Source organism: Silene latifolia, chromosome 3 (genome assembly GCF_048544455.1).
Source record: "Silene latifolia isolate original U9 population chromosome 3, ASM4854445v1, whole genome shotgun sequence".
NCBI lineage: Eukaryota > Viridiplantae > Streptophyta > Magnoliopsida > Caryophyllales > Caryophyllaceae > Silene > Silene latifolia.
In genome coordinates, this window is record NC_133528.1 from 10,388,701 (window position 1) to 10,677,058 (window position 288,358).

Below are 288,358 nucleotides of genomic sequence, written 5' to 3' on the forward strand. Positions count from 1 at the left end.
GCAAATTGAAGAAAATCTAATAAAACTGCTTGAATTAAATTGCTGGAAATTAATTTGAAATAAAAAACAATGACTAATCTTTGCATAAGTACTGAAATGAAAGACATAAGTAATTAAATGAAAGACAATGCTTAAGAATTCTTCTAAAACTAAAACTGAAACAATGCTGAAAGTAATTGAAATCTAAGCGTAAAAAATACCAAAATACCAAAATAAGTCAAATCTTTTTCTAAGTACTCTAATGAAAGCGATGACATCCACACAATCTGTTTTACTTATATGTGTATCTTCCACTTCATTTTTACTTCTTTCGGTTTCCTTGTTGTAGCTGATGTACCAGGCCGACGCTCATTGCGTTTTCTTTGTTGTATTTCTTCAGCTTTTTTCGCATCTATTATTATCACTTGTGTCGGTGCGTCTATGGTGTCATTGATTTCTTGTTTTATGAGACCATTTTTTTATAGTGATGTAATGAGCAATGAATAATTTTGAAATACATAATCAATAATTGTATGCATCTATTATCACGTGTGTCGTGCATCGTCTATGGTAGTTCCATTCATTTATTAGTCCTAATAATGAAAATGTAAGTTAAATATTAAAATCATTGCAATAAATTAATTAAATAAATTAAATAAATTGTCGATAGCAAAAGGTTGTGGTTCATGTACAACAATGATGGAAGCTATGGAAGCTAATGTTATCCGAGTTCCGAAAATGGAAGAATTGTTCGTTGAATTTTTTAAAATATAAAGGTATATTTTTTTTTGTTGATGATGACTATTGGCACCTTAACTATTGTGCCACCCCATTGTTTGTGGTTAAGGCAGCATTAAGTTAACGTTACCTAGTTCATCAGATCTCGATGATGAACGGTCAATGTTTTGTTACGCCAACCTGAGAGATTGTAGCAATTTGTATTTTTATGTATTTTTATTTTTACTTTTATGGCATTTGTAATTTTAATGTAATGTAATTTTGTAATTTTTAAGATTTGTTATTTTAGTGTAATGTAATTTTTGGTTCTGATTAGGGTATGTAATTTTATTTTTCGGGTATGTAAAATTTTGGTTATGTCATTTTTTATAATTATGTAATTTTGGTTATTTCAAATTAGCATAAAGAAGTGTAGATAAGAAAGAATATATAGAGGTATATAGAAGTATATAATATACGGATATATAAAGCATAAGCATATAATATAAGCAAATAATATAACTGGGGTGGGGGGGGGGGGGGGTGGGGGGGCGGGGGTGTGTTAATTAAGTGGTAAATAAGGAGAGAGTAATTAAATGGTAAAGTGAGGAGAGAGGTTAATTAAATCTTTAGAGTTGAACGTGGGTTGCTTTACTTTTGAATTTCATTAGCCAATAGGAAGCTTTTAAAGGCTTCAGCTTTTATAGATAGGGGATTCCTTCAACCTAATTCTTATTTCTATTTTAATTACTTACTAGTCTTAAACCCGTGCAAATTGCACGGGTTTGCTATTTAGTTTGCTTTTTCGAAATTAGTTATTATAAGAAAACTAAAAAATAATTAAACCGTATTCAATATGGCTTTTTGCTGTTACGTATTCGATATCGTTTTTATATTAAAACTGCATCAAATGTACAAAACTCATATTATTAAAATCGGATATCGCTTCATATAATTATAAAGTTGTGAGAAAACCGTAGTGTATATTTTCGCTGAGCCCTACCATCTATAAGCTTATGAAAATATACATTTTGGGTTTCATACGATAATCTGAAATAGGTTGATATACATTATCACCCAACAATAATTAATATAGTACAGAGTATTGTTTTTCGGTTCGGTCATGTACTTTGCAATTCGCATATATGGTGTAAGATGGTCGTATAAGTTCCTTGCAAAATTAAGGTAAGCCTTTTTTAAGGCGACGGTATCCATATTATTATTAAAACGGATTAAATTTTACCCCATAATATATATGATCATATGGACAAAATCTTTTACGTTTCCCTATGTATTTAATTGCACGGGTATGCTATTTCACTAAACTATATATAATAATAAAAAGACAAACTAATCATCTATCCTCATGCCACATCAACATTTTCAATTATTTACACATCCCACCTCCACATTACCAAATCATTTATTAGCAAAAAAAAAAACAATTAAAAAAAGCATTATATAACACCATTAAACTCTTATTTGAGAAAACAAAAAAAGTAAATGTTTAAATAATTTGTAGCATTAAATACAAACTAAAACACCACAAATTTTAAAATTTGTCTTTCACAAAAAATTTAGAGAGACGGTCTCAATATCGTTATTGAGAGACCTCTCACATGATGGGGGGAGTTATTTATTTTTGTTTTCTATGTTATGTCTTTCACTAATTTAGTGGAAGACGTTCTCTCATGAGACCTACTGTTTTTGGATTTTATTGTGAAATAAGTTATCCCGCAAAAAAAAAATCACATTATATCACTATATTTTATTGCGTTTGTAAATGGTATCATCTCTTACTAACTTTAGGACCCGTGTAAAATGGCACGGGCATATAAATTGAACATATAAATAAGCTTTTAATATTTTGTTGTTACAACGACATATTAATTTAATTGTGCAATATTATGTTGATAATTGTACCCGTTAATTTAAATGAATAGGATACACATAAAAAGAACTTGAAAAATAAAATAACATATTTTTTTTCATATAACGTACTTCAAATATTATATACTCAAAAATGCCAACATGTTTGACACTAATGAGGGTACAATCATGCGTAACTTTACAATTAATCTCAAAGACATTCGTGATTTTCACGGGTGCAAAAGCTAGTTGTTATTAAGAAAAGTATCAAAAAAATATGATTAATATTAAAAAGCCTTCAAATATTTTAATCAATTTGATAAAGAGGATATAAGCCATATGTAATAAAGAGGACAGTTTTAAACCCGTGCAATTTACACGGGTATGCTATTTGAAATTTTGTAATTTAAAAAACATAAATATTTAAGATAAATTACTACTTTAATTATCTTTTTTATTTTAAAGCTAAAGCGGTAAAATATCTCTAGTATTTCTAATTTGTAATACAACAACTGCTGCTATTCCTACTAAGGCATATGATAATAAGTTAAGTAGAGAAAGATTTTCAATATTATATCACTAATTATGGAAACTATGAGTTTTAACTCTAATTTATCATGATATATTCTCAACAAACTTTCCCTAATTAGTTTATTATCCTATATTCTACTTGTCTCATGGTAAATATGAATTTCAACTCTTCAGTTCCCTTCTGCCTATTTCTTCTCCCAAGAATTATTATATCATATATTCTACTTGTAATCATTTATCTTTTTCATTCTCAAGTAAATTTACAACTATCCCATGGAATCAGAGTTAATCCAAATTATTAAAAAAAAAAAGTAATAAACTTCCCTACTTAGTTTTTTCTAGTAATTTTTATTTCAGCAAGTCTCTCTTGTGACGGACATATCTGTCATAAGTTTGCGACGGGTCAAGTAATACCCATGTGGTTAGATAAAATAAAACAGATTGCTACTTCCTAGATATTCTGCTTTGTCTTATCTACCTCACATGGGTAATATTTGACCCGTCGCAAGATTGCAACAGATATACCTGTCCCAAATGAGAATTGTGTAAGTCTTGCTTGCGACGGGTCGCGGGTTGCGACGGGTAGTTTGTGAGAGGAAATGGGTAGAGGGGACAAAGGAGGGTCCCCCCATGTGCTTCCCCCACTCAAGGCAAATGGGTAATTTGTGAGGGGATATGGTATCCGTCTCTTATTTGTGACGAATACCTTCCGTCACAAATAAGAATTTGTGATGAGAATTTGTGTTTTTAGTGGACTTAGTTTTTATGTTGACGGAGCCCGTAAACCAACAGCTATATCATTTGACCCAAAATACCACAACTAAGAAATCTACCTCATGTCATATATATATATAATCACTCTCATTAACCCTCACTCCTCAATACTATACTCAATTCCACCTCCGCCGTCATCTCATACAATTTACCATATTCAATATCCACTCATCATCTTGATTTACACTACTCTCCATCCCTCCCTCCCTCCTTTGTAGTTGCTCATTCTTTATCTCCATACATTAAGATAAGATTAAGATTATATTAGTATTTCTGCTAAACCATTTTTTTCAAAGAAGGGAGTCTTTTTGTATCACTATTTTGTACGATTTCACTCCTTTTTTCGATTTTGCAATTTATTTACGTTTTAAAATGTTTTGAACCTTTTTTTTTATAGATTATATATGTGCATATTCGTTCTTAAGATTTTCAAGTTTGTAGATCTAGTGAATAATTGTGATTGATAATGTCAATGTTTTTTATTCCCGTTTTTTTATTCGTTTTACCCTTTTTTTTTCCATTTTATAAATCATTTTGGTGTTTTTCCTTAAATTAATAAGAGTTGTAACTATTAAAAGCATTCCTTTATTATATTTTTATTTCCTACAGAGCACATACTGAGTATAAATATAAATGTTGAAATTGTGCATATTTAATTTTTAATATTCAGTATACTCCGTATTTAGTAGTGTAAATCAAGATGCACAATTCGTTGTGACAACAGTCATGAAATAAAATTGACAAATTAATTAATTGAAATAATTGTTGTAATTATAATGATGTGAATTTTATACTTACTGTAAAACTTAAGTCATATTATGTAGCATGTAACTTGTAATTGAACATTGAACTTCTCAGTTCTCATAGAGAAGGAACAATCAAGTTGTACATAATTAATTTGTTTAAGCAACGAGGGCACTAAAATTTAGCAAAGAAAAACTGTCCGTTGAATTGTTGACTTTAAACCACAGAGCGCCACGTAAGCTCTGTGGTTGTTCGTTTAATAGATAGGATATTAAAATATAAGTTTATAAGTTAAAATGTTACAATTTACATAAAACTAGTTTTAAACCCGTGCAAAAATTGCACGGGATAAAATATTCAAGAATTTGACTAAATGCATACATGTTAGAAATAAAATCACATAGTTATAATTTAAAAAATTAATAATATCCAACATACATAATATAAATTATCTAATAAAATTACAAATATTCAATTATATTGTTTTTATTTAAATTGTTTGCCAGTTTAAATTAATGAATATACCTAAAAAAATTGACTTGACCTGAATGACTCAATTTATACCCAAATCAACACTTAAACTGAGGATCTGAGCTTAACTCGTAACCCGAGTGACACGATCAGTAGCACAACATATATTGAGAAAATTATAAACTTTACAATGATCGTGGATGTACTAAATAAGTCAAATACAATATACTCCTATTATTGTCTTGAATCTTAACTAATAAAAAATTTGTGAAAAATCTTAAGATTACACTATATTTATATAAGAAAAATATTTAAAGTTGTATTTTAAATGTATACATTTAGTTTAATGGTTACATTCTTGTTACTCCATATAATATATTTCTTTCTCCAGTCAAAAGAAAATATACATGTAAAAGTAAACGTAAAGTATTGAGTAAAACGGGGTAGTGAGATAACAAAATATAAAATATGTATATTTTCTAAAAGAGTGATGTATAATTAGTGGCGGAGTTGAGATTCTCCGTTAGGGGGGGAACGAAAAATCTGAGCGGGGCGAACTGATAATGTCATAAAGTAAACCTTGGAAAATTTCGAATATTTTAACTAAGAAACAATTCTTAATATCGAGTAGGAGCGAGCGTTACTGCTAGCCCCCCTAAATCCACAATAAACCGTATATATAATGTGTACACTAAAATAGATGGTTCTACATAAGTTTATTACAACACATTGTTTTAGTAACTATTTTTATTCACCAACAAATGTTTTCGTTTTAATAACTATTTTTATTCACTAACAAATGTTTTCAACCTTCTTTATTCTACCTTTGTATAAAATGGTCAAGACTAATTGAATAGTAAATGACGTAAATGATGAAATACAACCACTACAAACAAAAACAAAGCTCATTTATGAATTACTAATGTATATCTATATACTGTGCAAAACAAAAACAAACCCTAAAAAATTGTTTCCTTCACTTATGCTGCCGCCTATGTGTGTACTTCTTCTTCTTCTCTTTCTCCCTCATTTATTATTTGCATTTAAAAGTGTCTCTTATTTCCTCTCAATTTTAATTCATCCCAATTTTTAAAATTAATAAAGATCCTTACAAATTTCATTTATGCCGCTATTTTTTCTTCAATATGTTAATTAAGATTCACCATTAACATAGATGTATCAACATCTCAAATAAATAGGTAAATGTTTTCATACTATTTTAAACTCTTTACGTGTTCACTCTCAATCTCACTCTTCCATAAATTTCACTATTCTAGTATTTTTGACTATAAATTTTTAAATTTATTCCATGTTGTTTTCTTTCGAATTGCATGCAATATTTTTTTTACAGAAACCTTTTAGTTTTAAATTATTTTTTCACTAATCTCCAGTTTTTATGATATGTTTTTTAATTTTTAATTTTTAATTTTTGTATTTATATGTTGTCTTTAGTTATTTTTGAAAAGCTAATTTCAAAAGAGGCGGTGTATTATTTTATGTTAAAATTTTGATCTTTTACTATATTTTCACATTTTGATCATTATTATATATCTTTTTTTCTCTTTTTAGTATATTTTCACTACTTTTGTTATACTCTTTATTGTAGATCTGATGCTCTTGTTAGTATTAAATCATCCCTGTATTTTTGTTCCAAGAAAATATTCTTTTTTTAAATTAAAATCTGTTTTTAAGACTTTTTTCCTTTTTAGAATTTTTTATATTTAGTTTTTTTGTTCTATATTAATGAAGTACTTTAGTATGTTTTTTTAAATTTAAATATACTTTCTTTTTGGACTACTATTTAAATTGTTTTTCATAATTATTTTCTGATGATTATTGTGTTTTTGTCTTGAACCATAGTTAACTTATTTCGATTTCAACAAATTTCATTTTTTTTTTAATTTTTTTCATTTAAAATGTTTCTGGTATTTTTTATTTTAAATAAAGAATGGCTTATATACACAACTTTATTTTTTTTTGCTGGTTATTAAATATTTTATCATTTAGAAAAATAAAATAAATATTTTAATTATTTTTTAATAATTTAATTAATGACAAAAATCAGATCAATCATAAATATCATATAATAAAGGCAAATTAACTTGATTGATTTTTTTTGTTGAAGTACTACACATAATGTTCAATGAAAATGTTTTAGAAAAAATGAAAGTAAAAGCTTCTGAAGAAAAAGAACTATCCAATTTGTATTAATTTTCTGTACAATTTTCCATTTATTTTATCTTTAGTCTAAGATTGAATATATTTAATTTTTTTTTTATCATAAGCTTTTTAAACTATGAATATATGAATAAGATTAATGAATAGAAATTGAGAGGAGAGGAGAGGAGAGAGAGTAATTAAATGTTGTATAAATCATGGGGGGGTCCTACATGCACTCAATTCTCTCAAAACCATCCGCCAATCAGAAGCTAAAGAAAAACCCAACTTTTATACTATGTAGATGTTTCAATTTTCTTACATTCAACGGGTTTAACATGTCAAATACCTTTAATATAATTCTAATAAAATACGGTTGTTAAAATGATATAAAAGGACATAATAAGTTCTCTATGTTTAATATTATAAATTGAATGAATAAAAAAACAGGTAATTTATTTCTCACATGCTACTCTTATTTTGGTAAATAATTTATCTATAAAATATTTGCAAAAAAAATTAAGATAAATGAAATTTTGCTCAAAAGCTAATTTCTTTGAAATAAAACCTAAATATGAGATTTTTCATGATCTCCCGACCTTCCTCATATCTAATTAATTACTTCTTGTTTTTTTTTTTTTGCCAATGTTTACTTTTTTGACCCTATTGTTAGTAGTTGATCTCAAGTTCAATTTTTAATTTTATAATCTCCAGAATAACCATTCGTTCAGAATAAATATTAATAATTAGGCATTGTAACACAAGGTACATATTGTGGACAATGGGCCCACGGGGGCGCTTGGGAGGAGACAAGCGTTTGCATTTGCGGAGTCGCCACCAATTTATTGTGGAAAATTGGAAACCGTTCGAATATCTCGTGCCATGTCAAGACACAAATTAGAGACATGAACACCAAGAGATCGTTACCCTTAACAGTCTATGTCTAGAATGACTCTCGTGGATGCCAATGAACACGGATGTTCACAGAGATCTGGAGTAAGGGGTGAGGGTACGTATTAGGAAGCTCTTTTGATCGAACACCTAATCCCGCCCGCCTCGATAGCGGCCTCTACTAATGATTAGGGACATCATCTATACTCGATATATCGTCGATTATATGCATGCAATGCAACATCCAAGTTTTAATCCCAACATGTGAGAATTAGACTAAGTCGGTTAACACGTAATTTAGCATACAATTAATGTCGAAGTAGGATTTAATGCTCAATTACATGTGAAGGCATACAAATGATACAAGAAATATGATAAATACAATAAATTAAATTACAATAAAGAAAATTACAATAATTACATTGGGTTTATTGATTTATGTCGAAAATACCTTCAAAACGGATAATTTGAGAAAAAGAATAAAAGAAAGAATTAACGAGCAGATCAGTAGGTGATAATACGAATAATAGTCAATTATACGTAAGCTAATAAACTAGGTCAAGGCAGAACGGAAGTTCAGAGACAGAAATCAACTTGGACAAAGAAGAGATCGCGCCCTTTGGAAGAAGAGGCGATCGTTGCGTCTGTTCCAAGGGTGAGTTCTGGCTGTGAAGCCGGAACTGCAATTCGTTAATGTTAATTGGTGAATTTAAATGATTGATTAATATATTTACTCGGATGGAAGTGATTAACAGGTTATTTACATATGAATGATGGTCATAAAAGCAATAAAACATGGATGAGACGGAATTAAGACGGATTATTTACAAGATTAATGAAGTTAATTAATGGATTAAACAAACTAACTAATTAATTAGCTTAAATATGATGGATTAATGACAAATTAATGACGAATATGACAATAGACAGATGCAAATATATCAAAGGTCGAATTCCAGAAACCCGATATGAAAGAATCGAATTTCTACAACCCGGATTGAGTTTAATGACGAAAACCCGCAAATATGAGATTATAAGGGATTTAAGCCGAATTTAATGATGAATAAGACGTATTAATGATGATGATTTATATACATGTGAAATTAATATGCTATTGTGTCAAAGAATTAAAGAAAACAAACGAAAACAAATAAAAGTTGACGAATTACAGAGGACGAAGGAAGAAGAAAGGAAGCAGGAACTGCGGCAGCCTCACGAAGAGGCGCAGCAGGAACTGCGCTCCTTCGAAGAGGCGCAGCAGTTGCTGCGTCCTTTCTCGACGGTTTGTCTTCTGGAAATCCGTTAAAAAGAGGTTTTAAACGAGGTTTTAGAAATCGGTTTTAAGAGGTGTTTTCGACATAAACCTTACATTAGTGATACAAACAGGTAAATAACAATAATAAAAGAGAGATTTACACCCTCAGACTTACATGTTTTACGAAACGAGATGAACTAAGTTATCGATTAGTGATGCTCGACTCGAATGTAACGAAAGTGCCCTCGTAAGAGGAAAACGATTAGATTAATTAAGTTGATTAGTTGTGGAGTTGGTCAAATTGGTCGGTCATGCAAACGAGGCTGGTACTCAGAAGGATCCGAGCTTACGTGGTCGAATGTTCAAGCACGTAGACGCCAAAAAGTAAGAACAAAGGTCTAGAATGCAAAGGGAGAAAAGAAGGGCGGACACTCGCGTGAGAAATATGAGGAGCGAAGGCTCCTATTTATACTAATCACGTGAAGGAATAGGGTTTTCGGAGAGACTTTGGAAGTGAATCTCGGAAAGATATGAAAAAGATACGAAAAATACGCAGAAAAGGACCTGGGAAGAGGCGCAGCAGTCACTGCGTCTCTTGGCAGAGGCGTAGCACCTGCCGCGTCTGTTCCCAGGTGGTTTCCTCCTGCGGAAGAAAGATTTCCGTGTTTAAGTTATGGAATAACGGGATAATTTGGTTTTCCTTAAAATTTTGTATGAATATTACGGGAAATTGTTTACCAAAGATTAAAGATTGTGAAATATTTATAAAATATGGAATAGAAATATCCGGAACATTCCAGAACATTCTGACTCGGGATTTAACGGTTATCAAGAAAATGAAGACGGTTTTGGGCCGGACTCCAAATGTACTCTAATTACTGTCAAAACGACCGTATCGGCGCGTAGATGACAACTAAGAGGTAGACATCAGTGTTTGAGCAATCACTTGACGATAAACTTACGAACTGTCACAAATCGTTCCGCGTACCAAACATGCGGCCCAATCATCACCGGGTGGTTTGCGAGGGGTGTAGAAATGGGGTATCTACAGAGCCCCCACTTTGACTGAGGCTTGGACAAGGCGAAAGTCAAAGTATAGCCATCAGGTCAATCAAAGATTACAACCTGACGACTATGGCAACGCGAGGCGGTTCAAGGGATCTGAACCAAGGACCTGTCGTCGGGAACATTTTAGAGTCTGTCGACTATCGGGGAGGGTCGTTTAAAGTCCATTAGACTACGTAAGGAGGCTCGGCAGCTATAAGAAGAGATCATACCTGAGACTTCTGGATGAAACGGGACTAAAAACGCTTCGGCAAAACTCTTTGGTCTGAATATAACTTGGTGTCTGAAGGAATGAAAGTTTATCCTGAAAAAGGGGGTACCTGAAGGGCGCGAAGGGTTTATCCTGAAAAGGGGTATCTGAAGGGAGAAAGGCTGAGGGAAGGATTATCCCAAAGGTTATCTAAAGGGGTTGTCTGAAGGATAAGAAGGTTCGCCTGGAGAATAAAACGATGATTTTGGGGAAGACAGCGGGACACAGTCTGGAACCGCTGGGAGAAATCTGCTTGTGTTCAGCTTCAAACAAACTTCGGAAGAATTTGGGGTCGATGTTGATCTCCATGTCTCGAGAAGGAGTGACTGTCGGTCATGAACTCTCGTTGGGGAACTTAATCGGGAACTGGTCTCCATGCCTCGAGAGGGATTGTCTATCCGCTTACTCTCGCTGGGGAAATATAATGAAGGCATGTCGAAACACCTGTGAAGGAATACCCGCTCGTTGTGACAAGCGAAGTCTTGGAAGCGATAAATAATGTATGATAGTCTGCTGTTGGCATAGAAATGCGGGTCTGAATGAAGAATGATCGTCAAACGGACCAAAAAAGATAAAATGGCATCGAGGAAGAGGCGCACCAAAGACGGGCCCACAAATAACGAACTCATAACGAATTTTTGAAAACTCGTATGGAGGAAACACCAGGAAGAGGCGCAGCAAGAGCTACGTCTCTTGGAAGAGGCGCAGCGCCTGTTGCGTCTGTTCCTGGAGGTGTATTTTCTGCGTAAAAATGCGATAAACAGAGGGTTTTAATTCATTTGTTCGAAACACAAATTCCTCAATTTCTCTCTCAAATCTTAACCATTTCCGCCAAAATTTGATCCAAAAGCTTGCATTCATCATGACTAATCGAGGTATGTATATCATTCTTGCATCAATCTTCTATATTTTGCTTGATTTGGATCGAAAAATTAGGGTTTTCAACCCAATTAATTCGAAAATTTGGGGCTTTTCCCCCAAATGGATTTGCCTTGTAAAATTGGTATTAGAAACGGATAATTGGTAATATAAGGAACATAACCATGTATTTGTTTTGAATTTTCGTTGAATTTTGAGCATTTGAGTGAAATTGAGACGATTTCACAGCTAAACCGCAAATTGCTTTGAAAATAGCCTTAGGATTGCCCATTTGCGATGAAACTTGATATTTGGGATCCTTGGATGATGGGTAAACTTCCCAACATCTCGGAATTTTGGTTTGTAACGGCTTTTTCATTACACTTTTCTAGGGCATAATCGCCGTTATAACGAAATGCTGCCGAAATTTCGACTCGAACCCGGAACTAGGCTTCAACTTAGGCTTGACTTGACCCTAATTACCACATGAGTGATCGGGTTTGTGAGAATATGGCCAAAGATGGCGAGAAAAGAGCGATTTCAAGGCTTCCAAAGGCTCGAAAATCCCTAAACCAAGGCTTGCCGTCACGTGACGCGGCCTAAATTTACTTTAACGTTGCAGGTGATGAGGCTTCTACTTCTGGGAGAGCTCGCATGGAGATAAACGCTGTTGTTGATCCTTCTCGTGTCATCGAGGAGGCTTTGGAGGAGGCTTTGGAGGAGGCTTTCACCGCCGCGGTGACGGCTGCTGGGGACGAGGTCCACGAGGAGGAGGCTGTTGAGGAGGAGGAGGCCCCGAGACGGTCCAACGTCAGATGAGGAGGTCGTCAGCTGAGGGGAGCACCCGCGTGGGCTGAGTCCTGGGACAGCAGGCACTTGCTTTGGGCTGCGGAGGGTCACCTGTCCTATAGGACGGTGAAGTGCTTGGTAATCTTGAATTCATTACTCATCACTCATCTTCTTTCATTCATTTCATTTGCTTTTATCTTATCCAACTTTCATTCAAAACTAAAGATAGCTTTTGTTTCAAATCACAATAGGAGGCCGGGAACATCAGGTCGTTCTCGGGTTATACGATGGCGATGAGGTGTTACGAGAGGCTGTCGGCGGAGGATCACGCCATGATCGAGCGTGGAGCGTTTGGTGCCTTGGTGCAGGCTTGGAGGGATATCGCGAAGAGGAAGCTGCGGGCTAACCATAGCCTGGTCCGCGCTTTCTTGGACCGATTTTGGGACACGACTTCCACTTTTCACATGCCTTTTGGTGAGGTGGGAGTCACGTTGGAGGACTACGGCATGATTTTCGGGTGCAGTGTGTGGGATCGAGGTGGTGGAGTGGCCGGAGACTGCCATGAGGGTGGACTCGGCCGAGGCTAGGAGGTTGATTTGCTGGAACTTGTCGCCGAAGGTTGCTACAGTGCCTGGTTTGGTGCCCAGTTCCTATGTCCGTGACTACTTTGCGGGGAAGACCCCGGCGCTGGTGATGATTGACGGGAGAGAGACGACTCCTCCTCCCTGTACAGCTGAAGCAGAGGGCTCGTTTGTGCCTTTGGTGGTTTCTGTCTTCGATCTACCACGGAGACAAGGGAGAGAGGCTGTCGACGAAGCTTCTTCCTTCCCTTCCTTTTCGACCGAGCTCCCTAGGGCATTGGGACCGGGTCATCACTGCTGGTTTTGCGGTCCTCATCCGCTTCATGAGGGCCATGGTTCGTCCGGAGTTGATGGAGAAGGGGACTTCTCCTGGTGCTGTCGGCCCTGGACTACTGTTGGAGGTATGAACCTTCATTTAGACTAAAATCAATTCTTTTCCTTATCAAATTACGAAAGATCGTCATTGACTATCTTGCTTACAGGCGTGGGTGTACTCCTACTTTTCGAGCCTCTCGCCCAAGAGAACGGAGCCGCTGAAGAAGGCCTATCCCGTCGTGAGGGATTGGGTGATGTGCAGGACGAGGAGTAAGCGTTCCTCTCACGGTGTTTACCGGCGGGACGTGAACGCTCTTCAACTGGACAGCGTGAGCATCTCACTTATATTCATTTTGCTTCTACATTGTTTTTAATCGATCATAAGAATGATTCCTTGTTTGTCTTGTCCCAGTGGGTGCCCAGGCCTTGGGCGGAGTACGCTGGAGCGCCTCCTTGTGTGGCTGAGGTCCTTCGACTTAGGAGCTCGAGTCGGCTGCTGTTGAGGACGTCGATGGGTCCTGTGTGGTACTTGGGCGAGCGCTTGGCTCGTCAGTGCTCTCGGGATGTGTTGACGGTTCCCATCAATCCTCCTAGGACGATGTTCAGGGAGCCTTCTGAGGCTGAGAGGGAGGCCGACTTGGCTGGCGTTGGTGGTGACGCCCTCCTTCTTCCTGGTGAGGACTACTCGGCGTTCCTCTACGGGAGGTTGGCGTACTGGCCGGTTGTGGTGAGCATTTTTACTCTCCTTTATTCTTGATTTTAAGACTACGATGAAAGATCACCGATTAATGAGAAACATTTGACTTTGCAGGAGGTTGAGGCGGCGGGCATCGAGCCCCCAGAGTACCCCGAGACCCTTGAGTACACTGACGCGACCGGGAGGACGACGATCTCCGAGCTGCGTGACTTTGACGTGGCTGTGACGGATGCTGGCTTGGACGATTGGCACCATCTGATTCGGAGGGTGAGCCTCTAATTTGCATGATATTTGTGTAAGAACACATTTGGTTGAACTTATTCGATTATTGAGAACCTCTTGTAGGTTGCGCCGTCTCGGTTTGTGGCGTTATGGAGGGTGGCCAACCGGCTGCGAGCTACTGCCGTCGAGGCACTTGTCGGCGGTCGAGGTCGTCAGGTATGAACCTTGTGTCTATTTCATTTTTGAATTTTGATTTTCCCATTCATAATTGCTTGAAACGATTGACATGAGCCAATTTTGTTGTTTACAGGGGGACCGTGAGTTGGAGCGAGAGTTGGCCCAGTCTCGGGAGGAGACAGCTCGCTTGTTGAGGGAGCTCGAGGTTCGCGACGCCGAAGTTGCTGCTCTCGCGGTAAGAGTTGCGGAGCTGGAGGGCGACCGGCAGTAGTTTTGTTTTGTTGTTATTTGTTTCTTGCACATTTGTACATTTTGGACCTTCATTTTGGACATTTGGACTTTGCTTGGGGCTCGAGCCCCCAGTTTGGTGTACATTTCTCTTTTTTGTTGTATATATGATGGCCTGAGTGCCTTTGCTGCTGGGTTGTGTTGTTTGTATCTGCAGGTTAGCTTTGAACAGGTTTGGTAGATGACGGTTTATGCCGTCATGCCGCCGAAATTTACATAGAAATCACGTAGAACATACATTTATATATACACATGGCCTAAATTAGCGCAAAACGAATGACTCGAGAGAACGCAAAAATGCAAGAGAAAATGTAAAAATGCAAAAAATTTGCCGGAAATGACCGGACGGTAGGGAGGGTTACCCCGAAAAAAAGAAAGAAATAGAAACCTATAAGTTAGAAATGAAATGATTAAAAAAAAGAAATGAAGGAAATATATAAATGAAATAAATATATAAATTTGAAATGAATTAAATTACAATGAAAATTACTTCCTAAAATGAATTACATTAAAATGAAAATTATTTCCTAAAATGAAAATATACAAGTGTGGTAAAATGACGAAAATGTTGATATCGCCTCGAAATGCGTGCACGCGGAATTAGGAAACATGAAATATGGTAATTTCCCGTATTTACCAAAAAAATAACCCGTAGGAATAGGAAATTATTCGTCAAGGAATTTAGGAAAGATCCAACGCGGAAAATCACAGAGACCTTGCTGAGGAAGAGGCGCAACATGAGCTGCGTCCCTTTGAAGAGGCGCAGCAGGTGCTGCGCCTGTTCCCAGGTGTGTCTGCTCTGGCAGATTTTAGGAAACAGAGTTTTAGTATAAATAGAGACGTCGATAGAGCTTTTATTCACACAATTCTTCCGTCTCTTCTTCGTCTTATTACATAAAATTCTCAATACAAGCACTCATCATGAATACTTTGGAGATTCGCCTAAAAGAGTGGACCAACGAGTTTTCCAACATGGAGAAGCATGACATGGGCGCCTATAATCTTGGATCTTTGTTGAGTTTGAAGCTCATCAAGGTTGTCAAACCATTCTTAGATGCTTGTCTTGACTATTGGGACCCGAATTATCATGTTTTTGCGTTCCCCGGAGGCGACATTTGCCCGTTTCCTGAAGAAATTGCTGCGATCGGTGGGTGGGATCCAGAACACTTGCCCGCCATTCCTTCTACTTCGCAAGGTTATAAGGGCAAATTTAAAGACTTGCTTGGATTGACTAGAATTGAGGTGGACCGTTTAGTGACCTCGAAGGGAGTGCGAATGTTGGACTTCATAGATCAATTCATTAACAGGGCCGACCCCACCGTTTCTTATGTTGCTAGGTGAAGGGCATTTGGATTTTGCTTGTTGCATGTGTATGTCCTCCAAGGGCATGTGGATGAAGACTTGAGAGGCGATCCCCGTCTTCTGGGCTTAGTTGAGCAAATGGAGCTGCGCAGGAGCCCAGCTTGTTTATGCTTAGGAGAGATCCTGTTGGGCTTGGATAATAGGAAAGCCAATCGCAACCTACCGTACTTGGGAAGCCCCATTATTTTGCAGGTAAAAGAACATTTTCTTCTTCTTTTTATTTTCTTTTCTTTTTCTTTTTTTCTTTTTCTTTTTTTTTTTCTTTTTCGTTTTTCGTTTTTGTTGTTGTTTTAATACCCGCTTTTGGTAGGTGTGGCTTATAGAGCGTCTTCGATTGATTGAGCCCCCAGTTCATGTTCCTTCTTATCTTGCTCGTTCGATTGCAATGAGGACCAGGATTTACATGGTGGACTTCACTCGAGTTTGTAATTATTGGGAGAATAAATTGAAGAGTGATGATGGCCCCTTGATTAGGTGGATTGTACCATGGTGGCACCTCAAATCTGTCACTAGAGTGTCTTCCTTGGATCCTACTCGATCTGTGCGCATTCCTGGCTTGGAATTCATGGTATGCATCTTCCCGGAAAGGCTGATGAGACAGGTTGGACTAAAGCAGACAATCCCGAAGCTTGATACCGTCCCGCAGACTGCCGTGGCGCTTACTACTGAGAGTCGAAGGGAGTGGGCCATTAAATGGGCCCAAGAAACGTGTGGTTCTTGAACTCTTCTACTAATGCCTTATGGGTGTCAGATTCTTATCTGCGATGGAGGAAAGCTACTACTCCGGAAGAACGCGAGAGATTGAGGAAGCGCGAGCCCGTTGACTACAAGGTGCGCGAGGTGGAAAAAGAGAAAGAGAAGCATCTGACTGAGGGAGAGGAGGAAGCCGGGTTTCGAGTTGTTCATCCTTCGAAGAAACCGAAGACCTCTCCTGTCGTGGATAAAGTGATTGACAAGAATGGGAAGGCTAGGCCTCGAGAAAGACCTTTGGTGATTAGGTCCGAAGTGGCGCAAGAGCGTCCGGCTCGAGGTTGTGACAAGAAGTATGACAAGAATGACAAGGGCAAAGGAAAGATGGAGGAATAGCCCAAGTCTTTATTATTATTTATTATTATTATTATTGTTGTAATAAAAAGGTGGGGTTTTTAGAATCCTAGCCTATTTTTATTTTTACTATGTAGCGTATTATTATTAGAAAACAAATGTAAATAAAAAAGGTTAATTGGTTATGAAACCGTCGTGATTTTCTATTTATTATTCTTGTCGAATTCCAAATGCAATGCAAATGTCCTTCTATTTACATTTTGAAATAATGGGTTGTATCCTGTGAAGGATTGCCTACGTATTCATTTAGAAAAATGAAATCAAACCCTTGCGCGTAGTTCGAGTAAATGTAAAAGAATAATTGTTCTAAGCAAGAGCTTGTAATGAACTTAGAAAATAAGCATGAGCTTTTTGCTTACTCTGAAGGTGCGGTTTAGTTTATTTGATGATATGAGGATGACAAATTTGTCAAAATGCAAGAGCAGAGTGACATTAGCTTATTTCAGCTTGGCCAGGGGCCTTTTATTCAGTGCCACAAGAGCGACACGTGAGGTTACGCGAGGCGCGTTTTTGTGCCTATTCTAGGCATAATACCGTTTTAGTTTGTCGAGGTTTGTCGGGTTCGAAAACTCATTCCCATCTAGGTCTGTGATTCGAACCGCACCCCCTGGAAGTATGGACTTGACTAGAAATGGCCCGACCCAATTAGGTTTGAATTTTCCCCGTGGGTCGACAGGTAAAAGAGCTCTAACCGACTTGAGTACTAAGTCTCCTTCCTTGATGTTTCTTGGTTTAACCCTTTTGTTGAAGGCTCGTTTGATACGTGTTTGATATGTTTGGACATTATGCAAGGCGCGTAGCCTACGTTCATCCAGGAGGATAAGTTCTTAATATCTATCCCTCTTCCAATCGGCTTACGGGATTTGACTTTCGAGTAAGATACGCAAGGATGGTATCTCTAGCTCGACTGGCTGTACAGCTTCCATGCCGTAGGTCAAATAGTAAGTAGTGGCCCCAGTGAAGGAAATGTAGATCTATATACATACTAACATACTCATATATGTTTAATTTAATTTGTCATAAAAATTAAAGTTGGATTTTATGCATGCAAACTAAAACAAAAGAAGATAAGAAAACATTTTCTCACCATGAAATTCGGTCATATTGGGCACCAACAAGATCTCCTTCTTGTTAGTTCTTGAGCTTTCCAATAATGGATGAACATACAAAAATCCCAAAGTAGAGATTCTCCAATTAGTAGCACCCAAGACAATCCCTTAATCCCACAAATAAACATGTACTAGATGTTTGTATTGTAGTTTACCTTAAAATCTATTACTAATACTCATATACTACTTCTAGTAATCTTAGTAATTTATATGAACAATTTGAATCAAATACTCATCTTTTTAATGAATATTAAGGAGAGAGAAGAGAGAATATTCATGAACATTTTGCATGTTAATTGAATGGTAGTGTAAGAAGAATAGAAAAGAACCAACACTACTCAATTAAGAGTAGTGTGGCCGCCCAACTCAAGCCCAAGGAGCATCATTGCTTTTCTTTTTCTCTTATCAAAAAATATAGGTGTGTAAGAAAGTGGTGTAGGTTGTAAGGCTAGTCAAGAGTAGTCATCATTATGTTTATTTTATCAAATAAAATAAAACAACCAAAACCCACTAACACACCCTCCATTTTCGGTCCATATACTTAAAATGGACTATCATTTTATTTTGTCAATTTGTCATTTGTTACACAATATGTCACATGTAGTATGCTACATGTTATTAATTAATTTTAATGCATATTTATCACATAAATATCATTTCATGAATTAATTAAATTACATACAACAAATTGATTAGTGATACTTGATCACATAAATAAAATGGGTCATATAGTTTTAATTCACAACTTCTTGTAATTATAATTGACCATTCATTCTTATCTTTATTGTTTCTCAAACAATAGATAATTTTAGCAACAAAACATTTTATTACTAAAATAAATCTTATTTAATCCCATTACAATAAGATATCAATATTCTCTCTCACAAATCGAATTGTTCAATTTTAAGGAATTAATTAATCTGTATCGGTATACAACTAATTAACCTTTTCAATTAAGGGAATCGTCCTTTAGGTGTGACCTCAAGGGATCAACTGATCACCACCGTCGCACGACAGTAATGTCAAACTCTAGCTTGACCAATCATTACCGATATGTGTGGACCATTGACTATATATGTAATGTATCATCCCTTTCGTATTCTTGGCATGAGATTTAATAATGATATTTAAATCATGTGATCGCACTATTGTTGAGGACACATTTCCCAACAATCTCCCACTTGTCCTCGACAAGTGTGCGTCACCAATTCTCTTGTCCTATTACTATCTCCCACTCAATGCAAGGTGTCTTTCGGGTCGTACTTGCAAGTGATCATATCGAGAGTGGTTTCCTCGATCCGGAGAATAATCGATTGACCGGAATTTATCCACCATGGATACCTTCCGAGCGTGGCCACGCATTTCAGTTCATTACTCCTCGAGTGGCCCTGAGATATTGTTTTAACACTGACAAGGGGGTGGACAATTCCTATCGCACTTATTCCCTTCGACTAGCCACACCATCATAACCCAAAATATGCCCATTTGACCCCATTTACGAAGGTCGTAGTAACACAAATCAAAGTTAATCAAACTGTGCCATCTTAGGTGAATAGTCTTTAGTCAAAAGAATCGACTCATTAGAATACTATAGTAGCTCTCGCCACGACCAGGCTTTATAAATTTGCGAGAACTCTATAAGCGGTCACTGCCCGACAAAGTGTTCCTAACAGTCTGCCTATGTGATCGACTAGTCATCTCACATGACTCTATGGCACTTGAACTTGCCATCAATCGCATCACACTCTAGTCACTTCGAGACGTCACCTCATATAAGTGACTATGGGCGAATACAATGCTAATCCGTGTTCACTTTAACGGGTTCAATTGTCTCTACAACCCGTTTGGATGTAACAAAGTATAATAAAAGAGTTTTAAAGTAAAACTCGAACGACAAATGCGATTATCACATATGAATAGTCAATGCCTGATTACTATTTCATGTTCTATAATCTAATTTGATCATGTACGTAGTTGTTCATTTCAATTCAATTGAAATGACATGACTCATCATGTTTAGCCTTTGAGAAGGCTTTGGTTAGTAGGTTTTATCAATTTCTTGTACCTTACTCAACCTCACTACATACTCGTTTTCCTTTGTAATGTATACATTTGCATTACAAAACTTTCTGAGTACGTGTCGAGATCCAATCAAGACATAGGCCCTCTAGCCTAAGAATAGCTCCCACTGTTTTCACATTGTGCGGGACTCATCCTTCTTGCACATCTCATGATCGCAAGTGTACTCAATTTCCGTTATAAATATCTCTCATTGTTCTTTATTGCCTAGAACGATTCTAGAAAATCTACTTCTTAATTAACATTGCCACAATGGTATCTTAACCATCCTAATGTGTTTTGATTATGGTTTTGTCGGAAACCATGCGCAACCTCAATTGTCAATTGTCACTTGTGTAACACCCTTACACAAAATTGCATCATAAACACTTTGCTTTACTTCCTTAATGCTTCTGCAAGCACTTAAGGGTAATCTTTATTGCTTACTTGATAAAGATTACTTAAATTCGATTTTGAAAACAATTCATCATACTCAAAGTATATAAAGTGTTATACATCATTTCCTATTTAATTGATTCGGCAGCGGAAGCAAATGGAATCAATCAAATATATTCAATTTAATTGAACTAGTCATGAATCTTATCAACGTAAGACTTCTTATTGACGCTAATATCACATGGATTTATCTACATAAATCTAGATATTAAAGATGTATTATATTACTCCAAAAGTCTTAAATCATTCTCAATGATCAATATGTCATCCACATATCGGACTAATTAAAATTTCCGTAACTCCCACTAAACTTCATGTATAAACACAACTTCTCGACTTATCGAGAAAAGTTTTATCACATGATCAAAACAATGATTCCAACTCATTGATGTCCTACTTAATATTCTCTCTTAAGTTTCACATTATCTTAGGATTGCAAGAATCTATAAAACTCATGACATGTATTGAATACATTCCTTCTATTGAAGAAGTGAGTTTTAGATTCACTCGCTATGTATTTCATAATAATGAAACATAATCCCTAAGAAGATCCAAATAGACTTAAGAATTTCAGTTGGTGCAAAACCCTTTGCAACCAATCTTGCTTTGAAATCTCTCTTTATTAGTGCAAAACCCTTTGTCACTAATCAAGCCCTTTCGTTTCGGATTTTCATGGCTCTAAGCCTTGTATTGAGTTGTGACTTAAACATTCTTATGTAAGTCATATGTTCATTACTTTCTAGAAGTAATCAACTTGAATCAAACAATTTCTTTTGTAAGTTATAAGCTCTTTACTTTCTTCAAAGTAGCATGAATTCATCATTTTTAACAAGTGACGAATTTAACCTCCTAGGTTTTGAAGAAACAACGTCTTACACAAAACGTCTCATGTAGCCAAGAAAGACCAGTTTCTTGCTACATAACATTCTTTGTGGCTCTTGAATAATTTCTCCCACTCTGTCTTCAAAAATAAACTTGTATTTTAGAAAGACAGCTTCACGAGCCACAAACCCGTCGTACTCGTGATAATTGAAAGGGAAAAATGAGTATTTGTTTCTTGTGAAAACTTACAAACATGGTACCCTTACCATTTCATATCTCATATGATTCGATTTAGTGGAAAAAATAATTTAGACAGAAATGATAAAATCCCCAATAGGATCAAGTAACTCAAAGTAACTTGATTGAAATCCAAACCATATCGAATAGCGTTTGATTTCTTATCTAATCACACATTATTCCATAATGCGTGCTAAGAGAGATTAACTTGTGATACTATATCACATTCTCTTTGGCTTATATCAAAGTCTTCACTTGGATAATCCCATCACGACTTAAATCGTGATTCCTTGAACTCTTTGAAATTCTTCAAAGATTTCTCTATTTACCTTATTAAGTGAACACATTAGCGTCAACCTAAATCGTTGGTAAAAGAAAATGATCAACCTATTTTGGATCAATGATTTACAACCTCGATCTCCTTTTTAACCAAAAGGCACGATACATCTTGCTTTGAATACAAGATACGCATATACCATTAACAATCTAATGGTTTCAAGAGTACTTGATAACTCTTTGCGTTCATCATTCCAAAATTTAAAGTTTAATCTTGGGTTACCAATTTGAGTCTTACATCATCTACATGATATATATTATACTAGTTTGGTTTAGAATATAATCACCTTGATAATGGGCTAGCCATACATCAAATCGTGGTGTATAGGGTAACAAAAAGTGAAAACCTCTTTTGTATCTTAACAAGTTTATATCCTTATTTAGAGTTTATGCACTTAATAGTCATAATTAAGTACAACTTTAAATCCAAAAACTAGATTGAGTACACAATTACTCTATCTCTCGACATTATTGTTGCTAGTCGTCATATTCTTATCATCCCATGTATCAAACATAATGATGAAAACCACCACCGGTTTCTAATATTGACGAAGTAGTACTAGAAAAATTTATGTCAATCATATAAACATTTAAAGAAGAAGATCCCATTAGATGTCCCACAACTAACTTGTTGATTCTTCAATAATTTGGGGTAGTTTCCTTTCTCGTGTCCAACATTTAAGACAATGGAAACTTTATCGGTCGGGATTGATAGGTTTAGTATCGTCATTCTCAACAACTTTACCTTTAACATTACCTTGTATCAATTCCATCATAATCCTTACTTCTTGAACCTCGTCCTCATCTTAACGGTTTAAGAGAATGCTCCCACTTAATTCAATGAGTCTTTGCTTTGAGAAGCAAAATTGAATTCATGAAGATTCACTCTTCATTTGTTCGTTTTAGTCTTAAAACTTTCATTGAAGTGGTTGCGTTATTTTGGTCAATTACGAATTCTTGACAAAACTAATTACCAAAACAGTTTATCGCTTCAAGGTACTTAATTCATTTAAGTACATGAAAAATAATCCATTGTAAGTAGATGTGTTAGTCAAGAATCAAAAACCTGTTTGATAATGAATAACTTTAATCTATACTCTTTACAAGAGATCCTTAGCAATGGTTCATATGAGGTTTTAGAAGCAAATTCATATTTGTCTTTAGTTACGATGTTTTAATGGAGATTTGAATCAAAAACTAAATGATATCGTATATGAATTGTGGTAAAGAAATAGAACAATAATAACAACGGAATAGTGGAAAACTTAACATTTATCGTTTTATTAATACTTGTAAACAAGTATAGCATTTACATAGTGACCTCTACCCAACTATGATAAATGATTCCAAGACCCAAATTCATATTAACTTGGGCACGGTATGGCCGATGAAACCCTTATCAATATAACTCGGTGGATTAACGTTTTAATCGATTCTACTTTTAGAACTCTTGGTCGATAAAATTACTCTAATATTTATCTATAGCCCGGAACACATGCAACTACGGTCGCGAATACTTCCGTTGAGCTCAATCCAAATTTCGAATAAATGTGTCCATGATCCAAATCCACATCAACTTAGGCACGGTATGGCCGATGAAACCCTCATCAACATGAATTTGGTGGATTAACACTCATCACCCACTTCCCCTACGTAACAAGGTTTGTACCCCGGTAGGGCCGAGTGCACTCCCTTGCGAAATAGGTTTTCATGGTTTCTACTATTTGGTAAGGCTATGTCTCAATTGTTTATTTTAGCGAGAGGTCATGTCAATTTATTATCTATCACGTTTTAAGTGAACTAAAGCGGTGAACTACGATAATTTTAATTGACACGGTCGATAAACTCGATAAAATGACAATGCATGTTTAGTTATGGCGATTTAGCGATGCATGCGACATAAAATAAAATGCAAGCATAAAAATAAATAAATCCTAGTATGGCCTTTCCTAAAATAGAAAAAAACTATTTATCTATTACATATTCGGAAACCAACTCCATTGGTCCCTTGAACTTCGGTTGTGGCACGCACCTCGAGGTAACACCGTCTTTATGTATCGCCATTCTTGAAGAAATCCGTCTTTGGAAACTCCGGAATGAATAAAATTACATAATAAATTACATAATTTCCTATTATACATTTGTAACTAAAATAAAATAAATCTATTAAATTAAAAAACGGTGATACGAGATCACAATAAAATTACAACCGAATCGATATTCCCATACATTTCGGGAAATACCAATTAAAATCTAAGGCCATACTAAGTAAAATTACATAATTCAAAATTACATAAATTAAAATTATGACAATCATAAAAAAAAATGCAGCATTATAATATGTATGAACATGCTCAATTTTATGCTAAATCGCCTTTAATTAGCCAATATCGTATATTACTCGGTTTTTACGGATTTGCGTGATTTCAACATTTTATAATCACAAAAATACATAAACTCATATTTATGCATAAGTTAATTACCCTAACCTTTTAGGACTCAAAATTTAGTCTTCACTAATAATTTGACCATAATTAACCCATATTTTATAAAATTGTTCATAAATGGACCAAAAATTACAAAAATAAGCTATTAAACTTCAAATAAATCACAAAATTTCAAATAAATTCAAAATTTGAAATTTAAATTCATGAACATTCTGGAAAAATACCATGACACTCATAATGTTCAAAATCTTAGGTTAAAAATTTCGAAATTTTTATGGAAAAACAATGTTGGGGTTTATCGATTTTTAATAAAATAATCATAAAAACATGGAAAAATTATATTCACTAACTTTTCAATTTTAGATCTGAAAAATATAATAAAATGCAACATTAGACGTTTTTCCTAAGTCATAGATTATGTTTTATAAATTTTCCACTAATAATGTCACTATTTATGCTATTTTTCTTCAAAACTCCATAAATCATGCAAAAAGACTTCTTTATAGCCAATTATTTTACACACATCTTGTAAAATTGCATGTGACAACATATTAATTTTCTATGACCAGATTCGAAATTTAACTCATATTAACCTATTTTTCACCTAAATCCGAATTTAATAATGAAAAATTCATTTTTCGAGCATAACAAGTCCAAAAATTATGAAAATTTACAGGTTATCTCAAAATAATATATGTGACAACATATCCAAAAATCAATGGAAAATTCGAAGTATAGCTAATTTTAGACCAAAAATGACATTTTTACTCATAAAATCACATTTAAATGCCATTATTGTAAATTATGAACAATAAAAATCCGAAAAATTAACCAAAATATCCTAAAACATTTTAGGACCAGAAATATTAACATGCAATTAATTAATTTCGTGATATCTCATAATAACACAAATTTTACAAGTTTTATTTGTTATTCTTATAACTCGGAAAAACTTTTAACCGATTTGCATGCAAACAACCGTGGCTCATGATACCGATTGAAGGAAATGTAGATCTATATACATACTAACATACTCATATATGTTTAATTTAATTTGTCATAAAAATTGAAGTTGGATTTTATGCATGCAAACTAAAACAAAAGAAGATAAGAAAACATTTTCTCACCATGAAATTCGGTCATATTGGGCACTAACAAGATCTCCTTCTTGTTAGTTCTTGAGCTTTCCAATAATGGATGAACATACAAAAATCCCAAAGTAGAGATTCTCCAATTAGTAGCACCCAAGACAATCCCTTAATCCCACAAATAAACATGTACTAGATGTTTGTATTGTAGTTTACCTTAAAATCTATTACTAATACTCATATACTACTTCTAGTAATCTTAGTAATTTATATGAACAATTTGAATCAAATACTCATCTTTTTAATGAATATTAAGGAGAGAGAAGAGAGAATATTCATGAACATTTTGCATGTTAATTGAATGGTAGTGTAAGAAGAATAGAAAAGAACCAACACTACTCAATTAAGAGTAGTGTGGCCGCCCAACTCAAGCCCAAGGAGCATCATTGCTTTTCTTTTTCTCTTATCAAAAAATATAGGTGTGTAAGAAAGTGGTGTAGGTTGTAAGGCTAGTCAAGAGTAGTCATCATTATGTTTATTTTATCAAATAAAATAAAACAACCAAAACCCACTAACACACCCTCCATTTTCGGTCCATATACTTAAAATGGACTACCATTTTATTTTGTCAATTTGTCATTTGTTACACAATATGTCACATGTAGTATGCTACATGTTATTAATTAATTTTAATGCATATTTATCACATAAATATCATTTCATGAATTAATTAAATTACATACAACAAATTGATTAGTGATACTTGATCACATAAATAAAATGGGTCATATAGTTTTAATTCACAACTTCTTGTAATTATAATTGACCATTCATTCTTATCTTTATTGTTTCTCAAACAATAGATAATTTTAGCAACAAAACATTTTATTACTAAAATAAATCTTATTTAATCCCATTACAATAAGATATCAATATTCTCTCTCACAAATCGAATTGTTCAATTTTAAGGAATTAATTAATCTGTATCGGTATACAACTAATTAACCTTTTCAATTAAGGGAATCGTCCTTTAGGTGTGACCTCAAGGGATCAACTGATCACCACCGTCGCACGACAGTAATGTCAAACTCTAGCCAGCCAATCATTACCGATATGTGTGGACCAGTTGACTATATATGTAATGTATCATCCCTTTCGTATTCTTGGCATGAGATTTAATAATGATATTTAAATCATGTGATCGCACTATTGTTGAGGACACATTTCCCAACACCCAGTGGGTGTCCTAACAGATGTGCGATATCCCCACAAAGCAAAGGGTATCTTGCTTGGCCAATCTCGATAGTTGTCAATCATTTTCTTGAGAATTGTGACAACGTTCTTGTTTGTTGCCTCTACCGCACCATTAGTCTGTGGTCTATATGGCGAAGAGTGGTGATGCCTAATTTTGTACTTGGCTAGCAATTGCTCAGTCTCAGCTTGGAAATGTGATCCATTATCACTAATGATCTCATGTGGGCAACCGTATCGGCAGATGATGTTGTTTTGTATGAACTTTGCCACGTTTTTGGCCGTAATACTAGTGTAGGAAGCCGCTTCTACTCATTTGGTGAAATAGTCGATTGCCACTAGGATGAAACAGTGACCTCCTATTTCGGCGGGGGTTATCTTCCCGATTATATCAATTCCCCAGGCAGAAAATGGCCTAGGAGATGTCGTCGTATAGAGCCATAAAGGAGGGACATGTTGTAAATTCCCGAAGATTTGGCAATTGTGGCAATATCTTACATATTTGATGCAATCGGATTCCATTGTGGTCCAATAATACCCCAAACGTGTGATTTTCTTTGCCATCATGGGTCCACTCATGTGAGGACCGCATTCTCCATCGTGGACTTCTTCCATCACTTTCCGTGCCTGTGAATGATCAAGGCAACGTAGGATTACACCAAGAGGTGTTCTTTTGTATAGCTCTCCTTGCATGAGAACGTATTGGGAAGCTAGTAGGCATATGGCACGTTGTCCCCTTTTGTCCATATCCGGTGGATAGGTACCGTTGAGCTTGAAATTTAGGATTGCTTGGAACCAGGGTTCCTGTGCGATTTCCTCTTCGTCGATGATTTGGTGGACATAAGCTGGCTCTGACCGTCGTTCGATGCATAAAGGCATTTCCACCATGTCATCTGGCATATTAATCAAAGATGCAAGTTTTGCAAGAGCATCTGCAAATTGATTTTCTTCCCGAGGTAGGTGTAGATAGGTCACGTGATCAAAGAATTGGGCAACTTGGTCTATTCTAGCTTGATAAGGTGCTAAGCTTTCGCTTCGGATTTTCCAAGATCCCGTAACTTGGTTGATGATCAGGGAGGAATCCCCATGTACTCGGAGGTTTTTGATGCCTAAGCTCACTGCCGCTTGTAGTCCAATGAGACAAGCTTCGTATTCTGCAGCATTGTTTGTCACCTCGAAGTCGAGTTTGACAAAGATTGGTGTATGCTCGCCTTCAGGAGAAATGAGCAACACTCCTATTCCAAATCCTTTTAAGTTTGATGCCCCATCAAAATAAAGGTCCCAGGAGTCTACATCAGTTTGGAGTATATCCTCGTCTGGAAATGACCAAGTATCTATTGTTTGTGCATCATTGATGGGGTTCTATGCAAAGAATTCGGCAATGGCGCGCCCTTTTATAACTTTCAGAGGCACGTATTTGAGGTCGAACTCTGAGAGCATCAAAGTCCATCTTGCTAGGCGTCCGTTGAAGACGGGTTTTTCGAAGAGGTATTTGACTGGGTCTATTTTGGAGTATATTTTGACGGAGTAGCTAAGCACGTAATGGCGTAGCTTCTTCGTTGCCCACACAAGAGCGAGGCATGTCTTTTTGAGTTGTGAGTATTTGCACTCGTACTCCAAGAACTTCTTACTAAGGTAGTAGATAGCCCTTTCTTCCTTTCCTATGGTTTGAGCTAGCATGGCACCCATGGCTGTTTTGGTTACTGTGAGATATAAACCAAGAGGTTGATCTCGTTGAGGTGGCATGAGCACTGGTGGTTTAGCTAATATCTCCTTGATTCGATCAAATGCCTTTTGACAATCATCATCCCACATGGTGTGGTCCGTTTTCTTGAGCTTCTTGAAGATAGGCTCACAAATCATGGTGAGTTTCGATATGAATCGACTTATATATTGCACTTTCCCTGGGAATCCTCTGACTTCTTTTTCTGTTTGAGGTTGTGGCATTTCGATCAGAGCCTTGATCTGGGAAGGGTCTATTTCTATACCTCGTTGGCTAACGACGTATCCCAGGAGTTTACCAGATGTTACTCCGAACGCGCACTTATGAGGATTGAGCCTCATGTTGTACTTTTGTAGCCTTGCGAAAAATTTGCGAAGGTTCGCAATATGCCCCTCTCTATCCTTGGACTTGACAATCATGTCGTCTACGTATACCTCAACTTCTTTGTGCATCATGTCATGTAATAGTGTAGTTGCGGTGCGTTGATATGTAGCTCCGGCGTTGATTAACCCAAACGGCATTACCGTATAGCAATAGGTTCCCCATTGAGTGACAAAGGCGGTCTTATGCATGTCTTCTATGGCCATCTTGATTTGGTTATAACCCGCATACCCATCCATGAAGGATAGTAATGCGTGGTCTGCAGTATTGTCCACCAATATGTCAATGTGTGGTAGAGGGAAGTCATCTTTAGGACTTGCTTTGTTTAAGTCCCTAAAATCAACACAAACACGGATTCTCCCATCCTTTTTGGGTACAGGTACTATGTTGGCTACCCAGTCAGAATACTCAGAAACTTTGATGAACCCGGCCTTGAATTGCTTATCGACTTCTTCCTTAATTTTGAGAACCCATTCCGTTCTCATTCGACGAAGCTTCTGTTTTACAGGCTTGAAACCTGGCTTGATTGGGATTCTATGTTCGGCGGTATCTCTGTCGATCCCTGGCATGTCTTTGTAGGACCATGCGAAAATGTCTTTGAACTCGTGTAGGAGGTCTATGAAGTCGGCCCTTTCGGTAGAGCTCAAGGTAGTCCCTATCCTAAGTTCTTGGGGTTCTAGTTCGGTTCCTACATTGATGGGTTCGGTGTTTTCTATTACTGGTCCCCCTTCCCCTTCTTGTAGTATTTCTTTGGCTACGTAGGGAGGTATTTCAATTGAGTCTGGGTCTTGGTCATCCTCAGTATCATCGTAAACATAATTGCACTCAAGATAACACAAAGAGTAAGCAGAACCTGATTTATTCATATTAAAGTTTGAGAAAAGTTGAAACAAAGAAGCCATCTCATCTGTGGTCAGTGGCGGTAAAGGAACAGTTGTTGGGACATTTCCCGAACTACTGTTACTATTCGAGGCTAAGCTAGGAGAAACAAAGGGAATGGGGATGACGACAGGAGGAGACTCCTTAGTGACTTCTCTAGACTCCGACTCTGACTCTGACTCTGACTCTGACTCTGACTCTGACTCTGACTCGAATTCATCGTCTTCTGGTTCTCCTTTGAACATCTCTCCTTCTCCTTGATTGTTGGTCCACTTGATTGATTTTCTCCATCCTTTCTGTTGGCTCGCGTTAGCTTCTGTGATTAACGCGGTGGGGTTGAAGTGATCGTCTTGAAGTATCATGGTAATGATCTCATCCTGTGCGGCTCTAACAAATCGATCCTCTCCAAACAATAGACTAACAGCTTGTTCGTCTAAGCAAGGTGCTTGACGGGTTTTGACGGTAGGAACCATTTCTGGAGGGATGAAGTAGCAATCGTGAAAGATCTCGATTCCGGCTAGCTTCCTCTCGAGATAATGCCAAGGCTCGGGAAATCCGTGAAAGAGTTCTAGACTTCCTTCCTTAACAAAGTATCCATTTAGGGTAGGGAGATAGGGTCGCATTTGGACTCCTGCGTACTTACGGTTTTGAACTTGAGCAAGCATCTCGAGAACTTCCTCTTTAGTGGGTTTGTATCCTAGTCCAAGTGGTATCCTTTTTGAGTTGCCTTCCTTGTATGGTGCGAAGGTGTTTCTTCGGATAGGGTTCAAAGGCATTCCAGGGAAGTATCCCTGGGATTTGAGTATGTGGTTGACCACCAATTTGGAGTAGGGATTGTAGTATAAGGGTGCCGATTCGCTCTCTATGACACTTATGCTTTGGAAGCCCCCAAGTTCATATACTGGATCTACAAGGACTTGATTGTTCGACTTCTTTTCAATTATTGCCTTGATGAGTGACGAAGTGATCGTCACCACTTTGCCATTTAGTGGAATCTTGATCTTTTGATGAAGAGTGGATGTTACCGCTTTGGAAGCGTGAATCCAAGGTCTTCCTAGAAGTATGTTGAAGGAAGCTTCAATGTCCACTATTTGGAAGTTAACCTTTCGCTCGATTGGCCCTATGGCTATGGTTAGGTTAACGAGTCCTACTACCTTTCGTCGTGTACCATCATATGCGCGAACACCTTGATTGGTAGGGGTCAAATCCGACTCTTTCACGCCTAATTTGTATGTCGTTTTGAGGGGTATGACGTTGACCGCGGAGCCATCATCAACCAAGGTCATTGGCACATTTTTCTTTAAGAAAATGACAGTGATGTAAAGAGACAAGTTGTGACTAGCACCAAAAGGTGGCAAATCTTCGTCTGAGAAAGTAATAGGATTACTTAGCTTTGGTGAGTCTTGGAAGATCAAGTTAACTACACTATTTCTTTGACTAGGGAGTGTTCAATGAGATACTTGTCTTCATCGTCATCGGCCCATACTCCATTGATTGTAGCTAGTTCCCTCATTCTCATGATTTCGTCTTCTAATTGCTTGATTTGGTCGACTAGTTTATCAACCACGGCAACTATTTCTTGCATAGTAGCGTTTTGAGAGAAGATTAGTGGCACATGCTCTTTAGGTGTCGTGTTGGGGTCATGTAAAGTTGTCACCACATTTTCCAATTCCCAAACTTGCCTATCCACACTCCTTGCCCATGTGATGAAGTCGGAAATGGTAGGGGAGATAGTAGAGTAGAACCCTTCATTCTCGATCGCGTAGATCTCATCTTCAATTGGAGAGATGAGGTGTGAACAATCTAAGGTAGATTCTTCACTTGTGATCACTAGAATCCCAAGAGGGTTCTGAGTGTTGTTGGGTTTACCTCCTGGCGGTATTGGTAGTCGACCATCCTCAATCATGTCTTAAAGCACATTTTTCAATTTGTAGCATTTTTCTGTGTCATGCCCCTTGCCCCTATGGTATTCACAGTACGAGTTCTCGTCCCAGAATTTGGATTTTTTTCGGGTTCGGGAGTAGGTCCTATGGGTTGGAGTTTGCATTGTTTCATTAACCTCTTAAGAGCGTTGGAGTAAGTGTCCCCAAGATTTGTGAATTTCCTTGGTGGGGTACTTTTCTTGGATGGCTCGAGAAGGTTAACCTCATCGGTCTTGCTAGTGGAGCCGTATGAACGACTTGTTGAGCCTTGATATCCTCGACCTACTGTTTTGGATAAGAGCCCTTTACGGATGTCATCTTCAATTCTTGTTCCTAGTACGGTTAAGTCCTTGAAAGTTTTGATGTTTTGGTATCTCAAATGATTGGCATAGATGGGTTTGAGATTGTCCACGAACTTTTCCACAAGGGTAGCCTCATCCGGGCGTTTAACTAGTTGGGTAATAGTCTTCCTCCACCTACTTAGGAAGTCGGTGAATTCTTCTTTGTCATTTTGGGTAAGAACCTCTAGAGTGCGCATGTTAACTTGGATCTCGGCATTATCCGCATATTGCTTATCAAACTCGATCGCGGCATCTTCCCAAGTAGCGATCTTCTTGTGTTCTAAAGAGTAGAACCATTGCTTTGGGATGGTGTCAAGAGATGAAGGAAAGATCCTTAAGAACATCTCAGGTTTAATGCCTTTGATAGACATGTAATCCTTAAAAGCACGGATGTGGTTCAAAGGGTTTTCGTGCCCCTTGAATTTAGGGATATCCGTCATGTTGAAGTTGGTTGGCAATTTGGAATTTACGGCCTCATACTTGCGATTATTCTCCCTATAAATGTCATCCCCTTTGAGGTACATCAATTGCTCCTCTAAGTATTGGAGTCTTTTTTCAGCTACAGTCATTCCCATGGGAGGATTTTCGTCCTTGGATTCATCCGCGAAGTCACCCACTACTTCACTTTCTTGAGGAGGTAACCTCCCCCCTCTATGGCGTAGATTCGGCCCTCGATGGTGTCAAGGCGGTCATACACTTGGTCTTAGGTAACTTGGATTTGGGCTAGCGCGGCTAGGATTCGATCATTACCATCTTGAAGTTGGTTGAAGTTCACGTCACTTGTTTCAGGCATCTTGCAAACTGGATAAGAGATCGATGACGAATCAAAACACGATCGACCATTCTAACACACTTGCTAAGAGAAGAAATGTTTTGACTCGTGAATTGGGTGTGTGCCACTTGTGTTGAGTGAGCTTTGAAGAAAAGATAAAGTTTTGAAAATGTGTATCCTAGTCAACTATAGTGTAGTTGTAGGAGTGGACTCGAAGTGAGGTTTTGAAATGGGCTTGGGACCAAAATTTGATTCGACAAACGGACAGAGTTTCGACTCGGTTTTGCGCTAATCATGGCCTTTTCGAAATTTTCATTTAAAAAGAGGTTTTGATTTTCAAAAATCGTCATGGTTTCGTTTAGAAATGGTGATCACGTAAGGTACAAACATTTATACAAGCATTATAACGGGATGCTGAGTGCATTTAAAAAGGTTTTGGTTTAAAGGGTGGGTTGCCATACCGAACAATCAAACCCGAAGTCTGTGGAGAGGCTCGTACCAAACAAGAGTAAGGCCGATTCCTAATCCATTTCCTTAAGTAGTGAAGGTCCTTGATACGAACAAGAGTAAGCATCATGGTATGGATGACGTCAATCGCTATCCATCCTTAGGCCCAAATAAGAATTAGGACCGTTTAGACGGGACGATTGGTCGAATGGGTTGGGTTGGGCCTAGGAAGGCCGAATAAAACGGTCTAGGAAGACCGAGTTATGAAAACCGACAATTGTCTTGTACAAACTATTCCCTAACCTTGTTCAAGTTTCACCCTTGGCTACACGTAAGTGTATTATCCCCAGCGGAGTCGCCAAACTGTGGACAATGGGCCCACGGGGGCGCTTGGGAGGAGAACAAGCGTTTGCATTTGCGGAGTCGCCACCAATTTATTGTGGAAAATTGGAAACCGTTCGAATACCTCGTGCCATGTCAAGACACAAAGTAGAGACATGAACACCAAGCAATCGTTACCCTTAGCATTCTATGTCTAGAATGACTCACGTGGATGCCAATGAACACGGATGTTCACAGAGATCTGGAGTAAGGGGTGAGGGTACGTATTAGGAAGCTCTTTTGATCGAACACCTAATCCCGCCCGCCTCGATAGCGGCCTCTACTAATGATTAGGGACATCATCTATACTCGATATATCGTCGATTATATGCATGCAATGCAACATCCAAGTTTTAATCCTAACATGTGAGAATTAGACTAAGTCGGTTAACACGTAATTTAGCATACAATTAACGTCGAAGTAGGATTTAATGCTCAATTACATGTGAAGGCATACAAATGATACAAGAAATATGATAAATACAATAAATGAAATTACAATAAAGAAAATTACAATAATTACATTGGGTTTATTGATTTATGTCGAAAATACCTTCAAAACGTTAATTTGAGAAAAAGAATAAAAGAAAGAATTAACGAGCAGATCAGTAGGTGATAATACGGATAATAGTCAATTATACGTAAGCTAATAAACTAGGTCAAGGCATAACGGAAGTTCAGAGACAGAAATCATCCTGGAACAAGCGCAGCAGGACTGCGCCCTTTGGAAGAGGCGCAGCAGTTGCTGCGTCTATTCCAAGGGTGAGTTCTGACTGTGAAGCCGGAACTGCAATTCGTTAATATTAATTGGTGAATTTAAATGATTGATTAATATATTTACTCGGATGGAAGTGATTAACAGGTTATTTACATATGAATGATGGTCATAAAAGCAATAAAACATGGATGAAACGGAATTAAGACGGATTATTTACAAGATTAATGAAGTTAATTAATGGATTAAACAAACTAACTAATTAATTAGGTTAAATATGATGGATTAATGACAAATTAATGACGAATATGACAATAGACAGATGCAAATATATCAAAGGTCGAATTCCAGAAACCCGATATGAACGAATCAAATTTCTACAACCTGGATTGAGTTTAATGACGAAAACCCGCAAATATGAGATTATAAGGGATTTAAGCCGAATTTAATGATGAATTAGACGTATTAATGATGATGATTTATATACATGTGAAATTAATATGCTATTGTGTCAAAGAATTAAAGAAAAGAAACGAAAACAAATAAAAGTTGACGAATTACAGAGGACGAAGGAAGAAGAAAGGAAGTAGGAACTGCGGCAGCCTCACGAAGAGGCGCAGCAGGAAATGCGCTCCTTCGAAGAAGCGCAGCAGTTGCTGCGTCCTTTCTCGACGGTTTGTCTTCTGGAAATCCGTAAAAAAGAGGTTTTAAACGAGGTTTTAAAAATCGGTTTTAAGAGGTGTTTTCGACATAAACCTTACATTAGTGATACAAAAAGGTAAATAACAATAATAAAAGAGAGATTTACACCCTCAGACTTACATGTTTGACGAAACGAGATGAACTAAGTTATCGATTAGTGACGCTCGACTCGAATGTAACGAAAGTGCCCTCGTAAGAGGAAAACGATTAGATTAATTAAGATGATTAGTTGTGGAGTTGGTCAAATTGGTCGGTCATGCAAACGAGGCTGGTACTCAGAAGGATCCGAGCTTACGTGGTCGAATGTTCAAGCACGTAGACGCCAAAAAGTAAGAACAAAGGTCTAGAATGCAAAGGGAAAAAAGAAGGGCAGACACTCGCGTGAGAAATATGAGTAGCAAAGGCTCCTATTTATACTAATCACGTGAAGGAATAGGGTTTTCGGAGAGACTTTGGAAGTGAATCTCGGAAAGATATGAAAAAGATACGAAAAATACGCAGAAAAGGACCTGGGAAGAGGCGCAGCAGTCACTGCGTCTCTTGGAAGAGGCGCAGCACCTGCTGCGTCGGTTCCCAGGTGGTTTCCTCCTGCGGAAGAAAGATTTCCGTGTTTAAGTTATGGAATAACGGGATAATTTGGTTTTCCTTAATATTTTGTATTAATATTACGGGAAATTGTTTACCAAAGATTAAAGACTGTGAAATATTTATAAAATATGGAATAGAAATATCCGGAACATTCCAGAACATTCTGACTCGGGATTTAACTGTTATCAGAAAATGAAGACGGTTTTAGGCCCGGACTCCAAATGTACTCTAATTCTTATCACAAACGACCGTATCGGCGCGTAGATGACAACTAAGAGGTAGACATCAGTGTTTGAGCAATCACTTGACGATAAACTTACGAACTGTCACAAATCGTTTCGCGTACCAAACATGCGGCCCAATCATCACCGGGTGGTTTGCGAGGGGTGCAGAAATGAGGTATCTACACATATACTCCAAAATCATGAGGAACAGAATAAATAAGTAATTGGTTCAAAATAAATGTTATCTTTCTACATAAGAATAAAAATTATTGTTAGCCCTACAATAAGAAAAAAGAAAAGCAAATTAATTTGATCAAAAAGGAAAACATATCACAAGTATCCAACTATATCGTATTTGTCTTGGATGTAGCGAATATAAATAAAGTTTTAGACACAAACTGAATTTTAAATCTTGCCACCATGGGTGTTATATAATGGTAAAATAATATCAGAATTATTTGAGAAAGTTATAGAATAGACGAGTGTATGACATTTAAATGGAACGAAACTATCTTAAGATCTCCCAAAGTTGAAGCGGTTATGGTTTTGAAATTTTTTACTTGCGACAAGTAGGGGTATGTAATTTTTCTATTAAATACGGGTATGAGAAGACTTATATTCGTCATGTCTTATCCCCTATTTGGTATCCTTATTTTTAGGCATCGCTTTTGTTTTTATTATGCGAGATATGGTCGGGTATTTTAGTTGGTGTGGACTTTGGGAGTAAGATTCATTATCTTTTAGGAATTTCACACTAAATGTATTTCATCCTCTTCGCAATGATCTTCCGTATTGCCTTCTACACAATTGTTAATGCGGAAGTTTGATCATGATTTTCGACATATTAATGGTCAAAGTTATAAAAGTTTGACCTCTAAGAAGCAAGGTGGAAGAGTTTAAGAAGGGGAGAGAGTATACATGAGGAATTTTTTTAATATAACTCATAATAGTATGCTCGACCAAGTGTGGTATACCGGTTACGTTTTAGAGGAGCATTAACTCCGTAAGAGGATTATCTAACGGAGAATGTCTTATTATCAATCGCCCTGAAAAATTCATAGTAGAAGGGAAGATACTTACGGGTTCCAGAGTTGGCAAAAGGTACCCGAGGATAGTAATAACTTCCTCAGATACAAAGATTATTTTCGTTCTTAAATAGAGGCAATATACGTTGAGGCCATTCTACGTAGACGTGACAAACAGATCAGGTCATGTCGGGTTCAGGTGTCACATATAAACGGGTCACTAACTCTTAAATCCAAATCCGACCCAATTAAATCTCGTGTCGTGTTCGTGTTGATCAAGTTACATTAATAGGTCATCAAATCTCAACCCTAACCCGTTAATTTCGTGTCGTCTTTTCGTGTCATGTCATATTTGGAAAATGTAAGTATATTTATGTGAGGATCAAGAAAACTTGGGATTAATTTAGTAAATAGGTTATTTATGTCGGGTTCGCGTGTAGAGTGCTAAACCCAAACCTAGCCAATTAAATCTCGTGTCGTGTTCTTGTCGACCAACTTACATAAATGGATCGTTAAATGTCAATCCAAACCCGTTAATTTCGTATCGGATTCTTGTCGTGTTTTCGTATCGTGTCATTGTTTGCCGGCTCTAATGCTGTGCCATAACAATAAACAAGAGTTAAGAACAGTCACTAAATCATGTTGAAATTTACCTACCGAAACCAATTTTTATTAATGGTCAGCTTTATGTAGTTTCAAGAACGTCATCCGAGAGATTAAGGTTCTACATCGATGATAGAGACCAAATGTATCAAGGCCACAAGGACATTGTTAACAAAGAAGTTTTCATAATTTACCAAATTAAGATGTATTATTATATATTTTGCATGGATTTTTCAAGGATAAGTAGTCGAAGACTATTTCGGTAAAAAATAGATGGCGCTAAGAAAATAAGAACGGTAACTCTATAGTCCAACTATATCTTTGAATGTTAGTATATAACTGATATAGTTAAATACCAAATGCCGCAACGCTTTCGTTGCGTTTTTTGTTATAGGAACTGATGATTAATCTGTCCTCATCTAAATCAACCCCCGAATTTTTGTTTGCTTCCATATTTTAGCATAGTTTTACTTTTTGTTAAATTTAATAGTTTTCTATTACCAGACCATGGTAACGTAAAATAACGTTTTCAACGGTGCCATAAAATATATACTACTAACTGACATTATTATACTAACTTGGTAACCCAACTATTTTAAAAAATAAGATAAACTACTAACTGATGTTGTCACAGATAATACTACTAGGTGCCCGTGCATTCTATGTAATATAATCGGAGATATTGCGAGATGTCTATAAGGAGCAAATACTCTTAATTGTAAATAGTCAAGGTAAAATTATGCTGTAAGAGATCTAACATTTTCTCTCAACGCAAGTAAAATTATGCTGTAAGAGATCTAACATTTGCTGTAGAGCCAATAATTTTGAAAGAGGAGAAATTATTAGTAACTTTTTTTTGTAGAGCCAATAATTTTGCATGCTGATATATTTTCAGTGCCTAAACACCACCTTTTCATTTGGATCCTATTTAGCTCTTCCTAAGTAACAAAAAAAGCACAGTGATTTGATTTAAGTCAAGGTAAATTATTGGTAGCTTGCTTCGCAATTTCGTTACTGTTACTTTCATTGACGTCCCTTGCTTTGCCTATCCAGAAGAAGAATGTTCAATAATAGAAGTACAAAAGAGTCAATTATGGTTGGCTGAAATATATAACCAGTAAACAAAGACGGGACAGTTATTTAGATAGTACCCTTGAATTAATTAACAGTATATAAGTAGTCTGTGTGGCTAAGTTCTGTACTCTATTATCTGATCGAAAAAATTCAAAAAATGGTGTCGTGGTTCTTATTAATGCTTCAGCTGTTGCTAGTGCTAAGAATCGCAGTTGGTTTCAGTATTTCGAAGCCTAACTGTGTTGATCATTGCGGTGATGTTAAGATTCCATATCCGTTTGGCATTGGTACCGATTGTTACTACAACCGATCTTACGAGATTACTTGCAATGCGTCGTTTGGTTCCTCAAAACCATTCTTACGGCAGATCAATCTTGAGGTGTTAAATATCAGCGGGCCGGGAGCTGTGAACGATGTTTTTAGATTCGACCTTATAGTCAAAGTAAGCCTGCCACGTAAAAATATCTGTGAAAGTAGTGGCGTTAAGAAAATCATTAGCTACGACTTGAAAGGTACTTCATATCTATTCTCGGCCTTTTACAATAAGTTAATGATGGAGGGTTGTGAAAGCAGAGCTGTAATGAAGAGTCAGAATGGGACAATCTTGGCTTCGTGTGCTTCAATTTGTGCCAGTGATGATTTCAACATGATTGATACGAATGGCAATGGCGATGGACGCTGCACAGCCTCAATTGGGTTAGATATTGATTTTGATTATTTTGAGATAGAAGTTGTTTTCAAACAACAAACGAATTCCAACTCTTGCAATGCTTCAGTAGCCTTGATTGACAATGACTTTGTGAGTAATTTAACCGGGTCATTATCCAATTTGGCAAACTTCCGGACGGCATTACAATGGAAGTCTAAATTTCCGCCTCAAGTGTGTGACGGTGGTCGCATGGAATCCGGGATTTGCTCGTGTCCGCAATTTTATGAAGGAAACCCCTATCTTCCCAATGGATGCCAAGGTAAATATTCTCTAAATCCCATTTACTTTTGAACCGTCTTTTTCATTTGAGCCAAAAAACTAGGCTTATTCTTTGGAGTAACGGTGTTAATGAGACGAGACAGTTTGTGAACATCTCGGTTAAAACTCGGTCAAAGCTCATGCTCGTACGAGCTTGGGCTCGGCTCGAGAGCTTAACGAGTCAAGCCGAGCAAACGTTGACTTGACTCGAAAAGTTCGCGTGCGGCTTGAACTTGTGTCATTAGATAAGATATTGCTCATATGTTCATAAAAATATTCTATCATGACTATATATTTGTATTACACAGATTTGTCAAATATTTCTACATATAACCCTTGAGCCTTCTTATTGAAAATATCGGAATAAAAAAAAAATCAAAATGTACATTAACAATTGTATATAGGCTCAATTTGAGCTCGAGTTTGGCTCGAGTTCGCATTAAAGCTCGAAAACTTGATAATTAGCACATTTTTTTCAGGTTCGGGTAAGTTTGAGATCGGCTCGAGCTCGAGTTTTGGTTTTTGAGCACAAGCTGAGCAAGGCCAAGCTCGATCGAGCTCGGCTCGGCTCGTCTCGTTAACACCCCTACTTTGGAGTCACACCCAAATGATTTATTTGACAAGTTGTCCTTAATAGTAGGAAAATTTAAAAAAGTAACTATTTTTTGGGTGAATAAAAAAATAATAACTGTAATTCTTTTTCACATGGCTAAACCATTTTAGTCGATTTTCCATCGTCTTGTCCTCTATTGATGCCACTTTCATCTTCTCCCTACTCACCTCATGTCTTAGTCGACCTTCCCTTATGTGGTTGCACATCCAACTCAATATAAGCATCTTCATCACACTCATTTTTTGAACTTGACAATATTTCACGGCCCAACATAATTAAATTTATGTATTGATTCCTAATACATCTCAAAATGAACCAAACACTTGTATCAACAATCAAGTTTCAATCCCATATACCATTCTACCACTCCCCATATCATTCTACCATTCTAAACTCAGACTCCGTACCACGGAGTGAACCAAACACCCGCTTAATTTCTTGAAGTAACAATGCATGGGCGGTTCTAGGATTTTGATAATTGGGGTTCGATTGTACATGCAAACTTTCCGCTAAAACCGCTACTCCGAATTTTACTGTTGATTATAAAATATTGATTGTATTTTCTTAAAATACTTTATCATTGTGCTTTATATTTAGAGAAACTCACTGTAAAATGTTGGAAGTAATTAACAAACACCCAAAAATTATTGGCCGACTTGGAAAAAAAAAGAGAATATTATAGTCAAATATGGAAAAGAATACCTTAGGTAAGATTATTGATAGTATAGTGACAAAACTTTGATAAGTCTTGCGATAAGACTCACTCATATTACCAATAATCTACCATAATCTTAACAAAGTCTTAAATTGAGTCTTGGAAATTCAAACCTCAACTTAAGACTTTGGGTGAATTTTGACCCCACTTTGAAGGGAAATTACTCAATTGAGTGGATTATGTGTCATTTTTTTTTGTAAAAAAAAAAGAAATAATAAAAATTAGTGGAAAGTTGATGTAACAAAGTCTTAAAAATTGAAAGAGTCTTACTGATAATCTTACCATAAGATTGAGGCTTTGAACCCTAGACCTAGATACAGTAACAACCCTACCCTGTTACCACTTACTTGCCACTACTCCACTATCATCTAATCACAAATTCTCATTTGTGATGGCCATATTTGTCGCAAACTTGTGACGGATCAAGTATTACCCACTTGGGTAGGAAAATACAAACCATTTGGAATTCCCTATGCTTTGTCTTAGCTATTTAAGTGGGAGAACTTGACCCAATAGAAACTTACGACGGATATATACCCGTCATAAGAGAGACTTACTGTAATCTAATAATCATGATCACTTTTCATTATGCAGCTCTTCATTTGAATGGATATGTTCATTTATGACGTATTGTATACCTATACATGCATGTTGGATTTTGGTAGCGGAATACAGTGGATACGATATTCCAATCATGGATGATTATTTATATTTTGAATGTGTTTGTATTACATGGTTTTTGGGGGAGGCGATGGTGGTGATATGACCTTCATATCTCCATGTTGGAGCTAGAAACTACACACATTACAAATGAACCTATACCCATATTTATAGTAGTGTATGAGAACATTCTAGAGGCAATTACAAAGTTGTTAATTCTCCATTTCTCTAGATTATTCTAGTGATTATGCAACTATCTTAATCTTTCAAGAATTTTCTAGATTACTATTTTTAACACTCCCTCTTAATCTGAAAATTCCTATATATCATGAGCTTCGAACATGTTTGCAATTAGACATTCGATTGTCTTGAATTCTTTGTTTTCGAACTTTTGTTATATGCACCATGGCCTTTTTTTATGATGTCTCTAGCTGCTCCCCCTTAAGCTAGAGTTTTCCGAACTTGGACCATCATTGTTGCATTGCCTTCTCTTTTGAAAAAAACGTCATATACTCCTAGCTTATTTTTATATGCTCCTCCCTTCTTTGCTTCCATTTGTTTGCTTGATACAGTTTTTCTTGAACTTGATATTGCTGGAGTGTGCGATCTTTTTTTCCCGAATTTCTTGTAGGGTCGACGCCCTTTCTTGCTTGTGTTTGTCGGGTCTATGCCCTTTGTTTTCGGTGTCTCATTGTATCGTCCCATGATTCTTTTGGGTTGACATTTTTTTTTGTCACCATATTTGATTTCGGGTTAGCCTCATGTGCTACCCTCCCTGCTGTAATCTCGGGTTAGCCTCGTGTGCTACCCTTAGCTTTTTTGCTATCCGAATTTCGTGGTAACCTTTTTTTTTTTTGGTTACCCTTGTCGGGTCAGTTTTCAGTTTTCTTTTTTTTTTACTACCCGGATTTCGGGTTAGCATTTTTGTTTTTGCTACCCTATTGCTTTGAATGAAATGTTCCAGCTCATGTCCGTCAACAATTTTACTCGGACGTTTTTGCCCCTTTTTTTGTGGGAAGAGTAATTTTTTTAAAAAATAAGTGTAGGAAGCAAATAAGTTTTTTTTCTTTTTTTCTGAATTTTTTTTGATGGAACGGGGGAGGTAGGATCGTAATATCATCGCCCAGATTTGACAACCATGGGCTCTGATACCATGTTGGAATTTTGGGAGCGGAATGTAGTGGATACAATATTGCAATCATAATGATTATTTATATTTTGAATGTGTGTTTGTATTACATGGTTTTTGGGGGAGGCGATGGTGGTATGACCTTCATGGCTCCATGTTGGAGCTAGAGGCTATACACATTACAAATGAACCTACACCCATATTTATAGTAGTGTATGGGAACATTCTAAAAGCAACTACAAAGTTGTTAATTTTCCATTTCTCTAGATTATTCTAGTGATTATGCAACTATCTTTGATGGGGCATATTCTGCACCCGCTGACCGAGTCAACATATTGAGCAAGGTCAAAGATATCCACAGCAAGTCAACACCTTGGATGACCTTAGCCGACACGACTGTCGGCTGTCACTGGGTCTCGGCCAGGCAACTAGCCAGCCGGGACACATATCCGCGTACTCATATCCAAGACCCCTCGGCCGGCCTGCCATGGGTCCATCGGCCGAGGGTAGAACGGTCTTTCCACCTGCTAGCCACTTGGCCACTTGGCCACTACGTGACAAAAGGTGAAAGTCTATAAATACTCCTCAACCCTCATTGAGGAAAGGATCCAAAATTTAACCTAAACACCTCATAATCTGGTAATATCTTCCTTATCTCTCTACAATATATACTTCGCCAAGTAACGCATAACTTATCTCTTTAAGTTCACTGACTTGAGCGTCGGAGTGAGTACGCTCGGCCAAAGCCGAGCCCTCAGTTTGTTCATCGTTTCAGGAGAGGCCAAAGGAGGATTCAATCAAAGACGTCTTTCTACAAGCCACGAGTGGTAACAAATATCTGCTTCGGAATTACACCCGGAACAATTGGCGCCGTCTGTGGGAAAGATACTAGAAGCTAGTCACACATTCCCAAAAAAAAAAAAAACACAAAAACAAAACCCACCCAACAAGCTAAGAAGATGTCGAAACAACCAGAAAGGGCGCTTGTGGAAAATGAATTCTACCAAGATGACACTTTCCACAACTCTGAAATCGGGCAGTCCCCCACCGGCCGTATCACTGATACGACGAACGGGATGCCAAAGGAACAAGATACACCGCTGCCCGCCGACCAGGTCACTATCATGGGACATGTGGTTGATGCAGCTAAACTGAAGCTGCTACTGGACCTAATAGGTGGCACGCCGACTCACACTGTCACTCCGACAAGAGCGGCGGCACCCGCACAGGAGACCAGGGCCCAAAATGTGACTCCAAGAGACTTGAACGGAGCATTGGAGGAAGCTGGCCCTGTCAAGACGCCGGCGGAGCCCAGAGTGCTAGTGGTAGACCTGAGTCCTTCCCGCACTCGCGGGAGGACAGCGTCGCCGCAGCACCGACGAGGCCTGCCCCAGAGGAGTGAAAGAAGTCCGACTCGCCAGAGTCGGAGAAGGAGTCCGACTCACCAGAGTCGGAGAAGAAGCCCTTCCCGCCACGGGGAGAGGAGCCGGACTAGGGATGCGAGGAGCCGATCGCCGCGTGTCGTTCGACACGTGGTCAGACAGCCCCTCAGCGCCTACGTCCTAGAAGTCCCGGTGCCGACTAAACTAAAGTTGCCACCCATATCATACAAAGGAGAAAGCGACCCAACCGACCATGCCGAGGCTTTCGAGTCTTACATGTCGGTATGGGAGCAGCCTGATGAGGTTTGGTGCCGTGTCTTCCCAACGACCCTGCATGGGATGGCACAAAGCTGGTACAAGGGGCTACCCAATGGGTCGATATACTGTTATGGCGACCTAAGGGACATATTTTTGGCCCAGTATTCTTGCAATAAGAGGAGGGCCGTCGAGACATCGGATCTTCTGACTATCAAACAGGAGGGAGGCGAGTCTCTCCGAAGTTATGTGAAGAGGTTCGACGCCAAGGTTCAGCAGATTCGTGAGTGAGCAATGAACGGCGGCCAGACCGATGAAAGGCCTCCCAAGAGGGGACTTAAAAACGAGCTCATCAAGTGCGGAGGCCTGAGCCTAGACTCCGCCAGGAAGCTGGCCGACCAAGCCATAAAGGTGGAGGACTACCACAAAACCTGGGTAGGCCCCAGCGAGGCCGGGCACTCAGAGAGTAAGAGCCGCCGGGAGGACAACCCGGATGAAAGACGCCGTGACAATAATAGGTGACGGTCTGACAAATCCGCCAGGAGACAGAACTCGGCGGGCGCCGGGGGGAGTTCGGGACCGTACTACCAAAAACGGTACAATGGTCACACCCCCCTGGTCGTATCTGCTGCAGAAGTGGGAAAGGCCTCCCAGGCCGAGGGGGGACGGTGACACGAGCCAGTACTGTGAGTACCACGGCCACACCGGTCACTTAACTGACAACTGCCGGCATCTGAAGAATGCCATTGAAGAGCTGATCCGGAAGGGGAGCCTCAGCAAATATGTTGCCGGAGGCCAAAAGACTGATACCGGCGGCTCAAATAAGAAATCCGTCTTTGAACGGATAGGAGTAATCCATGTTGTCATCGGAGGCAACGAGAACGGTGGGTCCGCTCATGGGCACAAACGGCACCTGAACGAGCTGTATCAGGCCATCAACTTTGTGCCCAAAACAGCTATCCCCGCTTCCAACATCCCCGATATGACTATTGGAAAGAAGGACTACGAGGGAGTCATCGCCCCGCACAGCGACCCACTTGTAGTCCACTTGGACATAGCCAACCACCTGGTCAAGAGGTGCCTGATTGACACAGGCGCCTACACGAACATCATGTTCAGAGAGTGCTTTCTCAACCTCGGTTTGAAGGTCGAGGACTTGAGCCCCTGCACCAATCCGTTGTACAGTTTTTCCGGGGCCGGCCTGGTACCCCTGGGGTCAATCAGACTGTCGGTGATGTTCGGCGAGGGGAATGCGGCTAAGAATGTCCTAGCTGAGTTCGTGGTCATTGACGGCTCGTCCGCCTACAACGTTCTCATAGGCCGAGTCACTCTGAGCGAGACCGATGCAGTAATGTCCATCCGGGCCCTGACACTGATGTATGTCTCGGACCGGGGGGAAGCGCACAAGCTCGTCTCAAAGGACGAGAAGGACGAGGTGGTCAACGTCCAGATATCTGCCAGAGGGTGCAACATGCAATCCCTCAAAGTGGCAAAGAAGTCAGAGAAGGGGAAGAGCCCATCCTTACAACAGGAGGGCGACCTCATGGATGCAACTGTCGGCATGGTCGAAGGAGCCGAGACCGAAGAAGTGGAAATCGACCCAGGGCGCACCGTAACTGTCGGTGTCAACCTGGAGCCAAAATTCAGGGCCGCTCTCCTAGACCTGCTGAGGAAGAACAAAGACGTCTTCGCTTACTCAGCAGCCGAGATGCCAGGCGTGAGCCGGGAGGTAATTGTTCACAAGCTGAACGTGCTCTCCACCGCTCGCCCTGTCAAGCAGAAGATGAGGAACTCCTCAGCCGAGAAGGATGAGGCCATCAAAGCCGAGGTAGATAAATTACTAGCGGCGGGCTTTATCATGCCTTGTACTTATCCTGAGTGGTTAGCTAATGTTGTAATGGTGAGGAAGTCATCGGGGGCGTGGAGGATGTGTGTAGATTTTACCAATCTTAATAAAGCGTGCCCCAAAGACTGCTATCCCTTGCCTCGAATAGATAGTTTAATCGACGCCACGGCAGGCACACTATCTTGAGCCTTTGGACGCCTTCTCGGGGTATCATCGGTATTCATGACCGAGGAAGACATGCCTAAATGCGCATTTATCACCGCTAACGGCACATACATGTACAAAATGATGCCGTTCGGTTTTGAAGAACATTTGGCGCAACTTACACAAGGCTGGTGGATAAAGTGTTCCAAAATAAAAAAGGGCGAAACATTGAGGCTTACGTCGACGATGCTATTGTAAAAAGCAAGTCGACAAATGAGCACTTAGCCGATTTACACGAGACATTTTGTTCACTAAGGAAATACAAGATGAAACTTAACCCAATGAAATGCAACTTCGGTGTCCGGGCAGGTAAGTTCCTCGGCGTACTTGTCACCGCCAGGGGAATTGATGCCAATCCAGAGAAAGTCCAAGCAATCCTGGACCTGCCGGAGCCGCGGAATCGAAAAGAGGTTATGATGCTGACCGGGAGGATGGCGGCTCTAGCCCGTTTCATCTCTCGGTCAGCCGACAAGAGCACCCCATTCTTCAAAGTGTTAAAGGGGAATAAAGACTTCTGCTGGGGGGAGGAACAGAGCACAGCTTTCAGGCAACTGAAAGCTCATCTTCAAACTCTCCCAACCCCGTCAAGGCCGATCTTTGGGGAGACGCTATATCTATACATAGCGATTACCTCGGCCACGGTCGATCTTTGTGATCGTCGAGAGAAGAAGACAAACAAAGCAACACCCAATCTACTTTGTCGCAATACATTGTTGCCCGCCGAAAGAAATTACCCGCCGATTGAGAAAGCGGCCTTTTCTTTGTCGTCGTTTGCCGCAAGGAAACTGAAACCTTACTTCGACGCACATCCCGTGACGGTCTTAACCGACCAACCATTGGAGAAAGCATTAGAAAAATTTGAGCAATCTGGCAGGCTCATCAAATGGGCGGTAGAGCTATCCGGCTTCGGCATTCAATACAAGCCGAGGCCCTCGATAAAGAGACAGGCACTGGCAGACTTCCTGGCCGAGTGCACATATCAAGAAGAACCAAACCCCGGAGTATGGGAAGTATTCACCGACGGGTCCTCCACGACGAACAGCGCAGGCGCCGGCGTCCTTATCATCAACCCAAACGGGGACGAGTTTGAGTACGCCTTGAAATTTACCTTCTCGGCCTCAAACAACGAATCCAAATACGAGGCGGTGATAACTGGAGTCGAGCTAGCTAGAGCTGCCGGAGCAGAACACATTGTGTTGAAGACAGACTCACTGTTGGTTACTAACCAAATCAGAGGAGAATATGAGGCTCGGGAAGACGGGATGGTAAGATACCTGGAAAGGGTAAAAGCTGACACAGCGAAATTGAAATCTTTCCAAATCCAATGCGTTCCCAGATCTGAGAACAACCGAGCCGACGCTCTCTCAAAACATGCCAGTTCAACCATCAAGAATGTCCGCCGAACCGTGCTAGTGGATATCAGAAATGCTAAAAGCATCACTGACACACTCTGCATGATAGGCGACATAGAGGCCGAGACGACGTGGATGACTCCGATAATGAAGTATAAACTGACAAATGAGTTACCGGAGGATCGCAACCTCTCGCAGAAGATAAAGAGGATCGCGGCAAGGTACTTGGTATTTGAAGGAGAATTATACAGGAGGTCCGTGATAAGACCACTATTGAAATGTGTCGGCCCAGCCGACGCGGAGCTAATACTGACAGAAATTCACGAAGGAATCTGTGGTCATCACATGGGGGCAAGAACACTAGCCCACAAAGCTCTCCGAGCCGGCTACTTCTGGCCCACCATGCTTGAGGATTCCAGAGCCAAAACCAAAAAGTGCAACAACTGTCAAATGCATGCTCCGGTGATACATGCACCTTCCCGAGACCTGCAACCGGTGCTTAATCCCCTTCCTTTTGCACAGTGGGGGATGGATCTACTAGGGCCATTTCCAACGGCATCCGGAGGAAGAAAGTACTTGATTGTCGCCATTGACTACTTCACCAAATGGATTGAAGCTGTAGCGGTACCTGCGAAGACAACGGCGGCCGTAAGAAAGGTAATCTGGGAAAATGTCATAACTCGTTTTGGGTTACCCCAAGTCATGGTATTTGACCACGGCCGAGAGTTTTGGAGTGACACAATAATGAACTGGTTGGAAGAGCTTGGTATCAAATTTGCATACTCCTCCGTCTGCCACCCACAGAGCAACGGACAGGCGGAGGCAGCCAATAAAAAAATCCTCAACGGTTTGAAGAAGAAAGTTGAAGACCTAAAGGGAAGATGGGTCGATGAACTACCCGGCATCCTGTGGTCCCTTCGGACCACGGAGAAAGAAGCAACGGGGTACAGTCCATTCCACTTAGTCTACGGGTGCAAGCGATCCCGCGATTGAAGCGGCGGTGCCGAGCATTTAACGGCCACCTTTAACCTTGATTGAAAATGAGGAAGGTCTGAGGATCTCCCTAGACCTAGTCGAAGAAAGCCGAGATACAGCACGCCTCAACTTGGCAGTATACCAAAACCGAATGAGAAGAGCCTACAACCGAAGAGTCCACAAAAGGGACTTAAAAGTAGGGGATGTAGTCCTAAGAAAGTCGGCCGCCACCAACAAAGGAAACATTCATGGTAAATTGACGGCCAACTGGGAGGGTCCCTACAAAGTGGTTGAAGAAATGAGGCCGGGTACATACCAGCTGACGGACATGGAGGGTGTGCCTTTGATGAGCCATTGGAACACCGACAATCTCAGGAAATACTTTGTATAGCGGCGGAGGTGTCCAAAACAGTTGTTGGCACCCCAACGCGTGTTTATATCTAATTAAGAATCATCCAAGTTTTCCATCAAAGTGTTTGTCCCCTCCGTAGTCATATCGAGGTAGACGCCACGGCCCAAGCCGGGCAGTCACCCCAAGAAGTAGACGCCACGGCAGTCACTACCAGCGCAATTGATACTCGCGAAAGCGACCAACATGCCATAGGAACGTATAAGTACAGTTGAGACGCAATTCTAGCCGCCTCGGCCAACCGAAGGCCTGGCAGAGGAAGCGATCAATATGTCTACAGATACGAACGATGTCGCGCCGTAACCTCTAGCCGCCTCGGCCAACCGAAGGCCTGGCAGGGGACACAACGGTCGATACGCTAACATGTTCACAGCGGCGGTTGGGAAGCGCAAATCGGACGCCTCGGCCAGACCGAGAGTGAAAGAGGAAGCGACCAACATGCCAACATGTTTAAAAAAGACGTTAAACACAGTTGAGATACGCATTCTAAAAGCGCTCAATTAATAACGCAAGAGGACAAGTGAAAGATTGTGATCAAAACCCCGGCCAAGCCGAGGGCCAATAAACAAGCTTTATTAAAAATGATTACAACTAAGGAGAATACAGACGACGGCCGTCCCCATAGGGATAAGCCAAAACACAACCTACCAAAGTTTTACAAAAAAACAAGGAAAAGAAAAGCAAAAGGTTACAGACATATCATTTGAAGTGCCAAAAGATGGCAGGGAGGAAAGGCTTAATAATTGGCCCCCGAACAGCTGAAGCTATCCGAGATGCCGGGTGAACCTGGTGACGACCGCCCGTCTCCCTATGCCTGTTGCTGCTGCTCGCCATCGGCAACGTCAGCAGCATCATCTTTGGTAGGCGACCCAGAAGCTGTCTTGGCAGCTTCAGCCTCAGCAGCCTCAGCTGCCCTCATTCTCTCAGCTTCTTCCTTGGCCGCCTTCGCCTTCTCAGCAAGGGCCGCCTTCTCCGCGGCCTCCTCTTCCTCCTTCTTCACCCTTGCCTCCTCAGCAGGCTTTGCCTCCGCGACCTTCTCCTTAGCTTCGAGCTTATCATCCAACAGCTCGTCAAATTTTTGCCACGGAAAGGAGCCATCAAGAAAGAGCTCCCCTATCACCTCCCTGGCGGCCTCTTCGGCCAGGTCCCGGTACTGGGCGCACATTTTAGGAAGGACAACGCTTTGGAGCGTCTCAATGTCCTCCTCCCTCTGGGCAATGATAGCCTCCTTATTCCGAACCACCTTCCCCTGGGCCTGGAACATGGATTTCCATTCGTCCCTCCTTTTGGCATTGAAGTCAGCAGTAGCCTGAAGCCGGTCACGCTCCTCCAGCAACTTAGCGGCACCAGCGTCCGCAGCCTCGACCTTGGCTCTCTCGGCAAGGACCGCCTTTTCAGCGTCCTCCCTAAGTTTTCGCTCGGCGAGGACCGCCTTTTCAGCCTCAGCCTTGGCTCCCTCAGCTTCCTTCTTCGCAGCAGCGACCTCGAGCCTGAGCCGCTCAAGCTGTGGGGCAACTTCAGCCATGACCTTTTCTTGCTCAACAATATGAGCACCGGCCACCTCAGCCCACTTCGACAGCATCCTGGACAAACTCAGGCCCTCCGACCTAATCTGGGCGGGGGTAGGCTTCGGGAAGGAGGGGACGACGGTGGCATCTTTACCACCCGTCTGCGCAGGTCGCTTCTCAGGACGCCGTTCAACAGTGTGTCCGGTGGACGGCAGCGGTTGATCTACAAAAAATTCAATCAAGGCATCTGTGTCAACATATGTGGACATACCAGAGAGATTGTCATCAGGAACGCCTAATAAACCGGCTAAGTCTGAGCCACAGGAAAGATCTGTACCAGGCTTGGCCTTCTTGGCCGGAGGACCCATTTCTTCGCTGGCCTTGGTAAGAGTAGCAGCAGCGGCAGCGGCAGCGGCAGTCTCTTTTCTCTTGCGTACGAGAGGAGATACCACGGCCACGGTGACCTCGTCCTCGGCGGTAATGTCGACGATCTCCACAGTCTCCTTCTGGACTGCGGGGATTGGAGGTGGAATTGAAGTTGACGCCGTCGCCGCCGAAGACTTTGTTTTTCGCGTTCGGCGCGGTATTTGACCAGCAACCTTCGCCTGGGCCGCCGTCGTATCTAGGCCCTTCAACTCCTGGTCCATAAGGTCGGTTGGCGCCGGTCTGCGATCACTTTTATCGGCCTTCGGATGCTTCTCAAGAACGTTCTTGCCTTTGTCAAGCCCCATCTTCAAGAGGAATTCCTCAGACAGATCTGGGCCAAAACGGTCTGCAAAGGAAACGAAGCAAGAGTTAAGTAAAAGAAATAAATCAAAGTTCAAGAAACAGAAACATTAAAAGCAGAGATAGGCCTCACACCGACCCCACTCACCCTGTGCTAGGGCCGGTATGAGGCCGACGTGGCAGAGCGGCTCGTCTTGAAGAATGATCTGAGTCGGGGGCATCCATCCCTTCGGCGACCCATCCTTCTCAGTCTCAAACAGCCTCATCGCCCGCTTCTCATCCGCATTAAGAGGGACCATGCTGGCGTCCATCTTAAGCTTATTCCGGGAGACCCATTTGTCATGCTCCCCCTTACTCTTGCACCGCAAATTGACTTAGTCTTTGGAAGGACCGGGCGATGGATAATCATCCAAGCACCTCGACGTATACCCATCGCGCCTTCCGGTCCTTGCGGGAAGAAAGCTTATCAACGGAGACGTAACCCGCTCCGTCGCACGCTATACCATCCCCGCCACCGCAACGTTCGATCGAAGGTGATGAAGCCGACGGAATAGGTTCACCGTCGGAATCTCCCCCTTGAATTGGCATAGCCACACAAAACCAATGATCGTCCTAACGGCCAACGGATGCGGTGTGCCACGGCGCGTTCATGGCTTTAATAATGTTAGCAACGTATACATTGAGAGGAAACCGGAGCCCATACTCCAGGTGTCTCATGTACACGCCGATGCAGCCCGGAGGAGGGCAACACACAGCCTGACTCTCTTTGGGAATAACAATACTATACTCCCTGCCGAAGGAGAAGTGACGTTCGAAAAAGTCAGGACCAGAACAACTGGCAAACTTGTGGGTTCAAACACGGTCAGGGCCGATCTTACAGGCCTCGCCGTGATCCATGACGTACGGTCTCACGTCATCAGAATGAGCCCTTTCCACATCATCACCGTCATCATCAACATCATCATCCTCATCCTCCCATTCCTCCAAAACGTTTGGATCAACCTCAGGAGAAGGAGACCTAGGACCCCCGGACCTTAGCGGGACGGCGGCTAGTGCCTCCTCTTTGTCAAGACGCGACGGGGAACCTCCCGGCGCAGTGTAACTAGGTCCGGCATCAGCAGAAGACATGTTCACAACAAAAAAACTTAACAATTAAAAGTTGGAAAATTTGTTTGTTTACGTTGAAGAAAAGTGCTACGCCGAAGTAACGATTCTGAAAACTAGAGAGAAGTTTCGTCAAAGAGGGCTAGAAAGAAGAAATTTTTTGAGAGAATAAGATTTTGGTGGCCAAAATCCCAGGCTAACTGCTCTATTTATAGAGCAAAGCCCACGAGGACGGACCAATCAGGGCAAAGCCCATGAAGCGTCAACCAATCAGCAACGAGACACATGTCAAGCATGCAGCCATGGAATGTCAATCGACAAACAGTTACAAAGCTTCTTCAACACGCTCCTTGACAGAATACCAATCGACGTATCTTCTTCAACACACTCCTTGGTGTCTACTTGCCCAACGGCCCGCTGATTCAACCAAGCTTGGCAGCACCGGCTGGGGGCAATCAAAAGCACACGGCACTCACAACCTCGGTCTCGGCCAGCGTCACTTACTTTTCCACATTTGATGCCCTTTACACATCCATGTGGAGGGGGATATGGTACGGCCTAAGCAGAACCAAGCCGAGGTAGAAGAAGCCGGGGCAGAAAATTTTTACTTGCGCAGAATATACGCTCAACACACATCGGAGCCCATACCACGGCATAGACTACGCTGGGGACAAATTGATGGGGCATATTTTGCACCCGCTGACCGAGTCAACATATTGAGCAAGGTCAAAGATATCCACAGCAAGTCAACACCTTGGGACGACCCTGGACCAAACCACTGACTGTCGGCTGTCACTGGGTCTCGGCCAGTGCAAACTAGCCGGCCGGGACACATATCCGCGTACTCATATCCAAGACCCCTCGGCCGGCCTGCCATGGGTCCATCGGCCGAGGGTAGAACGGTCTTTCCACCTGCTAGCCACTTGGCCACTTGGCCACTACGTGATAAAAGGTGAAAGTCTATAAATACTCCTCAACCCTCATTGAGGAAAGGATCCAAAATTTAACCTAAACACCTCATAATCTGGTAATATCTTCCTTATCTCTCTACAATATATACTTCGCCAAGTAACGCATAACTTATCTCTTTAATTTCACTGACTTGAGCGTCGGAGTGAGTACGCTCGGCCAAAGCCGAGCCCTCAGTTTGTTCATCGTTTCAGGAGAGGCCAAAGGAGGATTCAATCAAAGACGTCTTTCTACAAGCCACGAGTGGTAACAAATATCTGCTTCGGAATTACACCCGGAACAATCTTAATCTTTAAGAATTTTCTAGATTACTATTTTTAACAATACATACATGTACAAATTTGAAATTATACATGTAATTCTTATTAGTTACTAGGTTGAAAACCCGTGCGTTGCAACGGGTTAATTAACTTGATTATAATGAAAAAAATATTATAAAACATTAATATTTACATCTAATCATTTGTTTACATATGATTAAAATATCTCTTTCAAAGAAAATAATTGATAAATACATACACGTCTATCGTTTATTGATTATGCGAGAAAAATAAATAATAAATAAATTTTGTTATTAAAGAGATAATAATAGAAACTCTAATAAAACAATACTTAAAAAACTCTAAAAAATTTTGGCTGATATTAAAGTTACAAAGATGACCCCTATTTATAATCATAGGTGTGGGACAATTCGACTATTTATACATTATATATTAACAACACCTACATATTCAATATGGAACAAATACCATTGTCAGAAATACACTATCTTTTTCGCACCCAGTTCGACATCCAACACGATTAATAATGAGAAGATACTATACTATGTTCGTACGATTTTTCTATTCTTATATGTATGATATGATATTTTTCAAAGTATATTATTTGTCCCACATTGAAAAATAATGTAGATGTGGTGAATATACTACATATAAATAGTTGAATTGTCCACATCATATGATTATAAAGGTGGAGTTTCCTAAAAATTAATTTAGGAAAGTATTGTAAATAATATTTTTGGATGCAAAAAATAAAGTGTATAATCTTTTAATTATTATAATTATAATTATAATTTATTATAATAATTAATATGTTCAATGTGGGACAATCATATGTTCACTCCACATTTGCTAATCTTTCGATATTGGACAATTTTATTATTTATATGTTCAATGTGGGACATATAACATACTAATTGTTTCGATATGGGACAATTCTATTATTTATATGTTCAATGTGGGACATATAACATACTAATGGGTGCCTGGTTGGCTAGTTTGGAATATAATGGAATGGATTGAATCTATTCAAGTGTTTGGTTGGATGATTTTGGAGGAGTTAGATACTCAATAGATTTTAACTTCATCTCAACCCCTTGGAAACTCACACCCACCTTCTCCCCTTCAAGAAACTTCATTCCTTCCCCTTACTTATTTAGATTAAACCAAACAACTGTGAGATGGAAAGGTGTTGGAATCTCATACATCTATGATATCATACTCCGTTCCATTCCTTCATCTCGAACCATAAGACCCTTAAGAAGTATATCATCTTTAATATATGCAAATAATAACATTTTTTTTTACCATGAATCTAATTATATTATTTTCATAATTTTTTTAACCATATCATAGGATCACCCCATTTTATGGTAATTTTCTGATGCGGGACATTTTTACTATTTATACATTATATATTAACACCACTAAATTATTAATGTGGGACAAAAAAACATACTAAGAAGTACAAAGTACACCATCTTTTTTCGCACCTAGTTCGACATCCAACCCGATTAATACTATACTATGTTTTTTCTTTTTTTATCATAATTAAAATTTGTGCAAATGATAAGAAATCTATACTCTAATTATAGAATTTTTTTAATCACGAATCTAATTATATAATTTTCATAATTTTTTAACGATACTTTTGCGAATGAAATGTAAAAGTTTTTATATAAAAACTATAAACATCACTGAATATAATATAGAAAATATATATTATAATAATCAAAACATCCTCCACATTATTTTTTATATCATATTATGGAGATAATTCTACAAACTCTTAACTCTTAAGAACTCTCTAAGACAATACTGGAGAGACTCAAAAGATTTTGAGTTGATATCTGAGTTCCAAAGATGTCTTCTATTTATAATCATAGGAATTAGGATCAGCTCAATTTATGTTAATCTTTCGATGTGGGAGAATTCTAATATTTATAACTTCAATGTAGAACATATAACATATTAAGAAGTACATCATCTTAAATATGTGCAAATTATATGAAATTTATACTCTAATGATAGCATTTCTTACCACGAATCTAATTATATTATTTTAATAATTTTTTTAGCGACATTATTTTGCCAAATGAAATGTAAAAGTTTTCATATAAAAATTAGAAACATCGCTTGACTATAAAATAGGAAATATATATTATTATAGTAATTAAAAGATTTACCACTTTATTTTTTACATCAAAAATATTATTTATAAAACCTTCCTAAATTAATTTGTGATGATGTGGACAGCCTAGAATCGCTCGAAAAAACTCTCTTTTATATATATACTAGACTAGATTTATTGCCCGGCTTCGCCCGGGCCAATTTGTAATATTCTATGATTATTATGTAATAATACTCCAATGTCCTGTTCTTTTGTACTTCATTTTACTAATATGAACATATAAGAGCTGAACTGAATTTATAAGAGCTTAATTAACCATATGAACTTAACTCATAGAAAAATGGTATAATTGAACTTAACTTTTATTTTAACTTAACTTATATAAAAATGGGTATCATTGAGCTTCATTGTTTTTTAACTCAACTTATAGGTGGATATATTCTTATGATTAATGAGAGATATCATAGTTTGTTTTGGCTAATGAGTTTATGCTCAGAGGGATTTATTTTTGATTTTTTTATAAGTTTATTAGGTGATAAGTTGGCGTTTCTTTCAAATTTCTATACAAACATCATGACTAAGATTATAATGGAGTTTTATCCATATCCATGAGCAATGTTTTATAGCAAATCATTTAACAGTTTTACATACATGTGAGTCATGCCACCTGACATTTGAGTCCAGAGTATTGTATGATTAACATCATAATCGTTAACCATTTCTTAATATTTTTTGAAGTGTGCTATAATACCATTACTACCATATTTCCATCTGTAGCAATTTAACTACAATCTGTTTAGCAAAAAGGTTGGCGTTTTTAATAATCCTTCCGCTTTACTTTTATTGTACTATTTTCTTTAAATTTTATTTCAAATTAATTGTTTTTTTTATTTGGTCATGCACGGAACCTAACTCTTTGTATTATGTAGTCGCATAGATTTCATGCGGATACAATACTCAAATTTTTAGAATAGTACTGAATAATATTAGACTATCGAAGTTTCAAGATATCGAAGCTTTTCATTTTCTTTCACATATACATCCACCACAAAGAAAGGGGGCAGTCTCGAGGAGGTAGGATATGGTGAATAATTTTAAATTTACACTACATGTCTACTCTTTACGTGTAGACGTTTTAATCTTTGAGTAAAAGAAACGTGTGTATGTATTTATTTATTAAAGCATGACATCATAATTTAGTAATCTTAGTTTTTTAAAGAAGCAATGCTAAATCAAATTCTAGGCAGTAATTATTCTTTCTGTAAAATTGTATTTAAACAAAAATTTATCCTTGTAGATATACGTATGTAGTACCCTTTTTCTACTATACATGAATACATCTAAGTAGTATATGAATTTACCTCATTTTTTTATAATAACAAAAGTTAAACTCGTTAGTATTACTCGAGATATGAGTGTGTGGAAAGTCGCCCGTTATTGGGACACTGCTTGACTGCTAACATGAATTGTTTTAACATAAAAAATTAATAACTTCAAAAGTCCTCGCGTCTAATTATGCCTCCGACTCAAATTATGTACGGGGTACTTTTTATTTGATCGGCAAAAGTTGCTCCTTGAATGATTTTAGTGGTTTTACCTCAATTAAGCACTAACACCGACTTCAATGCTAGTTTAATACTCGCTCTGATCAAATAGTATAAAAAAATTGTGCTGTATTATTTACACTTGAAAATACATTTCCACTAGGTAGAATCCCGTGCTTCGCACGGTCTGTTTGTATATGCTAATTATATACATTAATATTTTTTTTAGAAACATAAGTAAATTGTTTGTTTTTATTTTATCTTTCTAGGCAAGGTTTTTTTATCGTGCAGAAAGAATAATTTGTAATTTTTTAGACACACTATTTAATACTGATGTAAAAGTATTTTTATTGAAATTATATATTGTACTTTATAGTTTGGATAATAGGTCACCAAAGACTTGACAACATACATAGCCATCTTACCAATTTAATTGATCACATTATTTTTGAAATTCAACCATGTTTTGAAAGGAGCCATAGAAATTTCAACATATAGCATACTATATTTGTAACTTGTTTCAAATATACGGTGAACAATAAAATATCTTAAAAAATGTACAGTATACAATTACTAATTGTAAAACTATAGAAACATTACCAATTACCATGTAGTAGATTTTGTTTTCTCAGTTTGGGTAAGACTCAACCACAAATTAGCCCTCGAAAATTTAATTTTGCTTGGACAACCGTAGTCTCATTCCTTGCATTTAGATTAATAAGCATATCGAATTTTGCACTCCATTTGGTACTATTTTTTTTGTTACCTTAATTTGTTGTTTTAATTTGTTGTTTTAGTTTATATGTATAAAATTAAAGATGTACTGTATTTTTATTTTTGGTCACAAATGTCACCAACTCGATTGTTTTTACACCATTTCATCAAACTGTTTTGAACTTATCATCACTTGTAGCTCTTATTATACGAAAACGTTAGTCGTCTATTAGTACTTTTTATATTTCATCAAATCCATTGGAGTTTTTACACTTAAAAGAATGCATAATTAAACCGACGTAGTACTTCGATAGAGTGACAATTTGATAGTTTTAACCTTCATTCTACTATAAAAAAATTCTAGCTAGAATAAAAAAGTCTCATACCGTGAGCCGGTCTTTTTCTATATAAAATTCATTCATTTAATGGTAATAATAAAAGTGATTTTTATGCGAATGCTCCGTTTTACCGTGTAAGCGTGTCTCACACAATAATTTCCGCTACTATAAGCAATTTAAAACCTCTACTATCAAAAACTTTCTATTTTGGTTGTAATTCTTAGAATACATGCATTACCATATATGTGTGATTCGACTATCCTATACATCTTATCTACCACATGTAGTATATTATACTGTATGGAAGATGTGCTCCGAAGTAACGTAAGATACTCCAATAGTTCGATGTCTCGTATCACTGAATAACTGATGAATCAAAATGCACTTATCCCATTTAAATCATGTGTTGTTTATTTGTGTTTCATGGGAAGTATGATGAATTCCAACTTTTTCATTGGAATCAACCGTTATCATCATTTAGCAGCCATTTTTCCAGTAGGAAGTTGAGTCGAATGATGTTGTTTAATGGATAATCTTGATTTTAGAAAATCAAGATGTTGTTTAATGGATCATCTTGTTTAATAAACCATAGGAAGTCAACCTTGAACCTTACTCCAAAACAAACCCAAATCCCCCTGCTACCTAAGCCAATATGCTCAATTTCAATTAACCAAAAACTCCACTTAAAATTGTCATGTTCCTTAATTTTCATTATCAACCACAAAATTCAACCATTAACCACCATTTTATATACTTCTCTCGCACAAACCCCTCCACCTTGAACAAATTAAGAACACTTGCGCTTTGTCCATTTCGAGGCTCCATGGCTCTGCTCGTAAGCCCATACTTTTACAATATTTTGAAAATAAGGAAAAAGAGAAGGGTCTGACTCAAATCTGATGAGAGAAAATAAATTTATAGAGTAAATTTGTGAAATATGTGTGTGAAGATAAGGTAGTCAATGAAAATATATATTCCATGATGAGAGTCTATCACTCTTTCGAATAAAACATTGGGAAACTATGTATTGACCAGGTTTTTTTACACCACTTTGGAACATTGAACATAGCAGTAATGAGAATTTGTGATAAACAAATTATACTCCGTACATTCATACATTGGGAATGTACACATTAGTACAACTTATTTCTAGTCAATTTATCATTTACCTACTAATTTGTGTACATACTATTTGGAAATACTCTCCTAGATTTCTAATAATTTATGAAGTATTTTATAATTCTAATAAAAGTATATTGTTTAAAATTTAGAAATAAATGACCATACTTATTTAATGTATTTAATAAATGTTGTAATATTTATTAAGTTATGCTTAATTAATATCTTGATGAGATTTATGTAACATTTTTTCTGTTCATTTTTAATGATCTGCTATATTTATTGCTTGTAATTAAGGTTGAATACGCTACGTGGCGCATCCACAGCGTTTTAACCCAGTTTTATATATATATATAAGATAGTACTCATAGATCTTATTCTTATATTATAAGATCCATAATCTTAAAAGAATCATAAAAATAATACAATTATTGAGTGCTTACCGTTTCAAATAGAATATAATTTTTTAAAGATTTCTTTTACGCGTGAATTACGAAACCATGTTATACAAACACGCACCCTTCAAAACGTAATTGAAGAAAAATATATATATGCTTAATTAAATTAATATGGTTTTACGAATTGAAGTAGTTGGGAGTATTTATATAGCCTGCATAGCGATCTTTCACAATAAAGAGGAATTAATTAATAGTATCATTCACACTTTAAACAATATGTGTTTATGCTAAACACACTCAAGCGCACAATAAATTAGACATTGTGCCTAATCAAATCATATAGCTTATGAAATTGACATGCATGCACCACAATCTTCTTAAATAAATAGTGAAAAGACTGGAAACAACCAAAATAAGATAGACAAACTAAATCTAGCTAAATTAAAAAATGAAAACAAATACGTAAATATGAATAGTTATTAGCATAGGTAGTCTTATTAGAATTCCGTAATATGACATTGTAATAATCGTAATTGTATTCATTAATCGTGTTTGTACATCGTCACATATCGTTCCTTATATACTCGATGCATACAAGCTATTTACGGAAAAGATATTATATAACAGTAACAATGTATTTGTAACAGCTATATTATCTTCTAAATAAGGCAATGGAGATGTGTTTGCCACCAATGGAGCTTGGATTGGACCGTTGGGCTTGGAGAGTCGTTTGCCTGCGTAATACCCCCCTCAAGTTGGTGCGTGGAGGTTCGAAACGCCCAACTTGGATAGAAGTTCATCGAAGGATATGCGACCAAGGGCTTTCGTGAATATGTCAGCTAACTGAGCCTTGGTGTGTACATAGCTCGGTCATATAGTACCATTAAGGATTTCGTCTCGAACAAAGTGGCAGTCAACTTCGATATGTTTCGTGCGCTCATGAAATACGGGATTTCGAGCGATATATAGGGCGGATTGACTGTCACAAGAGAGATCAATGGGTGCCTCGTGTTTTATGCCGAGAAAATTGAGGAGTCCCTTGAGCCATTTAAGTTCACAGACGGTATATGCGATGGCTCGATATTCGGACTCGGCTGATGATTTGGAGATGGTAGTCTGTTTTTTGGTTTTCCATGAGATAGGAGAAGAGCCAAGGAAGACAAGATAGGCTGATAAGGACCGTCTGCTAGTTGGACAAGAGGCGTAATCGGCGTCACAGTATGCTTGTAATTGTAAATCGTCCTGGGCGCGAAGGAGAATGCCTTGTCCCGGTTTGTTTTTGATGTATCGAACTACCTGTAAAGCGGCTTTCCAATGATCTTGTCGTGGAGCGTGCATGAATTGTGCAAGAATATGGACGGAATAGGTTAGTTCAGGTCGAGTGATCGTTAGATAAACCAAACGCCCAACTAGTCTCTGATATGGTTGTGGGTCGGTAAGGAGTGGTGAGGTGGAGCTGCCGAGGTGGTGGTTCGGCTCCATGGGAATTTTGGCGGGCTTAGAGCCTAGAAGTCCAGCTTCGGTGAGAATGTCAATGGCGTATTTCCTTTGAGAAATAAAAAGAGCGGTGGGATTGCGAGCAATTTCCAACCCCAGAAAGTATTTTAAGGGCCCGAGGTCTTTCATATGGAAGCATGTGCTGAGGTATGTCTTGAAGCGATCAATCACGGAGGTATTGTTCCCACAAATGACAAGGTCATCAACGTAGACGAGAACGTGTACCTCAGCATTATTTTCGTGAAGGGAGAAGAGGCTATGATCATATGGACAGTGTTTGAAACCATAAGTTTGAAGGGCGGAAGCGAGTTTGGCGTACCAACACCGGGGAGCTTGACGAAGGCCGTAGAGAGACTTTCGAAGGCGGCATACTTTTCCGTTGGAAGCACCGTGGAACCCGGGTGGAGGCTTCATGTAAACTTCTTCGTCAAGATCGCCATGAAGGAACGCATTGTGTACGTCCATTTGATGAAGATCCCACTGTTTGGCGGCAGCAATGGCAAGAAGAGTTCGCACCGTTACCATTTTTACAGTAGGTGCAAAGGTTTCATTGTAATCCACCCCTTCGACTTGTCGATTACCCATAACCACCAAGCGTGCTTTGTAGCGTTCGATTGTCCCATCAGCATTATACTTAATTTTGTACACCCATTTGGATCCGATCGCTTTCTTGTTAGGTGGAAGGTCTTCGAGAGTCCAGGTATTGTTGCGTTCAAAGGCATCAATCTCGCTCTTCATGGCATCTTTCCATTGTTGAACCTGCATAGCTTCACGAAAGGTACTAGGCTCGTGGTTGTTGGTCACGGCCGACAAGAAAATTTTGTGGTTAGTTGAAAAACGATCATAATTTATAAAGTGAGAAATCGGGTATTGTGTACCGGAAGACGATGATGAAGCGGTGAGAACATGAGTCGAGGGGCATTTTTTCGGTTGAACGAAATCTTTGAGGAGAGTGTTGGGTATTTTAGTTCGCTGTCCTTTGCCCATCAAGTCGTTTGAGGTTTGGTCGTGGGCATCGATATTGTTGGGTGATGTATCGATGTTTGTGGATGGGATGGGCTCGGATGGGGTGTCGATTGTGGAGGTGGAAGAAGTGTCTGGTGGTGGGGGCTGGATTGAGTCAGAGGGAGTGGATGGAGGAGGGTCGAGGATGGGGTCGTTGGGTTCGGGTGGAGGGTTAGGGGTTTGGATAACTGTGTCGATGAGGGGAGGGTCGTCGTGAAGAAATGAAGAGGAGTCTGGTTGGTCGTGAATATGCATCGATTGATAGGGGAATTCGGTTTCGAGGAAAATGACATCCCGAGAGGTGAAATGGGTACCTGTGTCTAAGTCATAAACTCTCCACCCTTTTTGTCCAATTGGGTATCCCAAGAAAACACATTTGCGACTGCGAGAGGCAAACTTGTCATTGGAGCGATTTAAGTTCTTGGCATAGCATAGACATCCGAAGGTTCGTATGTGGGTCATTGGAGGTGGCGTTTTAAAGAGCATTTCGTAAGGTGTCTTGCCTTTGAGGAGTTTGGATGGAGTACGATTGATGAGGTAGACAGCGGCTAAGATACTCTCCCCCCAAAAAAATATAGGTAGACTAGCTTGAAATAAGAGAGCACGCGCCACATTAAGGATGTGACGGTGTTTTCTTTCGACTCTACCGTTTTGTTGTGGTGTGTCAACCATGGAGGTTTGAAAAAGAATACCGTTTTATTGAAAAAACTGTTTTAAATTTGTAAATTCGGTGCCGTTATCACTACGTAAAATTTTGATTTTCTTATTAAATTGCCTTTCAACAAGTGCAAAAAAATTCAATAAAGTTTGACGTGTGTCGCTTTTTTTTCGTAATAAATAAACCCACGTAGAGCGGGAAAAATCATCAACAATTGTTAAAAAATATTGTGAGCCACAAGAAGCGTTTTCAGAATATTGTCCCCCCACAAATCACAATGAATTAAATCGAAAATATCGTTGGCAGTGTTCGTGCTTAAAGGAAAAACAGTCCGAGTTTGTTTTGCACGAAGGCAAATGTCGCAAGTATTGCTATGAAAAGAAGACTTAATTGTAGAATTAAAAGACGGAATAAAATGTGTAATAGAAGTGGATGGGTGCCCCAACCTTCGGTGCCAAAGTTCCACTTGATCAGTAGCCGTCACGGAACACGCACGTCCAGCTAGAGAGCGCACCTCACTCAATAAATAGAGCCCCTCGCTTTGTTCACCGGTCCCAATCACCGTCTTCGAGGAACGGTCCTGAACGAGACAAATTTTTTGAGAAAATTGAATAGTTAGAGAGGGGTCGAGTAAAAGGCTAGAAACAGATAACAAATTACAATTTAAATTGGGTGCGTATAACACATTTCGTAAAATTAAACGGCTAGACAAATGAATGTCGCCACTTTGTGTGGCCATGGTGACATCTCCTGTAGGCAAACCAACAGATAAAGGGGCAATATTATTCAAATTCGTAAAGTGGTCGAGACAGCCCGACATGTGGTGCGAGGCACCCGTGTCAATAATCCAAGAAGAGGAAGGGGAATAGGACATACCGCTGAGACGTTCGGTGGATGAGGAAGGTTGTCGTGACTGCCACATTTGAGCCAATTCCGCAAGTTGTTGCGGGTTTAAATTCTTAATATTAAATTGTTCCAGGGGAGATTGAGAGGAGCCTGCCTGCGTGGTATTAGAGGCACCACTTGAAGTATTTACCGTGGCCATGTGCAACCGAGGATTACCCCCGGAATTGGCTGCCTTTAACTTGTTCCAACGGGCACGGCCAGCAGTGTCGGGGACGAAAACAGCTCTACTTAAATCGGTATCGTTTGGGTCAACATATATGCGATCCCTAGGGCGCTCCCCCCACCAGTCCGGATATTCCCCAGTGACCCGAAAGCATTGTTGAAACGGATGGCCGGGTCGTTTGCAAGCAAGGCAAGGTTTAGTACCGGAGGCAGGGGGTCGGTCAGTTTTGGTATCACGGCTGCCCCCATTATGTCGAGAATTATGGGTGACTCGAGCAGCATAAGCCATGGTGTCGGGTTGAGACACCGGTTTGTGTATGGTCAGATTACGAACCCCTTCTTTATGAAGAAGGCGATTATAAATAAAGTCGAGAGCGGGAATGGGGTTCGTACCTAGGATTTGGGATCGAACATTATCAAAGCGGTCATCGAGACCAATTAAAAAATCACGTACCAGTTTTCGTTCTCGATGTGCCGTCATGATTGAAGTCCAATCACAAGGGCACGCAGAGCAAGAGCACGTTGGCAGAGCATCAAGTTGTATCATCTCTTCCCATATTTTAGACAGACGCCCATAATAAGAGACGAGAGATTCGGTGGGATTTTGTCGACAGCCGATTAATTCGGCTTGTAATTGATAAATACGAGCTTCATTATTCTGACAGTAGCGATTTTTAATATCTAGCCATACCTGTTTGGCTTCGGGACGGAGGGATGTCATCCTACGTATGGCAGGCTCGAGTGAATTGAGAATCCAAGCAGTAACCAGTGCATTTGTTGATTGCCAAGACGCGAAATCAGTCGATGTGGCAGCAGGTTTGGTGACGGAACCATCGATATAACCAAGTTTCCCTTTTGCGAGGAGAGCAAGGTTAAAACCCCGGGACCATTCATCGTAATTGTTGCCGTTGAAGGTAATCTGCGTAATATTAGTGCTTGGATTTTCAACATGAACAAAAGAATAAGAAGGAGGTTTTGATGTGGCAACAATTTCGTTGTTTGTCATGATTGATAAAGCAAGAGATCGTAGACTTTGTTGTTGTGCTTTTGTGTTTGTTTTTTTTTTTTCGAAAGAGAAGAAGCAGGGAGAGAGGAGGCGTTTGATTGTATTAAGTTAACCTAGCTGATACCATATTAGAATTCCGTAATATGACATTGTAATAATCGTAATTGTATTCATTAATCGTGTTTGTACATCGTCACATATCGTTCCTTATATACTCGATGCATACAAGCTATTTACGGAAAAGATATTATATAACAGTAACAATGTATTTGCAACAGCTATATTATCTTCTAAATAAGGCAATGGAGATGTGTTTGCCACCAATGGAGCTTGGATTGGACCGTTGGGCTTGGAGAGCCGTTTGCCTGCGTAATAAGTCTAAAAGACTATATTTATAGATACAAATTGGTAAAAATTAAATTGGCTTTTAGGATTTGTGAACAAAATATAAAATCTTTAGTTACAATTCTATTTGTTACCTTTTGTTTATTGAAATTACGCAACACCATAACAATTCAAGTAGAGTGCTGCAAAAAAAAAAGGGAAAAACAAAGAAATTAGCAATCATATCATATAATAATTAAATTCGTATGTATAAATATATGAGCAAATAAAAATACGTGGAAAAACAATAGAAAGAACTTGAATGGTGAAGCAAGGGTATTGAATATATATAGTACTCCATATATAACATTGAAGGTAGGTGTAATAGAGTTATATTAGACTTCTAAAGGCACTGATAATTCATTCATTGCTACGTTTGTTTTGCTTACAAACTCTATCTTTCAATTATATTTTAAAAAATACATGTTTCATAAAGTTTGGAGTCTTTAATATCGCTCGAAAAAAACTTCCTTTATTAATATAGATAGATATAGATTTCTATAATTATAAGGGACTGATATAGTTATCATATCGCATACCTTCTCTCACATAATCTTATTTTCATCTAGTCGTCAATCAGATGCTCTTAATCGACTCCGTTTTAATTCATCAAACCTAGATGACACAACCATAAGGTTTGATACCATATTAACTTGTATACTTTGTATTGGTTTGCTACAAATGGTATTTAGTTGAATCCTCAAATTAGGATACTATCCCTTACTTATTATTGTTGTTGTTGTTGTTGTTGTTGTTGTTGTTGTTTTTCCAGTCGTGCAAGAATGTGAGAACTGCAAAACCTATTGCGATGCCACCTACAATTACACATTAGACCTCACCTCAAATTATTATGTCACCTATCATTGCAAGAGGCATTCACTGTTCAGGCGAGCTTCTTTTCTTGGTATGTACATCGGATGTTGTCAGCTAATATATTTTGTTATACTCTATCTAACGTTCCCTGTATTCACATCACCCAATTTGTACAAGACGACATGCCACTGTCATTTGAAAACTAAACTGTACACGCTTCTTGATTGTGTTGATGCGTATGCTATGATGTTTTCAGCTTTCTTCATTGGCGCGGGAGTTGTGCTGTTGGCCCTAGGTTTCTATTGGCTTTATAGATTTGTGAAGCGGAGGAGAGAGATTAAGCAAAAAGCCAAGCACTTCAAGAGAAACGGTGGCTTACTACTGCAGCAGCAAATGTCTTCTGATGAGGGTGTTGTCGAGACTACCAAACTTTTTACTGTCACTGAGCTAGAGAAAGCTACCGACAATTTCAACGACAACAGAATACTCGGCCAAGGAGGCCAAGGCATGGTGTACAAAGGGATGTTAATGGATGGAAAGATTGTGGCCATTAAGACAGCTAAAAAGGTTGACGAGAGCCAGGTCGAACAGTTTATCAATGAATTGGTAATTCTTTCTCGGATCAACCATCGAAATGTGGTCAAAGTACTAGGATGTTGTTTAGAGACAGAAGTCCCTATTCTTGTCTACGAGTTCATCCCAAATGGAACTCTTTATGAGCTTATACATGATCAAGGTCAAGAATTCCATTTGAACTGGAAAATGCGATTAAAAATTGCAGCAGAATCAGCCGAAGCAGTTGCATATTTGCATTCATCTTCTTCTGCTCCTATTTACCACAGAGACATAAAGTCAACCAATATACTTCTAGATGAGAAGTATCGAGCAAAAGTTTCTGATTTTGGTACCTCTAAGGCCATTAACATCGATCAAACTCACGTCACTACCGTCGTTCTAGGAACATATGGGTATTTGGATCCCGAGTACTTTCAGTCAAATCAATTCACCGAGAAAAGTGATGTTTATAGCTTTGGCGTAGTCCTAGTAGAGCTCATAACGGGCAAGAAACCGATATGCCCCACGGGAAATGGAGGATGGATAAACCTGGCCACCGAGTTCCTTACAGGGATGGAAGAGGGTCGTGTGTTGGATATGCTAGATGCCCGAATTATAAACGAGGGTAAGGAAGATGAGTTCATGGCTATCGTTGAAATTGCCAGGAAATGCCTGAATATGAACGGTAAACAACGGCCTACTATGAAGGAAATTGCAGTATACTTGGACGGGATTAGATCCTCACATATTCCTATTAAAAGAGAACATGGACATGTAAACAGTAATCAAGGTGTCACAGAAGTGATATATGCAAATGACGGTCCTTTTGGTAACGCCGTGTTTTCTTCAGAAAACGATCCTCCAGCTTGCTCTATCGAGCTTCAACCCCTCATGGATACGAAGTACTTCACTGCGAACGTAGTTTAATCTGATATTGTGTTAAAATTCTGCAATCTAGATTATACAGTGTACTTGTTAAGATTGACACTTGTTACTTGCTGTGTGTTGTGACCGCTTATAGTCTTCATAGTTCAGAGCACTTGCCCGCTATTCTTAATGTCAGAATAGTCGTTTAAGGGTATGTCTGTGTGTGGAAGTGTGATTGGATTCTTGGTTGATGATGTATCTACTACTGTAAATGCTCAGCTGCTGATCATCTCGTTGAATTAGAATTGGATTGGACTTTTTTATCCCACCGTCGAATTAAGAGCATCCGATCCGCAAATGAGAGAAATCACCTCTCTTTTGCCATCTCTTTTCTCAAATGAGCAATCTCATTATCCCATTGTTGCACCAACCCCTATTATTTAGAGCTCCACTATTTTTAGGGGAGGTCCAAAAAAAAAGTAGGGCAATTTGTGTAACTTTTGGAGAGGTTCTCAAATTTTTGTGTGTGAATTGGGGGAAATCCCATTGTTGCATAGATGTAGTTATGAAATGGTGAGGATAAATGGAAACGTTAGTGGAAGATAAGGTGGACAAATAACAAAACAAAAGAGAAAATATGGGGAGCTTTACCTTTGCGGATGCTCTAATAATTTTTTAATTAACCCACTATTTTTACCAATTTTCATTTTAAGATCAATATGCGTTTTTATTAGATTATACAACTAATTTAATTGTATTATTAGTATCATAAATTATTTGCATGTAATGATATAACATTATTTTTAATAGTAATAAAATAACTTACTTATAGTGTCTTTTGATGGTACCTCTTATTAATACTCCCTCCGATCCAGACCAATGGTAACATGGATCAACTTTTCTTCTCACAAAAATTGGATCCATGTTACCATTAGTGTGGATTGGAGGGAGTATTATACGGAGTATTTAGTAGATTATAACAATAAATTAAAAGTACAGTTTATTTATGCATATAATTTAATTGAAAATGTCTCTTTATAAAATAAATCTAACAAATACCGTGCTTTAGCACGTGAATTACACTAGTACTATTATTAACCGCCTAAGCATAATGACCCTTTTTTTTAATCGGATCATTGAAATGTCTCACAAATTGCATAGATAAGAGAACATGTCAAATTATTAAATCCGGTGATGTAACAAATTACCCCCTTAACTTATGAATTATGTACAAATCAGCCCTTAAGGGGGTGTTTGGTTGGGAGGTTTGAAATAGAATGAAATGGATTCTAGTGTTTGGTTTGGGTATTTTGGAATGGAGTTACAATCCTGATGGATTCTCATTCCACCCCAACTCCTTGGAATCTCATACCCACATCCTCCCCATGGATTCAAACTCTATTCCTTCATGTTTATTTTTCTAATGAACCAAACATGTTTTGGAAGGTATGGAATTAGAACCTCATACTCCTATGGTTTCTCATTCCAATCCATTCCATTCCTAAGTAGTGAACCAAAAGTTTTACTTGTGGCAAATTAGCCCCATAACTTTTCAAAAATGTGCAATTAAACACAAATCAAGTTTTTTACCATCTTTTAACTAAAATCTATTGTTTTCTATTATATAAAGGGTTATGATAAATACAACCCAGTGGGTTGTATTTAAGCAACTAAAAGAAGAAATAAATAGTTAATATATGCATTACTTGCATTGATTTATGTGTAATTTACTCTATAATTTCTAAATTAATGCCAAATATAGAAGGGTATTAAATGTTTAAACTATTATAAATATATTTCTTAAATAATTAAATATAATATTTACATATTCAACGAAAAATGCGAACCAATTTTGTATAAACATAAATTTGTTCATCTAACTTTTCATTGTAACATCATTAACAATTCTCATATTATGAACATTTTTCGTCAAAATAAAAAAAATAAAAAAAAAGTGATTTTCAATAATATTAAAATATTTAATTAGCAAATTTTATTCTTAAAAATAAGATATGTGATTAATTGCATATTAAGAGAAACATATGGGGTTGATTTGCTACATTTAGAAGTTAATGGGCTTGATTGCACATAGTATCAAACTTATGAGGGTGATTTGCTATATTTCCCTTATTAAATTAGGATTTGAGATCCTTCTAACTACAAGAAAATGTAATTCTCCGGGTATTATCAATATTCGATCCGTGTCATTGTAGATGGATACTATCCGTCTAAAGCTATAGACGGATTACTGGCCCTCTCACAAAATGAAAATGAGATTATCCATTTCCCACCAACTTGCACTATTCACTCTCATTTTATAAAAAGGACACTATCTATCTACAGTTTTAAATAGATATTGCCGGTATAAAATGAGAATTTGTACCATTATATATGCCTTAATTACATAGCCAAGACCCAAACCCAAACTCAAGCCAAGTTCAAATCACAAACAACTCGTACAAAAATATCATAGGGGGCCAAACTCGACACAAATAGGATTATACATCCAGTTGTACCATAAGCATGGTACAACCAAGTATAAGAATCCGAGCTTACGTGTATTCTTTCTGAGCTAATTTAAATTTCATGTTTTTAATGTGTAAATGAATGAACTCAATACTTTCTAATAAAGCTCATATTCTTTAATATAAAGCTCGGATACTTTGACACAAAGCTCAGGTTCTACACCGTACAACATATACAACTGGTTGTATAGTCCATGAATTGCAAACTCGACCCTCCTCAAGTTCGCACAAATAAGACTATATACATCTAGATGTATATGAGCATGGTACATCTAAGACAAATCTAATTGAGGTTATATGCAATCTTTTCGAGCTTTAAAATTTTTAAGTTATATTTTAATTTTTTAGATGTCAAAATTAAAATCTAATTGAAGTTATATGTATTACTTTTCAGTTTCATTATAATATATTTAGTTTAAAATTTTTATAAAGACGCTCAAATTCTTTCCAATAAAGCTCGTAAAATGTACATATAAACTCAAATGCTCAAATCTATACAACCAGATCAAGATGTATACAACTAGTTGTATAGTCTACTACGAGTAATTGTCAAGTTGGAGCTTTTGATCGACTCGATTATAACAGAAAATTCAGTTCCCCTTTTGTGAGTAAAAGTCGACGGATGGAACTTTCAACAATGGCGAATAATCAATCAAAGTTATACAATTCTTGCTCAAATTATACGTAAAGACAAGGTCAGTCACCTTCTTTATCTCAATTCCGAAACTTACTTTTGAAAATTCAATATGCATGTAACTGGTCAAAGTAAACCCTTGATTTGTATAAGTCAAGCAATGAAAACCTTTGATTTGTATAAGTCAAGCCATACCTTATCCTTTCCATTCACTGACCTTTCAAAGTTACAATCCCTTCTCACTAAGCCAAGCAATTGATCGCTTCTGTGACTCAACTGGGTTAATACTCTTCAACATTCAATGCTTGATACTCTTGCAAATACTCTTCAAAATTCAAGTGCGGTGCGAAGATATTACCCGATACTACTCTATCTTTGACAAGGTCAGTCTTCTGTCACACTCAATACAGTTGATACTTTTTTTTTTTTTTTTTTTTTTTTTGACAGCAAAATACAGTTGATACTTGATACTCTTGCAAATTCAGTACTTATTGAAATTGAACACCATGTTTTCATACCTAACTCCGATTGTACTTCAATTGAATTGATTACTAAATTTAGGGATTGCATGCGATTGATTCTAGCCAATCGTCTTTTCTATCAATTCCGCCATTTCATCTATATTGTCCTACTTTTTATTCTGTGATGTTGCAAGTAAATGTGATGAAATAACAATTTACAGCTTAATTATGATGGAGGGAACAATTACTAGCTCCGTCCCGGTTAATTGCTGTCCTTTGGTTTTGTCACAAAGACTAGGAAAGAGGAGGGGTCAATTATTAGATGACAGGTGGATCAAATTGATTGTGAAATATCAAATTACTCATCAAATCCATTCCAAAAATAAAAAGGACAATAATTGACTGACACTCCCAAAATGGAATAAGACAACAAATGACCGGGACGGAGGGAGTAGTTATTTAATTAGGGGAAATATTAGATGTTCATATCTTCTAGTTACTAAATCTAGAAACTAATTCTGGAAAGGTTACGATAATTTTGGGATAATTTTAGAGGAAATGGGACAATAAAAATAGGATAAAGGGAGTATTAGGTTTTATGAAGTCAGAATACCCGAAATCTGACCTTAGCTCAATTGGTAGAGCGGAGTACTATATACTTGTATCAACCGATATCCTTAGGTCACTGGTTTGAATCCGGCAGGTCAGATTTGTAAATCTGTTCTAGGTTTTGTGTTATTTAGCCAAAACTTAATGAGCGCGCTTGATCATAATGAAGCAAGAATTAGCTCAATAATCAATCAAGTTTGTCTGTTTTATATATGGAACATGTTTGGTTGCAATCTAGGTTAAAGAATAAATTTTAGGCTCGGAAATAGATGTCAGTTGGCTCAACCATTGGCACGGTATGATACCTTGAAGTCTTGAACCACGGTTCAAGTGTTTGACATCTCTTGTCGTTATTCTGCGCTTTCTGGCTCCCCTGTAAAGTAAAAGGGCCCGGTTAAAGTCGGGATAGTGTAAGTGACTTGAGAGTTGAGATTATGGCAAGTAGCTTGAGTTGCTACCCGTATTGACAGAGCTGTCTATAACCATTGAACTTGTGACTCATTTGGAATCGGGAATCAGACAGATTATTACTCCTAGTAGATTAAAGCTAAGTTTACTAAAGTGTCAGTGAGTTTTGTCTTATATTTAATAATTCTACTATATGCTAATGTATTTTCAGTGCATAAATCCCACCTTTCATTTGTAATTAACAGCACAATGATAAAATTTGAGTTACTCAACTTGGTTAGCTACCTTTTATTGCTGATACTTTATTTACGGTCCCCTTCACCGATCTCCTTGGGTACAGTCGTTTAAGTTGTATTCTTTGTAATCGAACTATATGTGGCTAAGTTCTATACTCAGTATCTGTTCTGAAAGTGGATATGTCCGTCTTAAAAGAGACCAACTGGTCAAAGTAAACCTTTGATCTGTATAAGTGAAGCAATGAAAACAATAATAATTTTGGGTGGGGTTTGGAGCTTTAGCATGCCTTATCCTTTCCATTGACTGACCTTACAAGTCCTTATCACTAAGTCAAGCAATGAAAACCAAGCCGGTCTGCCTTTTCAAGTCTTTCCTCTAATTGATCGCTTCTATGACTCAACTTGGTTAATGTTAATACTCTTCAACATTCAATGCTCAAATTCGATTTATATTCAATACGGAGTATTCAGTTGTCATTTACTTTTAACTTTCGTTTTAATTCACTGACTTGATTACTACATAATTTTTATGTGTTGCATGAGATTGATTTTGAACAATCGTCTTCTTAATCACTATTAATTTATAGGATTTTCCTCACTTGTGCCCTGAACTATTTAGTTTTGAAAGTTGCAGCCTTTCTGTGCGAAAATAACATTGATTGATTATAACTCTCGGTTATGAGTTCAGTCTTTACTCTTTAGAGTGTACTATTGTAGATATTGTTAGAGATATGGTGTATGAAGTACTTTATCGTAATAGGAGGTATCATATAACATTAAAAATAGATGGATACTAGCATATTTCATATACCATATCCTCCAACAGATATCCTTAAGTTGATTTTTTTAGAACTTTTGGTTAGATGATACTAGATTATTGTTAGATGATAACGAATTATTAGCTCAATTATTAATGGCTTAGTCGTGCAGTACTGTAGTATGTGTAGGTCAGATGAGAGTTTAAGTTGACCCGGATAATTCGAGTTTTACTCGCAATTATCTGTTATCTGGGAGGAACGTATTTAGTTGAAACCTAGATTAAGGGATACATTTTAGGCTCAGACATGGTTGTGAGTGGATTCAACCACATGACGGTTCAAGTGTTCAATATCTCTTATTGTCATTCTGCGCTTTGTGGCTCACCTTTAGCGGAAAAGGACTCGGGATAAGTCTCCGTATATTTGAAATCGTAATAGGCTCGAGTGTCGAGCTTAATGCAAGTAGCTTGTATTGCTACCCATATTGATTGAGTTGCCTAGACTGTTTTATCATTTGAGTTAGGAGAGAATATTTGAAGAATAAAACTAAGACGATGCTTATATTATCGCCTTATCTGTAAGCTTTGTCTGGATTTAATCATCCTATATGCTTCTGTATTTTCAGAGCAAAAATCCTAGCTTTCATTTGTATGATACTTGGCTCTTTTTAGGTAATGTAATTACCAGCACAATGATCAAAGTTGTCTGTCAAATTATAAGTACCTTGTTTGGTTTGCAACTTGAGTGTTGTTACTTGTAATCACAGTATCAAAGTAGAGTGTCCTTGTAATCACAGTATAAAAGTAGAGTGTGTGGCTAGGCTCCTTACTCTATATATGAAATGATAATTGTTCCGGATGTAATTTCGGAGCAGTGTTATGACCACGTAAGCTTGTTGAATGATGTCTTTGCTTGGCTCTTCCTTTCGCTCTTTTCTGTTTAAGATGAACAAGCGAGGGCCGAACGATCCGAGCGTACTCACTCCGACGCTCAAGTCAGTAAACTTAAAGAGGTTAAGTTGTATGTTACTTGGCAAAGGATATTGTAGAGAGATAAGGGAGTTTATACCAGATTAGTGTATTGTGAGATGAATTGTGGATGTTTAGGTTATATTTTCGGATCCTTTTCTCAATGAGGATTGAGGAGTATTTATAGACTTTCACCTTTTGTCACGTAGTGGCCAAGTGGCAGTAGCAGGTGGAAAGACTGTTCTACCCTCGGCCGAGGGACCCATGGCGGCGGCGAGCTGGTTGACTCCATCCGAGGGGATTTGGATGTGAGTACGCGGATATGCCTCGGTGGCTAGTTACTAGCGAGACCCAGTGAATGTAAACAGTGCGTCGGTTAGGCATGTCTAATATACGTTGACTTCTTTGTCTTTTGGCTTTGACCTTGCTCATTGTGTTGACTCGGTCAGCGGGTGCAGAATATGCCCCATCAATTTGCCCCCAGCGTAGTCTATGCCGTGGTATGGACCTTCGATGAGTGTTGAGTGCATTCTGCGCAAGTTGAACTTCTTACCCGGCTTCTTCTTCCTCGGCTTGGTTCTGTTCAGGCCGTACCGTATCCCCCTCCACATGGATGTGTAATGGACATCAAATGTGGAAAAGAAAATGGCGTTGGCCGAGACCAAGGTTGGGAGTGCCGTGTGCCTTTGATTGCCCCAGTAGGTCTGGCCGCCAAGCTTGGGCGATCGGCGGGTAGGTGGGAAGTAGATACCAGGAAGCGTGTCAAAGAAGAGTGGTTACTGTGTGTCGATTGACATTCCGTGGCTGCATGCTTGACATGTGGCCTGGTGCTGATTGGTTGACGCTTCATGGGCCTTGCTCTGATTGGTCAATTGAATGGGCTTTGCTCTATAAATAGAGCAGTGTGCCCCTCATTTTGACCGCAAAACTTCATTTTCTCAAAAAATTTCTTCTCTCTAGTTTTTTCGAAGAGTTTCTTTCTCTCTCTAATTTCTCGAAGCGTTACTCGGTGTAACATTTCCTTCCAAGGTAATCAAACAAATTTTTCAACTTTTATTAGTTAAGTAATTGTTGTCATGTCTTCTGCTGATGCTGGACCCAGTACCTCTGCGCCGGGGGGCGAACCGTCGCATCCTTATGAAGAGGAGCCACTAGTCGTCACCCCGATAGGGTTTGGGGGTCCGAAGTCGCCTTCTCCTGAAGTTGATGATAAGTATTTGGAGGGTTTTGAGGATGAGGATGATGATGAGGCGACTCCCTCTGGTTCGGGGAGGCCGCATCTCCTGGATCATGGCGACGCCTGTTCGATCAATCCTGATCGTGCCTGGATGAATAAGTTCGCTAGTTGTTCCGGTCCTGATCTTTTCGAAGACCATTACTCCTTCGGCAAGGGGTATAAAATTGTTATCCCTGAGGAGGGTCAGGCGGTCTGTTGCCCTCCCAAGGGTCAGATCGGCGTGTACATCGGACACGGAGTATGGGCTCGGTTTCCTCACGAATGCATACGTTGCGGCCATCATTAAAGCCATGAACGTCGACGTGGCACAACTGCATCCGTTGGCCATCAGGACGATAATTGGCTTTGTGTGGCTCTGTCTCTTTAAGGGGGAGGCTCCAACGGTTAATCTGTTCCGCCGGCTTCATCATCTTCGGCCGTCTACCCTCGGTGGCACGGGATGGTACAGCGTGCAGACGGAGCCGGGTTACGTTACCGTTTCGAAGATAACATCTTGCAAGGACTGGAAGGGGCGGTGGGTATACGTCGAGGTTCCGGAGGACTACTCGCTGCCCCGGTCCTTCCAAAGCCGCATCAACTTGCGGTGTGAGAATAAGGGGGAGCATGATAGATATGTCTCCCGTAGTAAGCTTAAGATGGACGCCTCGAAGGTCTATCTTAATGAGGACGAGAAGCGGAAGATGCGTTTGTTTGAGGTGAGAAGGATGGTACGCCGAAGGGATGGATGCCCCAGACGCAGATCGTTCTTGAGGATGCGCTCTGCCACGTCGGCCTCATCCAGGCCCTCGGCCCGGGGTGAGTGGGGTCGGTGTGAGGCCCATCTTTGCTTTTTTATGTCTCTGTACTTGAACCTTGGTTTATTTCTTTTGCTTTAACTCCTGCTTCGTTTCTTTTGCAGACCGTTTTGGCCCGGAACTGTCTGTCGACGTCCTCAAGCGGTTCGGACTTGGTGAGGACGGGAGAGTTATTGAGCTGCATCCTAAGGCCCAGCCACGTGATCGCGAGCCGGCTCTAACGAACTCATGGACCAGCGATTGAAAACCTTTGGATGTGACGGCTCGGCGCGGTGCCGATAACGTCGCGCCGCAAACCAAAGACAACGTCTCTGGCGGCGGCGACAACGTCAACTCCGGCTCGATCTTGATCCCCGTGGTCCGAAGCGCGGTGGTCATAGATGTTGAAGAGGAGGTCACGTTGCGGAGGCTCCTCCTTCTTCGAAAGAAGAGAAAAGAGGCAATGCTGCCGCCGCATTATTCGAGGCGGGGAAAAGAAGGACTCGGTAGGCCCTCTATCCAAGAAGGTCAAGACTGTACGGATCTAACCCACGGCTCGGATTTAGCCTAGGTTATTTAGGCATTCCCGACACGGGCTCTCTAACATGTCAATGAATGTTGACATGGATGCTTTGTCTGAATTTTTGTAGATCAACCGTTTACGGCCATTGTTTTTGCGATCGGCAATTGGGAAGTGCACTGTGCGAGACGGCAATCAAAATGTCACCGTCGACTCCTCATCCCTGAAGGTTTCCCCCGCTCAGATTGCGGCGGAGGGAACAAGGTTGTGCAAGAAGCTGGCGAAGTGGAATGATATAGCCGACGCTCACATTTTGGAGCAGGAAAAGCTCATGGCTGAGGCAGCTCCTGCGCTCGAACGGCTTAGGCTTGAGCTTACTGCTTCTAAGCAAGAGGCCGAGAAGGCGAAGAAGGACTTCGTTGCCACCATGGAGGACCTCCTCACTCAGCGAAAGCTTAAGGAGGAAGCTGAGAAGCGGGTCCTAGCCGAGAGAGCCAAAGCTGAGGCTGCGTTGGCTGACGCCGCTAAGCTGCGGGAGGAGAGCGAGAAGGCAAAGGGTGGTTATGATGCAATGGTTGAGCAGAGGGAAAAATAGAAGTCCCTGCATCTGACCGAGGCGAAGGAGCACAGGAATACAAAGGCCATCCTTGCTCAGAGGGAGAAGGACATTGAGACGCTCCAAACTGTCATCATCCCTGACATGTGTGCCCAGTACCGGGACCGGGCTGAGGATGCTACCAGGGATGTAATTTAAGAGCTCTTTCCTGAAGACTCCTTCCCGTGGCAAAAATTTGACCGGCTTCTTGATGAGAAGGCGGATGCTGCGGAGGAGGCAAAGGAGGCAAAGGCTGCTGAGGAGGCTGAGGCCAAGGCGGCTCATGCTGAAAAGGTGAAGGCGGCCAGGGAGGAAGCTGAGAGGGCGAAGCGGTGTGAAGGCGCCAAGTCGGCCACGGGTCGCCCACTGATGGTGATGCCGCTACTACTGCCGGTGGCGAGCAAAAACATGCATAGGGAGACGGGCGGTCGTCACCAGATTCACCCGGCCCCTCAGATAGCTTCAGCTGTTCGGGGGCCAACTATTGAGCCTTTCCTCCCTGCCATCCTTTTGGCGCTTCAAGCTTTATGTCTGTAACCTTTTGTTGTATTTTTGTTTTTGTTAAACTTTTGGTAGGTTGTGTTAAGGCTATCCCTATGGGGACGGCCGTCGTCTTTGTTTTGCCTCACCTGTAAACATTTCAATAAAGTTTGTTTATTTTGCCTCCATTAAGTTGTCTTCTTACGTTTTCAACATATTGAGCGCTATTTCGTTTTTACTTTCGGCTTAGCCGAGGCAGTTAGAAGGCGCATCTCAATTGTACTTAAAACGTTTCTTAACATGTTGGCATGTCGGTCGCTTCCTCCTCCACCCCCGGTCTTAGCCGAGGTGGACAGATTTGCGCTTCCCAACCGCTGTTGTGAACATGCTAGCGTATCGGTCGTTGTGTCCCCATTGCTCCGCTTTGCCACGAGCATTCGAGAGGTCGGCTCGACGGCGTTCAGATCTGTAGACATATTGATCGCTTCCTCTTCCACTCCGGATTGGCGAGGCGGTCGGATTTGCGTTTTCAATGTACTTATACGTTCCTAAGAATGTTGGTCGCTTTCGCGAGTATCAGCCGCGATGGATCGCCCGGAAGGGCGTCTACTTTGGTCGCATGTTGGTCGCTTTCGCGAGTACCAACTGCATTTTGTAGTGACTGCCCGGCTTTGGCCGTGGCGTCTTCTTTGGCATGACTATGGAGAGGACAAGTATTTGATGGAAAACTTGGATTATTCTTCATAAGGTATAATCATGCGTTGGGGTGCCCACAACGGTCTCGGACACCTCCGCCACTATACAAAATATTTCCTTAAGTTGTCCGTGTTCCAGTGGCTCATCAAAGGAACACCCTCAATGTCTGTCATCCGGTATGTACCCGGCCTCATTTCTTCAACCACTTTGTAGGGTTCTTCCCAGTTGGCCGTCATTTTTCCATGGACGTTTCCTTTGTTTGTGGCGGCCGACTTTCTTAGGACTAGATCTCCTACTCTTAAGTCCCTTTTGTGGACCATTCGGTTGTATGCTCTTCTCATCCGGTTTTGATATACTGCCAAGTTGAGCCGTGCCGTGTCTCGGCTTTCTTGGACCAGGTCTAGGGAGGCTTTTAGGCCTTCCTCATTTTCGACTGGGTCAAAAGTTTGCGTTCTGAATGTCGGCACCGCTGCTTCAATTGGCGCACGGCCTCGGACCCGTAGACTAGGTGGAATGGATCGTATCCCGTTGCTTCTTTCTCCGTGGTTCGAAGTGACCACGGGACGCCGGTAGTTCATCACCCCACCTTCCCTTTAGATCTTCAACTTTCTTTTTCACCGTTCAGATTGTTTTATTAGTCGCTTCCGCCTGCCCGTTGCTCTGAGGGTGGCAGACGGCGGAGTATGCAAATTTGATACCGAGCTCTTCCAACCAGTTCATCACCATGTCGCTCCAAAACTCTCGGCCGTGGTCAAATACCATGACTTGGGGCAACCCGAATCGAGTTATAACGTTCTCCCAAATCACCTTTCTTACGGCCGCCGTGGTCTTGGCAGGTACCGCGACAGTTTCGACCCATTTGGTGAAGTAGTCAACGGCGACAATCAGGTACTTTCTTCCTCCGGAGGCCGTCGGAAATGGCCCTAATAAATCCATCCCCCACTGTGCAAAAGGAAGGGGACTAAGCACCGGCTGTAGGTCTCGGGAAGGAGCATGTATCACCGGAGCATGCATCTGACAATTCTTGCACTTCTTGGTCTTTGCTCTGGAATCCTCAAGCATGGTAGGCCAGAAGTAGCCGGCTCGGAGAGCTTTGTGGGCTAGCGTTCTTGCCCCCATGTGATGTCCATAGATGCCTTCGTGAATCTCTGTCAGTATTAGCTCCGCGTCGGCTGGGCCGACACATTTCAAGAGTGGCCTTATTACAGACCTCCTGTATAATTCTCCTTCGAACACCAAGTACCTTGCGGCGATCCTTTTTATCTTCTGCGAGAGACTGCGGTTCTCCGGCAACTCATTTGTAAGTTTGAATTTCATTATCCGAGTCATCCACGTCGTCTCGGCCTCGATGTCGCCCACCATGCCGACGGTCTCAGTGATGCTTTTAGCATTCCTGATATCCACTAGCACGGTTCGACTGACATTCTTGATGCTTGAACTGGCAAGTCTTGAGAGAGCGTCGGCTCGGTTGTTCTCAGACCTGGGGATACACTGTATTTGGAAAGATTTCAATTTTGAGGTGTCAGCTTTTACCCTTTCCAGGTACCTTATCATCCCATCGTCTCGATCCTCATACTCTCCTCTGATTTGATTGGTTACTAAGAGTGAATCTGTCTTCAACACAATATGCTCCGCCCCGGCAGCTCTAGCTAACTCGACTCCAGTTATCACCGCCTCATATTCGGATTCATTGTTTGAGGCCAAGAAGGTAAACTTCAAGGCGTACTCAAACACGTCCCCCCGTTAGGGCCGATGATAAGGATGCGGCTCGAGTCATTCGCCGTGGCGGACCGTCGTATATACTTCCCATACAGGGATTTGATTCTTCTTGATATGTGCACTCGGCCGGGAAGTCTCGCAAGTGCTTGCCCCTTTATCAAAGGCCTCGGCTTGTATTGAATGCCGGCGGGATAGCTCCACCGCCCATTTGATAAGTCCGCCTGATTTTTCGAATTTTTTTAAGGCTTTCTCCAATGGCTGATCGGTTAAGACCGTCACGGGATGTGCGTCGAAGTAGGGTTTTAACTTCCTTGCGGCAACGACGACGGCGAAGGCCGCTTTTTCAATCAGTGGGTAGTTTCTTTCGGCGGCTAGCAGTGTATGGATGATAAAGTAGATTGGGTGTTCTTTGCTTGTTTTTCTCTCTCGACGATTACAAGACCGACCGTGGCCGAGGTAACATGACTAAGTATAGATATAGCGTCTCCCCAAAGATCGGCACGGACGTGGGGGTCGGCAGTGTCAGAAGGTGAGCTTTCAGTTGCCTGAAAGCTGTGCTCTGTTGCTCCCCCCAGCTGAAGTCTTTATTCCCTTTTAGTATTTGAAAGAACGGTGTTGCTCTTTTCGATTCCTCGGCTCCGGTAGGTCCGACTTTCTCCGGATTGGCATCAATTCCCCTAGCACTGACAAGTACGCCGAGAAACTTACCGGCCCGGACACCGAAGTTGCATTTCTTTGGGTTGAGCTTCATTCTATATTTCCTTAGTGAACAAAATGTTTCGTTCAAGTCGGCCAAGTGCTCGCTGTCAGACTTGCTTTTTACAATAGCGTCGTCGACATAAGCCTCGATGTTTCGCCCTTTTTGATCCTGAAACACTTTGTCCACCAGCCTAGTGTAAGTTGCGCCAGCGTTTTTCAAACCGAACGGCATCATTTTATACATGTATGTGCCGTGTATGGTGATGAATGCGCACTTAGGCATGTCTTCCTCGGCCATGAATACCTGATGGTACCCCGAGAAGGCGTCTAGCAGGCTCAGCATAGTGTAGCCTGCCGTTGCGTCAATTAAACTATCTATTCGAGGCAAGGGATAGCAATCTTTGGGGCACGCTTTATTAAGATTTGTAAAATCAACACACATCCTCCACGCCCCTGATGACTTCTTTACCATTACAACATTTGCTAGCCACTCAGGGTAAGTACAAGGCATGATAAAGCCTGTCTCTAGTAGTTTATCTACCTCTGCCTTGATGGCCTCGTCTTTCTCAGCTGAGGAGTTCCTCATCTTCTGCTTGACAGGGCGAGCGGTGGAGAGTACGTTCAGCTTGTGAACGATCACCTCCCGGCTCACGCCTGGCATCTCTGGCCGCCGAGTATGCGAAGACGTCTTTGTTCTTCCTCGCAGTCTCAGGAGATCGGCTCGAATTTTGGCTCCGTGCCAACACCGGCAAGCGATTACGGTGCGTCCTGGGTCAATTTCCACTTCCTCGGTCTCGGCTCCTTCGACCATGCTGACGTTGGTATCCATCCGTTCGCCCCCTTGTTGTAAGGATGGGCTCTTCCCTTTCTCTGACTTCTTCGCCACTTTGAGGGATTGCATGTTGCACCCCCGCGGATACTTGGACATTGACAATTTCGTCTCTTTCGTCCCTCGAGACGAGCTTTTGTGCTTCCCCGGTCCGAGACATACATCAATGTCGGGGCAGGATGGACATCACAAAGATCGGCCTCGCTCAAAGTGACCCGCCTATCGAACATTGTAGGCGGACGAACCGTCAATGACCACGAACTCGATAGAACATTCTTAGCGCGTCGTCTTGGCCGAACATCACCGGATCCCGATTGACCCTGGGGTACGGGCGGCCCCGGAGCAGAAGTGTACGGCGGGTTGGTGCGGGGGCTCGGATCTTCAATCTTGAGGCACCGAGATTGAGAAAGCATTCTCTGAACATGATGTTCGTGTAGGCGCCTGTATCAATTAGGCACCTCTTGACCAAGTGGTTGGCTATATCTAGGTGGACTACGAGCGGGTCGCTGTGCGGGGCAATGACGCCGTCGTAATCCTTCTTTCCGATGGTTATATCGGGGACGGTGGAAGCGGGGGTCGCTGTGGTGGGCACAAAGTTGATGGCTTGGTAAAGCTCATTTAAGTGCCGTTTGTGCCCATTAGCTGACCCACCGTTCTCGTTTCCTCCGATGACAACCTGGATCACTCCCATTCTACGGAATATCGATTTTGCCCGTCCGCCCGTTGGAGCTTTTTCCTTGGCCTCCAGCTACATACTTGCTGAGGGCCCCATTTCGGATCAGCTCTTCGATGGCGTTCTTCAGATGCCGACAGTTGTCGGTCTTATGGCCGGGTTGGCCGTGGTAGTCGCAAAACTGGTCAAGTTCGCCGTCCCCCCTCGCCTTGGGGGGCCTTGCCCATTTTTGCCCTTCGCTCTTGCTTAGGGCAAATACCTCGGCCGGTGATTTAACCAGGGGGGGTGAGATTGCTGTACCGCTTCGGGGTATATGGTCCCGAACTCCCCCCGGCGCCCGCCGAGTTCTGTTTCTTATTAAATCTCTCAGGCCGTGACCTATTAACGTCACGGCGTCCTTCATCTGCGTTGTCCCGGCGGCTCCTCCTCTCTGGGTGCCCGGCTTGGTTGTGGCCTACCAGTCTTGTGATAGTCCTCCACCTTTATGGCTCGGTCGGCCATCTTTCCAAGTGAGTCTAGGTTGAGGTCCTCGCACTTGATGAGCTCATTTTGGAACTCGCCTTTCGGCGAGCCTTTCATTAGTGCGAAGGCGCCGGTTCGTGTTCGGCTCTCGGTTCTTGAACCTTAGCGTCGAATCTCTTGACATAGCTCCGGAGGGACTCGTCGTCCCCCTGTCGGATAGTCAGGAGATCAGAAGTCTCCACGGCCATTCGCTTGTTGCAAGCGTACTGGGCTAGGAAATTATCCCTAGGAAATTATCCCTGAGGTCGGCATAACAGTACACCGAGCCATTCGGTAGCCCTTTGTACCAACTCTGTGCCATCCCATGCAGGGTTGTTGGGAAGACTCGGCACCACACCTCATCGGGTTGCTCCCATACCGACATGTAAGACTCGAAAGCCTCGGCGTGGTCGGTTGGGTCGCTATCCCCTTTGTATGATAGCGGCGTCAGCTTCAGTTTGGTCGGCACCGGGACTTCGAGGGCAAAAGCACTGAGGGGCTGTCTGACCACGTGTCGAATGACACGCGGCGATCGGCTCCTCGCACCTCTAGTCCGGCTTCTCTCCCCGTGGCGGGAAGGGCTTCTTGTTGTCCGACTTTGGAGAGTCGGACTTCTTTCTTCATTTCTTCGGGGGTGTCCTCGTTGTTGCCGCGGCGACGCTATCCTCCCGCGAGTGGGGGAAGGACTTTGGTCTGCCACTGGCACCACGGGCACCGCCGGCGTCCTAACAGCTCCTTGTATTGCTCCGGACAGGTTGTTCGGAGTCACCTTATGGGCCCTGGTCACCTGTGGGTGCGCTACCGTCCCCGTCACCGTGACAGGGGTAATCGGTGTACTACCCATCAGGTCCAGGAATAGCTTCAGTTTGGCTGCATCGACCACATGTCCCATGACAGTGACTTGGTCGGTAGGCAGCGGTGTTTCTGGCTCTCTCAGCATCCCGTACTTCACCGGCTCAATCACTCGGCCGGTGGGGGACTGCCCGATCTCAGAATTTGGGAACGTCTCATCCTGGTAGAATGCGGTTTCGTCACTCACAATTACTTCTTGTTGTTTTGACATCTTAGCTGTTTGAATGGTTTTTTTTTTGTTTCTTCTTTTCTTGTAAGGTAGGTGACTAGCTTTTAGTGTCTAGATTCCCACAGACGGCGCCAATTGTTCCGGATGTAATTTCGGAGCAGTGTTATGACCACGTAAGCTTGTTGAATGATGTCTTTGCTTGACTCTTCCTTTCGCTCTTTTCTGTTTAAGATGAACAAACTGAGGGCTCGGCTTGATACCGAGCGTACTCACTCCGACGCTCAAGTCAGTAAACTTAAAGAGGTTAAGTTGTATGTTACTTGGCAAAGGATATTGTAGAGAGATAAGGGAGTTTATACCAGATTAGTGTATTGTGAGATGAATTGTGGATGTTTAGGTTATATTTTCGGATCCTTTTCTCAATGAGGATTGAGGAGTATTTATAGACTTTCACCTTTTGTCACGTAGTGGCCAAGTGGCCAAGTGGCAGTAGCAGGTGGAAAGACTGTTCTACCCTCGGCCGAGGGACCCATGGCGGCCGGCGAGCTGGTTGACTCCATGCCGAGGGGACCTGGATGTGAGTACGCGGATATGCCTCCTACCGGCTAGTTGCCTAGCCGAGACCCAGTGACAGCCGACATTTGCGTCGGTTAAGGGTTTCTAATACGTTGACTTGCTGTCTTTTGGCTTTGACCTTGCTCATTGTGTTGACTCGGTCAGCGGGTGCAGAATATGCCCCATCAATAATGATTGTCATTTTAGGTTAATTGCAGTAATTGTCATTTTTTTTTGTAGTTTTAGAGGTTGGATGCTTGAGAATTGTTACTCCCTCGGTTCCATTCATTTTTTATTCATTATGAACGGTACTTTAATCAAAGATAAGAAAAGATTGAGACATAGAGAGTAGTGTTTTATTCATTATTAGGGTTTTAATTATCAATTCGAGAGGATGATAGCAGAATTCCGACCTTTGCTCAGTTGGTAGAGAGGACTGTAGTTGTTTCAAGAGATAATCCTTAGGTCGCTGGTTCGAATCCGGCAGGTCGGATTTTTAATGAATTTTCTTAGGGTTTGTGTATTTAGCCAATATGTGTAGTAACTGTAGTTTAGATGATTAGTGAAGAAAGTCAAGTATTAGCTCAATGATTTAGATGATTAGTTGCCTAATATGTGTAGTAACTGTAGTTTAGGAGGAGTTTAAGTTTCCAAGTACGTCTGTTTTCTGTATGGTATGTATATAGTTGAATGAATTCTAGCTTAAGGAATAAATTTTAGGCTAGGATATGAATGTGAGTATGTCACTATGTGAGTTGACTCAACCATTGGTATGATACTTAGGACCACGGCCCAAGTGTTCAACACCTCTCATCGTCATTCTGTGTTTTGTGGTTGCCCTTTAACTGAAAAGGACTCGGGTTGACTCTTGAGATTTGGCAAGTAGTTTGAACACAAATTCTCATTGTAGACGGATACTATCCGTCTATACGTATAGACGGATACCATTTTCCCTCACAAAATACCCATTTGTCATAAAGTGGGAAGCACATGGGGGTGCCCCACCTTGTCCCCCTACCCATTTTATTAGAGGTCTTTACCCGTCTGTTCGCCCCACCCGTCTATACCAAGACCTATTGTAGTTTGAATTGCTACTTAGTAGTTTTGGAATTCGAAAGAGGAGAAATTATTAGTAAATTTTGCTGTAGAGCCAATAATTTTGCATGCTGATATATTTTCAGTGCCTAAACACCACCTTTCATTTGGATCCTATTTAGCTCTTCCTAAGTAACAAAAAAAGCACAGTGATTTGATTTAAGTCAAGGTAAATTATTGGTAGCTTGCTTCGCAATTTCGTTACTGTTACTTTCATTGACGTCCCTTGCTTTGCCTGTCCAGGAAGAAGAATCAATCAATACATACATACATATATATAAAGCAGGAACTTTTCGAGCGAGATATTAAAGAGTCCAACTTTTTTAGAAATCCTAGCAAGGGTAAATTTCGAAAAAATATAAATAAATAAAATTATCCTAATAAAAGTGGATTTCTTATTATTTAAAACAAAATTTAATAAAATTATCCTAATATAAGTAGATCAAATATATTTTAATAAAATTATCCTAATATAAGTAGATTAAAGTTATCAAATAGATAATAGAAATTCATAGTAATTCAAGTTATCGTATTTATTTTTCCCCACTTATGGTCTCATACATTTTTAGTTTGTATTCTCGCATCAGAATGAAGTTGGCGGATAAAAGATAAATTTATTTTATTAAAGTGTTATGTTAAGATGATGTAGTGTAACCTTACATAGTTACAAAAAGTATAAATTACGATTTAATCAAAATGTAATCACTAAATAATCATTGGAGTGTGTGTATACAGATCATAAACATAAGGGTTATTTAATAAGAATACTTTGAACTATGGAGGTGCTACTCAAAATACTCCGAACTTTATTTTAACTACGAATAAAACCAAGTAATGCCCCCCTCCCCCCTCCCCCTTCACTTTGAACAGAATTGATGTTTTGTTAACTTGTTGTAGTAGGTAATTTTTTATTTTTTTTGGCTGGCCCACTCCTTTCCCTGTGTTAGTTTTCAATCTTCATCTTCTTCAATTACTGCCTCTTACTCCCTTTTACCAACTTCATCTTTTTTCCTTTACTCATTTTTTTCAAAATTTATATCACTTCTATTTTATCTGTTAAAAGTACTCATATAATCGATGCTCTAAATAAATTCCAACACCCTGAATTTATTGTTCTACTAAAATCAACTTGGTATAAAGATCTTTGAATTCGCCTCCTAGAAACCTTTGAATTCATTTCCAAATAATAACCCCTCAATTATTATTCATTTGTTGAAGCCCAGATTATCAACTTGGGGCACTTTAAGCGCCATTCTTAAGTTCCTACTCAAAGCAATTCGTTTACCACGTTCGATAATTTTTTAAATCAAAGGCTACCCGGACTTGGCAGATTACATTAATCATCACTAAAGATATGATGTGGAAATTGAATACTGTATGAGTTTTAGGAAAAGGGGTCTGAAAGTTGTACATTTGGACAGACATGCATTGCTTCATTGCATATGACTCTCCATTCAACAATGGAGGTAATTTTCAAGAATGCTAGATCCCCAAATTAATTTGGGGTTTGGAAGGTTTTGGGGTGGTACTATTTTTCGAAGAATTCAAGGTAACTCGCTTAGTCCAAAAGAACAATAAGAACCCTAAATCCCCAATTCCAACCCTAATTCCCCAGTTTCAGACCATAATTCTAATTCCACGGGTGAATTTGCCGATATTTTTCCGGAGATTCTTGAACATTCTCTTCAAACCCACCCTTTTCCTCTTTACTAGACTTCATCTTCTTCCTTTACTATTCTTACTTCCCTTGTAATCAACCACCAGATTGTACGAGAGTCATAGAAGATGAATTTAAGAGAGTAATAGAAGATGAATTTAAGAAGCAATCAATTGAGGCGGTGTTGGTAAGTATCATCACTGGTGTGTTTGAGAAGTCTGATAGCTTTAATGGATTAGGTGCAAAGGCAGGAGAATAAGTAAAAAAAAGTTATCAGGAAAAGAAAAAAGAGGTTAAAAGAGTATAAAATGAAAGTTCACCTGTTTAGCAGGTAGTGGTCGACCTAGTGTAGTATAAGTGAAGGTGTGTAATTGTTGGTTTTATTGTTAGTTAAAATAAAGGTTGGAGTATTTTGAGCAATACCCCCATAGTTCAGGGTATTTTCATTAAATAACCTTAAACATAGGGAAAAATGCTTCTATATACATTCAAGTTATCTACATAAAACATTGCGAAATTCCCACTTGTATCCCTCTAGTATGGACTAATCTCACTTGTACCCCTTCTTTTCATGAAAGTCCACTTGTACCCTACAATTTCCTAGTTTTTTTTTTTTTTTTTTTTTTTTTTTTTTTTTTTTTTTTGTCAGAGTGAAAAAAAGATCGCTTAGGCCATAGACGTAACTATAGCATCAGCCATCCTTATAATATTACATTCAACAGTAGCTAAGAGAAAAAGAAAATTTAACGATACATCTAATAAAACTAAAACCGTCTCATGACAAAAGAGACGACCGATGCAAAGCTGGTAAGATGAGGTAGGCCACGAATAACTTCGGCCAAATCATCAGCAATACTGTCAACTTCCACAAGCCAACGAGACGAGCCAGGTGCACTTACGTCACAAGAACGTAGAAAGAAAGGAGGAAGAACAAGTTGAAGCAGCTTGTCTTCAGTGGAGAAGAATCCCCTACACCGTGGTGAGCGACTCAAATAGTCCAAAGACCAACAACCCAAGGAAGCAAGTAAAGTGATAAAAAAGACCAAAAAGGTCCCCCCGGCCAACCATACACCAATTACTACCAAAGACACCATAGAAAGGCCATTAGTCCATAGAACATAACTAAGCCTATTAGAGAGTCTCCCATAAAGGAAGATTATTTGTAAAAACATGACGAAAATAATGCTAAACAACGACATTAAAATTGGAGGAGACCACCGCAACGGACACACCCAAAACCACAAGCTACCCCATATCGACACAACCAAACCCGCCATCTTCATACTGATTAACACAGAAGACCAATTTAAATTCAAAAAGAACAGAGAAGGGATGGGAACCGCCTTCCAGAAAACTATAACAAGAAAACAACAGCTGCAAAAGAAGCACCCAACAACAAATTGAACCGAAAAGGACCAACTGTCAAAGCCCGAACCGAACCCAAACAAACCAACACCCCACAAAAGTCAACCAAGACCAAGAAAAAGGATAAACGGACAGAGGAAAAGACTCACGCAAAGGGATGCAAGACCGAAAAAGACACCCTTTTCACCAAACGACAACTCCCAGGACCACCGTCACACATGCAACCCAACCAGGCTAAAAGACGACACATACAGACCAAAGTGATAAAGTAAAAAGGACCGATTGATGGGGGAAATGGGGGAATCACCAAATCAGATCCAAAATACGACCACCCAGAACAACAATGCGCAACCAGATTAGCTATACTCATCGACACAGACTGACACACCAAGAACAAGGAAATCAAACCAATGGTGGGGGAAATGGGGGGGATCACCACTGGGTTGGAATCCAGACCGACGGCGACAGGACAAGGTAACGGAGGGACGCGAAAATCAAAGGATCAGTTGCATGCAAACCCAACAAAAAACGACCACCAACACAACCACCCAACTTGGAGATTGACGACTTAAGACAGACCGGACATACCCGGCAGACAAGACGATGACCATAGACAGAAAACGACCACAATCAGGACAACAAAGTGACATGCAGCTTGAAATCTTGTATATAGAAAGGAAGACGAGGAAACACACGATCCCATCGACAAAGGAAAATTGGTATACTGAATTAACCGTAAAAAATAATGGTGGGCCGCCAGAGATGAGCGCAATCAAAACCTGAGAGCGTCATCTCCGGCGAAAGACGGTGTGATATGGGGTAGAGGATGGAAGGGTGGCAGTGGCGGTGGGACAATAAAGAAGATAGTTTTGGGTTTTTTTTTGGGGGGATTATTTAGAGAGGATTGTAGAGAGAGAGTTTTTGATTGAGGTTTTTTTTTTGTGTGTGTTTACAATTTCCTAGTTATTCTCACTTATACCCTTCAAGTATAAGTTAATTTCACTTGTACCCCTACTTTTAAGTAAATCCACACTCTAACATCCTACTTACATAGAAATCGTGACCATAAGTTCATAATACTAAACACCAACAATTAAGATGTGAAATGAATTCTCGCTTGTCACTATGAAGTGGGGAAGAAGTGTTAAGTTCCGTCAAGGCATCAAGTAAGATGTTAAAGGCTTCGTAAACGATACGAAGAAGCATATTCTAATTGAATTATTTGTTTTCTTTTCAACAAACATCGTTTTTCTCTCCAAATTCATTTTATATGACTCCACTTCATCTTCAACATTCATCTTTTTCCCTTCTTCCCCACTTTATCCTTAACATTCATCATTTACTATACTTAAAGGGTATAAGTGAGAATAACTAGAAAGTTGGAGGATACAAGTGAGCTTTTTTTAAAAGAAGGGGTACACATGAGATTAATCAATACCAGAGGGGTACAAGTGGGAATTTCCCTAAAACATTTCACTTATCTATATATGTTACTAATTTTGTTTAACTAATTTATTTTCTATAAGAATGTGGAGATCATTAGATGGAGGAATGAAACCGAGAAAAACTGAAGTAAAATTTGGGAGTTTAAACAACTCAAAACTTTTGTATAATAATGGAACAACTCATAGTGTTATTCGATCATATGTTGAATTGATGATCGGTTATAGACTCACGCTTTAGTAGTATCGCCTAATTTCATCTACTACAAAATTTCATATATACCACCAGCATATATCCAAGTAATCTAACCATTAAGAAATAGTAGGTGCTACATACTCAAAATACACTATGTAACTAATTATATGGTATATTAATGTCATACACATTACTCATACAATATATCTCAAATTTCATTATAAAAACTAACTGAACCCTAAAAACGAGCTTAAAATAGAATCCGTTTTTGAAATAATGCTCAAAAATAAAAGAATTGTCGTTTTGGGTCGGTTTTGAAAATAATTATCGAAATGGTGTCCACGTAGGCTCGTTTTTGACGAGCTCAGATGGGTTTAAACACGCCATACGTATTGGCGTGTTTAATTGAGAGAACACGCCATTACATATGGCGTGTTTAGGCAGTCCAAAAATTAAACCCCAAGTCAGTAGCAACATAAGGAAACAAAGGGAACACGCCATTACGTATGGCGTGTTTTAGCAGCTCTATTTTTCAGCCCAAGTCCAGTGGCTGTGTTTTTGGAAAGAAAGAGAACCCGCCATTACGTATGGCATGTCTTCTCAAAGAAACCCGCCAATACGTATGGCGTGTTTAAAGAGAATCTTTTTTTTTTAACAACTTTCTTTTCCCCGTCACTTTCTACCACAAAACACACACCATTCACCATCTCCGCCTCTCAAACTCCTCAAGTGCGATACAACAAACCTCACTTCCCTTCTTATTTCTTCACCTCACACTCATCTCCGGCGAATCTCCGGCGTGTCTCCGACATTATATTGGGTTTTTGCTTTTCAAATACATTCTACCTAATTAGTAAGGTAATCTAATTCTTTTAACTTATTTAATTTCATCTTTTGAATGTAGATTTAGCTTATTTTGTCTTCATTGTTGGTAATTATGTTGTTTTGTGCCTAGATCTACAACTTATATGTGTTAATTTAAGGTTGTTTAAAAAAACCCCAAATTTTCGAAACCCTAATTAGGTAGGATGAACGATTTATGATTTTTAATTGTTGTTTAGGTATGTATTTTAGGGAAATTAGGTTATTGGTAGTTGATTTATACTAAATTTGTTCAATTTTTTTTTTATAGAATGGAAATTTGTGATTTTTCTCTTATTTGTTATTGGGATGGAGAAGTGTTGGAGCAAAATGGATGTGTAACTTATAGAGGAGGGAATCAATGTTTTATTCTAGCTAGTACAAAGATGACATATCTTGAATTAGTTGAAGAGATATATAAGGGAATCGGTGTTCAACGTTTGGGTACTCAATTGAAGGTAATGATGAAATTTCCAAGTGCCGGGTGTTTCAAAATTGTTCCCCTTAATAATGAGGGAGCCTTTAAAGCGTTATGGGCAAGTATTCGTCATTCACATGCTCCTTCAATGGACATATTTGTAGAAGTTTCTACTAGTCAAATTGTCACTCCTACACTAAGTATTAGGCTAGATGATGTTGCTCAATTTGTTTCACTTGAAACTAATGACGTAAATGATGGGGAATTTTATGGTAAGTTAGAAGGCGATGAGATTAATGAGGAATTGGCAATACTTGATGAGAATTTTTTGGCAAATGAAGAAGATGGTGATGATGATCTTGTATTTGCTAGTGCTCCCATTGTTTAGTTTAATAAGATTGATAAATTAGATGAGGATGAATTGAATAGCTGGAAAACTTGGGAAAATATGGTAAGATATGAACATGGGAAAGAGTTTGCGGTTGGACAAGTGTTCCCAAACAAAGCTTCACTTAGCGATGAGGTGACATCATATTGTGTTAAAGCAAATCAATTTTTCAAAGTTGCCGAATCAAAGCCTAATACTATTACCTTCAAATGTGGCCGGATTCCTACACCATGTAATTGGCGGTTAAGGGCTACACAAAAAGACTTTCATTCTGAAGTTTTTACCATTGTGACATACAAAGGTCCTCATGATGAGTCTTGTGTTTGTGACATGGTACCTCAAGACCACATGAATTTGAAACGAGCATTCATAAGTCATGAGATTCGTAACCTTGTTGAGGGAGATTGGGGATATAAAGTAAACTCTGTTGTTACTTATATTTTAGATAACTATGGTTACACAATTTCATACACCAAAGCTTGGAATGCAAAACAAAGAGCAATTGAGGAAATATTTGGAGATTGGGATAAATCATATGAGTTGCTACCTCGTTTCATGCAAAGCTTAAAAGAATCTAATCCTGGCACTATTGTTCAATTTTATACAACACCAACAACGAACCCAAATGTGCAAAAATTCAAGCGTGTTTTTTGGGCATTTAAACCATGTATTGATGGCTTTGAACATTGTCGGCCAGTTTTAAGCATTGATGGAACCCACTTATATGGAAAGTTCAAGGGAACAATTTTTGACTATGTCAATTGATGCTAATAATCAAATTTTCCCGGTTGCTTTTGCTATTGTTGAAGCCGAAAATACCGATAGTTGACCTTGGTTTATGTCTTGCATAAGAGTATTTGTTACCAAAAGAAGTGGGTTGTGTGTCATTTCCGATAGACACAAAGGGATTATGAAAGCAATGAGTGAAGTTGGTAGTGGGTGGGAGGAGCCGTATGCTTATCATAGAGTTTGCATTCGTCATTTGGCTTCAAATGTTAATACAAGATTTAGAAATAATGCAGTTAAAGAAATGTTTGGGTCAACGGCAATGCAATTACAAAACAAGAAGTTTGACATAGGATTTCGTCGCCTAAGTGAGTTGAATAGAGAGGCACAACAATATGTTGTTGAAATTGGAATAGAGAAGTGGTCAATTTGCCATGATGGTGGACATAGATATGGAATATTGACTACTAATTTGGCGGAGGCATTTAATAATGTTCTTAAAGGAGCACGTTTTCTACCCGTAACGGCACTCGTAAAGTGTGTATTTTTTAGAGTTAATGCATACTTTGTTGAGCGACGTGAGTTTGCAAGGAAACGATTGATGAAGGGGCTTCATTATAGTCCGAAGATTACAACCTTGTTGGAGGAAAATTGCCAAAAAGGAGCATACCATAAGGTTGTGGCTTTTGACCATGTCGGAGGGGTGTACCAACCAAGTCACAACACGTAGAGGTTCTCGACCCATGTCACATGGTAACCATTTGCACACCGTTGATTTATCCAAGAGGACATGTACTTGTAACAAGTTCCAAATATACAAGTATCCATGTTCACATGTGTATGCCGTTTGTAAAAAGAAGGGTTTAAATGCTACTCAATTTGTGGACATCGCCTATTCTACCGGAGAACACTTAGCTTCATATGCTTCTAAATTTCACCCTTTGAAAGATGAGGCTTATTGGGGTCCTTACAATGGGCCGAACCCATTAGGTTCTCAACATCAAATCAGGATTGACTCATTGGGTCGTAGGTGGGCAAGTGTGAATCGTAAGAGGCCGGAAGGGGTGACCACACTAATTGGGTATAGGGATGCTTTTGATTCAATGCGACATGATCAGTTTACATGGCAACCTTACACCCGACAGATTTTGTCTTTTTTGCCCGAGTTTTGTTATGATGACTCCGACGATTGGACAGTGATGGCACCTATGATTTGTTTCGACATTGTTGAGTGGCATTTTCCTAATAGGGTAGCTCGTCAATTTGAGTGGAAACAATTTATCCCTTTAAACTCTAATACCGAACCAAACTTGCACAAAGTTGACAAAAGGGGTGCCTCTTCACGGAATTGGATAGAAAAACATCAACCCTACATATCAAATTGGGTTAGAAGGGGTGATTTTCGGTTCCGTGGTGAAGAGGATGATATTGAAATGAGCTACTACGACCTTTACATGGTTTGGTACCGGGATCGCACTATTCTTCGCTTGAACCCTTTCCCTCCACAAGCTACTTATCAAGCACCATTTGGAGCCACACAATATCTTGTAAGTACACTTAATATACTTGTCTTAAAATTCTTAACCAATATATCATAAAATGTGATTTTCTTATACTACTTATTTTGTTTTAGGCGCATGGTTTCGTCAATGTCCATAATACATGTGATAAGGAGCTTCGACAAATGCCTCTTGAGGTGCCTCCTCATTTCCGCACAATGGTTTCACACCTACGGGACTACTCCTCTCAATCGCTTGAACATGTAGGCTATTCCCATCTCCTTCAACCAACCGTGGAACCAAGGGAAGAAAGTTCACCAATGGTTCAAGAGTCCCTCAACTCAATGAATGTGGATGACGATGCACCATTGGTTCAATACACTAGGAGGGCTAGACGCTCTAAGTCATCCATGCCGGCTAGACACTCTATGTCTTCCATGCCTTCCATGTCTTCAATGCCGGCCATGTCTTCAATCCCTTCCATGTCTTCAATGTCACCCGTCAATGAACAAGGTACCCCGGAGCCTAAGAAAGGGTTTTGGAGTCGCATTCGAGGAAAAAGCAAGAAGAAGACTTGATGACTTGATGTAATAGTTAGAGGATTAATGGTTTGTTTGACATTTTAGATGGTTAATTTGTTTGACATTTTAGTTGTAAAACTTAGAATTTAATCCCCTTGTGCGAAGCTTATGTGGTGTGTAAACTCGGTTTTTATTTATAATAGGCAATGGTTTGTGTTGTCCTTTGCATTGTTGAGCATTGTTGAGTTTGGTTTTCTTTTTTGGCAAAGGAAAGAAATGAGGACGAAGGAAATTTGTGCAGCAATGAAAAAAAAAAAGGAAACTGGAAGAACACGCCATAGCTAATGGCGGGTTTCAAGAGGAAGACACGCCATTACGTATGGCGTGTTTAATATTTGAGATTTTACCAGCTACTGGAAAGGGGCTAAAAATTGTGCTGCTTAAACACGCCATAGCTAATGGCGTGTTTTCTTCTTAAGACACGCCATACGGAATGGCGTGTTTCCTTTGCTTATATTGTTCAGCTACTGACTTTGGGTTAGAATTTTAGACTGCCTAAACACGCCATATCTAATGGCGTGTTCTTTGAAGTAAACACGCCAATACGTATGGCGTGTTTAAGCTTCATCTGAGCTCGTCAAAACCGAGCCTACGTGGACACCATTTCGATAAATGTTTTCAAAACCGACCCAAAACGACAATTCTTTTATTTTTGAGCATTATTTCAAAAACGGACTCCTTAAAAGATAACTGAAAATACGGAACCGATTAAATAAAAACTGCTTTTTAAACTAACTGAAAGTTAACTTTTTTTTTTTGATAATATGGCATAAAAGGACACAGTAAGTACTACGTATTTTATATTATAAATTGAGTAATAAAAAAAAAGGTAGCTTATTTCTCACATGCTTCGCTTATTTTGGTAAATAATTTATCCACCAAATACTTACAACAAAAAAGATAAATGAAATTTTGGCCAGATAAATTTAAGCTTATTTTTATCGGAACAGAGCCTAAATATGAGATTTTTAATTTCATGATCTCTTGACCTTCGTAATATCAAATTAATTTCTTTTTGATATTTTTTTTTGCCCATGTTTACTTACTTTTGAACTTATTGTTAGGAGTTAATCTCATGTTCTATTTTTAATTTTATAAACTTGATTAATAAAATAAATAGCTATTGGTTTAGAATAAATATTAGCAATGAGACATTGTAACACAAAGTACGTATGTATCATAATCATGAGAAATAGAATAAATAAGCAATTGGTTCAAAATAAATAGCGTTCCATGTAAGAAAATTATTAACTATACAATAAGAAAAAACAAATTTGATCAAAAGGAAAATCTATAACAATTGCCCAATTATCTCTTTTGTCTTGGATGTAGCGAATATAAATAAAGTTTCAGACTCAAACTGAATTTTAAATCATGTCAACCATGGGTAAATAAAATATTAGAAGTATTTGAAAACTATAGAATAAGCGAGAACATAACATTTATATGGAACGAACTATTTTAAGATCTACATAAGCTGATCTATGGTTTTGAAATTTTTTTCTTGTGACAACTAAGGGCGTATAATTTTTCTAATTAATACGGGTATGAGAAAACCTACATTCGTCCTGTCCCCTCGCCCGTATAGAATCCTTACTTTTAGGAGTCGTTTTTTTCCTATTATTCGAGACTTGGTAGAGTATTTTAGTCCCATTAGACTTTGGGAGCAAAATTCATTATCTTCTTTGAATTTCACACTAAATATACGTCATCCTCTTCGCAATGATCCTATATTTTGCTTTTGGAGAGTCGTCAATACATTAGTTTGACCATGATTTTTGACATATTAATGGTCAAAGTTATAAACAACGTTTGACCCTTACGAAGCATTGAGAAAGATGTTTATTAAGACAAGAAGGGAGTATACATGATGAATTTTTTAACATAACTCATAATGGTATGTTCTACTAAGTGTGGTATGTCGGTTATGTTGTTGACATATCAACTCTGTAAGAGCACTATCTAAAGAGACATTGTCTTATTATAAATCGCCTTGGAAAATTCGATATAGAAAGGAAGATAATTACGGGTTCCAAATTGGCAAAAGGTACTGAACCGAGCATAGGAATGACTTCATCGGATACAAAGATTCCTTTATTCTTGGGCGTAGGCAATATACATTGTGGCTATGATACGCTAGACAATAAACAAGAGTTAAGGACAATCACTTAATCATGTTGGAATTTATGTGCTGAAACCAATTTTTAGTAATGACACCTTTACGTACAAGTGTCAAGAACAACGTCATCCAAGGGATTAAGGTTCTCATCGTGATAGTGACCAAATGTATCAAGGCCAAACGAAGGACATTATTTACAAAGAAGTTTTCACAAATTTATCAAATTATGTGTCGTACTATATATTTTGCATGAAGCTTTTAAGGATAAGTAGTCTTAATTGTAAATAAGACTATTTCTGTTAAAAATCGATGACGCGTGAGATTATAAGAATAATAACTTTACAATCCAATTATATCTGTGAATAATATACAACTAATATAGTCAATACCAAATGCCAACATTTTTGTTGCGTATTTGTGAGAGGAATTGACGATTAATCACTTCTCATCTAAATCAACTCCCGAAATTTTGTTTGCTCTCATTTTCAGCATGGTTTGACTTTTTGTTAAATTTAATAGTTTTCTATTACCAGACCATGGTAACGTAAACCAACGTTTCAGCGTTGCCATAAAATATTAACTTAGTAACTCAACGATTTTAAATTCTCATAAAACTAATAAATGATGTTGTCCCGTACATTCTATGCAATAGAATCGCATACATTTTTGATTGTTGTTTGGAGACTAATAATTCTATTGAAATTTAGTTTGGATTTGATGTTGCGAGAAGTTTATAAGGAGCAAATACACTTAATTGTAGATATATTATCAAGGTAAAATTATGTTTAAGAGATCCAACATTTTCTTTGAAATATAATCTTATCTTTATTAATACAGAAGCATTTAAAGCAATTCTGTGCGTCCACGTCATTGATGTGCAGTTTTTTTTTTCCAAAAAAGAGAAATCGTGGGCCCTATTGACAGTACATCTGAATTAATAACATTTTAATTCACATATTTTTTTATTTTAACTCAATTTTTTTTAGTATGATTCTGAACTTATATAATATACAATACAAAAAATAATATAAAGTCAAAAGTTTAATTACAACAATTAAATACATTCTATATTTTTAGAATTATATCAATCATTTTTGTATAATTGCTAAAAACTAAATAAAAAACAAAAGATAAGAACGCGCAAAAAATTTTAATATCGATTTTTATAAATAAAATGCTTGCAAATATTTTAAAATAAAAATTAATATATTTCAGAAATTAAGAAACTTTTATGAAGAAGAAAAATTCCAAACGAAACTTTAATTGAAATATTTAAATTAATATTTAAAAAAATAAAAGACAAATCTGATAATTTCTGATTAAAAATATAGATTTATTAATTGTCATATTTATAAATAAAGTAAATGAAGCACACCTCAACCCAAAAGCAAAACGATTCATAAGAAATCGTTGTTACAATGATTTAGTAGACTACTCTTGCAATTTTTTTCGAGATGAATTTAATAAATTTTGGCAAAAGGGTGGTAGAATGGTTGAAATAATTAAATTTAACTAAATAAATAAACGGCCTTAAATTGGAATAGAGGATTGTGAAAAAATAAAAATGATAGGCGGTGGAGGCAGGGTCAAGGAGCTGATTAAGAAATTTTAGGGTTTGGTGATTTTGGTGTTTGGTCTGTGTGTAAGGCTGGGAGATAGTTGCTTTATAATTTGAAAGCTTTGGGCTGCGTCGATGTAAATGGACTTATATTTTTGTGCATGTGTTTTTCTTCTTATTTGATGCTATTGATAACTACTACAATTTGAATTGCCTAAAGCCCTAAAGGTAAAACTGGGTTCGAGTTGGGTAAACTCGGGACGCGTTATTCTCAGTTTTTTTGGTTAATTCGTGTCGGGTTGTTTTGGCTTCGGTCTGTTCTGATAAAATTTTTAGGTCAATCAGTTATTTTAGGCCTAGCATTTTCGAGTCAATGTTTAAGATAGAAAAATCATTTTATGTCTTTTTAGGTCAATAAAAATATATTAAAGTTATGTTTTGTCGGGTACTTGATTAAGTGGTTTTAGATCGGGTCATTCAGGGTCGGGCCAGTTACGGGTCAATAAATTGAGTGTGAATTATCAAATTGTTCATCAAAAGCATTCTCAAAATAAAAAGATAAACAAATTGACTAAGACACCTAAAAATGAAAAAAGTAAACAAATGACCGGAGGGATTATATTAATATTAATATAAACTTATAGTTTTGTATAGTTCTATACTCCCGTATTGGACAAGAACAAAAGTTGTGGAAATATTTTTATCTTAAGTTAGTAGTCCCTATAATTTTATATATACATTTTGCATTTGCGAGGTAAACTTTTAACTTTAATATTTACAAAAAAAAATATATTTGTTCAAAAATTATTAAAATGTGATCATTAAATTCATTACGAATAGTTCTTTCATATGACTACATATCTTTTATTTTAAGAGATATTAAAGAGAGAAATGAGTGTCTCGAAATGTGAGAAAGTCATATATAATTATCTAGCTTTCAACATGAACTTCTTTTGACGATTTACACTCACAAGAAAGCGAGATAAGAAGATTTTGATTTGTAATAGTAACAAGTGTACTAATACAACAACTAAATTAGTTTTAACAAAAAAACCGAATATTTTTAATTTTATGATATTCATTCTTCTACTAATTTTGATATAAATAACATATGTTTAGTTGAATATACAACAATTTAGATAATATATCCGTGCAATTTTGCACGGGTTTAAAACTAGTTAATTATGATAATTGTTGTTTTACGTAACATCATTCATTTTTACGTAGTTGTTGTAGGTTAAAATAATTTACAAGACTCATAAAGGTCCGTCTCAGTTATTAAGGATTCATTTAAGTGAGTTGCACCATGTTTACAGAGAGCGTTTTTTATTGAATTAAAAACCATTTGTGTGAAAAAGCAAAGTATATATTATAACTAAATCTCTTGATGTTATAAGTACTATTGAATGTCAAATTTTTACAGTAAAAGCACTAATAATTAATCAATCAACTATACCAACCATGATTTTTTTTTCATCAATGATTCAATATAGTTGGAATTTTTTGTTAACTTAAGAATATATTTTTACAAATAATCCTAATAATGCACGGGTTTTTCAACTAGTGTTCAATAATAGAAGTACAAAAGAGTCAATTATGGTTGGCTGAAATATATAACCAGTAAACAAAGACGGGACAGTTATTTAGATAGTACCCTTGAATTAATTAACAGTATATAAGTAGTCTGTGTGTGGCTAAGTTCTGTAGTCTATTATCTGATCGAAAAAATACAAAAAATGGTGTCGTGGTTCTTATTAATGCTTCAGCTGTTGCTAGTGCTAAGAATCGCAGTTGGTTTCAGTATTTCGAAGCCTAACTGTGTTGATCATTGCGGTGATGTTAAGATTCCATATCCGTTTGGCATTGGTGCCGATTGTTACTACAACCGATCTTACGAGATTACTTGCAATACGTCGTTTGGTTCCTCAAAACCATTCTTACGGCAGATCAATCTTGAGGTGTTAAATATCATCGGGCCGGGAGCTGTGAACGATGTTTTTCGATTCGACCTTAGAGTCAAAGTAAGCCTGCCACGTAAAAATATCTGTGAAAGTAGTGGCGTTAAGAAAATCATTAGCTACGACTTGAAAGGTACTTCATATCTATTCTCGGGGGAGTACAATAAGTTAATGATGGAGGGTTGTGAAAGCAGAGCTGTAATGAAGAGTCAGAATGGGACAATCTTGGCTTCGTGTGCTTCAGTTTGTCTCAGTGATGATTTCAACATGATTGATACGAATGGCAATGGCGATGGACGCTGCACATCCTCAATTGGGTTAGATATTGATTTTGATTATTTTGAGATAGATGTTTTCAAACAACAAACGAATTCCAACTCTTGCAATGCATCAGTAGCCTTGATTGACAATGACTTTGTGACTAATTTAACCGGGTCATTATCCAATTTGGCAAACTTCCCGACGGCATTACAATGGAAGTCTAAATTTCCGCCTCAAGTGTGTGACGGTGGTCGCCTGGAATTCGGGAATTGCTCGTGTCCGGAATTTTATGAAGGAAACCCCTATCTTCCCAATGGATGCCAAGGTAAATATTCTCTAAATCCCATTTTTATCATCACGGTTCTAAATTTTGTAAGTAGAAAAGTGTGAACATTCAATATTCTCTAAAAAAAATTAGCTCTCCTTAACCGCAGGAAAAAGTTGGTAATTCATTGTTTTTTTTCGTAAACCATCTAGATATAACTTGTATTTCATCGTTTTTCCTTAAGGGTCATACTCTTTAATGGACATGATTTACCATTTTACCCTTTCTATTTCAACATTCAACTTCTTAATTTTGTTCTCCCTTAATAAATTCTTTCAATTTCCACCACCACGTAACGACCGCCCGCCACCAGACTCGCCGGTCGGAACCCACCCCACCGTCGGCAGGATCCCCAAAACCCGCCACCCATCCCACGGAACTCAGCCTAACCCACCCAGAACTGTGCCACCACCCTCGTCTCCGGGCCCTGTCTGCCCACCCCCAACCGCCGCCTTCTCCCTCCCTGCCACCACCTCGCCATTCAGATGCTCTTGTCATTGAGAAATTCCCGTCATTCAGATGCTCCTAATCCACCCAATTTTAATTCATCATGTAAACATAAATTTAGAGGATCTTGATTGCAGTGATAATTACAGATGAGTACTTACGTGGAGTAGTCATTAGATCTGATAAGGAGATTCCTTGAAATCAACAAGAAGATAAACTCCAATCTTTTGCCTTCTCCTGCCTTCCTTATTCTCTAATTCTCTTCTTGTGTGTTTCTCTTAATGAATATGAATTAGGTTAAAACCACAAACAAGTGTAGCTTTTATTATATAGGTGGCAGGAGGGGCATAATTAGATAAGTGGGCCTAATATGTTAATGGCCTGTAAACATTAACCGTAATCCACTTAGTCTATTACTCCGACTAAAAACCCGAAACATCATATTTAGCTATTATCTATTAAAGTGACTGACGTCAGTAATTAGGTCCACATAATAGAGAATTAATATGATAATTCTTACATTCTCCCACTTGGACCATATTACTGACCTAAACATAATGTCACGTGCAAACAGAGTCATAAGTCGCGCAGAAAACTAAATGAATACATAATGGGTTTATCTTAATTACCCCGATCATTCCGAACAACTAGTTGAGTCATGGCGGAAACACTACTATACAAGAGAAGTGGTCCTTCCATGTACTACGGACCAATCATTTAGAATAATCGGTCAAGACAAGGAGCAAACATAATCCCCGATAATGTCCTTGAGGAAAAGGACTGATTCTGTTAATCGTGCAATAATAATAATGTATACAATAACAATAATACGATCGTAAAATCGTTCGAAACCATCATCATAAGAAAACATAAGTTGATTAATCAAAACATAAGTGTCATCATTACAAAACATTAGCATGATCCAAACACAAACGAAAAGCCTTAATGATTATCCTCCGGACCCATATCGTAGCATGCTTTAAAAATGTCTTTGGAGGTAACCCCTTAGTTAAAGGATCTGCTATATTGGCACTACTCGTGATGTGCTCAATTGACACAGTGTTTTTCCGAACTTCCTCCTTAACTGATAGGTATTTCATTTCCATGTGTTTTATACCTTTAGAATACCTATCATTCTTCGAAAAGAAGACAGTTGCGGCATTATCACAGTAAATTTTCAGCGGCCTTGCAATGTAATTCATAATGCTAATCCCCGAAAGAAAGTTCCGCAACCATAAAGCTTGAATAGTATCCTCAAAGCACGCTACAAATTCAGCTTCCATAGTGGATGAGGCAATAATTGTCTGTTTAGCACTCTTCCAGGAGATTGCCCCCCAGCTAAAGTAAACACATAACCAAAGGTGCTTTTCCTTGAGTCCACACATCCTCCAAAATCAATCGGCATATCCAATAACCTCAAGCCGATCAAGTATGTCTATAAGTGAGCATTTTGTCCCTTGTTCCCTTTAAGTACCTTAAAACTTTCTTAGCCGCACTCCAATGACCCATTCCAGATTGGTGATATCGACCCAACATACCCATCGCAAAACTTATGTCGGGTCTTTGACATGGCACTGCGCATACATTAAGCTTCCAACTAGAGATGCATAAGGAAAGTTTTTCATGGCATTTCGTTCTAGTTCAGTCTTAGGACACATACTTAAGCTGAACTTATCCCCTTTCTAAATAGGAACATCATTGGGATTACATTTTACCATGTTAAATCTTTCTAAGACCTTCATGATATAGGCTTTCTGAGACAACCCTAAGGTCCTTTGTGATCTGTCTCGAGATATTTCCACCCCGATCACATAGGACGCCTCTCCCATATCTTTCATCTCAAAGTTGCTTGATAAGAAATCTTTAGTTTGATGTAATAGTCCCAAATCATCGCTTCATGCGATGAGTATATCATCGACATATAAGACCAAAAATGCAAATTTACTCCCACCGATCTTCGTATATACACCGATCAAAGTGTTTTCTTGAAACCCAAAGGAGGTGATGGTATTATGGAACTTAATATACCATTGCCGAGAAGCTTGCTTAAGCCCATAAATAGACTTCTTTAATATACTGGACTTTGTCCTCTTTATCATCAATAATGAAGCCTTCAGCCGAGCCATATAGACTTCTTCTTCCAAACTCCCATTCAAGAATGCCGTTTTCACATCCATTTGATGTAGCTCTAAGTCAAAATGAGCTACTAAAGCTAAAATGATCCGTAAAGAATCCTTCTTAGAAACTGGAGAGAAGGTTTCATTATAATCAATGCCTTCTTTCCGATTAAAGCCTTTAGCTACCGGTCGGCTTTATGCTATCGTTCAATATTACCTAAGGAGTCGCGCTTGGTCTTAAAGACCCACTTGCACCGGTAAATGACCTTATGACCCTCGGTAAATTGACCAACTCCCGGACCTCATTCTTAGCCATAGACTCCATCTCTTCTTTCATGGCATTAATCCATTTATCTAATCATCACTATTCATAGCTTGTGAAAACGTAACCGGATCATTATCCACACTAATGTCAAATTCACATTGATATACTTCATAGTCATCCGAAATAGTGGCCTTCTAGGTCTTGTGGACCTTCTTAATGTTATTTTTCAGTCTTTGTATCAACAACCTCGGTGGCGATGTTATCATTCGGGAGTGGAGGATCATCAACATTAGGTTCCACAATATTGACCGAGTCAACATTATCATTATGTGGAACTTCATCAATAGAAATTGGGGGCAAAGGAACTGGAATTGCCACCCTAACCTCATTGATGACGACATCCCTTACCTGATCACTCCCACTAACTTCGCCATTCTCAAGGAATTTGGCATTTCCGGTTTCAACAATTCTTGTCTTGTGTGTAGGACAAGTAAAACTTATACCCTTTGGACTTTTCTCGGATAGCCGATAAAGAAACCACTAATGGTTCTAGGATCAAGCTTCCTTTCAAGTGGATTATAAATGCGTGCCTCACGGGCATCCCCATACATGTAAGTGTTGAAGACTCGGTTTCCATCCTTTCCACAGTTCAAATGGTGTCTTTGAAATCGCTTTATCGGGAACCCGATTTCCAACATACACAGTAGATCATAAGGGCATGCATCCGCAACTTCATGGGTAGATTGGTATTACTCATCATTGTCCTCATGACCTCTAATAGGGTTCGATTACGCCTCTCAAAGAACACCATTCATCCATGGAGAACCCGGGAGTTGTGTACCGAGGGACAATACCCAAACTTTCAAGGAGTTTTGCAAAAGGACCAGGATGTTGTCCTGATTCATCATATTTGCCATAATATTCACCACCCCTATCTGACCTTACGATTTTCACCTTCTTTCCCAATTGCCTTTCCACTTCCTTAATGTAAATCTCTAAAGCGTTTACTGATTGAGATTTTTCATGCAAAAGGTAAAGATAACAATAACGTGAATAATCATCAATAAAGGTGATGAAATATTTCTCTCCGCTCATGGAGGGAACATCAAATGGACCACATATGTCTGTATGTATAATTTCTAAAAGAGCAGTGCTTCTTGTGGACCCTTTCTTGGTGTGTTTGGTTTGCTTACCCTTGAAATATGGGCCAAACGTTTATGCCACAAGAAGGAGGAACTTTCATTAGACCTTCCACGTTTCGAACTAACATTATTATGCAGGGAAACATTATGAGAAACACAAAGAAATTATGAAAACAATTTATCTAAATAAATTCGATACAATCCGTTTTCCAAAATTCCAGAACCAACAAAAATATTGTCTCGAACATACTGAAACAACCTTGTCCAAAACTTAATTTAAAACCATCATTATCTAACTTAGAAACTGAAATTAAATTGCGTCCGAAGGAGGGAACATAAAGGGTATCCTCCAACTTCAACTTAAATCCAGTGCTTAATTCCAAGCTAAACCTTCCAATGGCTTCTACGGAGGCTTTATCTTTATTCCCCATGTATAAGGAGGCCTCATTTGGATTTATGGTTCTTGTCGTAAGGAATCCCTGCAAGGAATTCGAAACATGTACATTAGAGCCTGAATCTAGCCACCATATATTAGAAGGAACTTCAACATAATTTGATTCGAAACATACTAAAGCCAAAGGCTTACCCTTCTTTTCGAACCAATTCTTACGCTTTATGCAAGTCATTCGAAAGTGCCAGGTTTCTTACGGAAAAAACAACTTTCCGCTTCTTAATATCCTTCTTTATGCCAGATCCAGACGACTTATCGAAGGGCCGGACTTCATGCCCTTTCTGTTTCCAAACTTACCCTTCGATTTCCCGCTTACATGATGCACATGATGTGCCGGGATAAGCCAAGATTTTTACTTGAGGCATCGGCCTCATCTTTGTTTGATTCTTCTCGCTTCTCGAACCAGTTTATTGGTCAATTCATTAACACTCCAAATTTCCTTAACAGTGTTGTAATGAAGATGGAAAGCATCAAACTTATCGGCAAAGAGTTGATGATAAATTGGGCGAGGAACGGATCCTCAACTTTCATGCCCAGTTTTTTCCCAACTTAGTCGCCAGATTCGTCATGTGTAACACATCGCCGCATGGTGGTTACACTCTCATTATACTTAGCAGTGGTAAGTTCAGACATAAGCCTTCCAGCTACCGCTTTATCGGTAGTCTGAAAGCGTTCCTTAATGATTTCCATGTAAGTCTCCGAAATGGAGGACTTAATGTTTGGTGTAGTGGTAAGACGCAAAAACTTTAGGCAAAGACTATCAGATTTCTTCCACCAGTTATACTCTTCAAGTACTTCTTTACTCGCATCGTGGTTTGGTTGTTTGAGCCGACCAAATGATAAGCACTTGATCGAGTTCAAGGATCCCTAAATAAAACTCGAGATGCTCTTTCCATTTCGAGTAATTAGTACCATCAAGTTGTGGAACAGACTTGGACACGATTATTGAGAGAGCTTTTTTGATCTTGCATTATGAACAATGCTCAAAACATTAGGCTTTGAGTTTAACACACAATAGCAATTATGACTAAGACTTGAAACTTAAATGAGTAACTCATAAACATTCATCAGGCAAGTATAGTATCTGTGGACAACCTACACATGCTTAATTACATAATAGAGTATACTCTCCTTAATGAGTGTTTCACTTTAATGTCAGGTTACCTGTGGGTAAAACCTTAATACAAGTTACTTTACTCTCCTTAATGGGTGTTTTACTTTAATGTCAGGTTACCTGTGGGTAAAACCTTAATACAAGTTACTTTACCCCATTAGATGCTTAGTCGGAAATTCACTACATAATTTGAGTCCACTGTGGCGAACCTCAACCTAATGTGAATGTTCAATATGATTCCATTATGAGATTTGATCGTGTACGAGATGAAATCACTGTGGTGAATTTCAACATGTCATAATGCGAAAGTCTCTTACATTCGATATCAAATGATATATTTACACAAATAATATGTAGGCTTACAACAACAATATGATAATTATATTAACTTATGTACTTAATAACATAAATATCACACGAGCATACATAATCAAACATAAGGTATCGTAAACTATAATGAGAGAAGGAACTTATTCATGCTTAAGTGCTTCGATCGAGTGAAACATTAGCTCGATCGAGAACTATATGAATAAAACAAAAAATCATAATTTTTAACCAAAAACGTCCTGAAACTCAATGAAGACGTCAGAATTAGGCTTAAAAACGCTAACCCTGCTATGCAGTCTGGTTTAGAACGCTGTTTACACTCGAAAAACATTATTATAACATCAAAATCCGACACTCAAAACAGATAAACAAGAATTTCTGCGTGTGAATTGCTCGTGAATAGTGCTGTCTGTGAAAGTGTAGATGTGCGATTAAGAACCATAAACAATAAAATACAAACATCATACGAATTGAAATAATTCGATTAGGACATCATAAGAATTGAAATAATTCAATTAGGGCATCATAAGAATTGAAATAATACAATTAGGGCAGCGGAAACAATCATAATCAAACGAGTAAACAATCAACCATGAATGAAAATAATAACATCATAATTAAACATTAATTTCATTCAAAAGACATAATTGAAACATTAATCGAACTATAATCGCAATCACAATCCTCCTCTCGATACCACATGTAAACATAAATTTAGAGGATCTTGATTGCGTGATAATTCTGAGATGAGTACTTACGTGGAGTAGTCATTAGATCTGATAAGGAGATTCCTTGAAATCAACAAGAAGATAAACTCCAATCTTTTGCCTTCTCCTGTCTTCCTTATTCTCTAATTCTCTTCTTGTGTGTTTCTCTTAATGAATATGAATTAGGTTAAAACCACAAACAGGTGTAGCTATTAGATAAGTGGGCCTAATATGTTAATGGCCTGTAAACATTAACCGTAATCCACTTAGTATATTACTCCGACTAAAAACCCGAAACATCATATTTAGCTATTATCTATTAGAGTGACTGACGTCAGTAATTAGGTCCACATAATACATAATAGAGAATTAATATGATAATTCTTACACATCAAACCTAGATTATACAACCATGAGTTTTGATACCATATTAACTTTTATATTGGTTTGCAATAAATGGTATTTAGTTGCGTCCTCACATTACGATACTATCCCTAACACAAGGTCATCTTATTTGTACCGCATTTTTAACCGTCAAATTAAATATTTGTTTTTCCAGTAGTGCAAGCATGTCAGAACTGCAAAACCCGTTGCCAGAGCAGCTACAATCGCAAGGGAAATTTTGTCTACTTTCATTGCAAGACCCTTTGGCGAGCTTCTTTTCTTGGTATGTACATCGGATGTTATAAGAATATCAGCCAATATGTTTTGCTATACTCTGTACTAGTGTTAACCCGCGCAAATTGCACGGGAATATTTTGAAAATAATTCGTTAAACCGAGATTACAAATGTACGCAAAATAATAAGCATATTTATATCATTATTATTAAACAAATTATAAGGTACGTTGAAATAAGTCGTCCACTTGATAATTTGATCTCTTGTTGAATAATGGTGTTTTCCTATATACTTGTAGTTTCTATAGTTAGGTAGTTTAAACCAGTGGAAGTTATGCTCCTTACTTTAGTATGTTTTTTAATTAAAAATTGTTGAAAAACTTAATGTTTTTCATTCCCTGAAAAGCCAAACTTCGTACATTGAGTTAATCCTAGGATTAGAACTGGCTATCAAGTATCAACTACTCCGTACATAGGTTTGTAAACTTGAGGATCATTGTTATCTCGATTTTCGTATGAGTTGCTTCAAAACCTCGCCCTATCTTGATGCCCCTACTCTTATATGTTGACCATACACCATAATACCATTGCACTTGTGATGCTTAACATGACTTTCAAATGCTCTTTGTAAAATCGTCACATCATCCAATTCCTACGGAACAACATACCAAAGCCAAATGACTCACTAAATTGTCTGTTTTTAGTAATCATGTTGACGCTTTTGCTATGATATTTTCAGCCTTCTTCATTGGCGTGGGAGTTGTGTTGTTGGCCCTAAGTTCCTATTGGCTTTATATATTTGTGAAACTGAAAAGAGAGATTAAGCAAAAAGCCAAGCACTTCAAGAGAAACGGTGGCTTACTACTGCAGCAGCAAATGTCTTCTGATGAGGGTGTTGCCGAGACGACCAAAGTTTTTACTGTCACTGAGCTAGAGTTTGCTACCGACAATTTCAATGACAACAGAATACTCGGCCAAGGAGGCCAGGGCATGGTGTACAAAGGGATGCTAATGGATGGAAAGATCGTGGCCATTAAGACAGCTAAAAAGGTGGATGAGAGTCAGGTCGAGCAATTTATCAATGAATTGGTTATTCTTTCTCAGATCAACCATCGAAATGTGGTCAAAGTACTAGGATGTTGTTTAGAGACAGAAGTCCCTATTCTTGTTTATGAGTTCATCCCAAATGGTACTCTTTATGAGCTTATACACGATCCAAGTGAAGAATTCCATCTGAACTGGAAAATGCGATTACAAATTGCAGCAGAATCAGCTGGAGCAGTCGCATATTTGCATTCATCTTCATCTGCTCCTATTTACCACAGAGACATAAAGTCTACCAATATACTTCTCGATGAGAAGTATCGAGCGAAAGTTTCTGATTTTGGGACCTCTAAGGCTATTAACATCGATCAAACTCACGTGACTACTGTTGTTCTAGGAACATACGGGTATTTGGATCCTGAATACTTTCAGTCAAATCAATTCACCGAGAAAAGTGATGTTTATAGCTTTGGTGTAGTCCTAGTAGAGCTCATAACAGGCAAAAAACCGATATGCCCCACAGGAAATGGAGGATGGATAAACCTGGCCACCGAGTTCCTTACAGAGATGGAAGAGGCTCATATGTTGGATATGCTAGATGCCCGAATTATAAGTGAGGGTAAGGAAGATGAGTTTATGGCTATCGCTGAAATTGCCAGAAAATGCCTGAATATGAACGGGAAACAACGGCCTACCATGAAGGAAATTGCAGTCTACTTGGACGGGGTTAGATCCTCACACATTCCTATTGTAAGAGACCTGGACATGTAAACAGTAATCAAGGTGTCACATAAGCGATATATGCAGATGGCGGTCCTTTTGGTAATGGTGTATTTTCTTCGGAAGATGATCTTCCAACTTGCTCCATCGAGGTTCAACCGCTCATGGCTACACAGTACTTCACTGCAAACGTACTTTGATCAAGTAATGTGATATTGCCGTAAATATTTGAAGTATATTAATGTCTCATACAATTGTTTTTGTACAACACAAACTATTCCACTGTCAACAAAGTGTGAAAGTCATATAATTAGATGTGAACACACTCTCTCGAGTAAAAAAAAAATCAATTAGTATGTTTAAGGTTTTATCTTTAAATTACTCCAATAATTCGTATATGCTAATAGGCGTCCATCCCTAGAGGTGGCAATTAGTTACAGGACCACGAAAACACGATACGAACCCGACACGAAGTTAACGGGTTAGGGTTAAGACGTTATAACTCATTTAAGTAATTGGGTTGTAACAGACACGATACAAAACGTAAATAGGTCGGGTTAGGGTTAAGTTCTTTGGACACGAACCCGACAGAAATAACCTATTTATTTAAAAGTCTCATAATATATTTGGATGGAAAAATTAAACGGGTTAAATTAGGGCTAAGACAAATGACCCGTTTACGTAATTGGGTCGGGTTAGGGTTGGGGTAGTGGTGACCCGTTTAAAGTTGATACGAATACGAACACCCGACACGACCTGATTTATTTGCCAGGTCTAACCATCCCCCATAAAAGACCGTCCAACGTAGAAGCTACTTGAGTTTTGCCCAATCGACTACAAAAGTCGTGTAAAACTTTTTTATTTATCCAAGTTTGAGCTTAAACTGGCTGAATTAAGTAGGAATGTTATATCACCCGTATCCAATTAAAATCTGAACCAACAGATTCAATTAAGAGATGGGTGAAAACCCGACGTAAATGAATGATGGGTAAAACGGATGACAAGATGGATGGTTAGATGAAGAAACCCAACCCCTCGTCCATTCATTATCCAATATTATTATTTTTTTCTTTTGTATATATACTGTATAATATAAAGATATAAAATATTAAATAATTTTTTTTTTTGAAACGGAGAGCCCGAAAGCTTACTTCATTAATAATGAATCAACGATAACAAAAGAACTTGCGACCGATGGTAAACCATCTGACCACACGACTCTACCAACTACTCTAGGGAACACGTGAGCTAGCGCGTGTGCCACATTGTTATTGTTCCTACTAGTGTATGACCAAACAATCGAAACAAAAGAATTACAAAGCGACAAAATATCATCAAAAACTAAAGCTAAAGAACTACGACCACTCGACTTCTTCCTTAAAGTTTCAATAACCGTTAGACAATCGCTTTCCACAATCACCCTTGTATGTCCTCTTTGGATCGCTTCTGTGACGCCTTCAAGGACCGCCATTGCTTCCGCCATCGTAGGGTCCCATACCTGCGATAAAACAGACGATATACCCCACTTAACTACCCCTTGCCCATCACGACAAACCACACCCAAGCTCACCCCCTCCCGTTCCTTCACTCCAGCATCAACATTTATTTTCACAAACCCGTCTTCTGGTACACACCATCTAGGACGCTCTCCCAACTCCTATTCCCGAACCTCGTTCTCCTTCCTCGAAAAAGTCGTGCCCCCCTCCATTTCATCCATCACCTCAACAACTCTCCTAACCACACTCCTATGGTCCGGCTCTCGAGTATCAAAGACGACTTTGTTTCGGTGCTCCCACAAAGCCCAACACCCAACCATCAACATAGCTTGCTCTCGGGGCCCTATCTCTCTCCACCGTGCTTCAACCCAGTCCCTCACTCCTCCCCCTTCCTCTCCGTCGTCCTCCTCCATCCCAAGTCCTTCCCAAACCCTTCTAGCCAGGCTGCAATCACGAAAAATATGGAGACTCGACTCAAGACGTGTGTAGACACCTCGTTTCTGCACCTCCCGCCAAACACTCAGTGATGATTGGGCCGCACGTTTAGCATATGTCGCGATTTTATGACGTTTCGTAAATCGGTTAATAAAAGGTAACTCAAACACTTGTGTCTACCTCATGTTCGTCATCTAGGTGTCATTACGGTCGTTTTGGCAGTAATTAGAGTTCATTTGGAGTCCGGATCAAAAACCGTCTTCATTTCCTAAAACCGTCAAATCCCGAGTCAAAGCAATGCGCTTGTCTACCTAAGGTTAGGATGTCATAAAATCTTGAGATTATATCTCATTTTGAGTCACATATCATTTCATTAGGCTAAACTCAAGTTTACATTACAAAATGTGCATTTCATTTAGTTAAAATGATAATCCGACTTTTAGGCCCGTTTTACGAGGTCATAACGAATTTTTTGGGTCAGGCCTATTTCTCATAAAGTTCTAGATCTCTTTCTTAGCTTTCCAACGCCACCAAAATCACCTTAATCCGAGTCTTGTAGAGAAAGTCATGCCTAAAATACGACAGGCTGTCAAACGCGCTTTCTTACGCAGGAGGAACCCGCTGAGGAAAGGACGCAGCAAGTGCTGCGCCTCTTCCAAGGGACGCAGCACTTGCTGCGCCTTTTCCTCAGGGCTTTCTTTTTGTCCAAGTTTCCGTGTTTAACCTAAGTCGGTTATTTCCGGATCTTTCCTTCCGTATCCTAGTCTTACCATAATTCCGTCGTGTGATTAATATAAATAGGGACCTTCGTTCCTGATATTTCTCACGCGAGTGTCCGCCCTTCTCTTCTCCCTTTGCATTCTAAGACCACGCTCTTGCTTATTGGCGCCTACGTGCTTGAACTTTCGACCACGTAAGCTCAGATCATTCCGAGTACCAGCGTCGTTTTGCATGACCGACCAATTTGACCAACTCCACTACACCATAATCAATTAATAAATTCAATTTGCTTTTAAATCCTTTTTCAAGGGCACTTTCATATTTGCATTATAGATCGAGTCGAGTTACCACTAAAAACCGATTTAATTAAATCTTGCGACGCTAACATGTAAGTTTGAGGGTGTAAAATCCCAATTTTATTTAATGTATTTATTTTCTGTATTATAATTAATGTAAGAATTTATGTCATAAGCATGCTCGAAACCGTCTTTTAAAACCCTTTTTAACGGAAGTAACACAGATCTCACGTGGGGAAGAATCGCATCAATCGATGCGCCTTCAGGGAAAGGGCGCAAAGATCTCGCCGCGCCTCTTCCAGGGGCTGCTTCCAGTTGATGCACTTCTTCTTCTTCCTCGGGTTTTTGTTCCTTCGTCTTTTATTTTTCTTTCTTCGTCCTTTCCCTTATTTCACCTAATAATTTTTAAATTAATTTTTATGAATCCATTTCAATAATTTTCGACTTAAATCCCTTATAATTAATATTTGTGGGTTTTCGTCACAAATTCAAACTCGGATTTTAGAGACTCGATTCGTTCATATCAAGTCCCTTGATTTCGTCTTTGATACATGTTTTAAATCTGTTTTCTTCATCAATTCGTAATCTTTTGTTTCCACCATTAACTTCAAGTTTGTAAATAAATCAATTCCAACATCGTAAATAATATCTAACTTATAATAATTCGTTTTAAATTGTTTTCTTTCACTTCATGACAATCCTAGATGCATGTAAATCAATTAATCACTTCTACTCGAGTTACCAATCAATAAATCAATGTAAATTAACCAACGAACATTTAAAACCGCGAGTCTGACTTTCACAGTCAGAACCCAACTCAAGAATGACGACGGGGAAGTCTTTGCGCCTCTTCCGGAGGACGCAGCAGATGATCTCGCGCCTGTTCTGAGGTGGTTTCTGCCTCTAAACTCTTCTCGTTTTGACGTAGGGTTTCTAATTAGGATTTTAATTAACCATTATTCTTATTATCACCATAATTCGACATATTTTCCAAATTTCCATATTTTCCATAATTCGACATATTTTCCAATTTTCCTTTTCTTCATATTTTCCTTATTTCCCAAATTTTGCTTTTCTTCATATTTTCCTTATTTTCCTTATTTTTCCATAATTTCTATATTTTCCATATTTTTCCAATTTTCCTAATTTGAATCAATTTCCAATTTCCTCATTTTTCCAATTTTCTAATTTTCCTTATTTTATTTATTATTTTCTTTTATTTCTAAAACTCTTTTGAGAAAGTTTATGACGTAAATCAGTTAAATCATTGTAATTTATTTCTTTATTTACTTATTGTATTTTATCATGGATGTTTACTTGTTTTCACATGTAATTAATCTAAACCCTACTTCGACATTAATGAGTGCTAATTAATTGTTCACCGACATAGTTTAATTCACATGCTAGGATTAAAACGTTAGATGTTGCATTGCATGCATATAATCGACAATATATCAAGTATGAATAACTTCCCTAATCATTAGTAGAGGCCGCTATCGAGGCGAGCGGGATTAGGTGTTCGATTAAAGAGCTTCCTAATACGTACCCTCACCCCTTACTCCAGATCTCTGTGAACATCCGTGTTCATTGGCATCCACGAGAGTCATTCTAGACATAGAATGCTAAGGGTAACGAGTTCTTAGTGTTCATGTCTTTACTTTGTGTCTTGACATGACACGAGGTATTCGAACGGTTCCAATTTCCCATAAAAATTGGTGGCGACTCCACAAATGCAAACGCTTGTTTCCCAAGCGCCTCCGTGGGCCCGCGTCCACAGTTTGGCGACTCCCATGGGGATAATACACTTACGTGTAGCCAAAAGGGTGAAACTTGAACAAGGTTAGGGAATAGTTTGTAGAAGACAATTGTCGGTTCTCATAACTCGGTCTTCCTAGATCGTTTCATTCGGCCTTCCTAGGCCCAACCCAACCCATTCGACCAATCGTCCCGTCTAAACGGTCCTAATTCTTATTTGGGCCTAAGGATGGATAGCGATTGACGTCATCCATACCATGGTACTTACTCTTATTTATATCAAGGACTTTCACTACTTGAGGAAATGGACTAGGAATCGGCCTTACTCTTATTTGGTACGAGCCTCTCCACAGACCCCGGGTTTGATTGTTCGGTATGGCAACCCACCCTTTAAACCAAAACCCTTTTAAATGCACTCAGCATACCGTTATAATGCCTGTATGAATGTTTCTATCATATACGTGATCACCATTTTGTAAGCAAAGCCATGACGAAATTTTTTAAAATAAAATCCTTTTGAAAATGTAAACATTTTCAAAATAGCGCAAAATAAACAGAAACTCTGTCCGAATATCGAGTCAAACTTCGGGCCTCAAACCCATTTCAAAACCCGTGTAAAAAAAAACGTTTTATTCAAAATATTCTCCAACAATGTAAATGTAAATATGTAAATTCAATTGGGCTAAGTTAGAGTCAAAATTCGAACCGACTATGTCCTAGTCGGAACTCTGTCGAGTCATAAACTCGTCTTCCTTTACAGTTTGGGTCTTTTCAAAATTCAAGTCAAATCCTAAGGCGTCACGCCGTTATTTTGGACCCCCTACCCCAATTCAGTTAGGATCTAAACATTTACACACCTCGACTCACACACTCGAGGCTAACACATCTAGTCATTCCAATATCCGTTTCTTGAATTCTCCTAATGACACGTTCGGGACACACATACCCGAACCTCGAGCCAAGTCTGTCTTAAACACACAAATTAGAATCAACACGTGTCATCAATCCCGTCAATAAGGTCAATCATATAAAGGTCACTCCGTCAAAGTCAACACTCGAGTCTAAATTAAAGTCAAGCATCGTGAATTCAAACACGAGAAGTCGCTCACGACATTTCACGAATTCACAAGTCAAGTCTAGAATTGTCATCTTATCCCTTCCCTTGTTTGTTGCCTTAGTATGCGTGATCCCATGTCGAATCGAGTTGTAATGCGCGTCATTTCTGTCGAGTAGGAATCCGGCAAGTTCCGTCAGTCAGCAAGGTCACGAAGGAGTTCAAGCCATAATCACCGTGTCTCTTCAAGACGTTTATGACATGGTCCTGCGAGTTCAAGCTACAGTGGAAAATTTGAGCATTCGCGTCCTCACCCTTGAAAATGGGATGGTGGAAAAGAACACACCACCTAGAGAAACCTCTAGTCTAGGTCGTCCAAAACTTACCTCTTGCAATAACTATCGTCCTAGAAAGCCGAAAACAGCTGAAAGGAAACCTGGGAGGCATCAAAGGGTGCTTACCGATTTAGGCATGTCTTATGCCGATGCTTTGAAAAGACTCTCTGCCCAAGGCAAGCTACATCCAATAGGGCCGACTCCGGATCCACCTTTAGAGAAACAGGTGAACCTCTGGAAGGGCAACAAATACTGCTTATATCACTAAGGTAGAGGTCATGATATTGAAGAGTGTTTTCTCTTGAAACACATCATCCAAGATATGATCGAAGAGGGCAAGCTTCCTAAGCCATCTTCTGTCGAGCGATCTAAGAAAATCGACCCTCTTGGGTCTAATATCATTAAACATGACCATGAAGAATCATTCCTAGACTGTTCTCACCTCCTCGCTCCTCATGATAGCGAAGAGATCAATGTCCTTGAAGACGACGATATCCAAAGTGGAATGTTCATGTTTTCCATTGCCTTCAACAACAAATTTTCCAAAATAGAAAGAGTTATTGATAGTCTAAACTCTCGGCTTTCCAACATGGAAAATCAGTTTGCTGAAATGGGTAAGAAGCTTGATGCCCAACCTCTCAAAATGAAAAGTGTCCAGACAAACCCTCAACTTGACAGTCCTAAGAAGAAAGCAAAAAATGAGCAATTTATTCCTAGTTCTTCTCATCCAGGAATCAAAATCAATAAAGGCAACCTCATGGAGCCTTCGTCAAAGAAACCTAACAATTCTTCAAGGTCATTCATAAAGGCTTTCGACAAGAAGGATACACTCCCTAGGAAATTTACCAACATTGGTATTACATACACCGATGCCCTTTAGAGACTCATAGAACGACGAATGTTGAAGCCTGTCGGTCCTACACCAGATCCAGAAAGCAGATCTAAATTCTGGGATGAGAACGTCTATTGCCAGTATCACAGGGGCAAAGGACATGATACTGAGATGTGCTATAAGCTCAAGCATGTGATCCAGGATATGATTGAAAGTGGGAGGTTATCCCTCTCAACCTTTAACCCACAAGGCAGCTTAGGCAATCCTCATGGATATACCACTTATCAAGAAACTCTTCTTGACTGTTATCCTTCCAGTGTTCCCAATGATGAGGACGAGGTGCTCAAATGGGTGAATGCTCAAAGCCAGATGCCGAAGCCAGTTACTGGAAAAGTAAATGTTCAAGCATGGGCCGATGATTACGAGTCCGGATCTAAGACCGAGTCAAAGTCCGAGTCCGAGTCCGAGTCTTAGGCTTTCTTTCCCATAATTGTTCTAGTATATTTCTTCGTGTCCATTTCTAGTGACAATCTGGGGGCTGTCCCACGAGTCACGTGTCTTCTCGAGTCTATGTTATATACTTTCATTATCCATTTCAATAAAAATACAATTTTCACTCCACATATTCTATCCTACCTCTTCCTTTACCATTTCCCGTGACAACAAGAATTGATTTGAGGCATTTTTTCAAAATGAACAACAACCACACGTTCCAAGTCGATGTGAGTGCACTTAGTTGATGTTCCATTCCAAGTTGTAGAGGATCCGAAACTCCGTGTTCTTTTTTTACCTATTCTATGTCTGGCAATAGAAACCTCGCTATACCCCAATTTAGGACGAGCATATCTCAAGAGACTCTAGGACGAATCCAGACCATCTCCCCTGTTAACGATCCATGACAGAAGGCAAGCCCATTCCCCACAATAAACAACCTCTTTACTAAAAACCAACCCGTTTCCCATCAAAAGGTGCTAGTCTAACCTAAATCCATGGTAGCAAGCAAGTCCAAGACGATACGAGCCATGATCAAAGACAAAGGCTCAATCAAGAGAAATGAACCAAGATCAATATCCGACACAAAAGAGTCAAAATAAGAACAAGGCTCAATCAAGCAAGTAATTGTCAATCCAAAGCAAAAATTATCTTCAAAAACCTGAATCAATAATCTGAGCAAAAATCCGAGATATGTTACGGACCAAGAATCTGAGTCTGAATCTAGAACGAGTATGAAATCAAATGTTGAACGGAATGCTGTTGAAGTCCAGATAGAATCAAGACATCGATGAAGATGGTTAGCTAGCAACCCACTTAGCCTTTCACACATCACACACCCTAAGTCCTTCTTGAGACCGTTACCAGGGAGATAGTTAGGAATTTTGAGAATCCTCTCAAACTCGTCAAGTATACCCATCCTTTAGGGCCAAGACATGGAAACTTGAACCCACGTCATTTTAACCCACCTTTATGTGCTCAGGCTACATCAAGCCAAGAGACTCCATTTCCAAGCCACATTACAAGCCATAGCCCAATCAAGCCTTAACTCCACAAAATCAAGCTCCAGAGATTTGTTCATCAAAGCCTCTTATTTCCGAGCTCCGCATTCCAAATATCCAATCCAGTTTCACCTTGACCCAGACACGGAGTCTTCAAATACTTTTCTACCTAGAACGGGACATACCCATATCATCCTTAGGGTCCACTAAGTGTGCTCAAATGACAAGGAAATTTTTACAAACTTGGTTACACCTCTTTGGTCTATAATCAGAGGGAGTTATCCCAAATCGATTCTTCGAGTCACCAAAGGAATATTACCCTTGTGATCCCTGCACTTTAAGGTCCTAACAACATAGCTTAGACACACACCTGAACTACGAGCATGGTTTGGTTTCACCTTTTCAGGTGGATACGTAGGCAGTCTTTTCTTACACAAGAAGGATACAACCACAACACCCAAACAAAATTAACCAAACCTCAGAACTACGATCTGGTTTGATTTCACTTCACGTGAATACGTAGGCAGTCCTCAAGGACACAACCATCCCCACTTCCAACTTTCAATTATCAACCACCTCAACCATCAACTTTCAACCTCTATTTCAACCTTCCAGCCTCAATTAACATCTCTTCCACAACCAACACCTCTATACTGGGGGCTCCTTATTGTCGCCCAGTCTCTTTTACCAAAAGTCCATAGTCATCTTCTCATCCAGGGGGATTATCTTCCAAGATGTCACCCTTCCTTTATTCCTCTAAGTCTAGCTAGTACTCGGTCCGGACAATGACAAAGATCTTAGATCAATTCTCCAAGTCATCGTGCCTCAAGAGGGGTCTCTTTTACAGCAAACGGTGGTGAAAGAAGTCCTAGTAGACAGATGATCCATGGCTCATGCCTTGCCTTTATATGCCTTCATCATTCTTGCAATTCTTATACCTGTGGAACTGATACGCATTGTCACCCACACTTGGCTAGGGGTTGCGCATACTTAAACAAAGTCTGTCAAAGTCATCCCTGTGTCGCGTCAAACCTAAGTTAGTGTCGCGTCAGTCCAAGCTAAGTCTATATTTCACGTCCGTATAAGGTCTGTGTCATGACAAGTCCTATGTCTAAAGCCCATTGAATATGCATAACGCATTACAAACGACAAATTTCTTTGAACAAGTTTTAAACAACTTTTAAAAAGAAATGACTTTTGCAAAACCTATGTGTTTCCTCATTCGAGGTCCATGTAATAAATGCTTATGATACCGTCGTCAGGTACCAAAAATAAAATACCTAGATACTACTAACAGAAGTCAGCGGTAAGTAGGGTCGATCTCCACAGGGAGGCGGTTTACTATCTACTTGTCTATTCAGTCTGTCTAATGTCACTAATGGGGGTTTGAAATGTTTTGACTAGACTAAAGAGATTAAAGCAAGAGGGAGATGAATAAGAGAGAATAAAGGGGAAATACAAGGGTAAAGCAGATAAAAGAGGGGAATATGCTAGGAATCGGTCTACCGCGGCAACTACTGTAACACCCCCATACTCCGAGTGCCTTACCAGGACCACTCAGGTATGAAGACATCACCATCTCGGTCGCCCGAGGTATGATAATCAAATAGACAAAACAGAAACAACATTTATTATAAGTAATTTAATGAATAAGTACAATCCTCGAAACCAAACTGAAAGTACAATACATTATTCCAAATCATCTTTCTCAATTGAAATATAAATAAATACTAAACTACAAAGCGGAAGACTCTATCGTCATGTCATGGCCATCCCGGCCTATCCCAAAGTATCATCTCTATACTGTTCAATATCTGCTCACCATCCCCGAATGGATCACCGCAGTTTTACAAAACAACACCGGGTCAAGTACTAATCACACAATCAATATAGATAACAACAATAAGACAAACAGACAATTTGAATCGCCACACACACACACACGCACATCCAACCAACCGTCTCAATCATCGACCGTCCACTTTGGACCACCGCCCGATGGGGGACCGCAGCCCGTTCCCACCTAAGCCCCGCTCATCGTACGAGCGATAACCCTGTCCATTAATGTGCACATCCCCTTTCGTGGCGGGTTCCACGAAGGGCGAAACTAGGGCGTGAGATCACTCCCGCAAGTGACCCCACTCAGCCGAGAACGCATCTCGAGAACCATCAACAAACACAACCACAATCACAATCACAATCACAATCATCATATCAATCAACTAACTACAGCACATCACCAATATCCCATTATGGGACTAATACTGAGTAGGAAATCCTACCTGGAAAGCACAACACGCAGACGGTATCTACAGCTGTCTCAAAACGCCTCTTCTATGAACTCTCCTCCTACCATACAACACATAGATACTACTATTCAATTACTATTCATAAAAACCCCCAATTCCTAAATTAGGGTTTCACTAATCTTAACAAAACATTATATAAATTACATTAAAAGCTTACCCTCGACGCAAGGAATCCAACGACACAAACTACGATGCAAACCGACCGTCTGAACTCCGGGAATTGTCAAGAACGCGATTAGGAAGATGACTGACTGCTTTCTCTCTTAAACAGGTTTTAGGTTTTTGTAAAAAGTGATTTAGAACAATGCCGAATAAGTTTAAATACCTTAATCGCGTAATTAACAAAACCCGAGAAAAACCCCCGTAAAATAGGACACTCGATCGAGTACCCAAGGTACTCGATCGAGTACCCCCTACTCGATCGAGTGCCCCAGCTACTCGATCGAGTGCCCAACAGTCGAAACTATTTTATTCTGCAACATACCCTTACTCGACAGAGTAAGGGCTACTCGATAGAGTACCCCCAAGACCATAAATACGGAGTATTACAGTCTTCCCTCCTTAAAAGGAACTTCGTCCCCGAAGTTCAAACCACTACCAAAACAAAGGTACTCCCATAAGCTTCCCGACGCGAAGGTCAAAATAAACACAACGTAAAACATGTTACTACCCCAACTTATCCCGACAGACATACCGACACAACATATAAAAGGGGTGTAAAAACTCTTAAAAACTCTCGCGATCATCTCCTACCCCCCTAAAAGAAACAAGGTTACGTCCCCGTAACCATACATACCTGATCAAAAAGGAAAGGGTAACGCTCTTTCATGATATCCTCCGCCTCCCATGTAGCTTGCTCAGTCTCATGGTTAGACCAAAGGATCTTAAGCAAAACTGTCTCACCACTCCTGGTCTTTCTAACTTTTCGGTCTAGGATCTGCTTAGGTACCTCAAGGTATGATAAAGACTCATCCAGCTCTAAGCTCTCTGCCTCCAACACATGTGACGGGTCACTCACATACTTCCGCAGCTGCGATACATGAAACACATTATGCACTCTCTCCAAAGCAGCCGGTAAAGCCAAACGATAAGCCACTTCCCCAACTCGCTCTAAGATCTCATAAGGCCCTATAAACTTCTGGCTTAGCTTGCCTTTCTTCCCAAATCTCATAACTCCTCGCATAGGAGACACTTTCAGAAGAACCTTGTCCCCAACCTGAAACTCTATGTCCCGACGATGTAGATCCGCATAACTCTTCGTCGATCCCGAGTTGCTCTCATCCGTTCCCGATCATCTTAACTGTTCCACCATCTCATGTACCATCTCTCGGCCCTAAAACCACTTGCCTCAAAGACTATCGTCCCAACAGATCGGACTCCTACATCTCCTCCCATACAAAGCCTCGAACGGTGCCATACCAATACTGGTGTGATAGCTGTTGTTGTAAGAAAACTCTATCAAATCCAACCTCTGCTCCCAGCTACCACCAAAATCCATCACACAAGCTCGCAACATATCCTCAAGAGTCTTGATTGTTCTCTCAGTCTGCCCATCTGTCGCAGGATGAAATTGTACTCATCTTCAAAGTGTTCCCAACGATTCCTGCAACTCCTTCCAAAACCTTGATATAAACCTCGCATCTCTGTCAGACACTATGTCCTTAGGGACTCCATGTAACTTAAGCACGTTCTTTCGATAGGCCATAGCCAGTTGTGCCTTAGTCCATGTATCTTTCATTGGAACAAAGTGAGCTGACTTGGTCAACCGATCCACTATCACCCAAATCATGTTGTTACCTTGTTGACTCTTCGGCAAACCCACAATGAAATCCATGGAAATGGATTCCCACTTCCACTCAGGCACCTCCAAAGACTGAACCTTACCTTGTGGTCTTCTCTGTTCCCCTTTAACTCTCTGGCATGTCAAACAACGGGACACAAACTCAGCTATCTCTTTCTTCATCCCAGGCCACCAAAACGTTTTCTTCAAATCCTTGTAAAGCTTGTCTCCACCCGGATGAACTGAATATGGTGTGCAATGCGCTTTGTCATGATTGTCTTTTTCAACTCCTCGTCATTAGGAACACACCACCTACCATCAAACCTCAAGCTACCATCTGTATGAATGGAAAACCGGGACACTGTCCCTTTCTCTACTCCAGCTCTCCACTCCACTATTTTAGGATCCAAAGCCTGTTTACCTCGAATATCATCATAAAACTCCATGTGTACTGTCATATCACCCATAGCATCTCCTTTCTGCATCATATGAATCCCAAAGCTCGCTACCTCATCCTCGGCCTCATCAAAGATAGAGCCGTACACAAGGAATGTACACTCTTTCTACTCAAAGCATCAGCAACAACATTGGCCTTTCCTTCATGGTAGATGATTTCCATGTCGTAATCACCAATCAGCTCCATCCACCTCCTCTGTCTCATGTTCAACTCCTTCTGCGTGAAGATGTACTTGAGACTCTTGTGATCAGAAAATACCTTAAAGATTGCTCCATAAAGGTAGTGCCTCCAAATCTTGAGAGCAAACACCACTGCACCCAACTCCAGGTCATGAGTAGGGTAGTTCTCCTCATAAGGCTTCAATTGCCTAGAAGCATAGGCAATTACTTTACCATTCTGCATCAACACACATCCCAACCCATTCTTCGAGGCATCAGTATAAACCTCAAAATTCTCGCTCCCTTCAGGTAATGCCAAGACAGGAGCTGTGGTCAAACGCTCCTTTAAGGTTTGGAACGCCGTCTCACAACTCTCATCCCAACGAAACCTGTTCTCTTTCCTCATCAATATTTGTCATCGGTCTAGCTATCTTGGAGAAATCTTTCACGAACCGTCGTAGTATCCGGCTAAACCCAAGAAACTCCTAACCTCAAGCAACATTCTTCGGTGCTTCCCACTTTGTCACTGCCTCAATCTTCGCCGGATCCACAGCTACCCCATCTTTAGAGATTACATGCCCCAGAAAAGCAACTTTCTCTAACCAGAACTCACACTTGGACAGCTTAGCATACAACTCATGATCTCTCAACGTCTGCCACACGATCCTCAGATGCTCCTCATGCTCCTCCTTAGTCTTAGAGTAGACTAGGATGTCATCGATAAACACCACTACAAACCGATCCAAGAACGTCTCAAGATCCTATTCATCAAATCCATAAACACCGGCGCATTGGATAACCCAAATGGCATCACCACATACTCATAATGGCCATACCTCGACGTGAAAGCTGTCTTTGGTATGTCCACATCTCTAATCTTCACCTGATGGTACCCCGACCTCAAATCAATCTTAGAAAAGACTGTTGCACCGCTCAACTGATCAAACAGGTCATCTATCCTTGGCAAAGGATACTTGTTCTTTATCGTCACACGGTTCAGCTCCCGGTAGTCTATGCATAACCTCAAAGTTCCATCCTTCTTCTTCACGAAAAGAACTGGTGCTCCCCAAGGCGATACACTTGGTCTAATGTATCCCTTCTCTATCAAATCATCCAACTGCTTCCTAAGCTCCTCCATCTCCTTAGGACCCATACGGTACGGTGCCTTAAAGAATGGCCCCGTCCCTGGCTTCAACTCAACGGTGAAATCTATCTCCCTCTTCGGTGGCAACCCCGGAATCTCCTCTGGAAAAACATCTGCATACTCTCCCACCATGGTATCTCGTCAATCGCTAGGGCTCTCTATCCGGTCATCTCTCACATGGCACAAAATCAGAGGACATCCCTTCCTCAGATACGACTTCAAGGTGACAGCTGCAATCAACTTAACTTTGGGTTTGACTAGAAACCCACGGTAAGACACACTTACACCCTTAGGACCTCTAAGGGACACTTTCTTTTGATGACAGTCTATCTTAGCCTTATACTTTCCTAACCAATCCATCCCAACTATCATCTCGAAACCATTAAAAAGAAACTCTAGCAAGTCTACAGGGAAATCGACTTGCCCAACTATCAAAGATACATCTCTAAACAACCTCCCACACGATACAGACTCACCTGAAGGTATGAAAACTTGCTCCCTAATAGACTCATATACTCTCAAACCCAACTGTTTTACATGACTCGAAGACACAAACGATTGAGAAGCCCCCGAATCAAACAAAACAAACGTAGGAATACCATTAACAAGGAATGTACCGGTGATAACGTGCGCATCCTCCTCATTTTGCCTTCTTGTCCATCATGAACAACTTGCCATCGGTCTTCTCGCCCACCTCCCTGGACAAGACTAGGCGATGCGGTCGGCTTAGCACCCGACCCTTGATTGTTGTTGTTGTTCATCGGTGTCTTCGCATAAGAATTACCGCCGTTGCGGTTGCCTCCACTCGATAGCTCGACCTCCCGGTTTGGCCATGATCCATCCGGTCCGTTGCTTGCAAAGCTCGTGCGGGTCTCGAAAAGATCCCGGTGCGCTCGTGCACTCATGTCTCTTGTGGCCTACGCCACCACAACCAAAGCAGTCACTCCCGGCCTGTTGCTCACACTCCCACGACCTCGCCCAAAGGAAGTTCCAAAGACTAAACCCGGAACAGGAAGAAAATCCCTTAGTTTGATTGTGGTTGCCTTTCTTGAAATTAGATTGGCCACCACCCTCGCTCTCAGACTTCCTCTTCTCTCCACCCGACCTCTCCTGAGCCATCTCCACTAGCCTCTCGGCTCTCTCCCACCCTCTCATACGCTTCCTTCACATCAGTAAGGACTCCCACGGGTAACTTATCCATAATTTTCGTGGTTAGCCCTCTCTCAAACCTCAAAGCCAGATTCTCCTCACTCAAACCCATGTCCTCAGCATATCTGGATTTCTCATTGAACTGCCTGTAGTACTCACCCACGACATCTCACCGTCATCTTAAACTTGTCGAACTCCTCTCTCAACTTACTCCTCACATGTTTCGTACGAACTCCTTCCTCATGACCCCTACGAAACTCCTCCCAAGGTATAGCGGGTAACCCCTGGTTGGTATATATCTCCTTGGCACTCACTTTTACGGAATCCCACCACTTGCCACTGCCTCCCTCGGATAGAATGCGGCTGATCCACTCTCATCTCATCAGACGACGAACTAAATCCAAAGATGTTCTCCATCTCCCTCACCCAACTATCAAGATGGTTAGGCTCCTCAACTCCCTTGTACTCCTTCGGGTTAAACCTCGCAATATAGAGGCTGAATTTAGCATGGTCAACCTCCTTCTCCTTACTCTTATCCTTGTCCTCATTCACTCTCTTCAGGGTCTCTGTAAGAGCGTCCTGGTGTTCCAACATCTTAACGATGTCATCCGTAGTCATAAGCTCAGCTCTCGCGTACAAAGCATTTCTCTTGGGCGGCATCTTGAAGCTATAAGAAAGGGATAAACATAAACACGCGTACTAAACCTCAAAACACGAAAACGCGCTGCCCAGAACCTACTCGATCGAGTATCCAAACCCACTCGATCGAGTAACGGGCTACTCGATCGAGTGCCCCCATGTACTCGATCGAGTACCCAAACTCCGAACCAAACGGACCTTCCGATCTCTAACCCACTCGATCGAGTATCTAGGATACTCGATCGAGTGACCCCCTACTCGATCGAGTACCCCTAGTTACTCGATCGAGTGCCCCAAAACTCGATTCTGGACTCAAAATCGCTAAAAACCTACCCGATCGAGTCAGCCTCACTCGATCAAGTACCCCCAAAACGTAAGAGCTACCCGCATATTACGTCGTATACTAACATGCTAACTTTATAAAATCACATGCTATCAGAATACATATACTACGCATCTATTATACTATCAACAAGATCAATTCATCATGCTATTAAAGCCACATTGTAAATCATTCAACATGTTATCATCTCACTAACATGTTCAACATATCATATCCTTTCACTTGTTCAACTTCCTATTTCAACACCAAACAATCATCACACTTCATCACTTTGTTGCACACGTAAATCAAACATACAGATGACTCGACAAACACTTTCCCCATGTGACCGGTTCAAAGTTGTAGGGCGACCCCCGCGACTTTAGGACGTCTCCCAAGCCTTTGCACTAGCTCCTACAACTTTTACCCCGGGTTCATTTTAATTGACTCCCTATGTTCATTAAGTTCATTGGTTACGGGTTTCGGGATCGTCGCTCGATACCATTTGTAACACCCCATACTCCGAGTGCCTTACCAGGACCACTCGGGTATGAAGACATCACCATCTCGGTCGCCCGAGGTATGATAATCAAATAGACAAAAAAGAAACAACATTTATTATAAGTAATTTAATGAATAAGTACAATCCTCGAAACCAAATTGAAAGTACAATACATTATTCCAAATCGTATGTTCTCAACTGAAATATAAATAAATACTAAACTACAGCGGAAGACTCTATCGTCATGTCATGGCCATCCCAGCTATCCCAGTATCATCTCTATACCTGTTCAATATCTGCTCACCATCCCCGAATGGATCACCGCAGGTTTTACAAAACAACACCGGGGTCAGTACTTGTAACACCCCGGTTTATAAAAGAAGTCCTCGTCAAGACATTCCTAAATAAAACGGGCTGTTACCATCTCGGTTTCCCGAGGTAGTGAATAACAAATTAAACTCCAAGGCAATTTAGATAATATTTTAACTGAATTATTACAAATACTCATTTCAACTCGAATTACAAGAACTGACATAATTAAAAGTGAAAGTCTTCTAAATGATGATCTAGCCACTAAGTCGTCTGATCCAATGTCTCACGCCCATCAAGCTCCCGTCCTATCTCTTAAACTCAGTCAAGTCCGCTCCCCATAAAACGGATCATCACGGTGTTCACGAATACACAGGTCAACCACGAGGTTGAGTAGGAAAACAAAATAAGTACGACAACAAAATACATAACTCCATTTTCAATTCGTCACATACTCCACCTCTCCGTATCACAGACCCTGAATAACTCCCACACCATATCAATAACTTCCACACCATATCAATAACTTCCACACCATATCAATAACGTCCACACCATATCAATAACTTCCACACCATATCAATAACTTCCACACCATATCACAGACCCTGAATATCACAGACCCTGAATATCACAGACCCTGAATAATCTCTGTTCCATATCACAGACCCTGAGTATCACAGACCCTGAATAATCTCTGTTCCATATCACAGACCCTGAATAACCTCCACACCGTCTCATATCACCACATGATAGGATATGCATCACATAACAAAATTAATCAACATTATAAATAATATCACATGCTGTTTACGAAGTGAAATATAAACCAAATCTCCTTATTCCCCGTCTCCAATGCATATGAACGCCCAAGAGATTTAATGCAACGCAATATGTAAATAAGTCACTGAACTAATAAATCATAAAGTCATGCCAGTTAACCGATGTTGTGATATCTTACTCAATACGATCAAATCAGCCAATCACCTTTCCCAATATAAATGATAATATAAATCGACAACCAGAAATCCAGTCAACACAATTCGATCAATAACGATAATAAGACAAGTGTAGTTCCCCTACCTCAAGTGCCAGCAAATCCAATTAAGCAGTCCAGAAATAAAGTAATGAATTTGATTATCGATCCTTCACGAATCCGCCACCTAACACAATTATAATATTTATAATTACTAACTACTAAATACAGAGATCTCTCAAATATAAGTCTTCCCGAAATACCATCCCGACACCAACTTATGCCCGGCTGATAATTAAAATAATCCGATTAGTATTTGACCCAACTTCCCCGAAATAGAAAGTTATTAAAGTATAATCTCTTAAAATGGAACTTTCCCGATATAGTAACCTTTTCATTTTAACACACCCGTCTCAAACTCCCGTTTCTAGTAAATAAATTATTATTTTATTTTAATTAACTCGGAACTTAAACCAACACGATTATTTAAACGAATTATACGATTTAAGGAAACCCGAATCCAACATAGAATAACTCAAACAATCCCGTCTCTTAATTAATTAAATAACTCGGAATATTAATTAATTAAGCATGTGTCCAATTATTGAAATATAATGATTAACTATGACGAAACCCGTCTTTGATTATTTTAATGCACTCGGGAATTAATTACTCAATTTAGAATACGATAATTTAAATAACAACGAAACGAATCCAACCCGACATTAAACAAACACACGCGCCTTCACACTCAGCTTCACTATTAACGTACCACCTACACCACCACGACAACCACCTACCGTGTTCCCCAACTCGACCCCACCACCAACAACCACCACCATCCTGGTCGATCGCCACGGTGAGTCGAACCAGGGGTGGTCAACCTGGTCGTTCACCACAAGCATCACCAAACACCCGTGTTTCTCCTCCCGCAACCACCGCGACTATTACCTAGACTCGCCCAACAACCACTTTGTTTGACTCGCCGTCAACCCACGAACACCGACACCACAAAGACCACCGTCTCGACCTCCCCTAGTCCACGGTGGTGCCACCCAAAACCCACCAGTCCAAACTCCCTTGAAAACCCGTGTAAATAACCGTGTGTACCCCCTGTCAAAGTCGACTTCTACTGTTGCTACCCACCACTTATAACCACCCTAACCACCACCACAACATTCTTCCCTTACCACCCTATCCCCTCACCTTTCTAACAACCACTAGTCGAGCCTCCACAAGACACGAAAACCACCCAAAAACCCGACATTAAATAATAAAAACAGAGAAGGGTTGTGACATGCTTACCTTTCCGCCACCAATACAGCCACCATGGCCACCCATTGACGTCGACGACCACCCCCGGCTCCTCCCTGCTGCATGCTAAACACTCACGCTCATCCTCTCCCTCTCTTTATGCGTGAGGTTGGGTGTTGGTGTTGATGAAAAGGAAGGGACAAGCATGTGTAAAGTAAAGGCATGCTTGTGTGCTTTGCAGGGAAAATGTGTAAAGAAAAGAAAAAGGAAGTAAGGTATGGTAGGCTTGCATTAGATTATTACGGGTAGTGGGATTATTTAGGTAAGGATATGGGTAGTACTTATTATTAATCAAGGGTAGGGTACGGGTAGTATTAATTAATAAGGTTAGGGTATGGTACAATTAATAATTAATTTAATTTGGACAATTTGAGACAGTTCAAATGGGTCGATGCTAACAATTCCGTATAAACCCGTCTTAAATAACTTGGACCGATACGACGCGAGTTAAATAAAATAACCTAACATAATTATCGACTCGACAAATTACCCGACTAATTGGTAATATAAAGTGTATAATAATTAATATATAATAATATCCATTTAATAATATCCGTTTAATTCGATAATATCCGTTTAATTTATTATATAAAAATACGGGGTATTACAGTCTTCCCCCCTTAAAATGAACTTCGTCCCGAAGTTCGCTCCCATACTCAACAACAGAAAGGTATTGTATATTGTACTTACGGACGTCACGCATTTCTAACTCGGTTAACACACACTTTTGACACATCAATTAACATAACAAATACGAAATGTTACATTCTGCCCTCCTAAAAATAAACTTCGTCCCGAAGTTTAACTCGTCATTACCTTAACCAATTAACTACAACTGATAACCACCTGCGAACACAGATATATAACACTATATAATCATCTGAGGACACCATCATCTTTCCATCTCAATTCCGATCTCAAACTCAAGTAACTCGATAACCATGGTCGCACTGGACCGCAAACGTAACCCGGCACAAAGGCCCCACAACTCATAACTCCATACCAGTAGTTTAATCACACTCTCCTTTTACACATCAACCAACTATCAGATGTAGGAACAACACATATAGGACTTATTTTCATAGGCAACCTCACAACGAAACGTCAACTTGATCAAAACTACAATCCACAATAGGTGCAATTCAAGCATACGTCAACTTGATCAAAACTACAATCCACAATAGGTGCAATTCAAGCATTAAGATTTTACAATCCTACCCAACTAAAAACATGGTTACGTCCTCGTAACCTTCATTATTATAACCAAAGTTCTCAAACTACCGCTATCAACTGAAAGAGGATAAAAGATTCACAACTCACGCTCAAGTTAGCTAATCCTTACCAAGGACAATCAATATTCAAACTCTCTAAAGGAAGCTACCGTTACCAGTAAAATCATTAGTAAGTATTCATTTTACCAATCGTTGTAATCTCATACTTTAGAAACATAGGGGATTAATCACATAAGAAAAGAATTAAGGTCAACATTTGATAAATCGATTTATGTGGATTTATAACTTAATAGGTTCAATCTGACTTTTCTTTACTTAATGATATAGATTTAGGTCACGACACAGAATCCTCAGTAAAATGAAGACAACCAGCTTCGCAGTACTTATCATCCCCGAATTATTTTCAATCCTCATAACAATTGGGTTTGGTATTTATTCATGAATGACGAAAGCACATTGCTTGGCAATTTTACAACTTATTGGTTGAGTCAAACAAGCGATTAAACAGCGATATTGGAAAGTTAACATGCAAGACTATCATTCATAAAATTTCGTTCTTGATATTACGTGTATTTAAACTGCGCACAACACCATGACATAAAAGATCAAATGTATTTTACTACCCCAATTTTACCAATATTCGTTACGTGTCATGCTAATATCAACGTACCATGTTGATACACAACTCACTTAAATCATCACGTTACATTTCCTGTTTGGACATTCGTAACTACCCACAACCCACCAATTCGTTACGAACAACAAAGATGACTAAATTAACCCACTACTTGTGACTCCGTTTTAGTTTCATTTCTCAGGCTAGCAACTATCATGGACACATACAACCGTGACATCGATCGAAATCTCTTTCCGAATTTATACTCCTCCGATAAAGTTTAACTTCGTTTTCAAACTATTACTTTCATATTGGACGGTGATTAAATTCTTAATATAATTCTTATAACAGAGCCGTCTATAAAATTCCTTTACAGCTTACTACGAGACTCAAAATCAGGTAACTTAATTCAATTTCTTCAAACCAAAAATAAGCTTAGGTGTCGACTCATATCTCGTAATTTACAGGTTCATCTTATCCATTTCAGTCCTATCTTTACTAATGAATGATTATTATCTCGATCATCAGGATTTTAGTTGCACTTCTTTACTCAATTATATTCATGGGTCAATTAAACGTAACTATAACGACTATCATTTAAACCACGTGTATCTTGTGGGTCATAAAAGGGCTATCCCATTATAATATTGCCAACATACTTATCACAAACAATCCTTACTAGGATATAATTGATAGTGATGACTCGAGAATCTAGACATACCAATCGCCGTATTATATCAAACAATTTCATTTATATCATGCTCCTACAATTGCAAGGATCCCGTTAATATTTTATGACGATATAGTGATGAACATATCCACTAAAATTTAACAACACTGTTTATTTTCATGCTATAAGTTTTAAGTTTAACTGAAATAATTTAATGCAATGTGAGTAATAAATATAACTTAGGCACACAACTCATATGAAAGGCATTAGAACTCAGATGACACCCTACACGTGTGCTCATTTAGACACAAACATCACTACCACCCATGTGTAACTTTTAAACAAAATTATTGTAAATATTCATGCGAGTATATTAGAAGATCAAATTAACTTTCAACGTTATCAACTTACACGAACATGACAATATGGTTTTATATTTATATATATATATATATATATCCGCCCACTATGCCAATATGATGAACACACCAAAGATAGTCCAACATGCCAGACGCATATAAAATATGCAAACAACTGGACTCATATAAAATATTTCACCCTCGATTAAAATCAAATTAATTTATTCAATTTTACTCATATCATCACGCCAACAATGTTATCAACTAAACTTCAATTTTATCACTGGTTGAGATACGTAACTACTGAACACGCCTGGTACTTATCATCATATAAGGACATTATAAATTCATATTATTAAAGCTCGTGAATTAATCAAACACTGTATGAAGACTCAACCTAGAACACACATTTTACAAATCATGATTCACGTTGTAACTTTCAAAGATCACGAATAAATAATTGTTCGATTAAAACTTGTTTCATATTACTTTTATAAAACACGGTGAGTTCAAAACACAGGGAAATAGAATAAGGTTTAAAGCACAAGAATTCCATTTTTAAAGAATTTTACAACTCAGTTGATCCAAACAAACATGTGACAGCCATTGGTCCAAAACTTGGGTCAGTTTGTAAAATTTTTCATTTAATATTGAGACATCAAGATTTTTCGTGGCTTATCAATTTGAAAACATATGCGAATTTTGTGATCGATGGAGTTGGAATTATGCGAAAATTATTAATACACTTTAAATGAGAATTTTTACAAAATTGTTGGTCAAAACTTCGCTGCACATGAACTTCCTAACCATAGCTTACTAAAATAATTATTACTCCTAATCCGTTTATCATATAAGCATGAAACCAACGTCAAATGAACATTAACTCACGAGGCTATCTCTCATAAAATTTTCGCCGATAGGCAATAAACAGAAAAGAAATGGTAGTAAGGTCAATTAAAGAGTAACATCCACCAAAACGTGTTTCATCACTATGTCATTCATTCTCTATGTTCTAAACTCTTACAACCATACTATCGATACTATCCCCTCCTACTTAAATCTCACACTGTACTTACGTAACCATCTATCCCGTATAATCCCTTCGTATCTCGATCTACTTCGTACATCTAATCACGATTGCTATGACTATAAACATGCAATTCAATAGTGTTTCTAATCACTATCACAAGACTATACTAACATGGCTTTGGGATCAGATAACCGCATATTACTTAGTCATAGTAGTACTATCAACACATCATTCATACAATTTACTTACCGTAGCGTTATCCTGCAATAATCAATGTATCAATAAGTCAACACTTAGGCAATGATATATGAATTTCTGTTCAACCTCAAACAACTTTCTACCCTTTCTCTTATATACCCTCAGGGTTGTCCGAGTCAAACTGAGAGGGCCACTGGTTCGGTGTGAGGGGGCCCCTAACTCATACCTTACCGCAGTGTGCTCCTAACAGTTCTATCCCGGTGCTCATTTTATTTAGACTCTTCCTATGTTCATTGGGCTCATTGGTTTAGGCCTGAGGATCGTTCGCTCTGATACCACTTTGTAACACCCCGGTTTATAAAAGAAGTCCTCGTCAAGACATTCCTAAATAAAACGGGCTGTTACCATCTCGGTTTCCCGAGGTAGTGAATAACAAATTAAACTCCAAGGCAATTTAGATAATATTTTAACTGAATTATTACAAATACTCATTTCAACTCGAATTACAAGAACTGACATAATTAAAAGTGAAAGTCTTCTAAATGATGATCTAGCCACTAAGTCGTCTGATCCAATGTCTCACGCCCATCAAGCTCCCGTCCTATCTCTTAAACCTGTCAAGTCTGCTCCCCATAAAACGGATCATCACAGGTGTTCACGAATACACAGGGTCAACCACGAGGTTGAGTAGGGAAAACAAAATAAGTACGACAACAAAATACATAACTCCATTTTCAATTCGTCACATACTCCACCTCTCCGTATCACAGACCCTGAATAACTCCCACACCATATCAATAACTTCCACACCATATCAATAACTTCCACACCATATCAATAACGTCCACACCATATCAATAACTTCCACACCATATCAATAACTTCCACACCATATCACAGACCCTGAATATCACAGACCCTGAATAATCTCTGTTCCATATCACAGACCCTGAGTATCACAGACCCTGAATAATCTCTGTTCCATATCACAGACCCTGAATAACCTCCACACCGTCTCATATCACCACATGATAGGATATGCATCACATAACAAAATTAATCAACATTATAAATAATATCACATGTCTGTTTTTAAGTGAAATATAAACCAAATCTCCTTATTCCCGTCTCCAATGCATATGAACGCCCAAGAGATTTAATGCAACGCAATATGTAAATAAGTCACTGAACTAATAAATCATAAAGTCATGCCAGTTAACCGATGTTGTGATATCTTACTCAATACGATCAAATCAGCCAATCACCTTTCCCAATATAAATGATAATATAAATCGACAACCAGAAATCCAGTCAACACAATTCGATCAATAACGATAATAAGACAAGTGTAGTTCCCCTACCTCAAGTGCCAGCAAATCCAATTAAGCGGTTTAAATAAAGTAATGAATTTGATTATCGATCCTTCACGAATCCGCCACCTAACACAATTATAATATTTATAATTACTAACTACTAAATACAGAGATCTCTCAAATATAAGTCTTCCCGAAATACCATCCCGACACCAACTTATGCCCGGCTGATAATTAAAATAATCCGATTAGTATTTGACCCAACTTCCCCGAAATAGAAAGTTATTAAAGTATAATCTCTTAAAATGGAACTTTCCCGATATAGTAACCTTTTCATTTTAACACACCCGTCTCAAACTCCCGTTTCTAGTAAATAAATTATTATTTTATTTTAATTAACTCGGAACTTAAACCAACACGATTATTTAAACGAATTATACGATTTAAGGAAACCCGAATCCAACATAGAATAACTCAAACAATCCCGTCTCTTAATTAATTAAATAACTCGGAATATTAATTAATTAAGCATGTGTCCAATTATTGAAATATAATGATTAACTATGACGAAACCCGTCTTTGATTATTTTAATGCACTCGGGAATTAATTACTCAATTTAGAATACGATAATTTAAATAACAACGAAACGAATCCAACCCGACATTAAACAAACACACGCGCCTTCACACTCAGCTTCACTATTAACGTACCACCTACACCACCACGACAACCACCTACCGTGTTCCCCAACTCGACCCCACCACCAACAACCACCACCATCCTGGTCGACTGCCGCCGGCGAGTCGAACCAGGGTGGTCAACCTGGTCAGTTCACCACCAAGCATCACCAAACACCCGTGTTTCTCCTCCTGCAACCACCGCGACTATTACCTAGACTCTGCCCAACAACCACTGTTTGACTCGCCGTCAACCCACGAACACCGACACCACAGCACCACCGTCTCGACCTCCCCCTAGTCCACGGTGGTGCCACCCAAAACCCACCAGTCCAAACTCCCTTGAAAACCCGTGTAAATAACCGTGTGTACCCCCTGTCAAAGTCGACTTCTACTGTTGCTACCCACCACTTATAACCACCCTAACCACCACCACAACATTCTTCCCTTACCACCCTATCCCCTCACCTTTCTAACAACCACTAGTCGAGCCTCCACAAGACACGAAAACCACCCAAAAACCCGACATTAAATAATAAAAACAGAGAAGGGTTGTGACATGCTTACCTTTCCGCCACCAATACAGCCACCATGGCCACCCATTGACGTCGACGACCACCCCCGGCTCCTCCCTGCTGCATGCTAAACACTCACGCTCATCCTCTCCCTCTCTTTATGCGTGAGGTTGGGTGTTGGTGTTGATGAAAAGGAAGGGACAAGCATGTGTAAAGTAAAGGCATGCTTGTGTGCTTTGCAGGGAAAATGTGTAAAGAAAAGAAAAAGGAAGTAAGGTATGGTAGGCTTGCATTAGATTATTACGGGTAGTGGGATTATTTAGGTAAGGATATGGGTAGTACTTATTATTAATCAAGGGTAGGGTACGGGTAGTATTAATTAATAAGGTTAGGGTATGGTACAATTAATAATTAATTTGGGCTGGACAATTTGAGACAGTTCAAATGGGTCGATGCTAACAATTCCGTATAAACCCGTCTTAAATAACTTGGACCGATACGACGCGAGTTAAATAAAATAACCTAACATAATTATCGACTCGACAAATTACCCGACTAATTGGTAATATAAAGTGTATAATAATTAATATATAATAATATCCATTTAATAATATCCGTTTAATTCGATAATATCCGTTTAATTTATTATATAAAAATACGGGGTATTACAGTACTAATCACACAATCAATATAGATAACAACAATAAGACAAACAGACAGCTGAACTGCCACACACACACACACGCACATCCAACCAACCGTCTCAATCACTGACTGTCCACTGGACCAGCCCTGCCAGTGGGGGACCGCAGCCGTTCCCACCTAAGCCCCGCTCATCGTACGAGCGATAACCCTGTCCATTAATGTGCACATCCCCTTTCGTGGCGGGTTCCACGAAGGGCGAAACTAGGGCGTGAGATCACTCCCGCAAGTGACCCCACTCAGCCGAGAACGCATCTCGAGAACCATCAACAAACACAACCACAATCACAATCACAATTACAATCATCATATCAATCAACTAACTACAGCACATCACCAATATCCCATTATGGGACTAATACTGAGTAGGAAATCCTACCTGGAAAGCACAACACGCAGACGGTATCTACAGCTGTCTCAAAACGCCTCTTCTATGAACTCTCCTCCTACCATACAACACATAGATACTACTATTCAATTACTATTCATAAAAACCCCCAATTCCTAAATTAGGGTTTCACTAATCTTAACAAAACATTATATAAATTACATTAAAAGCTTACCCTCGACGCAAGGAATCCAACGACACAAACTACGATGCAAACCGACCGTCTGAACTCCGGGAATTGTCAAGAACGCGATTAGGAAGATGACTGACTGCTTTCTCTCTTAAACAGGTTTTAGGTTTTTGTAAAAAGTGATTTAGAACAATGCCGAATAAGTTTAAATACCTTAATCGCGTAATTAACAAAACCCGAGAAAAACCCCCGTAAAACCGGACACTCGATCGAGTACCCAAGGTACTCGATCGAGTACTTCCTTACTCGATCGAGTGCCCCTGACTACTCGATCGAGTGCCCAACAGGTCAGAAACTATTTTATTCTGCAACATACCCTTACTCGACAGAGTAAGGGCTACTCGATAGAGTACCCCCAAGACCATAAATACGGAGTATTACAACTACACTATCGGGTCAACTGAGTCGATTAAATTATTGATAAGAAGAGCGAGGTCGTCACCTTTCGGTCCTTAAACCTACGATTATACCCTTTCGGTCTCTAATCGCCCTAGGGTCTCCCTAACTTAGCTTTCGCCCTAATTAGGTATCACCTATTGTAATTAAGCAAGTCTTCCCTTCCAATCTTTCGATCCAGGTCGGGGGTAACTAAATAAATCGGTCTCCTGCATGCATTCATTCAACCTAATGACAATTATATTGCTTAATACAATTCTTATCACAAAACTAATCTAATCATGTCAATCCTAACATATTGCTACCACGGCTTCCCTAGTCCTAACATATTAAAGGAATTAGCTAGACATAATTAAATAAAGAACATAAATAACAAAGAGAGGAAGAGAAATAAATATTAAATTAAAGAGGAAAAGGGAGAGAAATGTTACTGAATTAAATCCGGAATTAAGGAAGAACAAAGTAACTGGAACAATGTATTCAGTGCCGAGAAAGGGGAGAAGAGAAGAGAGAGCTTACAATGACGTCCTAACTTCCTATTTATAAGAAAATAGGATTTATTTAACCTAATGACGGAATAAAACTAAATAGACCAAGCCCATAAGAGAATCCACTCGATCGAGTGATTTAAAACCACTCGATCGAGTAAACTAAAGCTTAAACCACTCGATCGAGTAGAAAATCTACTCGTTCGAGTAAATCCTAAAATGCAACTACTCGATCGAGTAGAAAAAGGACTCGATCGAACATAATTGTACTCGATCGAGTACTTTCCAGCAACAATTTCCTGCTTTGCGCACTGAACTTCAAACGGCTGCCATTTCTTCGTTACTTGGACAAACAGGGCGATTCCGGTGGCGTTGGAAAGCTAAGAGGACAATCTTTCATCTCCAATTAGAATCATCTGAATATCAGTTTTAGAACGCGAGATATGGCTCTTCAAATTAGGCACTAGCAATTTGAAGTTCTTCCTTTGCTCGCCTAGCTATCTTACTTCTTTGCGCATCTCAAAATAGCTACATTCCCGCTCCAAATTCACTCTTCCTCCAAATGCATGCTAACCGGACGATAAAAGGCTTGATTTCACTACTTTATGGTCCATTCCTGCAAATAAGACAAAACAAACCAAAGTAGCATATTCGGGGCATTTCGTAGCATAAACTACGATAAAAGCATGGAAATACGTGCATGAAAAGGCCTAAAAAGACTATATAAAATGCACGTATCAGCTTACGTGCATATATTAGATTGCATTCTTGTGTGGCTACTAACCATGCAGGTAAGTATCAGAAGCAGTACTTTATCAAGACCTCGCTTGCCACAACGAGCGAATATTCTTTGACAGGTGTTTCGACACACCTCTATTCTGTTCCCCCAACGAGAGTACACGGATAGACATTCCCTCTCGAGACATGGAGATCAGTTCCCGATTATGTTCCCCCAGCGAGAGTACACGGACAGACATTCCCTCTCGAGACATGGAGATCAGTTCCCGATTATGTTCCCCCAGCGAGAGTACACGGATAGACAATCATCCCTCTCGATCAACCCAAAGTCTTATCGAATTTTATTTGAAGACGACCCAAGCAGCTTCCCCAGTAGTTTCTACCAACATCCTGCTATCCTCAACATTATTGTTTCCTCGCGGAGTTCGGCAGAGGTGTCGTTCTCCAGAAGTTCCCAAACCAGCGCCTCATTCCTTAGGTTCGTAAACCCAAAGTAGGATTCATACCCCTAGATTCTTAGATCCCAAAATGGCTTCCTTCAGGTTCATAAACCTGAAAGCTCTCACACCAACGTCCTTAGGTTCATAAACCCATAAATCCTTTTGAAGTTCTCATACCCCAGAAAGCTTAAGTGCACGCGTTTAAAACAAGAATTAGTAACCCAGTAAGTTCCTAAACTTAACCCTAGGATCCCAATTCCTCTTAGGTTCATAAGTCTTTAAGTTCTCATACCAGCCGTCCTTTTAGGTTCATATACCCAGGTTCACACACCTAGCTTCTTTTAGGTTCCCAAACTCCCTAGAGTTCATACACTTTTCCCCTTAGGATCACATTCCTTTAGGATCACCTTTTCCCTTTAGGATCACATCCTTTAGGACCACCTTTTCTTAGAGTTCCTACACCTAAACCTTGGTTACCCCTCAGGTTGAGATTATATTTGACCTCCTTCCCGTCGATGCTTTTCTTTAGGGCCCCACACCCTAGCACAAATCCTTACAAAATTTTTAGGTCTTAACCTTAGCTCCTACGCTTAATCTTAGCTCCTACGCAACTCCGGAAACATCTCGAGAAAGAAGTCTCAGGTATGGTCTCTTCTTATGGCTGGCGAGCTTCCTTACGTAGTCTAATGGACTTTAAACGACCCTCCTCGATTGTCGACAGACTCTAAAATGTTCCCGACGACAGGTCCTTGGTTCAGACCCCTTGAACCGCCTCACGTCGCCATAGTCGTCAGGTTGTAATCTTCGATTGACCTGAGGGCTATACTTTGACTTTTGCCTTGTTCAAGCCTCAGTCAAAGTGGGGGCTTTGTAGACACCTCGTTTCTGCACCTCCCGCCAAACACCCAGTGATGATTGGGCCGCATGTTTAGCATATGTCGCGATTTTATGACGTTTCATAAATCGGTTAATAAAAGGTAACTCAAACACTTGTGTCTACCTCATGTTCGTCATCTAGGTGTCATTACGGTCGTTTTGGCAGTAATTAGAGTTCATTTGGAGTCCGGGTCAAAAACCGTCTTCATTTCCTAAAACCGTCAAATCCCGAGTCAAAACAATGCGCTTGTCTACCTAAGGTTAGGATGTCATAAAATGTTGAGATTATATCTCATTTTGAGTCACATGTCATTTCATTAGGCTAAACTCAAGTTTACATTACAAAATGTGCCTTTCATTTAGTTAAAATGATAACCGGACCTTTAGGCCCGTTTTACGAGGTCATAACGACTTTTTTGGGTCAGGCCTATTTCACATAAAGTTCTAGATCTCTTTCTTATCTTTCCAACGCCACCGAAATCACCTTAATCCGAGTCTTGTAGAGAAAGTTATACCTAAAATACGACAGGCTGTCAAACGCGCTTTCTTACGCAGGAGGAACCCGCTGAGGAAAGGACGCAGCAAGTGCTACGCCTCTTCCAAGGGACGCAGCACTTGCTGCGCCTTTTCCTCAGGGCTTTCTTTTTGTCCAAGTTTCCTTGTTTAACCTAAGTCGGTTATTTCCGGATCTTTCCTTCCGTATCCTAGTCTTACCATAATTCTGTAGTGTGATTAGTATAAATAGGGACCTTCGTTCCTCATATTTCTCACGCGAGTGTCCGCCCTTCTCTTCTCCCTTTGCATTCTAAGACCACGCTCTTGCTTATTGGCGCCTACGTGCTTGAATTTTCGACCACGTAAGCTCGGATCCTTCCGAGTACCAGCCTCGTTTTGCATGACCGACCAATTTGACCAACTCCACTACACCATAATCAATTAATCAATTCAATTTGCTCTTAAATCCTTTTTCAAGGGCACTTTCATATTTGCATTATAGATCGAGTCGAGTTACCACTAAAAACCGATTTAGTTAAATCTCGCGACGCTAACATGTAAGTCTGAGGATGTAAAATCCCAATTTTATTTAATGTATTTTATTTAACGTATTTATTTTCTGTATTATAATTAATGTAAGAATTTATGTCATAAGCATGCTCGAAACCGTCTTTTAAAACCCTTTTTAACGGAAGTAACACAGATCTGACGTGGGGAAGAATCGCATCAACTGATGCGCCTTCTGGAAAGGGCGCAGCATCTGCTGCGCATCTTCCAGGGGCTGCTTTCAGTTGATGCACTTCTTCTTCTTCCTCGGGTTTTTGTTTCTTTCGTCTTTTATTTTTCTTTCATCGTTCTTTCCCTTATTTCACCTAATAATTTTCAAATTAGTTTTTATGAATCCATTTCAATAATTTTCGACTTAAATCCCTTATAATTAATATTTGTGGATTTTCGTCACAAATTCAAACTCGGATTTTAGAGACTGGATTCGTTCATATCAAGTCCCTTGATTTCGTCTTTGATACATGTTTTAAATCTGTTTTCTTCATCAATTCGTAATCTTTTGTTTCCACCATTAACTTCAAGTTTGTAAATAAATCAATTCCAGCATCGTAAATAATATCTAACTTATAATAATTCGTTTTAAATTGTTTTCTTTCACTTCATGAGGATCCTAGATGCATGTAAATCAATTAATCACTTCTACTCGAGTTACCAATCAATAAATCAATGTAAATTAACCAACAAACATTTAAAACCGCGAGTCTGACTTTCACAGTCAGAACCTAACTCAAGAACAGACGCAGGAAGTGCTGCGCCTCTTCTAGAGGACGCAGCAGATGTTGCGCCTGTTCTGAGGTGGTTTCTGCCTCTGAACTCTTCTCGTTTTGACGCAGGGTTTCTAATTAGGATTTTAATTAACCATTATTCTTATTATCACCATAATTCGACATATTTTCCAAATTTCCAAATTTTCGATATTTTCCATAATTCGACATATTTTCCAATTTTTCTTTTCTTCATATTTTCCTTATTTTCCATATTTTCCATATTTTTCCATAATTTCTATATTTTCCATATTTTTCCAATTTTCCTAATTTGAATCAATTTCCAATTTCCTCATTTTTCCAATTTTCTAATTTTCCTTATTTTATTTATTATTTTCTTTTATTTCTAAAACTCTTTTGAGCATGTTTATGACGTAAATCAGTTAAATCATTGTAATTTATTTCTTAATTTACTTATTGTATTTTGTCATGGATGTTTACTTGTTTTCACATGTAATTAATCTAAACCCTACTTCGACATTAATGAGTGCTAATTAATTGTTCACCGACATAGTTTAATTCACATGCTTGGATTAAAACATTGGATGTTGCATTGCATGCATATAATCGACAATATTACAGGTATGAATAACTTCCCTAATCATTAGTAGAGGCCGCTATCGAGGCGGGCGGGATTAGGTGTTCGATTAAAGAGTTTCCTAATACGTACCCTCACCCCTTACTCCAGATCTCTGTGAACATCCGTGTTCATTGGCATCCACAAGAGTCATTCTAGACATTGAATGCTAAGGGTAACGAGTTGTTAGTGTTCATGTCATTACTTTGTGTCTTGACATGACACGAGGTATTCGAACGGTTCCAATTTCCCATAAAAATTGGTGGCGATTCCACAAATGCAAACGCTTATTTTCCAAGCGCCCCTGTGGGCCCGCGTCCACAACGTGAATTACAAAAAGAGCATAAAAGACATTCACCTCGAATTCGAGTCGCAATGTTCGCTCTAGTTGCCAAAGCTTCGCTGCACAGCTGCCAAAAGAAGAGCTTCACTCGTGGCCAAACCGGGATTTTCCAGAGCCGATTCCAGAGCCATTTCTCCCTAACCCAATTCGAAGCACCTCCCAATTCAAGCTCGCCTTTGCCCCCCGCCAACCGCCTATATGCAGATTTCACGGTGTAAATGCCATCCTTTTCCGCCACTCAAAACCAAGAATCACTCGGCGAAGTGTGCTTATTCGAATATTGCATATCCGGTCTCGTTCGAAGCTTAAGAAAAGCGAGTTGATTAAGTCATGCCGCCATACTCCTTCATTAGCATCGAAGAGCTCAGCCACCACCATATCTTCGTGACCCGCAATCCTCGGGGACAAAATACGACCCGTTTGAGTCTCAGGGATCCACGCATCCCACCTAACTCTAGTTGTCAGCCCATCTCCTATCCGAACCCGCCAGCCGTCTATGAGCAAATCCCTAGCTTTAAGAATTCCTCTCCAAGTATAACTTGGATGAGAGCCCAATTCCGCTTTAAGTACATCGCTCCCTGGGAAGTATCTTGCACGCATAACTCTCACCCATAAGCCATTAGGCTCGGTTAGCAACCTCCAAACTTGCTTACCTATAAGAGCCATATTAAAGAGATGGAAGTCCCTGAACCCCATACCCCCCATACTCTTCGATTGACTTAATTTCCTCCATGCGACCCACGTGATTCCCCTATTTCCTTCCTCATGACCCCACCAAAAACGAGATATCATCGACCTCAGCTCATCACAAAAGTTGACGGGAATTTTGAAAATACTCATAACATAGGTAGGGAGCGAATTGGCTACTGCCTTTATAAGGACCTCCTTACCCGCCCTAGAAAATGTTTTCCCTCTCCAACCGGACAAACGTTTACTGAGCTTATCTCGCAGGATATTCGTGAGCACTTTTTTGGAGCGCCCAATTACCGTGGGTAGGCCTAGATACCTCTCTTGCTCTTCCACCACAATCATGCCCAACCTTGTTGCCAAATTACTCCGCTTCTGCCGAGGAACCCCCTTGCTAAAGGAAATAGTAGTTTTATCCAAGTTAACTAACTGACCGGAAGCACTCTCATAGCTGTGTAATATGGACTGTATCACCTCAACCTCCTCCACCGTGGCCTTTGTGAAAAAAATACTATCATCGGCAAAAAACAAGTGCGAAATTGGTGGAGCATTGGGACATATTCGGACTCCATGTAAAGCATTCGACTCCACAGACCGTCTTAAAAGACTTGATAACACTTCGGCACATAAGATAAACAAGTAGGGCGAAAGGGGATCACCTTGTCGTAGCCCTCTCGTGGGACTAAAATCGGGCGTTGGGCAGCCGTTAATAAGAACTGAAAACGAGACCGTTGACACACAATCCATAACGCGATCAATCCATCTTCTACAAAAACCCATCGTGCACAAAACCCGTTCCAAGAAAAGCCATTCCACTCGATCATACGCCTTTGCCATGTCCAATTTAATAGCCACGTATCCTTCGGAATTATTTAAGTATTTCATATAATGAAAAACTTCAAAAGCAATCATAACATTATCCGAAATCGCTCTCCCGGGGGTAAATGCACTTTGATTTCCGAGACAATCTCACCAAGAAAGGGCTTCAGTCGGTTTGCAAGGACTTTAGATACCAATTTGTACGCTACATTGCAAAGGCTTATAGGACGGAAATCACGAATTTTATCGGGAGCTTTCTTCTTACGAATAAGTACAATGTTTGTCTTGTTTAGTTCTCGAGATGATTTTTGGCCACGCAAAATAGCCAACACAGTGCTTATCACATCCGGTCCCACCGAGCTCCAATATGTTTGGTAGAAAAGCCCATTCATCCCATCCGGACCCGGGGCCTTTAATGGGTGCATTTGGTTTAAAGCTTCAATCACCTCCTCTTCTGTATATTCCCGCCTTAGCTGCTCATTCATCTCGGCCATAACCCTGCTCCCCAAACCCGCCAAGACCCCTGCTGGTACCGTAGGATTAGAGGACAAAAACAGCTCCTGAAAATACAATTTAGCCACCTGAGCCACTTGTTCATCCCCTTCTCGAACCCGCCCATCATCATCAACGAGTTTAGCTATGTGATTTTTCCGTTTCCTCTCCGAAGCACGTGTATGAAAGAACTTAGTATTTTTATCACCATCTTTTAACCATAAGGCCCGGGATCGTTGCCTCCAAAACTGCTCTTCTTTTCGTCTCAACTCAGCTATCTCGGCCAAGAGCTTTTTCCTTCGATGGACATTATCAGCCGTCCTCAACCCCGTGTTCAGCTTCTCAACTTGCTTCAGCTTCCTTCCTATATTCTTGCCAATACAATTAATATTCATGCCCTTCCAATCCCGCAACTCTCTCGCACATTCCTGCAAAACCCATACCAAATGCCCACCTCCTTTCTCGACTCCCCTATCAACAGCTTCACTACACCCCTCCGCCTCAATCCAAATTTGTTCGAACCTGAAATTTCAAGGTCTCGGCCCCTCAATATCTCTCCTATTTAGAACCAACTTGATGGGTGTGTGATCCGACCATTCCCGAGCCAAGTAGAAGATCCTAGCAAATGGAAATAAATCAGTCCAAGCAGCCGTACAAAGGGCCCTATCGAGCATGCTCTGTCTATTCGCGTCACCGGCTTTGACCATTATCAAACGAGAAATTATATCCCTCCCATGGTACATCCCTAAGACCACAATCATCACTAACATCCCGGAAGTTGTTAATCTGCCGCTGAGGTCTGCTCCCACCTATCATTTCAATCGAGTAAAGTATCTCATTAAAATCACCTAGGCAAACCCAAGGCAGCTGTGACTATCTACTTAGAAGACGAAGCAACTCCCATGAAAGGTGACGATTTGAAACAGCCGGCCACCCATAGAACCCCGTAATCATCCACTCCCCTTCAGTAGTTTTGACAGAAAAATCCATATGGTGAACTAAGGCCGACATAAAAGAACAATCGACATCCTTACGCCAAAGCATCGCTAAACCACCAGACCGACCCACACTATCTACTTCAATCCCAAAATAACCATCTAACTTCTCCTTCACCTTCCTCATTTCACGACCACACAATTTAGTTTCGCATAAGAATAATATGGTCGGGGCCTCCTTCCGCACCAACGCGCGGAGTGCACACACTGCATCGGGGTTGCCCAAGCCTCGGCAGTTAATATTTAAAGCATTCATTGGGCCCAGCGGGGCTGACCACCATCAACCTCCGCCTCAGGTATTAAGATGCCCCCGTCTAAGTTTATTCGTAACCTCTTTTGAGCCTCCTCACCATCCCCTTCCTCCCTGCTCCTCTTAACAGCCCCTTGATCACCAACAACCTGCGAGTTCTCACGTCCCTCGCTGATCTCTCCACTCCTTATGAACCTACGCAAACCCCTGCTACTCCTCTCCCCTCCCGTATCCTCCCCCGCTTCAACTGTCTTCACCACAGCCTCCTCCACCTGCCCTTCCGTTTCCATTAAACCCACATCCAAAAAGTCAGAAAACTCGCCACCCAACCCTTCTTCTCCTCCCTTACCCAGCTGCCCTACTACATCTCCCTCCACTATAACCCCATGCTTACTTCCTCCCTGGTCCTGGTCGTGTAGTTTCCTGTGGCACACTCCCCTTCGGTCATCAGCATTCTCCCTTACACTATCATCCAGGCTCCTCACACTCCGCACATTCTTCTTGGCTTTTAGGTCTAGGGCAATGCTTTGAAGCTTCGAGATCATACAATTGATTGCATCTTCAGACTCCCCCGCCTTCACTGCATCAAATTTCGCACTTAAGTTTCTCGCAGCTCTCCCAACCCCTTCCTTAACCGTTTTAGTGACTTTCCATGGCGAAGCCCGTAGCCATTCCCCATATTTCAAATCCTCCTCTTCGTATGGGCCATCTTCGCAATCCTTTTCCCCATGCCCAATCAAGCCACACCCATAACAAAAAGTCGGAAGACGTTAATATTTCACATTGAACGAAGCAGTGTGCCCCCCCTTCATGCGAATAGGAATAGAGGCTTTAAGCGGGTCTCTGATGTCATATAACACACGTACACGAATAGCCCTATCAAGTTCCGGGTTCGGACCATGTTCGAAATGGATAAACTTTCCCAAACAATCCCCCAATCGCTTAGCATTAGAACTACAAGTCCTACCCGCTATGGGTAGGTCATACACCCGTGCCCAAATTGGGAATCGAACCAAAGATGCGTCCGTAATCTTACCTGATTGGTTGGGTTCGTCAAAGCACCACATAAACTTGTCGAAATGCCACGGTTGTCCCTCCAAGACTCGTGCCCTATTGCGTTCTGCTTCGAATCGAAAAATGAAAGTCTTCTCTTTTGCGTCTAGGACATTGCCCATAACAGGCTTCGAAGGATTTCATAATTTTATCATCGTCTCAACAGCGGCTTTAACATTGATAGCTCTCGATGCCCATAATTTCCCCACAAGAAGAATCTTATCATGACCGTCAACCGAGGACCCTTCATCATCCCATTCGAATAAACCCTCGGCCGTGCCCATTGGCTCCTTCCCATCCCGGTGTTGGCCCCTCGATCCGCCTTCCATCAGCACCTGCACAGAAAAGAAAAAGCAAAAAGAGAAAAACAAAAGCGTCGCCCAATCTCACGATAAAAATCGTGAGAGGAGCCTCGAAACGAGAGGAGAAAACGAAGAAGATTAAGACGGAACCCTAGGAAACCCTAGACGTTCTTCAGATCGGGACATTTTGGGTTTTAAATATTAAATATCTAGTCAATGCATATTAAAAAGTTGAACCAAAATAATTATCCTACTTTATTTTTCATTTATTTAAGCCATGTTCTTTTGAAGTGAAATTGTCTGAACTGAACTGAATTTAATACAGTAGAACTTAACTAAACTGAACTTAATGGACCTGAATTGAACTGAAATAAATTGAGATAATAATAAAAATATTGTAATAATAATAATAATAATAATAATATGGAGATTTGTGCGCGGTAGCGGGTTATGGTTTCCTACCTTTCTCTTTCTCTTCACTGGGGGAGCTGAGTTCGGATGTTGTTGCCTTGCTCAAGCGGATCCAGAAATTCTCGGTATCTCAGGATGCTGGGGCTCGGGTAGCCGCTTACATTTTTACTCGTCTTAGCTTTACTATTGCTAAGGGTGTGGGAGCCCAGATTGTCTCTCGGCTCCCCACCAATTTCATGTAAACCTTTTATTTTTATTTTAATGAAAGCTGCGCGCATCTTATAATAAAAAAATAAAATAATAATAATAATAATAATAATAATAATAATAATTTAATATATATAAAAAAATGTAATATAATAGTAATTAAATAATAATAATAATAATAATAAATATTAATATTAATATAAATATAAATATAAATATAAATGATAACATTATTAATAATAATAATTAGGGTTAATTGATAAACAGTACCAATATAGTGACCCCTTTTTCATAATCAGAATAATAAATATAAATATAAATATAATTGATAACATTATTAATAATAATAATTAGGGTTAATTGATAAACAGTCCAATATAGTGACCCTTTTTGATAATCAGTACCCAAATAATCAATAATTAATAATCAATACCAATATATTAACTTTTTTCTACGATAGGTACCAAGTCGCCTGAAAATCTCATCTTAACCTACTCTAGAAAGGCCAAAAAGGCCGCATTCAAGTACAAATCTCCACTCACCCCCTTCTAACTCCCTCTCTTAGATGAAAGAACCTTTAAAGTAGGAAAAAAAATTAGAGTAAAAAGGCGATTTGGTATCTATCCTAGAAAAAAGTTAATATTTTGGTACTGATTACTAATTAATGGTTATGTTGGTATTGATTATGAAAAAGATGACTAAAGTTGGTAGTGTTTATCAATTTACCCTAATAATTAATACATTTTTATGAATTTATTACCTCTTTTAGTTTCTTAAATACAGACTAAGTGTTGTATTTATCATTTCCTTAATAATAATAATAATAATAACAACAACAACAACAACAACAACAACAACAACAACAACAACAACAACAACAACAACAACAACAACAACAACAACAACAACAACAACAACAACAACAACAACAACAACAACAACAACAATAATTATAATAATAATAATAACAGACTAAGTGTTGTATTTATCATTTCCTTAACAACAACAACAACAACAACAACAACAACAACAACAACAACAACAACAACAACAACAACAACAACAACAACAACAACAACAACAACAACAACAACAACAACAACAACAACAACAACAACAACAACAACAACAACAACAACAACAACAACAACAATAATGCTGAATTAAATTGAGCTGAACTGATCTGAACTTAACTGAACTGAACTTAACTTAAATGAATCTGAACTGAATTAAACTGAAATTAAGTCCAAAAGAGGGACATTAGTAAATTATAAATCATCAAGCTTTAAATAGTTGGATGATATTTTAGGACGGATATAAGTTCGGCCGACACGAAGCCATTGCCTTACCATCCCTAGTTACTCCCTTCCATCCAAATCAAGATAACAATTGTTTTATCACACTTGACGAGACACGTTATGCATCGTGAATACATTTCATCATATATTATATTAAAGCAAAAACCATCTGCCACGTGTCATCGGCAGATGGGTTCTGCCACGTGTCATTTGCAAATTAAGTATTCCATTTCCGTATAATCAGCATAATAATTTCTATATTTGAAAGAGTTTTAGAAGATTTTCCAAAACAAGATGAATATCTTTTCGAAAATCTATATCAAATCTGCGTAATTTGCGTAATTTTAGCCGAATAATATAGTGATTTGTTAATAATGCCCTATATAATCTGCGTAATCTCAGCATCTTTGGGTTATTTGAGGAAACAATTATAAACTAACAGAATATGATTTACCCATGATTCTAGGGATTGATTTTGGTAGGTTTTCTAAACATATACGGAGTATAACAAATTATTCCCGTTTAATTCTGTGTAATCTTACCATTTCTACTTCCTCCATTCCTATTTTCCCCAAATCTCATACCTTTCAAGGCTCATCAACTCTTAAATACATAGAAGAAAAAATAATTATTTTGCCAAGAAGAACCATATAGTATGCTTCCGCAATCAATAAAATCGCTTCGAAAAGCGAATATTCGAGTTGTTGGCATCAATCCGGAAGACATGAAGGCTGAATGTATCGATGATCTCCCTAATGATTCTCTTAGAGAACATGTTTCCGACAACATAAGTGAATCCTCTGCTAATGTCTCTTCCATTACACAGATTTAAAATTTTCTTATCTTTTAATTAAAGATGTTATCCAGTTTTTAATATGCTGATGATTGAAAGTTGTTTTATAATAGACCAACGGTCCCTTGCTCAATTAAGAGCCGTTGCACATACACAATCAGGGGATGAAAATCATCCTCGATTGATCCTTACCTTGTATATAGATATAGCTGTTGCAAAAGAATTTGTTTCCGTAAATACGAAGTCTCACATCATGTATATATAGCTTAGTATATGCATTGTATTGTACACAATTTCCGACTGAATAATAGATGAAATATTTCCCGAATATAAGTTTCTAATATGGTATCAGGTTCTAGGTTAATAATCCTATAGAAATTATTACCCTTGCTTCCTCTGTTTCTTCATTTGAAAAAAAAAAAAACAAAAAACGCCGTCATCTTCATCATGACAAACTCCACAGAAAAACCTCAAGATTCGAAAACTGAATCCTCATATAATCTCATCCATATCGAAAATACCGGCAATAAGATCACTCAAATCGCCTTTAACGGAAATAATTATGATGAATGGTCCCAATCCTTTAAGCTTGCTCTTCTCGCAAAGGGTAAATTGGGATACATCGATGGCACAATCACTAAACCGTCTGATTCGGACTCAAAATTCGAATCGTGGTGGTCTGCAAACGCGTTGGTCACTCTTTGGATATATAATGCCCTCGAGTCCGACGTTCGAAAACAAATCGCTCTACGACCTGAAGCTAAACAGGTATGGGACAACGTCAAGAACCGTTTATGCCAGACAAATGACGCGCGTGTGTATCGCTTGCAGGCTGAACTAATGGCCCATCGACAGGGTCCTACGGAGTCGTTGATGGCTTACTATGGCCGCAGCACCACTCTTTGGGACGAGATTCTTGAAAATGATACTCTCCCGTCTTGCTCATGTAACCCATGTCGTTGTGATTGGGTCACAGTTATGGATGCTCGTCGGGAGAAGAAGCGGGTTCGGGATTTCTTAATTGGTCTCGACGATCATTTTGACAACGCTATATCACACATTCTCGGTACCAATCCTCTTCCCAATTTAAATTTTGCTTATAATCGTCTTTTACAGGAAGAAGGTGTTCGTAATTTGACTGTTCAACGCGCCGGCACCAAACCTGAACCCATGGCATTCGCCACTCGTATTAATCAGTGCAGTCGGGGACAAGGGGGACCTTGATGAGTCATAATTATATACATATTTATGTCTCCCCTTAATTACTTGATACGGTTTTCGTGCTAGTTTATATCATTTACATGCCTTTTATGTTAGAATGTCTATACTTCCGCCTTTTGATGTTTAATGCAGAAATGATGCATTTGAGGAGCAAAGGAATGAAATAGGCATCGCGGAGTGAGCATGATGGGATACACGAAGCATGACACGAGAATCCATGATAATGAAGGAAGAGAAGTTAAGAAGAAAACACGAAGAAAAGAGCTTCTTATTACAAGTGCCTACTTTGAAGAGCCATATCTCAAGTTATACAACTAATTTTCAAGTGATTCCAACTGGAGGGGAAATCTTATCTTCTTAGCTTTCCAACGCCGTGAAAATCTCTTGTTTCTGACAAGTAACGAAGAAATGGCGGCCATTTGAAGTTCAGTGCGCAAAGCAGGAAATTGGTGCCTTGATCGAGTACAGTGAGGCTCGATCGAGGAACTTCATGCTCGATCGAGTCAAGCCAGGCTCGATCGAGGAACCAACCTAATCAACTAAATTTCGCAATGTCGAGAGTTGGGTGTTCTTGAACTTTGGTGCCTCGATCGAGTCAGGCCAGGCTCGATCGAGGAAGTGGTTCCTCGATCGAGTCCACTTAGGCTCGATCGAGGAACCTTCCAGTTTTATAATTCCCGCAACTTTCCTTAAGTCGGTTATGTATTGCTATAAATACCAAAACTCGTACCCTGGGTGGGGGATGCTTTATTTTCAGTAGGTTTAATATAGCTACCTTAGAAAACTCTCTCAAATACTTAGTTTAGTTTATTTATTGTTCTTCCTTCCGGATCTAAGCATTCCTTTATTAAGATATCAGTCTTTCTTTAATAATTATTCTATCATTATTGTTCATCTTTTATGTTCTTAATTATGCTTTCTTATATCGTTATTGTTGTTATTATAATTACTATGAGTAGCTAAATCTTCATCTAGGATTAAGGGGGTCTAGGTTAATTAGAAAGGGGAAATTGATTAATTGCTAGTGAAATCGTTTAAGTTGCCGTTTGATTATTATTCTTATTCTAGTTAATTAACTTAGGCCTGGGTTGTTAATTAGTGTAGCGAATTAATCCTTTCACCGACCGGGTTAGAATTAATATAGGCTGCGATAATCGAATAGATTGTATCTAATTATAGCGACCGCATGTTAGAATCGATCTAAAGGGCATAATAGAGTCGACCGATCTTATGACCTTAGACAACTTGGTAGATCTAGCAATTGATTAATATACCCCATATAATTGACCTAGTGAACCGGAAATCCTAAACTTTTAATATCATTCTTTAAACCTCTTTTTATTACTCGCAATTAGTTGGTTAGATAATAAACAAAACAAAACCCTAAGAAAACGGTTACCTTTAGACAATTTAAATATTTGCAGACTGACTATTACCGCCTCCCTGTGGATTCGATACCTGTCTTACCACTAGCTATTCTTGTTAGTCTTGAGATAGATTTGTATTGATATTGGAGATACGACTTTAGCCTTATCAAATTTGGCGCCGTTGCCGGGGAGGCAACAATTTTTCTGTTTGTTTTTGTTTAGTTTGTCTTTCGTCTCAGGGAACATCAGTTCCTTGAGACCGTTCTAATGTTCTCCATCGAGTTTCTACGGGGTGAAGATGAGAACTTCCATGATTACATGCATAGATGGAATGATTGGATTCGTTCCCATAATTACGAGGCCAAAATTCCACGGCTTACTATGTGCCTTACCATCATAAAAGGTATGAACAGACAAACCCAAGCCTACATTGACTCCATAGGTATGGGAGATTTTGGTGGTAAGAATATTGAAGATGTCCTTTCTTTCTTTAAATGGCTTGCTATTGAATGCATTAAACCCACTTTTTCATTTCACTCATACATGGATGAGGGTGTGGGTGACACCATAGAAACCGTTTTAAAGAATGAAAAGGATATTGAGGAAAACATAGAGGATGAGACCATATGCTCAGTTGATAACCCCTTCTTTGACGACAATCTAGAACCCCTCTATGACAATTTTACAGGCAGTGAGTCACATGAGGAAGACTTGACATACCCCTTAGATTACCCCTTTTGTGATGAGTCTTGGGATGAGGAGAGTGATGATGCGCGATTCGAAGATCTTGAGGTTAAATGGGACTCATGTGACGATATGTTGACTCTTTATTTGGATACTTCTCCTTCAGTTATGAATTTGATTCTAATTTTGAGTCTAGTGAGGTTCATTTTATTACACCTGTGCAGAATGCATATTTTGATGTTTCTGATGTTGAAGATGATATTGATGAATACTTTGCAGAAGGGACCCCTACTAAGGACCCTTCAGATGCTTTGATATGTTTTGAGACATGTGCAGGTGAATCTCCCATTTGGAAAGCTGAGTTGGATGCTTTAGAAACTGAAATATATGGGATAGAGCCTATCAACAAAGGGAATGAGAAGGCATATGAGTCAATGAATACTCCTAGCATGGTAGAGGTAATATATTCTTTTGCCACTGATTCTGTCATTAGGAGTGGTAGACCTCCTGACCAAGAGGTAATTGTTGACGATAACTTCATAAGGATTACTGGTGTGGTGAGTGATAAACTGTCTCGTATGACTTCTACTTTGTGCTTTGATACTCCATACTCTTTTGGTTGGACGAACAATTTACTGCGGTTTTCCTATAATTGTCATCAAAAATTTGATATGCTGAGACGGTCTTTAACATTGATTTTATATGCTCCTGTTATATCTTGGTGCTACTTATGCTTTTGTGTAGCACATGCGCAGATTTATGATCGACTATTAAGAGCTTTGAGCTGTTTTGATTGTGCCCAATTGCGGGTAATCGATATATAAAGAAAAGAAGAGGACGGCAACAGGTGCTCGATCAAGTGGTATGGGGCTCGATCGAGTCACCATGTTTTTGGGTTTATTCATAGCCAGACGATGATAGGAATTGCGCGGTTGATTATTTTACCCTATTTTTGCAGCTGGTTTGAGGGAATTTCTTTGCTCTTACCTGGTATTCTCTTCCCTTGTACCTTCTTTAATTGCATTATCTATTTCTTTTCCTTCCTTTTGTTAGTTGTGTCCTTTAGGTTGCTGTATTTGTGTGTGATTGCTATGCTGTAGGCATCACAATGAGGACACTGTGACATTTAGGTTTGGGGGAGGAGTTTAATTATGTTGTGTGATTTACTTATTGTTGTGTGTTTTTATTAAAAAAATCCATAAAAATTAAAAAATTTATAAAACACAAAAACATGTTTTTCCTTTATTGAGTCGAGTCTTGGTGAATTAAATAACAATGATGTTAAATTGCATTGTTTTTGCATTTGAATCTCATATAGTTGTCCATGTACATTGTTTTGACTCGTTAGCCGTGAAAACAAAGCTCATAATTCAAGTCTTAGCCGTATTGACATGCCTTATATTGATTAGATTTGACACAATTATGTTGGTAAACTACTTAAATTCTGAGGTCTATAGAGCTTCCTAGGCCAGGAAAATCAATAAACTGGTCTCATTGTCAATTAGGCTTGAGTGTGGTTTCTTCTTGTGGAATATGTAATATCAAATTGCATAAGTGTGACATTGATTTCTTGATACTTTTATTGCTTTCATTTGACTAAGTACATGTGGATAGGCGGTTCTTATCGTTCAAATAAGCCTTACAATTATCCTTTTGTTAGCCCGTTTGAACCCTTGTAGCCAATCTTAAATTAAATCTTATGAGCTACAATCCAGAATTTGCCTACCTTTTTGGGACAGTCGCAGTTGCTTGTTTATCATGTCTATTTTGCTATTATGGTTGGGTTGGGACTTATTGTTGTCTTGTGGGTATAGCAATATACTTTTAGCAATTGTGTTGTATCCTTGTGTTAAAAAAAGAAAATATGAAGCAAAAGAAAGAAAAAAAAAGAAAAAGAAAAAAAAAAAGAAAAAAAAATCGAAAAAAGAGAATTGAAAGAGGAAAAGAAAAGAAAAGAAATTGATTGCTTTATTTGGTTTTTGTCAAGGATCAAAAGGATGGTTGTTAGAGTCTAATGCATAATTGGAGAGTAGTTTGTTAACTCTCATACGTTGTAAAGTTGAGATCATTTCTCTAAGTTGGGTTCATCTGTTATTTTAAGATTTGGTTTTGGTTAGCGCTGCAACTACCGTCTTAGCTCCACATATCCATAACGTGCTTTGGCACAAACCATTTCTATCCCTTTAACCCATTTGCCACCCTTATTGTCCTTGATACATGTACTTTTGTCTGCATATGATGATTGCATATTAGTTGGGGAAATCCCTATCACATTAGATTGCATGCATGTTTCATAAGTTGAGTGAGTGTTTCTACTTCTCTCTATCTTCACATATAACTCACCCTTATAATACTTATGAGTGCATGAGTGAATCCGCGAGAATCCGACTAATTTGTCTTGCAAGGTCGAAAGGTATTTGGCATTTGTCTATAGTATGGTGACTTGAGACTTGAGCTACGTTTTCTATTTCCCGTACCTTTGAATTTGTTTTATTGGTACACTTTAGTCATTACTTTGTTACAGATATGGATAGCTTGGGATTTGTATGTGCATTAAACATTAGCTCTGAGTTGTTTTTCGCCATTTGTATGATTGCCTTTTGTATTGTGTGTTGCTTTGCTTGAGGACAAGAAAAGAGATGGTTTGGGGGAGTTTGATGAGTCATAATTATATACATATTTATGTCTCCCCTTAATTACTTTTGATACGGTTTTCGTGCTAGTTTATATCATTTACATGCCTTTTATGTTAGAATGTCGATACTTCCACCTTTTGATGTTTAATGCAGAAATGATGTATTTGAGGAGCAAAGGAATGAAATGGGCATCGCGGAGTGGGCATGAAGGGATACACGAAGCATGACACTAGAATCCATAAGAATGAAGGAAGAGAAGTTAAGAATAAAACACGAAGAAACGAGCTTCTTATTACAAGTGCCTACTTTGAAGAGCCATATCTCAAGTTTTACAACTAATTTTCAAGTGATTCCAATGGAGGTGAAAGCTTATCTTCTTAGCTTTCCAACGCCATGAAAATCGCTTGTTTCTGACAAGTAACGAAGAAATGGCAGCCGTTTGAAGTTCAGTGCGCAAAGCAAGAAATTGGTGCCTCGATCGAGTACAGTGAGGCTCGATCGAGGAACTTCATGCTCGATCGAGGAACCAACCTAATCAACTAAATTTCGCAATGTCGAGAGTTGGGTGTTCTTGAACTTTGGTGCCTCGATCGAGTCAGGCCAGGCTCGATCGAGGAAGTGGTTCCTCGATCGAGTCCACTTAGGCTCGATCGAGGAACCTTCCAGTTTTATAATTCCCGCAACTTTCCTTAAGTCGGTTATGTATTGCTATAAATACCAAAACTCGTACCCTAGGTGGGCGATGCTTTATTTTCAGTAGGTTTAATATAGCTACCTTAGAAAACTCTCTCAAATACTTAGTTTAGTTTATTTATTGTTCTTCCTTCCGGATCTAAGCATTCCTTTATTACGGTATCAGTCTTTCTTTAATAATTATTCTATCATTATTGTTCATCTTTTATGTTCTTAATTATGCTTTCTTATATCGTTATTGTTGTTATTATAATTACTATGAGTAGCTAAATCTTCATCTAGGATTAAGGGGATCTAGGTTAATTAGAAAGGGGAAATTGATTAATTGCTAGTGAAATCGTTTAAGTTGCCGTTTGATTATTATTCTTATTCTAGTTAATTAACTTAGGCCTGGGTTGTTAATTAGTGTAGCGAATTAATCCTTTCACCGACCGGGTTAGAATTAATATAGGCTGCGATAATCGAATAGATTGTATCTAATTATAGCGACCGCATGTTAGAATCGATCTAAAGGGCATAATAGAGTCGACCGATCTTATGACCTTAGACAACTTGGTAGATCTAGCAATTGATTAATAGACCCCATATAATTGACCTAGTGAACCGGAAATCCTAGACTGTTAATATCATTCTTTAAACCTCTTTTTATTACTCGCAATTAGTTGGTTAGATAATAAACAAAACAAAACCCTAAGAAAACGGTTACCTTTAGACAATTTAAATATTTGCAGACTGACTATTACCGCCTCCCTGTGGATTCGATACCTGTCTTACCACTAGCTATTCTTGTTAGTCTTGAGATAGATTTATTTTGATATTGGTGATACGACTTTAGCCTTATCAGACCTCGTAATGACCCACCTGCTCCTAGCACTGTCAGGACTCGTTGCATTGCTTGTAACCGGTCTGGACATAATTACAAAGTTTGTTTCCGTGTCACCGGACTATTTCCGGATTGGTGGAGGGACAGACCGCGAGAACGTATTATTGTTGACACTAGTGACCCGAACAATCCAGTGGTTATTAAACCTGACCGTGGCAGGAAACGACGTCAAAACACGTCCAATGCACAACCCCGTGCTCACATGGCTGCGGGGCAGTCATCTTCTTCCTCTCAACAGCCGGTCAGTAGCACTTTCGACATCAATAATATGACACCAGCCAAGTTGGTAGAGCTCAAACACTTGTGGGAATCACACAAGTTCGCTTCCAATTATCGCCTCAATGGTAAGACTCCTCTCTCCTCTTGGATTGTTGATACGGGGGCATCTCGACATATGTCGGGATATGTCTATCACATTTTACTAATATCCGAAAAATCGCACCCCTCTCTGTTGGGTTACCAAATGGCGACATAACGCAAGCTACCAAATGTGGTGATATTTTTCTCTCTTCTCGTCTTATTTTAAAAGATGTTTTATATGCACCTAATTTGCAATGTCACCTTATTTCCGTGTCAAGTCTCCTTCTTGACAATTCTCTAACTATTCAATTTTCCCAAAAACTTTGTCTCATTCAGGACCGTTCCTCGAGGATGCTGATTGGAGCATGTGAGCAACGTGAGGGACTATACTACTTAAAGGGTGTTCGCACTGACGAAGTCAAAGCCTACTCTGTGAGCCTCAATAACACAGTCGAGCTTTGGCACAGACGGTTGGGGCATCCCTCGACAAATATTTCTTCTTTTTTACCTTTTATTAATAAAAACTCTCGTACTACTTCTCCGTTTTTAAGTAAAACTTGTGATATTTGCCTTCGAGCAAAACAAACCCGTGAACAATTTTCTTTAAGTTCAAAAAATGCTATTGCTCCTTTTGATATGATTCACTGTGATTTATGGGGTAAATACTCCCCAAACGGTTCATGTGGTTCACAATATTTTTTAACAATTGTTGACGATTTTTCACATTCCACATGGGTCTATCTTTTACGTCACAAAAGTGACACCTAAACCTTGCAAAAAATTTTCGCTATGATTGAGCGTCAATTTCAAAAGAAAATTAAGATTTTACGTAGCGATAATGGCTCTGAATTTATGTCTCTTCATAAATTTTTTGACACTAACGGTATTATTTTTCGAAGATCCAATATTGACACGCCTCAACAAAACGGCCGGGTCGAACGCAAGCATCGACACATTTTAAACGTTGCTCGTGCCTTATTATTTCAAGCTAGTTTACCAATTTTCTTTTGGGGTGAGTGTATTTTAGCCGCGGTACATTTAATAAATCGCACTCCCACAAAACTCCTTCATGGTCAAACTCCCTATGAGAAACTTTTTAATAAACCACCTCCTATGGAAAATATTCGTATCTTTGGTTGTCTTTGCTACGCTCGTAATATAAATCGCTCACATGATAAATTCGCCCCTCGAAGTCGAAAATGCCTTTTCATTGGCTACCCATTTGAAAAGAAAGGATGGCGTCTTTACGATCTTGATATCGGGACATACTTTGAGTCCCAAGATGTTGTCTTTCTTGAAGACCGATTTCCTTATCAATCTCTAAATATACACGACAATGCCAATGAACCAAATTCTTTTTTAAACGATGCTCTCACACCAATTGATGAGCTAGCTTTGCTTCAAAACAATGACACAAACACGGTCTACAATGACCCAAACGCCGACATCATGGCTGATTCCACCGTGCCCACTGCCACCCATGGCACACAACCTGACCCCACTACAAGCACCGCCACCTCGACCCCATCAAACGAACACACAGCTAGTGCCACCACTCCCGATAGTATAGCCGACACCAACACAATCCCAGCCTCTACAGGGACTGCCCCCACCACGGCACACTCCCCTGCTACCGACACCGCTGACCCAACCCAACACCTCGACTCAGATATGGAATGCGGTCACCGCATCAAGTTCCCCAATTCCCGACACAAAGACTTCGTCAAAGACACTCGCTCCTCATCCACCTCACAAGCTCAATCGACATCATCAGGTACTCCGTTTCCAATTACTCATTTTATTAACTATGCTAAGTTTTCCACTAACCACAAACTCTTCTTATCGGCCGTGACCAAGGGTTACGAGCCTAGACATTTTAACGAAGCTATGCAGGTACCGGAATGGCAAGAAGCAATGCGACTCGAAATTAATGCTCTCGAACAAAATAACACGCGGACACTTGAATCACTACCTCCCAACAAAAAGGCCATTGGCTCCAAATGGGTGTATAAAATCAAGTATAATGCGGATGGCTCGATAGAACGCTACAAGGCACGATTGGTCGTCATGGGTAACAAGCAAATAGAAGGAATTGACTACCACGAAACTTTTGCTCCCACGGTCAAATTAGTCACGGTTCGTACATTACTAGCCATCGCAGCCGCGAAGAAATGGTCTCTCCATCAAATGGACGTTCATAACGCCTTTTTACATGGTGACCTCTCCGAAGAAGTGTACATGAAACCACCACCTGGGTTCTCGGCAGCCACCAACGGGAAAGTTTGCCGGTTCCGCAAGTCTTTATACGGTCTTCGCCAAACCCCTCGATGTTGGTATGCAAAACTAGCTTCCGCTCTTATTTCTTATGGATTCAAACAATTCCCATATGATCATAGTCTCTTTTCTATGCTTAAAACCAACTTTGAGGTCCACGTTCTTATCTACGTCGACGATCTTGTCATTTGTGGGAACAATACCCCAGTCATCGAAAAGTTCAAAGAATACTTAAGCACATGCTTTCACATGAAAGATTTGGGGATACTAAAATATTTTCTTGGGCTAGAAATAGCTTGAAATGACATCGGGATATTTATTTCCCAACGCAAATATGCTCTCGATATTTTAACAGAGACGGGTCTACTAGGGTCCAAACCGGCAAGTGTCCCTATGGAACCAAATCACAAACCGAGCATCTCCACGACTCCACCTATGCAAGATCGTCAACCATATCGCCGCCTTGTGGGACGCCTCGTTTATCTAACCATAACTCGTCCCGAAATCCTTTACTCCGTCCATATACTTGCTCAATTCATGCATGCTCCAACGACAGATCATTGGGACGACGCACTACGGGTTGTGCGCTATTTGAAAAACGCACCAGGCCAAGGGATTCTTCTTAAAGCTGCCAGTGACCTACAGTTGCAAGCATACTATGATGCCGATTACTCGGCTTGCCCAACTAAGAGACGCTCTATCTCGGCATACCTCGTACTTCTAGGCACTTCACCAATATCATGGAAGACAAAGAAACAGAAAACGGTCTCTTTATCATCCGCTGAAGCAGAATACCGCTCCATGGCTCATGCCACTTGCGAGCTCAAATGGCTCAAAGGCCTTCTTGATTTTCTCAGTGTCCTTTAAAACCGTCCCATCCAGCTTCATTGTGACAACCAGTCCGCTTTACACATCGCCCGCAATCCCGTCTTCCACGAACGAACTAAACATATTAAAATTGATTTTCACTTCGTTCGCGACAAAATACAAAAGGGGGTGCTCTCTCCAAGCTACGTTCATACTAAGCATCAACTCGCAGATATCTTCACTAAAGCCTTGGGTCGTGCTCAGTTCGAAGAATTACTACCCAAGTTGGGCGTTTCGAACCTCCACGCACCAACTTGAGGGGGGGGGGTAATAGACCAATGGTCCCTTGCTCAATTAAGAGCCGTTGCACATACACAATCAGGGGATGAAAATCATCCTTGATTGATCCTTACCTTGTATATAGATATAGCTGTTGCAAAAGAATTTGTTTCTGTAAATACGAAGTCGCACATCATGTATATATAGCTTAGTATATGCATTGTATTGTACACAATTTCCGACTGAATAATAGATGAAATATTTCCCGAATATAAGTTTCTAATATTTTAAGTTTTAAGTAATTGAAAATACTCTCAAATTAAAATAACTTTAGCCTTTCAACTATGAAATTGAACTTCGTCGTATACTCCGTATGAAATTAGTACGGAGTATGTTTTTAAGTATTTGTTAAATCATGCAAACGGGCCTGGGGAGCACCTGAATGGAGGAGAGACGTACCACTTAACAACACAAAAATTTCCATTCTTAAACCAATTGGCAATAGAAGAAGTAGCTCTCTTTGTTATAAAGTGGTACAATCTCTCTTTCTCCTTCAAGGTGGGACACTCACATGGGATAATATTGGGTTCTTCACAATATTTAGTCATATGTATCATTTTTTATATGATTACAGTTTATGAATACAGAATGATTAAATTGGTAATACAAGAGAGCTTATGGTTCCATAATTTTGTAGTTGCTTCGATAAGATTTACAGTTGAATGAGTTAACAAAGAGGAAAATATACTTTGAATGTTGGCCTTGGTGATTTGTTATTTTCTGATAATTGTCTTAATGGGGTCAAGTGGATAAAATGTTTAAATAGTGACAAGTGTTTTTTAGTCGAGAATTTTCTCTTGATTGATAAATATTGATGCAAGGGTATGCGTATGTTTTGCGTTGATTTCAATATTGTAACATTATAGCTCATTTGTATTTTGGAAAATTACTATTCAGCATTGTATCATAATACATTGTCTTAAGTACTTAAGGAGTTAGGGTTGGTGAGTAACTAACTAACTATTCTCATGCCTACTACGAGTACTTTGTAACTAATTACGCAAAGCAAAATAGGGATAGACCCTTAAAAAGAATAAACTTGACGGCACTGTAGCGATGAATAGTGCAGCCAAGTTCATTCTCATCCGTTGGATTCCTCTCTTTAGATCTCCTCCCTCCATTTCTCCTTCACTCACAGCCACATTCTTATCTTTCCATTCTGTCCTTCTAGACCGCTCATTCTCATCCAACTCCCCCTTCTCAATCCTCAATACAACTCCCTTCGCAAACCCTAGAAGCTCTAACTGAAATCGGAAAATCGAAAATCCTCTCAAAGGTATTTCCCCTAAATTCCATTTTTTACGTTTATTTCAGTTTGATTTCGTTATTATTTTTGATAGGGTACTATCGCGATTCCTTTGTTGGATATTGGTTGTTGCCGGTGTTGTCTTAGATTTACGTTTTTGACGATTCTAATTATGCCTTGATTCTGGTTTGTTATTTCCAAAGATGCAAATAGTTTAAATTATTATTGTTATTATTGTTTACTACTTTTTTTTACATTTATTTAGGGTTTCATAGTCCGTTAAATGGAGTCGTTAAAATGGTCCTGGGCTTGGATCTGTTTCTGGCGTTGCTATCTTCTATTCTAGAAGGTAATATTTTGTACCATTATTTCAATTGTGTTTGTTATTGTTCTTGTTGTTACCATTTTGGAGCATCTCTTGGCTTTTACCTTATGCAGTTATGTTCGTTTATTTTTGTTGTCAGTGCCATATTTGATTTCTGGGTTAGGATCTCCTGGGGTTGAGGTATTTTCTCCTTTTTATTAAAAACGAATTAAAGTCCCATCTTTGTTGTCGATTTCAGTTTAAATGCGGCTGGAATTGCTTCATTATTGTCTAATATGTTATCATTTGTATTCAGAATCTCTTAGTTCCTTGAGATGGAGTAGTTAAAATGGTCTGGGGCTGGAATTGCAGTTAGTGTTTCTAAAAGGTTTGCGAGATGCCAATTATTTACGGCAAATTTTGTTGTTTTTTTCATGGTTTATATTTGGTTGAACCTTTAACACACATTTAGGATCTCAAGCTGTAGACGATTAGACGTTGTGTTGTTTGCTAACAAGTTTAGGGTAAAACTGTGTCATTGCCTTTTGTTTTGGTAGCAAGGTTGGTGATTAAATGGCGTTTCTTGGCTTGGCTTGGCTTGGCTAGGCTAGGCTAGGGCAAGTATACATGTTTGAGATGTTTGGGTTACTCTTCAATTATAATGGGTTGTTGACGAGCTTAATTTCGTTTGTTACTGGTATTTTTTCCTCCTTATAAACGATTCTAAATCCCATTTTTTGTTGTTTATTTCAGTTTGATATCGTTATTTGCTGAGGAGGCATGGCGAGGAGGTTGCATTTTCAGTCTTCCAATTCCCTTTTAAAGGCTGATGCTATTAGCCTCAACTTACCCCTTTCCTTTCCTAGACTATGAGGTCACTCCTAACTCTTTTATCAGCTCAAATTTACTTTGTAAATTCGCTGCCTTTTCTCATTTGATTTATTTATTTATTCTATGGATTCTAATTGAGTTTGGCTTTTTCGTTGCCTTTTCTCATTTATTTATATATTATTTGGTTCTAATCGATTCAAATTGAATATAGCATTTACAAGCGATTTTGAATCCCATTTTTGGTGTTTGCTTCAGTTTTATGATTTTGTTTTCGTTTGGGTTTCCTTAGTATTTCTCCCTTTGGGTCTTTAATGCTCATGTGTTATTTTGGGTCCGTTTACCCTAATTATTGTTTGTTATGTTGTCCTTTAAATGCAGGCCTTGTTAGTGTTGGAGCTTGTGTCCTCCACAAATTAGTGTGATAACATTTGTAAATCTCTTACAGGTTCACAAGGGTATACTTCGTATATTTAATCAGTTGATTAACGTTTACCTAATAACGGTTGGCTTGCTAGAAAGTTTGACGTTATTATCATACAGATGGCGGTGATCAACTGGTCCCTAAAGGTTACACCTATAAGATGTGTTTGAGAGATGTGGTTATAGAAATATGATCACATTGATGCCTAATATGACTAAACAGTTAGTCAATGTGTTGATGAGACAATTATTTAATGAAGATTAAATAATATTAGTTGAGACGAATGAACTGTGAATTCGTAAATTAAATATAATAAGTTATATTTAATTAAATGTATGTAATGTTAGCTTGGACGAATTAATCTGTTAATTCGTAATTAAATGTAATCAGTTATATTTAATATCAACAAGATAAATGTGTCATAGTGGTAATAGTGAGGGTACACAAACCAAGAGGTCATGGGTTCGATCCTCACTAGATGACAATTTAACACATTTTATACATTTTTGGAATAACCAAAAATAAGGAGATTACACTCCTTATTTCGGATATGTGGGCCGAATTAGGGTAGATTATATCTCCCTAATTCACTCCCATATTTCGGTTAGAATAAGAAGGAAAGGGTGATCATTATTTTACCCTAATTCTCTTTTTTAACCTAGCCTCCTCTCTCATCAGAAAAAAAAAAAACCTAAATTTTTACAGAAAATTTGGATCGATTCTAGCATTATCAAAGGGCATATCTCATATCGTCTTGGGTGCAACTAATAGGCGAATATCTATTTTGATATTGTGCTTAGGCCGTATTTGCTAGGACCGAAGGTTATTTTTGAATCCTTTATTTTGTTTATGTATTTTATTTATGACTAGTGATCGTCTTAATTAAATTCGTTATAATCCTTCAATTTTAAGGGAAGTATACAGATTATTTCCCACAAGTGGTATCAGAGCAAAGGCCACGAATTTTAATTTTGATGATTTTCATAAAAATTGTATGTAAACTTTTAGGGTTTCCGAAAAAAATTAGGGCACGGCTGTTTTTTTTTTGTTAATGCCGATTAAAAAAAAAATGTTTGCAGCCGGTGTTTGTTCTTTTTTATTCGAGATTTCCATTTTTATTTTTCATAATATTGTTTTAATCAGTTAAAATTATCATATGAAGAATTGGTAGATGTTTGATTTGATGCAGATTAAGTTAAAACATAAATGGAATCGTCATGTTTGATTTAATGCAGATTAAGTTGAAATTAAAAAGGCATTAAGGTTCTAATTTAAAAACCGTGAATTTTTTTTTTTTTGCTGTTTCTGTTTTGTTCACGGATGAACAGTATTAAAAAAAAAATTGCTGTTTTTTTCCTCTCGGTTGATTAAAGTTTTTTGCGGTTGTTTTGTTTATGCTGTTTTGGAAAAGCATCCGAAAAAAAAAAAAAAATTGTTGTTACTGTTCACGTGTTACTGTTCACAGGGGACAGAATTTAAAAAAAAAAAAAATTTTGTTTCGATTTTTACAGATAAAACCGTGTATAAAATAAGAGACATGCTTGTTTTGTTTTTCTTTGTTTATGTCGAGACCAAATAAAAAAAGGATTTTGTTTTTGTTTTGATTTTGGCCAATTAGTTATTGTGAAACGGTTCACAATTAAAAGATACCGAATTATTTTAAAGCAGTTTAAAATTTTGACGGATTGAATTCATATTACAAGTTTAATATGGATTAAGGATGAAATTAATGTGATTAATTGAGGAATTGTCACTTAATTTGATTTAAATAGGTGGTTTGGATAATTTAATCAACATAATTAAGGAATTGTGTCATGTATGTTTAATTTATTTTAGTTGATGCATTTTATTTTAATTTTGTTGAATGAATCGATAGAATGAATTTTATTTACGTATTTTTGCAATCGGTTGTAATTTGTAATACTTAGTGTGGCCTTAGTCAAATTATGTTTTCGTAATGAAGGAAACATGATTTTTTATGTAATTATGAGATCTCGAATCTCCTTTATTTTTCTTTAGTTTTTGGGTTTTGAAATTAGAATGTAATAAATAGGTTTATTATGTAAATTTTATTTATTGTAATTTTCAAAAGAAGACTAAAGATGGAGGTTGGAGCTCACTCCCGCTACATGGATCAAGATGGAACATCAAGACAAGCTTCTCGGGTCCAAGGAGGATTCCAAACTTGTATTTATTGTTCATTTTGATAGGATAGGCCACACTAGGACTTTTATTTTTTTACGTTTTCATTCATATTGTTTTTCATTCACATGTTAGTTTATGCATCATATTCCGCCTAAAACCAAACCACCTACTAATAAAATGCATGAAAATTGACTCATATAGGTTGTATGTTAGTTTTCATGGACATGCAGATGTCACAGTCTTTAAGCCATCACCTTAGTTTATTCATTCTCGCATGCTATATATTAGTTCACTTAAAATGAATTAAAATAAAGTTGATGGGATCTTCCTCTAAAACGGAAATTGAGATTAGTCTTTATAAGGGCAAACAACTATGAATCCCTTCTTCGTCGGTAGGCATAATATGACCCCTTCTCGTGATTATGATGGACTAAAGATAGAATTTACAGAAATTTATCGACCAAGAATTCTAACTGTAGAATTAGCTAAAAGGTTAGCTTATCAATTTACAGAGAATTGAGTCTTGGGATCATTTATATAATTCTTGAGGAAGGTCAATTATATAAATGTTTTGAGTCTTCGCGTTATGACAGTAGTTCATTAGACTTAAAAATATAAACGATGCACATGCTTCTTATTTTTATTCTTCTTCTCGCAGTGTAGAACACGTTTATTTTCATAATACTGTTACAACGAAATGGCTGGAAATAACGAAATCCCAATGCCAAGTGTCACACTTGCACGCGAATCCTGGCTGAAAATATTCATGGACCAAATGAATCGGTTCACACGTCCGAAAAACGACGGGTCCAACTTTATGGATCGGGAGGCGGCACTACGGAATGCTGCCATTGCTAACGGTAAGCTCAAGTACTTAACTGAGCCAATACCGCCAAACCCAGGCCCAAATGCAGGAATCAATGATATTGATGCTTATAATGACTTCGCTATGGAAGCGGGTGCGATAAAGAACGTACTCATCTTTGCAATGGAAACCAATTTGCAGAGACGCTTCATTGCCCAAAGTGCAAACAAGATTTTCACTACGCTCGCTAACGAGCTCTCAAAAGCACCGAGAATCGTTACATATGAGCATACCTGTCGCTTCTTTGATGCGAAACTCCAGAAGGGCCAACCGGTTAGCCCACACATTCTTCACATGATTGAGAATATCGAGAAGCTGGAGGCACTGAATTGTAAAATCAGTGAGAGCATTGTCATTGACCGAATGCTTCATTCTCTTCACGATGGTTTTGCCCTTTTCAGGGCGAACTACTACATGAATGACTTGAAAAAGAGGCCTCATGAGCTACACTCCCTTCTCGTACAGACCGAGAAGGATATGAAATTGAGTGGGAGCATGAAGCAGGATGTTCTCACGATTTCCAATAAAAGTAAGGGTAAGGGCAAGGCGAATGGCGACCTAGCTGTAGGTAAGCCAAAGTTTAAAAAGCCAGGAAAAGGTAAGAGTGGGCCCGGTGAGACTAGTGGCTCACAGGGCAAGGCAAAGAGCAAGGGCGGTGATATAGAGTGCCACCATTGTCACAAGACTGGACATTGGAGGAGGAACTGTCCCGTCTACCGTGAGGACATCAAAGCAGGCCGCGTCGTTCCTGTTGGTATGTCATCTTATATTCATATGATTGAGATTAACCATGCAAGTTTCAGAACTTGGGTACTTGATACTGGTTGTGGTTCTCATCTGTGTAATCATTTGCAGGGCCTAAAGAACATCATACCTCTCGAAAAAGGTGATGTGGACCTGCGTGTCGGGAATGGAGCACGAGTTGCTGCTGTCTCGAAGGGAACATATGTAATCCAACTCCCTAGTGGTTTTGAGTTATTTTTAAATAACTGTTACTATGTACCCAGTTTGTCTAAGAACTTTATTTCTGTTTCCGTACTTGCTAAAGACGGTTTTGCATTTTCAATAAAGGATAATAGCTGTATTTTCTCTTTTAATGAAATGATTTATGGCAAAGCAGTTTCCATGAATGGAATTTACATCTTAGATCAAACCACGGAAATATTACATATGAATAATAAGAAATTAAAGGTTGGTGACAAAGATCAAACCTATCTATGGCATTGTCGAATGGGACACATAAATGAGAAACGCGTGAAGAAACTCGTCGATGATGGGACTATTCCCGCATTCGATTTTTCTACATATGGCACGTGTGAATCATGTCTCATTGGCAAGATGACTCGAATTTCCTTCAAAAGTGTTGGAATGCGCGCTAGTGACCTATTAGGACTCATACATACTGATGTTTGTGGACCTATGTCAATTACCGCTAGAGATGGCTATAGATATTTTATCACTTTCATGGACGATTTGAGTAGATACGGATATGTCTACTTAATGAAGCATAAAAGTGAGTCCTTTAAGAAATTGAAGGAATACCAGAATAGGGTACAGAACCAACTGGGTAGAAAGGTTAAAGCACTCCGTTCATATCGGGGTGGCGAATATCTTTCAAATGAGTTTGATCAACACCTTAAAGACTGTGGAATCGTTCTACAGTTAACTCCACCTGGAACACCTCAATTAAATGGTGTGTCCGAACGGAGAAATCGAACCTTACTTGATATGGTTCGATCCATGATGAGTCACACGGTAGTGCCTGATTCATTATGGGGTTATGCTCTTTTGTCATCTGCTCTTATACTTAACCGAAGTCCGTCTAAAGCTGTCGACAAGACTCCATATGAAATGTGGAAGGGAACGGTACCTAACTTGTCTTTTATTTGGGTTTGGGGCTGCGAGGCTTATGTCAAGTGGAGACACGAGGATAAGCTCGGCCCGCGATCGGTCAAGACATACTTTATAGGTTATCCAAAAGGAACATTTGGTCATTACTTCTATTCGCCTACCGAACATCGTGTTTTTGTTGCGGCTAGTGCGACGTTCTTAGAGAAAGAATTTCTCGAGAACAAGACGAGTAATAGAACCTTCGAGCTGTCGGAGATTCCAGAACAAACTACCGAGGAACGGATGGAGGAAGTTGTTCCTCCAACTGATGATACGGTTAATATTCCTGAGTAACCTAGGAGGTCGGGTAGAGTCTCTCATCCTCCGGACAGATACATTGGTATGGTCGAGGAGAATGACGTTTTACTCCTAGAGAGTAATGAACCCGTTACCTATAAAGGTGCTATGACCTGTTCTGACTCAAAGCTATGGCTCGAAGCCATGCAATCCTAGATGGACTCCATGTATGAGAATGACGTGTGGGATCTAGTTGATTTACCTAATAAGGTAAAACCTCTACAGTGCAAATGGCTTTACAAGATAAAGCGTTCCGTAGACGCGCAACCAGATACCTATAAGGCACGACTTGTGGCAAAAGGTTTCACTCAAGTGCACGGATTGCATTATGATGAGATTTTTGCACCTGTAGTCATGCTACGTTCCATTCGGATAATCTTAGCGATAGCCGCATTTCATGATTATGAAATTTGGCAAATGGATGTGAAAACCGCCTTCTTAAACGGTTATTTGGAGGAAGAGTTGTACATGGTGCAACCCGAAGGTTTCATAGATCCTGAACATCCTAAGAAAGTATGCAAGCTTAAGCATTCTATTTATGGACTTAAGCAAGCTTCTCGGAGTTGGAATCATCGTTTCGACCAGGTGATAAAAGAGTATGGTTTCACTCGATCGGTCGAGGAACCATGCTTATATATCAAGTCGAGTGGGAGCAAGATTGTATTCTTGATATTGTATGTCGATGACATACTCTTGATTGGGAATGACATTCCTCTCCTATCTTCGGTTAAAGAATGCTTGAAGAACCATTTCCAGATGAAAGATCTGGGTGAGGCATAGCGCATTTTGGGAATCCGTATCTACCGAGATAGATCACGACGGACGTTATCACTTAGTCAGGAGTCTTATTTGGATAAGATTCTTGAGAAGTTCAGCATGACCAACTCCAAGAAGGGGAACCTTCCAATGACGATCGGGATGCAGTTGAGCAAGTCTCGATCACCCACGACGCCCTTTGAAGGGATTGAGCGCATGAGTCGTGTTCCTTATGCATCTGCAATAGGATCGATCATGTATGCCATGATATGCACACGTCCAGACGTGGCATATGCATTGAGTATGATGAGTCGGTACCAAAAGACTCCAGGTGAAACACACTGGATAGCTGTTAAAAACATCCTTAAGTACCTACGGAGGACTAAGGATTAGGTATTGACTTATGGAGGCGATACTAAGCTATGCGCAATCGGTTACGCAGATGCTAGCTTCCAAACGGATCGAGATGATTCAAAATCTCAGTCCGGGTTCGTCTTCGATCTTAATGGTGTTGCGGTCAGTGGAAGAGTTCCAAACAGAGTGTAGCAGATTCTACTATCGAATCCGAGTACTATGCCGCTTCGGAGGCGACAAAGGAAGCGATATGGATGCATCAATTCTTACAAGGACTTACGGTAGTTCCTAGTTCGAATGACCCGATCACCATCTATTGTGACAATAGAGGTGCCATCTTCCAGGCTAAGGAGCCAAAGTCTAGTAACAAATCTAGACATGTACATCGGAAAGCTCACCTGATCCGTGATTATGTGGAGCAAGAGGAGATAGTGATAGACAAGATTGCGACGGATGATAACATCGCGGATCCTCTCACTAAACCGTTGAATTATGATAAGCATGTAGGGCACGTTAATTCCATGGGAATTAAACGTGTTCCTGAGTTGTAGTACTTGATTATGGATTTGATACATTATCTTTTTCATATACTATTTATAACTTCATCGTTTTATTTATAATATTTTGTTTTTCATGTGGATTGTACTGACAACATTGAACGCCACAAAGTGAACTGAATTACATTATATTTGTTTTGGTCCGTAATCGCCAATGTGAGCTGATAACTCCGGCTATTATATTGTGCAGTCGATTGATGGTGGGTTCAACGAGCCATAAGTCAAACGGTTGACTGATCGATCACAGATGCGAGATTATAACGATACCTCGTAGGACAACTTTTTGTGACAAAGTAATGGAGTCCTAAATGTTTAAAAACATTCGGTGCCAGGTCGTGGATAGGACATCCATTGTGTTCCTAGAGTCGATTCTTTTGACTATCAACTGTCTCTTGAGATTAAGGCAGTTTTTGGGTGACTTTGGTTTCTTTCTCACGGTCTGCCGTAACTGGAGGCTAAGTAGATTTTTTTCTGGGTCATTTCATACTGTGCTTACATCTGCAGGATTCGAGTTGAGGAAAAATATCCAACCCTTATCAGGTATAGTTATTTCTCAGGGCCACTCGAGGAGTTGTAACTGAAATGCATGGTCATGCTCGAATGTTGATTCGTTTATCAGTTAAGTTACTCTCTAGTCGGGGAAACCACTCTTGATAATGATCGCTTGTAAAATACGACCTTTGTGAATGCGGATTTGCAAATTGTTTTACATTGAGTGGGAGAAATTTTAGGATATGAGAATCGGTTATCGCACATACACTTGTGAGGACAAGTGGGAGTTTGTTGGAGCTTGTGTCCTCCACAAATTAGTGTGATAACATTTGTAAATCTCTTACAGGTTCACAAGGGTATACTTCGTATATTTAATCAGTTGATTAACGTTTACCTAATAACGGTTGGCTTGCTAGAAAGTTTGACGTTATTATCATACAGATGGCGGTGATCAACTGGTCCCTAAAGGTCACACCTATAGGATGTGTTTGAGAGATGTGGTTATAGAAATATGATCACATTGATGCCTAATATGACTAAACAGTTAGTCAATGTGTTGATGAGACAATTATTTAATGAAGATTAAAAAATATTAGTTGAGACGAATTAACTGTGAATTCGTAAATTAAATATAATAAGTTATATTTAATTAAATGTATGTAATGTTAGCTTGGACGAATTAATCTGTTAATTCGTAATTAAATGTAATCAGTTATATTTAATATCAACAAGATGAATGTGTCATAGTGGTAATAGTGTGGGTACACAAACCAAGAGGTCATGGGTTCGATCCTCACTAGATGACAATTTAACACATTTTATACATTTTTGGAATAACCAAAAATAAGGAGATTACACTCCTTATTTCGGTTATGTGGGCCGAATTAGGGTAGATTATATCTCCCTAATTCACTCCCATATTTCGGTTAGAATAAGAAGGAAAGGGTGATCATTATTTTACCCTAATTCTCTTTTTTAACCTAGCCTCCTCTCTCATCAGAAAAAAAAAACCTAAATTTTTACAGAAAATTTGGATCGATTCTAGCATTATCAAAGGGCATATCTCATATCGTCTTGGGTGCAACTAATAGGCGAATATCTATTTTGATATTGTTCTTAGGCCGTATTTGCTAGGACCGAAGGTTATTTCTGAATCCTTTATTTTGTTTATGTATTTTATTTATGACTAGTGATCGTCTTAATTAAATTCGTTATAATCCTTCAATTTTAAGGGAAGTATACAGATTATTTCCCACAGTTAGTTCCTCAGGATGGAATCGTGGAGATGCTCATGAGGCGGGAATTCCTCAAAGTGCGTTTAAAAGGTTAGCGAACTCGCAGGCAGTTTGTTGCCCTCATATTTATAGTATTTTCATAGAATGGCTGAAATTACTCGATTTTAATATTATTTTGAGCTGGCCAATGCACGATTCCATTGCCAAAAACGAATTGCAATTGCTTGAGGTTATTTTTTGAATGTTAAGGTTTAATTAGAAGGATACAAAGGGGAGTAAAATAAAAATTTAATTGAGTGTTTTTATTTTGAAATCTGTGGTTGAATTTGTACGAGATTTGGAGATATTTACCAATAGTTAATTTATTTCTGTGAATGTTTTGGAAGGAACGGGGATGTTAAACGTAGTTGGTCGATAATGATAGTGAGGCTGGCGATTTATGTATTAGTTGTCTCCAGGTTTACGATTTTTAAAATACTTTGAAAGGCTCACCAGATCTTAAAGTCATAATTTTGTCCAAATTTTAATAATTATTTTTGGCTCGCCAGTAAATGATTCCTTGACAAAAACGAATTACAATTGCTTGAGGTTGTTTTTTGACTGTTAAGGTTTAATTAGAAGGATACAGAGGGCAGTAAAATAAATATTGGGTTATTCTACGTAGTAACCCTGTGTTTTTCTGAATTCTAGCTGGTAACCCTTCGTTTTTCAACTACCCAAATGGTAACCCTGAACTTATGAAAAAAGCTTCTCCATGACCCTCAACTTTTATTCCGTTAAAAAGCTCTGTTAGTTTGAATGTTTATCGAGACTTGGGCTTGTCTTTTACACTTTAAATGCTTAAATGACCAAGTAACTATGGTTTTCTCAACTCAATTAAAATAAATAAACCACGAATTTTGCTAACAAATAATTATATTATAGGTGTGTTAAGAGTATAATTCATAACATTTTTATTATCATTCTTATTATTATCATCATTTTTATTGCTTAACAAAGAATATTAAAGTAGTAAATATATTGAAACACATCTTACTTTTGTTTTTGTTATAAATTATATTAGATTATAATTGATATTATATTATTATTATTTTTATAAAAAAAACAAAGGTAAGATGTGGATCGGTATTTTTACTACTTTAATATTCTTTGTTAAACAATAAAAATGATGATAATAATAATAATAATAATGATAATAAAAAGATTATGAATTATACTCTTAAGTCTTACCACACCTAGAATATAATTATTTGTTAGGAAAATTTGGGGTATATTTATTTAATTGAGTTGAGAAGACCATAGTTAGTTGGCCATTTAAGCATTTGAACTCTAAAAAACAAGCCCAAGTCCCAATAAACATGCAAACTAACGGAGTTTTTTAACGGAATAAAAGTTGGGGGTCACGGAGAACTTTTTTTGATAAGTTCAGGGTTACCATGTGGGTGGTTGAAAAATGAAGGGTTACCAGCTAGAATTCAAAAAAATACAGGGTTACCGCGTAGAATAACCCATAAATATTTAATTGAATGTTTTTATTTTGAAATCTGTGGTTGAATTTGTAGGAGATTTGGAGATATTTACCAATAGTTAATTTATTTCTGTGAATGTTTTGGAAGGAACGGGGATGTTAAACGTAGTTGGTCGATAATGATAGTGAGGCTGGCGATTTATGTATTAGTTGTCTCCAGGTTTACGGTTTTTAAAATACTTTGAAAGGCTCACCGGATCTTAAAGTCATAATTTTTGTCCAAATTTTAATAATTATTTTTGGCTCGCCAATAAATGATTCCTTGCCAAAAACGAATTACAATTTCTTGAGGTTGTTTTTTACTGTTAGGGTTTAATTAAAAGGATACATAGGGGAGGTGTATTATGGATAGTTCATTGTCTTTAAGAAAAATACCATCAAATTGGTGTTATATTCAGATTTCTTGGTATTCGTTGATGGAAATGAATTATACAATAAGTAATATACATTAAATGTCAATGTAGAATGAGAGCATATCGTGGAAAATTGCATAGGGGAAATAGAGTAATTAAAATTTAAAAGCAAATTTTCGGTGATGACTCACCTTAGCACAGATTTATCTTGTAGTGTGTGTACAGGTAGTGATGTCTTGGTTATTGTGAATTCCGTTGCACTCAATGTTAGTTACACTCGGGTGATTAGATTTATTGTTAATTTTATGTTTGCTTGTGTTGCTGGATTGATTATTTTCAGCAACCTGATACTTCGATTCCTTTTTATTTTGGTGTTATTGGGTTTCAGACAGCTGTTATTTATCAGATCTTTAGGTTGGGTGAACGAGGCGTGTAGTGTGGTGCGTTGTCGATGCGTACTCACCTTTGTGTTGGGTTATTATGCGACATCTTCAAAGGTGAGGACTTTGTAACTTGTCCTCAATTTCTTTTAGCGATTTGGTTATTCGATTTACCGGACATTTAGTGCTCTTTATTTAACTAAAGCAAGTGTTCCGAAACAAATGGTTGGTTGCTCGTTCTTTGGTAGAATAGAACTATGTGTCATTAGTTTGCAACTCCACTTCAGGAGTATAGCTATTTGATATCCCCAAGGTAAATCTCGAAACGCCCCTAAACAGACTCCAAATAAACCTATTCTACGGTCTAAGTTTATTGGTGACAATACTTAGCAAATTACGATATAAAACGGTCATATAATCGTACAACTTACCTTAGCTAATTTAGGGAACGATGACGATGGAGAAGGAATAAAACGATGATGATGATGATGATGATGATGATATAATGATAGCGGTGACGGAGTACCGTGATGTTGATGACCCTGAGTCCCAAGCAAATCCCGCACCACGCTCTCTTCCTCTCAGCTTCTTTTGTTTTTTTTTTTTTGTCTTTATGAGTATAGAAATTCAGGAGTATTTATATTTAGGTTAGGCTGAGGTTTATTATTATATTAATAATACTAATATTTAAATAGTGTGGGCCGTGGGGTAGGTTAACTTTTATTATAATAATAACACCCATAATATTAATAATATAATATAACTATTATTATTACCCTTTACCTTTATTATCATCATTCCGTCTCACCCTGTATACAACTGAATATTATCCAATTATTATTTAACCCGACACGATTATCGAGTAGTAATTTTATTAACAAAATATTTACTATAATAATTATTAATTAAGCTCCCATGCAATGCAACATCCAAGTTTTGATCCTAGCATGTGAAGATTAGACTAAGTCGGTGAACAATTAATTTAACATGCAATTAGGTCGAAGTAGAAATTAAGGTTCAATTACATGTTAAAACATACAAATGATACAAAGTACAATGATAAATACAATAAAGGAAAATTACAATAATTACAACGGATTTGGTGATTTATGTCGAAAATACTTCTAAAACGGATAATTTGAGAAAATAAATAAATGAATGAATTAACAAACAAATCAGCAGGCGATAATACGGATAGTAGTTAATTATACGTAAACTAATTAATTAGGTCAAGGCAGAACGGAAGTTCAGAGACAGAAATCAACCTGGAACAGCGCAAAGAGAATGCGCCCTTTGGGAAGAGCGCGTGACGTATTGCGTCATTCCAAGGGTGAGTTCTGACTGTGAAGCCGGAACTGCAAATCGTTAATATTAATTAATGAATTTAAGGATTAATTATGATAATTGACTCAGATGGAAGTGATCTAATATACTAATTACATGTGAATGAGTCATGAAAGCAATAAAACACGGATGAGACGGATGCGAACGAATTAATTACATGAACGAAAGATTGATTAGTGACATAGGTGAACTAATTAGGTTAAATATAACGAATTAGCGACGAATAAACGACGAGCATGACAATAGACATATGGAAATATATCAAAGATCGAATTCCAGAAACTCAATATGAATGAATCGAATTTCTACAACCCGGATTGAGTTTAATGACGAAAACCCGCAAATATTGATTATAAGGGATTTAAGTCGGATTTAAATAATGAATTACATACGTATGAATTATAAATAATGCACATGTGAAATTATTATGCTATTACGTCAAAGAATTGACAAAAACAAAACAAAACAAATAAAAGCAAAAAAATTAACAGATGATGAAGGAAGAAGAAAGGAAGCAGGAACTGCGGCAGCCTCACGAAAAGGCGCAGCAGGTACTGCGCTCCTTCGAAGAGGCGCAGCAGTTGCTGCGTCCTTTCTCGACGGTTATCTTCTGGTAATCCGTAAAAAGGGTTTTAAACGTGGTTTTAGAAATCGGTTTTAATAAGTATTTTGGACATAAATCTTACATTAGTGATACAATAAGATAAATAACAATAAATAAAGAAGGATTTACACCCTCAGACTTACATGTTTGACGAAACGAGATGAACTAAGTTATCGATTAGTGATGCTCGACTCGAATGTAACGAAAGTGCCCTCGTAAGAGGAAAACGATTAAGATTAATTAAGTAGATTGATTGTGGAGTTGGTCAAATTGGTCGGTCATGCAAACGAGGCTGGTACTCAGAAGGATCCGAGCTTACGTGGTCGAATGTTCAAGCACGTAGACGCCAAAAAGTAAGAACGTGGACTTAGAATGCAAAGGGAGAAGAGAAGGGCGGACACTCGCGTGAGAAATATGAGGAGCGAAGGCTCCTATTTATACTAATCACGTGAAGGAATAGGGTTTTCGGAGAGACTTTGGAAGTGAATCTCGGAAAGATATGAAAAAAAGATACGAAAAATACGCAGAAAAGGACCTGGGAAGAGGCGCAGCAGGCATTGCGTCCCTTGGAAGAGGCGCAGCAGCTGCGTCTGTTCCCAGGTGGTTTCCTCCTGCGGAAGAAAGATTTCCGTGTTTAATTTATGGAATAACGGATTAAATCTATTTTCCTTAATATTTTGTACGAATATTACGGGAAATTGTTTACCAAAGATTAAAAGATTGTGAAATATTTATAAAATATGGAATAGAAATATCCGGAACATTCCAGAACATTCTGACTCGGGTTTTAGCGGTTATCAGAAAATGAAGACGGTTTTAGGCCCGGACTCCAAATATACTCTAATTACTGTCAAAACGACCGTATCGGCGCGTAGATGACAACTAAGAGGTAGACATCAATGTTTGAGCAATCACTTGACGATAAACTTACGAACTATCACAAATCGTTCCGCGTACCAAACATGCGGCCCAATTATCACCGGATGGTTTGCGGGAGGTGCAGAAACGAGGTGTCTACAGAGCCCCCACTTTGACTGAGGCTTGGACAAGGCGAAAGTCAAAGTATAGCCATCAGGTCAATCGAAAATTACAACCTGACGACTATGGCGACGCGAGGCGGCTCAAGGGGTCTGAACCAAGGACCTGTCGTCGGGAACATTTTAGAGTCTGTCGACTATCGGCGAGGGTCGTTTAAAGTCCATTAGACTACGTAAGGAAACTCGTCAGCCATAAGAAGAGACATGCCTGAGATACCCCTGGGTGAAACGGGACTAAAGACGCTTCGGCAAAACTCTCTGGTCTGAAGATAACTTGGTGTCTGAAGGCATTAGGGGTCACAAAGATTCTGAAGAAACTTCTTAACACTTCCGAAGGCTAACTCTGAAGGCTATCTCTCTCTAAAGGGAAGGTTGAAGGATGATTCTCTCTAAAGGACTGAAAGGGGACTTAACTGAAAAGGGGTTATCTGAAGGTTACTGAAAGGATTATCCTGAAGTGTCTGAAGAAATAAAGGATTATCTTAAGGGAGGAAGGCTGAAGGAATGATTATCCTGAAGGTTATCTAAAGGGTTGTCTGAAAGATTAAGGTAAGTTTCTGAAAGATCTGAAGGGTTTATCCTGAAAAGGGTTACCTAGAAGATATGAAGGTTTATCCTAAAAAGGGTTACCTGAACGATAAGAAGGTTCGCCTGGGGAATAAAACGATGATTTTGGGGAAGACAGCAGGACACAGTCTGGAACCGCTGGGGAGAAATCTGCTTGTGTTCAGCTTCAAACAAACTTCGGAAGAATTTGGGGTCGATGTTGATCTCCATGTCTCGAGAGGGAGTGACTGTCGGTCGTGAACTCTCGTCGGGGAACTTAATCGGGAACTGATCTCCATGTCTCGAGAGGGAAAGTCTATCCGTGAACTCTCGCTGGGGGAACGGAATAGAGGTGTGTCGAAACACCTGTCAAAGAATATTCGCTCGTTGTGGCAAGTGAGGTCTTGATAAAGTACTGCTTCTGATACTTACCTGCATGGTTAGTAGCCACACAGGAATGCAATCTAATATATGCACGTAAGCGATTATCATATGGGCCTCGAATGAGGAAACACATAGGTTTTGCAAAAGTTGTTTCTTTATAAAAGTTGTTTAAAACTTGTTCAAAGAAATTTGTCGTTTGTAATGCGTTATGCATATTCAAATGGGCTTTAGACACGTGACTGACGCGAAATGTAGACTTAGGTTTGACTGACGCGACACTAACTTAGATTTGACGCGACACAGGGATGACTTTGACAGACTTTGCTTGAGTATGCGCAACCCCTAGCCAAGGGTGGGTGACAATGCGTATCGGTTCCAAAGGTATGATGAATTGCAAGAGTGATGAAGGCATATAAAGGCAAGGCATGAGCCATGGATCATCTGTCTACTAGGACTTCTTTCGCCACCGTTTGCTGTAAAAGAGACTCCTCTTGAGGAACGATAACTTGGAGAATCGATCTAAGACTTTGTCATTGTCGGGACCGAGTACTAGCTAGACTTAGAGGAATAAAGGAACAGCGGCATCTTGGAAGAGAAGCCCCCAGGATGAGAAGATGACTCTGTACTTTGGTAAAAAAAGAGGCTGGGCGACAATAAGGAGCCCCCAGTATAGAGGTGTTGGTTGTGGAAGGAATGTTAATTGAGGTTGAAAGTTGGAAGTGAGGATGGTTGTGTCCCTGAGGACTGCCTACGTATTCACGTGAAGTGAAATCAAACCAGATCGTAGTTCTGAGGTTTGGTTAATTTTATTTGGGTGTTTTGGTTGTATCCTTCTTGTGTAAGAAAGACTGCCTACGTATCCACCTGAAAAGGTGAAATCAAACCAGATCGTAGTTCAGGTGTGCGCCTAAGCTAAGTTGTTAGGACCTTAAAGTGTATGGGTCACGAGGGTAATATTCCTTTGGTGACTCAAAGAATTGATTTGAGATAACTCCCTCTGATCATAGACCAAAGAGGTATAATTAAGTTTGTAAAAAATTTCCTTGTCGCGTGAGCACATTTAGTGGACCCTAAGGATGAATTGGGGTATGTCTCGTTCTGGGTAGCAAAGTATTTGAAGACTCCGTGTCTGGGTCAAGGTGAAACTGGATTGGATATTTGGAATGTGGAGCTCGGATATAAGAGGCTTTGATGAACAAATCTCTGGAGCTTTGATTTTGTGGAGTTAAGGCTTGATGGGATTATGGCTTGTAATGTGGCTTGGAAATGGAGTCTCTTGGCTTGATGTAGCCTGAGCACATAAAGGTAGGTTAAAATGACGTGGGATCAAGTTTCCATGTCTTGGCCCTAAAGGATGGGTATACTTGATGAGCTTGAGAGGATTCTCAAAATTCCTAACTATCTTTCTGGTAACGGTCTCGAGAAGGACTTAGGGTGTGTAAAAGGCTAAGTGAGGGTGCTAGCCGACGATCTTCATCGATGTCTTAATTCTATATAGAATTCAGCAGTATTCCGTTCAATATTTGATGCTTGTTCTTGATTCAGACTCAGATTCTGGGTCTAGAATATATCTCGGCTTTATCTCAGATTCTTGATTCAGGTTTTTGAAGATGACTTTAACTTTGGATATTAACTTGCTTGATTGAGCCTCTTCTTTTGACTCTTTTGTGTTGGATTATGGGCATAATTGTGGCCTTGGATATTGACCTCAGTTTCTCTTGATTGAGCCTTTTGTCTTTGATCACGGCTCGTATTGTCTTGGATTTTCTTGTTACCATGGATTTGGGTCAGACTAGCACCTTTTGTGGGAAACAGGTTGGTTTTAGTAACATGGGTTGTTTATTGTGGGGAATGGGCTTGCCTTTCGTCATGGATCGTTAACAAGGGAGATGGTCTAGATTCGTCCTAGAATCTCTTGAGATATGCTCGTACTAAACTGGGGTATAGTGAGGTTTCTATTGCCAGACATGGAATAGGTAAGGAAAATAGACACGGAGTTTCAGGTCCTCTACAACTTGGAATGGAACATCATATAAGTGCACTCACATCGACTGTCATGTGTTGTTGTTTGTTTTAAAATGTCTCAAATCGATTCTTGTTGTCACAGGGAAAGGGGAAGGGAAGAGATATGATAGAATATGTGGATTGCAAATTGTACTTTTATTGAAATGGATAATGAATGTATTTAACATAGACTCGAGAAGATATGTGACTCGTGGGACAGCCCCCAGATTGCCACTAGGAATGAAAATGGACACGAAGAAAGATACTAGAACAATTGGGGAAAGAAAGCCTAAGACTCGGACTCGGACCCGGACTTTGACTCGATCTTAGATCTAGACTCGTAATCATCGGCCCATGCTTGAACATTTTCTCTTCCAGCAACTGGCTTCGGCATCTGACTTTGAGTATTCACCCATTTGAGCACCCCGTCCTCATCATTGGGAACACTGGAAGGATAACAGTCAAGAAGAGTTTCTTGATAAGTGGTATATCCATGAGGATTGCCTAAACTACCTTGTGGGTTAAAAGCAGAGAGGGACAACTTCCCATTTTCGATCATATCCTGAATGACATGTTTTAATTTGTAACATTTCTCTATATCATGCCCTTTGCCTCTATGGTATTTGCAGTAGGCATTCTCATCCCAGAACTTGGATTTCTTTTCTGGTTCGGGCGTAGGTCCTATAGGCTTCAACATTCGTTATTCCATGAGTCACTGAAACGCATCGGTGTATCTAATACCAATGTTGGTAAATTTCCTAGGAGGTGTGCCCTTCTTGTCGAAAGCCTTTGTGAGTGATCTTGGAGAGTTGTTAGGAATAGATCGTTCACTAGCTATCTTCTCCTTAAAACTGTCAAATTGAGGGTTTGTCTGGACACTTTTCATCTTGAGAGGTTGGGCATCAAGCTTCTTACCCATTTCAGCAAACTGTTTCTCCATGTTGGAAAGCCGAGAGTTTAGGCTATCAATAGCTCCCTCTATTTTGGCAAATTTATTGTTAAAGGCAATGGAAAGCATGAGCATTCCACTTTGGTCATCGTCCTCCTTCAGCGCTTTGATTTCTTTGTCATCACGAGGATCGAGAGGATGAGAAAAGTCTAGGAATGATCCTTCGTCATGTTTAGTGTTGTTAGACCCAAGAGGGTCGGTTCCATCGAATTGCTCCACAAATGGTGGCATTGGAAGCTTGCCCTCTTCGATCATATCTTGGATGGTGTGTTTCAAGAGAAAACACTCTTCAATATCATGACCTCTACCTTGATGATATATGCAATATTTGTTGCCCTTCCAGAGGTTCACTTGCTTCTCTAAAGGTAGATCCGGAGTCGGACCTATTGGATGTAGCTTGCCTTGGACAGAAAGTCTCTTCAAAGCATCGGCATAAGACATGCCCAAATCAGTAAGCACCCTTTGATGCCTCCCAGGTTTCTTTTCAGCTATTTTCGGCTTTCTAGGACGGTGGTTATTGCAAGAGGTAAGCTTTGGACGACTTAGACTAGAGGTTTCTCTAGGTGGCGTGTTGTTTTCCACCACTCCATTCTCGAGGGAGAGGACGCGAATGCTCAAATTTTCCACTGTAGCTTGATGTAACACCCCCATTTATTTAAGGGCCTGGACTAGGACTCCTCAGATAAAGAAAGGTGTTACCATCTCGGAAACCCGAGGTAGTAGATAACAAAGGAAAAATAAACAGTACTTTAAATTGAAAGTTATAAATGTTTATAACTCAAATGGAACATGTCTCAAAACTGAAAATAAAGTCTGATAGCTAAACTGAAATAAAAGTGGGCTAGCTCTAAGTCAGGTGATCCATGCTCTCTCCCCTGCCAGCTCCATATGTCTCAACAACCTGTCAATCTGCTCCCCAGTAAATGGATCATCACAGGCGTACACGAATACACAGGGTCAACCGCGAGGTTGAGTAGGTAATACGATATAATAAAGAATGCAATGATATGATCCTCCAATCTCAACTCCATCACACACATCCCCGGAACGCCCAGCCATACCGATCCCCGGCAGACTATACAAATCGACCGTCGTCGATATACCAGCTCGTAGCTGAGGACACCAGGGCAAGTCCTGCAGAACCCGCCTGGGCCTTAATCACGATAATCTCATCTCCTCCAACTCCAACTCCAATGCATAAGAAATGTATAAAATATATGAAACAATAATGCTCAATGAGATAAATAAGATAAACAGATATGTCATATAATCACCGAACATGCCAACTCTTTATAATCGTAAGAACTCAATCAGAGTATTCCCCTACCTCAGTACTGCAGTCAAATGGACAGATGCTCAATAATATTCCACAACAAATTCGCCTTCTGAAAGATAAATAAATGATAGATGATTACTTAACTATTCCCGTTCCCAAAATAGAAGGTTACTAAAAATAGAAACTTCCTAACATGGAAAGTTTCCTTAAATGGAAACTTCCCCGATATAGCAGTTTTTCATTTTAACCAACCCGACTCAAAACCCGTCTCTAATTATTTAAAAGACTCGGGAATTAAATTAAATAACTAATACGATAAATAAAAGATTAAACGAATTATACGATTAAGAAAAACCGAATCAAACATTGAACAACCCTAACAACCCGACTCCCACAACCCGTGACTTCACATTCGCCCAAACCCCTCACGCGCCGCCTGAACCACCACGACAACCACCAGGCCCGTTCCCCAGTTCGACCCAACCGCCGACAACTGACCCCAACCTGGTCGACTGCCGCCGGCGAGTCGAACAGTGGTCGCCAACGACCCGACACACCGCCTATCAGGGATTGCCGCCACCAACAGCCTCCCCTTGAAACCCTATAGCCACCACCGTCGTCAACATCATCCTATGCTACCACCACCACTCTTCTCGCCGTCAAACAACGCACACAGACGCTGTGGCGCCGCCGTTTCGACCTCCCCCGAGTCCACGGTGGCGCCACCCCAATTCTAATCGTCTAAACCCGCCTGAAAACCCCTGTTTAAACCCGTTTGATTGCCCATGTCGATAACGCCTCCTACCGCCATTTCCACCGCCTAAAACCTCCCTAACTGCCACCAATAGGGGCGACTCTAACCACCCAATAAAATTTCCCCGACACCAACCACCATTATCACCTCCCTGTGACACACGGTGACAACAACTACAACCCGACAAACGACAAAAATGAAAAAGAAAGGGTGACTGCTTACCTAAACTGCCACGTAAACCACCACTAAGGCCACCTCAAAGCGTCGACAACCACCCTATGCTCTTCCCTGCTGCGCCGTCACTACCCACGTTCAATCTCTCCCTCTCAATTTGTGTGATTGTGAAAATGTGTGCCGTCGAAGTGAGGGAGGCGGGTGAGAGAGGAGTGTTTTGTAGAGCTAGGGTAAAAAATTAGGTTAAAGTAGGTTAGACGGTAGATGGGTTATGGGTAACGTGATTGGGTAAATGGGTAAGTGTCATGGGTCAGCGTGATTGGTAACTGGGCTATCTAACGTGACTTCGTTCACTTAAACCCGTCTCAACAAGTCTACGAATAACTCGATCTTACGATATCAACACGATTAGATAGCTTAGCGTAATAAATCGATATAACCCGTCTTAATTAGTCATATAAAATACGGAGTATTACAGTCTTCCCCCCTTAAAATGAACTTCGTCCCGAAGTTCGCTCATCTATCAACCTCCAAGCATCGATGTGGGTACCAAAACAGATTTTCTAATGTAGATAACTCATGGAGTTAGGTCAATAAAACAAAATGTTACATTCTACCCTCCTAAAAAGAAAGTTACGTCCCGGAACTTACCTCATGTAAACAGGTGTGGATAGCTTTCCTTCATGGAAAGCTCAATCTCCCATGTAGCTTCCTCAACATTGTGGTTAGTCCACAAGACTTTCACCAAAGCTGTCTCTCCATTCCTGGTCTTCCTCACTTTCCTGTCCAAAATCTCCTTAGGTGTCTCCGGATAGGACAATCGCTCATCCACCTCGATCACCTCGGGACTCAACACATGTGATGGATCGCTCAAGTACCTTCGCAGAATCGAGAAACATGAAAGACATTGTGAACTCGGCTACTTATTTGGTGGCAAAACGGTATGCCACCTCTCCAACTGTCCAATATCTCATAAGGTCCAATGAATTTCGACTCGGCCTTTCCTCGCTTCCCGAACCTCATAACTCCCTTCATCGGCGACACTTTGAGTAGTACCTTCTCTCCCACCTCAAAAGAAATGTCACTTCTCCCGGTGTCGCATAGCTCTTCTGTCGTCTCCGGGAAGCTCTCATCTTTTGCCTAATAATCTGTGCACTGTTCAACCATCTCCGAATCATCTCTCGGCCCCAAAACGACAGCGTCCGATCGATCATCCCAACACACAGGACTCCTGCATTTCCTACCATAAAGTGCCTCAAATGGAGCCATCCCAATGCTAGCGTGATAACTGTTGTTGTAAGAAAACTCGATCAACCCCAGTCTGTCTTCCCAAGATCCGCCAAACTCTAGAACCCAAGCTCTCAACATATCCTCGAGGGTCTGAATAGTCCTCTCTGTCTGGCCGTCAGTAGCAGGATGAAAAGCGGTGCTCATCTTGATTGAGTACCCATCAATGATCGCAATTCCCGCGTAACTTGGATAGAAACATGGAATCTCGTCGGAAACGATATCTTTAGGCACACCATGCAACTTTACCACGTACTGAACATAAGCCTTAGCCAACTCAGCCTTACTCCAAGTATCTTTCATGGGAATAAAGTGAGCTGACTTGGTCAACCTGTCGACGATCACCCAAATCATGTTGTTACCTCTCTGAGTCCGAGGCAACCCGACGATGAAGTCCATGGATATACTCTCCCACTTCCACTGTGGCACATCTAGCGGTGAACCTTCCCCCGCGGTCTCTCGGTGTTTCACCCTTCACTCTCACGGCATGTCAAACATCGACACACGAACTCAAAGCAACTTCCTTCTTCATATTAGGCCACCAAAACGTCTTCTTGAGGTCCTTGTATAACTTATCCCCTCCAGGATGTACAGAATAAGGAGTAGCATGTGCCTCGGCAAGAATTTTCCTCTTGATTCCTCATTAGCCGGCACACACCACCTCCGTCCAAACCTCAAGCTCCCATCCGAATGAATACTTAATTTAGAGTAGGGTTCGCACCGCCTGTTCCACCGCACCGCGCCATTTCGAACTCTAGCATCCTCTTTCTCAGTAACTCTCGAATCTCCTCGTACAACTCGGCTCAATGTCATATCTCCAATAGTCTCGCCTCGTCGGATCATGTAAATCCCCATCTTCCTTATCTCACCCAACATCCTCACCCTGGATCTGGCACTGATCAGGGCATGGATAGACTTCCGACTCAAAGCATCAACTACGACATTCGCCTTCCCTTCATGATAGAGTAGGTCCATGTCATAGTCACCAATCAACTCGATCCATCTCCTCTGTCTCATGTTCAGCTCCTTCTGAGTATAGATATACTTCAGGCTCTTATGATCAGAAAATACCTTGAAAGTCGCTCCATAGAGATAATGTCGCCACAACTTGAGAGCAAACACTACGGCTCCCAACTCCAGGTCATGGGTAGGGTAGTTCTCCTCATAGGTCTTCAATTGTCGAGAAGCGTAAGCGATTACCTTCCCGTTCTGCATCAACACACACCCCAACCCTTTCTTGGAAGCATCAGTATATACTTCGAAGTTATCATTCCCATCTGGCAAAGCAAGGATAGGAGCTGTGGTTAGGCGCTCTTTGAGGGTCAAGAAAGCCTTCTCACAACCCTCATCCCAGACAAACCTGTTCTCTTTCCTCATTAATGATGTCAATGGTTTTGCTATCTTCGAAAAATCTTTGACAAACCTCATGTAGTATCCAGCTAGTCCCAAGAAACTTCGAATTTCGCCCACATTCTTTGGGCTCTGCCATCTAGTCACAGCCTCGATCTTGCTAGGATCCACTGACACCCCTTCCTTGGAAATCACATGCCCCAGAAAGGCAACTTTCTTCAACCAGAACTCGCACTTACTCAATTTGGCATACAACTGATTCTCTGCCAAGGTTCTCAGTACTATCCTTAGATGCTCCTCGTGATCTTCCTCATTTTTTGAGTAAACCAATATGTCATCGATAAACACAACCACGAACTTGTCCGATAAGGAGTGAACACCCGATTCATTAGGTCCATAAACACAGCTGGCGCATTGGTCAATCCGAAGGGCATGACCACGAACTCATAGTGTCCATATCTGGTTCTGAATGCAGTCTTAGGAATATCCTCGTTCTTTATCCTCAGTTGGTGATAACCCGACCTCAGATCAATCTTCGAGAACACTCCAGCTCCACTCAATTGGTCAAACAAATCATCGATCCTTGGCAATGGATAACGGTTCTTGATAGTCACATTATTCAACTCTCGGTAATCCACACACAGCCTCAAACTTCCATCCTTTTTCTTGACAAATAGCACAGGTGCTCCCCAAGGTGAAACACTGGGTCGAATATATCCCTTCTCAGCCAATTCATCCAATTGCTTCTTCAATTCTTCCATCTCTTTCGGTCCCATACGATATGGTGGCTTAGAAATAGGTCCAGCTCCCGGCTTTAGATCAATGGAAAAGTCAACGTCGCGCCTAGGTGGTAGCCCATGAATCTCTTCCGGAATACCCCTCAAAGTCCCTCACACACGGGTATCTCGAAATCCTAGGGGTCTCGGACTCTCTATCCCACATCGACACAAGATCAACTGGTCTCCCTTCCTCGGACTCGATTTTAGGGTATTTACGAAATAAATTTGACTTTGGGTTTGACCATGTATCCCTTGTAGGATACTCTGACTCCCTTAGGTCCTCTCAGTGATATTTTCTTTTGGTAACTTGATCAATGAAAGCTTTGTACTTTCCCAACCAATCCATCCCTAGAATCACCTCGAAACCACCCAATGGAAACTCCATAAGGTCACAGTGAAAGACAACCTCCCCAATCTGAATAGGTACACTAGTATAGATCCTATCACAAGACACAGACTCTCCCGAGGGTACTATAACAGAATCAACGACTCTATCATATGCAGTAAGGTTTAAGGCTCTAACATGCTCCCTAGATATGAATGAATGTGTGGCACCAGAATCGAATAACACGAATGTGGGTTTAGAATTGATAAGAAATGTACCAGTCACGATATGGGCATCCTCCTTTGCTGCTTCCTTTCCCATGGCAAAGAGCTTGCCACTGGACTTAGCTCCAGACTGACTCGATGAAGCAGTAGTGGGTTGCTTGCTCCCCTCGTTCTGGTTCCTCTGGAAGTTACCACCCCCGCTGGGCTGGTTTTGCTGGCTACGGTTCTGATAGTTGTTGTAGCTTCCTTGATAACTGTTACTTGCTCCAGATCGGGCACCTCCTCCATAGCCAGTGTTAGGAGCACGATAGTTGTTGTACCCTGATCCCGCTGTACGAGATCCGCTGTATCCAGATGTAGGTGTCCGAAAACCTCCAGCTTGGTTTCCTCCAGAACTTCTGCATTCCCACTTCTTGTGTCCCAACTTTCCACAGCCATAACAGGTGACCCTGGGCGCATTACCTCCACTACTAGCACTTCTATAACTGCCTCCGCTTTGATTCCTCATCCCCCCAGGAGCACTATTGGTGGAGTATCCACCGAACTTGCCTGAATTTTGTTTCTTGGCCCCAGTATTATCACTGACAGTTTCCGGCTTCCTCTTCTCAACTTTTCCTTTCTTATCCTCCTTGATCTGCTCGGAGAGCCTCTCAGCAGCACCAGCCCTCAGGTAGATGTCCTGAACGGTGGTAGGTGGAGCTGCCGTGAGCCTCTTCTTGATATCCATCGTTAGTCCCCTCTCAAACCTCATAGCCAGCATGGTCTCCTCCCTAGCAAATTCGTCGATGTATGAAGCCAACAGTCGGAATTTCCTGTGATAAGTGTCCACTGTCATGTCCTCCGTCATCCGAAATTTATCAAAATCCTCCCTGAGCTTAGCTTTCCTGAACTCTGGCATGAACTGGTCCGTCAGTATCGCTTGGAACTCTAACCAAGACACATAACCCTCCTCGATGTCCCTAGCAACATGTCGGATCTCCGCCTTGTTCCTGATCCACCATTCTCCAGCCGTGGCCCTAAGATAGTGGGCAGCCTGGTCCACTTGCAGCTCCTCCGGGCAAGCAATCAGCTCAAAAAGGTTGGTGAATTCCCGACACCACTCACCCAGCAAGTGAGGTTCCCCTTCCCCAGTGAAGATGGTAGGATTATGCCTCGCCACTGTGGTACTCATCTTAGCAGGATCAATTCTTTTGGCCTTTAGGGCCTCATTCTCAGCCCGTAGCTGATCTAACTCTGCACGGGTGATGTTTTTTGTGTGTCCCTTCTTGGAGGCATGACTATAAGAAAATTTTAGGAATTAGCTGCAACACAAAATCACTTTGGCAACTCTAGCCAATTCTATCACTTCTTACCCTACTTGTCTATCTAGCATGGTTTAGGGATCATATAACCGCATATCACTAGACATAGCCTTCTTACACAAACTTTATAGAGATATAAGTATGAATCAGCTTTAAAACATGCAAAGCATTATGCCACAACCTCCCATCAACAATTTTATGCAACAATTAATATATCAATCAGTTAACACTTAGGCAACGATATATGAATTCATGCTCAACATCATGCAACTTTTCTACCCTTTCTCTCATATACACTCAGGGTTCCCGGGTCAAACTGAGAGGGCCAATGGTTCGGTGTGAGGGGGCCCCTAACTCATCCCTTACCTTTAGTGTGCCCCTAACAGTTCTATCCCGGGGGTTCATTTTATTTAGACTCTTCCTATGTTCATTGGATTCATTGGTTTAGGCCTGAGGATCGTTCGCTCTGATACCACTTTGTAACACCCCCATTTATTTAAGGGCCTGGACTAGGACTCCTCAGATAAAGAAGGGTGTTTCCATCTCGGAAACCCGAGGCAATAGATAACAAAGGAAAAAAAAAAACGAAGACTTTAAATTGAAAGTTATAAATGTTTACAACTCAAATGGAACATGTCTCAAAACCGAAAATAAAGTCGATAGCTAAACCGAAATAAAAGTGGGCTAGCTCTAAGTCGGGTGATCCATGCTCTCTCCCCGCCGACTCCATATGTCTCAACAACTGTCAATCTGCTCCCAAGAAATGGATCATCACGGGCGTATACGAATACACGAGTCAACCGCGAGGTTGAGTAGGTAATACGATATAATAAAAAATGCAATGATATGATCCTCCAATCTCAACTCCATCACACACATCCCCGAACGCCCACCATACCGATCCCCAAGAGACTATACAAATCGACTGTCGTCGATATACCGGCACCGTAGCCGAGGACACCAGGGCAAGTCTGCAGAACCTACTGGGCCTTAATGACGATAATCTCATCTCCTCCAACTCCAACTCCAATGCATAAGAAATGTATAAAATATATGAAACAATAATGCTCAATGAGATAAATAAGATAAACAGATATGTCATATAATCACCGAACATGCCAACTCTTTATAATCGTAAGAACTCAATCAGTGTATTCCCCTACCTCGATCTTTAGTCAAATGGGAGATGCTCAATAATATTCCACAACAAATTCGCCCTCTGAAAGATAAATAAATGATAGATGATTACTTAACTATTTCCGTTCCCAAAATAGAAGGTTACTAAAAATAGAAACTTACTAACATGGAAAGTTTCCTTAAATGGAAACTTCCCCGATATAGCAGTTTTTCATTTTAACCAACCCGACTCAAAACCCGTCTCTAATTATTTAAAAGACTCGGGAATTAAATTAAATAACTAATACGATAAATAAAAGATTAAACGAATTATACGATTAAGAAAAACCGAATCAAACATTGAACAACCCTAACAACCCGACTCCCACAACCCGTGACTTCACATTCGCCCAAACCACTCACGCGCCGCCTGAACCACCACGACAACCACCAGGCCCGTTCCCCAGTTCGACCCAACCGCCGACAACCGACCCCAACCTGGTCGATCGCCGGCTGAAGTCGAACCAGGGTCGCCAACGACCACGACACACCGCCTATCGGGGATTGCCGCCACCAACAGCCTCCCCTTGCAACCCTATAGCCACCACCGTCGTCAACATCATCCTATGCTACCACCACCACTCTGCTCGCCGTCAAACAACGCACACAGACGCCGTGGCGCCGCCGTTTCGACCTCCCCCGAGTCCACGGTGGCGCCACCCCAATTCTAATCGTCTAAACCCGCATGAAAACCCCTGTTTAAACCCGTTTGATTGTCCCTGTCGATAACGCCTCCTACCGCCATTTCCACCGCCTAAAACCTCCCTAACCGCCACCAATAGGGGCGACTCTAACCACCCAATAAAATTTCCCCGACACCAACCACCATTATCACCTCCCTGTGACACACGGTGACAACAACTACAGCCCGACAAACGACAAAAATGAAAAAGAAAGGGTTACTGCTTACCTAAACTGGGTGACTGCTTACCTAAACTGCCACGTAAACCACCACTAAGGCCGCCTCAAAGCGTCGACAACCACCCTATGCTCTTCCCTGTTGCGCCGTCACTACCCACGTTCAATCTCTCCCTCTCGATTTGTGTGATTGTGAAAATGTGTGCCGTCGAAGTGAGGGAGGCGGGTGAGAGAGGAGTGTTTTGTAGAGCTAGGGTAAAAAATTAGGTTAAAGCAGGTTAGACGGTAGATGGGTCATGGGTAACGTGATTGGGTAAATGGGTAAGTGTCATGGGTCAGCGTGATTGGTAACTGGGCTATCTAACGTGACTTCGTTCACTTAAACCCGTCTCAACAAGTCTACGAATAACTCGATCTTACGATATCAACACGATTAGATAGCTTAGCGTAATAAATCGATATAACCCGTCTTAATTAGTCATATAAAATACGGAGTATTACACTTGAACTCGTAGGACCATGGCGTAAATGTCTTAGAGAGACACGGTGATTGTGGCTTGAACTGCTTCGTGACCTTGCTGATTGACGGAACTTGCTGGATTCCTACTCGACAGAAATGACGCGCATTACAACTCGATTCGACATGGGATCACGCATACTAAGGCGAACAAAGGATATACGACGAGACGAGATGACTAGACTCTTGACTTGTGAATCCAGGAAATGTCGTGAGCGACTTCTCGTGTTTGAATTCACGGTGCTTGACTGTAAGTTTAGACTCGAGTGTTAACTTTGACGGAGTGACCCTCATATGATTGACCTTATTGATGGGATTGATGACACATGTTGATTCTAGGACGTATGTTTTAAGATAAACTTGACTCGAAGTTCGGGTATGTGTGTCCCGAACGTGTCATTAGGAGAATTCAAGAAACGGATATTGGAATGACTCGATGTGTTAGCCTCGAGTGTGTGAGTCGAGGTGTGTAAATATTTAGATCCTAACTGAATTGGGGTAGGGGGTCCAAAATGACGGCGTGACGCCTTAGGACTTGACTTGAATTTTGAAAAGACCCAAAATGTAAAGGAAGACGAGTTTATGACCCGACCGAGTTCCGACTAGGACATAGTCGGTTTGAATTTTGACTCTAACTTAGCCCAATTGAATTTACCTACTTACATTTACATGGTTTGAAAATATTTTGGTTTAAAACGTTTTTTATTTTGTTTTTTTTTTTTTTTTGGGACTTTTTTTTTTTTTGGACTTTTTGTTTTTTTTTTTCGTTTTTTTTTCCAGGTTTTGAAATGGGTTTGAGGCCCGAAGTTTGACTCAACATTTGGACGGAGTTTCGACTTATTTTGCGCTATTTTGAAAATGTTTACATTTTGAAAAGGATTTTATTTTACAAAATTTTGTCATAGTTTTGTTTAGAAAAGGTGATCACGTATTTATACAAACATATATACAGGCATTATAACAGTATGCTGAGTGCATTTAAATGGGTTTTGGTTTAAAGGGTGGGTTGCCATACCGAATAATCAAACCCGAAGTCTGTGGAGAGGCTCGTACTAAACAAGAGTAAGGCCGATTCCTAGTCCATTTCCTCAAGTAGTGAAGGTCCTTGATACAAACATGAGTAAGCATCATGGTATGGATGACGTCAATCGTTATCCATCCTTAGGCCCAAATAAGAATTAGGACCGTTTAGACGGGACGATTGGTCGAATGGGTTGGGTTGGGCCTAGGAAGACCGAATAAACGATCTAGGAAGACCGAGTTATGAAAACCGACAATTGTCTTGTACAAACTATTCCCTAACCTTGTTCAAGTTTCACCCTTTTGGCTACACGTAAGTGTATTATCCCCAGCGGAGTCGCTAAACTGTGGACGCGGGCCCACGGAGGCGCTTGGAAAACAAGCGTTTGCATTTATGGAGTCGCCACCAATTTTTATGGGAAATTGGAACCGTTCGAATACCTCGTGTCATGTCAAGACACAAAGTAGACACATGAACACCAAGAACTCGTTACCCTTAGCATTCTATGTCTAGAATGACTCTCGTGGATGCCAATGAACACGGATGTTCACAGAGATCTGGAGTAAGGGGTGAGGGTACGTATTAGGAAGCTCTTTTGATCGAACATCTAATCCCGCCCGCCTCGATAGCGGCCTCTACTAATGATTAGGGAAATTGCCTATACTCGATATATTGTCGATTATATGCATGCAATGCAACATCCAAGTTTTGATCCTAGCATGTGAAGATTAGACTAAGTCGGTGAACAATTAATTTAACATGCAATTAGGTCGAAGTAGAAATTAAGGTTCAATTACATGTGAAAACATACAAATGATACAAAGTACAATGATAAATACAATAAAGGAAAATTACAATAATTACAACGGATTTGGTGATTTATGTCGAAAATACTTCTAAAACGGATAATTTGAGAAAAATAATAAATGAATGAATTAACGAACAAATCAGCAGGCGATAATACGGATAGTAGTTAATTATACGTAAACTAATTAATTAGGTCAAGGCAGAACGGAAGTTCAGAGACAGAAATCAACCTGGAACAGCGAAGAGATCGCGCCCTTTGGAAGAGGCGCAGCAGAGACGCGTCGTCATTCAAGGGCGAGTTCTGGCTGTGAAGCCGGAACTGCAAATCGTTAATATTAATTGATGAATTTAAGGATTAATTATGATAATTGACTCGGATGGAAGTGATTTAATATATTAATTACATGTGAATGAGTCATAAAAGTAATAAAACACGGATGAGACGGATGCGAACGAATTAATTACATGAACGAAAGATTGATTAGTGACATAGGTGAACTAATTAGGTTAAATATAACGAATTAGCGACGAATAAACGACGAACATGACAATAGACAGATGGAAATATATCAAAGATCGAATTCCAGAAACTCAATATGAATGAATCGAATTTCTACAACCGGGATTGAGTTTAATGACGAAAACCCGCAAATATTGATTATAAGGGATTTAAGTCGGATTTAAATAATGAATTACATACGTATGAATGATAAATAATGTACATGTGAAATTATTATGCTATTACGTCAAAGAATTGACGAAAACAAAACAAAACAAATAAAAGCAAACAAATTAACAGATGACGAAGGAAGAAGAAAGGAAGCAGGAACTGCGGCAGCCTCACGAAGAGGCGCAGCAGGTACTGCGCTCCTTTGAAGAGGCGCAGCAGTTGCTGCGTCCTTTCTCGACGGTTATCTTCTGGTAATCCGTAAAAAGGGTTTTAAACGTGGTTTTAGAAATCGGTTTTAATAAGTATTTTCGACATAAATCTTACATTAGTGATACAATAAGATAAATAACAATAAATAAAGAAGGATTTACACCCTCGGACTTACATGTTTGACGAAACGAGATGAACTAAGTTATCGATTAGTGATGCTCGACTCGAATGTAACGAAAGTGCCCTCGTAAGAGGAAAACGATTAAGATTAATTAAGTTGATTGATTGTGGAGTTGGTCAAATTGGTCGGTCATGCAAACGAGGCTGGTACTCAGAAGGATCCGAGCTTACGTGGTCGAATGTTCAAGCACGTAGACGCCAAAAAATAAGAACGTGGACTTAGAATGCAAAGGGAGAAGAGAAGGGCGGACACTCGCGTGAGAAATATGAGGAGCGAAGGCTCCTATTTATACTAATCACGTGAAGGAATAGGGTTTTCGGAGAGACTTTGGAAGTGAATCTCGGAAAGATATGAAAAAAAGATCCGAAAAATACGCAGAAAAGGACCTGGGAAGAGGCGCAGCAGACACTGCGTCCCTTGGAAGAGGCGCAACAGCTGCTGCGTCTGTTCCAGGTGGTTTCCTCCTGCGGAAGAAAGATTTCCGTGTTTAATTTATGGAATAACGGATTAAATCTATTTTCCTTAATATTTTGTACGAATATTACGGAAAATTGTTTACCAAAGATTAAAAGATTGTGAAATATTTATAAAATATGGAATAGAAATATCCGGAACATTCCAGAACATTCTGACTCGGGTTTTAGCGGTTATCAGAAAATGAAGACGGTTTTAGGCCCGGACTCCAAATATACTCTAACTACTGTCAAAATGACCGTATCGGTGCGTAGATGACAACTAAGAGGTAGACATCAATGTTTGAGCAATCACTTGACGATAAACTTACGAACTGTCACAAATCGTTCCGCGTACCAAACATGCGGCCCAATCATCACCGGGTGGTTTGCGGGAGGTGCAGAAACGAGGTGTCTACAAAACCTTACTTTGGTGTTTTTTTTTTCTTTTGGTCTTTTGTGGCCTCATTGTCGCGAAATAGAAAGTTACATTAACTCAAGTCTCTTAGAAGGAAGTTGGGTGTATCTTACTGCGCATTGTTGTCTTTGTGGTTGTTCTAGGTAGGTGGATGTGAGGCTGAAGGTGAATCCTTTTGGGAAGTTTTTGTTGGGGCAAAGGTTTTGATTGTATATGAGTGAGTATAATTTTTTAATTTCCCAAATGGTTTTAGATTGGTGTGGTGCTAATTTTGTAGGATTATGTTGGATAATGCTTATGGTTTGGTGGTGGCGTAATTTACATAATTTAGTTGTGATTTTCTTTCCCTATTTAATGATTTAAAACCTTTTCGCGATCGTTTTGTGTTTGCTCTTCTTTTAGATAGTCAGTTATGAGCATTGAGAGGAAGGGGTTGAGTGGGAGTGTGGGATGAGGGAGGGAGAGCGTCTATTTTTAGGGAGAAAAAGAGAGGTTGTGTTTGGCTTTGCTTTGTTTGAGAGGGAAAACTGAAGATAGTTGGAGAGAGGGAGAGAGAGAGAGAGAGAGAGATTTTCTGTTCGGTTTTGTTCAGATTGAGAGCAAGGGAAGGAGGGGAGAGGGTTGGTGGAAATAAAGGAGAAGTCTGTGGCTTTCTTCAGTTTGAGAGGGAAAGATGGAGATATGGGGAATTTTGGTTGATGGCTTGTTGTATTTTGAGAGTTATTGTAATGGACCACAATAAAACTGCATTCAGGCCAGTGTCACTGGTCTCATCTCTGAGAGCAGCATGTTGTATCACTTTAGATCTGCATTATTATTTCTCTATAATACATGTCTTATATATGCATCATGTTATTTGGGTTACATCATTGTTAAATGCATGTTATGCTCGTAGATCTCTCGGATATCTATCACGTTTAGGAGGTTCTTAGAGGCACAGGACTAGGAGTTTAGGACATGGCCATAGGTGCATAGCTTGAAGTTCTCTTATGATTAACACAATATGGGATCACATGTTAAGGCTGTAAGGGATGCTTAGCTGCTGAACATGATGTCATCTTGTGTTATTTGAATCTAGCAAAAAGATCAGGTTCTCACTTTAGTAATTAGCTGATCATGGTGTCTTCTTGTGTTGACTGCGGATTTTTGCAATTTTGCCAATCGTTTTTAATTGGTTACGATATGATTCAGATGAAAACTTTCAACTCTACTGAATTGGAGTTGATCTGTATAGGTTGCTTCAGGCAAAACCTTAAAAGACTGTTTCCTGTGACCACATTTTTTTGCCATTATGTTAAACTGATGAGACTATTGTGTCCATGTGTGTTAACTCAATATGAGGAACAAGTGAGAGCCCGTGTCCCTTCAAGACAAAGTTTCGGGCTTTTGAAACTTCTGATTGTAGAAAATAGAAGGAAAACTAGGTGCTTGTAGTATATTTTCCCGAACTTCTGATTCTTACTCTGTTGACGAATGTTTTCTTGTTTGTAGTATTTAATTAAACCTAAACTGACTTGTGGTTTCCTTAGTTTGGCGGCTGAGTGTACTCATTGGATACGTGTTCAGGGTCCATGGGGGTGCTGTGGGTGAGGGCCTAGGGCTGAAATTTATGTGCTTCATTGAGGTTTAAAGTTTTGTATTTTGTTTGTTGATGTTGTGCTGCCGTATTCGTGGGTAGCAGAAATTGGTGGTATATAAGGCCGCTATAGAGGCTACTGTGCGTGTCAGTCCGTTCATTTAGTGTTGATGGTCATAGGCAAGGTCTATTGTTTGCAACGATGATGGTTGGGCACTTGCAATTCATTTGGTGGTCACTTGGTTGTTCGGCTTATGTGGGGGCCCTACTATTGTAATGTTCAGATTCAAAGGCAGTCCCTTTATAAACTTTCAGTATCAGTTCCATGTTTTGCCTTCCCTTTGGAAGTAACCTTTTCATTTCTATTAACTTTCAGTATCAATTTTTCGTCAGGTTATTCTGCTTCTATCTACTAATAAATTAGGGTTCTTAATTTTCTTTTGAGGAAGTGTTGTTTATTGTATTGATTTTGATAGTTTTATGTTTCCTTTTATTTCCTTTTCAATTACAAGTGTTATTGCTTTATATTCTCCTACCGGATTTAATTTTTGGGAAATAATGGGACAAAAAAAAGGACAAGAGGAAGGAGAAGATTAGAGTTCCTTGTAACGACCAAAAGCAAGGATCTCCGAATTTAGTGAATCTTTAAGTTTTACAACACTCCCTTTGTCCCGATTATTTATTTATCTTCGTTTTAGTTCTTTCTAGGGTAAAGAGATGATTGGTACAGAGGGGTAATTGTTTTCTTATTTGCCTATGGTTAAGTAATTAACCATGAAATAGACCATGGTATTATGTATTTATGTTGGTGGTTGCTTTCTTCTACTGTTGTTGTGGTGCATCATGGTGTTGTTTATTGTTTTTGCTAGGTTGTTGACTATTGAGTACATGGACTTGGCTGAGAAGGTGTGTATGTTCTTTCTTCTCTTATTTACGCCTTTTTACAGGAGTAACATGATTGGTAGTTAATTGTAGGACATGGTGAAGCCAAAAATTGAACTGCGGGATAATGATAGCAAAAAAAAAAAAAGGGGGGGCCTATTAAAATGTTTTTCTTTTAAAATTTGGTAGTAGGAACGCAAACTAAGGACTTAACAAGTGATAAGAGTTGCATTACCATTTTACTGGCCTCTAGCTTTTAGTTCTGGTTTCCCTAATCTTAAACTTCCTTTTCTCACCTTGGCATCTGGGGATTTTCCTGATAGTCTTGTTTTGTTCCAATACCTGATTGGCGACATTGTGCCTAACCTATATCCAGGTCCAAATTACAGTTCCATAATATTGTTATTCGAGTTCTCTATGGTAATTCTACATCTCAGGTACATTGATTGGAAATGAAGTGCTACCCTCAACGCCTTATATACCCTCTGACATGCTTTTGACAATGTATATGTTTTCAATTTAATTTTTTGATTTTATTTTGTTGCAGTGAAAGACTAATGGTGAAAACTGTGTTTAATTCAGTGTTGGAAGGGAATAAGCTTGTCAAATATGAGAATGAAGACTCCGTCTAAATCTTGCTTTTTTTATTACTTTTCTTTAGCTATTTTGTGCACCATCTATTTTTGAATACTCTTCTAATTTTCAGGGGGATCAACAAGCTAAGCAACAAATGACACATCCGGGGACTTTCAAATAACTGTCAGGCCAAGTTGAATCGGCTACACTCAGGGACATCACCGGCTCAAATTCCAGGTTTATTACTCTTTCCCTTTAAAAAAATACACTTTGTTTCAACAGCTTTGTACCCAATTTTAGATGCTTATGATGCATTTGTTGTAGGGGAACGTCGACCCCCACTTATTGTTCTTTAGCAGTTTTCGAGGTTTATTGAGGTTCTGAGCAATTGATCAGTTAATTTATGTTTTCAATGTGTTTTATGCGACTGAGTGGGAGGGAGGTGTAATGAAGTTGAGGCAGCCTGGGCGGAAGGTGTTGGATTAATGAGAGAATGGAGAGAAAGTGAGGAAAAGAGAGTGAAAAGGAGGGTTATTTGTTTAAAAACTTTTTCCCCGGTCTATGTCGTCACTAACACCACCACTACGTCGTCAGTAAATTTTTTCCCACAGTCTCGCTGGTGTCGCGGGTTATTTGTTTAAAAACTTTTATATCGTGTCAGATATTTTATGTATGAAATTTTTCTGATTTGGTCTGCTTTCGAAAATGGATGTGTTGTTCTGATTTCAACTCAACTACTGAATATACATATATATGGAGGTTTTAGCTTTTGAAAGTATGCGTTGTTTTCAATTGTACTCGAGGAGGGAGTATGCCTAAATTTTGATTGCTTTAAAACTTTGTTTAAATTTTGGCGGAATGACTTTGTGATTGCTCTGGAAATATGAAAATGTCTTTGCCGGAGACCACTTTCACTTGGTCGTTCTCTGTTTTGTAAAGTGTTCTGAGATTTGATTACCATGTCTCTCCACCAGGGCAAAACCTAAATCCATGCATGTGTATATACACAAGTGTGCGTCACCTCTCTTTTTCCCTTGCAAAAGTTGTTTATGTTTGTGCGAAGCCAAGTGAGTTGGTCATTTATAGAGAGCAATGGAGACAGAATGAGGGAGAGATCATTCGGCAAGAGAGGGGGAAGGGGAAAAGGAGGGAAGGGGGATAGTGAGTATGATGGGTATATAGTTGGGAATTGTACCACTAAGTATATAGTTGTAATTTTGTGGTGATAATTGAATAGTTGCTTTTAAATTCTACTGTACATTATTATCTCAGATAAGGATTTAAATTCATGTATCAAGATTGAATTAGCACAAGAGTTTTATGTTGGCTGGAATTTTTTATGGCATTTACGGAATATAATTTTATCTTATGCCTTGCATCATCGTCCTTAAAACAGACCAAACACGAGGCGCTACTTAATAAGGTTTCAAGATAGCTAGGGCCAAAAGAGTCATTTACTCCATCTCAGTGAAATTTTAAGAGTCTTTTCAATACCATGTAAAACAAAGAATAAGTCTTGAAAGCAATAGGATATTAAGTTCAATACAAGAAAGTCTACCTGTTTTACCTTTTTTGTTTAGTATTCATGATTTGTTCGGTACATGACCATAAACTGAAATAGGTTATGGGTATTTTAAGTTGAAGTGTCTGTAATAGTTATTCATGTCTATGAAGCATATCATCAAATATAAACTCCTATATGTATTATGGACATATGGTTCTCTTTATTATTTTTTTGTGTATTCATAAGAGTTTTGTCTTCTTGATTTGTAAAATCTCAATGGTTTGAAGTGTTAGATGGTCTGCGCCTCAGGCTGATACAACTTTTGGCTTGTGCAAGGTTGGCAAAATGTTCTCTTTTAGGTACTAAATTTTACATTTATGCCTACTACAAAATTTATTTATTTTTTAGAATAGTTTGATTATTGTGTATCTTATTACTAATGTTTGTTAACTTTTGAACTTTAACTAAGAAAATCAAGACAAGAAGGTTGAACAATTTCAAGAAAAAAAACGTATATGAAAGTATATAATTAGTATATGCAACTTCATCGAACTTTTGATACTTGATTTTATTCACGTAACATTATTGACAACATTGTTATGTCCATTTTAGGCCAATTATAAAGAAATGTAACGTGGGTTCAAGGAACAAGGAAATGACATGCGGCTATATACGATACTCTAGCAGTGATGTTAGTGTTGGTGAAGCGGAATAGGTTTCAAGTTTATTTGTTGTATGTGTTGTAGCTTAGTGAACTTATTTGTTATTATGCATTTGCGAACATTCTCGTAGGTTGATCAATTAGCTCTAGGTTAATGTTGGTAGAATTAAGACTTTGTAGTTTGACAAATCTTTATTTAGATAGTGTGATTTAATTGGAAAACATTTAATTAATTTATTTACGAATTGGATAATGGTTTGGGTGGAATGTTAAATTATTATCATTATCGACTTGTTTTGTTTAATTGGAGCAAAGATTATAAGCGTATGAGAAAAGTAAAAACAAAAGATTTATTGCATGATATACCTAGAACTATGGAATGAAACTGGACTTGTAAAACGGGTCGCTCATACAGGTCGAATAAAACGTGTCGTACAACTAAGGTCAAAATATGTTATGCTGAATAATATAGGGTGCAATTGCCCCTTTATTACATATACTCAGGGACATTAACTAAAAACAATTACCGTAATCATTATATCAGCGGTTAGTCAAATTGGGGCACCGCGCCCTCCACAACTAGTAGGGATAGAAGAGATGCTAGTGGAATAATAAAAATGTAAATATTTTCTTAAATCAAACGGGGTACTACATATCATATATCGTACTGTATATTATACTAAAGCTGAAACCCGTAGTTCATACGAGTGTCAGATGTCATAAGCATGAGAAATTGGCATATTTAATTTCATTTAGTATCAATCATAATCATATTATTAGCAGTAATATTATCATACTTATGCTTTACATTAAAATTCTTTTTTTTTAAACCACCAATCTTTACTTACAAGCCAAGGCGCCATTGTCAAAATTGCATCTCATAAGGTACTATAATGAGTAAATTTGCTACTAATCATAAATTTTGATTCTTTCTCTAAATTAAAGGGCGTCATTTAACGAAAGAAGCGGAAGAGGATATTTCATTACTTTAACAATCTTACTTTTACTTTATTCTGGTATTGAGTTTTAAAAATAAAAAATAAAAAAATTTACCTGAAATTTCTCAAGTAATTCCATAATGTATATTAGATCATGAGCAATAAATAATATAGAATTAACAAAAAAATCAGTTTAATAATTAGTTAGTATTATTTTCAATTTATATAAGTTGTAGTGACTTTAAAAAATCATCTAACAACTAAAGCATATCGTGATGACATTGAAAGGTAATGAGTAAATAAAGTGTTAGCAAAAAAAATATTTTAACCATTTTAATTTTATTGTTCAATCTCCCATTTTAAATTATCACAAATTAACTCTCTTGTATACAAACTGATTTACAATAGCAAGTGTTACATGACTCGATAAACAAAAGAAAAGAAAAAAAAATTAGTATTTGGCTACTAAAAAGGCAAATGAATCGGCGGTGTTGATGGTAAGAGGTCGTTATAGGAAAGGGGTCGCAATGGGTGGGTAATGATGGGGTGGAGAGTCGCATAAGGCTACGAGAAGGGTTAGAGGTCGTGCACGGGGGTGGGGCCGGGATGGTGGTTATGCTGGAGGTACGGTGGAGGACGTATGGGGTAGGGTAGTTGGGGGACGTATAATATAGATTGCATGCAGGGTGGTGGTTAGTTGTTCGGTGGGGGGGCTTCTGAAATAGAGGTTGGAGGGACGTCGTGGTCTGAGGTATTAGGTGACTTCACCACTGTGGTGGAGGGTCTGTTGGTGGATCACGAGATAGTCCGTCAGTCATGGCGAACACTGCTGTCACACGTCCAGGCGAGGGAAGATAAGAGAGAATAAGGTAAACAATTGAGAGGTGAACAATCAAGATGGATAATATGATAAAAAGCGTTCAACGATGAGTAAAATTAAATATATATTATGTAGATGATTGGTTATAAAATTTAGGGTTTTTGTCAAACACAACCTTTAAAAAAAAAATTTTCCAAACACCACCTTTAAAAAAAAGTTTGTAAAACACAACCTTTAATAAATTTTTTGTTGTCAAACATGACTTTTTGACCGAAGAACTTAACATTTTGTAATGGGGTAACTTTTAGTCGATGTTTGAGATAGCAAACGATGTCGGTTTGAGGCGTTTTTGGACTCGTTGGAAAGGTGGAAATACAAGCTTTCCAGGGGTTATCAATACGATGGTCAAAGGCGGCCTTATGTGGATGGATGGATAGGATAGGATTGTTTTGCTTGGCCTATAAAAGTAAGGCATTCCTTAGTGTAAAAATCAGAATTTGATGAATGAACAAACACAAGTTAGAAACATTGATTTCTACTAATCTCCTTTGCTTAGTGCTTAGAGTCGGGTATTTTCTTTGCTGTGTGCTTGAAATTATCCTTAGGCTTAGTCTAGTGGCTTTGTGCTTGGATTAAGTCATATCCCAATCACATCCTTTACTCTATTCGATTGTAGAGTTCTGGAACCGTGGTTATAAACAGTTCTGTCGACTGTTCGATTGCAGTCCTCAGAATTTATGTTGAGTTTTTAGTCGTTTTTATCACGATTAAACAGTCCAAAACACTGTCCAAATTGAGTCCTTTTTTAATCAAAATCCGAGTCTTGAGGTTTTACTTCAAATTGGTTATCAGAGCAAAGGTTTAACACAATTCCATTGTTGTGTTAGTCTTGGGTTGGTAATCCTTCTTGTGAGTCCACAAAACCTCAACTACTTTCAAAAACACAAAAACAACCATGAGTGAAGAAAGGCTACTTGGAATTGAGACTCAAGTAACACAACTCTCCGAGAAATGCGACCTAATGATAGACTCCTTCAATGCTATCATGGCTAACATTCCAACACCACCAAGAGACCGAGGAAGACATCCACCTCACCGTGGTAGAGGACGTGGCCGAGGGTTTGGAGCAAGAAACCACGAAGCCAACCATGAAGAGGAGGACTTGCACTCGGATGAAGAGGGTTCTTTTATGGAGGCCGAGCATGAAGAGCATCCTAAATACCTAAAGGTAGAAATTCCGGACTTCCATGGTAGTTTAAATCCCGATGACTTACTAGATTGGTTTAGGTCAATTGAAAGAGTCTTTGAATTTAAATCATACTCGGATGCTAAGTCTTTCAAGGTTGCTATTTTAAAGTTCAAAGGTTATGCATCTCTTTGGTATGAAAACATGAAAAACCAAAGGAAGAGGGATGGTAAAGAACCCATAAAATCTTGGTCAAAATTGAAAAAGAAGCTTAGTGACAAGTTTATTCCCAAAGAGTATACTCAAGACATGTTCATTAAACTTACTCAACTAAAACAAGATCAACAACCACTTGAGTCTTACATTAGGGATTTTGAACAACTCACTTTGCAATGTGAAATCAATGAGAAACCGGAACAAAAAATTGCTAGATTTGTTGAAGGGTTGGATGATAAAATTGCTAATAGAGTCCGAATGCAACCATTGTGGTCTTTTAATGAAGCCGTGAACTTGGCTTTAAGGGTGGAAAAATTGGGCAAGGGGAAAACCTCCAACTCAAAATTGCCGACCAAAACAACCACTAAGACTACCTATGCCGAGACCAAACCCAAAGAAACCCACACCCCAACCGTGACCCCCACACTTGACAAGGGAAAAGGCATTGAATCCTCACAAAGAAAGACCTTACCCCTTAAAAAATGTTTCAAATGTCAAGACTATGGTCACTTTGCCAAAGAGTGTCCAACTCAAAGAGCCCTTAGTAGCTTTGAAGTGGTTCATTGGGGAGAGGATGAAATTCTTGTGTGTGATGAGGATGAGGAAACCGAGGAGGCTAAGGATGAGGAGTTAGTATTGCCGGATTCCGGGATGAGTCTAGTTACTTGGAGAGTGTTGAGTGCTCAACCATTGGAAATGGATCAAAGACAACAACTTTTTAGGTCTAGGTGTACCATTGGAGGGAAAGTTTGCAACCTAATCATTGATGGATGTAGTTGTACTAATGTGGCCTCTAGTGTCCTTGTTGAGAAGCTTTCCTTAACCACCCAAAACCATCCATGTCCTTACAAATTGAGGTGGCTTGACAAGGGGGCCGAATTGAAGGTTGACAAACAATGCCTAGTGTCCTTCTCCATTGGCAAAAATTATGTTGATAAGGTTCTTTGTGATGTTCTACCTATGGGTGCTTGCCATCTCCTACTTGGTAGACCTTGGGAGTTTGATAAGAGTGCGGTGCATCATGGAAAGGATAACACTTATTCCTTTGAGTTTGACAAGAGGAAGATCACTCTAGCACCTCTTCCACCATCCTTCATGCTTAAACCTTACAAAGAAGTGATGCTAATCAAGGAGGCCGAAATGGTTCCCAAAAGGAGTAATGAGAAAGGTGTTCATGTTCACTTTGCCGAGGGTGTATCCAAGGAACAAGACGAGACATTCCCTAGCATGGTTCAAAATTTGAACAAGTCCTTTCAAGATGATCCACCTAATGTCAAGCATGTGTCCAAGGAACAAGATGAGTCGTTCACTAATACGGTTCGAACAAGGGTCGAGGTCCATGAAAGTGTTCCTCCAATTGCTAATCCAAGAATGAAGGCCGAGGTCCCTAAAAATCCTTGGTTCGACTATGGTGTCCATAAGTTCAAAGACAAACTATGGGAGTGTTCAAATGTAAAAGAAGAATCCAAGTGGAGTAATACCAATGATCAAGTTCAAGGTGAGCTCTTTGTCAAGATTGGAGCCGAAAGTACCATTGGTGGGGTGCAAGTTCATCATCCCGTCTCTCCCACCACTAGTCCAATTGGGAATGAAAGCAAGGACAAGTCAAGTACCTACTTGAGCAACCAAGGAACTAGGGTCAAGAAGCGGGTTCAAGAGGGGATCCTCAACAATGTTCAAACCGTAGGTGTCCATGATGGTGTGCATTGTGACTACTCCGTACACTCTACTCCAAGCTTAAATGAAGGTGAACACAAGGTCAATGGCACGGGTGGTACGATCAAAACAGTCAAAGAGAGTGTTCACCCAAGTAAGCAAGAAAATGGTGTCAAGAAACGGGTTGAACAAGGGCTCATTCGTCATGTTCAATTCATGGCCAACAAGGGAGGGTCTATGAACTCCAAGCAAGTCATAAAATTCAAAGTTGGGGATCGTGTTTGGGTTCATCCGTGCAAGGGGAGGGTCCTCAAGCATAGGAAGAACAAGTCCATGGTTCATGAAGAAGGTCCATTCAAAATCGTCAATCAAATTGGACCAAACAAATACAAGGTTAATCTCTTTGGAACTCATGTCACATTTGATGTTGGGATTTTAAGTCCTTATTGTGAAGAGTTTAGTGATGAAGATGCCGAGGATTTGAGGGCAAATCCTTTTCAAGATGGGGAGATTGAAGCAAAACGAGTCACCTTGGGCATGCTTGTACCCGGTTTTGGTCCCTTATCCGAAATAGGGTCCAAATCGGAATCCGTCTAAGCACATGGGTCCTTTTTCCGGCCTAGAAATCTTCCATGAGGAGTTTAGAGTATTTTTGTCCAAGAGCCTATGTCTTGGGAAGGTGATAATCATAGAGAAAGGCAAAGAACAAAATAGGTGGACCTAAAGCTACACGGTTTGCAATGGCAAGTACGAGGGTCGCTTTCAAGTCCCTTTCACCCTTCCTAAATTAACCAAGACATCCTCAAGGCTCCTTTTGTTGCTCTACCACTCTTACACAAGCTTGGCCGGACCCCCTTGAAGCTTCCAAATGAGTTTACTCCATGTTTTAATTAATCATTGTCCTTATTAGTTTACTTTCTTGTTTTTCTTTAAGATTTTTAACTTGTGTAAGAACTTGTGTAAGGCTTAGGGCCACCTTTTGAAACCGGTTTCCTAGGGTCTTTTGGACCGTTAGATTGCTAGGATGGATGGATGGATAGGATTGTTTTGCTTGGCCTATAAAAGCAAGGCATTTCTTGGTGTAAAAGTCAGAATTTGATGAATGAACAAACACAAGTTAGAAACATTGATTTCTACTAATCTCCTTTGCTTAGTGCTGGGAAATCCTCTTTTGCTTAGTGCTTAGAGTCGGGTATTTTCTTTGTTGTGTGCTTGAAATTATCCTTAGGCTTAGTCTAGTGGCTTTGTGCTTGGATTAAGTCATATCCCAATCACATCCTTTACTCTATTCGATTGTAGAGTTCTGGAACCGTGGTTATAAACAGTTCTGTCGACTGTTCGATTGCAGTCCTCAGAATTTCTGTTGAGTTTTTAGTCGTTTTTATCACGATTAAACAGTCCAAAACACTGTCCAAATTGAGTCCTTTTTTAATCAAAATCCGAGTCTTGAGGTTTTACTTCAGCTACGAACAAATTTATAGTAGAAATGTAGAATCTATAAGCTATCTTACCTAAATAGCTAAACTACAAAACAATCATATATTAATATAAATATTAAGCATGTAATTCAACTAATTATTGTCGTTTTCCTTCCGTAGTTCCATATATGAATCATAAGTTCATGACTATATATTAGAATAAAATATACCAGGGCAACATAACTGCATAAATTTTACTATATATAATTTACTCATAATGCTTCAAGTACTAATTTTAACAAATGTTCCTAAATATTAGTATTACATTTGGCATAAAGATAAGGAGATGGGACGGGACCAATTATTAGATGATAAGTTAACTGAATTGAGTATGGGGGATCAGGTTACTCATTAAATACATTACTAAAATCAAAATGTAAACAATTAACTAAGCAACCCTAAAATATAATAAAATAGGTAAACAATTGATTGGGACGGAGGAAGTACTTATTATCTCATCAAGAAACATTAAGTTTAGTGATAAGATTTTATAGTAAGCTAACAAATCCAATAGTTATAAGAGCATCCGCAAAGGTGAGGAGGTGCCTCCCCATATGTCCTCTCTCTCTTCATATGGGGCTCCTCATTGTTGTACAAAGCTCCCCAACATTTGAGATTCCACTGTTTTTAGAGGAGCTCCCAAAAAAAAAAAGTAAGGCAATTTGTGTTACTTTTGGGGAGGTTCCCAAATTTTTGTGTGTGAATTGGGGAACCCCATTATTGCATAAATGTAATTATGAAATGGGGAGGGTAAATGGAAAAGTTAGTGGAAAATGAGGTGGACGAATAAGAAAAGGAAAGAGAAGATATGGGGAGCCTCACCTTTGCGGATGCTCTAACAACTTATCTATGAGACACCTTAACATGGAACAGATAAACAAATGACCGGGACAGACGTAGTATAAAATTATCAAGTTCGAATAAGCATTGTTCAATAGACCAGATTCATGGCACGTCACGGTTGGAGCAAAGGTGTAGCAGTTTTCAATAGAGCAGAATAGTTGATTAGCATTTTACAATGAATATTCGATAAAACACTATAAGAAGATGCATTGGGAATTCAATGCAGGGAAATTACTAGCACTCGTACATCGTACGGGCATTCCACCTAGTTTTTATAGTATTCATAGATAAATCAAAGAAGATCTTACATAATTATATTTTATCTTATAAATTAGGGTTTTTTGATAACTGCTACCACATATAATTCAGATTTTACCAACTGCTACCAAAGTAAAATTTCTTTAAAAACTGCTACCAATGTTGTTGGTTCGGATTAAAACTAACTACCCAATGACCACGAACCTCCTATTTACGCATGAAAAGACAATACTACCCATATTTTACACTCTCCTCACTCATATCATCCCATTACCCAAACTTATCCCTCTTTTAACCTACTTAATTTATTTACTTCACTCATCAGTCATCACCCATTAATCAACCTAAACACAATCCTTTAAACTTCTCATTTTACTCCCAATTAAATTGGGGATTTTGCAACCTAAAATCGTCTAAACCTTATTCTCCAAGTCAGCTAAATCCTTGATTAGAGTTAAATTCAATCTGAAGAACCCAATGTTTTCCAATCCCAGAATCCCCAAATTCGTCCCTTTTTGCAGTTGGCACCCCACAACTATTAAGGAAGGGTTCATTCCCAATGGCTACGTATCTGGAAATGGGTGCAACGGGGTTTCATTAAGCTAGAGTGGTGTTTGCATGAGTAGAATAAGCATAAAAGTAAGAGCGGAAACTCAATAAGTGAAGAGATATTGCAGCAACAATGTGCAACAATATTACCCACCTCACCTGCAATAGGTTACTCCATAATAGAGAAGGAGACGGATATCAGCAGGCAGCAAGGTGAGAAAATGATTGAAGAGCAAGTAAAGTGAGGAGTTGGCAATTAATTATTGTCAATTCCATTGCCCCATTCGACATTGCTAATCTAGAAAACGAAAAAATTAAGAACCCTAATTTGATAATATACTATGGGTATATGAAATGGAGGAAGAAAAAAGATGAGATCGAAAATTTATGTGAAATTGATGATGAAAAAGTTGAAATATGAAGTCAAATGAATTGAAAAAAGAGAGAGTGAGTGAGAATGAGAATTGAAATTAGTGAAATTTAAGATGAATGAAAGAAGAATGAATTGAAACACACAAGGGAGGGGGTAAGGGCATTAAAGGAAGAAAAAATAGAACTTAAGATGAGAATTTGAAATGGATGGCTGAGATCATTTCTATTTGCTTCCTAACCTGATTTGGTATTTAGTTTTAATCCGAACCAACAACATTGGTAGCAGTTTTTAAAGAAATTTTACTTTGGTAGCAGTTGGTAAAATCTGAATTATACGTGGTAGCAGTTATCAAAAAACCCTATAAATTAAGAATAATATCAAAGATTTCTTATGAACATTAAGGGTGTGTTTGGATAGCAAAAGTAGAGAGAAAGGGAGGGGAGGGGGAAGGAGGGAAGGGGAAGGGAGAGAAGGGAAGGGGAGGGGGAATGGAGTGTGGTTCTTTGGATACAATTTCCCTCCAAATCTTGCCTATTGTGAAGAGATTTTGATTGGGCTTGGAGGAGGGAAATTGGATCCCTCCAAATCTCTCCCCCTCCATTTCCCTCCACACTCATTTGCTATCCAAATAAGGGATTTTAAATCTCCTACTCTCCCTCCCTTTCTTTTCCCTCCAAATACCTCAATCCAAACACACCCTAATAATGTCAAAAATAAGTGTTACATTTATTTTGGATGAGAGGGGTATAACTTATAAGTCAAAGTAAAATCCTCGACCGCAAAAAGTCAAGCTTCCACTAAGTTGACACTTGACAGTGTGAACTGTGAAGTGACTGTCGCTCGAGCTTCGCGGCTTCGCCCACCTTCTCCTTCCGATCAAATAACCCCTCTTTTTTTGCCGAATTAAATTAGGCGTAAAGGTCGTCGTATAATGCATTAACGCGATAATTTCACTATCTTTGACGAGGTCAGTCTTCTGTCACTCTTAATACAGTTGATATTCTTGCAAATTCAATTTATTACCATCTTTTTACCTAATTCCAATTGTAGTTCAATTGAATTGATTTTTAAGTTTAGGGATCGCATGAAATTGATCTAGAGTCTAGGCAATCAGCTTTTTCATCAATTCCGCCAATTCATTTATATTGTCCTATTTTTTTAAATTCCGGAATGTTTTAAGAAAACGTGATAAAATAACTATTTTACCGCTTGTGTTAAGAAAAAATGACAATAATTTAGTTATGATGGAGGAACCACGACATCCAGTTGTACCATAAGTATTGTATAAGAACCTGGGCTTATATGTATTTTTTCTGAGCTAATTCAATTTTTTTTTTATGTGTAAATGGATGGGTTCAATACTTTCAAATAAACCTCATACGGTATTATTTAACATAAAGTTCGGATACTTTATGACAAAGCTTAGATTCTACATCGTACAACATATACAACTGGTTATATAATCCATGAATTGTGGAGAAATGGTAGTGATAGTTATCTAGGGGTAATATTAGATGTTCATATCTTTTCGTAACTAAATCTAGAAAGGGTACGATAATTTTGAGATAAATTTAGATTAGAGGGGGCAATAAAAATAGGATAAAGGAATTATTAGTGTTTATGTATGGACATGTTTGGTTGAATCTAGCTTAAAGAATAAATTTTTGGCTCGGATATATATGTCAGTTGGCTCAAGCCGCTCAACTACTGGTACGGTTGATACCTGGGACCCCGGTTCAAGTGTTTGACACTCTTATCGTCAATCTGCGCTTTGTGGCTCCTCTGTAACGTAACAGGGCTTGGGTTAAGTCTGGATATGCGTAAATGGCTTGAGAGTTGAGATTATGGTGAGTAGCTTAAGTTGCTATCTATATTGATGGAGCTGCCTATAACCATTAGACGCGTGACTCTTTTGGAAATGAAAATTGGAGAGACTATTAGTATATTAAAACTTAGCTTACTGATGTCAGTGAGTTTTGTCTTAGATTTAAGGTCTCCGACTCTCTTCCCCTTTGCGTACAGTCGTTTAAATGGTATTCTGGTAATCACAGTATAAGAGTTGAGTGTGTGGCTAAGTTCTGTTCTCTGTATCTCATCTAAAAGTAGATATGTCCGTCTTGGCGTCTTAACAAAGACCTACTGGTCAAAGTACTTTGATCTGTATAAGTCATGCAATGAAGACAATAATAATTTTAGGTGGGTTCGGAGCTTTAGCCATACCTTGTCCTTTCCGTTGACCTTACAAGTCCTCCTCACTAAGTCAAGCAGTGAAGACCAAGTCAGTCTGCTTTTCAAGTATTTTATTTATATTTTGTGGTCAATGATGGCTGGCTGAAATATATAACCAGTAAACAAAGATGGGACAGTTATTTAGATAGTGCCCTTGAATTAATTAACAGTATATAAGTAGTATGTGTGGCTAAGTTCTGTACTCTATATCTGATCTGAAAACATTAAAATATGATTTCATGGTTCTTACTAATTGTTCAGCTGTTGCTAATGCTAAGAATAACAGTTGGCTTGAGTATTTCGAAGCCTAATTGTGTTGATCATTGCGGTGATGTGAAGATTCCATACCCATTTGGCATTGGGGCTGATTGTTACTATAGCCGATCATACGAGATCAGTTGCAATGCGTCATTTGGTTCCTCAAAACCATTCTTACGGCAGTTCAATCTTGAGGTGATAAATATCATCTGGCCAGGAAGATACTCACTTCGTGACGATGAACAGAAAAATTACTACTTTGATCTCTATTCCACCGATCAAGTACTCATAGTAGGCCTTCCCCGTAAAAAACTCTGTGAAAGCACTGGTATTAAGAAAATCATTAGCTATGACATGATAGGTAGTCCATATAAATTCTTGATGGAGGGCAATGCTTTAATGATGGAGGGTTGTGGAAGTAGAGCTGTATTAAAGAATCAGATTGGGGAAACCTTGGCTTCGTGTGATTCAGTTTGTGTCGGTGATGATGTCAACTTGATTGGAACGACTTGCAGTGGCGATGGATGCTGCACAGCCTCACTTGAATACCTCCGAGGGCGCCTAGATTTTTTTGAGATAGATGTTGCTTTTGAACAACAATTTAATTCCAACTCTTGCAATGCATCAGTAGCCTTAGTTGACAGGGACTCAATGAAGAATTTCACCAGGTCTTTATCTAGTTTGAAAACCTTCCCAACCGCATTAGGATGGGGCTCATGGAAATGGGAGTCTTCAACTTTAACTCAATTGTGTGATAATGGCCTTGGTATGAGCTCCTGCAGCTGTGCGTTTTCTTATGAAGGAAACCCGTATCTTCCCAATGGATGCCAAGGTAAATAACGCCTCGCAACTTTTATTGTCTCATCTCCCCACTAAATTTATCGAAATATTGTTGTCATTCTCTTTAATTTAAGGGATAGAGTTGGTATTTCTAACTTTTTCTTAAATCATCTCAAATAGAAAGGGTGACAATAATATTGTGACGAAGGGAGATGTAACTTTTTCTCTTTAATTTAAGGGATAGAGTTGGTATTTCGTCACTTCTTCGATTATGCACATACAGATGCAATTGAGAAATTCTCGTCACTCAGGTGAAAATAATCGACCAAGTTTTAACTCATCAAAACTAGATTACACAACCACGAGTTTTGATCCCATATTAACTTCTATATTGGTTTGCATAACCGCATTTTTAACCGACAAATTTAAAATTTGTCTTTCCAGTAGTGCCAGAATGTAAGAACTGCAAAAACAGCTGCAATGCCGGCACCAATTCAACAGGAGATTTTCACTATTTTTGTGTGAAGCGTTTACTGTTCAGGCGACCTTCTTTTCTTGGTATGTATATTGGATATAATTAGCCAATATGTTATCTTATATATTGGTTCTTGGTTGCCAAATGTTTGTGATACTCTATTTTTAGATCTTAACTAGTTCCTCCCTTCAAGTCCAACTATCCAAGTACCGCGACAGTTGAATTTGAATGGAGGCAGTAATGCTTTTCATTCCCAGGTAAGCCAAAGTTGGTTAAAACTCTCACCCGGTATTTGTTTTCTGTGATATATGCCCCTAGTCATGTAGGTTGCCCTTTACACCATAATACCAATGCACTTTTTATGCTTAGCATGACTGTCAAATGTTCCTTGTATAACTGTCTGCTTTTCTTAGTCGTGTTGATGCTTTTGCATGATATTTTCAGCCTTCTTCATTGGCGCGGGAGTTGTGCTGTTGGCCCTAGGTTCCTATTGGCTTTACAGATTTGTGAAGCGGAGAAGAGAGATTAAGCAAAAAGCTAAGCACTTCAAGCGAAACGGTGGTTTACTACTGCAGCAGCAAATGTCTTCTGATGAGGGTGTTGTCGAGACTACCAAAGTTTTTATTGTCACTGAGCTAGAGAAGGCTACCGACAATTTCAACAACAACAGAATACTCGGCCAAGGAGGGCAGGGCATGGTGTACAAAGGGATGTTAATGGATGGAAAGATCGTGGCCATTAAGACAGCTAAAAAGGTGGACGAGAGCCAGGTCGAACAGTTTATCAATGAAGTGGTAATTCTTTCTCAGATCAACCATCGAAATGTGGTCAAATTGCTAGGATGTTGTTTAGAGACGGAAGTCCCTATTCTTGTCTATGAATTCATCCCAAATGGAACTCTTTATGAGCTTATACATGATCAAGGTCAAGAATTCCATCCGAATCGGAAAATGCGGTTACAAATTGCGCGGAATCATTTGGAGCAATGATATTTGCATTCATCTTCGTCTGCTCCTATTTACCACAGAGACATAAAGTCAACCAATATACTTCTAGATGAGAAGTATCGAGCAAAAGTTTCTGATTTTGGGACCTCTAAGGCCATTAACATCGATCAAACTCACGTGACTACCGTTGTGCTAGGAACATACGGGTATTTGGATCCTGAGTACTTTCAGTCAAATCAGTTCACCGAGAAAAGTGATGTTTATAGCTTTGGCGTAGTCCTAGTAGAGCTCATAACGGGCAAGAAACCGATATGCCCTACAGGAAATGGGGGATGGATAAACCTGGCCACCGAGTTCCTTACAGAGATCGAAGAGGCTCGTGTGTTAGATATGCTAGATGCCCGAATTATAAATGAGGGTAAGGAAGACGAGTTCATGGCTATCGCTGAAATTGCCAGAAAATGCCTGAATATGAACGGGAAACAACGACCTACAATGAAAGAAATTGCTGTCCAGTTGGACGGGATTAGATCCTCACACATGCCTATATTGAAAGAACTTAGAGCTGTAAACAGTAATCAAAGTGTTACGGAAGTGATGTATGCAGACGGCGGTCCTTTTGGTAATGGTGTAATCTTTTCTGAAGATGAGCCCCCAGATTGCTCTATCGAGGTTCAACCACTCATGGCTACGGAATATTTCACTGCGAAGTGCGAACGTAGTTTAGTTAATTAATGTGATAGTGTCAATGTGTCATATAATTCTGGAATGTATATTACTTCTTAAGATGGGCATTTGTTGTGAGGTGTGACCCCTTCATGGACTTGATAGTTCATGACATATGCCCGACGTTCTCAATGTCGGAGTAGTCGTCTAAGGGTGTGTGGAATCACGATCGGGTTCTTCGTGTGACGACGATGCATATCTGCTACTGTAACTGCTCTGCTATTTGATTCGAGTTGTCCATTTTCAGTGTAATATTGATGTATTTGAAGTTAAACATATGGTTTAATTTGGTTATTGTCTCATACAAATGTTTTTGTTAGATGTTCTCTCTCCAAAACTAAACTATTCAACTGTTAGTAAAGTGTTAAGTTCATAAGGTAGATGTGAATGCACTCTTTAAAAAAATTTCATTGTTTAAAAGTTCTCATCTTTGAAGTTTGAACTACTCCATTAACTCTATAGATTAAGGTGGAGATTTCGTGATAATAAGCCATGGGTACGAATCCCCTTCCGACCCTCACCCATATACTTCTATTTTATTGGTCTTGCACCTATTTTGACACGGAAAAAAAATAAAAAAAATAAAATCTATGTAGACACCTTAATTATCAACTATCATTAAAGCCTTGTTCTTGTTAACCTCTCTCTTACTTTTAATCGAAATAGATATATTGCATCGAGATAGTGATAATAATAATAATAATAATAATAGAGAATAGAGTGTTATTCTCAAGGTTCCGTCAAAAAAAGTTTCTAAAATTTTCTCGAAGAAAAACAAAAAAACTCCACTAAAAAATTGAAAATATTGATTTTTGTATACAAATACTTGTATATACCGATATACGGTTTAACTCAAAATTTTTTATAAAAATGGACTTTCCTATTACTCCACTAGGGCAATTTTATTCGTTACATGAGATAGCTTTTAAAATTAGTTAGATTATCAGAAACCGACCTTAGCTCAGTTGGTAGAGCGGAGGACTGTAGTTGTTCAACAGATATCCTTAGGTCGCTGGTTCGAATCCGGCAGGTCGGATTTTTTAGGTTATTTTTGTTTGTTTTATTATTAGACAGGTTTAGAAATAAAGCAAACAAGGCAAGAAACCGGTATGTCCTACAGGAAATGGAGGATAGATAAAGCCTGGCACTGAGTTTCCTATATGCTAGCAGCTAGATGGCTGAATAACAAACGAGCGTAGGGAAGCGGAGCTTATGGCTATGACATTGCCCGAAAATGCCTGAATATGATCGGGAAACAGCGGCTAAGTTGGATGGGATCAAATCCTCACACACACCTATCGTAAAAGACTACAACTTGCAGATAGTATTCTATTTGTCATGGCTATTCTTTATGCAGATAACCGTCCTTTGGATAGAAGAATGCTGTCTTCAGATGATGATCCCCCGGCTTGCTTTATTGAGGTTCAATCACTCATGACAGTAATGTGATTACACTGCAGTATACGGAAATGTTTAAGATGGGCGTTTGTTATCCTTTGTGAGCGCTTTTTGAACAGAGTTCATAAGATGTGTTTGCTTGTCAGTCGTATTAATGCTGGAGTATTGATCGAATGATTTCTGGAACCGGGATTCGCTGTCGTGTGACTGTAAGTAATAATACCTGCATCTGCAACTGATATGAATTTTGCATATTTTTCAGTTTATTTCTCAGCTGCTCATTAACTGTTTACTTGTAATTGTCCATTTTCAGTGTAAAATTGATGTTTTTGGCCATAATACAGATGAAAAATAATGAAGTTATCGACTAACTATGATGTTCGCCTTTACGATTTTAAAATTTCGTAAGTACAATCAATGTGCTATCTTTCCGTACCCTCCATCGACGAGTAAAACCGAGAAAATAAAGAGTATTCGACCCATTGACTTTACAGGGATGAGATATGCGTATCCAACCCGTACTCTCTTTACATTATAATCACCGTCTAACTTCTTTTTCGTAATATTTGTAATGTACATACACATTAACAATATTTAAATTAGAATAATATGTCGCAAAATTATATTACATCCTTAAAACCATTAAACATCAACTAAAAAAAGAATAAAAACAAGGATTAAATTATAAGTTAATTTGTAATGTACATACACATTAACAATATTTAAATTAGAATAATATGTCGCAAAATTATATTACATCCTTAAAACCATTAAACATCAACTAAAAAAAGAATAAAAACAAGGATTAAATTATAAGTTAATTAAGTGCGGGTTTGGGTTGAATACGAGCTAAATTCTCTTGAAACTGACAAACAAACTAGCGAGTTTCAAAATTGTCGTTACCCATTTCACCCGAATCCACTTCTTTTACAAACGGAGTTTATCGTATTCAATAAACGGTACGACCCACGACAACAACAAGGTGAATACGGATCTCTCTTTGCAACTGACCAAACAACCACCAAATTTTTCCCGCCGCCCAAAAATGGCGACAACGAGACTCATCTCCACCTATCTCCGCCGTCGATCACCTTTTTCTCTCCTTCGTTCTCTCTCTTCGTCTTCTCCAACCTCCGACATCTACGCGCACACCATCACCTCACCTTCTTCTTCGACGACGTCGTTCCGATTCTTCTCCTCTAACTCGCCTGACTCGGTGTTCAATCACGAGTTGAGCTCGGTTACGGAATCGGAGCTTCGTAACTTAGGGTTTACCGATGGTTTCGATTCTGTATCTAGTGGTCTTGTTGAAGATTCGGTGTTTCCGATTCGTGCGGTTGTTTCGTTGCTTGATGGTTTTCATGAATTTACTGATCTTCCTTGGTTAATTTCTTGAATTATTTGATGATTTTAGTGTAATTTACTGTTATTCCTTGGTAAATTTCGTCAGTTACTGATGATTTTAGTGTAATTTACTGATTCACTGAGCTTCCTTGGTAAAATTTCGTTAGTTATTTGATGATTTTAGTGTAATTTACTGGTATTCCTTTGTAAATTTCTCGACTTATTGACGATTATAGTGTAATTTACCGATTAACTGCTATTCCTTGGGAAATTTCTCGAGTTATTGATGATTATAGTGTAATTTACCGATTGACTGCTATTCCTTGGGAAATTTCTCGAGTTATTGATGATTATAGTATAGCCTCCTTGCTAATTGTTGATAATTATAGTGTAATTTAGTTGTTATTAGATTGATTACATTTGTTGAACTCAGTGGCGGAACAAGGATTTATAGTTAGCTTGGATGAAAAATTCGGTGGTGAAGTAATAATGTAATTAGGTAAACTGGAAAAGAAGGTAATAAAGTAGTAATGTCTTTGATCGCTGGTTGTCATGAATATACTGATCTTCCATGTTAAATTTCTTAAATCAGTGACGGTTACAATATAGCTTACTGATTCACCGATCTTCCTTGAATTTCTTGAAGTATTGATGAAAGTGTGGAGTATAATTTACCGAGTACTTGATATTGAATAGATTACATTCGTTCGAATTCAGTGGTGGAATTAGGGTTCGAATTCAGTGGTGAATTAGGGTTCGAATTCAGTGGTGGGATTAGGGTACTAGAAAATTTTCTAAGGCAAATTAGTAATGTAACAAGGTAAACTGTAAAAAAAAAAAAACTTCATTAAATGTTTTAATGTTTTTATTGATCGAGGGGTGACCTTCCCTGCAAGCGTCACTAGTTCCACAGCTTATCGACTTGTGTGCGTATTTTAGTTTCATTGACGAATGTAATATGCAAATATACTGAATGTCGTGAATGTTATGATAGGTTTATTGATATGTCAGATGATGGCATGGTATTAGGGGAAAAGTTTGATTGTATGTGTTGGCTATATGTGCAGGTGGATAGTAATTGCATCATCAACTGTGGCATTACGAGTCACGCTATTGCCATTGATTATATTGCAGCTTAAAAAGCTGCAACAGATTGGCGAGTTGATTCCAAAATGTATGATCTTTTATTTTTCATTTGTCGTTCATGATAAGCGCTGAATACTGTCATATTAGTTAGCTTGCTCGCACTTGCATAGACTGGTGCTTTTTATGTTCAATTCGCTTTTGAGTATTATTGAAACTCTTATAATGACAACCATTTTCGTAGTGGTCACCACTCACCAAACAAGGACACATACATATAAGTATGTAACATCACATGTAATTATGAAAGTGAGTCTGATTGTTTTTGAATGCTGTTTGTTTGTCTGATTAGCTTTATGTTGAGCTTGAATTGTTTAGTCATGCATTGCTAAAATATCCGACTTCCCTTGCTTCAACGTGTTGGTTGTAGCTGGATCCATTGTCACAAAGTCCACCAAATTGGAGAAATTGTAATTAAGCTTTGTCTGCTGTTGCTTATTCTTGATTTTGATTCATTAGGACATTCCCTGTCTATAAAATAATGTAGAATAAGATAAGGATGTTTGTGCCATAGCTGTATGAACTTACAACATTTTCACTTAACTTTCATGTGAAAAATTTGAAGTGCCTCCTCCATTGCCGCCACCTTTCTCAGGAAAAAGTTATAGGGACCAGTTATCCGTTTTCCGGAGGGAACGAAAAGCTCTTGGATGCCCTTCATTTTTATGGTTTATTGCATCCCATACAGTGCAGGTGTGCAGTAACTTTTTATGCTTGTGTTTTTATGCACAGCTGAGCACTCCTTACCATCTTATGAGGTTTGGTATTGATACGCAGATCCCTTGCTTTATTTTGTGGATGGTTAGTATCCGGAGAATGTCATTGGATGAATTTCCTGGATTTGACACTGTAAGGCGTTCCTGATGTGAGATTTTTTTAATGTTTTGACATGGTCTGATTTGCTTTCATTGACCCGCATTCTGTGATCTGATTAATTTTTTAAAATGTGAGCTGTGAAATTTTTTTCACGTTCGATTTTTGGAGTGTCCCTCTCCAATTTAAATTTTGGTTTGTTTGGCTGTAGAAAATTTAGAAATATCTCCTTTGGCAGTTTCTTTTATTCCATCGACTTTGCAGATTGTTAGTGTTCTTTAGCTGATCTTTCTTAAATGTATTTTACTTTCTTCAGGGTGGTATCTTATGGTTTCAAGATCTGACTGTATCATCCACTGGCTTTCTTGGCTCTGTTTTTCCTCTTCTTATTGCTGGGTTGCATTTGTCTAACGTCCAGGTACCAAATAAATTCCCCTTCCTAATGCTACCGTGATCGCTGGTGAAGGGTCACTTCTTCATGCCTGATATTTCTCATATTTGTTAATTGGTTTTTATTGTGAAAATATGGGTACCATGTGGAAGTTTTTGGAATTGTCGCCTATAAATTAAAAAGGAGTGTCATCAATTATCACGAAGCTAAGACGCCCGCTTTCTCTTATGTCCACAATTTCTCATCTCCTGAGCTCTTGAAGATTTCCAAAGATGGTTATACATTAATGCAGCAGATTAGGATTGTGTCTCACTTGATTTTTTGTCCATCCTCAACATGTAAAATGGTCTACACCTGGTCATGAGCTATGTTATGTTATTATGTCCCTGAATGTGTTTGGGTAGAGTTGGCGATCGGTGAGCTTGGGTACAAAATACAAATTTAAATCTTGCGGCTTTGTAGTAAAGGCAGTGAACTTATTATCGATTGAGATTATTATTGATAATATTCAGCTTCGGTTCTTACTTGTTAACTTTCACCTTTTCATTGTTGACTTAGTGGTGTGTATGTATTATGTAATGCTAGGATTTTGCTGATTTAATCTGACAAATTTGGGCAATTAGAAATTTAATTTTGTTTGTGATATTTGCGTGTTCTGGTAAAATTTTGAATATACTCGCAACCTTTATGCTGAAAGCTGTTTGATTACTATTGCAGTTTGCTTTCAGAGGCTCTTCAGCCAACAAAGGAGGAGGGGTGCTTCAATTGCTGGGGGAAGTAAGTGAATCAATTTCATTGAATTTGATAGTTTTTTTAAATGCTTTAGCTGGAGCCTCTAGATAAAGAATTTTGAAAACTCTTGAGTTTTTATTTTGTTAATTATGGATGTAAGACCTGCCTGAAGATGTAACTTCTTTGCCAATCCTTCTAACACATGGTGTATGTAAATGAACATTTCTGAATGCTCATAATCAATCGTCATTTTATTTATATACATTTTCTCCTCTTCTGATACAGTGGTACAGGAAGTATTTGCAACTACTTACACTCCCGATTTTACTTGCCACATTCCATGTACCCCAGGCGAGTGTTTCCTTATCTCTGCTCTTGACGATGTCATGTTTGTCATTAAGCGACCTAACACTAATTGTATTGTTTCCTTATCCTTATCATGACTCCTCGATTCTCTTATATTCAATTTGTGTATATTTACTGTTCATGGTCATTAAGGTTGTGTTTCTTTGTTCCACGAACCCATTGATTCATAGAGTTATCTAATTCTTCAAGTTGACGCGATGGTTCTGTTAATTTAATGTTGAGCACTCAAATATGTGTTCATATTTAAAAGTTCAAACATACAAAATTTTTATCCCAGCTCTACTGAGTAGCTACGGAGACTACAAAAGGAAGCTCAATGCTATATATTGCTATTTACCCGTTATTTATCATTAAAGTCAGAAAAGTTATGCTCTTGTTTGATACTATTACCACTCAGCGGATGGTGATGCTTTTAATTAGGCTTTGGCCTTGTGTTCCTTCATTGACTACAGTACTAATGTGTTTCAGTATTGTCCAACTATCAAGATCCATTTGTCTTTTAAAATCTAAATTCTTATACATTTGTTTTGGCAGGGAAGTCTTGTCTATTGGGTGACAAATAGTTTGGTTACCCTCGTTCAGGTGAGTTCATGTATCTATTTCTCTACCTCTCTCCTTTGCTCTCCTGGACTTTGCCAACGATGCTTGATGGAATTAGTAACGCTTGTCCCACTTTATACTTTGATTATCTGATCTTCATCAATAATTAGTGTCATAGATCAGGAATCACACACAACCACAATGATCTGCCAAAATGTGATTGTTGTTTAGACCAGATATCTGTAATATACTTTGTGAATTTGATATACTTGCCCTTGCTTACACTTGCGTTATCTGATAGTTGTGCATGTTTCATACTGTCAAAACCTGCAGCATGCGTGTCTCCGTGATCCTGCTATCCGCCATAAATTGGGCTTGGCGACTAAGGAAGCTTTACATCTGTCTGCGAAATCCGAGAACGATGTAAATGTTATAGCAGATGCTCCAAGCAAAAAAGGACCAAAGTCTGCTTTTGACCTATCTCCTCTAGAACTAGTTCATGTAAGTATAAATTATTTTGAACCCAGTCCCCATTTATAAGATGTGTAGTAGTTTAATGATCAATATCTCTTGAATAAGGAATTAAGGATCTAGTGTATCATGAACCTGAAGTTATGCGATGTAACCTAATGTTTGGTGTGTACTTTCTTAAATTTCAACAGCTTTCCGTTTCTTACTTATCGTCAGGGAAAACAGAGAAAGCTCTTATTTTGCTAAGGTAACATCATCACTCCAAGTTGTCTTTTTCTTGCTTGTTTATCTGACCGGCTGATCTAACTAGAAAATTAGACTGGCAGTTGAGAAGGATCCTGATTGTTATAGAGCTTGGACTTTACTGGGAGACATTATGATGGAGAAGGGGCTCTGGAATGAAGCCGCTGAATATTCAGAATGTGCTATTTCTAAGGTATTGATTATCTTTTTAATTGACGTGTTACACATGCAGCATAATTTATTTTATTTTTATGCTCCAATTTTTATCAGTAGTTAAATGCTCTAGTTAACTGATTAATCTGTTGTATTCTCGTAGATTTCTCTTCTTGAAGAACCATGCAATGCTGATGCTACAGATTTTCTCATTCAGGCATCTGTGGCAGCTGGTGGTGCACTTTATCGACAGGTGCAACTTTAAATGTTTGCTATGTGCCTTAAACGATTCAATAACAATGACGATATGATAATTCAGTTGTACCGATTCAGCTTAATGTTTGCTACTAAGAAATTCTTATCTGATTTTACCAAGCTAAGTTAAATTAGAGATGTTGCCACGGCAGCACGGGTCAAGTTTCCTATTTGTCTTCGTGATTTAGTGTTTTTTCTCTTTTCCCATTAGCTTATATATGAGCTAACTTAAAGCTTTAACGCTCATCGGTTGGCTATATGCGTTGTTATATCAGGGTAAAGTAGCTGAAGCGCTTGTTCACTTTGAAAAAGTGAGAGACATGAAAGAACCAGAAGACTCAGCTGCCAAGGCCCGATATTACGCCGGATTGGTCGTCTATGCTAGGTATGTTTGAGAGATAGCTTCTGCGTATAGTGTTGATCCTGTCCCTTCTTTACTCACCCTATAAAAGGTAATCATGGAGTATAAGATTACGGACCCACTTTTCTTATGTTCATTTTCTTTGTTTTTAGTGCCCTGCTCAATCAAGGTCGTAAAGATGAAGCTGTCCATTATTTGCGGCTGGCGATTGCATTCGATCCACAGCATTCTGCGTACCTGAAAATTCTAAATCTGGAAAAGGATACCGATGATTTTGCTGGTGATCTTACCAGCAGCAGGAGATCTGACTATTGAATCTGATACACCAACATTCAAATTTTGTCACCCTTCCCAGTTAATTTATACCGAGAGTATCCTTTTTTGACGACCGTGTTTTCAACGTGGGTAAGTCTGCGTATAGTAACCTCATTTTGTCGTTTCTTGCTAGGAAATATACTTCTATGAACTGGGGTAATGTTGTATATACATGTAATTCAATCCTTTTTGAACAATTAAACAATTTGCTTATGCTGTAAGAGTGTGTGATCTATTACTCCAAAAGAGCTGGAAAAGTGCAGGCATAATCCGCCAACAGCGACAATTTTGCTATATGAATAATAGCAAGCAAGCAAGCGACAAATATTTTTATGTAAATTTTTTTTGTAAAAGTTGCCCCATCGACACATTCTCCTGATTTTGTTTTATTTTGTATTTTCGTTGTTTATCTATCTTTTAGAACTCTTTATTACTTCGTTTTCTTGTGATTAATGGCGAGCTCTATAGTTCGAGTTCCTACCGCAAATCTGTTGCTTGTTTTAATGCAGTGAACAATGTGACGGTAAGAATGTACTCCATCCGTCTCAGTCAATAGTTTACACTTGCTTTATTTATCTCTCACAAAATAAAACAAGTGTAAATTATTCAGCGGGACAGAGGTAGTAGCAGCTAGAAAAGCAACATTATCCGTCTTAAATTAAAGATGAGTCAAATACTACCACATACATGGTGGCAATAAAGACAAAAGCTTTTGACATTTCGTAGGCAACAAGTGGGGTGATTTGATATGTATTTGACAAAATGAAGGGCTACAATGTCAATAAGACAGGGCAGTAAACGTGATAGCTTTATTAGGTACTTTATACTTCCGTTCCAACTTCCAAATAGAAGACATCACCAAATCAAGTATGACTTGGAATCCAATTTCACCTATGGAGGCTGGCGTCAACATATTTGATGCAATAAATATGTTCAATTGGTTTCCCTTGTGACGGGTCACCATTTGTGGCGGATATTTTGTGAGTTAAAATGGTAACAAAATGGGTTAGTGGAGAAAGGGGACCACATGAATAGTGTTGCAGAGAGAGAAAAAGTGGGTACTTTGTGAGGTAAAATGGTATCCGTCACTCCAAAGTGACGGATATTGTTGGTCACAAATGAGATTTTGTGAAATATGTTTGGTGTTCATATTTAATTGCTTTTATAATGAGTGGTCCTACTTAGAGTTTTTAAGATTAACTCATTTAAATTTGGATAATAAATGAGGTTATCATAAGAGTTTTCTTTCCTAATAACTAAAAAAAAAGGTTTAATATGTTGGTGTATAGTGATATCTGGATGTGACCAATTTGAACACTGGTCGAATGCTAATTTATTCAGTGAAATATATACTTAGACCTAAATTGCTAAGGGGGTCGGCCCTTTCCGGCATAACTAAGCCTTTAACCTGCTATAAGTTTACAAGTATATGGTCCATAAATCTCACTAAAATGTCATTGTCATATTGGTATTATTAGAGGAGCACATAAAATAAATGTCACCATAACTTGGTAAGTACACCTAAACAACCACCCCAAACTATTTTTCAAATTAAATATACTACTCCTAGTAGTCCATCTAAGGCTCCAAGCTAAGTTTTCTCTAAAAAGAAAAAGGGTAAAAGATATGCATGTTCTAGATTCTCTTTAATAAAACACCCACCTTAGTTGGATTTGTGCAACTCTATAAACAACTTTTTTATTTATGTTTTGATTTACAATAATACTTGTGTAAATAAGATCGTTTTATAATATAAAACGGTCTCTTATATAAAAACAAAATAAATGTTCTTGAATTGTCGAGACATATCATGTCCTCGTATACTCTAACTAATGATAAGCCTCCATTTTTTTTTATTATTTAGATTTTGCTTTGTTATTTATGAGTTATGATTAGGGATGATAATGAGATGAAACACCTTGCTCACAAGCAACTCGAGATTGGTTCGGTCAAAGCTCGGCTCGGGCTCGAGGTCGGCTCGAGAGCATAATAAGTCAAGCCGAGCAAACACTGACCCGAATCAAAAAGCTCGCAAACTGCTCGAACTTGTGTGATTAAATAAAACGGTCGCTACATTATATAATTTATGTTTATTTAAACCATAAGAAAATCGTCTCCTACTTTAAGACCGTCACCTTGAAGTATAATTTATGTATATTTATTTATAATTTTTGATTCCAAGGATTATTATTTAATCATTAAGAAAATCGTCAACCCACCTTAAAACGGTCTTAGCCGTCTTACTATAATTTGTGTTGATTACTTGATTTATAATTTTTGATTCCAAGAGGGTTTAAATCCTGATTCTGAAACTTTATGAAGCTTCTGGTTTCAACTTTCAAACAACCAACTCTTCTCTTTCTCTTGATTCTATTACATCATTCCTTCCTTCTTCAGTTCTTCCTTTGTTCATCCACACTTTTTATTACCTCCAAAATCTCTTCAATTTTCATAATTATTTTGAAATTAACTCTTAAATTCAATATATAACTTGCACGCTTTGACTTACTTCCTCCTTAAATTTCCATCATTATTCTATATATCCACACCACATTTAATTCTTAATTGATTTTTAGCTGTATTATAAGAAAACCCAGTTCATAATTCTTCATCTTTTCCTCAATTAATCCTAAAAAAAAGTCAATTTTCAATTACTCAAATCAATTTTTAGCTTCTTTAACCTATAAAGTTTTCAACTTTTTCTCTATTTGCTGAACTAATTTCAGCTGAAATCGTCAACAAAACAAAACCAAATTGATTTTCTTATGAATACCCAGGTCAAATTTCATAAAAAGTTTGGATCTTTGGCAATTTCATAAGTATCCAATTCACCAAAATTCAATCTTTAATTTGGGTTTTTTTTTGTTTACAAATTTTTTTGTTTAATTTGAGCTGAAATGTCAGCTCAATGTCCTGCAAATTCAGTGTTATACAACAATACCTTATGTGCTTGTGCACCTGGGTATTTATACAATGTAACAGCAAAAAGTTGTGATGTTTTTAAAACATCTTATAGTGAATGGGTGATTAATACTGGTGTTGATTACTCAATTGCATTACCACAGACAATCTTTTCATTTGATCAATTAAAGAAGTTTACACAGTCTCAAGCTGTGTTTTTGGAAGGGACCGCGATTTTATTAGTGTCTTGGCTGTTGTTTTGTGGGTTTGTGAGGTTTGGTAGTTTAGGGGATGGGAGGTCTCCTTGGTTTCAGCTTAGATGGTGGATCAGTCGCCTCGATATTTGTTTTGCTACTAGACATTGGCTGGTAATAATTTAGCTTTAGATTGTGACTGTTTATTTTGTTGATTGTAGTTTGTGTTAAATTTTGGTGCTAGTCTAAATGTGGCCAATATCGCCTCAAAATGCAGTAGATTGCTTGTCGTGGTAATCTTCTAAACCTTTATAATCTGGTTGTGTTTCGGTGTTGTGGCATTGATTTAATAGCATGATGGAAATAGCCTGTTATATGTAAGTTATAGGGATTAGGATGAGGTGCAGTTGCAGTTGCATCCTTGCCTCGCTTAGATAGAAGCCTCTCTATAGGCATTGAGGTAACATTTGATGGTATTTTGATGATTGATCGATAGCCAAATGCTTTGAGCAGTTTATTATGATCTAAAGAATGCAGAATATTGTTATTGCTGTGTTTTCGCCTCAAAAAGCGCCTCAAAATGCAGTAAATTGCTTGTCGTGGTGATCTTCTAAACTGGTTGTGTTTCTGTGCTGTGGGCCTTGTGGCATTGATTTAATAGACCGTCTTGCTTGTGACCGTCCCAAGCTTGTGACCTCTCACAGCCCCCCTCCCACTTGCCCCTTGTAAGAGGCACAAGCTTGTGACAGAATAGTGCCGTCACAAATGAAAATTTGTGTTGATATAATAGCATGATGGAAATATTCTGTTATATATAAGTAATAGGTATTAGGATGAGGAGCATTTGCATCCTTACCTCGCTTAGGCAGAAGTCTCTCTATAGGCATTGAGGTAATGTTTGATGGTATTATGATGATTGATCGATAGCCAAATGCTTTATGCAATTTTGATATGATCTTAATAATGCAAAAATATTATCATTGATGTGTTCGTTGATTTTAGCTGTTTCTGAGCATTTTGTCTTTAGTTCTTTACAATGGCACGTCTTCAATGTTTGTAGACTATATGGAGTATATTCTTATCGCGTAAGAAAAATTAATTTCCTGTAGACCACATATGTAGGAAGTGAAATAGTGAAGATATTGAATTCTTTGCAGGATATTTCTGCTGTTTGTTTCCTTTGTGGCTTATAATCTGCTCATTAATTCGAGAAAATAGTGGACTAACTATTGTCGTGCTACCTTAGGAAGATCAAAAGGTAGTTAAGAAGAGAAAAACCGAACTTGGTGGAACGTTCTCGATAGCCAGCTGGATTCTTTTCCTTGGTCTGTTTTCAGCGTGAGTATCCATAGCAATTTTTGTTGCATTATTTCATGTTCAATTGTTCAATGCTGGTTTGCCCGTATCACGAGGAGCTATATTGATTTGTTAGGTTGGCACTTTCTCAGGCTTTTGTATCAAATCATATCCAAAAGAAGCGTTGAGGTGCATAATATCAGGGCAACCAATTCTCCAGACTTAACTTCTTTTAAGAATGATATGGAGTTCAATATCACAACCATTTCCCCCATGAGCTGTTCTCAACTCAGAGGACTTCGCACTGTAGGTTTAGGCAATCCGGGTTCTATTGACTATCGGGTTGCTCAATTGTCAATCTTTACAAACTATTCTTGTCATAACACAAGTCGAGGACCGACGATAAATCTAAAATGCAGCAATTGCCCTCTTAATCGAGACAGTGTGTACATCTCTTGGCAATTCGTGGATATTCCCAGTCAACCAGCTACTGCTGTTGGTTTCGATTTTAATCTTACTGCAAGAAGTCCTTTACAAAAGAAACACGTGAGTGTGGTCAGTGGTACGGTAAAGAATGGAACTGATATGGATAACTCACCTGTAACATTCAGAGGGAATGATACGAATATATTGAAGTTTAATCTATTCCCAAGAGTATACCAGAATAAGCATAATTTGAAGCTTGTCCAACCTCTTTTTCACGAGTTCTTGCCAGGCTCCTCTATTCGTGATGCCAATGATTTGCAAGTGTCCCTTCAAAGCTCAAGTAACGGAATAATCAATACCACATTGGTTATCAATTTTCTCTCTGACTACATTGTTGAGATTGATAATCAGAATATCATGGGACCAGGTTAGTATATAGTGTTGAGCCAGGATCATTAGTTATTTATTTCAGATTTTCTGATTGCCTGACTAACCATGTCGGAATTTTTCATAATAAACTAAACGACATACCTACATACATATCTCATATCATATCATGTTTATGATATTACCTTAACGCCTATCAGGGGCTCTCAGCTCTCACTTATTGTAGTCTGGGGGATTATAATTATATCTATCCTCATCCTCGCAATTTCAGAGAGACTATATTTGTTAGGTTACTTTTTGGAGACGGTACGTATAGTCTGTTGTTTTTTTTTTACTTGGAAGGTTCAGTCTTTCAGCTCATTTAGATGGCTTGGATCTTAAGGGTTGTGAGAGCAGTTTCTTTTTGTTATAGTCTGTTTTGTAAATATGCAAGTGCGCCTTTTAGTGATGGATTTGTCGAGAGGAGTGACAATATAAGTTCAACGATAATATCATTCTGATCCCTTTCCAGGATCAATCTTTTTCCTTAGAATAAGTTCTATAAGCATGGCGGCCGTGTGTTGTAGGGTACACAAAGATAAAATAGTTTCAATTTCTTTCGAATTGAGTTTTAATTAAAATGATGTAATTTCTGGTTCCTTGAATGCTTCAGTTGCTATTTAGCTACTTAATGAGTTGTGAGAGGCACAGTCCTTTTTGGTAATCTTGCCGTAACCACTCTTATTTTACTTCAGTTTGCTCGTAGTTGCCGACCTAGTCAGTGAAGACAGTATATGACTTTTATGGGTCTTTTAGTAATTTGTAAGATCTTTTTGTGTTGCTCGTTTTCTGGACTGAATGACTGTGTAGCTTTTTATTTAAGGTATTTTTTAACTGTGCATTATCTTTTGTTCTTAATGTGCGCACAAGTGATGTTGTGCTGCTTTGAAAAATGCAGTGAGCTTCCTAGCGGATCTTGGTGGCCTTTATTGCATAAGTATTGTGATCTTCTACTACCTGTTGGTTCAAGTAAGTAACTTCTGATTACTTGTTCTTTTTTTCACCTGAATACTCGTGCACAATTTGCTGGTGGAATTGTTTCTCATAACTACCTGATGACTATTAAATACTTCTTCCGTCTCGGTCATTTGTTGTCCTTTGGTTTTGGCACAAAGACCTAGGAAAGAGGAGGGGGCCAATTGCTCATCAAGTGGACCAAATTGAGTGTGAATGATCAAATTGCTCATCAAGTTCATTCTTAAAATAGAAAGGACAACAATTGACTGAGACACCCTAAAATGGAAAAGGACAACAAATGACCGGGACAGTGGGAGTATTAATAATAAGAACAATACCTTGCTACCACTTTTTTAATTTCTTTTGCAATTCTCGTCACAATTTTCGTATGAATTTATGGGTCACCCATGACTTCTTTGTTCATTGGAATGGTTGTTGGTGTGCGACCCCTTTACTCTTCCATAGGCAGCTTTTGAGCCTTTGAGGTATTGGTATAATGTTGATGTTGTAGTTATTGGGAAAGAATTAGGCTTCCACGTCGTGATTTTCTTTTGTTTCGAGGGTCAACACGAAATAGTTTGTGAAATTCCTGTTCTTGCTTGCAGTCTTGTTTTCTATAGGTTCAATTAGCCCTGTCTATATTGGGCACGATTTGGTCCCGTAGTTTAATTCATCTTTTATTGGGGTGTCAGTTTGAGTACAGGATTAAACGATTGCGTAATGAAGATCAGGTTTTCAGGGATATCAGAAGACGCTGCAAATCCCAGGATAATTGGGATAAGGTAGTATTCCTTTTCTCCGTCTATATAAGGCACGGTTTGGTGAGTTTACTTGAGACATTTTCATTTGCATTTGGATATATAACTGATAACTTTGCGTTCAGTTGAGGAAGTATGTCAAGTTTACATGGGGTCCTCGCTCACTACTTGACGAGGATGCTGACTTCAGTACTGATGGATGCTGCAAGTGCGGTGAGCCGTTCAAAAGGAGCGAATCAATGAAAAAAAGGAGTCTCCGGGAAAGTAGTTTGCGTAGCATCACATTTGACAAGAAAAAAGACTCAACCACCGTGGTAAAGCTAGCTGTTATGCCATTTAATTCTGCACTATTTGTAGGTTTTCATTATTTGTCGAATAATAATTAATAAATACATGGAATATTTGATCAGGTTAAGAAGCAGGTGAAAGAGGCTGGAAGAAGCATGAATGTGTTTGTGCCACCACTTGATAAAGATGATAGAATTCCTCCGGCACCAACCCTTCCGGGTAATATTTCTTGCGGTTATGCCGTTATTTGGAAACCTTTACTAATTTTTAGACCTAATCATTGAATTTATTGTGACTATTGCGAAATGTCTGGAAAACCATGAACCTGAAAAACCTAAAACTATGCAACATATATCAATCCACATATGAGACGGATTTATTGTAAAGATTTTTATGAAACCACTTAGAAATTAAAATAACCCATATACTCGTATCTGTTAATAGTCATCCGAACAAGGATACAGTTTGGTTCAAATTCGAATACAGAAGGCTTTTGCTCACCTATATGGTTATCTGTGCAGAAAACAACGGTAGTTCCACGGCCGACGTGTCTGATATCCGAAAGAATCTTGAAGACTTGTATGAATATAATGCAATGCTTAGAGAGCAACTGGTCAATACCCAATCAATGCTTCGTACTTTGACAAGTAAATCCGATATTTGATATTACAACTCATGAACAGAATCGAAGGATTATGACGGGAAAATTTCTCGATCTTGTTCTTTCGGTAGGACGGGTCCTATAAGGGTGTAAATTGAAGGTTTTGATGATGTTACCCAATGACTGTGAATATGAGATTCTGGGTCCTCTGGTGATTGGTTCAAGTACGAAGTTATGTACAGAAAATTTACTGTATGTCGTAAATTGTCGCCGGAGTAGTAATGTAACGCATTATTCATTTTTGTTTCTCTACTGTGTTGATTAACTCATTTCGTAAGCAAAAGATAATAATACATCAATAAGTCTTGCTTAAGACGGAGTATTCATCTTAAATCTTAAAACGGGTCAAATACTACCAGGTGGTGTTTATAGAGAGAATTTTTTTTGGCATTACCAAGGCAACTTGCCGTGTGATTTGGTATGCATTTGACCCGTCTTGAGGTTTAAGACGGATACCTGCCTCAGAATTTGTGTAGATAATGTATTCTATGTCCAACATGTTCTGGAATTTGCCATCTTTTGTTTGCTTAATCTAGAAAATTGATGTCTGAGGTGGGTTTTGTTCTATTACCCAAAAAGTCTTGCTGATGTTTTTTTTTTCTTTTCTTTTCAAAAAACAATATTATTAAAATACAAATCATGTGCAGATTAATTAATTAATTACAAGATTAATAAATTACAGTCTAATCTACCATTTGCTGCTCTAGTTGACATTTGACAACATGTTAATCTCTTTTGTCCTCTTTTTTGACAAACAGTTGTCTTTTCACACAACTAGTTGTTAGAATGTCATGCTACCCAAATTTAACCCAAATTCTCCTCGAGACGGTCTTAACTTAAGACGAGAAAAATATCGTCATTTCAAAAATAAAAGTGACCATTTACTGATAAAAAGTACTTTGTATAACTATGTCACTTTCGAATAATAAACTGCTTGTAACTTTTTATCAGAAAATGTTCAACTTTTATCGTAGAACGGTCGTATTTTATTTATCTTAACTTATACGGATCCCGTCTTTCTGAAACGAGACTTTATGCAAATTTAATACTCATACTACAAACAAATAAAGTCATTTTTTTAATGGTTTCACCCATCATCTCATTTCATGCACCTATATGTTCCTGTTTTATATTACAATATGTTATATGATAATGTTTTTTATATGTTAGATTATTGTGTGTGAAACTCTGATTAAATTGAACTCAAGATCACATTGATCCATAATTCTATATATTCCTGTTACATATTATTCTCTGTGTATAAATCTCTTTACTGCTTCATAATCTGTTATATGCATGCTTACAAAACTTACAGCAGAAGTACAGTAATGGATACAACTTGGTTAGGTTTCATTACATTGGGATGGTTTCTAGCATCTTTTCGATTTCTAGGATGCAGCTCGCTTTCAGAGCCAGCAACTATGCTCACGGCTTCCAACGCTCAAATCCCGGGATGTCCAGCCAAGTGTGGAAATGTGTCAATTCTATACCCTTTTGGCATAGGCAGAGGATGTGCCTTGTCTGAAGACTATGTTATCAACTGTATCACCGAAAATGGTACAACCTTTCCTCGGTATGTGACTAATTACTCTGTATTACTAGGCATTTCCGAGACTGAGATACTAATTACCTTCTCCACACTTGCTCGAACCTGCAATTCTCAAGGAAAAGAAAGTCCTGGTGTAAATAATTGGGGTTATTATCATGGGATAGGCAAACCTTATGCTATTTCTAGCACTGCCAATGCGTTCATAGTCATCGGTTGTCATCATTACGGATTGCTTAGGGCAAACACAAGAACAGGCCAAAAAGTAACTAGTTGTGTCGCCCTGTGTACTGAAGAAGCGGATTTGTTTGATGATACTTGTTCCGGCATAGGATGTTGTGAAGCTTCCCTCCCAAAGGGGTTACAAGATTTGAATGCTACCTTAGAAAAGATTATATATGACACAAATGTCACTTCTGCTAAGTGTGCCTTTTCTTTGTTGTCCAAACGCTCAAGCCTGAAGCTTCGTCGTGCCATTGATCTTGAAGACCCTGATTATTTTAACAAGACCCGGCAATTGCCTGGTGTGCTGGACTGGTTTATACCTAATGGTACTTGCGCGGAAGCTCAGAAGAAGCCGGTAACATATGTATGCAAACAAAACTCATCTTGCATTGATCTGGATCAGGAATTGAATGTTTATGGCTATCGCTGCAAGTGTCTTCCAGGGTTCGAGGGTAATCCGTATCTCGCTCCTGGTTGTACAGGTTAGTCTCCTAAAAGACAGATGAGAATTGGTAAACTTATTTTTATTTATCGTTGCCTAATACATGTTCATTGTGGTATTCCTAGATATCAATGAATGCAAAGGAGCAAATAGTCCCTGTTCTATGGCTTGCACAAACACTATCGGAAGCTACCAATGTTATTGCCCAAGCGGTTTCAATGGAGATGGAATGAAAAATGGCACTGGCTGTGCCGCCAAGAACTTGAAGTTGGCGTTACCTTTAGGTAAATAGTATTTCTTCGAAATGTTTCTTAACATGTTTCCTCCTTACCCACAATTGCGGGAGCCATACCAATGTGTGAGTGGTAAGGGCTCTCATCTCTTAAACAAGTGGTCAAGAGTTTGATTTCTGACTCTTGCGAATGAAAAAGTCAAACTTGGGAGGGGTCAACCCAATAAATTGCCTTCAGTATTCCAAATGAGATTGTCCCTACTGTCCTTAGGGGATAATGTGATTTTGTTATTGTTGTTTCTTAGGCCTTAGCAAGTATAATTGGGTGATTTGCAGGACTTGGCATAGGCTTGGGAACGGTACTCTTTCTCGTAGGTGGATATTGGCTATTCGTCTTAGCAAAAAGAAGAAAAGAAGCCGTGGAGAAAGCAACCAATTTTAAAAGGAATGGTGGGTTGTTGTTGCAACAAAAAATGTCGTCTGCAGAAGGGATGATAGAAAACACAAGACTTTACACGATTGTCAAGCTAGATAAAGCGACTGACCACTTCAATGATGACCGTATCCTCGGTCAAGGAGGCCAAGGTACAGTTTATAAAGGTATGTTGAGTGATGGTAATCTCGTTGCGATTAAGAAATCTAAGAAGGTTGGCCAGAGCCATGTGGGTGAATTCATCAATGAAATGGTGATTTTGTCCCAAATTAATCATAGAAATATAGTTAAGTTATTAGGATGTTGCTTAGAGACGGAAATCCCTTTATTAGTGTACGAATTTGTTCCAAATGGCACTCTATCAAGGTTTATATATGATTCGAGTGAAGATTTTCCGTTCACATGGGAGATGCGTATACAGATTGCTATTGATGTGGCCGGAGCACTTAACTACTTACATTCGTCATCCTCAAATCCCATATTTCACAGAGACATCAAAACCTCCAACATACTTCTTGATGCCAAGTATCGAGCAAAGTTGTCTGATTTTGGGAGCTCAAGATCCATTGCCGTTGATCAAACACATTTAACTACTCGTGTTCAAGGCACATTTGGTTATTTAGATCCCGAATATTTTAGGTCGCATCAGTTCACCGAAAAGAGTGATGTCTACGGATTTGGGGTAGTCCTGGTAGAGCTTTTGACAGGACTGAAAGCCATTCTTCCCAGTGAAGCCTACGCTGGGAAAAGCCTAGTGTCATGGTTTCTATCGGCCATGGACAATTCCGACTTGTTTGATATCTTGGATACCCGGGTTGCTAAAGAGGGCAACAAAGACGATATCCTTACCGTTGCCAAACTCGCTAAAAGGTCTTTGAACATGGATGGGAAGCATAGGCCGACAATGAGAGAAGTCTTTCTGGAGTTGGAGATGATTAGCCAACATCACAAAATAGTCGTAAATCAGAAGAAACTTCCCGAAGTTGATGAGCAAACATCAAAAGATATTACATTGAGCCCACGCGATCAAGTTTTGCCTCCTTATACGAGTGAAGATTACTCGTTCCCTTCGAACTGGTCGACCAATTCTCAAATTCAAGATTACTCATAATGATCCATCAGTATACAATTACCGCAATTACTAACTTTGATGTTTGTTTATCTTAGTGATTTGATAATGTATAAAAGAAAATACTCCTGTGTATGAATCGATCCTTGTTACATATGAATGAATAGAACAAAATAACAATTACAGATTAAGTTTTAGTTTCAAAACATTGGAATCATTCAACAATGAAAGGATTGTTGTCATCCACATAGTATAAACTCACTCAGTCCCAAAGACGAAGCTAGGCTTTGGCCAAATGGGCCATGGCCCGGGTGATCATTGTAGGAACATATAGTATACAAGTAGTAAAATATTCAGTAATCTGTAACTAGCCTAGCGGTTAAATGTCCACACTAGTTAGTGAAACGACCTAGGAGGTCGCGTGTTCAATCCCTGTTAGCATCCATCTTAGTCATTTTTTATCTACCCCATAGTTCATATGTTAACGTACTAGTGTAGATCCCGCGCAAATGCATGGTAAATATAGACCTTTTAATTTTTAGTATATTAGTTATAGACTAGTTTTCTTGCCCGTGCGTTGCACGGATATTAAAATAATATGTGATAAATTTCACAATAAAATGGAATATAGACATACAGTACATCGTTCATGTCTAAGATTTTATGTATGTCGCATGACCAACATATAATTACCGTTAACATAATATTGACATAAGAATAAAAGAATGTTTTTTTAGGAAAATAAAACCAATATGAAGTTTATTATATATGATACTTAGACCGATAGTTTTTAGAATTTGTTCATTAATACCTGTTTATTTTTCAATTGGCCAATATTTACTCTACATAATCAACTCAATGATGCAACAAATCTCCTTCTTTTTAATAACAACAATAATTTAATCATTGTTCGATCAAATTGTAATTATGTAAAAACATTTAGAGGTAGTTAGAATGTTATATCTCCCGATCAAACTATAGAAGTACGTTTGAATATGAACAAAATTCCGACACAATACTACATGGCTAAGGCTGCTTATGACCTCTCTCTCTCTCTCTCTCTCTCTCTCTCTCTCTCTCTCTCTCTCTCTCTATATATATATATATATATATATATATATATATATATATATATATAGCAATAGTCTTGGCCCCATCTTCTCATTTGAAATAAAATCTTTCACGCAGATTCCTATTTTTCTTCCCTATTCACACACATGATCTAAAACAATCTCATCCCTTGAAAGATCGATCCTTGTCTCCGAAACTTTTCTCAAATTTATCCAGCCAAGTGAGAAAATAAACCCTTACTTCTAGAAAAATCAACCATCCAATGGAAACTAACCCTTGCTCTCGACAATGTTGTTTTTTAGGAAAATAAAACCAATATGAAGTTTATATATATGATACTTGGGACTGAGAGTTTTTAGATTTTGTTCATTAATACCTGTTTGTTTTTCAATTGGTCAAGGAAAACAATAATATCTACTATGCATAATCAACTCAATGATGCAACAAATCTCCTTCTTTAGAATAACAACCATAATTTAATCATTGTTGGGTCAAATGATAGTTACGTAAAAACATTTATAGATAGTTAAATGTTATATCTCCCGGTCAAACTATAGACGTACCTTTGAATATGAACCAAATTCCAACGCAATACTACATGGTTGGGACTGCTTATGACACCCCCTATAACAATAGTCTTGCCCCCATCTTCTTATTAGAAACAAAATCCTTCACGCAGACCCCTATTTTTTTTCCCTATTCACACACATGATCTAAAACAATCTCATCCCTTGAAGATCGATCCTTGTCTTCGAAACTTCTCTTAAATTTATCCAACCAAGTGAAAAATTAAACCCCTACTTCTAGAAAAATCCACAATCCAATGGAAATTAACCCTTTCTCTCGACAATGTTGTTAGAATTAAGATTCTACTTTTATTTGGAATGATGGGGTCAAGATTAAGTTTATCAGTATGATCTTTTGAGGTTTTTTGTTATTATTCATGTTACCTATATGTTTTAATGCAAGTGGTATTTTGCTGATAAATAACCTTATTTATTATCACTATCTTCGTTAAACTCATCACCCTCCACAAATGCACCCTCCCTCCACCCCACTAATTTCCCCGCAAAATAAAACATCGGCCACTGTGATTAGTTCTTACTACTTGAAACAACCTCCAATCCACTACCAGTATCACTACCTTTCTGCCACGTTTTACATCTAAGAAGTCATAAATCACATTCACCTCCATGAAACACCCATCTTTACTCTAGATGATATGGATCCCCGTCTCCCTTATCGAAGACAATTTATTTCTCTATCAACAAAGAAAAGTTTAAGAAACAATCTTCCCTCTTATCTCTCTCTCTTTCTCTTCCTAGTCTTTTTTCTCGTCCCCTCCATTCCAGATACTCAAACAAAGTGTTTGAGTACTATGTTTGTAAACTGAATAAGTTTGAATATTATATATACACGAACTTTGCTATTTATTTCATTTTGTATAAATAAATCTTACTACCTCCATCTCATTTTTATTGTCCATTTTCCTTAAAATTTTATTATCTCATAATTATTATCCCCTTTCTAGATCTAGTAAGGAAAAACTTTAGTCAACCAACTGGTCGCAATCAACCTCATTCCCTTTCAAAACTATCTTTAGCCCACTACTTAATCCCTTCGGTTCACACATAAAACGGTCTAAAATGCAAAGCTTTCATCTCTCTCTTGAAAAGTCCATCTAACTAACAGAAAACTAACCGCTACTTTCTGAACTTCATCATTTTACATTCCGTAAAGATTAAGTTGAACATGACAAAAAAAAATGCAGAAACATAGGTTTTGTTTGATAACGACAGATTGAACATTTTTTTAGCATTTTGAGAGTTTTTACACTACGTAAATAACAAATGTGCTATTTTGAGTGTTGATCATCGACATATTGAAATAGTAGATTGTGGTGTAATTTCCTGTTTTACATTATGACCTTTAATTAGTATATTATAAGAAAATAAAAATCGAAGTTTTTTTTTTATCTATGAGGGAATTATAGATCAAACTTTATCTTTATCATATTTATAATTAATATTCTTCACTTAAAATATATAAACTTAAGCAAGTTCAAATAAGTTAGCTAAAATTATAAATCACAAATTGTACGAAGCAGTGTAATCCTTTCTTTATTAATATGAAATAAATGTCATAAACTTCATGAGAATATTAATGCGGTAGAGAACTATAGAAGAGTTGGCAAGTACGTGACCCCCTTTTAGGTTTAAATTTTTTCATTTATTTTTATATTTTTGCCTAAAGGTGGTTAAAGCATCGTATTATGCATGACAAATATGTCTCACTCTTCCCCAATTCGTATCTCTTCCTAAATTATAGTGATGATGTGCTCAATTTACAAAAAAAAAAAAAATTATAGCATCAACAATAATTAGTTTGCTCCATATAATTGAATAGTACCGTTTTTTATGCATGTAAATTTGTCAGAAGAAAAGCTTGAGAGAGACAGTCTTCACTATGTTAAGGAAAGACTACTCTTATGTGTTTTTATGACTTTTTTTAATATTGATCGTTGCTTGAATTGAATCTTAACCTTATCATATTTCTATAATAAGTGTATCTAATTTACCCTTCAAGCCTCATTCAAATCTATTTTATTAGTCATGGTACCATTTTTACTTTTAAATTGTATAACAATCGCACAATAAAGTATTTCAGAACATTTACTCATTTGTCATAATATGATATTTCGATTCGCAAATTAGCAGCAACTTTCTTTATCTTTTAATACTCCTTGAAAAATAGATATCAAACTTTGTACTTATTAATAATTTGTGAATATCTTATTTAAATTTTGATTAATATACTTTTATATAATGACAAATGAATGTAAATAATATAATAATAAATTATCAATAGAAGTTGAAGTGTATTGTGAGGGAAATAACTTTAAACTTAGTAGGAAAAATACATATGACATTTGAAAAATAAACTTCGTATTATGTATAATTAAATATGACATTAGCAATAACAAAAGACGTAAGGGCATATTTCAGCGTTCATTTTACTCTTTACATGAGTAAATTCCATATAGTACGTATTAGACATGCACATTTGTCACAATCCAGTTCGGCCTAGGGCCTTTTAGCCTCATAATACCTCATTTTTTTAATCGGAAGTTGTTATAAAATTGGATATTATAAATATATCAAAGGTTTTTTTTCTTCTAATTTTAATAAAAAGTGAACAAATACTAATGAATAATTTTTTAATATTAATAAATTGTTGATAATTAATTTATTTCCTGTTTCTTATTATAAAATTATAAAATAATTAATTAATTCTCATTTCTAATAGGAAAATCATATTCCTAATTATAATAGAAATTTTTTAAGTATTATTATCTCCTAATTCTAATAGTATAATTAGGAAAGAAAATCCTTAATAAATTGTTAATTTATTTCCTATTTTTAATAGGAAAATTGTAAAATAATTAATTATTTCTCATTTCTAATAGGAAAATATATTCCTAATTATAATAGAAAAATTGTAAATAATTATTTATCTCCTAATTCTAATATTAATAGTATAATTAGAAAAAAAAAGCCTCCTTTAGTTATATATATTGATTTTAGATTTATATCTCGCGAATTTTTAAAATGAATAGGAGAGAGTATTAAAATTAATCAAAAGAATTGAATAACTGCATGAATTGTGTTTTTTATGAAAATATTTTAACTACATCAAATTTTTTTAAAAAAGCTTTTTTCGTCGCAAAGTTAATAATAGGAGATACAGTTTTATATATAGATTATTTTAAATAGAAAATTAGTTTAATAAATGAAAATCTAATTTGTTTTCATATATAAGTTTGAGGACTTTGGAGGGAAAACTTTAGAGAAGTTGTATTCTCTTAGTATATAGGAGGATTTATACTTTTAAAATTTGCACCTCATTAATATTTATCAGTTCACTCCATTATATTTTGATATGAAACAAAAAGTTGAAATGGAAAACTAATAAAAAAATTTATTTAAGTTGTGATTTTTTTTAGTGAATGTTTTTTTGTCACGAACCTAATAGTAAGTATGTGTCAAGTTATTCTCTACAGTAATAATTATTGCATTACTGAAAAATTTAGCAACTTATACTTTATAACTTAATATCAATTTTATTTTAAAATCATAATTATGAATTTAAGGAATTAGAATTTATTTATAAGAATATATATTCATTGAAAAGATAATAATGTAATGAAAGAAAATTTTATTTATTACCTTATTTAGCTAGATACTTTTTGGAGGGAAAACTAAAAGAATTTTTATTCTCTTAGTAGTAGGGGGGATTATACTTGGGATTTAGCTAGATGCTTTTTGCAAGAGATTCAAACTAATTATGGTAAAAATGAGTTTATACTTGAATATTTGATGAGAATCTCTTGCATATCTTACCATATTTAGGTTATTAATGTGTGCCATAGGGCACACGTTAGAAAAACCCTTTGATAGAAAATATAATGAGACCCCTTGAATAGGGAGAGATTTGTATTCACATATTTACAGTATGTACAAGATACAAATACAATGTATAAGGCTAGAATACAAAAGGACTACATAAATGACATACTCTAGAAACTTCATATATACAAAGTGACTACATAAAATGTATACACTAACACACCCCCGCAGTCGAAGCGGTAGAGAAACGAATGCAAAGATTGGATCGGAAATCTTCAAACAAGGGAGCCGGAAGGCCCTTAGTGAATATATCTGCATATTGACGATCAGAAGGCACATATAGAACACGCACATGACCAAGCACAACCTTATCGCGAACAAAATGTATATCAATTTCAATCTTTTGTGCGCACTCAATTTAAGTCCGAAATAAAGGCGCTTCAATGTGATAATGGTCGTGAGTATGTAAATAATTCTTTTCATCAAAATATGCTAGCCCATGGCTCCATTTTTCGCCTTTCTTGCCCCCACACTTCTCAAAAAAATGGTGAAGCTGGAAGAATTATTCGAACTATAAATAATATAGTGCGTACTCTTCTCATACAAGCCAAAATGCCTCCTGAATATTGGGTTGAAGCCTAGTATCATGCTGTTCATCTCCTTAATCTTCTACCCACAAAAACTCTTCAAAATCGTACCCCCCATGAAGTTCTTTATAGTAAAACTCCCACATATTCTCATCTTCGTGTCTTTGGTTGTCTGTGTTATCCCAATCTCTCATCAGCCACCACTCCTCATAAACTTGCCCCACGGTCTACGCCATGTGTCTTTTTAGGATATCCTTTAAATCAACGCGGTTACAAATGTCTCGATCTCTCCACTAATCGTGTCATTATCTCGCGTCATGTTAATTTTGATGAGTCAGTCTTTCCCTTTGGGTCTATGACTACCCACACGCCACGTAACTATGATTTTCTGGGTCTCTCCGACGATGTCTCCCCACTCCTTACCCATCCCCACTTATTTTCACCTTCTTCTTCTCCTATTACGCCCTCTGCACCATCTTCCCCAAGACCACAATCTCTAACCCCTTCTTCAGACCCTTCTCCTACGACACAACCAGTACATTCTCCCCCTTCTCCCAGACGCCCGTCTCTTCCCTTACCTACTCACTCTATGACCTCTCGTGCTAACATGACATTTTTAAACCCATAAATCATATGAACCTCTCTGTCACTTCTCTTTCACCTATCCCCACTAATTATCGTTCTGCCATTAAAGATCCAAATTGGCATCACGCTATGGCTGAAGAGTTTACTGCTTTAATTAAGAATAAAACTTGGGATCTGGTTCCTCGTCCATGTAATGCTAATGTTGTTAGTGGCAAGTGGATTTATAGGCACAAATTCAACTCTGATGGCTCTTTAGAGCGTTATAAAGCCCGTTGGGTAGTTCGTGGTTTTACACAAGAGCCCGGTATTGATTATGATGAGACATTTAGCCCGGTTGTTAAACCTGCTACCATATGTACAGTTTTGAGTTTGGCTTTGTCCAAATCATGGCCCGTTCATCAACTTGATGTGAAAAATGCCTTTTCGCATGGCTACTTGGAAGAGACAGTATATTGTGAACAACCTTCTGGGTTTCGAGATCCTATTTATCCTCATCATGTGTGTAAACTCAATCGAGCACTCTATGGTCTTAAAAAAGCTCCTCGAGCTTGGTATCAATGCTTTGCTTCATATATTACTCGCCTTGGATTTGTCGGTAGTAAGTCAGATTCTTCTTTATTTGTCCATCATTCGGGTCAGAATACCGCCTATCTTCTATTGTATGTGGATGATATTGTGCTTACAGCTTCTTCCTCAGCATTGTTGCAGTGCATTATTGGTGATCTTAGTGGCGAGTTTGCCATGAAGGACTTAGGTTCCCTTCATTATTTTTTTGGGTATATCTGTTACTCGTAATTCCTCTGGTTTGTTCTTATCTCAAAGTAAATATGCTGCTGAAATTCTTGAAAAGGCAAATATGAGCAATTGTAATCTTGTGTCTACACCTGTCGACTCCAAGGCTAAATTGTCCTCGTCTAGTGGCTCTCCTATATCTGATCCTTCATTGTATCAGAGTCTTGCGGGGGCTCTTCAGTATCTAACGTTCACTCGTCCAGATATTAGTTATGCCGTGCAACAAGTCTGTCTTTTTATGCATGCTCCTTGTGATGCTCATTTTCAGGCTCTTAAGCGCATTTTGCGATACGTGAAGGGTACTCAACACTTTGGACTTCAGTTATATAAATCCACTACCTCTGGTCTTATTGCGTATACCGATGTTGATTGGGCTGGTTGCCCTGACACTCGTAGGTCTACCTATGGTTTTGGTGTGTTTTTGGGTGATAATCTTCTCTTTTGGTCTTCAAAACGGAAATCCACTATTTCTCGCTCAAGTGCCGAGGCTGAATATCGAGCCGTAGCTAACGCAGTTGCAGAATGTTGTTGGCTACGACAACTTCTTTCTGAGAAAAGGAGAAAAGCAATTGACAAAGAAATGGTGGATTGGAGTAAAAGAGTGTGGGAAGATGATGTAGGGATAGAAAAAAAATGAAATGTGGGGAGATGGAATTTGACGGGAGTGATTTTGGGGCAAAAATTAGGTTTAAGAAATTGAAAGGGGTATGAAAAGATGAAAGACGGGGAAATATTTTAGGACTGAGATACGGATCGACCTTTCACTGATATCATGATAGAAAATATAATGAGACCCCTTGAATAGGGAGAGATTTGTATTCACATATTTATAGTATGTACAAGATACAAATACAATGTATAAGGCTAGAACACAAAAGGATTACATAAATGACATACTCTAGAAACTTCATATATACAAAGTGACTACATAAAATGTATACACTAACACCCTTCTTTGACATATACTCCGTACTATTATACATTTATACTCTGTCCCTTAATTTTCGTCAAAGATTATTCTTATAGAATAGAGAACTGTTTATCATTATGACTTTATGAGTACTCCTTGTTTAGTACGAAGTAAATAATTTCATGACATTAGACGCCTCACCTTAGAAAAAATGCATGATTATAATAATTTAGTGGATGTTTAATTCAATACTCTAAAAAGTAAATAATAAATAGAAATGTTTATCAACCGTGCTTAATAATACTGTAACGATTTATAAAAAATGAGGATAAACATTGACAAATTAAATGGGCCCCGGCCATTATTTTGTCCTAGCTTCGTCCCTGCTCAGTCCCTCCATTATTTGAAGCCAGTGATCAGAACATTGAACCTGGAGCTAACATAAAATCACTCGCGTTGTACCTGCCATAGCTCCTCGAAAATGTTTACTATAATTGGCTGTTGCTCTCCTATCTTCACGACCCATTTCACAGTCAGGCGGGTAAACCATCTTATCTTGTCCGCATTACCTTCATGACTTCATCCACCACATTAACGGGTAGCACCTCTTTAATACAAGTACCATTTTTTCCGACCTCAGAAACAAACCGCACCGAATCGCTATGCTTTCCTAATAGAACAATTCGACCCTTACTTTAGTGCCTGGGTTGTATCGAACTTTCTATTGAGATAAGACGGTTGCCCTCTGTATTCGACACAGAATACAGAGATATAATTAAGAAGTATTTTGTGTAGATCGTTATAATTTCTTAGATGCAAAAGATGGATTGTTTTTCTTGTAACTTTTCCATCTTATTCCCTGGCTATATATATAAGCAAGATAGGGAAATAGGGGAATGAATATCCGAACAATTGCAACTGTTGGATTTCCAAAATAATTGATGCGTGAATTTAATTTCCGCACCCCCTCATAGTTATTCGAACGAAAACTATACCGTAATTCCGTTAATTATGCAAGTGTACACTCCGTACTTCCCGAACTTGCATTATATTATTTAGAAATTACCCATCTATGAAACAACCTTAATTACGCCAAAATGAACCGGTAATTACTCTTAAATCACCAACATTCCTCCCCCATTTAAGCGTAATACAAGAATTTAAATAACCTAACAAACATACCAATTTATGCATAAATGAAAATGTCACGAAGATTGAATTTCCACTTAGTGAAATTACACATTCCAAATATTCGAGTATCGGGGTGTGACTAAGCATTGAACCCGTTCTACCCATTTTGAATACATGAAGATAACTCACACATAAACTATTTTACTTCTAAAATTACAAAAGCCGACACTTAATTACAAGCCTAGTGTCCCATATCTATTCATGAACATATCGGGAGTCAAACCCATACTCCCTTGAAGCGGCTGTACTTCATGTTCATATAGGCTGATTCTTTTCATCGTGTCCTTGCAAACACACTTTTTCAAAAGATCAACCTTACAACATGCAAGTCTAAGCACACACCTCGGGATATAAATTATTGTGTGCTTCAATCTCTCAACAATAGGCCTTCCACATTGAATTCAGCCTCTAACATTGTATTAGAGGGGAATTGGGTATCCTACCGCCAAAGATCTTATACGAGTTTTAGTCTCATCCCGTCAACCGACTTTATAACCGATCAAGTCCCTAGTTGACCCTTTATGCAAAGTGATCAACTAAAACTGAGATCTCACAAAAGACAACCAATATCAATTCCCATTTATGATAGTCTATAAACCGTGTTATAACAAACACCCCGGTGCGCACCGTTATTCACTATCAAAAATTATATTAATGAAACTGGTTAAATAATTTAAGGAACATCGTAGATTATTTTCTTCAGCTACTTAGCCTTTTAACCGGCTATATGCTAACACTACGCATACCAACTCCGATGTCAAACTCATAATGCAAATTCGCTTCTTGGAAGTCCATATACTCATGATACTTACCCAAGTAAAATACATTATCACTAGTAGAAAATAACCTTCTACATTGATAATTCAATTTGCTTATATATACTATACCTCTAAAACCGAAGGAAAATGACATAGGACAAACCATAATTCTGGTTTACTTCATACATTTTCACGCTCGCCTAATCGCTTGCCAAAGATGAGTACTAGCTAAACTAGTATACTTACTCAACTTGTTAAAGCGAAATAAATAAGACCTTGTGAAAACCCGAGTCATGACTCCACTTTAATTATTGGATAAAAGTGTCATACTCGACCATTGGGAGTATTAACCAGAGAATAATATTTATACTCTCACCCTTGATCCTAATACTAAGGATCATATTACCTCCCCCATGTCCATCATAGAAGAACATGATGACAAACCACATTTTACAAGGTAAATCATCTTTGATTTATACCAAATATCGACTTGTCATTAATCCTACAACAAATGACAACTCCATAACCGGATTGTCAATATAGTTGTACTTTCAATGTGTTTAATTTACCTCTTACATGGCCAAACTACCATCACTCCAAAATCTCACCATGGTTATCACAAACCATCATTCCCGATAATATATGGTAAAATCAATTACATAATCAAACTTTAAAATGCTTTATACAAGATATTAACATGTTAAACAAACATTACAAGACAGTTAGAACACTAACCACAATACTATATAACCGATGATGATCAATTTAAATATCCATTGATCAAAACATCATACTTTTATAAATATCTCCTTACATGGTCATCTCACAATAATGATCAATCTGAGATTTAATATCATTCAAGATTACATCCTATATGTATGAGTTTTCAACTTCTACTTGAATAAAACAGGCTACCTAAGGCACCATATACCGGTCCTTAGTATCGCCCTAAATCAATACATCATGCTATCAAGCCACATATGATAGTCATATGTTACCGCTCAATATCCACCTTATAGTGTATAATAATAATATTCAAGAGAGTTTATACAATACACTCATTGCCACTCCATAGGACTTATTTTCATAATACACCATGTAATAAAAACATATGAAAACAGTACTAGTATCATTATTAACAAACAAGCATAGTGAAAAAATACAAACATCAAATACAAAAAGTTACTCAACTAAAACATAGTCAACGCTCATGACAACTCATAATCAATTTAAAATGATTATTAAAACATTTGAAGATCAAACATTATAAATAAAACCATTAATCACTCTAATATCCATGTGAGCATAAAGCTATTTTCACTTTAACCGCAACACATATACATTGTCATTATCATTAAAGCAATTGATCAGTGAACATATTTAACATGATATATGTCATACAAGATCAATAAACCACTTTTATCACAGTTTGATATTTATACCCATCTCATTTAAATGTGTTCCACTTAAAACATAAGGTCAAGTAACATTGAGACGAACATGGACATAAGAATGTGTCCCCTTTTATGGGCACGTCTCAAACTCCTTAAACCAGATAGGATGTCTCAAGTTACCATAACATCGAAAACTTAACACCCTCAAAAACAAATACACTATACTATTGAGCAATACAAACACCCGTATTATACCGCTCAATACTGCATATTAACCGCCTACCAGACCACAGACGATCGTAATTAATGAATTATTGAACAAATTTGACCACATCCAGGGACCAACGAAACAAGATAATCATTGAAAATCATGAATTAATCATGAAAACATGTTATTACCCATTGACCTTATGGATTATCATGAAAATACATATCTTGTTATGCATTAAACTCTTTTTGTTACAGTGAAAACAAATACTATCATGCAACAACCTTTCATTTTCATGCGAAAAATCGCAGGCACACAAAACACCGCTTCATCATTCAAGAGTACTAAAACATACACTATAATACTGGATAATGTTCTCAGAATTTGTCATTCCCATTTGCCAAGCCATCAAATTCAACAAGGTGAAAACACATGATCAATAATATTATCTTAATCTTTCTATCATTCGCCAGTTTTCACCGTTAGTACGTTGGCATGCATCGCAAAGGATACCGTAATCCGATTTAGAATCTTAGCATGTGAAAAGCAAACTCACACACTCGCAAACCGAACCCCTCCTCGTAACTCACGTAAGATTTACAGACTTTGTTTTGCAATCTTATCAAAACACACAACAATAACGCCAACACATCAACTTCATATCGTACCAAGATTCAGATTTGACATCGTCTCGCATAACGATTCTATCATTGGTCCGAAATCGATAAATATTCTTTAAGAATGTGTCATTGGCAAATATAGTCATTATCCCACAATCATAACAAGATTAGTTACCAGACAACAATGTAAATAATCATGAAAGAACAAGAAAAATATTTCATGTAAATCTATCGTTATCACAAATGACAGCAAAAATAATAATAAGCCATGCAAAGTTCTAATAGCAACCGTGACAAAGGAAGGCAAAAGCAGTATTGTATCTTTTTGTTGAAATCTATGCCCACATATAGCCGCCAATATCAAACATTCACAACAATAATTATCATCCTAATCCAGGTGTTAAAACGAAAGCAAGTAAACTTATCTTTTAATTTGCGAGTTGCCATAGAATTTGCCAACCTTGCTTTGTGATCATTCCAGTGTCACCATAAATTCTCTGTAGCACAAAATCAAATTGACAACCCAAACTAATGTCCTTTGAATGAGTTCTTATGTACCATTACCGATTTCAAATCCATGGTCTCTCGACCAAACCCGGAATCATAAAGCAATTATACCATTCCATCTTGATGCAATATCGAGTACTGATTCCATCATTAATCCCAAAACAAAAACTTTAAAAAAATTTCATAACCTTAATTGTCATTCCTTATCATTCGACATCTTGGCAGAATTCGATAATTGTTCTATTAGATTGTTAGGAAACTGTACACGAACTGAAAAGACAATAATGAAAACCGCACCGAATCGCTATGCTTTCCTAATAGAACAATTCGACCCTTACTTTAGTGCCTGGGTTGTATCGAACTTTCTATTGAGATAAGACGGTTGCCCTCTGTATTCGGCACAGAATACAGAGATATAATTAAGAATTATTTTGTGTAGATCGTTATAATTTCTTAGATGCAAAAGATGGATTGTTTTTCTTGTAACTTTTCCATCTTATTCCCTGGCTATATATATAAGCAAGATAGGGAAATAGGGGAATGAATATCCGAACAATTGCAACGGTTGGATTTCCAAAATAATTGATGCGTGAATTTAATTTCCGCACCCCCTCATAGTTATTCGAACGAAAACTATACCGTAATTCCGTTAATTATGCAAGTGTACACTCCGTACTTCCCGAACTTGCATTATATTATTTAGAAATTACCCATCTATGAAACAACCTTAATTACGCCAAAATGAACCGGTAATTACTCTTAAATCACCAACATAATCCACATTTGGCCATTATTAGCCGGATCCCTCACAGTTAACAATTCCAACATCGAAACTCCAAAGATGGAATTGAAGCCTAAATGTAATGACTTTTTTCTCACTTTTAATTGAATCGTGTCTCACAAATTGCATAGATTAGAGGACATTTCGGATTATTAAATCACGATTTCACATTTCGGATTATTAAATCAGGATTTGAGATCCTTGTAAAATTGTCAAAATAAAATTTGTAATATCAATTCTATAAATACTAGTATTGGTGTCCGGCTTCGCCCGGGTTAAACTCTACTTAACATTAATTTTTTATATTAAATAAAATTACTTAAAGTTGTATAACCCATAAATTTAACATTAATATATTTTTCTATGACATATACTAAAATTACGATGAAATAAATTTTGAGACAAATTCACTACTCTCGCTATTAAGAGTTTATTCTTATTAATGAAAGAGAAAATTGTTGATTACAACCTTTTAAAAATCACTTTTTGAAAATTACAGCCTTATAATTTTTTTTTTTTGAAAATTACATCAAAAATATTACTTTTCTTCTAAAATTGCACCAACTTGAGGTTTTTGGTGAATTTTGATGATGTTTTTATGATGTACCCTTTATTATTTGAGAGCCTACTTACCCAGATTTCTTACCTCTCCTTAACACAAACCAATTAATCACCCCAAACATCATAAAAACATCATCAAAATTCACCGAAAATCTCAAGTTGGTGCAATTTTAGAAGAAAAGTAATATTTTGGATGTAATTTTCAAAAAAAAATTTATAAGGCTGTAATTTTCAAAAAGTGATTTTTAAAAGGCTGTAATCAACAATTTTCTCTTAATGAAACAATAGTAATAACATTTCACTATTTGCCCGTAATCATTGTTACATTCACTATTCCGGCTGTAATTATTGTTACTGTCACTACTGCCGCATTAATATTGATAATTTCACTACTCCTGCCGTGATTATTGTTACTTTCACTATTGCCGCATTAATATTGATTATTTCACTACTCCCGTTGTTCTGTCTACCACTTTCACTAATCTCGCTGATAATATTGTTACTTTTACTATTCAAATGAGTGATTACTATCATATAACTATATCCAATGTTACTACAATTCTTTTATTTACTGACGAAATTACTTTTACTACTTAGGCATGCAATTTTAAGAGGATTATATATTTATATAAATATATTACATATTAAATCAAATCGAAAAAATTATGCAATATTATATATTTTGGAATCTAACTTGAATTATTTATAACCTACTTATTATATTTTTGTATGTTAAATAATTAACATCTCTATACATCTAATAAACTATAATAATGTTTAATAAAATTGCATAGATTTTAAATTTAATATATAATTTATGATGATAATAATTAATACCCTAAGTGTGCATGTTTATACTAATTAATTATTTTATTTTAAAGAAATTGACCATCTTCTAGTCTTCTAAAAATATTTAGAAAAATTACCAAGCATCTTCTTTCTTTTAGTCTCTTTGAAATTGACCATCTTAATTAATTATTTTATTTTAAGGAAATTGACCATCTTAATTACTTACTCCCTCCTATTCACTATATTCTTCCTCTTTCCTTTTTGCACAAGAAATAAGAAAGTTAATTTGGACCACACAAAACACACTACCCCACATGCAATTGAATTTGGACCACACAAATCAACCCAATAAAGGAAATAGGGAAGAAAACCCGAATAATCCGAAAAGGGAAATAGGGAAGAATATAGTGAATAGGAGGGAGTATTTTATTTTATGGAAATTGACCATGTTTTAGTCTCTTACAAATGTTTGGAAAAATTACCAATCTTTTATATATTTTAGTTTTAACCCAAACTATATAATAGTTGCATTGAGATCCCTTAATGAGGTCCATCACACGATGTTATTGATTAAAGATTATATACTCCCTCCTATTCAGGGTTTTCTTCCCATTGTTTGTGGCCATGAGTATCAAGGCGAGGAATAAAATAAGAATAAAAGACTTGGGTGGGGTTAGGGATATGAGAGAGGGACGAATAATTAGAGGTTAAATAAGAAATTGTGGGGCCAAAACATTAAGAAAAATAATAAAATATGGGTAAATGAGTTGGATGGGTTTGATAGTAGTAGAGAAGAATGAATAAAATAAGAGTAAAAGTTTCCAAAATAAAAAATTGAAAGAAAAACTGAATAATCCGTTTTAGGAAATAGGGAAGAAAACAGTGAATAAGAGGGAGTAGTATAATTAATTTGTATAACTTTCTTTAATTATATTGAAGTCCTTTGGTTTCTGGATTTAATATATAGTATTGATTTAACAAGTAAAAATAAAATAAATATTTATGCAATATAAAAAATTTTATGTTGGTATTTGCCTATTAGTGTGGATCCCGCGCATAAATGAGCGGTATTTAGTTATATAAAATTGCATCATTCTACTCCTAGCAGAGTGGTTTGTAGAGGAAATTCCTTCCCTGTTGTCCCGTGTTCAATTCCCAATCAAGGCACTTGTCTTACCCTATAATTTTGTAAAAGACAAAGAGTATGAGTAAATATTCATTATTAAAGTGATTTCCATTGATTTAGTTTTCAAACTGTAATTATAAAATCGAGTAACTATTGGTTGGTGTTATTATGTCATGCCATCAAACTCAAAAAACCATTTTAACAAAAACAACCAAAAGAAGAATATAATCTTTTTATATAAAAAAAAAAATTACACTTTCAATCTTTGTAAACATTTTTTATGTTTAAATTTAGTCATTATCAGACTTGCTACAAATTTGATGGCTCCTGAAAATTGAATTTCCGTATGCCCGCGGTCTAAATCCTGGATACGCCACTGGTATTTATAGATAATTTAATTTATAATGTACTGTAGTATTTATAGATTTAAAATTGTCATATTCTTAATTATTCATATTTTAATATGAGGATAAAAAATTGAAATGGAAAACTAATCAAAAATTTTGAATAAAGTCATGAAATGTGTTTTTTAATGAAATTTCTTACCACAAAACTAATGATTTCAATTTATAAATTTTCTCAAATAATTTTGATTTTTTTTGTTACAAAACTAATAATATCAGTTCATAATTATTTTTTATACGAATTAAGTACGTGGTAAGTTTTTTTAATACGAAGCTAATAATATTCATTTATCGGTTTTACATATACTAATTTTAGATTTATACCTATTTTGTTTTATTTTAATCAAAAGATTATAATTTAGTTAAAAATATATTATAATGATTAAAGATTATATCTTAATTAAAAGATAATAATTTAATAAAAATAGAGCTTTGTTTCTTTATTCAGCAGATTCCTTGTGGGGGAAAAATATTGAGAATTTTTATTCTCTCAATAATAATGCTGATTTGGATTTAAAAAATATACATAAAATATTCGATTTCACTTTTTTTGTCAAAATTAAGGGGGCTAATTACTCCATTTGAAATTTAAGGGATGTGGCTTCACAATTGGGCAAACTTAAGGAGGCTAATTAACACTTTCACGGTAAATAATTAACACCAATATGGGTATCGTTTTAAATTTTGCTAAATAAGACACAATAATTATCCAATAAAATTAATATGAAAAATCTTTTAAAATTGTTACTTAAAAAATAATTAATGAGTAAACCCGTGCAGAATCTACACGGGTATAAAACAAGTTTCTTATAAAAGCTACGATTTCCCCAATTTTCAGATCTCATTAGTTCTTCCCTTACAATGGATGCAAGTTTCGAAACCCTAAAACCATGTTTGAGAGTTAGCCTTCCTATGGAAATAATATTATCATGTATACTCCCCAAATTACCCGCTAAATCCCTCTTTCGCTTCAAATGTGTTTCAAAGTCGTTTCTAACCGAGATTTCATCCCCTGAATTCAATGCATTATTTGCCGAGGCCAATCATCGCCTCTTAATCCTGCCAGGTAAGAACGACTCGTTCCGTATATACGAACTGGACTCCCTACACTCTCCTCCTACGCTTTGCCCTTACCCCCCTATACGGTCAAATTGGCTTATACCATTGGACTCCATGTCAATAGTGGCATGTTGCGGATCGTACCTCTTGATTGGGCGCGGATACACCGAGCATGAATGTCTCATCGTGATGAACCCAACTACCCAAATTTACCGTGTACTCTCTAATGCTGCATTTCCCACTAACTTTAACTACGTACAATATGGCATGTGTTATGGTTTAGAAGGTGAATTCAATGACGATTTCAAAGTTGTCAGGTTTGTCGACTATAAAGGTATACATGGGAATGAGCTAAGGGAAGTCGTTGTTTATAGCTCGACAACTAATTCGTGGAGAACTATCGAGTGTGAAGCGACCACGGGTCAATGGATGCGTATTCCCGTCCTTGTACAAAACCATTTACTTGTTATGATTTTCTATGACGATGATGATTATCGCTTGACGAGAATTGGTTGTTTTGATATAAAGGCTGAACGATGGTCTAGTGACGTGCTCTTGCCTGATACTATTTCGGGTGAAGTCGGTTCCAATTCATCTCGAGATGGTCATTATTATTACCTAGGTGTGCTTGATGGGAAATTACGTTTTTTATGGTACGATATGAACAAGGCTACTTATACTACATGGATTATGAAGAATTACGGTGTTAAATCGTCTTGGGTTAAATTGATGAGCCTTTCCGCACGAGGGATTAAAGAGGTTTACCACCCAATTGCTTACCGTAAAGGATCATCACATGAACTACTCTGTATATCAAAATATACCGGCATATGCTATTGGTATAGCCTTAGAGAGAAACGCTTCACTGAGACTGTATTCGACATTAATGGCCTTGATTCTATTTATTTATCCTTTGCTTATGTATGCAACGGAACCCTCTCAAACTTTCGCGATGGTCAACCAATTCGATCATCATCGAAACAACAAGACGTGGATGACGACAACAACTCTAGGGGAAGGGACTCTAGGGGAAGGGACTCTAGGTGTCTGTAGGAGTAATAATTCTAGTATTTTTAGTTTTTCCAATCTTTTCATGTAAATACATTTGCACTTTTGCAGCACTAGTACCAAATCCATATAATTCTGTTTAATCAAGCAACCTGATAAGAGTGTAGTGAAGTAATTAAGAAGTCGTAATACTCCTAACATTCAGACCTAATGATATATAATTCGTATAATAATCGATAAAGGCATTTTATGTTGTGTCTCATATCTTTAGTCAAGCATGCATCATAAGGAAAATGGATCCTCTCCATTTGCTTTCCCTCCATTTACTCTCACAATCTCATATGCTTATACCCTCCGTCCCGGTCATTTGTTGTTGTTTTTTGGTTTTGGGCACAAAGACCATGGAAAGAGGAAATGACCAATTACTAAATGACAAGTGGAACAAATTAAGTGTGAATAATCAAATTACTCATCAAGTTCATTCTTAAAATAGAAAGGAGAACAAATGAGTGAGACACCCCAAAATGAAAAAGGACAACAAATGACCGTGACAGAGGGAGTACAAGAATTACAATGGTAACGATATTTTTTAATACTAATAAGGTAATTTTACTATTACTATTTTTTTTTTTGAGAGAATTTTACTATTACTATTTAGGCCTTGTTTGGTTGCCCTTTCAATTCATGGAAAAATAAAAATCCCATGAATTGTAAAAAGGGGAAGATGTTTGGTTGCCAATTTTTGGGCAAAATGTAGGCATTCAATTTTCCAAGGAGTTTTGAATGCCTACATAATGGTGGAATTGAATGACCTAGCCCCCCCTAGGTAGTTCACAACTCCTGTGGAATTCAACTCCCGCATGCGTAACCAAACGACTTTTCCGAATTCATGTGAATTCGTATACAGGAAAATAATTCACATGAATTGAATATTCCGGTGTTAATTAAATTCCTTGATGAACCAAACGAGGCCTTAGTTTTCTACAAGAAGTATATCTTACCCATTTTACGGATTTACCTTAATACGGAGTATATGTTTTCTATTATTAACTTAATACAAATACTAGTTGAGATCATGTGCTAAAGCATGATATTTGTGAGAGACATTAGAGAATTTAACAATTATTTAATTATATTTAACTTATTTTAACTCCATTTGAAATTTTAGTATAGAATAAAACTTAATATTAGTAATGTTTTGTATTAAGAAATAGAAAAAAAGAAGGTTCAACACTGTTACTCGTTGAAACTATTTTGTGTGTATATGTGTTGTAAAAAATATACTTATGTATATATTAAATCAAAAAACATTAAAAAATTAACCAAAATTTAAATGCTCGCGTTGTATATAGTAGAAATAGATACGGAGTATTAAATTAAAGTGTGAGAAAAATATATATTATTGGCAATTTCTTTCGTTTTAGAAGTAAAAAGATTATATGAATGCTCTTATCTTGTAGTAGGTTAGTTGTTGTATGTAATTAATTAGTATTGGCCCAGTTGTAGGTATATATAAATGTGTAAATGAAATAGAATTATATGGAATTAAGTAGTTTGGCCCAATTGTAAATAGAATATAATGAAGCCCAAATATGGAATATTCATTTAGGCGGGAAAATATTAGAGCTTTCTTATTCTTTTAGTTTAGTGGGGATGTTTCCGGTTTCGTATTCTACTCTCTCTCTCTCTATATATATATATAATAAATCGGCTTCAAAATTTCTTATTATGCATATTCATCATTAGTAGTAAACACAATCTCAAAGAGGTCTGCGGATCGATCCCCTACAACTGCGATTGGTTGGCGCAGTGGTAGCATGGGGCTGCGCTTGGTAGGAAGGTCTGCGGATCGATCCCCCACAACTGCGATTGGGAGGGGTTTAAATACCGTAATCCTTGGACACGCCCCGAAATCCGGATTAGTCGGCTCAATGTGGTTCGGATTATCGGATGGTTTAGACCCAAAAAAAGAGGCCCTTCAAAAAAGAAAAAAAATCTCAAAGAAGAAGTAAGACTCTTGATGAACTGAAAAGAATTATACACATGAAACGGAAACTATTTATCAATTTATCACTCTCATCAACCACATTACACAATAATCTCGAAAGCTTACTCTTAAAAGTTAAAACTATAAGAATCTCTTTGGCAGAAATCGACTCCACAACCGCACAACCAACATCGTTACCACCAAATTGAATGGCCGGGTTATTTTTCAAAGGCTACAGTCACTATACAACCATCATCATAAGGAGTATTTTTTTTAATCCTGATTAAGGTAATTTTACGATTACTATTTAATTTAATTTTATATTCTCACGTAATATTTGTTACCAATTTATTTACCTTAATACATAAAGGAGTATGTTTTCTATTATTAACTTAATACGTACTCCTATATGTTTCCGGTTTCGTATTCTATATAAATATTAAATTGCGAGTCGGCTTCTTAATGTCTTCCCTAAAATCCCAACTATCAGTCTATCATTCTTGTGTATTTCATCAGCAAATCTAGACTTCCAATGGATTTAGGTTTCGAAACCCTAAAACAATCTTCGGCAGTTACCCTTCCCATGGAATTAATATTCTCATGCATACTCCCCAAATTACCCGCTAAATCTCTTTTACGTTTCAAATGCGTTTCCAAATCCTTTTTAACCGAGATTTTGTCTCACAAATTCAATGCATCATTTTCAGAGGCCAATCGCTTCTTGATCCTACCAGGCAAGCTCAATACATTCCGTATATACGAACTGGACTTCCCGAACTCTCCTCTTACGATTTGCCCTTACCCTATATCATCAAAAGTGTCGCCCTTGTTGGCTTCCTGCGAATCTTACGTCTTGATTGGGTGCATCAACAACCACCGTTGGCCTGAAGCTCTCGTCTTGCTCAACCCAATTACACGTATTTATCGTAAACTCCCTACGGTTGACAATCCCAAATTTTCTAACAATGTATGTTATGGGATGTGTCCGTGTTTAGACGAAGAATTCAATGACGATGTCAAAATTGTCAGGTTTGTCGAATATGAAGGCCCACATGGGTACGATGTAAGGGTAGTCAACATCTATCACTTGAGAACTAATTTGTGGAGAAATATCGAGTGTGAAACAACGGATCAATGGATGGGTGATCCCGTCCTTGTAAATAACCATTTACTTGTTATGATTTTCTTTGAATGGATGGATGATGATGCTCGCATGACTAGAATTGGTTGTTTTGATATAAAGGCTGAACGATGGTCTAATGACGTGCTCTTGCCGGATACTATTTCGGGTGAAATCACTTCCAACTCCATTCGAGATGGTCATTATTATTACCTAGGTGTGCTTGATGGGAAATTACGTTTTTTATGGTACGATAAGAAGAAGGCGACTTACACAGTATGGGTTATGAAGGATTATGGTGTTAAATCGTCTTGGTTTAAGTTGATGAGCCTTCCTGCACAAGGGATGAAAGAGGTTTACCACCCAATTGCTTACCGCAAAGGATCATCAAATGAACTACTGTGTATATCTAAATATAATGGCGGCAAATGCAATTGGTATAGCCTTAGAGAGAAACACTTCACTGAGACTGAATTCGACATTAATGTCCTTCGTATTTATATTTCCTTTGCTTCTATATTCAAGGGAAGCCTCTCAAACTTACCCGGTGGCCAACCAATTCGCTCATCATCCAAAGAAGAAGACGTGGATAACGACAACAATACCGATGATGGACACAATACAATAATGTTGAATTAGTGAATATTTGGTTGTTGGTAATTAGGACTCTAGGAGAAGGGTTATTAATAGGACTATCAATTCTAACATTTTTGTAACTGATTACGATTAGAACGAGTTGTGTTATAAGCGTTTCTATAGATCCCGACTTCTAGACCAGGCTCCTAGTATACTAGTGCAGCATTTAAGTTAGCGATTTGGCATAACGAATTGATAGCTTGTGATTGAATTGTTAGGATGAAAGAATGTCATTGAAGTAACCTTAAGAAAATCAACTTGATTGAAATGTGAAAGGATCATCACGCTTTACCAGCTTTGGAAGGACCATCCTTTTGTCGCGAAAATTTTAAGCAAATTATCTAAAACTCTTCAAATGCGTATTGAATTGGTTGTTCCAAAGCCGGTAAAGGGTGATGATCCTTGCGAGCTTAACTATTAATTATGATCCTTGAAATGTGAAAGGATCATCCCGACTTCTAGGACTATTATCCTCTAAGGCGGCTTTTGCCTGATACTATTTTGGCTGGAATCGATTCCAACCCAATTTATGAAGGTCAATATTATAAACTAGGCTTGCTTGATGGCAAATTATGTTTTTCATGGTATGATGAGAATAAGGCGACTTATACTACATGGGTTATGAAGAATTATGGTGTTAAGGCGTCTTGGGTTAAATTGATGAGCGTTCTTGTGAAAGGCACGAAAGAGATTTTCAATCCTATTGCATATCGCAAAGGATCGTCACATGAACTACTGTGTGTAACAAATTTTAGTGGTAAATGTTTTTGGTTCAACTTTAAAGATAAACAATTCACTGAGACTAAATTCGACAGTGATGGCCTTGATACTAACTATTTATCGTTTGCTTGTATATGCAAGGGAAGCCTCTTAAACTTTCCCCGTGGTCAACCGATTCATTCAGTGTCCAACGAATAGGAAGTGGATAGCGATAATGACGATAGACAATCCTATTATGTTGAATATGTTTCTTGTAGGGATGCCCTTCAGGTAGGACTCTAGCTAGAACAAGGGATTTTGATTTAATATAATAATTCTACTATTTGTGTTACTAATTAGAGCTCGATCACTGTCTTTATTTTTCTCATCTTTTCTCGTAAATACATCCGACTAAACTCAAGTTGCTAGGGACGGCCCAATTCATGATATAATTCTAGTTAATCATATAATGCGCCTATGTTATTAGTATTGATGTCATTAAATGAGGTATATCGTACCACATGAACTACACCTATTTACCGGTCATATCGTGTGGAAATACGTTGATTGCTTTATTAGAATAAATTATTTCCATTGTAATTGGTGGATTATAATCATTTACTAAAAACTAGTGATTTTGATAAAATCAAGCATTACCATTAGTTGTTTTGTAGACACCTATAAAAGGTGATTATCGTTCGTAAGTACTTAATCCAATAAGATATAAGTTACCTCTTCTTTAATTTTTTTTTTTTTTTTTTTTTGTATTTTATTATCAGTGGTATCAGAGCCCGGTAGGGCTGGTACCGAAAATATTAAAAAAAAAAAAAACCAAAAAATAGGCTTAAGGTTGTAAAATATTATTCTTTGTCCAATATAATTCAATGGCCTCAGAGACAAATTCTGGTTTTGTCGAAGCAGCGACTCCATGCTTTGATGGTCATTATGATCATTGGAGCATGCTAATGGAAAATTTTTTGCGTTCAAAAGAATTTTGGGTTGTTATTGAGTCGGGAGTTTCAGAACCAGCAGCAGGCTTGATTTTTACCGATGCACAACAAAAGGAACATGGAGCTAGAAAGCTAATGGATTTGAAAGCAAAAAACTTCCTATTTCAGGCTATTGATCGTTCTATCCTTGAGACTATTCTTTGTAAAGATACGTCTAAGGATATTTGGGATTCAATGAAAAAGAAATATCAAGGCTCTACGAGAGTGAAGCATGCACAGCTTCAGGCCTTGAAAACTAATTTTGATACATTAGAAATGAAGGACAAAGAAAGTGTCACAAGTTATTTTGGCCGTGCAATGGAAATCTGCAACAAGATGCGATTCCATGGAGAAAAGATGACCGATACAACTATTGTAGAAAAGATTTTGCGCACGTTAACAAAAGATTTTAACTTTGTTGTGTGTTCTATTGAAGAATCAAAGGACATTGATACACTTTCAATTGACGAGTTGCAAAGCTCATTGCTAGTCCATGAACAAAAGATAAATAAAAGTTCCCCAAAAGAAGATCAAGCATTAAAGGCTTCTACCAATACCCAATTTAACAACTTTAGAAGAAGGGGTAGAGGAAGAGGTAGAGGTCGAGGTAGAGGTGTTCGTGGATACAAAGATGATAATAGGAGTTATAAAACTAATTTTGACCAATCTCAGGGCAGAGGTCGAGGTCAAAATTCAGATAAGTCAACTATTGAATGTTATAGATGTCATAGATTTGGGCATTATGCTTCTGAATGCTGCAAGAAACTACCACATAACAAAGAAAAAGGAGAAAGTTCAAACTTCATTGAGAACAATGAAGTGGAAACATTATTGATGGCAACTCAAAATGATATAAAACCCGATAGTGACGTTTGGTTTGTGGATACAGGTTGTAGTAACCACATGAGTAGCTGTAAGTCTTCTTTCTCATATATAAATGAAGATTTTCATTCTACTGTGAGCTTTGGTGATTGTTCCACCGTGAAAGTTATGGGTAAAGGTGACATTCAAATAAAAACCAAGAGTGGTTGTATTGAAATAATCTCAAATGTGATGTATGTTCCAGATCTCAAAAGTAATCTTTTGAGTGTGGGACAGCTACAGGAGAAAGGATATAAAATAACTATACAAAATGGTACATGTGAAATATACTCCCCCTCAAGAAGAGTTATTGTTGCTATTATACCAATGAGTATGAATAGATTGTTTCCTTTGAAGATTGAAAGCATTCATTCTTCCTTGTTGGCAAAATTGAAAGATTCAACTTGGATATGGCATTTTCGTTATGGACATTTAAGCTTTGGTGGATTGAAGACACTGCAAACAAAAGGGATGGTAATAGGACTTCCTTATATCACAGCTCCTTCTCAAGTATGTGAAGAATGTATGGTAAGAAAACATCACCGTACAGAATTTCCAAAAGGTAAATCTTGGAGAGCAAAAGCTGTTTTAGAATTAGTACATTCAGATATTTGCGGTCCTATAAATCCCTCTTCGAATGGAGGTAAGAGATATGTGATTACCTTCAGTGATGATTATTCAAGAAAAACATGGGTTTATTTTTTTACAAGAAAAATCAGAAGCCTTCTCTATGTTTAAAGTTTTCAAAGCTTTAGTTGAAAATGAATCTGGAAAGACAGTTAAGACCCTTCGAACTGACCGTGGGGGTGAGTATTGCTCTAATGAGTTTGAAGCCTTTTGCAAAGAGCATGGTATTCGAATAGAGCTTACAGCGGCCTATACACCGCAACAAAATGGTGTATCAGAACGGAAAAACAGAACTATTTTTAATATGGTGAGAAGTTTATTGGCAAATGGGCGATTGCCAAAGACTTTTTTGCCAGAAGCGGTAAATTGGAGTGTTGATATATTGAATAGATGTCCAACATTTGCAGTTCAGAATATGACTCCAGAAGAGGCTTGGAGTGGAAGAAAACCAAGTATTGAACATTTTCGAGTATTTGGGTGCATTGCTTATGCACATGTACCAGATGTGCAAAGAAAGAAACTTGATGACAAGGGTGAAAAATGTGTTTTTTCTGGGAGTCAGTGAAACTTCCAAAGCGTATAAATTATATAATCCGGTCACACAAAAGATAAAGATTAGTCGGGATGTTGTATTTGATGAGGAAAGTACATGGAGTTGGAATAACAAGCCATCAATTTCGTTAACTTTAAATGATGAGGAAGATAAGGAAGTAAGAGAATCGCCATTACATATTGAAGAAGCAACCAATAATACTGAAACTTCAAGAAATAGTGATGAAGAGACACCAACCAATCATGCAGAAAATGAAACACGCCCGAATCGTAATCGTAGAAGGCCGGCATGGATGGATGATTACGAAGTAACAGGAATTAATCAAGATGAGAGTTCTATTTCTCATTTTGCTTTATTTGCAGATTGTGATCCAACAACATTTGATGTTGCAATACAAGAATCTAAGTGGCGTAAAGCTATGGATGATGAGATAAGAGCTATTGAAAAGAATAATACCTGGGAGTTATGCGATCTTCCCGAGGGACACACGACAATAGGCGTAAAATGGGTTTTCAAAACAAAGTTGGATAAATATGGTCAAGTGGATAAGCACAAGGCACGATTAGTGGCCAAAGGATATAAACAACAATTTGGAGTTGATTATACCGAAGTGTTTGCTCCTGTAGCGAGACATGATACAATTAGAATGGTGGTTGCATTAGCAGCACAAAATTCATGGACTATTTTCCAGTTAGATGTCAAATCAGCATTCTTGAATGGGTACACTACTACAAATCCAGGCAACTACAACGCCCCTTTAACAACGAATATTCACGAAAATCACAATAAACGTTGTAGAATGCATGGCGCGAATTTTACTAAAATCAATTACAACGGGTATGGTTATAAAAACCGTTGTTATTAGTTTTAACAACGGGTCACACATGAACAACCGTTGTTAATAATTTGGCGCAAAATTGGCGCAAAGTTAGTGAAAAGTAATAACAACGGTTATTTTTGAAACCCGTTGTTAAACCTTATTTAACAACGGGTGTTTTCTACAACCGTTGTTAAAACATATTTCACAACGGTTGTTGTTTAATAACCGTTGTCAATACCTTCCATACTATAAACCACACAAACACAAGTCTGCTGTGACCACAAAACACAAACCTTAATACACAAACACAAACCCAAAGAAGTGACCAAACACAAACCCAAGAAGACCCAAACACAAACACAAAACACACACTTTCTCATCGTCTCTTTCTCTCTTTCTCATCGTCGCTTTATCTTCTCGCCGTCACTGTTGATTTCATCGTCTCTTTACGTACGTTCTGTAATTATCAGGTTTGTTTCATCGTCATTATTTTATTGTTCTAATTATTTCATTTCAATGTATGTGTTTTTATCGACCATTAGGTTCCGTCAAAGATCTGCTAATTATTTCATTTCCATGTATGTGTTTCTAATTATTTCATTTCCATCTTCTTTGGCGTCCTTGAGACGGATCGAGCATGTTTTAGCGGATTAGGGTTTGGAGAATATATTGAGATAATGGAAATGCATGTTAGTTGAGATAATGCAATGTATTTATACTAATGTGTGGGTTGAGTTGTTTTTTAATTAATATATATGTTAGGAAGTTGTGCCATATATGTTAGGAAGTTGTGCCATAATCAGATCTTGATGATGAATGATAGATCTATGGAGTTGAAAAAATGGAAGCAAATCAAACAAGCATAACTCAACACTTTCAAAATGATCATTTCATTTAATTTTAAACCAAATACATTACAAAGCAATTATCGAAATCAAAAGATGTATAATAAGCCGGAACAACCCGGTTAAGCGTAAAAAGCGCTTCTCAACCTGCCACCAATCACGCCACTCCGGTATACCGCTAACTTCCGGTCATTGGCTTCATATTTTGCAATAACAGATTGAATATATGCAAGGACACGACTTGCATGTGGAGATAAGGTTGGAAGAGTACAACTCAACATATCTCTGGTCTGACCAAGTTCGAGTATCGGCCGACGAGGGTATGAAGATGATGATGATGATGAGGCTTTGTTGACAAGCCGGACGGCTTCACGCCTCTTAATCCAATAATTCCGTTGATGTTCAAGGGATGCTTTGATTAATGGGTGTTGATCGGGGAAGCCGGCGAGAACCTTCCCATCATCTTCAATCGTTTGTGTAAGCCATTCTTCGTTGTTGATAAAATTAGGGTTCATTGCCATGTTGTTTCAATTAATGAATGTTAGTAAAGGATGCTTTAATATGTTAGTAAAGGATGCTTTAATATTTATAGCTAGTAATATTTAATTTTTTTTTTTTTTATTTTTTAAGAACAAACAACAACGGTTATTTATAAATAACCCGTTATTATAACTTTCCCCCCAAAATTGAGTCACACTTTCCACAACGGGTTTTTATACTTAAAACCGTTGTTAATATTTTTAACAACGGTTTCCTTAAAAAAACCAACCGTTGTTAAAACCTTTTACAACGGACGCTTTAACAACGTCCGCTTTTTTATATAACAACGGCTTTTGACCGTTGTTATAGGTTGTATCTGTAGTAGTGGTATCTAGAAGAAAAAGTATATATTGATCAACCAGAAGGTTATGTTCAGGTCGGAAAAGAAGAAAAAGTTTACCGATTAAAAAAGGCTCTTTATGGACTAAAACAAGCTCCAAGAGCTTGGTATAGTCGTATTGAAACATATTTTCTTAAATCTGGGTTTGTGAAATGTCCTTATGAGCATACTATGTTTCTCAAGATTGGGGATGACGGTAAAATGCTCATAGTTTGCTTATACGTTGATGATCTCATATTTACAGGCAATTGCGATGAGAAAATATTTGTTGAATTTAAAAAGTCCATGATGAAGGAATTTGAAATGTCAGATCTTGGATTAATGAATTATTTTTTGGGTATTGAAGTTATCCAATCCAATGTTGGGATATTTATTTCTCAGAAGAAATATGCGGGAGATATATTGGAGAGATTTCAAATGAAGGATTGTAATCCAGTAAGTACTCCAGTTGATTGTGGAATGAAGTTGCATAAAGACATTGAGGGGAAGAAAGTTGATAGTACACTTTATAAACAAATTGTAGGTAGTTTGATGTATCTTACTGCAACAAGACCGGATATACAATATTCTGTAAGCCTAATCAGTAGATACATGGAAAATGCAACATAATTACACTTGTTAGCTGCGAAGAGAATCCTTCGTTATTTACAAGGAACTCGAGACTTCGGATTATTCTATAGAAAATATGAAAAGTCAAATATGATTGGCTATACTGATAGTGATTACGCGGGAGATCAAGATGATCGAAAAAGTACTTCTGGTTATGTCTTTATGTTTGGAACATGCGCTATATCATGGTCGTCTAAAAAGCAGCCCATCGTCACATTGTCTAGCACAGAAGCCGAATTTGTAGCAGCTACGGCTTGTGCTTGCGAAGCTATATGGATGAGAAGAATGTTAAATGAACTATGGGTTAGACAAAGTCAGCCTACAAAAGTTTATTGTGACAACACTTCAACAATTAAATTGTCAAAGAATGCAGTGTTACATGGGAGAAGTAAACATATCGATGTCAAATACTATTTCTTGAGAGATCTATGCAATAATGGAACAATTGATATGCTTCATTGCAAAAGTGAAGATCAACTTGTCGACATATTTACAAAAGCACTAAACAGAGATACGTTCGTGAAACTACGAGAGTTATTGGGTGTTCGTTCGTTGAAATTAATATAGTTTAAACTGATATCAGGACATCAGTTTAAGGGAGGCTATTAGAATAAATTATTTCCATTGTAATTGGTGGATTATAATTATTTACTAAAAACTAGTGGTTTTGATAAAATCAAGCATTACCATTAGTTGTTTTGTAGACACCTATAAAAGGTGATTATAGTTCGTAAGTACTTAATCCAATAAGATATAAGTTCCCTCTTCTTTAATTTTTTTTTTTTTTTATTTTATTATCATGCTTTCCTCCCGCGCCTAGATACTTCCCTGCTAACACCAGCCAGGTATACCTTTTTTGATCTCATACTCCTCGTTAAGATGGTACTTTCACTAATTGTAACTCCGAAGAAAGAATACTCCTAATGGAAATTCTCCCTCCGTATCAAAGGTGAATAAATGAATAAGACGGAGGTTGTACCTTCTTTGATCTCATAACCGATTACCCCGTATATATCTTGATCTGATCTAAGTACACCTACTGAATAATCATTGCAGGCTTTCCGAGACTTCTTTTACGCCTTCTCTCGTTATTTCAATGTTTAATTTTGATTTAATTCAGTGAAACGATCCAAAAACTGAAGCAACTATTACAGATTAGATATGTCGAGTTCTTGACATGTTATCCGTTGGAAATATACATGGTGGTTGACACTTGTTGGTAAGTAGTGCAGCAATAATGGACAGAAAAAGAATACTTATCGAAACAGGAGGAGAATCAAACCCCCAATCCTTACCCTTTAAAAAGGGAGAACTTGCTGCAACTGTAGCAATGAATAGTGCGCAAGCAAGTCTCCCCTCTACCGTCAGATCTTCCCTTTGTATCTCATCCCTCCTTTTGTCCTGTACTCACAGCCACACTCTTTACCTTTTCTCTGTGTCCCTCTACACCGCTCATTCTCATTCAACTCGCTCTTCTCACCCCTCAATACCACTCCCTCAGCCAACCCTACCCGCTCTAATCAAAAATCCTCTCAAAGGTATTTTCTATGAATTCCATTTTTATCGTTTATTTCAATTTGATTTCGTTATTATTTTTTTTAGGATATTATAATGATCCTTTGTTGGATATTGATTGTTGTTGGTGCTATGTGAGAGTCGTTATCTCATCGTGTTCCTTTACGTTTTACGTGATTCTGATTATGCCTTGATTGATTTTGGGTCATTATTTCCAACGATGCAAATAGTTATATAATTATTATTGTTATTATTGCAAATCGCAGTATTTTTTTCCGGAGTTTATTATTGTTGTTGTTGTTGTTGTTGAACTTTTCATTGTCTTTCGTATATGATTTATGAGTATGTCGTCACGAGGTATGGGGTTGCCGTTGGTGAGGGGACTGAGGCGGAAATTATTATTATTACTACTGGTGTGGACGCTTTATTATTATTATTATTATTATTATTATTATTATTATTATTATTATTATTATTATTATTATTATTATTATTATTATTATTATTATATATTTTTTTTTTTTATATTATAGAAGGATGCGCGCAGCTTTCATTAAATGAAAAACAAAAGTTTATTATTATTATTATTATTATTATTATTATTATTATTATTATTATTATTATTATTATTATTATTATTATTATTATTATTATTATTATTATTATTATTACTTTTTTTTGATTTTTTACTGTGATACAGTCGGAGTTGTGGCCTTCCTTTAAAAGCTCTTATATTTTGTTTGTCATTGTGATTGCAGTTGTCATTGGCTGCGGAGATCAGGAGTATAAAGTGATGACAGGGCCTCATTTGAATTTCAGCAATAGTTCCTAGTGTGTGTAATGGACACATGCCAGGGGTTGTCATTGGTGAAGGTGATGATTGGGTTACCGTCTACACCTGCTTATTTACTTATCTCTACTGTCTTTTTTTAACGACATGTCCTCATTTTGATATTGAAAGTGGAAGATGGTTGGAATTATGCTGGGCTTCATCTCTCATTCTGCCTCCTTCACCAAATAATTGTAATTTTTATTGCTCATTTCCTCTTTCGCCTCATCCATCAAACCATCTTCCCTGGTTCCTTCGTCATATGGTGTCTGAATATCGCGCAATTGACTAGATTTTGTGGCCCAATTCACCTGGAATTTTGTGGTCCGTCTCAGTTTGCCGTTTTGCTTGGTCGTCAGTACCACCAGAAGATTCTCTAGGCTGTACCTCGCTTGGTGTCGACATTTATCAGTGCCGTAGAAGTTTGATCTTTCAGGGTATGTCTTGTAACTCGACTTGATTAGCGTTCTGCCATAGTTGATTACTTCAACTGTTATTGCTAGTATTGTTATTGTTATTATTATTATTGTTATTATTATTATTATTATTAATATTATTGTTGTTGTTGTTGTTGTTGTTGTTGTTGTTGTTGTTGTTGTTGTTGTTGTTGTTGTTGTTGTTGTTGTTGTTGTTGTTGTTGTTGTTGTTGTTGTTGTTGTTGTTGTTGTTGTTGTTGTTGTTGTTGTTGTTGTTGTTGTTGTTGTTGTTGTTGTTGTTGTTGTTGTTGTTGTTGTTGTTGTTGTTGTTGTTGTTGTTGTTGTTGTTGTTGTTGTTGTTGTTGTTGTTGTTGTTGTTGTTGTTGTTGTTGTTGTTGTTGTTGTTGTTGTTGTTGTTGTTGTTGTTGTTGTTGTTGTTGTTGTTGTTGTTGTTGTTGTTGTTGTTGTTGTTGTTGTTGTTGTTATTTTGTTACTATTATCGTTGTTGCTATACTTATATTCTGTGTGCTATTATTTCTATTAATAGTAATCTATAAATGTTAACAGATTCGTCGTCGTTTACCATAATGGTGGAGTTCGACAGTCTATTTGGCCTTAACTGTTTCCTGCTGCTTGCAAACTTGCTTATCTCTATATTCTTGGGTATTCGTCTCTTTCCTAATTCATGTTCATTTGTGTAATAATATCTGCCATGTAGCAATCTTCTTTGTGCTTAATACTGATTCATAGATTAGATAGTTAGGCCCGTCACTTTTGATTCTGGGATGTGATAGTTTAGCTCTTGTTTTTGGTGGGTTTAGCTTAATTTTAGTGTTAATTTTTTGATTGGATTGTTTGCTGGCTGCTTTTGAGGACATGATTTTATTCTCCTTGTTGGCATCTCAGCATCTGATTTCAGTATTCATCCACATGTTTTATATAACATTTTGAGTGCATTAAAGCTGCTTAGGAGTGTTCAAAATTTAACATTTTTGGAGAGTAAAGGTACATTTAGAAATCACTGCGTAAAAACGCCATCTGTATGATTGTATTCTGGTGTTTTTTAATCAATATTGTTCAAGTTGAACCAATCTGTTGCCATCCGCGTCGAGTACTTTGAGGGTTTTTGAATCACTAATGTTCAAGTCGATGCATTTTTATGCCACCTTCAATAATGTATTATAGGCTTTTTGGGTCACTAATGTGACTATTTTTTCGTTCCAGGCTAGGAGTTTTTCCACGGGTATCACGACTAAGGTCATCCTTAACATCAGGTTGCTTGATTGGGGTGTTTATTTATCAAGCTCACCATTGAACATCCCAATAAACCTAATTTCTCCTATGCAGGTATTATCTACATGTAACTTTTGATTTATGTTGTCGCTTATTTATTGTGTGTGCTATTAACTGCTCTGATATTTTGTTTGTGAGGCTTTTGGAACTTAGCTTTTACAAATGGGTATGGGGCGATGATAATCGTGTGGGTTTTAAGGAGTTGTTGGTTTTGTACTTGTGTATGTTTTTGGGGTTTATTTTGGGCTGATCTGATCATAATTCTTTTGCTTGCTGTTTCTGGTATGCTAGGTTTACACGTGGAACTATCACTCGCTCATCATTCGGGTGTGGTGCTCAACCCATTAAAAGTATGCACTTTTACCTATTGTAGCTTAAGAATAGATCCCATTGTTCATCCATTGACCTCACCTTTCGTTTCGAATCATTTTTCTGTGCTCAATTAAACCTCTACCCCGCCTACTAGATTGATCCTCTAGGATATGACCAACCTATTTCATCCTTTCGGATGAGCGAGGTGAGTTGTGGCCAACGACTTTCCTTCACCTCTAAAATGTATGAAGTTGCACAAAATGGTTTCCTCGCGGCATTCAAATTTATTTGGTTTCCTGCTTATTACTATTGTCTTCAATTAATTGGGCATGTTTGTTTGATTAGGTTGATTTTTAAATATCGGGGAATCCATTAAAGTTTTCACACCTTGCTCAATCTATCAAGTACGGATTTCTTTGTTTTTAAGTTGCTTTTTTATTTGTAGAATGGTTCCGATTTCTAGATCTGAAAGTATGGTCCGTAAGATAAATTGGTTTAGTGGGTAGGTTTGTTTTAGCTGGTTCTGGTTGTGTAAACCTTAACATCTACTTCCATCTACTAAAGAGTGAATCGTTAGATATTGAGCAACTCACAGATCAATTATAATTAGGACCCAAGTTCTATGTGATTGGAGTATCTCTGGGGTCATATCCTACTTGGTGTTGTCTCCAGTATATACCAGACAGGTAATAATTGCTATTAACTTTTTTGTTTGAATCGGTCATTTTAGGTCATCACAAAGCATCCCTTTGCATGGCAGTGCGTAGTAGTGAATTAGATTGAAAGTAGAATAAGGGAATGGGTTAAAGGAAAATGAGTGTTGAAGAGTAAAAGAAGGAAAGTAAGTAGAGGCAGTAGATGTGGACAGTTTTTTAGAAAAGTTGCTCTAGGTAGATGTGAGTTTTTTTGTCACCATAGGTAACATTGAGTGCCCCTTACATGTGAACCGAAATGCAGAAATAAAGGGTTCGTTGCAAGTTGTAGCCTAAAGGATAGTAGAACAGTAAACTAACAGATTTATTTCAATAGGCTGAATCGGTCCCGACACACCAACCCAGACGTAGGCTATAAGCAATCATTCGGGGTAGTAGGACAACACATTCCGTTCGGTGGAAATGTGCCATTTTTTTTCTTTCTGGCTCATCTGGAGTTGCCATTTCTAAATATTTTACCAAAATTAAATGGGGGCAACTCTGCAGTTGTCTTTACTATAATTTCGGTTAACGCAAAAAAATAGATCATTTCTTCGAGTTAACTATTAGCCATAATGTTTAAAACAGTCATATCTCAAATGACTATTTCAGCCTTAACTTGAATGATAAGTGGAAAAAAATCTCTGATTCTTGTGTTAGGCCAGTGTCTAATAAAGATAACAGTATGTCTATATACACTGAAACACATTTTCGTGATGAGGTAAGTAGGATATGAGATTATGGGTTAGAGTTAATTAACTCGGCTGTCCTGATACTCACAGATTTGTGCCATAAGAATTGAACTGTTTTTTTTTTGTTATGTAGAGTGCATTTCTCCGTAGATGCACGTAATGAACTTCTCAATTATGCAGTTCGAGACTTTGGAAGATGCAACTTAAGCTCTTGGGAGGACAAACATGAGGTCAGTGCTGGCGATTTATTTCTATATCAATAAATGTAATTCCTAAATAGATTCTTTTGGCTCTAAATTTGCCAAGCATCTTATTATTGATTTTCAAATTTGTAGAAGGATAGGGTTATCTCAGTTGGATATGTTCTTCACATCAATGACAAAAGAGATGAATGAGAATGTAGCCCTTATAGGCAATTTCCATGTTTTTGTTGAAGGTTTCTTTAGGGTCTATTCGATCTGAATCTCTCACCACCATTTTCTAAAAATAATATGGAGTATGTGTTAACTCAGTGCCAAATCACCATTAATGAAGGATATGATGTTGATATTGGTGGTGGTCTAGGGTTTCCGCCAGTGCCATTAGACGTGTACGAAGTGAGAAGACACAAGGGGTGTAAATTTAATTAGTGTACAAGTGTTTGCAGGATAAGAATGGTAAACTAAGGAAGGTTCAGAAAATCCTCTTTCTGAATTTGAAATTGAACTGGTATAAAGCGGTATCTCATTGTAGCTGTCAAATAGCTTACAGACTTATGGTTAGCTTAGGTTTGGTTGGAGAAATAGAACTTTTGATTTTATATCTCCATTGGGTGATGGTCAAGGCTTCAAGCTTTTTAATGTGCGTTTACTTATTTGATTATAGTACTCTCAATTCTCATAAATAATTGTAAATTTTTACTAGAGTTCATCGTCTCTTGCACTTTGCTGTGTTTTTAAATTGAAATCATTTCTGCATTCTTTGTTTCTATTACGTGTGCCAAATTACAATAATTTAGCTGCATTTCAATTTTGAAACAACACTACACTGTCCTCTAATATAGTAATATAAACATGCACGAGTATATTTTAACTTTGCTCTTGATGATTGTAGATACCTCATTTCTGCACCTCCCGCAAACCACCAGGTGATGATTGGGCCGCATGTTTGGTACGCGGAACGATTTGTGACAGTTCGTAAGTTTATCGTCAAGTGATCGCTCAAACACTTGTGTCTACCTCTTAATTGTCATCTACGCGCCGATACGGTCATTTGGGCAGTAATTAGAGTACGTACATTTGGAGTCCGGGTCTAAAACCGTCTTCATTTTCTAATAACCGTTAAAATGCCGAGTCAGAATGTTCTGGAATGTTCCGGATATTTCTATTCCATATTTTCCAATCTTTTAATCTTTGATAAAATATTTCCCGTAATATTCATACAAAATATTAAGGAAAATAAGATTAATCCGTTATTCCATAAACAAAACACGGAAATCTTTCTTCTGCAGAAGGAAACCACCGAGGAAAGGACGCAACAGGTGTTACGCCTCTTCCAAGAGACGCAGTGCCTGCTGCGCCTCTTCCTCAATCCTTTTCTGCGTATTTTTCATATCTTTTCGAGATTCACTTCCAAAGTTTCTCCGAAAACCCTAATTTCCTCCGTGTGATTAGTATAAATAAAGACCTTCGGTCTCACATATTTCTCACGCGAGTGTCCGCCTCTTCTCCTTTTGCATTCTAGACCACGTTCTTACTTTTTGGCGTCTACGTGCTTGAAGATTCGACCACGTAAGCTCGGATATTTCTGAGTACCAGCCTCGTTTTGCATGACCGACCAATTTGACCAACTCCACAATAATCAACTTTAATCAATCTTATTCGTTTTCCTCCTAGAGGTCACTTTCGTCTACATTCGAGTCGAGCATCACTAAACGTAAACTTAGTTCATCTCGTTTCGTCAAACATGTAAGTCTGAGGGTGTAAATCCCTATTTTATTATTGTTCTTTATTTTTTTGTATCATTAATGTAAGATTTATGTCGAAAGTATTCTTAAAACCGGTTTGTAAAACCTCGTTTAAAACCGTTTTTACGAATTATCAGGAGACAGACGTCGAGAAAGGACGCATCAACTGCTGCATCTCTTCGAAGAGACGCAGCACCTGTTGCGCCTTTTCGTGAGGCTGCTGCAGTTTTTCGTCGAGAAAGGACGTAACCTTGTTTCTTTTAGGGGGGTAGGAGATGATCGCGAAGAGTTTTTAAGAGTTTTTATACCTTTTTATGTTGTGTCGGTATGATTATTGTGGTTGAGTCGGGTTGAGTTTGGGTTAGTAACATGTTTTATGTTGAGTTTTGTTTTGGTTGTTGAGTCGGGAGTGTTGTAGTGTGTGTCTTTGTTTTGTTGTGGTTTGAACTTCGGGGACGAAGTTCTTTTTAAGGAGGGAAGACTGTAATACTACGGTTTTATGAGTCTCTGGGTACTCTATCTAGTAGGCCTTACTCTGTCGAGTAAGGGTGTGTTGCGTTTTAAAAATAGTTTCTGACCTGTTGGGTACTCGATCGAGTAACCTTGATACTCGATCGAGTAAGGGGGCACTCGATCGAGTACCTCAGCTACTCGATCGAGTAGCCTAGGTTCTGACGGGTGATGATTTGTCGGGTTTTGTTAATAATGCGATTAAGTATATAATTACTTCCGCCACTTTTCTTTAAACACTTTTACAAACCTAATTGCTTCAAAAGAGAAAACAAACTACGTTCTTCGCATCAATCGCATTGTTGGCAAATCCCGGAGCTTGGAAGGTCGGATTTTACCTTTATTTATACCGTTATGATCCTTGCGCCGAGGGTAAGATCTACGTACCGTTTTTATAGTGTTTCGTTAAAGTTGGTTAAACCCTAATATTGGGATTTGGGGGTTTTGTTGTATTTCGTAATTGGTAGTGATTATTGGTTTTTATGTTAGGAGGAAGATTCGTAGAAGTAGCCTTTTGATATCAGCTATTGAGACCGTCTGATTGTGTTGCTTTCCAGGTAGGGTTTCCCTACTCGGTATTAGTCCCATAATGCATTGTTGGTGTTTTGTGATTGTTGAATATTATCGTATTCGTATTGTGACGGTTGTTGGTTTTGATTGCTGTTTAATGGTTGTGATTGTTTGTCTCTGGTTCTCGAGATGCGTTCTCGGCTGAGTGGAGTCACTTGCGGGAGTGGCTTCACGCCCTAGTTTCGCCCTCCGTGGAACCCGCCACGGGAGGAGATGTGCACATTAATGGGACAGGGTTATCGCTCGGTATGATGAGCGGGGATTTAGTGGGTACGGTGCGGTCCCCCATGGCTGGTGGTGGTCCAGTGGACGGTCGGTGACGGAGATTGATTGGAGTGGGTGTGATTGTGTGTGTGACCGTTTGTTTGTTTGTTTCTTGTGTTGTTGGTTATATAAATTGTGTGATTAGTACTGACCCCGTTTAATGTTTTAAAAACTGTGGTGATCCATTCGGGAATGGTAAGCAGTTATTGAGCAGGTATGAGTCGAGTTACATGGGATAGCTGGGATGTGCCACCGTCTAATGATAGAAGTCTTCCGCTGTAACTTTAGTAGTTTAATAAACATTTCAGTTAGCTGAGTAGACAGTTGGTTTTGAGAACTTGTATTCGTATTTTGGTATTTGGTTTGGATTGTAACCTTTCACTAAAGTTATACTATTTAAATGTTGTTTCGTTATTGTCTGATGATTATCATTGCTTCGGGTAACCGAGATGGTAGCATCCTTATACCTGAGTGGCCTGGTCCTGGTAAGGCACTTGGAGTATGGGGGTGTTACACATACCATGCCCTTGGAGCTTGTTTCAAACCGTATAAAGCTTTGTCTAATTTATAAACGTGGTTTTGAAACTTGCTATCTAAAAATACGGGAGCTTATTCTACATAAACTTCTTCTTCCAAGTAGCCATTAAGAAATGCAGTCTTAACGTCCATTTGGAATAATTTCATTCCTTTATGAGCAGCAAAGGCAATAATGAGACGAATAGCCTCAAGTCTTGCTACGGGTGCAAAGGTCTCGTCATAATCGATCCCTTATTGTTGATTGTAGCCTTGGACAACTAGTCGTTCCTTGTTTCTTGTAATAAGTCATGCGTCGTCCAGTTTATTTCTGAACACCCATCTTGTACCAATAGCAGTTCGATCACTAGGTCGTGGCACTAAGTGCCATACCTTATTGCGTTCGAATTGTTGAAGCTCATCTTGCATAGCGGTTATCCAATCAGGTTCAGCAAGAGCTTCTTTGATATTGGTAGGTTCAATGGTTGATGTAAAACGAAGAAGAACGAGCAGAAATTATTCAAGGACCTTCTAGTTTTAATGCCTTTTTCTAGATCCCCTAGGATTTTGTCCAAAGGGTGGGAGCTTTGATGTTTCCACTTTTTGAGAACTTTAGACTCATTATCATTTGATGAACTCACACCATCTGCAGACGTGGAATCATGATTTGTTCCTCCTGAGTTGGACTCGGGATTTTCTTCAGAAGTATCACTAACTTCATTAGAAATTTCATGATTTGGATCGGAAGTTACATCATCATTAGGTATAACTTCAAGATCTTTTTCTTTATCTAAGGAAGGGTCAATAGTATCACTAACTACGGACTCATCACTTCTCTTAGGATCGTTTGCAGAATTATCTAGTTCATCATTGATACCTTGAATATCTTCATCTTCATTTAAGGGCTCATTTCTTGCTAAAAAGAAATCGGGCTCATCTGGATCCTCTTCTTCCTGTTCAACTTTATCAAGCACATTATCTTCGTCAAAGCGAACATGAACACTTTCTTCTATGCGCAAGGTTCTTTTATTGAACACTTTGTAAGCTTTACTATGATCCCAATATCCCAGAAAAACAGCTTCGTCACTTCGGGGGTCAAATTTTCCTAAATTGTCTTTTCCATTATTGTGAACAAAGCATTTACTCCCGAAACAACGGAGATGTGATATATTGGGTTTTCTCCCTCTTAAAAGTTCATAGGGAGTCTTTTTCAAAATAGGTCGGATCATAGCTCTATTAAGCACATAGCATGCGGTACTAACAGCTTCTGCCCAAAAACTTCTAGGGAGGCCACTACACAAAAGCATAGTACGAGCCATATCCTCTAGAGTTCGATTCATACGTTCCACGACACCATTTTGTTGTGGGGTACGTGGTGCGGAGAAGTTATGCCCCACACCATTTTCCCTACAAAATTCTATGAAAAATTGATTATCAAATTCCGTGCCGTGATCCGTCCGAATCGAAATTAGCTTTTTGTCATATTTATTTTGGGCAAGCTTCATTAATACCACAAATTCGTCGAAAGTTTCATCTTTAAAGGAAAGAAAGATTGGCCAGACATACCTTGAGTAATCGTCGACTAGAACAAATATATACTTTGATCCACCACGGCTTCTAACTTTCATAGGTCCACATAAATCCATGTGTACCATCTCAAGTGGTCGATTAGTGCTAACTACTCTTTTAGGTTTAAATGAGGATCTAACATGTTTGCAACGGGCACATGAGTCACACATTGTCTCTTGCTCGAATTTAATTGAGGGCAAGCCTTCAACTAAATCCATGGACTTAAGTTTCTTTAAAATAGTTGGACTAATGTGTGCAAACCTCTTGTACCACAAGCAAGACTCATCTGAGGTTGCTTTCATACACGAGAAGGAATTTGTATTGACAACATTTAAGTCAATCATATACACATTCCTCATACGATGACCCTCAAGTAAAACATTACTAGTACCTTCAATTATGATACGACAAACATCGGCATGAAAAACAACTCTATTTCCTTTGTCACATAATTGAGAAATACTAAGTAAGTTATGTTTAAGACCACTTACCAGATATACTTTATCGATTGAATGGGAGGTTGAAATTCCAATTTTTCCTACTCTAATAATCCTACCCTTCTTGTTATCTCCAAAGGTAACTTTGCCACCGAAGAAGGGCTCTAGTGAAAGAAAATGATTTATGTCTCCTGTCATGTGTCTCGAGCATCCACTGTCGAGATACCGTAGATTATTTTCTTTCACTACTACCTCTTCATCCTCTGAATCTGAATCTGAATTTCCAACAAGACACATCTCAGCATTTGAAGCATTACTTTTATTGTCGCTTTCAGAGAATAGGTCAAGACTGACGCTACTTAGGCAAAGATTGGCAGTTTCTTCTTCATCTTCAGATTCGCCATCTTCAGAGTCCAAGTCTCCTCAACAATATGCCATCATAACTTGCTTGAATTCCTTCTTTGTTTTGTCACGTTGATTTTTGTCTTTAATTTTCTTCCATGTAGGGCAATCTTTGATCATGTGATCATTATCACCACACTTGAAGCATCCACGATTAGAGAAAGACCATTTTGACCCAGAACTTTTCTTTGGAGTTTGTTTTGATTTGTTATTTGTTTTATTTTGATTTTGATTGAAAGCCTTTTTCCTAAAACGTTTAACAAACAATACGGTTTCATCTTCAATATCTGAAGAATCATTAATCTTGCTAGACTCAGCTTATAAGGCCATGTTTTTGCTTGTGCCAGCTTCCTCCTCAACCTGATTCAGAGTAATCTCGTGAGCCATTAAGGTTCCGAGTAGCTCCTGATAGGATAACGAAGTTAGGTCCTTACATTCCTCTATGTCAGATACTTTATGTCTCCATCTGCGAGACATACTTCTGAGAATTTTTCTAGCAATTTCCTCGGAGTCAAAAGTTCTTCCTAAATTCTTTAGTTCATTGATGATGCTAGAAAAGCGAGAGGACATGCTGTCAACTGACTCGTTTTGCTCCATGGCAAACAGCTCGTATTTTCGCATTAGTAATGCCATACGTTGCTTTTTGACAACAGTGGTTCCCTCATAGGCTAATTCTAGACCATCCCATATTTCTTTGGCAGATGAACTGGTTGAGAAACGATCGAATTCAGTAGCAATCATACCGTTTTGCAATAAGCTTATTGCTTTTGAATTCTTCTCAGCCTTTTTATAATCCGCCTCAATATAGTCTTCTTCTTTCTTTTCGACGGTAGTGCCATTATTGGTTGCAAGTAAGATCTTATTCGGACCATTCTTGATAATCAACCAACACTCCCAATCGTTTCCTTTAATGAAATGGGTCATCATATTTTTCCATAAACCATAGTTCTTCCCATTGAATATAGGACACTTAAGGTGTTTGGAATCCATTTGATAAAAAATAAATGCAGCGGAAAAAAGATAAATAGACTAAAAAAAATAGATCAGACTCTAGCCGTTAGGCTTATCAAGAGCACGAGGCTCTGATACCAATTGAGGAGTCTATTGATCGAATACGAAAGAGGGAGGGGGGGGGGGGGGGGTGAATTGAGTATTAAAACGATGACCACTTTTTCGAAATATATGATGTAAAATTAATTGTTTGATTTTATTGATTAAAATCAACTAATTAATTTACTAAAAATAAGCGCAAAATCGAAACAACAAATATAAAGAGAGAGAGAAGAGAGACACACAGGATTTTTGAAGTGGTTCAGTTTCACAAGTCGAAACCTACGTCCACTATTCTCGATTAATAATTTTTAGTACCTTTCTCCGGATTACAAAAATTATCAATCCACTCGTATAATCAACTGTATGATTATAACTCAGATTGAGTATCGCTAAATACTCTAGGTTGCTCTTACGTTAATAAGAAAAGTACAAGGATAAATACTAATCTCACGTTATGCGAGTGAGTATAATATCTTTGTGCACTTAGTATCCTATAACGATTTTTCTTCGAGTGATTGACAAAATTGATGCGCAATTTTTTTGTATAAGCAAATTATAAAATAATAATTAAGGCTCAAAGAATTTTGCTTAAAATATTTTTCTCTCTAAAAGTGTATATGTGTGTCACTTTTAATTGATGAATGAATGAGAGTATTTGCTTAAAATATTTTTCTCTCTAAAAGTGTATATGTGTGTCACTAATCTCGCGGATACTATTGTTACTTTTACTATTCAAATGAGTGATTACTTTCATATACCTATATCCAATGTTACTATAATTTTTTTCTTTACTGACGACATTATTTTTACTACTTAGACATGCAATTTTAAGAGGATTATATATTTATATAAATATATTACATATTAAATCAAATCGAAAAAATTATGCAATATTATATATTTTGGAATCTAACTTGATTATTTATAATCTACTTATTATATTTTTGTATGTTAAATAATTAACATCTCTATACATCTAATAAACTATAATAATGTTTAATAAAATTGCATAGATTTTAAATTTAATATATAATTTATAATGATAATAATTAATACCCTAAGTGTTCATATTTATACTAATTAATTATTTTATTTTAAGGAAATTGACCATCTTCTAGTCTTCTAAAAATATTTAGGAAAATTATCAAGCATCTTCTTTCTTTTAGTCTCCTTGAAATTGACCATCTTAATTAATTATTTTATTTTAAGGAAATTGACCATCTTAATTACTTATTTTATTTTATGGAAATTGACCATGTTTTAGTCTCTTACAAATGTTTAGAAAAATTACCAATCTTTTATATATTTTAGTTTTAACTCAAACTATATAATAGTTGCATTGAGATCTCTTAATCAGGTCCATCACACGATGTTATTGATTTAAGATTATATACTCCCTCCTATTCAGGGTTTTCTTCCCATTGTTTGTGGCCATGAGTATCAAGGTGAGGAATAAAATAAGAGTAAAAGACTTGGGTGAGGTTAGTGATATGAGAGAGGGACGAATAATTAGGGGTTAAATAAGAAATTGTGGGGCCAAAACATTAAGAAAAATAATAAAATATGGGTAAATGAGTTGGATGGGTTTGGTAATAGTAGAGAAGCATGAATAAAATAAGAGTAAAAGTTTCCAAAATAAAAAATGGAAAGAAAAACTGAATAATCCGTTTTAGGAAATAGGGAAGAAAACAGTGAATAAGAGGGAGTAGTATAATTAATTTGTATAATTTTCTTTAATTACATTGAAGTCATTTGGTTTCTGGATTTAATATATAGTATTAAATATTTATGCAATATAAAAAATTTTATGTTGGTATTTGCCTATTAGTGTGGATCCCGCGCATAAATAAGCGGTATTTAGTTATATAAAATTGCATCATTCTACTTCTAGCAAAGTGGTTTGTAGAGGAAATTCCTTCCATGTTGTCCCGTGTTCAATTCCCAATCAAGGCACTTGTCTTACCCTATAATTAAGTAAAAGACAAAGAGTATGAGTAATATTCATTATTAAAGTGATTTCCATTGATTTAGTTTTCAAACTATAATTATAAAATCGAGTAACTCTTGGTTGGTATTATTATGTCATGCCATCAAACTCAAAAAACCATTTTAACAAAAACAACCAAAAGAAGAATATAATCTTTTTATATAAAAAAAAATTACACTTTCAATCTTTGTAAATATTTTTTATGTTTAAATTTAGTCATTATCAGACTTGGTACAAATTTGATGGCTCCTGAAAATTGAATTTCCGTATCCCCGCGGTCTAAATCCTGGATACGCCACTGGTATTTATGGATAATTTAATTTATAATGTACTGTAGTATTTATAGATTTAAAATTGTCATATTCTTAATTATTCATATTTTAATATGAGGATAAAATTGAAATGGAAAACTAATCAAAAAATTTGAGTAAAGTCATGAATGTGTTTTTTAATGAAATTTCTTACCACAAAACTAATGATTTCAATTTATAAATTTTCTCAAATAATTTTGATTTTTTTTGTCACAAAAGTAATAATATCAGTTCATAATTATTTTTTATACGAATTAAGTACGTGGTAAGTTTCTTTAATACGAAGCTAATAATATTCATTTATCGGTTTTACATATACTAATTTTAGATTTATACCTATTTTGTTTTATTTTAATCAAAAGATTATAATTTAGTTAAAAATATATTATAATGATTAAAGATTATATCTTAATTAAAAGATAATAATTTAATAAAAATAGAGCTTTGTTTCTTTATTCAGCAGATTCCTTGTGAGGGAAAAACTATTGAGAATTTTTATTCTCTCAGTAATAATGCTGATTTGGATTTAAAAAATATACATAAAATATTCGATTTCACTTTTTTGTCAAAATTAAGGGGGCGAATTACCCCATTTGAAATTTAAGGGATGTGGCTTCACAATTGGGCAAACTTAAGGAGGCTAATTAACACTTTCACGGTAAATAATTAACACCAATATGGGTATCGTTTTAAATTTTACTAAATAAGACACAATAATTATCCAATAAAATTAATATGAAAAATCGTTTAAAATTGTTACTTAAAAAATAATTAATGAGTAAACCCGTGCAGAATCTACACGGGTATAAAACAAGTTTCTTATAAAAGCTACGATTTCCCCAATTTTCAGATCTCATTAGTTCTTCCCTTACAATGGATGCAAGTTTCGAAACCCTAAAACCATGTTTGAGAGTTAGCCTTCCTATGGAAATAATATTATCATGTATACTCCCCAAATTACCCGCTAAATCCCTCTTTCGCTTCAAATGTGTTTCAAAGTCGTTTCTAAGCGAGATTTCATCCCCTGAATTCAATGCATTATTTGCCGAGGCCAATCATCGCCTCTTAATCCTGCCAGGTAAGAACGACTCGTTCCGTATATACGAACTGGACTCCCTACACTCTCCTCCTACGCTTTGCCCTTACCCCCCTATACGGTCAAATTGGCTTATACGATTGGACTCCATGTCAATAGTGGCATGTTGCGGATCGTACCTCTTGATTGGGCGCGGATACGCCGAGCATGAATGTCTCATCGTGATGAACCCAACTACCCAAATTTACCGTGTACTCTCTAATGCTGCATTTCCCACTAACTTTAACTACGTACAATATGGCATGTGTTATGGTTTAGAAGGTGAATTCAATGACGATTTCAAAGTTGTCAGGTTTGTCGACTATAAAGGTATACATGGGAATGAGCTAAGGGAAGTCGTTGTTTATAGCTCGAGAACTAATTCGTGGAGAACTATCGAGTGTGAAGCGACCACGGGTCAATGGATGCGTATTCCCGTCCTTGTACAAAACCATTTACTTGTTATGATTTTCTATGATGATGATGATTATCGCTTGACGAGAATTGGTTGTTTTGATATCAAGGCTGAACGATGGTCTAGTGACGTGCTGTTGCCAGATACTATTTCGGGTGAAGTCGGTTCCAATTCATCTCGAGATGGTCATTATTATTACCTAGGTGTGCTTGATGGGAAATTACGTTTTTTATGGTACGATATGAACAAGGCGACTTATACTACATGGATTATGAAGAATTATGGTGATACATCGTCTTGGGTTAAATTGATGAGCCTTCCCGCACGAGGGATTAAAGAGGTTTACCACCCAATTGCTTACCGTAAAGGATCATCACATGAACTACTCTGTATATCTAAATATACCGGCATATGCTATTGGTATAGCCTTAGAGAGAAACGCTTCACTGAGATTGTATTCGACATTAATGGCCTTGATTCTATTTATTTATCCTTTGCTTATGTATGCAAGGGAACCCTCTCAAACTTTCGCGATGGTCAACCAATTCGATCATCATCGAAACAACAAGACGTGGATGACGACAACAACTCTAGGGGAAGGGACTCTAGGGGAAGGGACTCTAGGTGTCTGTAGGACTCATAATTCTAGTATTTTTAGTTTTTCCAATCTTTTCATGTAAATACATTTGCACTTTTGCAGCACTAGTACCAAATCCATATAATTCTGTTTAATCAAGCAACCTGATAAGAGTGTAGTGAAGTAATTAAGAAGTCGTAATACTCCTAACATTCAGACCTAATGATATATAATTCGTATAATAATCGGTCAAGGCATTTTATGTTGTGTCTCATATCTTTAGTCAACCATGCATCATAAGGAAAATGGATCCTCTCCATTTCCTTTCTCTCCATTTACTCCCCTATATCGTCAAGCAGGTATGTGACCTTGTTGGCTTGCTGCGAATCTTACCTCTTGACTAGTTTTATACCCGTGCAAAAAAATGCACGGGTTGAGCCTTGAGGTATATTAAATGATGCGATATTACGACCCCCAGTTACTGGATCTAATTCTCCACGAAAAGTGAGAAATTCCGTATATTTTGACCAATTCAAGGTGAAAAGGGGGTTGCTCCTTCACCAAAACTGGGATAAAGTTGCGCCAAAAGATCGCGATTCAAGATAAATTCATAGGGAAGTGGTATCTCTTTAGGATCTACCCCAGCATTTAGAAATTGGTTAATCGCCAAGGATAATGTGGTGATCCAACTTATTTGTTTTGTAGGATTACCCGATTAAATAACTACATAATTATTTAGGCTTACAAAAATTAGAATATGAGCAATATGAACATAAAAAGGTGATGATACTTGTCTTACTTGTCGACTCTTTACAACTACTCCCTCCGATCCACAACAATGGTAACGTGGGGGAATATGGATTATTTAGGAGAAGGGGTAAAGTTGGAAAGTTTGGTTGTGACCACTTGAATAATGTAATGTTTAATAAAAAAATGGGTGGTGGCCATGGGTGAATGGGTCATTAGATGACAAAGTTATAAATAGATGATGGGTATAAGGATAATTGAGTAATTTTTTAGGTCAAATAAGGTATGTTACCATTGGTGTGGATCGTTCGTTTTAGGTGTTACCATTGGCGTGGATCGGAGGGAGTATAATATAAAATATAAATAGTAATTTATATGACATGAAATTAATATGAGATTTATAGAGATAAACCCGTGCACGGGTTGCTTTTACAATTTACAATCATGTTATTTAGTAATGTATCAATTGATCCCTTTATAATTAGCTGTAATGTTTTTTATTAATATTTGAGTGATGATGTATAATGATAATAGGATATACAATGTCAAAGTTTCAAAGTTGTGCAGATATAGTTGCAGATGATTAATCATTTAATTGCTTAACTAAGTACTAACCTCGTCCCAATCATTTGTTTGCATATTCCCCTTATTTGTGCTCCAGTCATTTGTCTATCTTTATATATGAGGTATATGTTTGAAGGGCAATTTGATCGTTTATGTAACCTATCCTTCACTTGTCACTTAATAATAATGCTTACAAATGGTCCCCTCTCTATTAATTCACAAAATCTTGGTGCCAAAATCAAAAGTAAATAAATAATCGGAATGACGGGAGTAAATAGCTCTTCAAGCATTATGTTTTAGTGAATTTAGGTAATCTAAACTTATTACAAAACTTGAAGACTTCTCTATAAACTACGTTATATGTTGGCGTTTGATATACATTTGCGCATATGTGGAAATTGAGCCTCTTTACTTTGTACAATTACGAAATTTAACCCCTAACTACTTGGAAATGAATTATTTATTAAGATCAAATATAAGGAGTGTATATACAGGAAAACGGAAAACGTGAAATAATTAAATGCAAGTAATTCATCATTTGTAATATCATAAGCTAGTGAACATGAGTTATTAGATAGTTGTTGACCTGTTTGTTCGAACACTCGTATTAACCGAAATATCAGTATCAACCCAAATACCAACAAAATCATCATAAATCGGGTCAATGAATATCATTTGGGCCTTTCATTCATTTATTGGGTCATTTTATATGATGTTGGGCTGACTCGTTCAATATCAAGAGTTCATAATCATGTTGTAACCCCTAACCCCTTGCACATACATACATTCATCTACCCTCTGCTACTTGACCTAATTCCTCACTTTCACTACTTGAGTCTTGACTTAAAATCTCAAAGTCCAGCATTTTACGCCGCCGTTGTCTTCTATTCCCTCCTTCATCTCATTCTTACCATTAAAATATTGATAATCTCTCTACTCGGAAAGATACCCATATTGAATAATAAGTCATCAATCTCCCGAAATTTGTTTGTTTCACTTCGCTTTTTCTATAAAGTCGATCTAATTTTATTTGTTGGTCTAATATTATGAAGGTAATTACTTGTTTCTACGCAATCTCTTGTAGACTACTACTTTGTTTAGACGTTTTGTTGGTGATTGTTAGATCTAACCTTTGTCATTATTATTATTATTATTATTATTATTATTATTATTATTATTATTATTATTATTATTATTATTATTATTATTATTACTAAATCTCTCTGATTTTATAATTTTCTTATCTCTCTGATTTTATGATTTTTTTTATCTCTCTGATTTTATATTTTTTTTATTTTATTTGAGTTCATACCAAAATTACTTTTATTTTGTTCCGGAGATGTAGAACGATTTTAAAGCTACTGTTTTGATTTTACATCTATGATAATAATAATTCGATTTCAAAATTTGGAGTAAAAGTCATTTTTTTCTATTTTATTAAAATCTGAGTCTATGTGTTAAATTTAGGGTATAATGATTTGAATTGAATTTGTTTGTTTACATTTTATTTGTCCAGGTATTCGAGAGTGGGAGTTTTTGGAATTGTAATTTGGTTTTTATTTTCTCAATTTATTAGTTTAAAATAAAAAGGAGATGGTAATTTTTTAATTTGTAATTTTTAATCTATGAATTTACGTATAGATTTTCGTTTTTTTTTGCATTTTATTTTAGTTTAAGACTGTAGGTAAATAAACTTTGTATCATAAATTTTTAACACATGAATATTATGCAATTCTGGAATGGGAAGAGAGAGAGGAATTAAATACATGAGATGAACGTGGGTCTCTCCACAAAAAAAAAAAAAGAAAAATTCAATCCCTGAAAATAAGGGACTAATCACATCTCTTTAATTGCTTCAGCTTCTATAGATAGGGGATTAGGTCCATTTACTCAACGGCTACTGCATCTGTAAAAAAAATTAAAGTGCTGACGTGGACCCATTCCATGTAAATAGTTTGAAATGAGCCCCATTTTTGTAAATATTTTGGTTTACAACGCCATTTAAGAAAAAAATTCAAATTGAAAGGTAGAAACTTGAAGCAATTTTAAGAGAGCTCATCTTTTGTAATTTTTAATTCTTTCCCCACATAGATAAATATTTTCGTGCCCCTTTGGACGTAGCTATCATATTGACAATGTAAAATTTTGTGTTGATAGCGTGGACAGCGTAAATTCCGCTCACAACATTGTAAAATTTGCCCATCTTTTTTTACACGAATTATACAGTAATATTTTTTTTAATCCTGATTAAGGTAATTTTACGATTACTATTTAATTTAATTTTATATTATCACGTAATATTTCTTACCAATTTATTTACCTTAATACAAAAGGAGTATGTTTTCTATTAACTTAATACATAGTATGTTTCCGGTTACGTATATTCTATATATAAATATTAAATCGTGGGTCGGCTTCTTAATTTCTTCCCTAATAATCCCAACTATCACACTATCATCCTTGTGTATTTCATAAGCAAATCTAGACTTCCAATGGATTTAGGTTTCGAAATCCTAAAACAATCTTCGGCAGTTACCCTTCCCATGGAATTAATATTCTCATGCTTACTCCCCAAATTACCCGCTAAATCTCTTTTACGCTTCAAATGCGTCTCCAAATCCTTTTTAACCGAGATTTTGTCTCACAAATTCAATGCATCATTTTCCGAGGCCAATTGTTTCTTAATCCTACCAGCCAAGCCCAATACGTTCCGTATATACGAATTGGACTCCCCACAATCTCCTCCTATGATGTGCCCTAACCCTATGTCGTCAAAATGGAATTGGCGGCCTTTCGTGGCTTGCTGTGAGTCTTACCTGTTGATTAGGTACAGCGACACCAACCCTTGGACTAAAGGTCTCATCTTGGTCAACCCAATTACACGCATTTATCGTATACTACCTACAGCTTATCATGATTCCATCAGTTTATATGAGTATGAACGGATTGTACGGTATGGAATGTGTCATTGTTTAAATGATGATTTCAAAGTTGTCATGTTTGTCCTATACGAAGGTTCACAGAGGAATCGTCCAAGGGAAATCGAGGTTTATAGCTTGAGAACTAATTTGTGGAGATGTATCGAGTGTGAAACAACCACCGGTCAAAGGATTGGTGATCCCGTTCTTGTACAAAACCATTTACTTGTTATGTTTTTCTTTGATAACTATCATCGTTTGACAGGAATTGGTTGTTTTGATGTCAAGGCTGAACGATGGTCTAATGACGTGCTCTTGCCTGATACTATTTTGGCTGGAATCGATTCCAACCCGATTTATGAAGGTCAATATTATAATCTAGGCTTGCTTGATGGGAAATTATGTTTTTCATGGTACGATGAGAATAAGGCGACTTATACTACATGGGTTATGAAGAATTATGGTGTTAAGGCGTCTTGGGTTAAATTGATGAGCGTTCTTGTGAAAGGCCCGGAAGAGATTTTCAACCCTATTGCATATCGCAAAGGATGGTCACATGAACTACTGTGTGTAACAGATTTTAGTGGTAAATGTTTTTGGTTCAACTTTAGAGATAAACAATTCACTGAAACTGAATTCGACAGTGATGGCCTTGATACTAATTATTTATGTTATGCTTGGATATGCAAGGGAAGCCTCTTAAATTTTCCCGGCGGTCAACCGATTCATTCAGTGTCCAACGAATAGGAAGTGGATAGCGATAATGACGATGGACAATACTATTATGTTGAATATGTTTGTTGTAGGGAGTCCCTTTATGTAGGACTCTAGCTAGAACAACGGATTTTGATGAATTTTTTTCAAAAATGGGGTCAAATACAAACAAATTAACGAGATGAGTTGAGTTTGAAAGTATTTATCCAAAATGGGTCCACGTCATCACCGAAGCTAGGTTCGGATTCAAGTCGCTCTCCCGCTCAACGACCTTACCCAAAGTCTCATTTAAAGTCCACTCAAACCTAAGTATGGTACTTCAAGTCAAGTCGCTTTGGGAGTGAGCGATTTCAGCTCAAATCGCCCTCCCCCACAGCGATGTTCAACAAAACAAACACTTATCTTGTTGAAGCTAACCACTAATACAAGCAAATTAACATGTTAAAGTTTAGTGCTTAAACTTTATAATTAGTAATTATTATTCAAATCCCAAACAGCTATTAAATACTCTTAGCATTAAATATGTATTTTAATTACCATAGTGAGTAAGCATTAAATATGTATTTTAATTACCATAATGAGTCAATACATTATGCTGGGCATTATGGTTAGGGGTGTGAAGTGTATGATTTTAGATTGCGGGTTCGATTCCTATCAACTTCTCCTTCTGAATTTCTTTTTTTTTTTTTTTTTTTTCCTGCTAAGTCGCTCAGCCGCACGGCGGTTTGACCTCAAGTCGCTCTCCCGGTGAGCGACCTTAATCCCGACCCTAACACCGCCAAAACCAAGCCTACGTGGACCCATTTTTGGTAATTAGTTTCAAAGTCGCCCCATTTTGTTAAAATGTTTGTTATTAAACCCCATTTTGGAAAAAAATTCGATTTTGATCTAATATAATAATTCTACTATTTGTGTTACTAATTAGAGCTCGATCACTGTCTTTGTTTTTCTCATCTTTTCTCGTAAATACATCCGACTAAACTCAAGTTGCTAGGGACAGCCCAATTCATGATTTAATTCTAGTTAATCATATAATTAGTATAGATCATGCGCATAATGCGGGGTATATAGAGATTTTACATTTTATTCATTATTTATAAATTTTAAATTGACGCGTCATTAATTCCATATTTCACCCTTTTTTATTTTAATAGGAAAAAAAGTGGAAAACATATTACGAGAATTGAGTGAAGTCATGATATGTGTATTCTTGTGTTTTTTTCCCATAAAACTAATGATTTTAATGTACAAATTTTCTCAAATAATTTTGACGGTTTTGTATTATTTTAGTTATACGAATGTAATTTAAAGTTTAGAG

General features: G+C 38.2%; 14 protein-coding genes, 2 long non-coding RNA genes, 1 other non-coding gene and 1 pseudogene across 25 annotated transcripts; 16 read left to right on the forward strand and 2 right to left on the reverse strand.

Moving 5' to 3' along the window:
- Window positions 1–38,566: 38,566 nt before the first annotated feature.
- LOC141647169 (wall-associated receptor kinase-like 9) lies at window positions 38,567–68,194 on the forward strand. The gene is made up of 3 exons (XM_074455259.1): window positions 38,567–39,645; window positions 66,404–66,535; window positions 66,701–68,194. The coding sequence occupies exons 1-3, from the start codon at window positions 38,835–38,837 to the stop codon at window positions 67,924–67,926; spliced, it is 2,169 nt and encodes a 722-aa protein (XP_074311360.1). The 5' UTR covers window positions 38,567–38,834; the 3' UTR covers window positions 67,927–68,194.
- Window positions 68,195–70,930: 2,736 nt separating this feature from the next.
- On the forward strand, window positions 70,931–215,279 carry LOC141647171 (putative wall-associated receptor kinase-like 11). 8 transcript variants are annotated; one of them, XR_012545678.1, is made up of 5 exons: window positions 70,931–71,408; window positions 100,821–101,212; window positions 108,342–108,449; window positions 109,140–110,368; window positions 214,976–215,279. XR_012545678.1 is itself a non-coding variant. In XM_074455264.1 (4 exons), the coding sequence occupies exons 2-4, from the start codon at window positions 100,798–100,800 to the stop codon at window positions 110,213–110,215; spliced, it is 1,599 nt and encodes a 532-aa protein (XP_074311365.1). In that variant the 5' UTR covers window positions 70,931–71,408; window positions 100,470–100,797; the 3' UTR covers window positions 110,216–110,532. The 8 variants fall into 8 exon arrangements, 6 of the variants coding, with proteins under 6 accessions (XP_074311365.1, XP_074311363.1, XP_074311364.1 ...); XM_074455264.1 differs by lacking the exon at window positions 214,976–215,279 and having other exon boundaries at window positions 100,470–101,212; window positions 109,140–110,532; XM_074455262.1 differs by lacking the exon at window positions 214,976–215,279 and having other exon boundaries at window positions 100,513–101,212; window positions 109,140–110,532.
- On the forward strand, window positions 92,246–92,950 carry LOC141648625 (uncharacterized). Its single transcript, XM_074457351.1, has one exon. The coding sequence runs from the start codon at window positions 92,246–92,248 to the stop codon at window positions 92,948–92,950; it is 705 nt and encodes a 234-aa protein (XP_074313452.1).
- On the forward strand, window positions 92,967–95,159 carry LOC141645898 (uncharacterized). Its single transcript, XM_074454059.1, has 2 exons — window positions 92,967–94,458; window positions 94,545–95,159. Exons 1-2 carry the CDS (start codon window positions 93,604–93,606, stop codon window positions 94,986–94,988), a joined length of 1,299 nt encoding a protein of 432 aa, XP_074310160.1. The 5' UTR covers window positions 92,967–93,603; the 3' UTR covers window positions 94,989–95,159.
- On the reverse strand, window positions 144,810–146,334 carry LOC141648626 (uncharacterized). The gene is made up of 3 exons (XM_074457353.1): window positions 146,137–146,334; window positions 145,807–146,021; window positions 144,810–145,734 (listed from the first exon to the last, which is right to left on the reverse strand). Exons 1-3 carry the CDS (start codon window positions 146,332–146,334, stop codon window positions 144,810–144,812), a joined length of 1,338 nt encoding a protein of 445 aa, XP_074313454.1.
- Window positions 150,969–151,745, forward strand: LOC141648627 (uncharacterized). The gene has a single exon (XM_074457354.1). The coding sequence runs from the start codon at window positions 150,969–150,971 to the stop codon at window positions 151,743–151,745; it is 777 nt and encodes a 258-aa protein (XP_074313455.1).
- On the reverse strand, window positions 188,151–189,587 carry LOC141648628 (uncharacterized). Its single transcript, XM_074457355.1, has one exon. It carries the CDS (start codon window positions 189,585–189,587, stop codon window positions 188,151–188,153), a length of 1,437 nt encoding a protein of 478 aa, XP_074313456.1.
- On the forward strand, window positions 210,305–215,279 carry LOC141647170 (wall-associated receptor kinase-like 3; annotated as a pseudogene).
- A 629-nt stretch (window positions 215,280–215,908) lies between these two features.
- TRNAY-GUA (transfer RNA tyrosine (anticodon GUA)) lies at window positions 215,909–215,994 on the forward strand. The gene is given in 2 exon segments: window positions 215,909–215,945; window positions 215,959–215,994. It is a non-coding gene; the product is annotated as a tRNA-Tyr (tRNA).
- Window positions 215,995–217,263: 1,269 nt separating this feature from the next.
- Window positions 217,264–223,914, forward strand: LOC141647172 (ALBINO3-like protein 2, chloroplastic). The gene is made up of 14 exons (XM_074455266.1): window positions 217,264–217,739; window positions 218,768–218,874; window positions 219,409–219,536; window positions 219,621–219,692; window positions 219,973–220,074; window positions 220,765–220,824; window positions 221,065–221,130; window positions 221,680–221,727; window positions 222,019–222,186; window positions 222,348–222,403; window positions 222,475–222,592; window positions 222,716–222,805; window positions 223,083–223,192; window positions 223,321–223,914. The coding sequence occupies exons 1-14, from the start codon at window positions 217,402–217,404 to the stop codon at window positions 223,481–223,483; spliced, it is 1,626 nt and encodes a 541-aa protein (XP_074311367.1). The 5' UTR covers window positions 217,264–217,401; the 3' UTR covers window positions 223,484–223,914.
- A 1,834-nt stretch (window positions 223,915–225,748) lies between these two features.
- LOC141647173 (uncharacterized) lies at window positions 225,749–231,673 on the forward strand. The gene is made up of 8 exons (XM_074455267.1): window positions 225,749–226,752; window positions 227,825–227,916; window positions 228,027–228,727; window positions 229,625–229,695; window positions 230,376–230,465; window positions 230,567–230,755; window positions 230,852–230,948; window positions 231,251–231,673. Exons 1-8 carry the CDS (start codon window positions 226,381–226,383, stop codon window positions 231,391–231,393), a joined length of 1,755 nt encoding a protein of 584 aa, XP_074311368.1. The 5' UTR covers window positions 225,749–226,380; the 3' UTR covers window positions 231,394–231,673.
- A 1,045-nt stretch (window positions 231,674–232,718) lies between these two features.
- LOC141648629 (wall-associated receptor kinase-like 8) lies at window positions 232,719–235,437 on the forward strand. Its single transcript, XM_074457356.1, has 3 exons — window positions 232,719–233,643; window positions 233,729–233,887; window positions 234,172–235,437. Exons 1-3 carry the CDS (start codon window positions 232,719–232,721, stop codon window positions 235,377–235,379), a joined length of 2,292 nt encoding a protein of 763 aa, XP_074313457.1. The 3' UTR covers window positions 235,380–235,437.
- Window positions 235,438–253,353: 17,916 nt separating this feature from the next.
- On the forward strand, window positions 253,354–254,139 carry LOC141648631 (F-box protein CPR1-like). The gene has a single exon (XM_074457357.1). The coding sequence runs from the start codon at window positions 253,354–253,356 to the stop codon at window positions 254,137–254,139; it is 786 nt and encodes a 261-aa protein (XP_074313458.1).
- Window positions 254,140–257,060: 2,921 nt separating this feature from the next.
- Window positions 257,061–257,840, forward strand: LOC141648632 (F-box protein At4g22390-like). Its single transcript, XM_074457358.1, has one exon. It carries the CDS (start codon window positions 257,061–257,063, stop codon window positions 257,838–257,840), a length of 780 nt encoding a protein of 259 aa, XP_074313459.1.
- A 5,743-nt stretch (window positions 257,841–263,583) lies between these two features.
- LOC141645899 (uncharacterized) lies at window positions 263,584–265,491 on the forward strand. The gene is made up of 2 exons (XR_012545214.1): window positions 263,584–263,708; window positions 264,356–265,491. It is a non-coding gene; the product is annotated as an uncharacterized LOC141645899 (long non-coding RNA).
- A 473-nt stretch (window positions 265,492–265,964) lies between these two features.
- On the forward strand, window positions 265,965–271,129 carry LOC141645900 (uncharacterized). Of its 2 annotated transcripts, XR_012545216.1 has the most exons (9): window positions 265,965–266,258; window positions 266,994–267,258; window positions 267,357–267,501; window positions 268,048–268,143; window positions 268,705–268,827; window positions 269,065–269,123; window positions 269,431–269,489; window positions 270,650–270,699; window positions 271,034–271,129. It is a non-coding gene; the product is annotated as an uncharacterized LOC141645900 (long non-coding RNA). The 2 variants fall into 2 exon arrangements; XR_012545215.1 differs by lacking the exons at window positions 265,965–266,258; window positions 266,994–267,258; window positions 267,357–267,501; ... (2 more) ...; window positions 269,065–269,123; window positions 269,431–269,489 and adding an exon at window positions 269,664–269,771.
- A 10,239-nt stretch (window positions 271,130–281,368) lies between these two features.
- LOC141648633 (F-box protein CPR1-like) lies at window positions 281,369–282,154 on the forward strand. Its single transcript, XM_074457359.1, has one exon. It carries the CDS (start codon window positions 281,369–281,371, stop codon window positions 282,152–282,154), a length of 786 nt encoding a protein of 261 aa, XP_074313460.1.
- Window positions 282,155–286,173: 4,019 nt separating this feature from the next.
- Window positions 286,174–287,073, forward strand: LOC141648634 (F-box protein CPR1-like). Its single transcript, XM_074457360.1, has one exon. It carries the CDS (start codon window positions 286,174–286,176, stop codon window positions 287,071–287,073), a length of 900 nt encoding a protein of 299 aa, XP_074313461.1.
- Window positions 287,074–288,358: the final 1,285 nt, after the last annotated feature.

Coding starts and splice junctions, on each gene's coding strand:
- LOC141647169 (XM_074455259.1), top strand. CDS start 38,835: ATGGTGTCGTGGTTCTTATTAATGCTTCAGCTGTTGCTAGTGCTAAGA. Junction 39,646..66,403: donor TCTTCCCAATGGATGCCAAG/GTAAATATTCTC, acceptor TTGTTTTTCCAG/TCGTGCAAGAATGTGAGAAC. Junction 66,536..66,700: donor CAGGCGAGCTTCTTTTCTTG/GTATGTACATCG, acceptor TGATGTTTTCAG/CTTTCTTCATTGGCGCGGGA.
- LOC141648625 (XM_074457351.1), top strand. CDS start 92,246: ATGGTAAGATATGAACATGGGAAAGAGTTTGCGGTTGGACAAGTGTTC.
- LOC141645898 (XM_074454059.1), top strand. CDS start 93,604: ATGTCGGAGGGGTGTACCAACCAAGTCACAACACGTAGAGGTTCTCGA. Junction 94,459..94,544: donor TTGGAGCCACACAATATCTT/GTAAGTACACTT, acceptor ATTTTGTTTTAG/GCGCATGGTTTCGTCAATGT.
- LOC141647171 (XM_074455260.1), top strand. CDS start 100,405: ATGGTGTCGTGGTTCTTATTAATGCTTCAGCTGTTGCTAGTGCTAAGA. Junction 101,213..108,341: donor TCTTCCCAATGGATGCCAAG/GTAAATATTCTC, acceptor TTGTTTTTCCAG/TAGTGCAAGCATGTCAGAAC. Junction 108,450..109,139: donor TTGGCGAGCTTCTTTTCTTG/GTATGTACATCG, acceptor TGATATTTTCAG/CCTTCTTCATTGGCGTGGGA.
- LOC141648626 (XM_074457353.1), bottom strand. CDS start 146,334: ATGAGGAAGGTGAAGGAGAAGTTAGATGGTTATTTTGGGATTGAAGTA. Junction 146,022..146,136: donor GGTTCTATGGGTGGCCGGCT/GTTTCAAATCGT, acceptor TTGAAATGATAG/GTGGGAGCAGACCTCAGCGG. Junction 145,735..145,806: donor TTCTACTTGGCTCGGGAATG/GTCGGATCACAC, acceptor TTGAAATTTCAG/GTTCGAACAAATTTGGATTG.
- LOC141648627 (XM_074457354.1), top strand. CDS start 150,969: ATGACAAACTCCACAGAAAAACCTCAAGATTCGAAAACTGAATCCTCA.
- LOC141648628 (XM_074457355.1), bottom strand. CDS start 189,587: ATGAGTACCACAGTGGCGAGGCATAATCCTACCATCTTCACTGGGGAA.
- LOC141647172 (XM_074455266.1), top strand. CDS start 217,402: ATGGCGACAACGAGACTCATCTCCACCTATCTCCGCCGTCGATCACCT. Junction 219,693..219,972: donor AATTTCCTGGATTTGACACT/GTAAGGCGTTCC, acceptor TACTTTCTTCAG/GGTGGTATCTTATGGTTTCA. Junction 221,728..222,018: donor GTTTGGTTACCCTCGTTCAG/GTGAGTTCATGT, acceptor CAAAACCTGCAG/CATGCGTGTCTCCGTGATCC.
- LOC141647173 (XM_074455267.1), top strand. CDS start 226,381: ATGTCAGCTCAATGTCCTGCAAATTCAGTGTTATACAACAATACCTTA. Junction 227,917..228,026: donor TTCCTTGGTCTGTTTTCAGC/GTGAGTATCCAT, acceptor GCACTTTCTCAG/GCTTTTGTATCAAATCATAT. Junction 230,756..230,851: donor AAAAAGACTCAACCACCGTG/GTAAAGCTAGCT, acceptor ATATTTGATCAG/GTTAAGAAGCAGGTGAAAGA.
- LOC141648629 (XM_074457356.1), top strand. CDS start 232,719: ATGGATACAACTTGGTTAGGTTTCATTACATTGGGATGGTTTCTAGCA. Junction 233,644..233,728: donor TCTCGCTCCTGGTTGTACAG/GTTAGTCTCCTA, acceptor TGGTATTCCTAG/ATATCAATGAATGCAAAGGA. Junction 233,888..234,171: donor GAAGTTGGCGTTACCTTTAG/GTAAATAGTATT, acceptor GGTGATTTGCAG/GACTTGGCATAGGCTTGGGA.
- LOC141648631 (XM_074457357.1), top strand. CDS start 253,354: ATGTGTTATGGTTTAGAAGGTGAATTCAATGACGATTTCAAAGTTGTC.
- LOC141648632 (XM_074457358.1), top strand. CDS start 257,061: ATGTGTCCGTGTTTAGACGAAGAATTCAATGACGATGTCAAAATTGTC.
- LOC141648633 (XM_074457359.1), top strand. CDS start 281,369: ATGTGTTATGGTTTAGAAGGTGAATTCAATGACGATTTCAAAGTTGTC.
- LOC141648634 (XM_074457360.1), top strand. CDS start 286,174: ATGTCGTCAAAATGGAATTGGCGGCCTTTCGTGGCTTGCTGTGAGTCT.